The sequence below is a fragment of the Panthera leo genome, chromosome C1, assembly GCF_018350215.1.
Source record: "Panthera leo isolate Ple1 chromosome C1, P.leo_Ple1_pat1.1, whole genome shotgun sequence".
NCBI classification, from domain to species: Eukaryota; Metazoa; Chordata; class Mammalia; order Carnivora; family Felidae; genus Panthera; species Panthera leo.
The window spans coordinates 55,587,384-55,875,741 of record NC_056686.1 but is presented as its reverse complement, the minus strand read 5'-3'; the positions used below and the strand labels follow the sequence as shown (position 1 = coordinate 55,875,741).

The 288,358-nt window shown below is 42.6% G+C and overlaps 2 protein-coding genes and 1 long non-coding RNA gene across 6 annotated transcripts; 1 reads left to right on the top strand and 2 right to left on the bottom strand.

The window, feature by feature from the left end:
- The first annotated feature begins 133,227 nt into the window (after positions 1-133,227).
- Positions 133,228-239,228, top strand: GNG12 (G protein subunit gamma 12). 2 transcript variants are annotated; one of them, XM_042952116.1, is made up of 4 exons: positions 133,228-133,307; positions 161,791-161,843; positions 233,528-233,646; positions 235,325-239,228. In XM_042952116.1, the coding sequence occupies exons 3-4, from the start codon at positions 233,554-233,556 to the stop codon at positions 235,448-235,450; spliced, it is 219 nt and encodes a 72-aa protein (XP_042808050.1). In that variant the 5' UTR covers positions 133,228-133,307; positions 161,791-161,843; positions 233,528-233,553; the 3' UTR covers positions 235,451-239,228. The 2 variants fall into 2 exon arrangements, with proteins under 2 accessions (XP_042808050.1, XP_042808051.1); XM_042952117.1 differs by lacking the exons at positions 133,228-133,307; positions 161,791-161,843 and adding an exon at positions 186,603-186,714.
- On the bottom strand, positions 225,820-236,639 carry LOC122227541. 3 transcript variants are annotated; one of them, XR_006206106.1, is made up of 3 exons: positions 236,552-236,639; positions 226,728-227,007; positions 225,820-226,458 (listed from the first exon to the last, which is right to left on the bottom strand). It is a non-coding gene; the product is annotated as an uncharacterized LOC122227541 (long non-coding RNA). The 3 variants fall into 3 exon arrangements; XR_006206107.1 differs by having other exon boundaries at positions 226,759-227,007; XR_006206105.1 differs by lacking the exon at positions 225,820-226,458 and having other exon boundaries at positions 226,594-227,007.
- A 21,661-nt stretch (positions 239,229-260,889) lies between the features above and the next one.
- GADD45A (growth arrest and DNA damage inducible alpha) lies at positions 260,890-263,735 on the bottom strand. Its single transcript, XM_042952465.1, has 4 exons — positions 263,444-263,735; positions 262,831-262,932; positions 262,363-262,600; positions 260,890-261,219 (listed from the first exon to the last, which is right to left on the bottom strand). Exons 1-4 carry the CDS (start codon positions 263,485-263,487, stop codon positions 261,106-261,108), a joined length of 498 nt encoding a protein of 165 aa, XP_042808399.1. The 5' UTR covers positions 263,488-263,735; the 3' UTR covers positions 260,890-261,105.
- Positions 263,736-288,358: the final 24,623 nt, after the last annotated feature.

Here is a 288,358-nt window from a genome sequence, read left to right as displayed (position 1 = left end):
TTTCTCCCCAGATCTGCTCTTCTAAAAGGTGGTATTAAGCAATGATTAAGAGCACAGACTCTGGAATTTGATATTATTCTTTCAAAATCTGCTTAATACTGGCTGGGTGATCCTGGCAAGTTACTTGACTTCTCTATACCTCCTTATTTTCATTCATTAAGAGTATGTGAATGGTACTTACCTCACTGAGTTGTCATGAGGATTGATGAGTTAATATACTTAGATTGGAATTGACATAAAAGAAGATCTGTTTAAGCATCATCCATTATGCCTCTGGAAGTCTCCATTTCAGTAACTCCATCTCCATCTATCCAGAAGGTCATAAAAGCAACTTGACAATCATCCTTGACACCATCCTCACTTCCCACATAGAATCCATCTCAAGGCCCTACACTTCTATTTCCAAAATAGACCTTAAATCCCCCCACTTCTCTATTTCTATTGCTGCTACATTAGTTGAAAGCACAATGATCTCTAGCTGGACCTTGGCTATTGCCTCCTAGCTCATTCCCCATCTTCTTCTTTTGCAGTTCTACAGTCCGTTTTCCATACAACAGGTGGGAAGGGTTTTTCAATCTCAGCACCACTGGGATTTGGAGCCGGAGAATTCTTTGTTGTTGGGGGCTATCCTGTGTATTGTATTTCATTTAGCAGCACCCTGGCTTCTCTCCATTAGACACCAACAGCACCTCCCCCTCCCCTGGTCATGACAACCCCAAATGTCCCAGATATTGTCAGATCACTGTGGTTGAGAACCATTGCCACAGAAAGATAGAATACACTATAAAAAGATTCAGAGCATATATGATCTAATGTATCTTGACAAAGATGATGTAACTACAAATTGATACTGTCAAAAACAACACCAATATCCCAATTCTGATTTCAGTCCTCTTCCCATTAGGCCAAACCCTGTCCCAGTGTTTAAAGTAAAATATAATATAGCAGCAACATAAGATGATTCTTACATGGCAAAGGGGAATTAGGATAGCTAACCAGCAGACCTTAAGGTAGGGAGTTATCTTGCTTTATCCAAGTGAACCCAAAACAATAAAGAGTCCTTCAATTCATAAGAGGAAGACAGAAAAGGTCTGAGTGATTCAGTGTGAAAAGAATTTGGCCTGCTAGTTATGTCTTTAAGAAGGACGAAGAATCCAAGAGCTAATGAATGTGGACAGCCTCTAGAAATGGGAAAGGATGAGGAAACTTTTTTTTTCCAGAGCCCCCGGAAAAGAAAGAAGCCTATTGACACCTTGATTTCAGCCCAGTGAGATCTCACACTTGTGAACTATACAACTGTAAGATAATAAACCTGTGTGGTTTTAAGCAACCAAGTGTGTGGTAATGTGTTATAGCAGCCGTAGAAAATTAATGCAATGCCTTTCTAGCTATAGAGCCTTAGAGTTGTTACTTAAATTCTCTGAACAACAGTTTCCTCAATATATAATGATAGTATTTAGCCCTTGGCTTCTTGTGAGGAATAAGTGAAGGAATCGAAATAAAGTGAATTAGAACAATGTCTGATGTTATGAACTGAATTGTGTCCCCCACCTCCAATTTGTATGTTGAACTCCTAACCCCCATACCTCAAAATTTGACTATATTTGGAGAGAAGGTATTTAAAGAGGTGATTAAATTTAAGTGAGGTCATATAAGTGGGACTCTAATCCAATAGGACTGGGTCCTTATGAGAAGAGGGAGAGGGGCACCTGGGTGGCTCAGTCAGTTAGGCGTCTGACTTCAGCTCAGATCATGATCTCACTGCTCGTGAATTTGAGCCCCACGTCAGGCTCTGTGCTGACAGCTCAGGGCCTGGAGCCTGCTTCAGATTCTGTGTCTCCCTCTCTTTCTGCCCCTCCCATGCTCATGCTCTGTCTCTCTCTGTCTCTCAATAATGAATAAATGTTTAAAAAAAAAATTTTTTTTTAAAGAAGAGGGAGAGACGCCAGGGATATGCACTCACACCTTGATCTTGGACTTCCAGCCTCCAGAACTGTAAGAAAATAAACTTCTGTTGTTTAAGGCCCCCAGTCTGTGGTACTTTGTTATGGCCGCCCTAATAAACTTAGACATCTAATCGTACGAGGCAGTCAATAATGTTGATTCTTATCATGAGCTGTTTCTTATTAACAAATTTGGAAAATAGTACTACTTACTGGGATTGCATTTAAAAAAAAAAAGATGATGTGAGAAACCTGAGTTCTACTTTTGGCTCTGGATCCCTGGCAGTGTCATTTTGTCAAGACATACATGTCATATGCGCTCCCCAACTTTTTGTATTGCTGTTTTCTCTCTTCTGGTTGACAATGGTAGATGGAACACATGTGTCTTTCCCCCAACCCCCCAGTCCCCATTAAAAAGACAATAAAGGATTTTTATTTTAAAGATATACAGCCACAAGAACAAAGAGAACAGGAGAGGAAAAGAAAGTAATAAAATGTTTTAAGCTGTGAAGTAAAAGGAGAAAGGATGACTGACTTGGCAGGCCTCAGAACTTTGAACACTAACCCATCCATGTAATTTTCCCGAAGCGAGCTGATATGCACCACACAGCTTCACAGTGACTCAAGAATTGGCCACACCAGGGATCCATGAAAGTGTGTGTTTGGGGGCAGGCAGAGGTGGTGGCTGAAAATCAGAGGACTGACTGAAAATATATTTCCTACCCTATGACCCAGCAATAGCACTGCTAGGAATTGACCCAAGGGCTACAGGAGTGCTGATGCATAGGGGAACTTGTACCCCAATGTTTATAGCAGCACTTTCAACAATAGCCAAATTATGGAAAGAGACTAAATGTCCATCAACTGATGAATGGATAAAGAAATTGTGGTTTATATACACAATGGAACACTACGTGGCCATGAGAAAGAATGAAATATGGCCTTTTGTAGCAACATGGATGGAACTGGAGAGTGATATGCTAAGCGAAATAAGTCATACAGAGAAAGACAGATACCATATGTTTTCATTCTTATGTGGATCCTGAGAAACTTAACAGAAGACCATGGGGGAGGGGAAGGAAAAAAAAAGGGTTAGAGAGGGAGGGAGCCAAAACATAAGAGACTCTTAAAAACTGAAAATAAACTGAGGGTTGATGGGGGGTGGGAGGGAGGGGAGGGTGGATGAGGAATATTGAGGAGGGCACCTGTTGGGATGAGCACTGGGTGTTGTATGGAAACCAATTTGACAATAAATTTCATATTAAAACAAAAGGAAATCTATTTCCAACACAGTTTGACATTTAGACCCTCTCTCTTACTTTGCAAAGCTGCAGCTATACCTTCCTTAGAAGTAGAAGAAAGAGATTGACTCTCTGGAAAGAGACTTAGCATTGGGTGCCACCTGGATGGAAGGCAGAGACAATGTACTGAAATAGGGGAATTTGATGAAAATTCAAATATTGAATTCTGAGACACCTTCACCTTTTCTTTTAGGATCCAGAAGGCTGGCAGGCAGGCTTAACATCTCCAGGTCAAAGAGTATATGGACCTTCTTGGAGAATCTGTCCACCCCCATGAGAAAAGGCACCTGGATACTGACATTGTTGGTTCTGACCCACCTACCATGAAGCCTGTTCAACACCTGCCATGTTCATGCCCCTCTAAGCCTCCATGTGCTGTTTTTAGTGTCCTGCTTTTAAATATGCGCTAACAGCCCAGGGTTGATTGAAGACAATTGAAGGAAACCTCCAACCTGAGCAAAGGAGACCAAAACTAACAAACACCATAAAAAAAGAAAAGTGAGGGAAGAGGGATTTGAAAAGGGAGACAATGTGGGGAGAAGCAACTTAAACCAGAAAAATAACTATTATTAATATCTTTGTAGACAAATGACACTCCATTGCAGCCACAAATTAAGAACAGGTTATTTTTCCAAGGAGTATTCATAAAACCAAAAAAGCACTTAGAAATGTAAAAATAAAACAGCAAAAGTGAAAAGCTCAAAAAAGTTGGCAGATACCAAACCAAAAAGAACATACAAGAAAAATGAGCCTGATGGTTCATCTGCAAATAAAATTTACTTGGTTATTTTGATGTCACCAGATATTATGATATGAATATTTCAAAAGGATGGGGGAAGCAAAGTGTGTGGTCCATGTGGTGTGTGTGTGTGTGTGTGTGTGTGTGTGTGTGTGTGCATGTGCGCATGTGTTCTCCAGGAGGGGACAAAAGAACTGAATCCTCACCTTCCACAGCAAGAAGTCAAGACATAGTATCTCAAATAAAGAAATAGTGGTGTAAGCATATTGTTAATAAATGTGGAGATAAATAACCAAAGAAACTGCTAAAAGTTTCAAAACAGTGTCTCCAGGTGACAGGAACAATTTGTTGAAACGGTATGAGTATGGCAGGCCGGTTGATGTTCCTTTAATAACCTTTGTAAAAATCATTAACTTTTGGGGCACCTGGGTGGCTTACTTGGTCAAGCACCCGACTTGATTTTGATCTCACTATTTGTGAGATCGAGCCCCGCATTGGGCTCTGTACTGACAGTGTCAAGCCTGCTTGGCATTCTCTGTCTCCCTCTCTCTCTCTGCCCTTCCCCTGCTTGTGCGCTTTCTCTCGCTCTCTCTCAAAATATAGATAAATAAATATTTTTAAAAACACTAAAGAACTTTTAAAACCATGTACATATACGTTTTTTATTTGCAATTTTATTTTATTTGTAATTATTTTTATTTTAGAGAGAGAGCACACATGAGTGTGAGCACAAGCAGGGAAGGGGCAGAGGGGGCGAGAGAGAATCCTAAGCAGTCTCCACGCGTAGGCACCCCTGAAATTAAATTTTAAAAAGACTATGTGTAGGGGTACTTGGGTGGCTCAGTCAGTTAAGCGTCTAGCTCTAGGTTACAGCTCAGGCCATGATCTCACCGTTCTTGAGTTCAAGCCCCGCATTGGGCTCCATGCTGGCTGTGTGGAGCCTGCTTGGGATTCTCATTCATTCTCTCTCTCTCTCTCTCTCTCTCTCTCTCTCTCTCAGTAAATAAATAAACTTTACAAAAAAAGAGAAAGACTAGATGCAGACATTGGCACATTGGTGCATAGCAGGTACTCTATATAACATCATCATCAGTTTTCTATTCTTATTTTTTTTAAGTTTTTATGTTAATTTCAGTTAACATACAGTGTTATATATTAGTTTTGGGGGTACAATTCTATTCTTACTACTTTACCTCTTTGTTTATAACATTCCAAAAAGTATTCTTTTTTTTCCCCCAAAAAAACTCTTTTCTGTATACTGGCAAAGACACTTTTGAGGAAGTTTTTTAGGCATGTTTTCCAGTAAGAATGAAGTAGGCATCCTTCTCTTTTTGCAACCAAGCCACCTCCATCCCTCTCCTGGTGAGACCAAGTCCACGACTCATCAACTCTATTCACTTAGCTGGGGTCTGAGATGAGACGGGTCTGGGCAGGGATGGTGGGAAAGTCACTGGTATTATGCACATGGAATGAATGTGCCAGCTGGAGCCTCTAAATTGAGGAATGAGAAACAGAGGAGGACCTGAGCAGCTCAGTTTCCAATCCGGTAGAGAGTTGGCAATTCTGATATTTTATACATATACTGCACATTTAATTTGCTTCCTGGTCCTTCTAAGTGGCAACTCATTTAACAACGCAAGGCTGGTGGCTGGAATTTTACATTCTAATTGAATGTACATTAGCATAATGGAATGTATGCTATGGCTGCTTCTCTGAAAAGCTGCCCTATTTATTAAGCCACCCTGGAAAAAGGGAGATTTTTTTTTCAGAATCAAGAAATAACCACACACTACTATTAAACACTTTGAAGTTTTAACTTTTCAGATGTTGTTCATTTATGTTACCTTATAACATTATATGTTTCGTTACTGTTACATATGAAACATTACATAATGTTGGAAGGACAGATATCCGTGTCTGCACTTGGCAAAGCAGAGAACTGAAGTACAAGAGATGATTTACAATAAGGTTGAGTCAAGGACTCCTGTCTTAATTCCAAATCTTGAGCTCTCCCTGCTATACCAGATAATTCTATGGTCGCTTATCTCCACATGGATCAAACATAGACATTTGAACTAGCATAGAGGAACATAAAGACTCTATGACATGCTAAGACCCCATTGTAAAAAGTGCATTAATGGTAAGGGAAAGTTACAGATAACAGTCTGAAACAATTCAAAAATATCTGGGTGGGGGCGAGCACCTGGGTGACTCAGTCAGTTAAGCATCCGACTTTGGCTCAGGTCATGATCTCACAGTTTGTGGGTTTGAGCCCTGCGTCGGGCTCTGTGCTGACAGCTCAGAGCCTGGAGCCTGCTTCAGATTCTGTGTTTCCCTCTCTCTGTCCCTCCACCGCTGGTGCTCTGTCTCCCAAAAATAAATAAATGCTAAAAAAAATTTTTTTAATAAAAAAATAAAAAATATCCTGGGGGGTGGCTCACAGGTAGGCCAAGGGGAAGGGATTCTTCTCCAGGGCCATCTGCTAGTACTGGGAGTGGAGAAGCCAGAGGACCGTTGCAAGGCTGCTCAAGGGCAGCAGAGTCTCCTTCGCCACAGGGCACGACCAGCGAGGTCTGGGCAGAGAGAAAAAAAATAGGCTTTGTCTCTCATTAGAGTGTTCACCAAATGGTAGTAGCTGATAAGGATTATGAGGCAGAGGCCAAGCTTAGTAGCAGAGTGTCATGATCAGTTTACATTGTCTGCCTAGGGCTCAGAAGGGTTTTGAAAGCTATGGCTGTCTTCCTTGGGCAAGAGTCTCTGTCAGATGTTCCCTGCAGGATGACAGGTTTGTCCTTTGAGCTACATCTCAAGGAAGGGCATGAAGGTCCCATCAGTCAGTCAACAGGTGGCTGGTAGTATCCAGGTCTTTCTGACTCCAAAGCCCAGGCTCCTCTCTCTACCGTACCAGATTGCCTTCTCCTTTAAGATGTATCACATTTATTAGCTCAGTGCTTTGCATGTAATGGCAACTCAATAAATATTTTGTTTCCCCCATTTATTTTTTAGAGCAAGTTTAAAGGTATGTGGTAAGGCTCAACCAAAGATAAGACAAGGAATATTCATTCATGTTTGAGAAAATGAAGGCTCTTTAATTAAAAAGAAAAGAAAAGAAAAGAACAGAAAAAACCTGTGTATCTGTAGTCATTCTGCTATGCACAGGGGAGATAAGGAACAGACATGGTCTCTGGCTCACTGAGGTTATAGTCCATTGGCAACACACGCAAAGACATAAAACAGTAACAGATAGTGACATGTGTTCCTCTAAATGAACAAGGCACAGAGATAGAGAAGTTGGGGGGATCAATTTTGCATGATGTGGTAGGAGTTAGACTCGGTCTTTCTGGGGAGGTACCATTTAGACTGACACTGAAACTATAAGAAAGAGGCCTGGATGAAGAGTGGATGGGCCACTGTTGCAGGTAAAGTATGTGTGAAGATTCTGAGGTGACACAACCTGGGATTGTCTGGGAAAATTGAAGACAGCTCATATATTAGGGGTGCAGCAAACAAAGAGAGAATGGACAAGCAGCAGAAAAGATTAGCAAAGATGCAGACCGAAATGAGGAGTTTGGATTGTTTTCTAAATACGGTGGAAAGGTTGAAGGCCTTTTGAGCAGAAGAGTGCCATAATCTAATTTATATTCTCAGAAGATCATTCTTGCTGATGTTGTGATAGATTATAGGGGGACAGAACAAAAAAAGTAGCAAGCAACCATTGAAGTGGTTCTAGTTACCACAAGAGACAATGTTCGGTGACCCCATTCAGGGAACAATGGAAATGGGATAACTGAATAGTTTTGAGATATAATGTGTTTGGGTGGTAGAATCACTAGGAATTGCTAGTGGATTGGATGGAGGTGGGAGTCAGGAATCCAAAATGGTACCTAAGTTTCTGGCTTGAGAATAATAGGCTGATGATGGCACCATTTTCAGAATTGTAGAAGACTATGAAGGAATGGGATTTGGCAGGTAGAAACCTAGAAATCAAGGGCTCTTAAGCCATCCCCAAAGTGGTAACTTTCTTCAGGCCACAGAGCTAGAGAGTGACAGAGCTTGAAGTAGAATCGATCCTATGATTCCATTACATTTATAAATAAATCATTACAAATTGCCTTGGTTTAATCCTGGCAAAGAGGGAAATACATTCGTTGTGATTTACCAGCAATTACATTAAGTTCCAGTCAAGCCTTTGCTCTTTTGTAAAGAAACTTAAGAAAAATAAGAAAAAAAAAATAGAGGATTGCGAGGACAGTCTATCAGTGTGTACTTACCAACATTTACATGTATAACATTGCTAGGCACCTAGAAGATACCAACATAGACAAGACACAGCTCCTGCCTTCAGCAAAGCTCAAGTGTAATTCAGCAGTTTCCAAATAATTGTGTAGCAAGAGATATTCATGTATGTTATATGAGAAAATAGTTCCATGGACAGTTGGTTAAACAAAGATGGGCAGATTTCTTTTGCTGCAGGGCTTCTCAGAGCTTTTAGTCAATTAATATACTTTGCGAGACCCAAGGCAGGGAGAAATATGGTTTACAGCCCTTTCTAATCTTGTTTGACCAAATAGTCTTTATTTGGCAGATATTTATCTTATGACATTATAACATATTTGTACTTCATAGAATAGCCTTTGGGACAATTTTCTCTAGTTGTGAATGTGGGAATTTGAGCTATCTCTCTATCAGATCACAAGCTCTGTAAGCATAGGTTTACACTACAGAAAAAGGAGTCTTCATTTCAGGGATAATAACAACAATGGTAGCTAACATTCATTCAGTTATTCTACAAATATCAACTGAGCCTCAGCCATGTGCCAGGCACTGTGGCAAGAACTAAGAACCCAAGTGGGGAGAAGCCAGACAAGGGTAGTATCCTATGGAATGTAAAGTCCAGTGAAAAGACAGTGTTAAAACTCAGCCTGGGTGGGTGCATACAGCTAGCAGAGGCTATGAGCAGACATGTGCCAGCCTTCTCCCCAACTCTTCTCTATACCCTTTCAGCTGCTGAGCCATCTACTCTTCTGAGTAGCTGGTCACAGTTGACTTGAAGTGAAGGTAGAGGACATTCCCACAGCTGCCACAAGGGATCATGGATCCAGGGGAGCAGGATCCTGTCATTTAGCTTGGGGTCCTTTGACACTTTTCTTTCTTTGCCTAGTCAATTCTTCTTTTTTCATTGTCTTATTATTTTTAAAATTTTTTACTTATTTTTAAATTTTAATTCCAGTATAGTTAACATACAGTGTTATATTAGTTTCAGGTGTACAATATAATGATTCCACAATTCTATACATGACTCAGTGCTCATCAAGATAAATGTACTCTTGATCCCCTCCACCTTTCACCCATACCCCCCATCACCTATCTTCTGGGGACCATCATGTTATTCTCTATAGTTAAGAGTCTGTTTTTTGGTTTACCTCTTTTTTTCTTCATTTGTTTTGTTTCTTAAATTCCACATATGTATGGGGACATCTGGGTGGCTCAGTCGGTTAAGCATTTGACTCTTGATTTCAGCCCAGGTCATGATCTCATGGTTTGTGATATCGAGCCCCATGTCAGGCTCCCTTCTGTCAGCTCAAAGCTTGCTTGAGGTTCTCTCTCTCCCTCTCTCTCTGCCCCTCCCTGGCTCACTCTCTTTGTCTCTCTCAAAATAAATGCTTTAAAAAGTTCCACACATGTGTGAAATCCTATGGTATTTGTCTTTCTCTAACTGACTTCTTTTGCTTTGCATTATACTCTCTAGATCCATCCATGTTGCAAATGTCAAGATTTCATTCTTTTTTATGTCTGAAATGGTGTTCTACTGTATGTGTGTAATATATATTTAGCATCTTTATCCACTCATCTGTCGATGGATGCGTGGGCTGTTTCCATAATTTGGCAATTGTAAATAATGCTGCAATAAACATAGGGATGCATATATCTTTTTGAATTAGTGTTTTAGTATTCTTTGGGTAAATGCCCAATAGTGGAATTACTGGATCATATGGTAATTTTATTTTTAACTTTTTGAAGAACCTCCATACCGTCTTCCACAGTAGCTGCAACAGTTTGCTTTCCCACCAACTGTGCAGGAGGGTTCCTTTTTCTCCACACCCTTGACAGCACTTGTTGTTTCTTGTGTTTTTTATTTCAGACATTCTCATAGGTATGAGGTGATATCTCATTGTGGTTTTGATTTGTATTTTCCTGATGATGAGTAATATTGAGCATCTTTTCATGTGTCTATTGGCCATCTGGATATCTTCTTTGGAGAAATGTCTGTTTATATCTTCTGCTCCTTTTTAATTGGATTATTTGAATTTTTTTTTTTTTTTTTTTTTTTTTTTTTTTTTTTTTTTTTGGTGTTGAGTTGTACAAGTTCTCTATATATTTTGGATGCTAACCCTTTATCAGATACATTACTTTCAAATATCTTCTCCCATTCAGTAGGTTGTCTTTTATTTTTCTTGATTGTTTCCTTTGCCGTACAGAAGCTTCTTATTTTGATGTAGTCCCAATAGTTTGTTTTTGCTTTTGTTTCCCTTGCCTCAGGAGACATATCTAGAAAAACGTTGCTACAGCTAATGTCAGAGAAATTACTACCTGTGCTCTTTTCTAGGATTTTTTTAAATTTTTAATGTTTATTTATTATTGAGAGACAATGAGAGACAGAGCATGAGCATGGGAGGGGCAGAGAGAGGAGGAGACACAGAATACAAAGCAGGCTCCAGGGTCTGAGCTGTCAGCACAGAGCCCAACATAGGGCTCGAACTCACAAACTGTGAGATCATGACCTGAGTGGAAGTCAGATGCTTAACCAACTGAGCCACCCAGACGCCCCTTTTCTAGGATTTTTATAGTTTCATGTCTCATATTTATATCCTTCATCCATTTTGGTTTTGTTTTTGTGTATGGTATAAGAAAGTGGTCTGGTTTCATTGTTTTACATGTAGCTATTCAGTTTTCCCAACACCGTTTGTTGAAGAGACTTCTCCCCATTGCATATTCTTTCTTCCTTTGTCAAAGATTAATTGACCATATAATCGTGGGTTTATTTCTGGCCTCTCTATTCTGTTCTATTGATCTATGTGCTGTTTTTGTGCCAAGACCATACTGTTTTGATTATTACAACTTTGTAGTATAGCTTGAAATCTGAGTTTGTGATACCTCCAGTTTTGTTCTTTTTCCAGATCGCTTTGACTATTTGAGGTCTTATGTGGTTCCATAAAAATTTTAGGATTATTTTTTCTAGTTCAGTGAAAAATATTGGTATTTTGATAGAGATTGCATTACTGTAGATTGTTTTGGGTAGTATGGACATTTAAACAATATGGTATATCTTTTCATTTGTGTCATCTTCAATTTCTTTCATTGATGTTTTATAGTTTTCAGAGTATAGGCCTTTCACCTCTTTGGTTAAGTTTATTCCTAGGTATTTTATTCTTTTTGGCACAATTATAAATGGGATTGTTAATTTCTCTTTTTGCTGATTCATTATTATTGAATATGCATAGAAATGCATATTATTGAATATGCATAGATTATATATGCATAGAATATGCATAGATTATATATGCATAGAATATGCATATATTGTTGAATATGCATAGAAATGCAACATATTTCTGTACATTCATTTTGTATCCTGTGACCTTACTAAATTCATTTATTAGTTCTAGTAGTTTTATGGCAGAGTCTTTAGGATTTTCTATATATAGTATCATATTATTTGCAAACAGTAAAAATTTACTTCTTCCATAACAATTTGGAGGCCTTTGTTTCTTTTTCCTTTTCTGATTGCTGTGGCTAGGATTTCCAGTGCTCTGTTGAATAAAAGTGGTGAGAGTGGACATCGTTGTCTTGTTCCTGATCTTAGGGGAAAAGCTCTCAGATTTTCTCCACTGAGTATGATGTTAACTGTGTCTTTCATGTATGGCCTTCATTATGTTGAAGTATGTTCCCTCTAAACCTAGTTTGTTGAGGGTTTTTTTTTTTATCACAAATGGTTGTTGTACTTTGTCAAATGCTTTTTCTGCATCTATTGAAATGATCATATGGTTTTAACACTATCTCTTGTTGATATGATGTATCACATTTATTGAACCCCCCTAGCATCCCAAGAATAAATCCTATTGATTATGGTGAATGATCTTTTTAATATATTATTGGATTTGGTTTGCTAATATTTTGTTGAGAATCTTTGCATCTATATTCATCAGAGATATGGGCCTGTATTTGTCTTTTTTGTAGTGTTTTTATTTGGTTTGGGTATCTGGGTAATACTGGCCTCGTAGGATGGATTTGGGAGCTTTCCTTTATTTTCTATTTTTGAAGTAGTTTGAGAATAGGTATTAACTCTTTAAATGTTTGGTAGAATTCATTTGTGAAGACATCTGGTTCTGGGGTTTGGTTTTGGGGAGTTTTTTGATTGCTGATTTGATTTGCTGGGGTTTTGGGGAGATTTTTGATTGCTGAGAGAGACAGACAGACAGACAGAGTATGAGCAGGGGAAGGGCAGAAAGTGGGAGACACAGAATCCACAGCAGGTTCTAGGCTCTGAGCTGTCAGCACAGAGCCGTACGTGGGGCTCAAACTCACAGACCACGAGATCATGACCTGAGCTGAAGTCATCTGCTTAGCCAACTGAGCCACCCAAGTGCCCCTTGTTTGCTTGTTTTTGATTCCACATATAAGTGAGATCATATAGTATTTCTCTGACTTATTTCACTTAGCATAACCCCTCAAGGTCAATCCATATTGTCACAAATGGTAGGATTTCTTCCTTTTTATCGCTGAATAATGTCTCTTTATATATCTATATAGATATAGGTACACACAGAGAGACACATAACTATCACACTTTCTTTATCCTTTGATGGACACTTAGGTGGCTTCCGTGTCTTGGCTATCGTGAAAAATGTTACTATGAACACGAGGATGCAGATACCCTTTTGAGCTAGTGTTTTCCTTTCCTTTGAATAAATACCCAGAAGTGGAATTGCTAGATCATATAATAGTTCTATTTTGAATTTTTTGAGGAAACTCCATACTGGTTTCCACAATGGCTGCACCAGTTTGCATTCCAGCTTAAATTATTCCTTGTGTTTTTGATAATAGCCATTCTAACAGGTGTGAGGTAACAGCCCATTTTGGCTTTGATTTACATTTCCCTGATAATTAGTTATGCTGAACACTGAAATTTGAAAAATTGTTTGGGACTCAAAGAAATCAGAGAGACCACAGGTGAAGAGTCACTCAAAGAAGTTCAACCCCTGTAGGCACTAAGGAGCTGTTCTCTTAAGGTTCCTAGGACAAATCTCTTATGAAGGCAGTGACTTTGGGGCCACCTTTTGCCCTATCAGGCCCTTCTCCCTCTTATTACCCTCCATTTTGTCATGTACCTAGTTTACAGATGAAGAAACAGAGACATGTAGGTTTTCTAATTTGTCTAAAGTTACACAACTTGTAAAAGGTACAAACCCAGGTCTTTCGAATTCAGCTCCTTCTCATCATTAATTTTTCCAGGATTAAGTGTGTATGAGGGCAAAGAATAGCAAGGGGATTAGAGGAAGGATAGAGTATTCCCCTGCCACAGCCTCAACCTCCCCTCTGCAAAAGATCGTTGGGTCCTGGCCAGGATTGTTGGAGAAGGTGCACCTGGCACCCCAGTGAGTGCCCTGTGATCTGTGGAAGCTCCAGGCTGTCTCTCCGATGTAGAGATTTTAGGCAACTTTTCAGGGAAACCACCAAGACGCAGAGGCCCCCCTGATGTGCTTATTATAATAGCAAATGTGCAGAGAGTGCTTACTGTGTGCTGGCCATTGACCTAAGCACTTTACACGAATTGACCCATACAACACTTTAACAGCTCTGTGCGGGAGGTACTCTCATCATCCCCATTTTTATAGATGGGAAAGTGAGGTACAGAGAGATCCGTTCCCAAGTTTGCTCACACAGTAAGTGGTGGATCCGGATGTCAAACTGTGACAGTCTGTCTATCAAGCCCTGCTCTCCTCATTCTGCCTCTCCGCACTGAGAAGCATACCCTTGGGAACTCGATTGATAGGCCCAAATCCTGGCTTTGCTATAAAGCCTCAAGCATGTCACTGAGTTACACGGACTTTTTTCCTCAATCACAAAGTGGGGGATGAAAAGAAGTACTTCCCTGGGGTGCATTCAGTGACATACAGCATACAAGGCACCCAGCAAGATGCCTGACATGGTAAGTATGCAATAAACGCTAGTAGATTTTGCTATGGGATGGTTTAAGCGCCCAATAAACCCCTTAACTGATGGATCCTTCCACCCACCCCAAGAGCCCATCTGTGACCTGGGTGTGGAGAGGGGAGGTACAAGGATGGGGGAAGAGTACAAGGCTGGGAGGGAGAGGGAGGTTTCCACTTGGGGCTTTCAGGCAGCTGGAGACCTGCCAGAACATGAAAGAATCCAGCAGAACCCAACTTTCAGCTTCTGCATAAGCCAAAAAGGGGGAGCTTAATTTGGAGGGGAAGGAAGGAGAGAAACTGCACTGAGCTTGCAGAGGGGCAAAGCCACTGTCTCCACAATGCTACTGTTGGCTCTGTGAGCAGCCCTGGACTCTCCAACCCCTGGCTGATTTCTTCCAGAGCCTCGCACTGTCTGTGAATGGGGCCACCTTCCACAGCCAGCCCTCCTGGTGGCTGCATCCTCCTGTGTCAGTTTGAGTGTCTGAGTCTGTCTGAGGCCTCTGCCCTGCCTTTCCGGGCTCAGACTTTTGCCTTCCCCAAATGTCTCTGCCTCTGGAAGCCTCAGACATCCTGTAATTATTGAAGGGAACCCATAGATGGCCTGGGAGCAGGTACAGGTCTCTGGTCTGTCCACACCTACCCTCTAGACATGACCTTAATAAGAAAGAACACTTCCCAGAATGTTAGAAATCAGGAAACAAGTGCCCAAGCTTGAGGAGTTGGGGATAGAGCCCAAATGAAAGCCTGTAATAATGTTATGATAATGGCTAAAGTATCCACAGTTGAGTATCTATCCAGATACAGGGCTTTACCTGCATCATCTCCACTGAGCCTCAAAAGAACCCCATTAAGCAGGTATGATTAGGACCCCCCATGTTTAGAATAATAAAGAGGCCAGAGAAGTGAAATCTCTGATCCCAAGTCACACAAGGAGTGGCTGCAGACCCAGGACAAGAACCCAGGTCCAACCAAGTACAGAGCCCTCGCTCTCAACCCCTGTCTGTGCACTAATTCCTGGCATCAGCCCCTGTCCTCTGCTCACATGTCTTAATCCTGCTACATCGATAAACCAAATATCAGAGCTTGCCACTTGAATGAACTATCCACTCCCACTGAAATTAATTGTCAGGGCTTTTTAAAATTGGAAGCAAATATGAAAACAGAGTTTCCCCAAAGGTTAATTAATTCAGCTCAACCTGACAAGTACTTTTTGAGAATCAACTCAGTGACAGACATGGGTTTCAATGCCGTGGGGAATGTGGGGGGTGAAAGGGGGAAGGAAATGGGGAAGCACTCCGCTCCCTATTGTCAAAGAGCTTTTTATCTGTAGGTGAAAACACCCAGTGATCAGAACTGGACATGCATGTTTTTTAAATGACCTAGCTGGAAAAAAAGATGGGTAAAAGCATTGTCCAAAATGAACACAAGCCAGGCTAACATTGCACTGGGCTCAAGTGTCAGGCAGCGACATACGCATGCCTCAGCCTCCGTGCTCCGCTCTGCTTCACCATGGTAACCTCCAGGGCCCTCATCTGCCAGATGGTTTTTCTATCCTCGGAGTGTAGCTAGAGAGGAGAACGAGCATAGATGGATGGCTGAAGTATCCTCATCCTCTCTGCAGCTCAGTGGCCCTAAATGTGTCTCTCAAAAGGAGTCCCTTCAGAAGCAGCACATCTTCAGAAATGGAATTGTTCCTACTATGTATCAGAAGATGGATGTCTGAAACAGGTGCAGACCAAATCCCAAGTATTGCAGGTCTGCCCTGCAGACTCATACTCATGGTGTCTGCTGGTGCTGCCACAACAAAGTACCACAGACCGGGTGGCTTAAACAACAGAAATTTGTTTTCTCACGGTTCTGGGGGCTGGAAGTCCAAGATCGAGGTATTCAGCAGGTTTGGAGTCTCCTGACCTCCCTCCTTGGCTTTCAGATGTCCACCTTCTTGTGTCTTCACTGTCCTTCCTCTGCACTCACATCCTTGGTGTCTCTCTCTGTGTCCCAATTTCCTCTTCTTATAAGAGTCAGATTGGATTAGGGTCCATCCTGCTGGCCCTATTTTAACAGAATTGCTTCTTTAAAGGGCCTATCTCCAAATGCAGTCACATTCTTCGGTAGGAAGAAGGGCTTCAATGTATGAATGAAGCAGGGGGACACAATTTAGTTTATGACACCAGGCATTACTCACTTATTTTTATTCTTTCACTTATTCCTTTATAAGCCAAGGGCTAAGTACTATTATTTTTATTTATTGAGGAAACTGTTGAAATTGTCAGAGAATTTAAGTGACTAACTCTAAGGCTCGATAGCTAGAAACGGGTTGTATTAATTTTCCACGGCTGTTGTAACACGCTTCCACAAACTTGGTGGCTTCAAACTGCACTGGTTTATTATCTTACAGTTACGCAGTTCACAAGTTCCAAATGGATCTCACTGGGCTGAAATCAAGGTGTCAACAGGCTCCATTCTTTTCTGGAGGCTCTAGAAAAAAAATGCTTCTTCCCCCTTTCCCACTTCTAGAGGCTTCCCTCATTCCTTAGTTTTTGGACTCTTCATCTTCAAAGTCATAACCAGCAGGCCAAATTCTTCTCACACTGCATCATGCTGATCTTTTCCACTAGACTATGAGCTCACTAAGGCCAAGGACTATATTTTTCATCCCTGGAATCCCTGTGCCAGCACAGTGCTTGCCTATTGTAGGAGCTCAGTAAATTAACTAAAGAAATAAATATTAAAAGATGAATGAATTAATGCTGGCAAAGAGTAAGAAACGTTGATTCTTTCTGCTTCTCCTACTATTCTATGATAGGAGCTGGAGACATTTATTTCGTTTCTCTGGAGTTCATCTTTTCATTTGCATTTGGAGGGTATTTGTCTAATTCTGAACATCTATGCCACTTCTAACACCTCATGACTCTCAGCCAAGGTACCAGAAGCTTCTGCTTTGTTTCTATTTTGTTTTTATTTTATTTTTTGTTGTTGTTGTTCCACAAAGGCTCCAGTTTCCCACAGCTCCAGAGAGCTTGATTCTTGTCACTTGTCAATCATGTCAGTAGCTGCTTTGTCTCCAATCCATTCCTTACTTTCTCATCCTTCCCAGATTATTTCCTGGCCTGTGCTCAAGCCATTAGCTCTGCCTTCCTCAACAAGCCCTTTTCATCCTCAGAGCCTCAAAGCAATTTCCTTCCCCTGTGAAATACTCCCAACCACTCTAGCCACCCCCCACCCCAACCCCGCACCAGAGCTCTCTCCTACCTTGGCATCGATCACCATAGCACTCAGAGAAAAAAGCTTAAGTATCTTTGGATCATAAGTAAAGGAACAAAGGAGTTATTCATTCATTTAACAAATATTTGTTGAGCATCTCCTATTTTCCAGTATTCTGCCAGTTGCTGGGATACAATAATGAGCAAAACACACATAGTCCCTGGCCTGAGGGAACCTGTGTATCTGCACATTCTGGATAACAAAAATACCAAGTATGGGGACATATCAAACATCAAATAGTTAGAAGGTGGGGAGGGATGTGAGAGATGATTACAAAGGGGCAACAAGAAACTTTTAGGAGGTGGCAGTACGTCATGATCTTGATCGTGAACATTTCATGGGTGTATACATATCTCAAAACTTAACAACTTTGGGGCACCTGGGTAGCTCAGTCGAGGTTAAGCATCCAACTCTTGATGTGGGCTCAAGTCATGATCTCACAGTTTGTGAGATCGAGCCCCACGTCAGGGTCTGTGCTGACGATACAGAGCTTGCTTGGGATTCTCTCTCTCCCTCTCTCTCTGTGTCCCTCCCCTGCTCACACACAGTCTCTCTCTCTCTCTCTCTCTCTCTCTCTCTCTCTCAAAATAAACAAACATTTAAAAACTTGAAAAACATTATCAAATTGTACACTTAAAATGTGTGCATTTTATTGTATGTCAAGTATACCTCAATAAAGCTGTCAAAAATTTTAAGTTGTTCTAATCAAGAAGAAATAAGATTTGTGTTTGTGTGTATGGGGTGTGTGTGTGTGTGTGTGTGTGTGTGTGTGTGTGTATACATAAGTGTGTTTGTTGGTGGGTGCAGGGAGAAAAGTGGCAGGAGGCTTTTTAAAGATGGAAATATTTTATCACCTTAAATATTAGAGCTTAGAACTTCTTGAGACCACGGGGCGCCTGGGTGGCTCAGTCGGTTAAGCATCCGACTCTTGGTTTTGGCTCAGGTCATGATCTCAGGGTTCATGGGTTCAAGCCACACATTGGTGCAGAGCCTGCTTAGGATTCTCTCTTTCTTCCTATCTCTCTTTGCCTCTCCCCTGCTTGCACTCTCTCTCGAAACAAATAAACTTAAAAAAAAAAAAGTTCTATCTCTTAAAAAAATTGTCTAGACCCACACTTCTGTTTCCATCTGGGAGTCTGAGGCCCAGAGGGTCATAATGGTTTTCCTAAGGTCCTATGACTCTTTTCTGTTTATTAATACTGTGAATAACAACTGCCCCCATTTAGGCAACCGCTAATAACCATTCTCCGTAAGAGGTGCTTGAGGTCCATTATCTCACCTGTCTTCACAATTACCCGTCTAAGTAGACATCATTATTCCCTTTTCTTAGAATGAGGAAACAGACTGTTAAATACCCTTCTGAAACCCACAAGACTAGAAAATCGAAGGGCTGTGATTTCAATCCAGGTCAGTCTGAGCCCAAAGAGGAAGCATTTTTCATTTTAACAAAACCTAGCATCAATAATTACCTACAAAGCATTTTGATTCCAAGTACACGGCAAAATTATCACATATACATTTTATTTTATAAATGTATAAACAGGGCCTGTAGGGATGGTGAAAATGTTTTGGAACTAGATTGAAGTGATAGGTATACATCACTGTGAATATACGAAATGTCACCGAATTGTTCATTTTAAAATGGTCAACTTTATGTTATGTGAATTTTACCTCAATAACAAACACATATTTAATTTTAGTTAAGATAAAACATATACCTTTCTTTATCATTAAAATCAGGAAAGTGGAGGTATCATTCCCAGCTCTATATTTTATTAACAGAGCTATTATTTTGACAGCCCTCTGGAAATATTCCTTTTTTTTAAGCTGCAGAATGATATAATATATGACAAATCAGAGCACATTAACAGGGCAGAGTGTATGGCAGAAAAAGCTCTCAACCGTAGTCAGGGGGACGGTGTGGAGTTGGATGGGCTGGGAGTTTACCTACCATATACCTTAAATAAGCCTCTTTGCTCTTTGAAATCTTAGTTTTCTTAAAGTAAGGATAGTGCAACCTGCTTGACTTGCCTCAGAGTTTTATTGTGAGGCTCAAATAAGAGATCCAGTTGGAAGCTCCTTGCAAATTTAAAAAGCTAGGCAAAATCGAGGCATTATCATTATCATCCCAAACAGTGTAATTTAAGGGAAAGAGTTCCTCCGTTGCACACCTGCTGGTATAAGCTGTAGAGATGATGTTCACAAAGCATCTAATGAGGCAGTAGTGAATCTAGACAGGTTCTGTGACTCATGTGGCCAATATAATACAGCAAGTCATACTGTGCTGGTTTCCATGCTCAATATTTTAAAACCTGGCATCTTCTAATTCCTGTCTCTTTCTGTCAACCCTGGAGAAGTCAGTTGTTATGTAAAAAGTTTGACTATCCTGCGACCACCATGCTATGAGGAAGCCCAGACTAGCCACGTGGAGAGGCTGGGTGAAGAGAGAAAGGGATAGTTTTTCAGTATGTGGGTAAAGAAATCCTATTGGACATTGACAGATGTGGAGAAAAATAAGGAACCCAGCGGAAAGTAAAAATCTGCAAACTCAGACATATACTCTCCAGTTCTTGGGGCCACCCTGGCTGAGACCCCAGTCATTATGGAGCAGAAATGAGCCATCCCTGCTGAGCCCTGCCTAAATCCTTATCTACAGAATCATGAAGGTATTAAAATGGTTGTTGTCTTACTCCACTAGCTTTCGGGGTGGCTTGCTCTTCGGCAATAGATAACTGGAACAGCAAGAAAGGGAAAGATCATGGGCCATGGAATCAGGCTGATTTGATTCCAGGCTCATCCACTTACCTACTCGTTGTGTGATCTTGGACACCTTGATTAGCATCTCTGAGCCTCAGTTTCATCATCTATTCAGTGGGAACAGTCACACCTATGTTGCAGAGTTATCGCAAGGAATACACAGAATGTGTGGACTTGCAGGCATATAATAGCACATAATAAGTAGTACCTATAATAGTTATCATTTAATTCTTTTTGAACTTTTAGTTCTCCCGTGTGAAAAAAATGGAAACATTCTGGGGAACATTTCTGCACTTACTCTTTTTTAGTTTAATTTAACCGCATCCAAAGAGGCTGCCAGATTGCTTTCCTAACTTGAGCCTCTTTCCCAGGACTGTGCCCTGTTGGGGGCTGCTTTTCTCCTTCTGCCCCTCCAGCACCGTTTCCAGCCTTCCTGTCCCCCTTTCCCTTCGAACCTGGGGCTCCATGTTGGACATTCAGAGGCTCAACACCACGAAAGGCTTCCAGAGTTAGGATCCATAGGTCAGGAAGGGGGCTTGGGGGGTGAGGGGTCAGTCCTTTTGACTCTTCTAAATAATTAAACTGCTGGCTGAAAGCCTGGCAGAAGGCATGAGGTTTTGATGTGCAACCAGCTTTAGACTAGGCACCCTGGGCAATCAGTTCCTGTGTTGCCGCTGTCAGTCTTGGATGGGGTCTGTCTGGGGCTGTGGCAACAGTGGGACTGTCAAGTGCCCCCCCCTCCCTTGCCACTCTGCTCCTTTATTTGCTTACTGCTCGACAGGAGGGCAGTGTGGGGGTGCAGGCTGACAGCCCCCCTCCCAAGGCTCTTTAATTTCCTGTCCTTCCAAATCTAAGCAGCCTCTTAGGATCTATTTAGAAAGACACATTTATCAGTTCCAAATACCAACAGCAGGATTGCAGGGGATCACGAGCGGCCAGGCAAGAGATTGGAAACGTGGCTTCTTTATAAATGTTTCAATTAACTAGACAGAACTTTTCTCGCTTCTCCCCCCCCCCCCCCGCCCCCTCCATCTATAACAAAGTACAAGTGGGGAAAAGATGAGCGGCAGTGAGAATAGAGAGAACAAGAGAGAGCTCCCCCTTTGGGCACTGGGTCTTGCTTGCCATTGCCATGTGAGGAACCTGGGTGGCCCTGAGCAGTCGGACCTGCCACCCTCTCAGATAAAAGGCGTCGTGGTTGGCCTCAAGCCTGTGAAACACCAGCTGGAGCACTGCAGTCTTGACATTTATTTCCCCATCTTCCTGTAAACACAGTAACCCCTTAATTAGTGCCCAGCCATCTCTGACGTCAGCCTGCAGCTCTCCTGTGGGCAGCAACCCATTTATCACCAGCTAAAACCGGTCCCGTTTCCAGGAGCAATTGGTGCCCCCAGACGGTTTTCTCTGTCTGGAAAGAAAGAGCCAGAAGGGAGCCACGGCAGTGAAAGGAGGAAAATGCTCACCCAACAGACCAGAGCTCATTTTCTCAGAAGCCGCTGGCTGTTCACAAAGCCCTGATGAGAGCCTAGAGATCCACACAAGGTTGCCGTGGGCACCTCTTCCCTCTGCATTCCTGGAAAAGAATTCACATTCATTGAACCAGGAGCTTCGGAGAGCACTATTATATATCCCTGCTTTTATTCCCATTTCCCAGAGGAGGAAACTAAGTCTCAGAAATGTTTTGATCACACAGCTTGTGTTCATTTCAGTACAAAAATTACCAAAAAACAATTACCATGAACTTGGTGGCTAAAAACAGCAGGAATTTATTCTCTCACAGTTTTGGAAGCCAGAAGTCGAAAACCAAGGCGCCAGTACGGCCATGCTCTCTGCAGGCTCTAGGGATGACTCCTTCTTTGCTCATTCTAGCCTCTGGTGGTTGCAGACAGTCCTTGGTGTTTCTTGGTTTATGGCAGCAGAACTCTAATCTCGCCTCTATTTTCACATGACCATCTTCCCCTTCTGTGTCTCTGTGTCCAAATTTCTCTCTCCTTCTAAGGATACCAGACATTGGATTAGAGCCCATCCTAATCCAATATGATCTCATCTTAATTTGGTTTTATCTGCAAAGGCCCTACTTCCAAATAAGGAAACATTCACAGGTTTGGAGTGATCATGAATTTTGGGGGGATGCTATTCAACCCAGTACACCTATAAGTGACCAACCTCAGATTGAAGCCCAGGTCTTTCTGAGAGTCGTGCTCTTATACCCACCAAACTGCTGCCAGGAAGGGACTCATGGTGCAGTGTGTGTGTGTCCAGGGAAACCTAGAATTTGGTCTCTGGACAATGGCAGCAACTTTTCTGAATGGACCTTGGTAGTACAGGTAGGCACGTCACTCCACCCTGTGCCCCAAATGACCTCTGACACTTAACCCTGCTCCATGGGGATTGCTCCTTCAGTCTCTATTTGCCACCAGTATTACTAAGTCAGACAGAAAAATTAGGCATTGTGATATGAGAAGACAGCATGAGGTGCTAGGATGAGCACTCAGAGGGGAGAAAGGAGGCTTAGTTCGAATCCCCTGTCACTGTTGTAGCAGGGAAAAAATAATTTTCCCTCTACCCTTCTGAGTTCTTGGCTGGGACCCCTATAACAAAATATACATTGACAAGAGAGAATCAAACAGAAGTTTATTAACATGTGTGCTTTATGTAAATCTCTTATGTATACATAGGAGATACCTGGGGGAAAATTGATTAACTCTCTGAGGGGGTTTAGAATCTTGGCTCAAATACTATGTTCAGCTAAAGACAAAAGAAAGAAAGGTATAGGGGATACTTACGGAAAAGTTATCAGGAAAAGCAAGGTAAAAGTACGTTTTGTTATGTCATGCCTTCTGTTATTTCTAAGTGTCTAAAGTTGTCTCCAGGAATTAACTTTTGTCCTTCCTGATAGAGAGAGGAGGAGGGACATATTTGTAAATTCATATCGTCCTTTTAGGCAACTGGGGGGAGGGCAGAGAGGTCTTCTTGAATCTGCTTCTTCTCAGTTGCTTTCAGCAATAATAATCAATAATCCTTATGCCGAAGGGGCATGTTCGGGTAGCACATTCTGTTACCCTTCATCTGCCAGCTGCGTGTCCTTCAGCAAGTGACTTTACTTCTCTGGGTCTTTCATCTTCTCAGTATAAAGTACCTCTCAAGTTCTTCCCAGAGATCAAATGGTATTGGGGAATACTTGAATTTACTTATGTTGTACAAAGCTACTTGAAGTATGACAGGCATGATTAGAGAGAGATAAGAAGATAGAAACTTGCTGGGAGATTCTGAAGGAGACTTCTGAGGACTTTGAAGGACTTTGAAAGTGAGGGCATGGTTATTAGAATGTCTTCATTTTCCCCGAACACTTATGGCTCTCTTTTTCCTAGCTGTAAGAGTGTCGTTGGAGTGTCCTGAGGCCCATTATTTGTAATTAGGGCCATTTTTGCACTCATGACAAGTCGGGAGAGAGAGACAATTTCATGATATAATTAGGTAAGAGACAGAAAAGGATCTGGAGTAAAGGAGATGTGTGTGTTTGTGTGAGAAGGACATGACTGGTGATGTAGCACACTGGTTTGCAAGCCGTGAATGGCAGGAAAAACACAGATAGAATGTTCCTCGTGAAGAGGGAAAAAGGAGGTGGTGGGGAAAATGCTGGATGAACCAGTTCTTCATGCTGTGCTTCCAAAGACAATATCAACCCAGTGTGATTTGCGGCAGAGGAAAGTTTACCTCTATGTGAAAGAGGAGACTTCGGTGACTCTCTACTGGTTTTTGTTTTTTTGTTTTTTTTAGCTTTTTGTTAACAGAGGACATTCTCTTTTTACTCAATCCCTCAATTCTTGTGTAACTGGGGTGCAATTTGGATGCCTTGATCAATCATATATGACTCCCTCTGCATCCTGACATCGAAACAGGAGCTCTTCAGGTTGTCTATGTGAGCACATTTACAATGCAATATACGAGTAGTGAACACCACCACCGTACCCCTCCACCCTCAAAAAGTGGTGCAACACAGGGGTCGCAACTGAAACACTTCTCAGTTCTCATTAACATTCAATTCATTATGAAAGAGAGCTCCAGGTAAGCCAGGCACAAGATTTTCTTCAACTTGAAAAAGGCTAACAAGAAACCCATTAAACAGGTCTTAACAAGATTTTCAGTGTCTTAGATTTAGCTTTAAGTAAGTCAAAAGTCAAAGAAAGCTGCTAAAATAGTTCCTACTTAGACACGTTCCTATTCTGTTTAATTCAGACAAGTGTCAACCATTTTCCTGGTTTAAGATGTCTCTGGATTGACATCTCCCAAAGTCTGTTCTGTGAAACACAACTAAAAAGGTTATTTGGGGGCGCCTGGGTGGCTCAGTCGGTTAAGCGTCCGACTTCAGCTCAGGTCACGATCTCGCGGTCAGTTAGTTCGAGCCCCGCATCGGGCTCTGGGCTGATGGCTCAGAGCCTAGAGCCTGCTTCCGATTCTGTGTCTCCCTCTCTTTCTGCCCCTCCCCTGTTCATGCTCTGTCTCTCTCTGTCTCAAAAATAAATAAAAACGTTAAAAAAAAAATTTTTTTTTAAATAAAAAGGTTATTTGATGAAAGGGTTCTGAGGTTAAATGAGTCTGAGAAACACTAGGTAAAATAGGTTTCTTTATTGCAAAGCCTGGGAGACTTTGTGCTAATGTGCTAATGAGGAATTAGATCAACAGAACTCTATTTTCAGGAAGGACACCACAGGCCTGGTCTTGTGTTAACACACTTTGGGAAATCTTCCAGATGATTCTTTGATCTTGGCCAGGATCACCTGGCCACACATATCAGCTGGGGATACTATATAGATCACTAAGCAGAATTAGGTGGGAGGCAGAGCACAGCATTGTCCCTTAGGGGAAAAGTAAGCCTGAATTTTATAATATTCTGTGTCACTGACCTTCAAGGAGTAGGAGTAAGACCAGACATCCAGCTCCCTGAGGACAAGGATCTGGCCTCCCTCCTCAGTGTTTAGGGTAATACCCAGGACAAGTTGGTATTCAAGAAGGGTTTGTTGAAATAAATTTAATGCACAGGTGTTCACGTACATGGCCTACTTCACATGGGTGTAAAAGGTTTATATGCGGAAGCAACTGTATTCACTTAATTTATCTCTAGCTCTGCATGTATGAAAGACTTTTTATCAGCAACGTGGAGAATAGAGTACTTCTTGGTTCTAATTTCCTCTGAAAGCCAATAACACCATGATGAGGAGAAAATCAGCCTTGCTGCTGAGGCTGAGAGCCACTTACAGGTGGCCTTTTCCTCATGAAAATTGTCATCGTCTTCGCAGTTCCTGCCCTGAAACTTCCCAGCTACCACAGAGACAGTGGCAACAGATGTCATCCTTGCACCTGGCTGATGGTGGAGTAGCACAGCATAGTTCCAGAAACAAACACATATGACTTTTACCTATCTCTTTTGGAAGAAGAACAAGGCAGCCGTGACCTGCTGCGAGTCACATTTTCCCCCCAGAAATTATCTTTCATCTGGGTTTTACATAATTTCCATAGTCTAAGGGAGAAAGGGGGTGATCACCCCCCAGTGAGAGGCCCAGACTGTGCCAGAATTTTCCTGTTCTCTCTTAGCCTGTGCCAGCAACAAAGTCCAGCATGCTAAGTATTTCGTGGGGCTATTTTTCTTTTCTAAAATGTCAATGCTGTTATAATCTGAAGGAAGAATCTGAGCTCAGGGAACATTTGGAGCAAGGCTTAGTCATAAGGACACGTGTATTGATTTTTTACCTGCCATTCCCTGAGCTCTGCAAAGACCTGGAACTTTCAAAGAAATAGTGCCTTTATGTATTACTTCCATCTTTAGACTGAAATCTCTCTATTAATGGGGCTGAGCTCGTTGGGGGAGGGATGTTATTTTGTTTTTGTTTTAACTTTCTTACTGAGAAAAAATTTTAATATACCCCAAAGTAAGACGATTCAATAATTATCAGGATTGTCACATTGTTTCATTTTTCCCTACTCCCTCTTCTTGCTGAAGTTTAAAGCAAATCACCAGAAGGCCTCATGTCATTTTATGCCTACATACATATCTTCCAAAAAAACCCCTCAAAATACTATTATTTCGTCTAGAGTGTGACATCATATCACACAGCAAGTTATCATATTTGAAATATCAGGGTGTTTTCAAATTCCTCAATGATCTTTTTAATCGTTGTTTTATTAAAATTAGGATCAAAGAAAGGGCCACACATTTCATTTGTTTGTATGTCTCTTAAGTTTCTTTTGATCTAGAGCAGTACCCTCCCCCATTATCATTCCCTCTCTTTTGTCATCTCCCCTCTACCCAGAAAAAGGGGAACTTTAAACTCCTTAGAAGAGACCCCTAGTTGCCAATATTATTTCAATCCTTCTTCAAAAGAATGGAATTTTAAGTTGGGCCCAATGTGAAGACCACATATCCCAGGCACTCCCACAGTTAGATGCAGCCATCTGTGCAAAAGTGACAGTGAACTTGGCAAGTTCTGGATGGTGTCCTTCAAGGCGAGAAGTATACTCTCCTCTCTCGTTCTTGCTCCCTGTGGCCTGAACTACTCCTCTCTCGTTCTTGCTCCCTGTGGCCTGAACTACAGACACAGTGTGAGCCTTCTTTGATCGTGCAGACAGGACAACACCCCAGGAAAGTCAGAGCCACAGAACACAAGGTATTGGGATCCCTGCTGATTTCTTAGAGGGCTGCATTCCTGCTCCGGCTTTCGCATGAGAGATAAAGGTCTACCATTTCAGCCACTGTGACTGTGGAACTGTGTCACATGCATTTACACATACACGATTACAAATTTAATATCCATATCATATGTGTCTTCAACCTAATTTTCTGTTCCTATGCCTTTGGGGAGCTATTTCATTTCACTAATTCTGGGTTTCCTCCAATATTAAAAGGAATGATATCAACACCTATCTCATAGTGTCAAATTAATGCATGCATACATTTCGTCAACAGATACACAGTGAGTACCACAGGTCAATTAATGGGCTGTGCACTGACTGGCCATACAGTGTCGAATCAGACACTCTTCCTGCACTACAGGAAGTGACAATCTATCAAGTGAGGCAACAAGTATCACACCTTATAGTGTGATAATTTTATAATAGGAGAAAGTAGGCACAGTGTGCTGCAGAAACATCTGGGAAGGACATCCAGCTTTGTCAGGGGGGAGCATCAAGGAGGAATTCCAGATGGGGGTATCTGAGGCCTGAGGGCCGGGCAGAATTCTAGCAAAAGAGCTGAGATACCTCAAGACTTCCTACATGGTCGGAATCTTGTATACTATTGGGAGCTATGCAAACTGCCTGTGGTCTTTCCTACTGACTCACGTGAAACGTATGTTGGTGTCTACCTTTGCACCAGGCACTGAGCTAAATGCTACACATACAGTGATGACTAAAACATGGCCTGTGTTCTGCCTGGAGAAAATACAGTCTAGTGAGAGACACAGATGTCAAGAGATGAAGTATAAAATACTGTGTAAAGTACTTTAACAGGACCCTGAATGCAGCAGTCAGACAGAGCAGATAAAAATAGTAGTAATTAACATTTACCAAGCTCTCACCATGAGCTCAGGATTTATACTAATATACACATATCTGATTTTTAAAAATTCTTTAATGTGTATTTATTTTTGAGGGAGAGACAGAGTATGAGCAGGGAAGGGGCAGAGAGCAAGAGAGAGAGAGAATCTGAAGTAAGCTCCAGGCTCTGAGCTGTCAGCACAGAGCCCGATGCGGGGCTGGAACTCATGGACCATGAGATCATGACCTGAGCCGAAGTCAAACATTTAATCGACTGAGCCACTCAGGCGCCCCAACACATATCTGATTTTTAATGTTAATAACAATAACACTTATAGGGTTTGACCCAGACACTCTTCAAAATGCTTCGAATGCATTAATTTGTTTATTTTTCACAATGACAGTGTAAGAGATAAATAATATTATCCTCATGTCTCAGGTGAGAAAACTCAGGCACAGAGTGGTTAAATAACTTGCCCGGAGTCATGTGGCTAGTGAGAGGCATAAGCGGGATGTGAACTTGGGCTGTCACTGTTCACTCTCAGCCCCTGCAGAGCACCTAATTACATATGGAGATAAAGGAAGACTTTGGGGGAGATGAAAGTTGATGAGGACTTGAGCTACAGCAGAACAATAGGGATATGGAGGAAAAACTATAGCCATTGGAGGGAGACCCGACAGGGTTTGGTGGCTTATTAGGGATTGGTGGGGGGTGGAACTGGGGTGCTGAAGAGGGACTTTGGGAGGGTCTAGCCTAGGAGAAGGGAGAATGGTAATGCCATCGGTCTGGAATATGAGAAGATGGATGTAGAAAAATAAAGAGAAAGAACTTTGTTTTGATCAAGTTCCCTTTGAAAGATATGGTGGATAACCAAGTGCAGATTAGTAGCTGGAGGTCAGAGAAAAGATAAGGCCAGAAACAGAGATTGTGCAATCACCAGCATGGTATGACCGATCCTGGAAGCCTTAAGATAAGATCACTAATAGAGCATATGTGTGGCAAGGATAAGAGAGACCCAAGAGTGGAACCAGGAGAAACCCTAACATCTAAGGGCGGACTGAGTTGATAAGACAATAAACAAGATAGTACCAGGTAGAAAGCTTTCCCCTCCATGTTGTCATGAATAAGGAAAATAAATTCTGGAGCTTTAGCAGCCATCTTATAACTGTGAGATAATAAGAGGAGAGGACGACCAAGGGAATCATAGATATGTTGATCCTAGCATAGTCAGGGTACCAAATCACACTAGCATTTGGCTTTCTACAGACTTCTCTGTAGGAACCCATTCAACAGTACAGATTATTGTTAGCTATTGAGAATAGCTATCATAAAGGACAGTTGTGAAAACTAAGCCCAGAACAGCATTTGTCATGTATTACACATTTCTTAAGCAGATGTAGCATAAAGATATACGGTAAGTGGGGGCACCTGGGTCACTCAGTTGGTTAAGCGTCTGACTTTGACTCAGGTCATGATCTCACGGTTTGTGGGTTCGAGTCCAACGTCGGGCTCTGTGTTGACAGCTCAGAGCTTGGAGCCTGGTTTGGATTCTGTGTCTCCCTCTCTCTTCCCCTCCCCTACTCATGCTCTGTCTCTCAAAAATAAACAAATGTTTAAAAAAAAATTTTTTTTTAAGATATATGGTAAATGTTCGTAAGCATTTATCTGACAATCTGGGAACAGAATCAAAGAAAGCAAATGGTTGGGTATCTCCAGAATTGGGAATCAATTGCAAGGGGTAGGGTAAAGATAATGGGTTACACAGAGTAGATGGTGAAAATATGCTTTTCTTGATCAGTGGGTCCAAACTGGGTAGGGAAAAAGATGAATCCAGGTGGGTATTGACATCTTGGATCTTCCCATCCCAACCACCAATGAAGAGGTTAAGTCTGCAGTGAGGACAAACTACAGGACCATTACTTAAAACAGGATAGAGGGTTAGGTCTTGTGACCAGAGAAAGAGATTCCCATAATTTAAGATTTCAGAGGTAAAGGGGTTTCAAATAGTGGCAAGTACAAAAGTAAAGGATTGTAATGCAGAAGAAAGGAATTCTGTCAAAATAATTAAAATTAATAATTAACATTTTATTTTCATCCTTATCTACCAGATTCCAGGTAATACTGGCTTGCTAAGGCTTCTACAACAAAGTGCCACAGACTGGGAGGCTTAAAATACAGGAGTAATTTTCTCACAGTTCTGGAGGCTAGAGGTCCAAGAGCAGGTTATGAGCAGGCAGTCTTTTCTGGGGTCTCTCTCCTTGGCTTATAGATAGCTATCTTCCCCCTGTGTCTTTACATGGTCTTCCTTCTATACTCTGTGTCCTAATTGTACTTTTTTTCTAATTTCTTTTTATAAGAGATTGGATTGGGTCCCACCCTAATGATCTCATTTTACCTTACTTACCTCTTTAAGACCCTGTTTCCAAACACAGTCTCTTTCCAAGGTAGGGGAGATTAGAATTTCAACATATGCATATGGGGGGAGGGAGGGTACCATGTAGCCCATAACATCAAGCAAGGTGTTATTCTTTTTTCTATATATGAATGCTGAGCTTCTCTGTGTAGCGTTTAGTTCTCATACAACCCTTTGAGAACAAAGTTACTTGTTTAAATTTTACATATAAAAAGCTAATATTCGGTGAGATTAAGTAATGTGCTCAATGTCTTATTCAGTTCAAGCTGTTATAAGAAAATGCCATAGACTGGAGTGGCTTAAACAACAATTTATTTCTCACAGTTCTGGAAGCTGGAAAGTCCAATATCCAGGTGACTTCAGATTTGGTGTCTGGTGAGAGCCCTCTTCCTTGTTTGCAGATGGCCTCCTTCTTTCTTTGTCTTCACATGGTAGAGATAGAGATCTCAAGTCTCTTTTAATTAAAAAAAAAACAAAAACGTTTATCCCATCATTAGGGCCCCACCCTCATAGCCTAATCTAATCCTCAATTACCTCCCAATGGCCCACCTCCAAATATCCTCCCACTGGGGACTAGAAGTTCAACATATGAATGGGGGTTTGGGGAATAAACATTCTGTCCACAGAGCATAAGTACACTCTACTGTTTACCTGGTGCTTGTGTTCAAGCTCAATTCCATCTGATTCCCAAGGCCCTATGACTTATTCTCTCCCTTGCTTTTTCCTCTAATTTAAAATTTATATCCTCTATTCTTCCAAAATGGGGGGCGTCTTACCGTTATTTCTAACATCAGTCAAAAATACTTTTTGTGTCCAAGTTCTGTGTTTTCACAGTAATAAGAAGTAGAGAGGAGGGGCCATCAATCATGAAAGGGAGCCAATAAAGAGGTTTTAAAAGAGACAGTTTGGGACAAGAGCTAAGTGATCTCCTAAAAAGGGCTATAAACAGGGCATACCTCCAGGATGCATTTCTATTCGCCTCCAGTATTAACTTCTCTATTGCTGCAATATCAAATTACCACCAACTTGGTGGCTAAGGACACCACAAGTGTCTAACAGTTCTGGAGGTCTGAAGTCTGAAATTAGTCTTAGGAAACTAAATCACGGTGTTGGCTGGGCTGTGTTCCCTCCGGAGGCCCCAGGGAAGGATCCATTTCCTTGACTTTTCCAGCTGTGAGGGGCTGCCTGCATTCCTTGGCTCCTGGCCACTTCCTCCATCTCCAATATGCATCACTTCAACCTCTGTTTCTATTGTTACATCTCCTTGTCTCACCATGGCCCTCCTGCCCCCCTCTTATAAAAACCCTTGTGATTGCAGTGGACCTGCCTGGGTAATCTAGAATAATCTCACCAAAACAAGACCCTTAATTGGGGCACCTGGGTGGCTCAGTCAGTTGACTATCTGACTTCAGTTTAGGTCATGATCTCATGGCTCGTGAGTTCAAGCCCCACATTGTGCTCACAGCTGTCAGCGAGCCCACTTTGGGTCCTCTGTCCCCCTCTCTCTGCCCCTTCCCCTGCTTGCATTCTCCCAAAAATAAATACATATTTTTTTTAAAAAGATCCTTAATCACATTTACAAAGTCCCTTTTTTCCATGTAAGTAACATATCTATAGGTCCCCGGGGATTAGGACATGGTCATCCTTGTGAGACCATTGTTCAGTCTATACACCTACTACTAATGATTGTCCTTGAGTGAAAAGTTGAACTAGGAGGGAAAGCACCAGAGATGTTATTAAAGTGTGTTGAAATTCCCAGCATATAGAAACATTTAGAAGAAATTGGGAGTGCAGCACTGATAAACGAGCTAACATTCCTCTGTATAGTGAAGTTTGCAATATGTATGATGTAGCCAGTTGGAGCTGACAGTGATATTTCTGAATAATGGACATCTCCAGCTGTAAGATTTATGACTCTTATCATGTTAATGTGTGGGAATTGAAAACCAAAGCATGAATTATGCTCATGATTCACTCCTCAATGTGATATGTGAAAGGGACAATAAAACATGACTGTTGTCAAGCACAAGACTTGAATTTTTTCTCTACTCTTATAGCACAAGGCATCTTAGGCAACCAAGGTGTACTTTCTTATCCAGACAAATGAAATACCAAAAACCTCCTTGTAGGGTTGCTTGACAGGTTAAACAGAGGTGGGGGGTGGTACATGAGAATACTCTAAAATGTCTAATTATGCTACCTACCCTATGCCACTACTCGCAGGAATTTGGTACCCGCTCCCTTTAGACCCACAAAAAGAATTGCCCTTCTCCCACTCCCTTGAAGTGAGAAGGATCCATATATATAACTTGCTTTAGCCAATAACATATGATTGAAGACGCTCACGCTACACTTCCCCAGCAGCGGTGATCGTGGAAACAGGTCTTGACATCATGACACCAACACAAAATGCCTAAAACTCTGAGCCTGCATATGGAGGACAGTTGCACTGAAAAGCAGCCGAGACCCAAAGCAGAATGGATATAAACACGAAACAAACTCTTGTTTCACGCCACTAAACTTGTGGGGGGTTTGATTTTATAGGCTTAAACAAGCTGACAGAGATGAATCTTTAAAGGTGGGAAAGGCTGCCTCCAGAAGGTTTGGATGCTAGCCTGCTCCAGAGCTTTCAGCTTTCAAGATAAATATATAGTAGCATTATTAATAGTAATGGAACTGCTTTGGTGCTTATTGTGCTCAGGGCGCCACATCAAGCTCTTCAGTTTCTTTGCACGTTTAGGCTGTTCATGCTGCTAGCTGCAGTGCCAAGAAGAGTGTAAAAACACACAGGAGGAATTTAAGTGCCTGCTGAATTACTAAATTTCTATTTTCTATTAGGTAGGGATTTAAGCTTTAAATGAAAGAAAACGAGTTTGATGAACTAAGTGATAGAAAATTGTTAAATGAGTAAGGTCACTTGCTTCACATAGGCATTCATTTGCTTTTCAAACTTTGCTATTTAGTGCTGATACCTCATCATCAACCAACATCTTTTTTTTAAATGTATTTTATGTTATTATTGCATTGTATGTTTTGAGAGAGAGTAAGAGAGAGTACAGGGTGGGTAACAGAGGGAGGGAGAGAGAGAATCTTAAGTAGGCTCTACACCCAGAGCAGAGCCCAATGAGACGCAGGGCTTGGTCACAGGACCTGAGGTAAAGTCAAGAGTCAGATGCTTAACTGCCTGAGCCACCCAGGTGCCCCTCAGCAATGTCTTGAATGATTGTTGTGAATATTTCTGCTTCAATCTTTAGTGGTTTTCTCAGGTGTTTTATAGCTGTTACAACAGAAGAAGGTGAGCAAGCAAAAGGTGACAGGTGTCATTAGAGGGCAGAATAGAATCTTTTTTATTGAGAAACAAACTCTAACTTCAAAAGAGTATGTATGCCTATTTATCTAATCTAAAGAGTAATAAGGAAACCCACATGCCATGTACCCTTCTAGACTTTCACAGAAATTCCAGTACCTCTGGAGTCCTCCACACCCCACCCTTCACACAGAGATGGTCACTCCCCTGAACTTTGTGTTAAGTGTTCTCTTTTTCTCTTGAAGTTGTATTTCCTCTATGTAGACAGTATCCCTAAACAATCATACTGTATGTATTCTGAGTCACTTTATTTTGCCTAATATGTTTTGGAGATTTATCTATACTGATGTAGGTAGTTGTCACTCAGTCACTTTCATTACCATAAAGTGTATTTTGTGACTTTACAGAAAAAAATTATCCATTCACCATATGATGGATTTGGGCTTTTTTTTGTTTGTTTATTTCTGTAATGAATAGTTGAGCTATGGATATTCTTGCACATGTGCAAGGTTTTCTCCAGCTATTATTTCAGTTAGGCTTGGTTTCAGCCATGAATTATAGAAACTCAAAATAACAGTGGGTTAAACCAGATAAAAATGTATTTAAGTGAGACCTTGATAGATGTGGTGCCAGGCTAATAAAGATGCGCTGCTCTTCTAAATCCCCAGAGACCCAGCCTTCTCCCAGCTCATGATGCTGCCATTTCTAGAATGTGGTTCTCATTCTCACAGTCCAAGATAATGGCATCCTGTATTTCAGGCAGTGAGATGAAGGAAGAATAAAAAATCAGGTACAAAGCACACACATCACCTATCCATTAAGGAAGGTTCTTGAAAAATGTTACACAGTATTTCTACTTATATCCCATTGGCCGGAAATTATGTGGCCACACCTGGCTACAATGGAGGATGAGAAATGAAGTCTTTATTCCAGGCAGTCATATGGCCAGCTAGAAATTCTATTTTCAGAGGAAGATGAGGATAGATCTTGGGAAAGAGTTGGAAGACTCCATCATAGGTACATGCCTAGGAGTAAAATTGCTGGGCGACAGGGTAGGCATACCTTCATTTATACAAGGCATTACCAAATCATTCCACCAAAGAAGGTAGAATTTAAGTACAGTCACTCATTGGACAAGTATTTACTGAACACCTGTTATGCTCCAGATTGTTCTAAAAACTGGGCTGTAACAGTGAGGTCCTGTTTTGGTGGAGACAACAATAAGCAGGTAAACAAATCAATGTTCTAATTTGGGGAGTAGTGTCAGGGTAACGAGTAGAGGTTGTAGGAGTGCTAGGTTTAGAGAGTGGTCAGGGAAGGCACTCTCCAGGGGACTGATGGGAGAGAGGCAAAAGGTCACAGTGGACTAAACTCAGATCCTTCTGTGTGTCTTGCATTGGCTCATAAGAACAAACTTGTCTTTTCTCACAAGTGGTCTTCTCGTTTAGCCCATCAAAAGAACTAAATGTGATGTTACTGATAATATATTCAAATAATGATGATTTGGGGAGGACCTCTTGCCTGGAATGCAGTAGAGCTATCCAGAAGTTTGGAGGCCAGTCTCTGATTTACCATTTATTCATCAAGAACACCACAAGTGCAGAGCATTGTACCAGCTGAAGGGGTATTAAAAATGCACGAACAAGAGTGCGAATGGTAGCTTGCCGGCACAAAGACAATGCAGTTGTACTGCCATTAAGGTGAGTACAGGAGGACAGATACCTGCCCCAAAATGTGCAAGGCTGGGGCACGCATTCTGGGAAACAAGCCCCAAGTGCAGGTGTTCATATTTAATTTTCCCAAAATATGTTGAGAGGGCTTCTTTGAATACAGCAGCCCAGCTGATGGCTTTTTCTTTGCTACTTATAGTTATAATTCTATTCCTGCTAATCCAGTTCCCATTGCCTAGGAAAATTATATACAAACCAACACAACTTGAACGTGATATGGACATTATTCTCTCTCTCTCTCTTTTTAATCAGTGGTGTGTGAGCTAAATGGTATTTTAAAAACACATTGCAGCATAGCAGATTCTACTTACACATTGCATTTTCAACGCTCAACTATCCAATCCTTGAATGCAAAACTTTACTTGATATAACTCCACATCCCCATCCCCTAATCCCTATCACACTATTTGATCACTGATTCCTGACTAAACTTTTGCCTGAAGGGTCAAGAAACAGCATGATGCTAATCTCCACCCCTGGCTTGAACTTGGAGCCATGCCCTAATTAGGCTTCAGCTTCAGGCAGCTGAGAGAGCCAACCACAAACAGGGAAGCTGAAACAAAGAAACCAGCCACCATTCAGCCACCATTCAATCAACAAACACCAAAAGTGAGGGTGCAACGCGTATTCTACGTGAATATCAAGGCAGACCCTCTAGGGTGCCTGTCCTTGAGAAGCGAACAGTCGAACAGGGCACCAAATCTGTACAAAACTATTAATTTTATAAAGCAAAACATGAGATGAAGTCAGTGCTATGCAATCTGGTGATGAACGGCACTTGCTGCTTCTGGAGCCCCATAAAGATGCTTTTGCAAGTCCCACGACTGGGACCATCTATTACATTGAACCAGACAGGGCTCCTTTCCCCTACACATTACATCTTGGAAGCAGTCTTGGCACACGGTTACATTACAAAATTTCATCACCCTAAAGTAATCTAAAGACATTAAGTCAGGAAACAGAGTAAGACGTTTGGCAAGCCCCTTCCCCTGGCTGCCAAATTTCTGATTTAACAGTGCCCTTTGCTTCACTTAGGAGATTCAGGTCTGAAGTTGAACTCCTAATTTTCAGCTTCTCTGGGTTTAGCAGAGACACGTTGCCAGGGACACCTCCTCCACTGAGTGTTGTTACTGAAACCCAGGGGTACAGCATATCTGTGGATATGAGGAGAGGTTGAGACTTTCTCAGTGTCTTCTGTCTCCTGCTTTTGTCCCCCATCTCTCTATGTACAGAAAGTCCTTCACCACTCCACCAAAAGAGATCACTTCCTATCTCTTCTGGAGGCCTTCATAATTCACCAATCCACAGGTCTTCATTTCCCTCCAGCCCACCCCCCGAAACCCCTGCATTGTAGTGGCCAACCACCAATGCATCGGATACAATTGGGCATTTAACAATTAAGTGTTAAACTGGAATGACGTGCATTGGGCTTGTTTAAAGTCCCACTGGAGGTACAGGATTATTGAGCAATTATTTAGTAATTCCAACTGGGGAGGTGGCGAAGGCCTCTGAGAGAAGGCAGCGTGTGAGCCTGAGGGATGGAGTTGGTCCTGATGGGGGGAGAAAAAGGATGGAACAGCATGAGTAAAGGCATGTTCAAGGAACAGTGAGCAATTTAGTGGCGACGCAGATTGCATGAAGTCGATGGCAGATAAAATTGAAAGAATGGGCTCGAGTTAGATCATGGAGAATCTTGAATGCCAGATTAAGAATTTGAATTTGACTCAGTAGAAAATTGAGAGCCATTGAAAACTTTTGTGGAATGAAGTTCACCTGTGCTCTAGAAACTCAGGCAAACTTGGAGGCCAGTAAGAAGGCTACCATGTGACATAATGAGTACTTATCATGGAAAGTAAGAGTGCAAATTAAACGGAGGGGACCAGATTCACAAGTCACTGGAGAAGCTAGCGCTTGGTTGCTGACTTTCTGATTACTAAAGTGAGATCCTGGGTGAGACCCCAGGATAGCTAGTCATGGGTCTGCCCACGTTTCTATACAGGGGCAGAGGAAGAATAAGGAATAAATGTACAGAGGCATTGGGAGACACAAAACTGACTAGATCCCATGAGTCATGCATTTCAACGTGCTGGTTACTTTAGGGCTTTCTTATATATTCACCAGGAAACAGTGCTATCCCCAAGGACAGTCGAGTGAGAACCACTTCATTTATTCATTCGTCGAATATTTATCGATCACTTACTGTATGTTAAGTGCTCCGTACATAAGGTGTTTATCATCTGGGGTGATGCAGAAAGTCATACAAATGGGGCCATTCCAATGGAAGGGGTAGAAGGTATGGTAGAGGCAAGCACAAGGCACCCATAGATCACTGAGGAGGCAGCTAACTGAATCCTGCAAGAATAAAGAAGCATCAGCCAGAATAGCAGGAGGGCAGTGAAGGGAGGGACACTCAAGTCAAGGAGAACAATCTTAATAAAAGCCTCAGGGTGAGAGAGGGCTTGGGTTTAGGGAAATAAGTCACGTGTATGGTTCGAGGTAAGAAGGAGACAAGAGTAGTGGGGACAGTACCACATGCAGACTGTGCAGCCTCCCAAACCACCCCAGGGGTTAGGGACTGTATCCCACGGTACTGGGAGCTACCCAAACTTGTTCAGCCAGGAGGCAACCGTCTTGTGCTTAACAAAGCTCCCTCTGGCTGCAGAGAGGAGAGTGGATCAGAGGGGCTGATCAGAGGCTGCAGCTTGGGTGTGTACCGTTCATCATGTGGCTGTCCCTGCCCGGTACTCTCTTCTGCCAGTAGAAATCAGTTCTGTCCATCATGCAGCTTCTGGGACACCTTCTCTGTCTGTCAGCCAATCACAGTTAATTGCTTCTTCTTCAGCATTTCCACTATCCAGTTGCATATACCTCTATTTCCCTTAACACACCCAGCTCCATAACACCTCCTGGGATATTGAAATCATGAGAACACCCTTTGTAAATTATAAACTGTTGTACAAATGTTTGCAAAGTGATGACAATAGTGATAGGTGGTCTTTCCAGTAGCCCGAAAGATGTCTGAGAATAGTGATTGTGTAGTAAATCTCCCAAACCCAAACCCGCACAACTCTGCTTGGGCAAGTCCTCACTCCAAATGGGCTTTCATGCTGAAGAGGCACCGAGACATATAGTAGCAAGGACTTTAGAGCCAGACAGCCCTGGGTTTGAATCCCAGCTCCTGACTAGCCATGTAGTCTTGAGCTCATTTTACCTCTCTAAGGTTTAGTTTCTGTGTCTGTAAATAGTAATAAAAATACTTAACCCACAATGTTGTTGTGAGTCTCAGGAGTAACATATTGAAAGTGCCTGGCATACTATCTGAGTAGTAGTGGCTATTCGTGTACTGTCTCCATTGGTATACCCACGTGGGTGAAACAAATCCCAGTTTAGGAAACGGCCCTCTGAAGAAACTAATACACAAACAAGAAAAGCCGCAATGAAAATTCATTTTGCTCAGATAAAATCCAACGAACAAGTTCCAGAAAGACAGAACTCCTCATGGTGATTGTATATTCAAATAGGACTTTTGATGATGGAAATTTTATAAATCCACACTGACCAATATGTAGCCATTGGCCACCTGTGACTCTTGAGGACTTGAGGATGTGTCTAACGTTAATTTTTAATTTAATTTACTTTAATCTAAATTTAAATAGCGACCCATAGCTTGTAGATGTCCTGATGGACAGTGTGGACAGATGCTATGTCCCGGGGCAGCCCTCACAGTGTGGGGTTAGTGGGGAGCTTGGGAGGGAAGGGTAGGGGCAGGAAGGGGGAGGAGGAGATCTGTTTTCAAAGCTGTCCAAGAGGTTGGGTTAGTCTGCGTACAAGAGTTATAAGAAGTTTTAAGAAGAAAGGGCCAAGCAGCTAGGCAACAAAGCAATAGGAGTTGAGGAAGACAGATGCCACACCCCTGCATAAGGATACAGATGATCACCACTGTGTTTGGGGAAGGGAACGCCATCTCCAGAAGCCTGTGCTAAGTGCAGGCCCTGTCTAGGTATAACAGCCCTATGGCGTCCCTGCAAATGAATTTTATCAGCAGGTCATGTGGCATGACGTGCGAGGGTTTATGATCATACTTCACAACCTTTGGCTAAACCCTAGATTTTACTCCAAAGAAATCTAGTTCTGGGGAGCAGTGAGCAACCGCCAGAGACTTCAGGCGAAAGCTGGGGTGCTAGCGTGGCATTCTGAATTCCAGAGGGGTCCCCTGCTCTGCGTTATCTCCTCTCACAGTGCCACGCAGGGGTTTATCTACAGAACAAGAGAGGAAAGGGGGCCTGAACACATGATTCGTTTTCCCATTCCTTTGCCTGCCTGCTGCTGGACGATTGTCTTGTTACATTCTGGGTCACATGGAAACAGCCCCAGGGAGGGCCACTTTCCTCCTTTGTGGGACCACCAAACAAGCCAGAGATGGAAGGACGCTGATCGCACACCCACTGGCCATGCAGAGGAGCCAGAGACTGGAAAGGAAAAGGAGAAAGAGAGGGACAGCACCAGGGTGCTATGAGGCAGGGGTTTTAGCTTGGTCTGAAATATCTAAAGATTTGGGGGAATGTGGGAACCTAATTCTAGAATCTATACCTATTTCTCCCAATTTTTCTTCCTGAGTGATATAACCAAAAATTAAGCTTGCACATACAACTTTGGCTCAATTCAACAAATGTTTATTAGCCAGGCCCTGAGGGGATACATTCAAATTAGGCAGAATCCCAGCCTTCCAGGAAGGAGCCAGGAGGAATGTAACCATTGTCAGAGAGGAGTAGACAATGCACACAGGAGCAATAGATATTGTGAGGTTTGTGATCCCAATAGGTATTCAGGGATGTCTGCAGAGGAGAACGATGCTGGAGCTGTGCCTAGAAGGATAAGAAAAATCCCAATTAGCCTAAAAAAAATAAATCAAGAACATTCTTGGAAGAGAGACTAAGTGAATAAAGGCCCAGAGACATGGAGTTAATATTGGTGACAAGGCACAGAGCAGTGCATGGTAGGTGTGCTCTAGGGGAAGACAGGGTTGAGAGAAAGGATGGTGGGGAACAAAGTAGGAAATGTTGATTATGGCAAGATTCACAAAGCACTCTGGATGCCCTGCCCAGTCTCTGACATCAGGTGAAAGGTAGTGGGGATCTAGCAAAGCATTTTATGCAGAGAAGTGACACATATTCTTTCAACAAATTTTCCTAAAGACAAATACTTCTAAAGATGAAAAGACTGGGGCGCCTGGGTGGCTCAGTCGGTTAAGCGTCTGACTTGTGGTTTCCGCTCAGGTCATGATCTCACAGTTCGTGAGTTCAAGCCCGCCATGGAGCTCTGCACTGACAACATGGAGCCTGCTTGGGATTCCCTGTCTCCCTTTCTCTCTGCCCCTGCCCTGCTCGCTCACTCTCTCTCTCTCAAAAATAAATAAATAAACGTTAAAAAAAAAAAAAAAAGATGAAAAGACCCTAGACACTTTCGTTGGGTTCTTAGGGTGTAAACGACAAGATGCTTTTGGAGGGACACGAGGGCAGCAATGAAAGCAGAGGTCAGCATTCTGCAGCATGGAGCGTGCAGCGACTGCAGCAAGGGGGTGAGTTAGGAAGCAGCTGATGATGAATGCCTAAACCAGGGGAACAGGGATAGGAACAGAAGGAAGCCATGGTGAGGTAGGAAATACTGAGCTGGACAAATCACTGAGCCTCAGCGGACCCTAAGATGGGAGGCGGGGATGGGATGGAAGGAAGAGGCTGCATGAGGAAATAGAAGGTAGACAATGGTAATTCCTTAAAAATCTGTGTGAATGGAAAAGAAAGAATCATTGTATTTTCTCTCTTATTTACCCAGTGAAGTGAATTTAAAAAAATGATGAGTTGAATCCCAGGGCAACCATCCACATATAGTCAATATTGATCCCCATCCCAGGGAAGACCGTAAGTAATTTTATCAAGATGTCTCAACAACTCTGGATCTGAATGCAATGTGCGCACATGCAACAAAAATATACCCACACTGCTACTTATTTTCTCTTACTAACCACTGGTAAGTTGTCAGCTACAGACATTCATTCCATATTCCCCAAGGCTTGTGTTGAAGAAATGACTAGCTCAGGATTACCAACACTGTGGTATGTCACTGTTCATCCAAGATAAAAACTTACCCAGTGAAGGCTGAAGAAAAGAGGACACCACCAAATCAAAGGAGCACTAAAACAACTTAAAAAATATTTTTTTGATCTTGGTGATTCCATGGTTCAAAAAAAAAGTGTCTGGGTATCTTCAAGAAACTGAAAAAAACAAGCCACACAATAGGAGAAAATACTTAAAAATCATATATCTAATAAGAAACTAGTATCAAGAATATATAAAGAGCTCTCATAACTCAACAATATAAAGACAAATAATCTAACTAAAAAATCAACAAGGTATTTGAATAGACATTTCTCCAAAGAAGAGAAATAAATTATCTGTAAACATGTAAAACATACTGAGCGTCATTAGTCATTTAAGGATACAAATCAAAGTCACAATGAAGTAGTATTTCACACTTACTAGAAATGGCTAGAATTGGAAATATGAATAATAACAAGTGTTGATGGGGATGTGGAAAAATTGAAACTGTCATACATTCCTGGTGGGGATGTAAAATGGTGAAGCTGCTTTTGGAAAGCAGTTTGGCCTTACATTAAAAAACTAAACATTGGGGTGCCTGGGTGGCTCAGTCGGTTAAGTGTGCCGGCTTCGGCTCAGGTCATGATCGCATGGTTCGAGCCCTACATCGGGCTCTGTGCTGACAGCTCAGAGCCTGGAGCCTGCTTGGGATTCTGTGTCTCCCTTACTCCCTGTCTCTCTCCTGCTCTCTCTCTCTCTCTCTCTCTCTCTCTCTCCCCCCCTCTCTCAAAAATAAACATTAAAAACTAAAAACACAAAACCCCCCAACTAAACATAGAGTTATCAGATGCCCTAGCAATCCCTCTCCTAGGCATATAACAAGAGCTGAAAACATATATTCACATAAAAACTTGTACATGACTGTTCATAACAGTATTATTCATGATAGCCAAAAAGTGGAAACAACCCAAATGTTTATCAACTGATGAATGGGCAAACAAAACGTGGTGTATCCATTCAATGGACGATTATCCAGCCACAAAAAGGAACACAGTACTAATACATGCTACAACATGGACAAACCCTGAAAACATTATGCTAAGTAAAATAAACTAACACATAGGGCCACATATTATATGATTCCATTTTCATGAAATGTCAAAAACAAGTGGATCCGTAGGGGCAGAAATTAGATTGTTGACTGCCAATGACTGGAGGAAGGGAGTGGGTTGGAGGGCAATTGCTAATGGGTGTAAGATTTCCTTTTGGGATAATGAAGATGTTCTGGATGCATCTAGTGGTGATGGTTGTACAACATTGTGAGGAAACTTAAAATCACCAAATTACATACTTTAAAATAGTGGATTTTATGGTATGTGTATTATATCTCCATTAAAAAAAAATCAGTTGACTTCTTGGTCTAGTAACCTAGCTATTTTTTTGAGGGTAATATGTCTTTTTCACCTGTTGCTTTGAATACATATTACGATGTACCTAGGAGTGCATGTCTTTTAGCCTCCTTGGAATTCATTGGTCTTTTGAAATTTGAGGATTAGAGTCTTTCATCAATTCTGGAGCCATTATTCTTCAAAAATTGCTTCTCCTTCATAATCTCTCTTTTCTGCTTTTGGGATTCCAGGTAGACTCAGGAGAGATCCTTTCACTCTTTTTTTTTTTTTTTTTGATACCTATTAACTTCTTTTTCATATTTTTATTTCTCTCTCTCTCTCTCTCTCTGCTGCATACTGGCTTTCTTCAGATTTATTTTCAATTCTGTCTTGAGATACACCTCACCAGCTGTTAAATCATCGATTGTCTAATTTAATTTATTATTACCATCCAGGTAATGATAATTCAGTCTAAATGAGGCCATATCATGCTTATCAATGCTTAGGTGGGCCTCCCCACCCCCCACCTTAAGCGTCTGGGCTCAAAATAGGCAGTTTTCCTATCTGTCCCCTATTGAGAAACAGGTGAATATTTTCATGTTTGTACATGAGCAAAACTCCTAGCAAAGTATGAGTAAATGGCAAACACTAGCTAAAGACGGTACAACCCAGGAGAGATTTTCAAGTTTATCTCTTCCTGGAGCTACTGTCTGCATTTCAAAGGGTTGTAAATACCTAGAGAACTTCTTCTCTTCCCAGAGCAAATTTGTTTACGTTAGAGAGCGAAGGGTCCTTTCCCTCTCTGCAGAGGGGAAGGTGGCCGCCATGTGGCAGTTCCTGTGTAAACTGAGATTCATCATTTCAGCATTCCCCTCCTGCAGGACAGACTCCTCTGTACATGCAGGGTGAACATCTGCCCTTATCACATCACCCTTCAGAGGGAAAATGGAGCCTGCGGGACCAACACTGTTATTGCTGTAAGTAATAATGGCTCTGATCTCTGATCCAGAAACCTGGTGTTTGCTATCAAGATAAAATAACTAAGACCTCGCCCTCCCTTGCATGCGCAGGAGGTGAAAGGCTGGTTTATTCTATGGTCACTCTTACATTAAAGGTATAGACCTTTGAAGCTCCGGCTTTGTACAGGGGCTCTCCTAGTACACTCAGAAGTTTAGGCTTTTTCTCTTTTTCCCCTTGCCCTGTGAGGTTGTGAAAGAGAAACTCTAGATCACCAGAGTTGGTGTCTGCACTCAGGGTGCGCCCCCCCCCCGCCACCTGCTCAAATTGCACCCTCTTTCTCTCTCTCAATAAATAAATAAACTTTAAAAAAATATATAATAACTTATTTAAAAATATTTTATCCAGACTTCTTAATTTTCATAGGAGGGTCAGTCAGAGAGTCTATTTTGCATACTGCCAGAAACAGAAATTTCATCTTCATGTCTTGCTGAAACTTCTTGATAGACATTTCTGGGGAACTGAAGAAGTCATACCTAGTAGACCCACTCCAGGGTCCCTTTCTGCCTTAGAATGTTATTTCTTTTACTACATTGTACAAATGCATTTTGGCATCTCAGCTGCATTTAGGTAGCAAAAAGTACGGGGCTTTATTTAGAGAGCTGCAGGGTTGTTTGAAGCAGGCTTTAGCTTCCTCCCAAATCTCCATAAGCCCTAACACATTGATATGGACAATTGGTATTTTTTCAAAATTATGTGAAGTGCCAGGCAAATTCAGTTTGCCATGTATCCTTCCTCTTCCAATTTGATTACACTTCCTAATTTCCTCTCACATTAGCACTCTAAATTACAATAATATGTAGGGGAAAGTCAAGGAACCATTTAAACAAACAAAAATCAGCATATACTGTGTCAACAGGAAGGCATCTAGGCCATGAAACAAGCTAAGGATGTTACAGAGGGGTCTCAGAAGTTCCAGAAAGGCACTGGCTAGCTCCAAGGCAATAGAATGGTTTTACATTGGGGCATTGCTAGGGGATCACAGTCCTGGAATGTATCCGTGCACTATATCACTACCACCTCGCAACGTATTTAAGCAGGTAAAATGGGGTTAAAATGAAGCACTGTGGCAGCCCAGAGGTGAGAAAAGAAATCAAAGGGCATCTTCTGCTATTTGTGTGTTCACAGAGCCTAGCTCAGGTCTTCACTTCCAGTAATTGCTTACGAAAAAATCAAATTGGGTGACCTATTACTTCAAGCACTGGAGAGACCTTCCTTCTTTAGGGTTGAGGTATAGACTTGTTTGCAAACGTTTATTAAATGTTTGCAGAATTCAATCCAGATTCAAACTAAATCATTTCCAGTTCACCATGGGCCAGAGAAGAAGGTTTTCTGACACCTAAGTTCAAATCCAATCTCTGTCACTTATTAACTGTGTGGACAGGTCACTTTGGAGGGAAGAAAGGAAGTGTCTCAGTTTCGTCCTCTTTAATTGGGGGGAGGAGGAATCCAACCAGCCCAGATTATCTTACTGCTGTTACCAATCGTTACAATCAACAAATGAGAGAAGAGATGTATGAAAAGTATATAGTGGTAAAACAGCGTAAGGAATAATATTATGTTTGCTGTTGATAATAATGCTAACAACTCAACCCACTTCCCTGTTTGAATGTGCACAGGAAACTTAGGCAGGAAAATATATTTATTGCTTTTGCAAGAACCTCCAGGGCACCTTCAGGAGGCATGTCTGAGTCAGGGCCTTTCCTTCTTCTCTCCAACTTCATGACAGGTTGGAAAAGACCTTAAATTAGATGAGAGGGAAAAAAATCATGAAATGGTAACCTCGTGGGCCAAACGCTTTGGAGGAGAGTTTGCATGTGTTGGACCACGGAGGGTATGGCTCTCTCAGTGCCAAGAGTTATTTTAACCCCCATTAAGATGGAGACACAGGCTCTTTAGAGCCAGGGAGCTCGAAACACAGGCAACCACCTCATCCTGACTCACAAGGATGATTTTCCACTCAACAGCCATTCTTGCATCCTCCTGGCAAACAGGGCTTGTATTTTATTCTGGTGTTTAATACCTTCCTCACATGACTCAGAAGGAAGATCCTAATTAAAGTCAGTCTTGGTGGTTTCATTTTCCTCTCAGCATATATTTATTGAGCACCTATTACATGTCAGACACTGCTCTAGGTTCTGGGAAATGTCGGTGAACAAAACACAGTCCCTTCCCTCGGTCTAGAGGGCAGACAGATAACAAACAGATAAAAACATACATCATGTCATATGGAAAGAAGTGCTTTAAACAAAAATGAAGGAAAATAAGGGTTCAAAGAGAGTGACAGAGGATATGATTTTAAATAAGGTTGTCAGAGAAGAACTTTCTGAAAAAGTAACACTTCTGCACAGACTTGGTATATCAGTACCTGAAGCACTTTTAGAATAGGCACACCTTCTGTATAGGCTTTTTATTAACACCGGTATATGTCATTTTGTTGTGCTTTGCTTCATTGTACTCGTACATACTGTGTTGTTCACAAATTGAGGGTTTGTGGCGATCTTGCAACGAGCAAATGTGTCAGTGCCATTTTTCCAATAGCATTTATTCACGTCATGCCTCTCTGTCACATTTTGGTAAGTCTTGCAATATTTAAAACTCTTTCATTATTACTATATTTGTTTTGGTGATCTGTGATCAGTGATCTTTGATGTTACTATTGCAATTGTATTTGGGGCACCATGAACCACCTGTGTAAGAACCTGTGTAAGACAGCGAGCTTAAGGGATAAATGTATCGTGTGTGTACTGACTGCTTCACCAACCCTGCTCGCCTGTATTTCTCCTTCTCCTTGGGTTTCTCTATTCCTTTAGACAACAATATTGAAAGTAGTCAGTTAATAACCCTGCAGTGTCCTCTAAGTTTTCAAGTGAAAGGAAGATTTTCACACCTCTCACTTTATTTTTTTAAAATGTTTTCTATTTAATTTTTTATTTTAGAGAGGGAGAGAGATAGAGCACATGAGCAGGGAAGAGAGGCAGAGAGAGAGAGACAGAGAGAGAGAGAGAGACAGAGAGAATCCCAAGCAGGCTCCATGCTCAGCACAGAGCCCGACGCGGGGCTGGATCTCAGCATGGTGGGATCATGACCTGAGCCAAAATCAAGAGTGAGATGTTCAACTGACTGAGCCACCCAGGTGCCCTTCACATCTCTCACTTTAAATAAAAAGCTAGAAACAAATGTGGTGCCTAGGTGGCTCAGTTGGTTAAAGCAGATGACTCTTGATTTCAGCTCATGTCATGTCACGGTTTGTGAGTTCAAGCCCCGCATCAGGTTCTACACTATGACAGTGTGGAGTCTGCTTAGGATTCTCTCCCTCTCTCTCTCTCTGCCCCTCCCACAGTTGTCTCTCTCTCTCTCTCAAAACAAATAAACTTAAAAAAATTTTAAGCTAGAAATGATTAAGCTTAGTGAGGAAGGCATGTTGAAAGATAGACTGAAAGCTAGGCCTCTTGCACGTTAGCCAAGTTGTGAAGGCAAAGGAAAAGTTCTTGAATGAAATTAAAAGTGCTACTCCAGAGACCACATGAATGACAAGACAGCAAAACAGCCTGTTGCTGATGTGGAGAAAGTCTGAGTGGTCTGGCCAAAAGATCACACCAGCCCCAACATTCCGTTCCCTTAGGCCAAAGCCTAATCCAGAGCAAGGCCCTAACTCTCCTCATTCTATGAAGGCTGAGAGGTGGGGAAGCTGTGGAAGGTAAATTTGAAGCCAGCAAAGGTTGGTTCATGAGATTTAAGGAAAGAAGCCGCTTGTCTAACACAAGGTGACGCAGCACGTTATCCAGAAGATCTAGTTAAGATCTTTAGTGAAGGTGCCTATAACCCCAAAACAATAGACTTTCAGTGTAGACTCCTATAAGAAGAAGATGCCCTTTAGGACTTTCACAGCTAGAAGGGAAAAGTCAATGCCTGGCTTGAAACCTTTAAAGGACAAGCTGACTCTCTTGTTAGCAGCTAATGCAGCTGATAACTTTAAGTTGAATCCAGTGCTCACCATTGGAAAAATCCTAGGGCTCTTAAGAATTATACTGAATCTATTCTTCCTGTGCTCTATAAATGGAACAACAAAGCCTGGCTGACAGCCCATCTGTTTACAAAATGGTTTACTGCATATTTTAAGTCCACCATTGGGAGCTACTACTCAGAAGAAAACATTCCTTTCAAAATATTACTGCTCACTGACAATGCACCTGGTCCCCCAGAACCTCTGATGAAGATGTACAATGAGATTAATATTGTTTTCATGCCTGCTAACACACCATCCATTCTGTGGCCCTTGGATCAAAGGATTACTTTGGCTTTTGAGTCTTATTATTTAAGAAATATGTTTCATAAGTGTAGGAGTGCTGATATCACTGACCCCATCTCTGGCCCTCCATCTTGTTCGTGCCTGTGCAATGATCTCCCTTGGGGCTACGTGTTCCAGGCCCCATGAAGTTCAATGCATGCCCTGACCAGAATGCAGGAAGGCTTGTTCTGATCTTCCCTAAAGTGGTGCACAGAAGGCTCCACTTTATTTTTTAAATGTTTTTTATTTATTAGAGAGAGAGAGAGAGAGAAGGAGAGAGAGACAGACAGAGAGAATCCCTGGCAGGATCCATGCTATCAGCACAGACAGCCTGTCTCAGAGTTCAATCTCACAAACCATGAGACCATGACCTGAGCCAAAATCAAGAGTTGGATGCTTAACCAACTGAGCCACTGAGGTGCCCCTACTTTAGATAACTAGTAGTGTTGATAGCCCCCTGGCACACAGATGGTACTGCTTTGGATAACTACCCTGTGACCACACCACCATGCTCTCTGCTCTATAAAAGCTGAGGTTGAGGCCCAGACTTGGCGGAGAATAGGGAGTGGGTGATAGCTTCATGGTGCCTGAGTCATACGTTAGCCAGATTCCTCCATCAGTAAGTTACCCTGAATAAAATTTGGTGTAAACGATATGGGCATGGAATGACTTGCTTGCTTTTCAGTCTCAAAGTGCCTTTTCAATGTGGAGGATAATTTACTGACCCTCCTCCACCTTCTAACAATTGGCCAGCTAGCCAGGAAGAGACTGAAAATGAAGCAAGCATGGGTAAAAAGGCTGGGCGGGAGACGGGGGGGGGGGGGGGGGGGCGGGGGAGGAGCCCATTGTCCATGCCTGGGAGTTGGTGGTGGGGGGAAGAAGCCCCTCTGTCCATGGGGGAAATCCCAGGTTGGCCAGCTACCTGCATGTGGGGAGACTTGGCCAGATATTTCGAGTGGTTCAGACCAGTGCGTGAGTATAGGGCTGCCGCCCAAACGCCTGATTGTTAGATATCCAATCTGAAATGACGGGAAAGAGAAATGGAAAAGGGAAAGTGAACAAGTTGTTGCTGCCATGGCTTGGTCATTGATCTGTGTGTTAAGAGATGCCATGGGAAACGGATATGAGTAAGGAGAGAATTGAAACAGGGTAGAGAAGCACTGGCTTTGGAAAAGGATGCAAAATCCATATCTTCAATACAGACATTATGTCCAAAGAATCCAACTGTAGGAGGAACGTTTACGAATTCTGGCACATGAGATGGTAAAGATGCATGGGCACAGACTAGCGGGTGCTAAAGTGTGAACTATTCCATCTCAAGAGAATCAGGCCCCTAAAGCATGGGATCCCTGAGGTCACGACTCCTCTAATGAGGAGATCATTATCATGGAGGAGGAAAATGATTTATAGGCATGCCCTTTGATTCAAACAAAGACCCAGGCTACTCAGGAGTCTAGGGATGATCAAAAAGAAATTCCTGCTGGTCTGAAAATTTTACTGCTAGGGAATATCGTATCACTTAGTGTAACTAACCAGCTGCTTTAAGCAAAAGGGCTAAAAAGGGGTAGCTACTTGGTGCTACAACTGTGGGATACTGGGGGAAATGGTATTATGTTAAATGGGTTTGAGATTTCCAACATGGCCTCAGTCACTGTTCATCCCATCTTGTGACAAAGATTATTCACCACAGGCATGGGTGAGAATCTTGGGCACTTAGCTAATATGACCAAATGAATGCTTGTATTAGGATAACCTGGCTTCAGGTTCCCTCCCCTCAGTGACACTGGACCTCTATGGAAGAACTACAAGAAATTATATGTGAACTGGGAATGAAACCATGCCATTTTTGCCAGGCATTTTAGAGGTCCAAAGAATTATTTTCCCCTGGGATGAAAGATCGTATCTTTTTATTTATTTATTTTTTTAACGTTTATTTATTTTTGGGACAGAGAGAGACAGAGCATGAACGGGGGAGGGTCAGAGAGAGGGAGACACAGAATCTGAAACAGGCTCCAGGCTCTGAGCTGTCAGCACAGAGCCCGACGCGGGGCTCGAACTCACGGATCGTGAGATCGTGACCTGAGGTGAAGTTGGCTGCTTAACCGACTGAGCCACCCAGGCGCCCCAAAAGATCGTATCTTATAGTCAGCACTGGGGGCGTGGTATGAGACTTAAGTATCTGCTTTTGTCCCTAGGGTTTATCAGGCCCTTGTTATAGTAGCTGCGATGGTGGCTGACTTCAGTAAAACTGAAAAAATCTGTCATAAGGATAATAGGTTGAAAAACAGAAAATCCTGCTGATGATAAAATGGCAGAAAGAGGGACCATCAAGGTCTCAAACAATTGTGGCAAGATCTAACATTATCTGGGACCTCTAGAGAAAATACAGATCACCCGATTTAGTCTTGCTGAGCCTATGGAAGGTGTTGTGTAAGGAAGGCAATTTATTCCTTTGAAGGAAGGTTCAAGAAAGCCAGGTGTGTTGCCAAGCACCCCTGCACTAACAGGAATTTTAGGGAGGGATACCCCCTACCTCTAGAGACCAAGGATTAGGCCAATGGCGAGAGTTGCCCTGTAGTACATGCAAGAGGACATGACTGGAGACCCCATCTTGAATTAACCATTTATTGGTCTGCCAGTAGCCGACTATATTAGCTCTAATAGACACTGGAACTGAATGCATACTTACTTATCCATGGAAACCTCTCAAGATTTGGAGGAGAAATAAAGGCTATTGATGGTTATGGGGGACAAATTGTCAAGGTCAAACTGGTCTCTCCCTACAGATTGGAAAACTCTCTCCCTGCTGTTTTCTAGTGCATATGTCCCCCATTCTGGAGTATATTTGGGGAGTAGATGTTCTATAGGACCTAGATCTAATTACAGTGACCGGTGAATTCAGGTTGCGTATTCAAGTAGTGAAGCCCATCATTGTGGGTCCCGAAAATGGGAATTTATATAGCTGCCAGATCCAGGAGAACAATAAATTTAAAACAATAGAAGCTCCCAGGGGGCATTATGAGATTACTGCCTTATTAAAGAACTAGAAAAGCTTTGATAATCAGCCCTTCTCAGAGCCCATTAGTCCAGTTTAGACAGTGAAGAAATCTAATAGGACTAGCAAATGACGATAGATCATAGGGAACTCAAGTTACTCTGCCCATCCATACCCACATGCCTAATGTATCCTTACGTGAGAAAATCACAGCATCCATTAAGACCCATCATTATGTACTTGACCTATCTAATGCCTTTTTCAGCATTCCATTAGGACTTGAATCCCAAGACCAATTCACTTTCACATGGAACAGGTGATAGGCATTGCCCCAAGGGACTATCTCCATAGTCCACAATTTGTCACAGGATGGTAACCAGAGATTTGGAAAAATGGGTATTGTCAGAGGAAATGGTGCTTTATCATTACATAGATGATGTATGTTAACTTGTGGTGACTTATCCTCCCTTTCTCAAGTAGTCATACCATTACAGGATGGATTAAGGACAGGTTCAGTAAACCTAAGAGTGCCTGTGGTCAGGTGAGCATCTTACAGAAATGGCATGCTTACCTACAGCAGATAAGCACTCATACTACCAGCCGCTCTCTTATGAACTGCACTTGTTGCTGGGGCTGGTCACCTATGGCTACCCAGCTCAACTTCCACAATTTGCAGACATTATGCCTCTCCACCCCAAGTAAAGTGTAGTCTCACCTCCAGTGGACACATGGAGCACACGCTGACAGCAGTTGCCAAGGAAACTCACCTATTGGGAATTCCTTTGCTGTCTGACTAGATTTTGATGCACTTTGGTTCAAAGAAGAAACAAAATAGTGGACAGAATTGAGAGCGGTATGGATTGTGTTGATGCATGAACCCATGCCCCTCAATTTAGCCACTGATAGCTGGACAGTGTGAAACAGATTAACACCATGGTTACCACAATGGTACAAATAAGACTGGGCTATATTAAATGGCCCCCTGTGTGGAGTAGAACTATGGAAAACTATTTGGGAAGCATGCATTACACCTGATGCAGCCATCCATATATCTGTTCACTGCCCATCCATGCTACTAGGCAATCATGAGGCAAACTCTCCAGCCCTGGTGTGAGCCCTTCTGCTGGAGGAAAAGCTGATTCAGAATGGGTCCACTATAAATCAGGATACTGAGGTCCCTGGAAAATAGTGAAAATATTACATTTGCCCTTAATATACTCTGGTCTATAAGTTGCTGACAAGGACTGCCTCCATGCCACCTCAGGTGAAGGCAGTTGCACCCTACCTCAGGGCATATTGGGCTGAATACACACCCTGTTTCTCACTAGCAGAGGGATGGCCTGCACTGGAATTGGCAGAGCACAAATATGCACTGACCTGTGTGGACACATCTACTTGTGCAAGCTTTTGCCTATAAAAGAGCCAATCAGGGGCGCCCGGGTGGCTCAGTCGGTTAAGCGTCCGACTTCAGCTCAGGTCACAATCTCGCGGTCCGTGAGTTCGAGCCCTGCGTCGGGCTCTGGGCTGATGGCTCAGAGCCTGGAGCCTGCTTCCGATTCTGTGTCTCCCTCTCTTTCTGCCCCTCCCCCGTTCATGCTCTGTCTCTCAAATAAATAAACATTAAAAAAAATTTAAAAAAAAAAGAGCCAATCAGGGTGCAACTATAAAGGGATTAAAAAAACAACTAGAGGTCATGTATGGAATACCGACTCAGACAGTGATCAAGGGACATGTTTTACTGGCCATGATGCCCAAGAATGGGCAGACGCCTGGGACGTACTATGGACTTTGCCCAGGCCATACCTTTCCACTGCTGCCAGCCTAATTGAAAGGAAAAATGGACTGATGTAAAATACGCTAAAGACTCGGTCACCAGCTGGCTCCCTCCAGGGATATCTCCATAGCTAACAGGCAGTTTAACTCTTTAATGCCACATTCACAGCAAGACCTATCAGTTTATGAAAGCCTAATCAACAACCCCCCACAGCTCAGCCCCAAAGGTGCAGGTATTGTCTGGAGGTTTGAGGCCTAAGGTGGGGGCAGAGAGACTCATCTTGCTATTGCCACAAGACCTCCCACCTGCTAAGAATTTAGTTCATCGGACATTAGCTCGGGTGCCTTGCTACCCCTGAGGTGGGCTGATGCCCTAACACCTTGTGGCCAAGGGCTCACATCCAATATTCTTAACCCCTCCTTCTACCTTGGTCAGGAACCCATACACACAAGTAACTTCTTCTGAACCTCTGGTGCTAAAATAGGGCTGTTAGTATGGGGGGGCCCACCCAAATGTCTATACACTACAGACACACCCTCACATGATACTAAGGGGCAAAATAGATGGTATCATCCCCAGGGAAAATACCTAAACCAGGGATGGTATTGGCTCACGGGGATCAAACCGCTACCATGTTGTTGCTGAATGAAGATTTGCCGTATCTATTGTCTGTAAAACATCTGTCTTATTGCACCTGGCCTCTCACTGCTGATGTTCCATTCTGTTGCATCAGGAAATGTCTTCCTGTCACAGGCCACCACTTACGTTGAAGTTCACAATCGCCCCCACAGTTGGGTCTGTGGAAAGGACCTCTTCACTGGGTTGCTTAGCACCATGGTTCTAAGCTTTTGGTCTTCTAGGTATATTAATATTGTTGCTGTGGCATAGGAATGCAAGTCGCCTCCCAATAGCTGGCTATAGAGTCATTGCAGAACGATGGCACGTAAATGTCGTATGGGCCGTATAAGAAGTTGGGAGGTAGAGTGTAGGAGTGCTGATGACAGTAACTTCATCTTTGGCCCTCCGTCTTGTTCATGCTTGTGCAATGACCTCCCTCAAGGCTATACATGCCAGGCCCCATGGGGGTTAATATATGCCTTGACCAGAGTGCAGGAAGGCTTGTTCTGATCATCCCTAAATTGGTGCACAGAAGGCTCCACTTTAGGTAGCTAGTAGAGCTGAGATCCTTTGGCACACAGATGATACCACTTTAGATAACTACCCTGTGACCTCACCACCATGCCCTTTGCTCTATAAAAGCTGGAGATTAAGATCCAGACTTGGCGGAGAAGAGGGAGTGAATAATAGCTGCACAGTGCCTGGATTGTCCACCTGATTCCACCCCCCCCCCCGCCCCCAATCAGTAAATTATCCTGAATAAAACTGTATAAATGGCATGGAGTGGCTTGCTTCACTTTTTGGTCTTGAAGTGCCTTCTCAGTCTGGAGGATACTTTACTGACCCTCTTCCACCTTCTAACACATAAGGATACAGCTGCCATGGGTAGTGATCCCACTGATGGATCTGGGCAAAGTAAATTGAAAACCTTCTGGAAAGGCTTCCCCACTCTAGATGCCCTTAAGAACCTTCATGATTCGTGGGGAGAGGTCAAAATGTCAACATTAATAGGAGCTTGCAAGTTGATTCCAGCCCTCATCCTCCGTCCCTCACTTTGAGGGATTCAAGACTTCAGTGAAGGAAGTAACTGCAGATGTGGTGGAAACAGCATGAGAACTCGACTCCGAAGTGGCACCTGAAGATGGGACTGAATTGTTGCAATCTCATGATAAATTCTGACCAGATGAGGAGTTGCTTTTCATGGATGAGCAAAGACAGTGGATTCTTGAGCTGGAAACTATTCCTGGTGAAGATGCTGTGAAGATTGTTGAAATGAAAGCAAAGGATTTAAAATATTACATAAAGTTAGTTGATAAAGCAGCAACAGGGTTTGAAAGGGTTGACGCCCTATGAAAGAAGTTCTACTGTGGGTAAAAGGCTATCAAACAGCATCGCATGCTACAGCGAAATCCTTGATTCCACAGGCTACCATTACAATAGACCGCAGGAATGTCATGTAGAACCACAGTGAGACATCAGCCAGTGGCTGGTTTCCCATTGCCTTACAAGTCACCCGAGTCCTGTGTTCATGTGCATCTGCTCAGTTACTCGAACAAAACAAACTCTGCAGTGTTACACAGGTATCTGTAGAGACAGGACAGCATAAGCTGAAGGAAGTTTATTACTGCAAGTCACCTTAAAGGAGAAAATACTAAGGGCAGTTTTCACAGATATTACTTCTAGAGGCATGGGGGCAGACAACCCACCATCTCACTGCCAGAACAGATTGTATAATTTGTATGTTCAACCCCCAGTGGGTTTGTTTAGGGGCAGCCATATCACTTGGTTCTGCCCGGTGAGATACAAGCAGAGGTCGGCTAGAGGTATCTGGTCATACTTTTCTTGCTCTTGAAAGTAGGCACCTATCTGAAAAGCCATCCCAGGTACCCAATCCATGGTACTTCCTGCTCCTTGTCATTACCAGAAAGTGAACCACTTTTGACACCCAGATCCCAAGAAGCCCTTCTCCTGACACACCACCACCTTTTCAGCTCATTTGCTTTGACACCCCTACTTCTACCATTCTAAGTCTTCCATGAGACCTCTAATCCACTGACTTTTCTATTATTTCCTTCTTTGGTGGCTTAGATCAGAGACCATCCTTGTCACCACTCCCTTGAAAACATCTCAACACCCTTGCCCCACTCCTTCTAAGGTATTTCCTCACCTTCTTGGAACCACAGGGCTCTTGCTAACTGCCTCTCCTGTCCTGCTGATACTTAGCTGGGAGATTCCAAGACAGCTGTATCCATGCTTATGGCTGGCATCCGCCCTGGATGAATTTCAAAGTTGGGTTCACCGTGAAAGGAATGAAGTTTCAGCTTCAGGATCCTCCTTTGCATAACACCTTTCAAAGACACTAGTGATGGATTTACAAGGCCACATCAGTTTTGTTTTTAAACTTTAACATGACGTTTTTCTTAAAAATGTCCCCCTAAATTATATAGGCTTTAGGTCCTATAAAACTAAGTCCACCCCTGCCAGGTGTTGATTATTTTCAATATTACCCCTGACCATCCCTTAAGCAGATGTACATTGCTTTATAATAGACTCATCACATCTACCCAAGGCCAGGATGATCTGGACCCTGCTTGTGTCTGCTCATCTGCTGAGGTCCTCTTTATTCTACCCTCCAGGCACACTGGTCTTCCTCCACTTCTTTAGCATGCCAAGTTTGTCCCCTCTGTGTCCTTCACACAGTCTGTCCCCTCTGCTTGAAATACTCTTCTCTTACTTATCAGGTCTCTGCTCCTGACCATCCTCACTAAAGCAGATGCCTCTCATCTTTCAATCTCTTTCCAAACCTTCATAGCCCTGCAAAATTAAATTCTTTTATTTTTGCATTAACTTTTTGTCCATATCCTTCATGCAACTATATTCTCCACAAGTATAGGGATGGGATTTATATATTCACTATTGTGTCCCCAGGATCTACACACAAATGGTTTGAATTAATTGTGAACGACACAGACTGTGTGGGGTTGTTAGTGAGGGTCTATGGCTGAAAGGAAAGTCTGTAATGACTGTTTATGCTTCCATCAGACTTCTCTAGCTTCTGGGTACCTGGGTGGCTCAGTCAGTTAAGCATTTGACTTCAGCTTAGGTCATGATCTCACACTTTGTGAGTTCGAGTCCCTCATTGGGTGAACACGAGCCCCACTTCTGGTAAAACACAAGCCCTCTCTCTCTCTCTCTGCCCTTCACTCACTTGCGCCCTCTCTCTCAAAAACAACAACAAAAATGACTAAAATGTGAGCTGGTCTCCCAGGCACATGGCCTATGCAGGCTGTTTCTCCAGACTCCTGCAGAACCCTTCATGTTTCCAACCTCTGCAGGAGAGCATGACAGTTTCATGATGCTCTAGGCAAGTCGTAGTACTCCTCTGACTCCCTTGCTATAGCAAAAGTGAGGCCTCCTTTTCAGGACCTGCATGCCTTCTCCTCTGCCCTCAACTTCTCTTGTTCTCTCCATTTGTCCAACCATGACAATTGTCCTTATATTAGGGGACAGACCAGGGAAAGATACCTCCAGCATGACTACTGCAGGGTATAGTACGTTTATTAAGTTGGAGATTGTTGAACACAACATGCAAAATTATATAAATGTTCGTGCATATACATGTAAATGTTAATTATATAAAATTTATGTTCTGATCACCTGGGGCTGGAAATATGGTAACTTTAATCAAGGGTTCCCTGAGGGTGGTAATATTGACAACTTGCCTGGGACTTGAGAGATTCCGGGTGTGTTTGCGAAGAAACTGTTATGTAAGAGCAGCTGCTTTTCCTTCCCACCATCAATCATGGTTTAACATCTCCCCAAGTGCCTTTTATAAACAGGACACTGTGCTGGTCAGTATTACCTGCCTTTACCTGCCTACTCTTATCACTTCCATTTGTACAGTGTACATTTTTCATACACTTTCTTTTTTTAATTTTTTAATTAAAAATTTTTTTTCATTTTTGAAAGTTAGTATTGATTTGCTTTTAAGAGTAGACAATCCATATGACATTATTGATTAGCAATATGAATGCTAAATTTTTTATGTCATTTCCTCATGTTAATATGGTTTCATTACCCCAACACTCTTTCACCCAATTCTTTAAACTCTTACTGAATATTTATTCTATAGGCTATATAATGAAATTCTACCAAACAGTTATGTGCTTTATTTTATTGCTCTCTAAAGACCATATCTATCACTACACTGGACCATGGGCTCCTTGAGGCTGTAGATTCTTTTTTTTTTTTTTTTACATTTTATTAATAATTTATTTTTTAATTTACATCCCAGTTAGTTAGCATATAGTGAAACAATGATTTCAGGAGTAGATTCCTTAATGCCCCATACCCATTTAGCCCATCCCCCCCTTCCACAACCCCTCCAGCAACCCTCAGTTTGTTCTCCATATTTATGAGTCTCTTCTGTTTTGTCCCCCGCCCTGTTTTTATATTGTTTCATCTGTTTTGTCTCTTAAAGTCTTCATATGAGTGAAGTCATATGATATTTGTCTTTCTCTGCCTAATTTTGCTTAGCATAATACCCTCTAGTTCCATCCACGTAGTTGCAAATGGCAACATTTCATTCTTTTTGATTGCCAAGTAATACTCCATTTATACTCCATATATATACCATATATACTCCATATATATACCACTTCTTCTTTATCTACTCATTCATCAATGGATATTTGGGCTCTTTCCATACTCTGGCTACTGTTGATAGTGCTGCTATAAACATTATAGCAGCATGTGCCCCTTCAAAACAGCATATCTGTATCCCTTGGATAAATACCTAGTAGTGCAATTGCTGCGTCGTAGGGTAGTTCTATTTTTAATTTTTTGAGGAACCTCCATACTGCTTTCCAGAGTGGCTGCACCAGTTTGCATTCCCATCAGCAACGCAAAAGAGATCCTCTTTCTCCGCATCCTCGCCAACATCTGTTGTTGCCTGAATTGTTGATGTTAGCCATTCTGACAGGTGTGAGGTGGTATCTCATTGTGGTTTTGATTTGTATTTCCCTCATGATGAGTGATTTGAGCATTTTTTCATGTGTCAATTGGCCATCCAGATGTCTTCTTTGAAAAAGTGTCTATTCATGTCTTTTGTGCATTTCTTCACTGGATTATTTGGTTTTTGGGTGTTGAGTTTGATAAGATCTTTATAGATTTTGGATACTAACCCTCTATCTGATATGTCATTTGCAAATATCTTCTCCCATTCTGTCGGTTGCCTTTTAGTTTTGCTGATTGTTTCCTTTGCTGTGTAGAAGCTTTTTATTTTGATGAGGTCCCAATAGTTCATTTTTGCTCTTGTTTCCCTTGCCTCAGGAGACATGAGTAAGAAGTTGCTGTGGCCAAGGTCAAAGAGGTTATTGCCTGCTTTCTCCTCTAGGCTGTTTTGTTTTTTTTGTTTTTTGGGTTTTTTTTTTTTTTTTTGTCAACAATATGCATGTTTATTACTTTAAGCCATTAAGTTTCAGGGGGGGGTGTTATGCACCATTACTGTGGCAATAAGTCACTGATGCACCCTTGTTTGCGCTGTCTGATATGCTCTAACCTAGTTCTTTTTTTATTATTACTAATACGAAATTTATTGTCAAATTGGTTTCCATACAACACCCAGTGCTCGTCCCAAAGGTGCCCTCCTCAATGCCCATCACCCATCCTCCCCACCTCCCACCCCCCATCAACCCTCAGTTTATTCTTCCTCTAGGGTTTTGATGGCTTGCTGTCTTATGTTTAGGTCTTTCATCCATTTTGAGTTTATTTTTGTGTGTGGTGTAAGAAAGTGGTCCAGGTTCATTTTTCTGCATGTCGCTGTCCATTTTTCCCAGCACCACTTGCTAAAAAGACTGTCTTTATTCCATTGGATATTCTTTCCTGCTTTGTCAAAGATTAGTTGGCCATATGTTTGTGGGTCCAATTCTGGGTTTCTATTCTGTTCTGTTGATCTCGGTGTCTGTTCTTGTGCCATTCATACACTTTCATATGCATTAGCTCATTCACTTCTCAGACTAACTCTGCAGTGAGGGAGAAGGGGCATTGTTATGCCTCTTTTATAGATAAGAAAACAGGACATTTAGAACCACAAGGAAGTGTATGACATACTCAAAGCCTATGCCTACAGTGCGTTCCAGGTTGGACTTCACATGCCCAATGCTGTGTTGGAGAAAGGCAGTACAGGACAGAGGGAAAGGCCAAGCCTAAGGTTCCAACCATCTGTTTCTGATTCCAGTTATTCCCCAAACTACCCTGTGATACTTCACTGCTCTTTAGATGTTTGTTGTCCTGACTAAATGAAGCCATTGTACTAATAGCAGTTCTTTGCCTGGGCTACACATTAGGATCATCAGGTGAGCTTTAAAAAATTCCCGTGCCCAAACTATATCCCAAATCAATTAAATCCAATCTCTGGGGCTGGGAGACGTGGCTTCACCTACGGTTCTTTCACATTCCCCTGGATATTTGCAAATGGAGCTAAGGTTGAGAATATTGGCTCTGAAGTAAATGATTCCTTGCATTTTTCAACACACTGTAAACTTCCATCTGAAGACAGCTTGTAGCCTCTGACCAATATAAATGTTCACTGATTGAACTGTCTCCAAAGAAGCCCATTTAACATTGTTAACCCACCCTCTCCCAATCATATGTGACCACAAAAGCCTTTCCTTGTGTGATAATTTTTAATACCCTATTAATATCCTACATCCCTAATGTACTCTGGGAAACACTCCATTCAGGGTCCATCTTTTTTTTTTAAGTCAATTCAGAAAAGTTTGATTCTCTGAGCTGTTTGAGGTGCCTTACATGAGTAAGTGCCTTACATGAGTGCCTTAGAAAACATTCTCTTGAAAACTGCCAGCACGTGCCCAGATGGGATGATGGTAACTTCTACTCACTCCTCTTGTGTTTGGGTTCAGTTCTATAATTAGCATTCCCATCAGCATGTTCTGAGGGTAGACTAAGAGAGACTCTTCCACATATGTTTCATGTGTTTCAGAGGTTTTAAAGAGCCCACCATTAAGGCAAAACCATTAAAATATAAAATAAAATGCAGCAGAATACATAAAGGCACAAAATGCAAAAGCAAGAAAGGCGAGATAAATAAATTTGAATACATCAGACTTTTAAATGGCAGAAGACCCCACGGACTAAGAAGAAAAGTGTAGACTGGGAGGGAACATGTGAAGCATACACAACAAGTCACAAACGTGTGGAATATGTAAAGAAGTCTCATAAGTCAACAAATAGCCCCAAATAAAAATAAATGAAGACATGAGGAGGTAATTCACAGAAGAAAGACAAATAGCCAACGTGAAGAAATGTACAGCCTCATGAATAATCAAGGGAAAACAGACTAAAATAATAACAAGACATCATTTTTCACACATGAGATTGGCACAAAATGTAAAATATTAATAACAGGTTTTCCTGGGGAATAGCAAAAGCTGTACTCTTCCACACTGTTGGTGAGGAAATAAACCAAAAAGGCCTTTTTGGAGGACAATTTAGAGTAGCTAACAAATTTTTTTTTATTTTTTTCATGTTTATTTTTGAGAGAGAGAGAGAGAGAGAGAGAGACAGGGCATGAGCAGGGGAGGGACAGAGAGAGAGAGGGAGATACAGAATCCAAAGCAGGCTCCAGACTCTGAGCTGTCAGCACAGAGCCTAACGCGGGGTGGGGCTTAAACCCATGAACAGTGAGATCATGACCTGAGACAAAGTTGGACACTTAACTGACTGAGCCACCCAGGCGCCCCTAATAAAATGTTTAATTCACATTTCCTCTCACCCAGAACTCCATTTCTTCGTCTTTACCCTGACTTGCAAGTACACCAGCCCATGTCAATGCAAAAAATGCAAAATAATGCCAAAACAAAAACAAAAACAAAAACGGGCAAAGAGTAAGTAGCCAACAAATGCCTCTATGGAAATGCAAAGAGAAACATCTGGAATCCCCAGGGGACTGGTATGTGGAGGTCAAAGTGGACTGCTTCATCTACATTATTTCATTTTTTTTTTTTTTTTGAGAGAGAGAGGGGATAAGATTGTCTTAATGACAGTGCACAACTCACAAGGTTGTAAGCATTAGATGAGTGAATATATATAAAGCATACAATGCTTTCTCATAGGCACTGGGGAGTTATCTTTGTCATCTTTAGCAACAGAGAATGGTATTCAATAACTGCCTGTACCTCAGGAATGTCTTCTGGCCTCTGCTCTGCCATTGCTGTAGAAGACCTTCTGCCACCTATCGTGGCTTCTGGGAATCCCTACCTTTAAAACTCCCTTCCTCCTCCATTCGGGCAGTGATCAGGCAGTGATCACTGAATCTAGCCTTCCTGTGTCAAGATGACAGAGCGCAGATGTTTGTTCATGTCTCTGAGGTCGAGCTTGCCACAGACATTATGGGAAATATGCAAACATCGGTCATCGCGCTTTCTTAAATGCTTGCTGACTAACGCTCACTTCTCTAAGAAAACACATTTTCCCCTTCTTTGGGGAAGATTCCAGGCCCTGCTGGATGTGGGATAGGGGCATTAGAAGGAGAAAGGAAAAGAGTGAAGGGGCATCACATTTTTATTTCAGACAAATTCTTAGGCTTCAGTGACAACATTTCCCACCTCCTCTAAAACGCATGGAACAGGGGCACCTGGGTGACTCAGTTAAGTGTCCAACTTGGGCTCAGGTCATGATCTCTTAGTTTATGAGTTCGAGCCCTATGTTGGGCTCTGTGCTGACAGCTCAGAGCCTGGAGTCTGCTTCAGATTCTGTCTCCATCTCTCTCTGTGTCTCCCTAGTTCACGCTCTGTCTGTCTGTCTGTCTCTCTCTCACACACACAAATAAATAAACATAAAAATAAAATAAAACCTATGGACATTTAGCCCTGGAAGCATTTATCCTAACCAAAAGAAAATGCATTTCAATAAATTAAATTTTTTTTTTAACAGCACTAATGAAGTGGTGACAGAGTATTGGGGAGGGACTCATTTTAGAGCTTGATAAATTAGCACGCCAAGAAGGAAATTATAGGGAGGCCTGAGTGGTGATTCCTTGCTCAGGACACCTGGAAGAAGCAAAGAGACACAGACTCTAGGAACTTACTAGAGATCCATTTGTTCCTTTTTCTCTCCGGTTGCTTCCTCTGACATATTTTTTTCTTTTTTAACTTTAGTTTTGCAAGAAGACCAGAGTCAACCCTATCAGCTTTTCCTCCCTGCTCACTTGAAAACCTTCTTTTTAACCTCCTTTACCCAGAGTTCTGCTCAGGCCTGCATGAGGCTTTTGTCTCCATTCACCTTTCTCAATTTGAGATGATTGACTTCTCTTCCATTCATCCCCTTTGGGAGGTTTTATCCAGAGATTTGGTCCTGCTCTCTGCTTTTCTTCTCTTCCTCTCCATGAGGGAATCTCTCCATGCTCAAATTTTCATTTTTATTCGGAGGCAAATGGCCTTAGACATTCCTTGCAGATTCTGCAATTCTCATGCAAGGCAGTTACTTCCAAAGCTTTCGCTGGGTTACTTTCCAGCTTCCCTAACTTCTCTCAAAGTTACTTCCATCTTGCTGGGTTCCTGCCCAAGTCCCAGCTATCCTCCGGACTCTGAGGAGGCAGGGAATCTCCTCCTCGTTTCTCTTTGCCCATATAAATCTCCCCGGGTCTAATTCCAGTCCCACCTTTCTAAAAAGCCTTTTAGGATGTCCCCAGCCAGAAGGGATTCTCCCTCGTCTGAATTCCTATGGCACTTAACATCTATATCACTGAAGCACCCCGTCATCTATAGTCTGTGAAGAACTACAGGGGACATATGAGGTGCCAACAGAGGATGCTGTGTGCATGTGTTCAGACAAACATCTCTACCTCCTAGGTACGTTGCTAGGGAAAGAGAAGGCAGTGTTTTATTTATTTTTTTTAAATATGAAATTTATTGTCAAATTGGTTTCCATACAACACCCAGTGATCATCCCAACAGGTGCCCTCCTCAATACCCATCACCCACCCACCCAGCCCTCCCACCCCCCCATCAATCCTCAGTTTATTCTCAGTTTTTAAGAGTCTCTTATGGTTTAGCTCCCTCCCTCTCTAACTTTTTTTTTTCCTTCCCCTCCCCCATGATCTTCTGTTAAGTTTCTCAGGATCCACATAAGAGTGAAAACATATGGTATCTGTCTTTCTCTGTATGACCTATTTCACTTAGCATAACACTCTCCAGTTCCATCCACGTTGCTACAAAAGGCCATATTTCATTCTTTCTCATGGCCACGTAGTGTTCCATTGTGTATATAAACCACAATTTCTTTATCCATTCATCAGTTGATGGACATTTAGGCTCTTTCCATAATTTGGCTATTGTTGAGAGTGCTGCTATAAACATTGGGGTACAAGTGCCCCTATGCATCAGCACTCCTGTAGCCCTTGGGTCAGTTCCTAGCAGTGCTATTGCTGGGTCATAGGGTAGGTCTATTTTTAATTTTTTGAGGAACCTCCACACTGTTTTCCAGAGCGGCATTCCGCTGGGATGCCTCTGGGAATTCCAGAGCGGCATTCCCACCAGTTTGCATTCCCACCAACAGTGCAAGAGGGTTCCCGTTTCTCCACATCCTCTCCAGCATCTATAGTCTCCTGGTTTGTTCATTTCAGCCACTCTGACTGGTGTGAGGTGATATCTGAGTGTGGTTTTGATTTGTATTTCCCTGATGAGGAGAGACGTTGAGCATCTTTTCATGTGGCTGTTGGCCATCTGGATGTCTTCTTTAGAGAAGTGTCTACTCATATTTTCTGCCCATTTCTTCACTAGATTATTTGTTTTTCGGGTGTGGAGTTTGATGAGTTCTTTGTAGATTTTGGATACTAGCCCTTTGTCTGAGATGTCATTTGCAAATATCTTTTCCCATTCCATCAGTTGCCTTTTAGTTTCGTTGATTGTTTCCTTTGCAGTGCAGAGGCTTTTTGTCTTCATGAGGTCTCAATAGTTCATTTTTGCTTTTAATTCCCTTGCCTTTGGAGATGTGTCAAGTAAGAAATTGCTGCGGAGAAGGCAGTGATTTAAAAAAAATAATGTCCTCTCTTCATAGGCTCTTACGGTCTGAGAAGGAAAACACAAATTTAGCCACATAATGTCTACGTGTACAAACCTTTGGTTGAATTGGATGGTTGGAAGTATTATCATTTGTCCTCTTGGGGTCGATTACTAAACTGTTCAGCATGCCTCAGGACCTTTGATGAGATCATATGTACATAATACTTTAATCAGGACAATTTTTAGATTAATTCCTTGAAACAGTTTCGTGGCATAGTTTCTCACTGGTTTATTTCCCTACTTTGTTTCTTATCACTATAGAAAATACCAGATACACAGGACGGTTACAGTTATACAGATAACCCTCACAAAATGATATTAAAATATATATTTAAGAGAAAATGCTATGTAGCATACATATCTCTCATTATATATGTAAACACTGAGAATCTTTGGGTGAGCCCAGTTTCTAAAACCCACTCACTTTGCTGTCACATTGCTACCCCAACACTCCTCACAGACCCATTTTCAAAACCTCAGATTTCCAATTATCTTAGCTGTCCTAACACTACTTTATTTGTTGATTTTGATTCTATCCAAACCTGCTCTGGAGGGAGCTACCTTGGATATTATATGGCCCGTGCCCACAAAATGCTCCACATATTCAGGCTAAGCAGAAAATGCTCCCTGAGTTTAGAAGCACAGTCTGTATCACCTAGATGTGACTGGCCACTTTTTAGGCTCTTTTCCTTTGGTTCATAACTTTCAAACCTGTGTACATTTTTTAAAAAAATATGTTTCACTGGTTGGAACCTCTCCTTTCTATTCCCTTTTAGTTATGTTTATTCTCTTTTTTTCTTCACTTGCTCCCCTATGAGTCATTTCACATTCCCCTTGGATCATTTCCCCCACTCAATCAATTTCAAAAGTTTCTCTGTACATATAGCATTCCTATAGATGACCTCCTTCCATGTAAATCTCTTGTTGTAAACATCTTGTATTACTCTGTTTCCCAGAGTAGCTGGAATCAAGATTGATACATCTTTCTCACTTGCGCATGACTTCCAGGATCCCTAGGGCCTATGTTGCAGCACTTGGGAGGTTTGGCTCAATGACAAGTCTTCCGTAATTCTCTTACTTTGAGATATGGCCACTTCAAGCCAAATGGGGAAATAGTCTTCACCTACAAAGTAACTCTGTTCTGTTTCCAGTCCCCTCCCCTGGTCTTAGGCAAAAATATCTGGTGCAGTGGGCAGAGCACAGAAGTGTGAGTAGGATGTCTCCTGGTGTACTTCTTTTCCAATAATGATCTTTCGTCCACAACCCAAACATGCCTTTTTCAACAGCCTCTCCTCTTTTTGTTAATGTTTGTTTTTTTGTTTGTTTTTTTGTTTGTTTGTTTGTTAAGAGAAAGAGAGAATGAGAGCAGGGGAAGGGCAGAGAGAGGGAGAGAGAGAATCCCAAGCAGGCTCTACACTCAGCAGTCAGCATGGAGCCCAATACGGGGCTCAATCTTACCACTGTGAGATCACAACCTGAGCCAGTATCAGAGTCAGATGCTGAACTGAATGAGCTATCCAGTGCCCCAACAGCCTCTCCTCTTAAACTGAGCTCCTTCCATGAGGATCCTGAACCGATAGACAAGACCTCACATGGACTCCTCTCTCCCATCAATATGTTTGAATAGCCATCTCCTGATATAAGATCCTTAAAACAAGCTCATGAGTTTCACCTGTGATATGTTTAGCCCCCTCATTCAGTAAAAAGATGATGAGATCTCAGATATAGGACATTTTTTTAGAGTCTGCCCTTTTTTACCTCATGGGTAGAAATATTATAGCATAGAGGTTAAGAGGATGGACTTAAAAGCCAGGATACTTGCACTTACATTTCAACTCAACCTTGAGCAAGTTTCTTTAGCCTCTACAAGTGTCAGTTTCGTTATCTGTAGAATTGGGGATGGCAATATCTATCTCCTAGTACTGTTAGTATTATTAAAATTGCCCATAAACTAGATCATAAAACAAGTCGCCACTGAAATTATTTAAAGCATGTCCTCTGGAATTAAGTTAGATATTAATGATAAAGTACTAGAAAATTCCCAACTACTTGGAAATTAGGTAACCCGTGACTCAAATAGGGTACTCAGGTTTTGTCTACCCAGTTTTCCTACATGCATTTGCATACCTCAATACCGGTAAAAATTGCTGGAAGAAAAAAGCTGCCCAAAGCAAAGAAGCTAACTTAATGCAACCTAACTGATGCTTCCATTGGCCATTACGTGCAGAAAACTCAGTAACACAGGAATCTTGGGCTTGGTCTTCCTTTTTCTCATGGGAGCACATGTTGACACTACACAGGAGAATGTCACCCTCTCTCAATATACACATTTGTGTACACAATTAGGTGAACTTCCTCTAACCATTTTGCAGATTCTGAAAAAGAGGATTTATAAGCAAAGCATAGTTTACCAGTTCATCTTTTTCTGTTCAGTAAATACAGAAATCACAAGAGGGCAAAACTGGAGATTAAAGACACTATTTCTGAGTAGAACTCACAGGCTAGAGGCCTTGTGGGCCAGGAGGGGTGCTAGCTGACTCACTGGTGTGATCTGAAGGACTGCGTGAATTTTTCCAGCTTGCTAAACAATTTGCACTTGACTGGGACCAGGACATTTTGTATTTGCACCCATGCCTAACATTTCAATCAGCATGTATGCTAATGATATATCCCCTAGGAAATGCGAGGGATTAATGATAAAAATGTGAATCATCATCCAGGGTTATGAGCTAACCAATCCTATTCTCGACAAAAATTTATATAGCAACTATATTTAGTTACACACTGGGCTAGGGCAACAGTGCCACTAAATGCAAACATCCAGATGGACTTGTTATAGAAAAAGCATTGAATCTCAGATCAACTTCACATATAGACTGGTCTAAGAAATGAACAATAGACATAGAACTGGAAGTTTTATATTCTGGTCCAAGTTCTGACACTTACTCACTGTGCATCAGGAGGCAAGTTTAATAACCTTGCTTGCTAGCATACAACAAGGAGAGAGAGGAAACCAGTTATTTTCAAATAAGATAATGAATGTGAAAGCTGTTTTAATACAATTGAGGAGACTCTTTGTGTAATGCTGTGGAATGATCTCCAAGAAAGTACTGTTAAATTCTTCCTTTTTTTGGCAAGGGTACAGAAAAGCGCTTTCGTTTTCTTTCTTTGTTTTAAAGAGAAATCCTATATCTACAGACTGCTAAATGCATAGAATGTCTTTGGAGGTATACACAAAAAATGTTGGTAGTATTGCTGACCTCTGGGGAAAGTTACAGTGTGGACGGTGGAAATGACAAGAAGAATTTTTAAGATAAGGAAATTGAAACATATAGAGGTTAAATAACTTCCCAAGAACATCTGGTAAATATCTAAAATAGCAGGGATTCAAAATGAGGTGGTCTAATTGTAGAATTCACTCTGTGACCACCATGCCCTATTGCCCCCTGACCTTCTGAAGAGAGGGTGTCCATGCTGGAAAGTTAACCTCTGCTCTAAAAGCCCACCTCAGATATCTAGCCATTATCTGTAGAATTCAGTCTACCAACCATTTCCTTCCCTTTTCTAGACTGACGTGCCACACTGGTTGAGAACATTATTTCATTAAATTGCACTCTCTTTCTCTGGTACAAATCAATACAAAACCACAAAGATTTGGGGCGCGTGGGTGGCTCAGTCGGTTAAGCGGCTGACTTCAGCTCAGGTCATGATCTCGCAGTCTGTGAGTTCGAGCCCCGCGTCGGGCTCTGTGCTGACAGCTCAGAGCCTGGAGCCTGTTTCAGATTCTGTGTCTCCCTCTCTCTGACCCTCCCCCGTTCATGCTCTGTCTCTCTCTCAAAAATCAATAAATGTTTTTTAAAAAATTTAAAAAAGACACAAAGATTTCTCTAAAAACATATACAAAATTCCTGTCCTAGGTCTGTTTTTTTTTTCTTTTAATTTTGTATCTCTGACAGCTAGAAAAGAATCACTTACTTTAATAGGAATGATCCTTCCTGTATGACACTAATTGAAACGTTGTTTGCATTCAGAAGATGTCTTAACAGAAAATGTCTTATTTAATTGGTTGGAGCCTTTCTGAAAGTCACTGTCTAGCTAGCCCAGGGATCTTTGGCCAGACATTGCTTGGCTCCTTTCACTTAATTGGAGATACATGCACTGCTCTTTGGTTGTGGTGGTGGTTCATGCATTCTTCCCACAGTGCCTCTGTTGCTGCCCTGCTTTAATCATCCACCAAACCATTTTGGGCTTCTTTCCAGAAACTTTCAACATAACCTACCTGTTTCAAGACTGGAGCTGAAGCTATTGTTCTTCTTGGTTTTAGTTGTCTTTGCAGACTTCAAACTGATATTCTTCTGGGTCACTTCAGTGAGCAGGGTCATGCCCATTCCAGCAAGACCCACGTTGCCTGGGTCTCCTTCATGCTGTGACTTCATTTCCACACCACTGCAGCCATCTCCTCACTCCCATGGTCACACCCTGGACTTACCATCATCATTCCTTTGATTTCCACCTGAAAAATGCTAGACTTAGAAGTTCTACTGCCTGATCACAGCCTCATAAGCTTCTACCCATCAACCCCTAAAACCATTCCAGAAATCCTATCCAAGGATCCAATATCAGGTAGCCAATTCTCACCTAGCTCTACTTTCTTTTCTATTCAACCTGGATCCCAAGGTCAAATGCTTCAAACCTAATAACAGCATCCTTAGGTCTTCACTTGACTGTCGTTCTACATCTGCTGGAATGTCTCCCAACCCTTGGAGAATCTAGCAAGTCTGTGCCTCTACCTCTCCCAGGCTGAAAGAGTAAAGCATGTAAACTTGCAGATTGATGACTCCACTGAGGCCTCAGTTCATGAATCCCTTTACTTGACTCTAGTAAGTTCCTTTTCCCACTTACCTTAGAGACTGTATTAAGCTTTAATAATCTCCTATTTCAGTTAGGACCATTTTTGGGTGCATATAATTGAAACACAATATAGCAGTGACCTAAACTTGATATAGGTTTGTTTCTCCATTATGTAAAAGAAAATCAGAGATTGGCACTCCAGGTGTGCTTGTAGAGATACAACAATGTCCTCAAAACCTAGGCATCTATCTTTCGGTTCTGTGATCTTCAGCAGACGGGTTGTAAACTTAAGATCACCTCATGACCCAAAATGGCTGCTGGAGTACCTGTCATCATATTCTAGACAGCAAGAAAATAGAAGTCCAGAAAGGCAAAAAAATACCCCTCAAAGCCAAGTTGTCTTTCTTTAGGAACCTTCATAGAAGTCCCATATAACACTCCTATTGATATCTTATTGGCCATAACTTGATCATATGAGCATGTTTAGTTGTAAGGTAAGCTGGGAAATGCAGTTTTTAAGCTATATATGTCACTCGCCCAAACAAAATCAAGACTCTGTTACTAAGGAAGAAGGGGGGGAATGGATTTGGAGTAAGCATCTAACTGCCCCTACCACATCTTCATAATGCCTCTACTCCCACACTCCTCATTTCAGACAGCTCTTTTACTGGGAAGAGACCAACAGGTGTGAAATCCCTTAATATCTCTCCCCTCCATTTCTAATTCATCTGATTACAGAAACCACACTTAACTTACTTTATTCCTGTCTTGGAGGAAGAGTGTCTCTACCCCGCAAGGCTAAAACCTGTGCTTTTATCATATGTCATTTATCACATGTCAAGTGTGCAGCAATAAAGATGTTAAATTTTTTCAAATTTTAAATTCATTCACTTCTTAATCCCTTACCATCTGTCTTCCACAGTCATTATTCTCCTGAAACTCTTCTAGTCAGGGTCACCAATTAATATCAAACTGCCAAATCCAAAGCAAGTTTTCAAAAAACAGTTTTACGGTTCCCCCCCAAATTAACCATAGAACTATCTATTCTACTCCTACTCTATTCCTCCATATATACTCCAAAAAACTGAAAACAAATACTAAAAAAAAAAAAAATGCATGTACATGCATGTTCATAACAATACTATTCACAGTAGCTAGTAGATAAACACAGCTCAAACATCCATTACTGGATGAATAGATTTAAAACATTGTGGCATATTTATTCAATAGAATATTATTCAGCAGTAAAAAGCAATGAAATACTGGCAAATGGTACAATGTAGATGAACCTTGAAATCATTATGCTAAGAGAAAGAAGCCAGACACAAAAAGTCACATGTTAAGAGATTTCATTTATATGAAATATTCAGATGGATAAATCCATAGATATGTAACCCAGATGGGTGGTCACCAGGAGCTGGGAGGAAGCCACTTAACACATATAGGGTTTTACTTTGAAGTAATGGAAATGTTTCGGAGCTAGGTAGAGGTGGTGGTTACATTGTATTATGAATGTACTAAATGCCACTGCATGGTTTGCTGTAAAAATAGTTAATTTAAATAGCTATGTGAATTTCATCTCAATAAATTACTCTTTTATAACATCACTTTTCCGTTCTCTTACTCATACTTTCCACCATTGACCACCACCTACTTCCCAAATTCTTCCTTCCTTTGATTTCCTGAGCATCAGTTTTTATGGTTTTTCTGCGTGCTTCTCTGACCATTCTTACCCTTTCTCTTTTGCTGATTCAATTTTTTTTGTAATCATGTGATTTTGGAGAATTCTCCAGACTATTTGGGTTCTCTTCTATTTTTGTTCCTCCAGGATTCTCCCCTCTATTATCTCAGTTCTATTAGAGGAAGTTTATGCTCCTGTTCTCATCTCTGGTTAAAGAACTTCTATTCCCAGGAAGAAACAGTATTGGGAAAACCCATCTGAACAGACCATGTTACCGGCCCCATGGAAGAAGGAGTGATTTATCTAATTGGAGAGTTGCAAAAATCTGACACTCATTTTTACACAGTCCTTTATAGGGAGAGGTTAAAATGTTGAACTTCATGGTTCCCATGTGGCCTATCCTCTTTCTTTTTGTACCAGCCTTTGCAGAAACATAAATTCTGCTCTCCTCTATAAGCTAAGCTTAACTGCAGACTTTTGGAAGGAAGTTAGTAATTTCAAATTAGAAGGGAGAGTTTTAGGAAACCTCATTGTGGCAATAGATCTGAGCTGTATTCGCCATGCCAGTCTTCTTAGTAATAAAACAGAATATCAATCTCCACCTATTGAAATCTTTATTTAATTTATCTCTTACCTTTTAATTCAGAGGGAGAAGGACATGGTCTAACACCCTTTTAAGCCTCAACAGTTTCCAACCACAACTTCAGTACCAGTTGCTACCAAATTTATCACTCTGGCCCCTTTCTGTTTCTTCTTTTTTTTTTTTTTTAACTGAATTATAATCGATATACAGTAATATATTAGTTTCAAGTGCACCACATACTGATTTAATATTTTTAATTTTTTTAAGTTTATTTTATTTTTGAGAGAGAGAGTGTGTGCGAGCATGAGTTGGGGAGGGGCAGAGAGAGAGGGAGACACAGAATCTGAAGCAGGCTCCAGGCTCTGAGCTGTCAGCAAAGAGCCTGACATGGGGCTTGAACTTGTGTACCACAAGATCATGACCTGAGCCAAAGTCAGACGCTTAACTGACTGAGTCACTCAGGCGCCCCCGATTCAATATTTTTATACCATGCAAAATGATCACCATGATGGGTCTAGTTACTGCCAGCATACAAAATTATTACAATATTATTGACTATATTCCCTATGATGTACATTAAGTCCCCATGAATTATTTATTTTATAACTGAAGGTTTGTACCTCTTAATCTCCTTCACCTATTTCTCCTGTCCCCCCACCCTTGGGCAACCGCCAGGTCTCTATAAGTCTCTTTTGTTTATTCATTTGTTTTGGGTTTTTTTTAGATTCCACATATATATGAAATCATATGGTATTTGTCTTTCTCAGGCTTATATCACGTAGCATAATACCCTCTAGGTGCATCCATGTTGTTGCAAATGACAAGATTTCATTCTTTTTCTTTTAGAGCTAATGTTCCATTGTGTGTGTGTGTGTGTGTGTGTGTGTGTGTGTGTGTGTTTGTGACACACACACACACACACACCACCACCACCACCACCACCACCACCACATTTCTTTATCCATACATCTATGAATGAGCATTTAGGTTGCTTCCATATCTTGGCTGTTGTAACACTGCAATGAACATAGGAATGCATACATCTTTTCAAATTCGTGTTTTCATTTTCAAATGAATACCTAGAAATGGAATTGCTAGATCATAGTATTTCTATTTTCAATTTTTTGAAGAACTGTCACACGGTTTTTCCTAGTGACTACAGCAATTTACACTCCCATAAACAGTGCATGATGGCTCCCTTTTCTCCATATCCTCACCAACACTTGTTATTTCCTGTCTTTTTGAGTCCAGCCATTCTGACAGGTGTGAGATTCACATTTCCCTGGTAATTAGTGGTGTTGAGCATCTTTTCATGTACCTATTGCTGGTCCTGATCCTTATTTTCAAGTGACCACCTGTCTTCTTCCCCCATCCCAAATATCTCCTGTATGATTATTTGCTTGATTTTTAAAACTTTAACTTTATTTAACATGATTTTTTTAATTTAAATCCAAATTAGTTAACATATAGTGTAATAATAACTTCTGCAATAGAATTTAGTGATTCATCACCTACATATAACACCCAATGCTTATCCCTACAAGTGCCCTCCTTAATGCCCATCACCCATTTAGCCCATCCCCCCACCCAACAACCCACCAACAGCCCTCATTTTTTTCTCTGTATTTAAGAGTCTCTTATGGTTTGTCTCCCTCTCTGTTTTTATCTTATTTTTGCTTCCTTTCCCCTATGTTCATCTGTTTTGTTTCATAAATTCCACATGTAAGTGAAATCATGATATTTGTCTTTCTCTGACTTATTTTGCTTAGCATAATACACGTTAGTTCCATCCATGTTATTGTAAATGGTAAGATTTCATTCTTGTTGATCACTGAGTAATATTCCAGTGTGTGTGTGTGTGTGTGTGTGTGTGTGTGTGTGTGTATCTCTTCTTTATCCATTCATCAGTCAATGGCTATTTGGGCTCTTTCCATACTGTGGCTATTGTTGATAGTGCTGCTATAAACCTTAGGGTACATGTACTCCTTTGAATCAACATTTTTGTATCCTTTGGATAAATACCTAATAGTGTGATTGCTGCGTCATAGGGTAGCTCTATTTTTAGTTTTTTGAGGAACCTTCATACTGTTTTCCAAAGTGGCTGCACCAGTTTGCATTCCCACCAACAGTGCAGAAGTGTTCCCCTTTCTCTGCATCCTGGCCAATATCTGTTGTTGCTGGAGTTGTTAATTTTAGCCATTCTGACAGGTGTCAGGTGGTATCTCATTGTGGTTTTGATTTGTATTTCCCTGATGATGAGTTAACATGATTTTTGAAGTTACAAGTATACAGTCTCTGGAGACTCAAAATTATTACACCTCAGAGCATTATGTAGTTGATAAAGATGACAAAACGGAGGAACCTGGGGAATGGGAGGATCGAAGGAGTTATATGATCCAACATCACTCCTATAAGTTGCCTAAAGCAGGAACTGGGAAACCATCAAGAGCCAAGGCAGCTGACTTTGTCCCTTTTTAAACCTTCTCGTGATTCCAGAAGCGACTGGAATTGCTCTTCTCACAGGGGCTCCTCTGTTACTTTAGATTGTGTTAGAGACTTGCTCTTACCTGCAGCCAATGTCTGATGTTTATTATGTTCTTAAGACTTTTCATTATTGTGCTCGCTTCGGCAGCACATATACTAAAATTGGAAGACTTTTCATTATTGTCCACATTTTCCTTGAGAATGTTACAATTGAAGCACAACGTCTTAGGTATAAAGTAACATACCCACTTATGGGGTTTGGGCTGCTGTAATAAAGTACCATAGACCAGGTGCTGTATAGGCAACAAGTTTATTTCTCACAGTTCTTAAGGCTGGAAAGCCAAGATCACAGTGCCGGCATGACTGGGTCTGGGGAGGGTCCTCTCCCAGAGTGCAGAACGCTGTCTTATTCTTCACACAGAGGCAAGCAGAGAGGAAGGAAGCCCTCTCACATCTCCTCCAAGAAGGGCACTAGTCCCATTCCTGAGGCCTCCACCCTCATGGCCTAATCACCTCCCAAAGGCCCACCTCCTAATATCACATAGGGAGTTTACATTCCAACCTAAGAATTTTGAGGGGACGCACAGGCAGTCTTTGACAGTCCACTACCCTTCATTTGCTCCTTGTGGTGAGCAGATGGGTGGACCTCCTGCTCAGCTTCCTGTTCGCCCTCCACCTGATGCGCCTGTTCCAATTGCGGAAGCTGGAAGGCGTCAAAGCTACATTTCCCTCGCAGCTAGGATGTGGATACAAATTACGTGCCACCAGTTAGGTGCATTGTGCAAGATATAGAAGGCAGAAATGGGGCATAAGCCTTCTCCTTTCCTCTTTTGGTCTGTTTTGTTGTTGTTGTTGTTGTTGTTGTTGTGTTTTGTTTCATCTTCTGGCAAACAATATCTTGGACACAGGAGATTTTTCCATAGCAGGGTTCCAGTGACTAAGAAGAGGCGGTTGTGACAGAGACAGAAGGGGTAGTAGCCTCCTGATTTTGGCTTCCTGATCCTTGGAGGTGCCGTTCAGACAGTGCAATGCAGGGTCCTTGGCTACAGGGTGGAGTACTTCTCAACATTTCCAGGGGTAGCCTCAGAGGTGGTAACTCCCCTGGGGTCAATCCTGCTGTGTTGTTCTGGGAGCAAGGATTTTGCTCTTCCCAGGCTTCCAGTGATTTTTACTATCACTTAATTTCCTTTATTAAATCTTTCTTGCCTAAAATAGCTAAAGCACTTCTCTTTCCCGCATTGAACCCTAATGGATGCATTACACTACTTTTTTTTTGAAGATTATGTATTTATTTTTGAGAGACAGGGAACATGAGCAGGGGAGGCACAGAGAGAAAGGGAGAGAGAATCCCTATAGCACAGAGCCCAACAGGGGACTAGCTCCCAAGAACCATGAGGTCATGACTTGAAATCCAGAGTCAGACACCTAACCGACTGAGCCACCCAGGTGCTCCATGACTTTCTATCCCCAATACCAGAAAGGAGTTAGAGATATCAATTATTTTATGGCTAAGGACCCAGGAATGCCCACATCCTGCTCTACTTATATCCCTTTGTATTAGGAGTTTCCAAGGGAGCCATCTGAAAAAGGAATAATAAATAAAAATCAAAGTACCACTTTATTACTAGTTGTGCACAATCTTAAAACCCAAATGCAGTGCCTTGATAAAGGTAACAGTGGGGCCTGGGGCTGCCTGCTCCAAGTTGCCATCTTGACATCTTACCAGTTTGGACACAGGCAGGCAGGAAGTTGAAGAGAGAGAGAGAGAGAGAGAGAGAGAGAGAGAGAGAGAATCAACAGAATCATCTAGAATCCACTTATTCATCCAGCTGTGAGAAGCAGGAGAGAAAGAGAGAAGTTTCTTGCATTTTAAGGGACAGTAACCTTGCCCACTGGTCAGCAAGGCCCAGTCAATCATCCTGGACCCTGAGCTCACAAACTGACAACTCTCCAGAGGGGTAAAGGAGGGGGTGGATGTAGGCAAGGAACTGAGCACATATGTCAGCCGTGGGACACGATGGATGTCAAGAAGGAACTGGCCAGGCAGAGCAGAGGGGCAAGGACTAGTGAGTATCCCTGTGACAGTTAGGGTCTCCTCTTTTGGTTTCATGAACTTGTCATAAATGGGAGTGTGTGAGTGAAGGAAAGAAAGGTAACAGTGATGAGGAAGCTAGCCTGTGGGTAGTGATATTAACAAAGCAGGAGGTGTTGATCATAATCAACAAGTGTGTATGAATTTTTACAATTAGTTGGCCCTAATGGAAATGCTGGTAGAGACATTGTTAGAATATACTGATTTTTCTGGACGGGAAAGACTGAAAACAGAAATCCTGGATGCACCTCTAATAGGCTGTTCGATTTAACCCATTGAAGAGGAAATGGGTGATGTGAACTTGGACGTTCCCTCTAATATTTTGCGATTCTAGTCTGTACCCCAAACCGGCAGCACTTTAGAGTTTTTGCCATCTCTAAAAAGCTTCCTGACTCAAACAAATCAACAAACGCTACCACTCTAGCTGCGAATCACTACCTCCTTAAAGACACCCCTTAAAGCCAAGCCCCCTTATTTGTGTGCTAATGGAAAGAATACACCTTTCTGAAAAGCAAAGAAGGTAGACTTCGGAATTTTTCTTTTTAATTCAAATTGATCCTTTGTGAAAATGGGCAGGAGAAAGTCAGAAAAATTAAAATAATCCAGAAAAGTTAAAAATAATCCAGAAAATAAAATTCTGTTTTGTTTATGTTGCTGAAACCATGGTTTACATTGTTGATCTCATCATGAATGACTCAAGTTTATAGTCAACTGGCACTCTGATGATATTTAGCTCTTATATTAATATGGTCTTGAGAATATATCCTAAGAATTCTGTCATCTATACCAGAGATGAAATTTCTTGGGGACAAAAACTGTCTCATTAACACCTACATCCTTCACAGCGTAGGTGTTGACACAGACTCTAGGAGTCATTGGATGAATGGAGACATAGTAGGATGGGTGGTTAAGCAGATGGGCACACAGATGGCTGGATGGATAAATACAATGAGTTATTTTTGTTATCTTAATCAGTATACTCCTTTGGAAGGGCTTCAAGATGAATCTGTATAATCCTGAACACTTGAAAGAGAGAGGGGGAGTCAGGAATTATAGTAAAACCCAGACAAAATACAACAAAACATATTAGTACTGAAGGTTTTTAAAAATGTTTACATTCTGAAGTCAATAACTCTGATCATGTGCTTTTCTTGTAACATTTTTTTGTTTTCTTTAATGCTTTTATTTATTTATTTTTGATAGAGAGTACAAGAAGGGGAGGGGCAGAGAAAGAGGGAGACAGTGGATATGAAGCGGGCCCTGTGCTGACAATAGCAGCCCTACGTAGGGCTCGAACCCACAAATCGTGAGATCATGACCTGAGCCGAAGTCGGTCGCTTAACCAACTGAGCCAACCAGTCACCCTTCTTGTAACATTTTATATCCTATTTTTCATTTCTTAAATTTTGGTAGACTTAAAATAATGCTGTGTTAATGTTAGCTCCAGGAGAGTGTTAGAACACAGCTCACCTGGAACCTGGCCAGTCCCAAGTATGGTCCACCAAACAGCACCATCTCCATCACCTGGGACCATATTAGAAATGCAGCATCTGAGGCTTCTTCCTAGACATACTAAACCAGAATTTGCATCTTCACACGTTCCCCGGATGAGTCCTATACACATTAAAGTCTTAGAGACACTGGTCTAGATCTGAGCCAATAATGAGTAGGAAGTGGGATTAGCCCAGAAGCCATGGACTCTTGCATCAGAGACTTAGTCTAAGCAAAGTATAGTACATCCCAAGTCCTATCCTGATGGTGAAGAAGTCTCAGGTGCTAAAGAAGGGAGTTTGATATATTGGAACATAAAAAGTGAGCTGTGGAGAATGGAGACTGTAGGGCTAGAGGGGATTGTGTGTGTGTGTGTGTGTGTGTGTGTGTGTGTGTGTGTGTGTAGGCTAGAGGGAAGAGCAGTCAATTTCATCTTCTGAATAACAGGAACCGTCGGAAATGCAAGAGACTGCAAGAGTCAGCTGATTGAAATATGATGCAGGGCCTCCCCTTAGGTCTGGACATCACTGCTGAGCCCTAGAGCCTCAGGGAGGGGCAGCCATGTCTGTGTCTTACTCGGGAAGGGGGACAATATGAGCATGAACATCTCAGCCACAAAAGATTTTCCAGCTTTGGCTAGAGGCAATACACTGGGTGTTTGATTCCAAAGAACCAAGTCTTTAGAAGTGAGAATGTAGGAAAAGGCCAGAAGTGACATTTGGGGAAATTGAGGCAGACAACTGATGAGAATTCTCAATCCCACCAGCTGGGTAGGTGACGCTGTGCAAATTAATTCACTTCTTCAGTATATTTTTTGTTATTTTCTTAATAGTTACTCAAGGGATTCCAATATATATCTTATTATATTTTACTTCAGGTTAATAGTGACTTAATTCTGGTAAATTATAGTAACTTGGCTCCAGTATAGCTCCATTTCCTTCTTCTTTGCGCTACTCTTGCCATTTTGTATATATATATCCAGCAGTCCGGTGTCATAATCATTGCTTTGCATAATCTTATATCTTTTAAACAAGCTCATATATATAATATATATAATATATATATATTATATATATTATATATATTATATATATATATATATATATAATCCACAGGAAGAAATAAAGAACATTGGAGATAGCAAATCTAAAAGACTATATGGCCATATATACGTTATCTAGTTACATCTCTATCTGTATATTTCAAGTCTGCCCCAGCTTTTACTTTCCCCTCAGCCAGGCCTTCTCAGACATGCACATCCTCTTAGCCAGTGATATGTGGAAAGCTTATCTAATTTTCAAGGTCTTCCTGTTAAATTTCTGGCCACAACCTCAGGCTGGCAAGGCTATAGGCTTTTCCTATTTGTTTGCTAATGAGTTTTCTAATTTTACTGCCACTGCCCTCCTCTGCAAATCACACCAGTCCCCTCTGGCAGCTAAAGCTGCTGATTTTCACAAGCAGCCCCACCGGGTAGCACTGTGGTGCCAACAGATCTGGGGTAAGGGTATGGAGTAGCCCCAGGCAAGAAAGCCACAGACTCCCATTGTTCTTACCCAGAGTTCAGCAGGGTTTTGTGAATAAATGTTTCTCATTTTGTTGTTTGCTTTTGTCAGTTTCCAGAGCCCTGAAACGGTTGTTGTGGATAATTTTCTCTAGTTGTTTTTGTGGGAGAGAATTTGTCATCTTCTCCACTCTGCATTGCTAGAAGCCATGCCTCCTATTCACTTCCACCGGCTTTGGGTTTTTCATCAGTAAAATGAGGTCTCTACCACCCTAGTCCTATGCTATTTTCACTGGACCAGGAAACCAAAAGTTTTCAGGAGCTAGAAGCCTATTAAAGATGACACAGGACACATCACTTAGGGTTCACGCACCAGCAACCTTGGCTGACTCTGTCTGGCTGACGCGGTTCAGAAGACTATGGGGCAGCTCAGAGACAAGGCTGCCACTGGTACAAATCTAAAAGGATTCTTCTTTGAATAAAAAAAAAAATGTTTAAATTAGTGTATTATTGCACAACTAAACATCACACTCAGGCAACCCCAGGAAAGTAGAAACCAGGCAGGTGGCTACCTCATCTGTAAAGGAAAGAGAAGGGGGAAGGGATAGGAGTAAGTGACTAAAAGGAGGGGCAGGACAGTGATGGCTTTGATGCCATAAAGCAAACATTTTTTAAACTGGCCCGAATATATGCGTCCCACTCAGAATAAAGTAAAACTAAAGCTTTTTACTTGGGTCCATGGTCTGAATGCTTCTCTCTACTCCCACCCCATCCCCATGACATTCATATGTTGAAATCCTAATGCCCCATCTGATGGTGTTAGGAGGTGAGCTCCTGCCCCTCAGGAGGTGATTAGATCATGTGCTTGGAGTCCTCATGAATGGGATTATTGTTCTCATAAGAGACACCCCATAGATCTCCCTCGGTCCCTTCTACTAGTCAGCAGTCTCCAACTCAGATGAGGGCTTTCACCAGAACCCAACCACCCTGGCACCGTGATCTTGGACTGCCAGCCTCCAGAACTGTGAGAAATAAGTTTGTGTTGTTTATAAGATACCTGTTCTCTGGGATTTTGTTACAGCAGCACAAACAGACTAACACAGAAAAATGCCCTTAGTTTTCCAGGCTCTTCCAAAGGAGGACTGTAAGGGCCCGAGCAAGCAGAAGATCTAATGCACACAAGTGCCCCCGTTCCTGGCTGCTCAGCCACATCCTGATGTGCAACATTCACATCACTGGCAATAGGCACACTCCACTCTCCCAGCCCCTGCTCCCCAGGAAAGGGACTGTGTCTAGTTAGGTTTGCTCTCAGATGCTGTCAGAGCATCTAAAACAATGGAAGGATGAGGGAAGCAACCTCAGGGAACACCCAGAGTTGCATAGGGACGGGACCAGTTTGTATATGTGTGGGTGCCAACAAGTGAGCGTGCAGGTGAATGTATATTCCTGGATGCTAGTGCAAGTTTTTTTCACCAAAAGCTCTCTGCTGCTTTGAGAGGATCCACCCCCATTCTCCTAGAAGTTAAAATCAGTCCACAATGTGAATGCTTTCCTTGCCTTACACTTGGTGCCCTTATACAGCACACAATGGGAACAATCGTGCAAAGGAAAGCTGGATAACCAAAATTTTAAAAGAGCAGTTTGAAAGATCCAGGAAGCAGGGCCCCATTCCTGTGATTAATAAACTTCAACCATGTTTAATCATAGCCTCACTCTACTCAAGATAAAAAGATTCCTGGGAGAAAGCATCTGATTGGCTCACCCTGGGCCATGTGTCCATGCTTTGGCCAGGATGGGACAAGTTGTCTTGTCCCTTAAGTGCTTAATAACCTTTTAGCACTGTACCCTATCAAGAATAGTTCCCCAGAACAGAATTAGGGTTCTGTTCCTAGAAAGGGGAACACACACTGAGCAGGCAAAAACAACAGATGGCTAACACAGAAGAATTAATTAGGGATTTCTTTATTATAGGACTTCTCGACGCCTTTATGTGGCAAATTTTGTTTTATGAATCTTTAATAGGAAATCAAATATGTAACATTTCTCAATTTACCAAGGAACACTTTTTTGGCAGAATACTTCGAGAGACAAGGGCCCTCCCTTCCCCTCTCCCCCCAAAAATACCACGTTTAGAGAAATTAGACCATATTGTCTCTGTGCCCACAGGTATTGTAGCCCGTGAGGGCAAGAAATTGAAATTTACCATTGAATGTCCAATGCCTGGAACAGACCTAGCACAGAGAAAGTACTCAATAAACGGAGTACTGAATGAATCTGTTTATATTATCTGTGTATTTATCTCTGAAAGTCTGAATTGCATGAGGCATTGCAGGAGCCATGCTCATCAAAGGAAAATTCAGTTAGGTTAATTCTATTGTGCTCACTAGGTCTGAGTAAACTATCCATCCTCCACAGAGCCTCAGAGTCCTATAGTTGAAAGGAAAATCCAATGCGTCACTCCTACTCCTAAAACGGATGCCTATTTCAGGCCTGTATAAACTCCTGAGTATGATGTGCAGTGGCTTTGAAATTCTGGCCCCTGCCCGTCTCCTGCCTCTCTCCATCCCCCACTTTATGCTTCAGGAAAATGACTGATACGTTTATAAGTCTTTAAGTTTGAAAGGTTTTTTTACTCCTCTATAACTATGCAAATGCTGTTCCTCTGCCCCCTCCTTTTAGCCATTTAGAAAATTTGTCTTTCACAATCCGGATTCACTGTTAACTCCACTGTGAGGTTCCCCTGATCTCTCACCCGGCTGCTAGCCCAGTCCTAGTCCTCTCCTCTGAATGGTGGACATTTGTGAACCGCTGCATATTCACCACATGCCTCTGCTCTCTATGCTCTTTGTCTTCCCTTATGAGCCCCGTGGGAATAAGGATCACACATGTTCACCTGAGTAGTTGTAGTACCTCATACCTAGTACCTAACTTCAACTAACCAGGATGAGAAAAATCCCACCAAGAGATTCAGAGAGAGGGACTGTCATGCCAGGAAGTACATCCATGGGTGAGAGAAGAGGCTTAGAGGGGCCTGTGGGTGGCTCAGTCAGTTAAGCGTCCAACTCTTGGTTTCCACTCAGGTCATGATCTCATAGTTCGTGAATTTAAACCCTGCCTCGGTGTCTGCACTGATGGTGTAGAGACCCTCTCTCTCTCTGCCCCTCCCCTGCTCTCTTTCTCTCTCAAAAACATAAATGAACTAAAAAAAATTTAAAAATTAAAAAAAAAAAAAAAAGAAGAAGAAGAGGGTGAGAAGTCAACCAGAGGTAGTGAGCGCCTTAGTTTTTGTTTCCAGGAAGCAGGCTCTGAGACCAGTATTCAACTGCAAGCAATTTATTGGGCAATGAAAGGAATATGGGTAGATGAGGGAGGGAGTCCAATGGGAAGGGAAGACAAAGCAAGGCAACCACTACAGGGCATTCTTACTAAGCCACATACCAAAGTAGGCAGCTGGAGCTTAATCCCACATGGACACCCTGGAAAATAGTGCAAAGTACACACCTTAGAATTATCCTGGCCAAGGTGTTTGGGAGCTGGGGTATTTATACTAGTCAGTCAATGACTTGGACTATCCCCCCAAAGGAGTGTTAATTCTTAGGCACTGACAGCCTGCAACTTGGGTGCAGCCCTCCAACAAAGACACCTGCCAGAGCTGACCTTTGGAAGTCAGACTGGCTTGGAAAGACAAGGTAAAAGGGTTCTCAGATGTGGGCAGAGAATTGATAGCATTGGCTAGAGTGAGGCAACTCAGAAGTTCACAATAACTGCTACTACCCCTGGCCTTGATGTACAGAGGGTGGGGCTGGGGTTACTGAGTCCCAGAAGCCAGCAATACATGGCAGAATCTGGAATCCTCACTGTGGGCTTGTTCAGGAGACACTAAGAGACAAAGAGGGCATTTACCACTCCCAAAGACTCTTCACAAGGCAGAGAAAGAGGCTTCCTCCTTCCTCCTTCACCCTTCCTCCTGTCCTCCAGTCTCTCACCAGGGCCTCCCATTCACCAAAACCAGCAGGGAGACACTTGACAAGAGTCTAGGAAACCAGCTTGCCCTCCAGTGATGTAGAGCAGAGTAGATCAGAGAAACAGCAAACCAGCCCATCCCTGGCAGACTATGGTGCCACGGAGGGACTCTGTTCTCCCCAAAGCCAGCAGCATCAGGATTACCTGAGTCGTTTTTCTAAAATATAGATCCCTAAGCCCTATGTTTGGCCTGATGAATCTGAACTTTACAGATAAGGTTAGGGTCGCAGGAATCTGTATTTTAACAAGTTCCCAAGGAGATTCTTACACATAATAAAATTTGGAACTACTGGGGAACTGACTCAATGTGGAAGTTTTGGAGATTAAAAAAAATTAAATGAAATATATAACAAGATGAAAATTGTATTTCTTGCCAGTCCAAAAAAATCAGTTAGTACAAGTGGTCCTTCCAGTTAAGTTTAACTGCTTAACAATTTTACAGAGAAAAAGTACTCAAAATCAAAGGATGTTGGAAAATATAAAAGACTGAGGCAATACCAATATGCTTTTGTCATACTATATTGCTATTATTATTTTGTTATTTATTATGATTATTATTTATATGGTGTCTATCCACCCAGACCCCTGGATTGAGTTTCTTGAGGACAAGGATTAGGTCTTATTACATTTTGCATGCACTGCTCAGACATGGCCAGTTACATAGCAGGAGTCCAATAAATGCGGACTTAAGTTCAGAGTCTAAAGCGACCCCTTAACCAGTATGTTTCTGAAGATGGCTTTTTCAGACACAGGCCAACTCAAAATGTGGCCAAAAAAATTTTTTTTTTTAATTTCCAACACCCTTTTGGGTTTTCCATAAAATTGGCCTTTAAAATTTTTTTCTCCAGTTTTGAGCATACATGCAACAAAGTTGTTAAATGATGCATTATACATGATATATTGCGCTTATTTCAGAATAATTAAGCAATTATTATCATAGAAACTGCATTACTCAATTTTATTAAGAAAAGTCCCCTTTTCCTTAGAGAGTAATATATTCAGATTAAGAAATATTCTAAGGCAAAAATCAGAGAAAACAAGCTTTCAAAATTGCAAATCCAAACTAAGAAAAAGATTAACAGTGTTCTAAAATGAGAAGAACAAAAACAATTTATCAATTTTACTGTTTCAAGGGAGTGGACAAGAGGATGAAAACTATATTAAAAAATTTCCATTACCATAAAAAACCACATAAGCACATTTATTTACAGGGAAATAAAGTAGAAACATAATGCCACATGTAAAATAGGAAGCCTATTCGCCCCAAGGCTAGACCTATTTGGAAGACAGTTCCCAGAAATTGATTAAGAGGACACACCGAAATCAGTCAAACATGGTTTGAAATCAACACCCAGCATAAAATACCTACATGATCTTGAGCAAAGTTCAATCTCTGTACCTTTACCTTATCATTTTGAAAATAAGACCAAAGACACCTACTTAAAGGGCTGGTTAACCAGTATACTTTTTAATTATTAACTACTGTCTTACTATTTATAAAGTTTGGAGCTAAATAGAAAGATGAATTGACCGTGTGGAATAGGCTTCTGGCAATCTAGCATACCTAATGAAATGATCTGGCATGGAAAGAGGGTCAGCAGGGGCATGTGGCTGTGAAGGAGCATGGATCCAAGGTCCATCATGGAAGGACATCAACCAGGGGTCAAGAGGACGTAGGAAAGGAAATTATTCCCAGATCAAGCAAGCCAGGGGGCTCAAGTTTATGGATCTAGAGTATGTAACTACAGGATAATGATAAAGAAAAACTCACTTCATGACCCATTAACTAGCTGTGTGACCTAGGGAAGATTACCTATTCTCTCTGGGCTTCAGTTTCATCATTTAAAAAAAAATATCATAATAATGCCCACCTCACTGGATAATTGTCAGAATTAAGTGTGATCATTTGTGTAGTATGTTGACCACGGTGTTTGGCACATAATAAATGCTCAGAAAAAGCTAGCTTGTGCAATATTAGCATCAGAGCCTCTGTTTCCAGGCTTTTGTTTGGAAAGAGAATGCCTGCTCCAACATGAGTGAGGACTGAAAAAAAAAATTATAGTCATAGTTCTATATAAACTGAAGTTATCAAGGCAGGTACTCAGGGAAATAAGGCAAAGGTACAGATACAGAAGTTAGATACTATGGGAGACTGGCTCATAACAATGGTAGAAAAGCAGTAACTGAAACTGGGACAAAACAGATTTTAACTAGCAGCAAGTATGACATGATGGATGGGGTCAACCTTCTGGTAGAGCTCAAGCTGGCTCAACTGTTGGTAGAGAAGGACTCTGGGAAAGGCAGACAGGTGATTCCTAAAAATATCAAAATTAAAGTGCTATAACTCCCTACCTATCCAGAGATCATTTGTGCAGCAGTGTTTTCACTCAATAAGCAAGCAGAGGAGCCTTCTGAGCGATCTGAATCAATGTCATAAAACTCATGAAACAAAATGAGTACCTATTATTACTCATAGGAAACTTTTCATCCCCTCATTCAGATCCCATTTACTCTTACCTTACAAGCAATTTTAATGAACATTTGTATTTGGTTTCCTAGCCCACAACAGATTTGGGGAGAAGGGGGAAACTTCCAGTGGTGGGAATTCTATCAGAAAGAGAGGGACTATAGGGTCATCTGGGTGGCTCAGTCAGCTGAGTATCCATCTTCGGCTCAGGTCATGATCTCGTGATTCATGGGTTCAAGCCCCACATTGGGCTCTGTGCTGACAGCTCAGAGCCTGGAGCCTGCTTTGGATTCATTCTCTCTCTCTCTCTCTCTCTCTCTCTCTCTCTCTCTGCTCCTCCCTGACTTACACGCACACTCTCTCTCTCTCTCTCTCATAAATAAATAAAACATTTTTAAAAAAAGAACAAGAGGCACAATAAAGTTATACAAAATAGAAACAAGTCTTATAAAGCATAGTGGCCTTGCCTCATTTCATGCAAGGGCAAATTGTCCCGGATGCCTCATAAACCAAGAAAGCCCAGTATAGTACTAGACATTTATAATGGTAGTTTTGAGTTCCCCTCATAATAAATAATATCATCAACCACCCAGTAGATTGAGCCAAGAAACCAGAAGTTACTTTCTTTGCCTCATCCTACATATCAAGTCCATCAGCAAGTCTTCTCCATCATCAATCCAAAATATGTTCTGGATTTGTTCATACACCTCTCTTTACATGCATCTGCATCACCCTCGTCCAGGCCATGGCATTCTCTTTCCTGGATCATAGTAATGTCCCCTAACTGGCCTGTACAATAACCCATTCACCCAAGTGAGCTTTTAAAACAACTATTAGCATACATCAGATCCCTGATTGATTTATTTATTTATTTTAAATTTTTTTAATGTTTATTTATTTCTGAGGCAGAGAGAGACAGAGCATGAGTGGGGGAGGTCAGAGAGAGAGGGAGACACAGAATCAGGAGCAGGCTCCAGGCTCTGAGCTGGCAGCACAGAGCCCGACACGGGGCTCGAACTCACGGACCGTGAGATCATGACCTGAGCCGAAGTCGGACGCTCAACCGACTGAGCCACCCAGGCGCCCCCATCAGATCCCTGATTTAAATCTCTGGTAGCTTTCTATCACCTTAACGGGAAAATCAAAACCCAGGATTCTGTTCCTGAGGCGTAAGGTCTGACTATGGCTTTCCTCACCGGCTCTACTCACCAGTCTCTGACCACGCTCCCCTTCTCTCTGTCCCTTGAATACCCCACACCCAATGGACACCCTTAGCACTTGCTCTTCTCTCTTCCTGGAATGCTCACCTCCCAGATGTTTGCAGCCACCAGCTCAAATGTCATCTTTCTCCACATGTCTACTCTGATCACTCGATCCAAAGTCGTCACACAGCTATTCAATTACTTCCCACTGTCTGAATATTTTGCATAGCACTTAACCCCACTGGATATTTCCTGTTTATTTCACAGAGTGTCATCTGTCTCCCCACACAGAAAGTGGTCTTTTTCTCTCTCATTCACCCTTGGGTCCTCAGTACATAGAGCAGTACCGGGTACCTAATGAATGCATTATAAATGTTTGTGAAAAGAATATAAATGAATAACTTTGCCCCTCCCCCACCCAATTTTTTTCTTTAAAGGAAATCATCTACAATTCTTAGAACATCAGTACTGGATACATGTAAGTCACTTGCAACCCCCTCGCAGTAATCAGGTCCTGCTAATGGCTGAGAACTGCCACCATGCCCAAGGACAAGAAATATGTCTTCTCGCAGGAGGGCAGCATAATGGAGAAGTTCTTTTAGAGATGTGAATCTGCACAGCATGTGCAGGACACATTAGAGGGGAAAGGCAAGAGCCAAAACGACCAGACGAATGTCTATTTTATCTGTCCACGTGTGGAGGGTTGGGGCCTGAACCAGTGGCTGTAAAAGGCACAGATGCAAGGACCACAGTGGCAGAAGTAACAGGGTCAGAGGCAGATTAGGTTTGTGGAGGGGGCCACACGGGGAGCTACTGGGAGCTCAGAATTGTGGCAGTGATTTATTTTTAATATATATTTTTAAAAGTTTACTTATTTATTTTGAGAGAGGGTGTGTGCATGAGCAGGGGAGGGACAGAGAGAGGGAGACAGAGAGAATCCCAAGCAGGCTGCACACTGTTAGCACAGAGCCTGATCTAATAAATGTATAGATTCATACATTCATATAGCAGGATGTTCCTTTATAATTTGATTTTTCTTACATGATAATCATGAAAATCATGCATTCTTTTAAAGACTGGAAAAACCTATTTGGTGTCGATAACACATCAATCAAAAATGTTAAAGTAATTATAGCTATGTGCCAAATGAATACAATTATTTTGAATAAATTCAATGAAAAGCAGCAATTGGGTCTTTCCAGTTTTTTTTTTTTAACACTTTGAGGATTTAGCTGACTTTTTTAATGTTTATTTTTAAGAGAGAGAAAGAGCCAGAGCAAGCGAGTGGGGGAGGGGCGGGGGGGGCAGGGGATGTGTGTTGACAGCAGAGAGCCTGATGTGGGGCTCGAACTCACAAACCATGAGATCATGACCTGAGCCGAAGTCTCAGGCTAAGAGGCTTAACTGACTGAACCACCCAGGCACCCCTGACATTTTTACTTTACCTATACTTGGTATGGATTGTCAGTGTTCTATTGCTGCTGTTACAGATAATCACAAACTTAGGAGCTTAAACACAGTTCTGCAAGTCAGAAGTCTGGCACAGTTCTCACTGGACTGACCTGATGGTGTAGGCAGGGCTGCTTCTGTTTCTGGATGCTCTGGGGGGAGAATATATTTCCTTTACCTTTCCAGCTTCGAGAGGCTGCCCACGTGTTGTGACTGGTGTTCCCTTCCTCCATCTTCGAAGCCAGCAATGCATCTCTCTAACCCTTTCTCCATCACTGAATGTTTCTCTCTGACCACAGCTGGAAGAGGCTCTCTAATCCTCAGGACCCCTGCAATTAGACTGGGTCCACCCAGAGCATCCAGGACAGTCTTCCCATCTCAAGGTCTGGACCACAGCTGCAAAGTCCATTTTGCTATGTAAGGGGGCACGTTCACAGGTTCTGGTGGTTGGGGGGTAGACATCTTTGAAGGGCCATTATTCTGCTAGCCACATGTGGAATCCTGTAGCTATAATTTTCATCCATTAGAAGTAAATCTTTAAATGTTGCCAATTTCCTCTTGTGGCTGGATTCTCCAGTGGCTACTCATGTCACGGGAGGAAAAGGCAACTCAAAAACTTGACTTGATCAATTTTATTGCCTGTGTTTTAGAAAGGTATTTTATTTCACTTATGTATACCCCCACTTTGTCCTAGGACCTTTAAGGGCCCCTAAGAATATGAAAAGGATGATGTGTCAGGTGCAGAAACATGGCCTCCTCTCTTTCCCTCTTTTCGTGTGGACCCTCTTGCAACAGTTGAGCACAACTGAGCCTGAAGTTGAGGGAGCTGATAAAACATAATACCAGGACCTGCCTCCTAAGATAGTTGTGAGGGTTAAATGAAGTACATTTAATTAATTTATTTACTGAATGATCCTAACCCTTAGAGCAAGAGCTGATGTATAAGTTTTGAATAAAAATTTTTAAAAATTATTTTTTACCATTTCAGAAGTCTGCCTCAATGAACAAAGGTTAAATGTTTTCCTCCTAGGGGTATAATTTCACTCCTCAAAGTACCCTCTTGGGAGGTGCCAAAACCTCATGGGTTTCATTGTGACCTGCATGTCCTCATTCCTGTATGAGCCAGCAAGTTAGCCCATGTCTCTCGAGGTATCCAGACTTGGGGTAACAGGGGATCTTTCACACCCCAGGACTCTACAGCGTCAGCTCTGGCCTGCTTTTCTTCCAAGGAGAGATTCTATGATATTTAGAAACTCAGAGTTTGAGTGGAAATCCTTAATAATCACTCTCCACATATTGCTTTGAAGATTCAAGATAAAGTTAACATCTTCTAACACTCTGATATTGCCACTCTTGTCTTCTCTTCTTCCCTAAATATCCAGGCTTCCCCCTCTGTATTTGCCTAGAAGTTTTAAAGTTCCTCTATGGCTTTTTCTAGCCTATGCTCAGCAGAGCTCCCTGGTAACCTCCCAATCAGCAGTAACTTTTCCAGGATAAGGATAGTGGCCCTTATCTCAATCACTAAGGGCTCCAGTTCTAGAAAAAAGTGAGCAGTCTGGGATGTAGATATGGGGTGACCACAAGGTGGTAAAATCCCACTTGAATTCCGCTCCCCCCTCCCTTTCTCTTCCCCTCTGAAAACAGTAGGTCTTGTCCCACAGTTCAGACTAAACTATGGCCATATCAACTTTCCATTTTGCTTGAATACTCAAATACCCTCATGCCCTATTAGCAAGAAGTGGTATTTTGGGAAATCACCAAATCTAAGCCATTGACTAATCTCCCAGGAGCTTGCAGAGTGCAACAATATTCAGACCTGTTCCTTCACACCAGGCTGAAAGAGCAGTGGATCGATGGCTGCACAACTGAGATGTCTTCTACCTAGTGTCACTGTGGGGACCAGTTCTGCTCAGTCCTTCCAATGCTTGCCCCCTCATTTGGACTCTGAAGTGATAAGTCTTTCAGATGACACCCTCATTCTCAGGAATGTTCCGTTTCAGTCTTTTCACTGCCAGGATGGCTGGTCCAGAAGAGCCACTGGTATGAATGGTGCATTGTGTAGGAACTAGCCCTGTGTCACACACTTTGAGGTCTCAGTTCCAGGTCATCAGCCTAGATGTCCTCTATGCATAAGGTTGATTTTATTTTAGGAACCTCATAGCCCTTCCCTACCCTGGGTTTAGTGGGAGCCTTCCATCCCCTTCCTCAGCAGTTCTACCTAACCAGACCTCAGAGAGCAGTTTAGAACATTGGCCCCTTGTCTTCCAAAATGTCTTGGGCTCCTATGCAAATCAGTTGTCATCTTCCTCCAAAATCAGTTTCCCCAAGCAGCAGCCTTGCTGTGTTGATAAAATTCAGATATGCCCCAAACCCAGAACAGTGAGTGCCAGTTAGACCTATATTAAACTACTAACAGAGCCACTTAAAGGCAGAGGGAAGAGACGAGCCTCTCTTGATAATACGTACACCCACACATTTCAGATGAAAAAGCAAAGTCTGAAGACAAAATCAGATAATGCAGTGTGAACTTTTTGTATCAGGCACATTTTTATTTGATCTGTCTAAACATCAAAATACATTTCACCAATCTCCTCTTTTGTCTGATTTGGGTGATCTCCGGAAGATTTGAATAATTGAGATGTACAGATAGTAGTACAGATAGTATAACTTTTCTTTAAATATGTTGTTTATTGACAGGGCTTCCAAAAAGATATTTTGATACAGAAAATCCATTCTCTCCTTGGATACAAATATTTGTTAAAAGCAAATTGCTAGCAGATGGAATCCCTTAAGACCTCCCACAGCAAGAGCAAAGTGTTGCTACTGTGGATAAGCCATGCTCAGAGTTTCCTCCCTTGTGCTGAAAGGAAACGATAGCAGGATGCATCATTTACTCTTAATTGTGTATTATAGCATAGACATAATGCTTTGTGACACATGATTTGAATAAGCAGGGAGAAACATATTCCACTCACCAGAATTGTTAAACAGTTTATGAAACACTTTGGGAGAGGCTGATCCGTAGCCAACACTATTCGCGGCTGTCTTAATCCCCAGACTGGTCTCCACTGGTCTTTTAGCCTAGAGCTTATTGAAAAACCTCAACTGCCTCTCAGAAGGAGAACTGATTAAGGGTTGTCTCTCTCAAACCCTGAATCTTTATGCCTAAGTCAGGGAGAGCAAACAGACTTTCGTCTAAAGAGCCGACTCTGATCAATAACCGATTCAGCATTTGCACCCTGCTGACAGCCAAGAGTAATGTCTGCTTAGGAATGGAGGGGCACGCATGGGGTGCACAGCTTTGCCTCACTCACCTGGGTCTTCCCAGGGCCTCCCTCAAACAGTGCCCAGCTGACAGAAGGCATTCAGTCAGAGTATGGAAAATAAGTCAGAGGATGGGCTAATTAATCTATCACTTCCGGCTTCTATCTTTGAAAAAGCACAGGGTTGTAGAAATCACACTAAACTAGAGAATGTTTGTTCTAGGGCCATCAACTACCTGGGTAAGTCTCTTTACCACTGAGTCTCAATTTCCCTCTGTATAAAATGAATCTAGCAATACCCACCCTGATTGATTAGCAGGTGAAATAATGTGCTTTCCTGAAAACAACCAGTACCCTACATTTCTATGTAGCTGAATCCATCAACCGCCACTTTCTTGTGAGCTTTTCAGCCTGCTCAACTGACACTCAGGGCCTCCGAGACATGTACATCGTGGTTTTTCAGGAGCAGCTTCCTTCCGGAAACCAGCCTTGGAAGAAGGGAGAAAGACTACCGAGCAGCATGTCAGAAAAGGTAGTTTGTAGCAAATAGACTCAGTGGTGATGAAATCGTTAACTCCTGGGCAGAATTACACCGGGAACTTTACAATAACATAATAAAAGGAGAACATGAAAATTCTAAGTGCTACACGGTGGCATTTAGATACAAGAGGTTTCCAGAGGTATCTCCTTGACAACCAAAGACATGTGGAGGGAGCATAACCTTCTGTAGCCTGTTTCTGTCAAAACAAACTATCACTTCATTACATCTGTTCTAGGTGGGGGGCCTCTCTGTGTTCCACAGAAAATCATATTTATTCATTAGAGGAGATTTCCTACTCTGTTTAAATGATTCCGAAATGAAAATCCCAGGGACTTTAGAAGATCGCTTTCAGAGTTTTTAGGGCAGTGTTCCAGCTCCTCGAAGATAGGCCCCATCTATCTCTCATTCTCTCCGCTCCGCTCAGACCTCTGCAAGAGCTTTCCATGTACTCGGAATAAAATTGCAAACTCTCATAACACTGACAGGGCCTGAATGATCTGGAGCTGCCTCACTTGCCTAGGTGCCTGTGCTACTGCACTGCCCCTCACCCACTCTGCGGAGGCAGGCTGTTCCTTAAACAGCCACCCCGCCCCTCCAGACTTTTGCCTGTGCTGTGTCCTCCCCCAGGAACACTTTTCACCTAGAGTCACAAGAATCTCTCCCTCCCTTCTTTCAGTCCCCTTATCAAAGAGGACTTCGCTGCCATTCTATTTGAATTAGCAGTCCCTACCCCACCATTATTGGTTCTCTAACTTTCTCAACGTTTTTCTCCATCGCTCTTAAGCTATCTGATATTGTTTTTCAAATGTGTGTGTATGTATACACATATCAACAAATATATACGTTGTTTATTTGCTTTTGGTTTATCTTCCCTTATCAGATTGGAAGCCCCTATGACAGGCACTCTGCTTTGATTTCACTGCTCTAGCTCCACTGCTTGGAGCCATACCCGGGGTGGTGTGCACTCAATAAAATGAATGAATGAATGACCACCCCCTACCCAGCCTGCTCTCCCATCCTGTTCATCCGCGCCACCCCCCCCCCCCCCGCCATGTGCACATTACCGTCTCATCTCTGTGCCCTCGCACACTGGGGCCCCTCCACCTAGAATGCCTTTTCCCTTCTTCATGGTTCCAGAAGGGACTCTGTCCACCACACAGGGTGGAACTGACTGAGGAAAAAGGGGAGGAGGAGCTTGCCAGAAAAAAAGTTGCAGCAGGAGAGAACTGTGACAGGAAACACAGGGAGAACTGGAGAGATAATCTGCTCTAGAGAAGAAGGAAAGGAGTGAGGGAGACAGAGAAGAGCCATTCTCCCCAACCCCAGCCTCATGCTCAGACACACACACGATGCTTTGTCACCAGCAACTGAGATGCAGGCCTCCCACCTGTCCTCTCTCCCCCTACTTTCCATCCACCAAAGTCTTCCTTTTCTCCTTAATGCCCACCCAGGGGATCCCCCACCCAGCCCCTCAGAGTTCATGCACCCCGGCAACCTTGGTCAGGTACTCTGTCCAGCATTAGAGAGGGTTTTAGTTTTTTCACTTTTTTTTCTTTCTACAACTAAATAGTAAACTCCTTTGGGAAACAAAAATATATAGACTTTTGAGATATGTTTGAATCTTGACTCCAACAATTAGTACTATATTTCATTGAATCTAAACCAGCATTATTTTATAAACCACTAAAAACAGAAAAATACAGCTAGTTAACTGTAAGGCATGATCAATTATAAAATGCATCCTGATGGCAGGGGCACCTGGGTGGCTCAGTCGGTTAAGTGTCCAACTTCAGCTTAGGTTGTGCTCTTGCGGTTCTTGGGTTGGAGACCCACATCGGGCTCTGTGCTGATGGCTCAGAGCCTGGAGCCTGCTTCGGTTTCTGTGTCTCCCTCTCTCTCTGCCTCTCCCCTCCTCATTCTCTGTCTGTCAAAAATAAACTTCAAAAAAAATTTTTTTAAATGCATCCTGATGGCAGAGATCTGAGAATGTAAAAAGGAAACATCAAAGCATCGGTGAAATGCAGAGGGTATGTGGTCTTAGACGAGTGGCTAAACCTCTTTGAGCTTTAGACTTTCCATGTGTAGAATGAAAACCATACTTTTTAATTTGTTCAACAAGTATTTATTGAGTGTTTACGTGATACAATTTTTTGGTTGAAAGGAATAGGAACTGGCTCTGGGTAACTTTAGCACAAGTAGATTTACTGGAAGGGTATTGGGAGCTCAGAGAATTCAAGAGGGTCTGGAGAAGCAGGCTCCAGAGGAACACTGAGGGTAGGAGATGGCAACAGTCATGGCAACAGTCTCCCGCCAGGAAGGGGTCTGGTCAGGACAGAGATGCTAGTAGTCCACACTTCCTCTTGCCCTTGGGCAAACTCTTTCCTCCTCTGATGGATGGAGCCTGCCCCCTGGTGCAGGGGGCCCAGCCAGCATCTGTCCCCTTTGGCTTCTAAAGTAGGAGACAAGCACCTGAATTTGCCCATCAAAGCTTCATACAAGAGGATAAGAGATAATTCCCCAAAGTAATTTGGGTCACTATCAGGGAGGCAAGGAAGGTGGGATGGATGCTACATGGCAAAACAAAAGCCAAGAGAAAGATGAATATCACAGTGAATTCCTAATATGTGCCAGGCACCATGCCCAAAACAGTCATGGCTCCTGCTTTCATAGGGTAACTATCCAGTAAAAAGGACATTACCAATAACAGCGACAACAAAAAGGATACTTTCAATGAAGAAGAAAAGCGATTGCCGTGAGAGAGGAAGAGAGGATAACTGGGGGGACTTCCTGCTTAGTTAAGTCCTGTGACCCATTCTCAGTCCTCATTTTATATGAACTGTCCAAGCTTTGATGCAGTTGATCACTTCCTCTCTGTGAAAAACCTTCTTCACTTGGCTTCAAGGAGATCATGTCTTCATGGTTTTCCTTCTCCTTCCCTAGCTGTTCCTTCACCTTTGCTGGATGCTTCATTTCCCCAACCCTTCCATGCTAGTGGGCTCCAGGGCTTAGCCTTCAGACTCCTACTCTGTCTATATCCACTCCCTTGGTAAGTCCATCCAATCTCACAGTCATAAATAATGTCTGTGCACTGATGACTGACAAATGTGTTTCTCCAGGCAGGACCTCTACACTGAGCCCCAGACCTGTGTCCAACTCATGCCTCGATATCTCCATTGGGATGTCCAATCCCAAATGGAGGTTCAAAGTTATCATGTCTAAATCTAATTCTTCATCTTTCCTCTGCCAAGCCTATCCCCTCGTCTTCTCCATTTTAGGCAATGGCAACACCATCCTCCCACAAACCTGGGTATCTCCTTTGACTCTGGTCTCTCTCTTACATCCTACAGCTAATTCACCAGCAAAGCCTGTTGGCTCCAGATCTATCCACTTCTCATACTTTCACAGCTACCACCCTGGCCCAAGCCTGGACTAGGGTAACAGCCCCCTAAAAGGCTGGCCTGTTTCTGTCCTTGCCCCCACTACATTCTAATTTCAACACAATGCCTTGAGTAATCTTTTAAAAGTCTAGATCGGATTATGTACCCCTCCCCAAACTCTTGTGATAGCCACCAAGTCCCCACTCGGTCTTCCTTCTGACCTCTCCAGACCTGATCTCCTAGCTCTCTTGTTCATTCACTCTGTGCTAGCAGGGGTTCTCCCTACAAGTGCTCTTTTTGTAAGTGCTCTTCCCTCCTCCCAGAATGTTCTCTCCCCTGGGTTTCCACATGTCTTCTTCCCTCCCCTTTGAGGTCTTTACCAAAATGTTATCTTCTCTATTAGGCACTCTCTCACTACCATATTTAAAATTGCAGCACCCCCAAACATGCACACACACATAATCCTTTCCCCAATTCCCCATTTTATTTTCGCCATGCCATTCAGCACTATCTGGCATATTATATATTTTATCTATGGGTGTGTTCCCCACTAGAATATAAAATGCATAAGGCCAGGACTTCCATTCCCTGCTTACAATATTTCCTGGCACATGTAGACCCTCAATAAATAATTGTTGAATGAACCAAGTTGTCTCACCTTTCTGCATATCACTTGAAGAAAATGTAAGAAATAACCCCGCCTACAAGAGAAGATTTCCATAAGAAGCCAGTGAAATACTGTGCCTTATATACTGAGCTGCACTGTATACAATGAGGAAGTAGAGAATGTGTCTCCCACACGGCCACGTTTTGACACCCTGCTCATTTAGCAATCCTTCCCATGGACTGAAAAATGAAGACTTGTTTTGCTGTCTACAATACAAGCTAAAGACTGAAAGGTCTTTCCCTTCCCTCTATAACAAAGGTATATTTCCTATCCTCTCCTCACCACATCCTCATAAAAAAAAATACCCACATGAAATACAAACAGGCTGAAAACACCTATATAGCAACATTACTGTATAATAATAGTAATGATTGGTCGCCTTTCCAAAAATATGTTTTTAAAGCACCCAAATCTTTTAGGCTTTTATAAAAAGAAAACGAAGTACATGGTGGGCTAAGCTAGTAGGGAAGGAGGAAGATGAATACAGTGGGGGAGCTCACTGACCCCTTCTGTAGAAATATTCCCTGCGGCTGAACCACAGGCCGACTAGCCTCAAACTGACTTCTTCCCAGGACAGATCTGAGCCGCATTCATATTGCATCAGCCCCCAAGGAAACTGAGCGCCTGGATGTATCCCACCTGGCAGGCTGGGAATATATAATTATAAGTCTGCAGATAGCAATTGTACATGTTTCAGTGGATTAGGAAAGGCAACTAAACAGAGAGTGATTGAATGCAATGCAGTGTGTTAGGACGGGGCCGATTTTCCAGCATTTGTGTTCCTTCCAGCGGCTTCCTCCCTTTCCATCTTCATGGTTTGCCTGTCACATCAGACAAGTCGATTGCAGAAGGACTCCATCATTCTCGAAATGCAGCTGAAAGCAAGGATTATCAAAGAGGAGCACCTGCCATGAGGCAAAGCTACAGAGGACCTGAAAGGAAGTCTGCCATCTTGCTGTGACTCTTATGAGGTCATACCTGGAAGGCTGCCATGACCAAGGCTAGCATAGGGTAGTACCTTGAGGGAGGGAGAGTGGGAATAAGGGTCATGGGGGGATAATATGATAATAAGAACTACCATGAATTAAGTGCTTACTTTGTACCAGGACTCTATTAGGTACATCATAGGCATGCATTACCTAATTTCATTCTTGCACTAACCCCCCGAGGTTGGTATGGATACACTCACGATTCTACAAGTGTAGAAAGAGGCTCAGAGTGGCCGTGGGAGGCTTCCAGTGTTCCTCATGTGCTAACACTAAGAGCACTTCCAATTAACGGACTTTTCATGATCTGAAGCGCCTAGTCCCAGAGAGCGGGCACACACAACAAGACTTTGTCTCCTTGTAAGAGGTCGCAGAAGGATCTTGCTCATAAAGCCGCCTCTGCCCGTCCACATTTCCTAGAACTCAGCAGGCTGGGCTGTACTCTCACCGATTTGACTAGACTCTGGCTATGTGCCCCTAAAGAATCCACCTTGATGAAGCAGAGAAGGTATGGTTTCTAAATCTGGGTTTTTATAAAGAAATATTGCCATCTGGTGGACACCTGGTCACACTTTTTTAAAAATTGTGAAAATTCTCATTTAAAAAATTGTGAAAATTCTCAGAAGCAAGGGGAAGGGTGACGTCTTCTGAACTTGAGTTGTCCTCTTGTAGCTTCAACCCTCTTCGCTTTGGTTGTGGGACCCTTGTATGTACTGCGCCATGAAATAGGCTTATTCTTTTGGTACACTCACATCAGTCTTCAGAATTTACATTAACCTAAAAATAATGTGACCACTATCCACCTGCCTACCACCCATAAAAATCAAGTCCTCACATTTTCACCATCATGATAAGTCATCTCCATCAACCCAGTTGTTTAATCCAGCAATCTGGGGGGCACCTGGGTGGCTTGGTCGGTTCAGCATCTGACTTCAGCTCAGGTCATGATCTCCTGGTTCGTGGGTTCGAGCCCCGCATCAGGCTCTGTGCTGACAGCTCAGAGCCTAGAGCGTGCTTAGACTCTGTGTCTCCCTCTCTCTCTGCCCCTCCCCCACTTGTGCTCTCTCTGTCTGTCTCTCTTTCAAAATAAATAAACATTTTTTAAAAATCCAGCAACTTGGGAGTTATTTTGACACCTTCTTCTTCCTCACCTATCCTCCCTCCGTCCCAACATACAGTCCCTCACCAATGTCTCATCAATCTTGTCTCAAAAATATACTTCAAAGCTATCCACCAATCTCTCCATTCCTTTGGTCACAATGCTGGTTCAAACCACCATCTCTTGCTTAGACTTATACAGTAGCCTCTTAACTGATTTCCTTGCTCCTTATCTGAGTCCTGCCTGTTTTGTAAATCTCATATCACTGTCCCACTATTGTGCTGCATTCTGGCAACACTGGTCTTCTTTTGGATTTATATAACACCCCAAGCTCTTTGCTACCTCAGGACCTTCACACATGCTATTGTCATTGGCTGAGTTGCTCTTTGCACTTGAATATTGCCTATGTATATTTCAGGTACGAATTGGAAATACTTGACTCTCAATGTAAATTATTTCCATTATTCTTTTTTATGACATCCTTTTAATTTTTTTCTCTTAGGGCATGTTACTTTTTATAATTATACATTTGTATATTTGATTTTTCAAAAAGTTTTCCAATTCTTCACCTATGTTATGACTGTGAGTTCCATGAAGTAAAGAGCTATTTAATCTTTGTACCCTTGGTGCCTAACATGCATTGGAGATTATTTTTTTAAAAAAATGAAAGCTTATTATTATGACCAATATTACTACCATTGTCAGTAATAATACTCCCCTACCTTATTTTAGCATGTGGTTTATTAAAAGTGCTGTTGTCATTTCACCAAAGAGGACACACAGATGTTGCTATGAGTGTTCGTTTCCCCCCCCAAATTCACATATTAAATCCTAATGCCTAATGTGATGGTATTAGGAGGTGGGCACTCTAGGAGGTGATTAGATCATGAAGGTTGAGTCTCATGACGGGATCAGTGTCCTTATAAGAAAAAGGGAAAAGGTGACTCTTTCTTTCTGTCATGTGAGGATACAAAGAGAAGATGGCCAGCTGTAAACCAGGAAAAGGTTCTTGGTCCTCATCCAGAACCTGACCATGCTGACTTCCAGCATCCAGAACTGTAAGGAAATGAATGTTGGTTGTTTAAGCCACCCAATCTATGGTATTCCGCTGTAGCAAGCAGAACTAAGACAAATGGCAAATAAGCACATGAAAAGATGTTCAACACTATTAGGTGTTAAGAATCTCTTTACCCGAAGAAATACCTTTTTAATTGTGTTGTCCTTTGCAGTGATACCAAACTGCGTATCTTTGTACTCCTGCCCAATGAAGTCCCCGCTTCTTACTTTTATGCATAACCAAAGGGTCCACTGAAGCGTTTTACCGGCAAGAGCTGGTTTTTTCCTGTCAACCAACCTCCTAGAAAAATGTGTTCAGGTTGAGAGTCCCAATCCATTAGTGGATAGAGAAACCCACTGGTGGGGCTGCAACCAGCATTGACTTAAAAGATACACTAGAGGGGTGCCTGCGTGGCTCAGTCGGTTGAGCATCCGACTTCAGCTCAGGTCATGATCTCTCGGTTGATGAGTTTGAGCCCTGTGTCGGGCGCTGTGCTGACAGCTCGGAGCCTGGAGCCTGCTTCAGATTCTGTGTCTCCCTCTCTCTCTGCCCCTCCCCCGCTCATGCTCTGTCTCTCTCTGTCTCAAAAATAAAATATTAAAAAAAAAAAAAAAAGATACACTAGAAAAAACAGACACAAGAGGTGTTTGCAATATTGGCATTTTTATCTCCATGAAACAGAAACATTCAGAAGGGAACCTATTTTTTCTTCTCCCCACCTTTCTACCTCAACCCACAAAAAAGATAGCACTTATACTCACCTTCCAGGAGAGACAGAATTCCTACCCTTGCAGCCTCTCTATAGCCCCCCTCACAGTTGGCCCAAGGAGGAAGCCAGCAGGTGCTTATCCAAGAGACTGGAGCCTCATTCACATCTGGTGCTTCTTTTATTATTTATGTATTTATTTATTTTTGAGAGAGAGAGAGAGAGAGAGAGAGAGAGAGAGAGAGAGAGAGAAAGTGCGAGCAGGAAAGGGACAGAGAGAGGGAGGGAGATACAGAATCTGAAACAGGCTCCAGGCTCTGAGCTGTCGGCCCAGAGCCCGACACAGGGTTCGAACTCGGGAACGGCAAGATCACGACCTGAGCCAAAGCTGGATGCTTAACCGAATGAGCCACCCATGTGCCCCTCACATCTGGTGCTTCTTAATGGCTGCCTGGTCTGCTACCCGTATCCTCTTCTCCTTCATGCACCCACATGCAATGGCAGTCACACCCCGGGCATGGATGTTCCTTGAGGGTAGGCCTGGCAATACTTGTGCTGTCTGTCCAGATTTTTGGTCCTCAATGTGAGGTTGAGGCAGGCCAGTCCTCCTCTCCTGCAGCAGGTAAGGTGAGTGGATTAGAACCGCTGTGCAGGTCTTGCTGTTCTAGGCTTCACCAATCTCCACTTGAGGGAGTAGAAAACCCACGTTGGCTTCCAGACCCAACCCTCCAGCTAACCAGATGTTCCTTCTGTTCCAAGCAGATACGGCTGGCTCTGTGTTTCTGATTGGCTACTGATCCTCAGATATGTAGCTCCCTCAGCAGGGAGCCTTGGACGTTAGGGGCGTCACAACTCCACTTCCAACTGCATATAAGAAATACACGTGACTTTGATAAAATGTACACCAGATTCATTTCATGAATATTTAAAAGCTTCACTCATTTGCTCTAAGACTTTAGGCAAGTTTTTAACCATTCTTAGTCTAGCATTTTTAATATAAGGTGACAGGACTTGAATCTCACCCAGAGTGCAGAGAATACCTACTTTGTAGGGTGGTTGTAGAGATTTCATAAGATAATGCACACAAAGAACAGTGCCTTACACAAGTAAGAGCTTAATAAATGTTACATACTAGTGTTCATATTATTTCCTTCCAGCTTAAAAAAAAAAACAAACTATTTTACTGTATCACAATACATATGTGCAATGACTAGGAATTTAGTCCAAAACACTCTCTCATCATGGTTGTCGAAACAAGGGAAATGTGAAAGTCAATAATAGCAAAAAAAGAAGAGAAAATTATGATTCAGGGAAGAATAAAGACATGTTCTAAGAGCCAAGAGAAAGAGAAAGAGAAAATGAGTCATGAAAATAGAGGCCAAGAAACACTGAAGCTTGTGTAGCGTCTCTGTAACCTCATTCTAAATTCAAGCAATACAGCCTCACAGAGCTGTAACTATCAGAAAATCAGAACCTGATACTACCACCACCCAGACTGGCACATTTTTACCTGTCGGGCAAGCAACTTTGTGCCCGTATGGGGAGTTAGTGATACATGATTAAACGCAGTTGATTCAACACAGAATTATTTCTACCCCTTCCTCAAATCACACTAAAATAACAATAAATGAAAGCAAAGAGGTATAAGTCACAGGAACAAGGAAAATGAGAGAGAGGGCTAAAGTAGACAAAAAATAGATAGTACATGAACAGACAAGGCAGCTGACTTAGCAGAAAAAAGAAAGCTGAAAGCCAAATATCTGAGAAGGGTAGGGGGAGTGCTAATATAAAGCAAGCTGGTTCAGGGACACCTTGCTAATAGAAAGCAAGTTGCTAGAGTGCGTGACTCCTAATCTCAGGGTCGTGAGTTCAAGTCCCATGGCCCCATGTTGGGTGTGGAGCCTACTTAAAAAAAAAGAAAAAGAAAAAAAGAAAAAAGGAAAGCAAGGTGGTTCATTCCACCCAAATCCAGAAAGACCCAGGAATTGGAGGCACCAACCATTTTTGAGGGTAAGGATGTGAAGTGGGGCTCAAAATAGAATTGGTTGAAAGTTTTTATAAGACCTCCAAATCCCTGCCACTTACTTTTGCAGCCAGCCAGCCAGCCACTTTCCCTCACTCAGGAAGCTGACTGGAGATGTATTCCTATTAGAATGTAAGTTCCGTGAGGGCAGGAATTTTCATCTATTTTGATTGCTGGTGGGTTAGATTGAAAGCACCTAGAATTATGCCTGGCACAAAGTGCAAAGGGGATACCAGGTAAGTATTTGTTGGACGAATAAATGATTGGGAACCCAGAGAGTAGGGACACGAACCACAGCTGAGTACAAGGTACTCAAAAACAAACAAACAAACAAAAACAAAAACAAAAAAACAGATAAGATAAGAATCTAGATTTAAAAAGCAAAACAAAACAAAAACCATGATGAGATTTTCAGGCTCATAGAAGTCTGGCAGCCAGCCTTAATCCTTCCCACCTCCAAAGAGAGTCTCTGACCTCCTCCTTTCTGGCGTATTTGGAAAGTCCAAGAGAAAAAACCTACAGAAACCAACAGAGGTCTGCACTCAGAGACCAAATTTCTGCTACCTCACCTATGTAAGCCCTGTACATACACACACCCAGAGGCTCTAATCAGAACCAACCAAGAATCAGTAGACTTTTGTGGAAAGCTAGCATGAAAGACACATATTAAAAACAAGGAACTAGACCTTTTTAAAAAGAAACACAAAAACTCAAAAGAAACAAAGGAGACCATGAAAAAAATCTCCAAAAAAGAAAAATACTTTCCAAATGGATACTGCATCCATTTAACCAGAACATTTATTACTAAACGTTTTTTTAACGTTTATTCATTTTTGACAGAAAGACAGAGCACCAGCGGGGGAGAGGCAGAGAGAGAGAGAGACACAATCCAAAGCAGGCTCCAGGTTCTGAGCCGTCAGCACAGAGCCCGATGCCAGGCTCGAACCCACAAACCGCGAGATCATGAACCAAGCCAAAATCAGACGCTTAACCATCTGAGCCACCCAGGCACTCCCAGAACACTTATTACTAAAAAATAAAGTATGTGTGTGGTGGATGGGGAGAGAGAGGAGGCATTCAAAGAATAAGGTTTTTCTTTTTTTAATGTCAAGAAGACAACATCATTGGAATGTATATCTCTTAGAGGAAACACTTACAACAGGTGTTGCACTTTGGGAGAAAAGTGTGGTCCACCATAACACTTAATTTGAAAGTTTCCTGAGTATTATTCTTATATAAAAAGAGTATACAATACCATCAATATGACACTGAAATGCATGTCCACAAAATAACAATGTATATTTTATAAGGACACATACACATAAAAAGATACACATCAGAATTAGGTAGAATTAGAATGTTTGCCCATGAATAGGAAGGAAATAGGAGTAGGAACAGGGTAAAAAAAAAAAAAAAGGAGGTATGAATGAAAATTCTATCAGATAAGAGAAGGCCCATGCACAGATTAATAATGAAAGTAAATCGAGAACTGAGAAATATGATTAGCTGAAGCTTCTGCACCTGAGTTAAAAGAGGGAGTGTCACTATATTATTCACAATTATATGGGCTGAAATGAGCCAGAAACAATGGACTGGCTCACTGAAAAAATCCAGGAGTAGTCTTCTTCAGGAAGAATTGGATCCGGACTCAAATGATGTCTACAACTCTCAGTTCTGCTCTCCCAAAATTCAGTGGCTTAGAATAACCATTTTACTTTGTTCACATGTGTTAGGAATTCAAGAAAGGCTCAACTGGACATTTTGTTTCTCATTCACTTGGTGTCAGGTGATGTCTGGCCAGAGCCAGAAGTTCGTCTTCTACAATAGCTTCTTCATTCACATCTGTCCGGTATCTTGGTGGTCTGTGTCCCCACCCCTGCACGCACGCACATATTCTCTCTCTCTCTCTCTCTCTCTCTCTCTCTCTCTCTCTCTCACATACACACTGTGCATTATAGCTTAGTTTTTATTCAAGGGCTATTTCTGTAAGCTACCTTTATCGTAAGTAACCTAGCACATCTAAAGTTCCTTGTTTCCATCATCTCTTCAGTAATTTGGTCTGTTAGCAGGGACTGATGGAGTATAGGGAAATCTTCATGACCTCACAGTTATTGTTGCAGGGCCATAGTTTAATCTCTAAAAGAAGCTAACAGGCTTTATAGAGTAGAACTAGAGATATAAATCTTGGCTGAGAGCAGATCCATGTTTTTCCGAAATCGGAGGGCCTGTAAGGCAAAGTTCAGTGCAGTATAAAATTATGATGCATTATACAAATGTGGGGGCTTATTAACAATTGTGGACTGACCAGTATGTCTGCATGGAAAAACTCCTTTCTTTCAAAGCCAGCATACAGTAAAACTTGTTTTTTTTATATCGAAGCCACAGAAGATTTGGGGGTTTTGTTTCTTGTTTGTTTTGGCAGAGGAATGGAGCACAGTTCGAGGTGCCTTCTAGAAAGAATAATCTGGATTCACTTAAGAAGAATTGGGAGAGGAACTCAATCTATGATCTCTAAATATTTTCATTGTGCACTTCATCAGTAAGGACTTTGAGTATGTTGTCCCAATATGTGTTTTTATTTACATATTATTTACCTGAACTACTGTACTAAGGAAAAGACACATATTAAATGTAGCTATAATTTCCAATATTTTTTTATCTTGCCCTCAGTTGGCTCTCTTGGAGACTCGAGTCAGAAAGACCAGTGGAGAGGCTATTGCAATTATCAAGTGAAGTTTTTAAGAAAATAACTCACTTGTCAAGTTCATCATTAAGATACATATTAATTTAAGGGTGTTAATAAAGATAAGCTTTCTCTTTTAAGGAGGAGGAGTGAGCATGCTATTATGGGTGGAAGTGCTGAACACTGGTCCCAGTGTTACCAGCCTAAGAAAAGAGGTCAGGGTGGCAACTGCACTGGGAAATACAATTAATATTTGTAAAGGGCTTAGGGCCAATCAGATTAAGAGGCAGGGTCAAAGGCAAGATTCATTATTACTGCCAGGTTCCTGAATTCCAAACCAATTCCAAAAATGTGACCTAATCTACCAAGAGCTTTGGCAGATTTACAGACAGAGTAGCTTGAGTGAAGTTGCCAGCATTGTACCCCACAATGTCCTCAAATTGCTAATGAATAGAATTTGGCATATGTCCTTCTAGTCCCAGAATAAGAGCCTCTGCTCTCAACAAAACTTGTTTAATTTCCTTTCCTGGCATTCAAAGCCTCCCATGATCTGGCCCGGGTACACTTTCATTCATTCTCTCAGTATTTCATGAGCACTGTTCTCTATCAGGCAACGTTATAAGAGCTGAGGAACAACAGTAAGCCAAACAGACCTGCCCTCATGGAGCTTACAGCCTGACGAGGGAGACAGACCATACAAAAATAGTGTTAGATAATGGTAAGTGGAAAGAAGAATAATGCATAGTTTAGAGTGACAGGGGAGACCGCTGCTTACAGTCAAGATGGGGGTAAAGGAACTGGTTTATCTTCCTACCTGAAACAACCTAAAAACAGACAAAATATATGAAACAACAGTTTGTAAAACACTGCACTTCAGGTGACGAGAGAAGAGGGATTCCTGAGAGAAAAAACAAATGAGGGGAGCCCTCCACCTTGCCCAGTGTACTGCCTTGAGGGAGTTTCCAGACACAGCAGAGAGCTGGGAATTCAGGAAGAGCCTGGTGGGCCCCTTGAGTTGAGATAGTGGGGATGGGAGCTTGGGGAAGTCAAAGCAAGTAGGACAACTTGCCACTACAGAGCACCAGAGAGAAGAGGGTTGAACAGAAAGAGAACCCAGAGACTGGCAGAAGGTCCCCTTGAGTATCATGATACATATGATGGGAGAAATGAGTAATGGGAAACTCGTGAGGATGAAGCGAACCACCCAAGGCCAGGGAAAGAGCCACCCGTCAGGATCAGAGGTAACAGGGCCTGATGATCACACAGGGCCAGGAATGGTGCCTCTTCCTACCAACCAGAAGGGAAAACCTCAAGATTTCTGGAGCATTGGGTACACATTCAGGTCTTACTTCAGTAGGGGAAAAATCACTTCTGGGGTGATAACTGTTCCAATCTTGTTGAATAAATCTTAACCGCAAGACCTAAAAGGATAAATCTGTTTCCAAGTAACTTAACTATGTTCCAGAACAAAGCTCAAGGCTATTTATAGGAATACAAAAATATCTAGCACAATCCATCAGAGGCCTCTGGAAGTAGATCCATACCCAAATTGTTACTGGAACCATACATGACTAATAAATACAAGAAGAGATGTCCAAGTTTTTTGATAACTCAGGAAATAGGAAAATAACAACAAGATGGGGAGGGTTTAAAACACCAGAGGAATGTGGTCAGAACACTCCTCAAATTAATACACCTTTATTACATTCAACATTTCAATGTGGTTCATAATTCTCAAGGTAGTCTGAGGACAGAAATAGTTCATATTTCTATTTTTAGAAATACTGAGATAATAGAGTAATACTAATAATAATGCCAGGATCCTGGCATTGTTGGTATTTTTCTCTCAGTGAATCTCTCATTTTTCTAGAGCAATACCGAGACACACACAAAAAAAACAAAAACTCATTTTAATTGCATTTTCTGAGATTCCCCTACATCCCAAAAAGCATTTTAGATATTCTGAGAACCATGCAGTGTAAATTGGAGTCACCAAGGTTGCAGGCTTGGTATTTTCCATTCTCACCAGAACATAAAGCTAAATGAAATTAGCAGGTCTGTTATCAGAGTGCCAGAGCGAATACTTTCCATTCCCATCACAGCTTAGCTCACCGGTCCACAGAATCGACTGTGTCTGAGTCAAAACCCAGTGGCATAGGCTATAGATGGACCAATAATCTAATCATCATCCACCAGGCTGCTTCCTTTTCTGACTCTCCAGGGGCCTTCCATTTTCTTCAGGGGAGCTCTGGGGTGGGTGGTTGATAAAGAGAATGTTTCTGTTGAACAATTTAATTACTTAGCATCTAAGTAGATTCCACGTCAGGGCCAACGTCCAGCTCTTCTGGCCGAGTTCTAGAAAAGAGCCAGGGCCTGGCATTACTCAGACTGGCATTAGTTACTCTTGCTCCTGTGGTTTCTGTAAGTGAGAGCATTGATGCTGGGTACCACTGACGGTGAAGGAGAAAAAAATCCCAAAACTCCTCTGTGAACCTGGAGGCCAGATGGATTGTGTGGATGGGAAACTTTAAAGAAAACCGGAGGAGAGTATGACAGGAATGAGGGAAGAGAGGGGACTTGCCCCATTCATTTCCCAGCCTTTCCCCTGGATCCTGACACCCTCCTTCCCTCCACAGCTCTGCTGGCTGTTTTTCCTCCAGGTCCGGATTGACTCTTTGGGACCTCACTCCTCATCCCCTGCGATAATTTATTTTGTCCAGGATGTCTTCAATCATTCTGTCTTGGAGAGACCCAGGCCAGAAGGAGGGAAGAACCTCAGTCCCCGTCTAGCCCTCTCTTTAGTGAAATAGCATTTGAGGGCAAAATAGAGATTGGGTATAACCTTATTTCATTGGGAAAATGAGAAGGAATTGGAAGAGCAGGAGGGCGAGGAGGAGAACGGGAGGAACAGGCAGAGAAAAGGGGGAGTAGGAAAATAGTGAGGGAAGAAGGGGGAGGAGGAAGGAGAATATGCAGACATTAACTACCCAAATATTGGTACTGTCACTTTGTTGTGTTGCTGCAATCACTACTCATGACTGGGAGGTACTTGAAATTATACAGACTATATTCCTTTAACATAGAAAATTCAGATGCATTAAAATCTGAAGAATTAGTAAAATCTAGGCTACAATTTGCCATACTGGAAACGTTTTCAAGTCTACTTGTCTACACCTCTCTAGAGTGGCAGATAAATATTTTAAGCCTTGTGACCCATAAGGTCTCTGCCACAACCTTCACTCTATCATTGTAAAGCAAAAGCAGCCAAAGACAATAGATAAATGAACGGGTGTGGTTGTGTTCCAATAACACTTTATTTACCAAAACAGATGGCTACTGGTCTGGCCCTCTGGCTGTACTTTGTCAACCCCTGGCCTATACAATGCTTTTTTTCTTCTTTTTATAATATGAAAAAAGACACATTTACAATATGCAAACAACTCACATTATTCATAGAGAAAGAAAGAAAGAAAATTCGTGCGGTATTAAAATATGTAGGTTAGCTGAAACTCCAGCACCCGGAGAAAATCACTGTTAACATTTGGGCAAACGTCGCTGCAGATATACTGATTTGGACGTGTGTGTATGTACATGTATGCTTCTTTATATGCGAGTGGGAAATGCTACGCGTGCTCTTCTATAACCTGCTTTCTATGCTCAAAAATATATTCAGGGTATCCTCTCATGTGAATATATTTACATCTTTTCATGGGGCGTTTTAGAAGGCGGTACCATGTTTTCTCTGGACATTTGGGTTGCTCCTCCCTATAGCCTCTGCACCTCTACCTTCTAGCTGACCACTGATTGAAACCCTCTACTGATGGGAATTTTGTTAGCTTTTGAGCCCATATATTTGGCCTCTAGACAACAGTATCCGAAGACTTCCACTCTCCAGAGCTAGAGGGCTTAGCTCCATAACAGCCAGATAGTTGAGTTAGTAATCACCTAATGTAAGTTACTGCCTCATCGTTGGGCCACACCCACCCAGGCCTCCAAAGGCTTCCACCCACTTGAGGATGGAACTGTGATCAACTGCCTACTGATCTGTACCCACAGTTTTGGTCATAGCTCCAGCCTGTGGCAATACACGTTTCAACAAGTTCCTTGGGAATTTCCAAGATTGTGGGTGCTTCTCCCTAACCTAACTTTTACCATGGGAAGATGGCAGCCTCTGACTGAGCAGAAAAACCAGTTTGTGAAACACTTACCCAGGTAACGTATTCAAAAGGAGGTACCTCTCCATAACTTCCAGGGCAGGTTCAGGCAGAATGTGGCCATGTGCAACAGGACAAATAAAATTCTTAGGGAGCAAATCTGATATTCTAGAAAAGTTGTTCTGAAGTCTGTGGAGATGTCATCACCCACAGACTGATCAATTTGCCCCACTTTTTTTTCTTCATCTTTCTTCACCCATCTCTTTCTGACCGATGTTTTAGTTAGGGTGCTGTTACTGAATATTGAATAGTGCTTCACATATGAATTGCAACTAATTTTAAAAATCAGTTTTTTCTGAGGTATAAAACCATTTCTCTTGCTTGTGTCATGAGGGATTATATAGCAGAAAAAAACACCTCTTTAAAAAAAATTAACTTCCATAGAATTGGAATGTTAGAGACCACTCTCTTACAATCCCTTTATTTTAAAAACAAAAAGGGGCACCTGGGTAACTCAGTCAGTTAAGCGTCTGATTTGTGCTCAGGTCATGATCTCACGGTCTGTGGGTTCGAGCCCAGCATCTAGGAGCCCAGCATCTAGCTCTGTGCTGACAGCTCAGAGCCTGGAGCCTGTTTCAGATTCTGTGTCTCCCTCTCTCTGCCCCTCCTCCACTTGTGCTCTGTCTCTCTCAAGAATAAATAAAATTAAAAAAAAATTTTTTTAAGACAAGCAAATGCCTGGTAAAGTGCCCCAAATTCACAGTTTGTTAATGGCAAAGTCAGGACTTACTCCCAAAGGCTTCATCTCATAATGTATAATATTTTGTTTTACTATACCGCCATTCTTAGGCAACTCATTTATTTATTTGTATTTATTTGTCTCAAGTGCCATTGGAGGGGTAGAAAATAAGTCGGGTGAGAACATAAAAAGGGAAGGAAAAAGAGTTTTTAAAAGTCTAAAAGAAAAAAATTAGAGGAAATTAAATAGGCTTACAGTATAAGGAAGGTTAAGTGCAATTAAAAATTTTCCAGGTGCTATGTGGAAGACCAAGGGGTCAGGCCCTCCTGGGCTGCGCTGAGTATTCCTGTTATGATTGACTGTAAGTCCAAGTGAGATCTCAGAGATCATTTGCCTAGAGTGATACTGTGGAGTTTCTCCCAGTCCTCTGTTCAGCCCTGACACCTCTGTTCCTGACCATTCATAGCTGTATCCATCAGCGGGCATTGCCCTCAGGGAACTGCTTTGCATATGGCTTTGCCTCTTCCCAGGAATGCAGGATATGGAGGAGATATACAACTCCTGTACTCGCTGGGATTCAGGCCCAGCTGTAACCACATTGAGAGGGAGCTTCTCCCTCTGCCCAATCCTGCCAACCTCACCTCCTTACAGGTGAGATGTAACTTTTTAACCACTTGCCAATAAAACTTCAAATAAGGTGTTTCTAGGTAACTCAATCTAAGACACTACTCAAATGAACACTTTCTGCATATCACTCAGAAAGGGAATAAAGCCCAGATTTCCTGTCCTATCCTCTTATTAACCTAAACCATTCTCAGCTGTTTTCCCTCTTTTGCGGGCTAAAAAGCTCCTGTTAAGTACAACTTGACATAAGCTGTCCTCCCAGCAGGGGTAGCTTCCCAAGCTGTGGGATGCTAACTATGAGTGTGTTCTATACAATGATTATGCTTATACTGGATGGGCTGATTTTTTTACTTTAACAGTTGTTATCTTAGCTTGGGATTCCCCAGAAGCAAACCTTGCAATGAGAATTCAAGTGAAAATGAGCTATTAGCATCCAGACCAGCTTCACTGATGTGCCATCTATAGAGTCCTGCACATCTATGCAGAAACACAGGACCCCACACTTGGTCTAATACTCTGCTCTTACCAACTTGAAATTCTTTATAACTTATGAACATTCTTCTTTATCTTGCATGGGGGCCTGCAAATCACATAGTTGGTCCTGATTAGAATGTGTTCCCAGGAAATACTGGTAGGGGAATGGGACCTAGAAGGGTAAGAAGGGCAATAAAGAATGTGATATCGAGCAATATCCCATAGAAGAGGGGAGGGAATTTAGTCTAATCTCATAGGGAGCTCTGTAGACAGCAGAGATCCACCCCGGGGTTGTCTCAACTGGAGGCAAAGGAACCACAGTATTTATGCCTCTATTCTCCTAGGTCACTGGTTAAAGGGTGTAGTGGGGACAGGGGAGCATTAATTCCCAGGTACTCCCAGCTGTCCCTGGCACAGGCAAAGCAAATCCTGCAGCTGTTGAGGGTGGTACTCTGACAATGAGATGCAGGTTGCTATGACCGCTCTCCTGGGGCAAGGCATCCAACCAGCAACTACCTCTATTTGCAGTATCCCTGCCGCAACCTCATCTAATTGTTTCACTGGGAATGATACTTGAGTAGGGGTCAGGAGGAAAGTAAGAGTTAAGGTGATGTCCTCATCGCGGTCCTTGGCTGCTAGCTTCCCCGGGCCTCACTTCTTCTCTTCAGTTGGTGAAACTCAACACACACATCCCTCACCAGTGCCACCAGACTCCATTTCAAGCATGCACTCTGCCCACACTGGTTCCGAGTGACCTACTTTGGCCTCACCTTCTCTTTTGTCTCCACCCTGTCAAACAAGAAAGCAGATACCTGGGGATACACGGGAGGTCTGCTGACTGGTAAGATTTCTGCATGCCCACTTTTTTTACTCTTTCTGGACTTTTCGAGGGTGAGCGCCTTGTCTGACTCATATTTGTGTCCCTCCATCACCTTTAGTGCAATGCTTGGCACACAACAGGTGCTCAATGAATGTTCCTTGAATGGCTGTTTGTATGAATAGTTTGCACTCTGTATAAACAGAAGTGGCTCTTCAAACTACCTGACCTGAACCCATTCAGAAAAGACCAACCAAATCCAATTAATTCATTATGCAGAGCTCTGCCAGGTATTGGGTATTTGGAAACCCAAATTTCATGGGGGAGAGATGGAGAAGCTCGTGATGGGTGCATGCACTTCAAATTCAACAATCCGCAGTTATATCTCCATTTTCTGGGAAACAAAATCTCCCCATGGCCCCAGGGCCCTTTAAATTTTACTGTGACTGTTTTCTTAAGAAATTCCTGGAGCAGAGCCTAACTTTTGTGTAGGGGGTTGGCAGCGCTTACATTCGAGGCCCAGGGGACGGTTGGCATAGGGGTTAGCGAGGCGTTTGCACGCGAAGGAAACTTTTGAGGAGTCTTTTGAGGAGCAGCACAGCGGAGGGTCCGTGTGAAGTGGGGGGCCCGAGAGTCCTTGAACTCCAGGGCCTCCATGAATCTGGGAAGGGAAAACGGGGATGGCCAAGGCGGCCAGACGTTTGTGGAGGTCCACAGCTCCCGACCTCTCTACTTTGGCGGCCCGGACACGGCACTGATTCTGCGGCCGAAGCTGAGAACAGCCAGGGTGCCTGGGCCAGAGGGAGGGCCAGGGCCGGAGGAAGGAGTCAGGGGCCGCCGCCGCCCCGCCCGTCGGGCTGTCCGCCCCGCCCACCCCGAGCGAGGCGGAGCCGGCGCCCGGAGGAGCAGGAGGAGGAGGAGAGGTCGGAGCCGTCTCCAGGAGCCCTTAGAGACCGAGTCCCCGGCGGCGGCGGCGGGGGGAGCGCACCGGCAGGCGAGTAGGCACCGAACGGCGGGCGCAGGTGGCGAGTCTGGTCCCCGCGGGCACAGGGGCGCAGCGCGGGGCGTCGGCCGGCCAGTTCGGGGGCCGCCTCCGAGTTCCCAGTGCTGGGAAGCGAGATGGAGGGAGGGAACGGAGGAAGGAAGGAAGGAGGGAAGAGTGTCCTGGAGGGCGGGGACTGGTCGGGGCCCTGGGCCCCGGAGAAGGGGATGGGGGAGGGAGGGCGAGGGACGCCGAGACCCAGAGACGGACTGCGCGCCCGCCCTCGACGGGCGGCGGCCGGGAGCCGCGGAAAGCGGGGGCCCCAGGGAGCTACGGCTGGGGACGAGGCCCCGGGATGGGGGCGGGAGCGGGAGGAAAGGTCTCGCCCTCGCCCGCGTCCTCGCCGCCCCGCGGCCGTGCGCCCCGCGCCCGGTTGTGGTTGGAGGCTCCGGTGTTCCCAGCCCTTCCTTGCGGCGGTGCCAGGCTCTGGAGGCGGGCAGGCATCTGGGGGCGACTGGGGCGCCACGCCCCTCTTCCCTACTTTCTTCCGGCTCTTTCTTGGGACTAGCGGGCGGGCGAGCAGCCCCGGAACCCGCTCGCCGCTGGGTCTAGCGGGGAGATAGCGGGTCGGGGGGGAGAACCCACCTCACATGTTCCGCGAGGGACCCCCAGCAGTGAGTGGCTCCGAGACGCTATTTGCAGGTGGTATGGGGAGGTCGAGGCTCACGAGTCTTGGGTGATTTTTTTTTTTTTTTAAAGCATTGTCGGGACATTTATTGCGTGGATCGGGGTGACTTATTTTTCCCCTTAATTTTATCTGGGGCATATCAGTTAAAACTAATTTTAAAACGCTGTCACTAAAGTCGTCGGACTTGTCCCTCGCCTTATGTTTGTGCCTTGTAAACTTAAACCATTCATAACTTTCACAGAAGAACTCATGGTTCTTGTTAAATCACCGCCGTGGAGTGAAACTTTGGACAACTGGAAATCTAAGAGAAGAAACTGATGAGGCCTGTTATCTTGTAGTCACCCTTGACCGGGCGTGGTTGTATACAAACAAGGTTATAGAGAAGGAAATGGGCAAAAACTGGAGAGAAGGCAGATCCCCTGCGCCCACGTGTCGGGGCACGTTTAATGGCTGCTCCAAGTGGAAACAAACAGGGAATTTATTAAGACCTTGTGGAGTTGGACAAACTTCACATGATTAGCTTCCTTCCCATCAGTTATTTCCTCTCCTCCCCTGCTGTCTTTGCGGACACTGTTTATATTTCCTGGGGCTGTTGTAGCTTGGTCTGAATGGATTGTCTATAATGAATCTTTTGGATGTTGTCAGAGTCAGGGTCTGTGTCTGTGTGTTCTCTACTTTTAAAAGCGGAGTTCGGCTTTGTTTTTAAAGTGCTGGTCACCACACTGCACCATTGCTGGTGTTTCTGGGCTCTGCGTGTAAATTATCCCAGGATGGCGGCCCTTACCTAGGAGAACCAGGAAGGCAGGCAACGCAAGAATGACGGGGTCGGGTATTACTATTGCCAAAACAATCACATTCAAGTAAAGAGCTGTTTGGTTTGGTTTTTTTTTTTTTTTTTTTAGGCCAAATTTTATGTATTAACAAGCTCCCCCCCTTTTTTTTTCAATAAACAAGCATGATTTACACACACATAATTTTTAAAAGTAATCAAACATGTTACAGACTCTTCAATGACAAAAGGACTTTGGGATCAAATGTTTAGTCCCTTTGCTTCCCTAACAGTTAACTAGCACCATAAAATGCTGGTTTAAGTCCAAAAAATGGTGAACAGTCTAACGATGGTGTTTTTGTAAAACCATGTAAGAAATGTTGTATTTACTGTGTTTAACCCAGGTAATTCACTAGTTATTGAACCCCGACAGCATTTAAGTTTCTGTAGAAATACATACAAATGTGAATCTGTTTCACAAGAGACTGAAAAGATTAATATAAAGAGAGCAAGCTCCGGTCTCATTTGGAAGATTAGCTCTCTAACAACAAGATTCGAGGTATTGGGCTTGTATTGTCACTTGTTGAAGGACATGGGTGGTTTGTCAAGTTGTGACAGCAAAGAGGCTCAGTCAAAACACTTGAGGAAATGGTTAGCTAATACCAGATTAATTTTGTTTGTTTTTTATGTTGAAAATCTCTCTGAGACCAAAAAGCTAAAAATTTCAAATTTAGAATTAAGTAATTTATTGCTGGATAAATTGTAGGATTTGTTTTGGGTGTTGTTTTTGTTTTTTTAAGTTTTGTATGTCAGCTGAAGCTTAATTTAGGGAGGTAAGTTGTGGAAGTCAACATTTTTGGGGCCTGATTTGGAAGAGAAGCTGTTTCATAGTGATTTGAGGTCTGAGTTCTGGTGTCAGACAGATCTGGGTGGGAATATTAGTTCTTTAACCTTTTCAGTCTGATTTGTATAATGGGGATGATAGTGGTCTCTATCTCAATGATTTTCATGAAAATATATGAAACAGCCTTTGCAAACTTTTTGTACCCAACACAGTTAATGTTCAACATGATGAGATTTTACTTTTCTAGCTTTCTCTAGCAGTAGGCTATTGGACAGATTACAAGATGGTAGTTTGAGCCTTCTGGAAATGCTAGATAAACCTATTTATTTTATTTTTAAACTTTATTTATTTATTTTGAGAGAGAGAGCGCGCACGCGTGGGGGCGTGAATGTGAGTCCGGGAGGGACAGAGAGAGGCAGGCTTGGTGCTGGCAGCGTGGAGCCCGACATGGGGCTAGATCTCATGAACCTAGCTGTGACCTGAGCTGAAATCAAGAGGCTTAATTTACTGAGCCACCCAGGGCCCCTGGAGCTATTTTAAATTACAAAGAAGATACCTGATTTTATAGATAGAGCTATCTATCTAAAGGTATAAAATATCTGTGTACATATGTGTGTATGTTTCTACCACAGTGGTATGAATAATTATGATTCATTAAAGTTTTAATTAATTAAAGTTTTAATATGCTTTTAGTGCTAAAATTATAGTCATATAATATTTTTAGAGCCAGGCAGTCAGAAACATTTCATTAATCATATTTTAAATTTAAAGAGTTTATGTTTTAAAAAGTTTTGTTTATTAGTCCTGGATAGGAAATTAAACCAGGAACAGAAATATTTATCTTTAACCAAGTATGATTTTTAATTAAAGTATGAAAAAATGTGACCCAAGGGTTTCCAGTTATTTTTCATGTACTGATGCTCAATGCCAACAGATAAGCCATCAGAAGTGTTTAGTACTGATTAGGAGCATTTTGTAAACGTTTTATAAAAGTGTCGTGACCAATTGTAAACTTTTGTGAGAATGAGTGTTCAGCTGATTCAGGGACTCTACTCATCACATTATTGAATCATTTGTGAAATTTAAAAAATGCTTCTATCTTTAAATCAAATCCTTTTAAGCACCTGTTGTTTTGTCCTTAATGTATATCAGGTGCCTGAGGTTGGACTGATTGGAATCGTAGCTCGTGTAACAGATGACTTATCATTTTACTAATTGTACCACAGGGAGGCCGAGATGGTGTTTTATAGTATTTTAAAGTAATTGTAAAGCGTACAGTGTTATTATGAATCATTTCTTGCCTATGACATTATACTCTGAACCAGTGAAGGACTTGATTGAATAAATTATTGATTCTTTTCACTCCTACAACATCATAGCATAGAGATGGATTCCTGACTCTTGCTTCTAGGTGTGTAGAGTGTGGGCAAATTGCTTCATCTGTCTCTGCTTCCATGAGGTATTATGAGGGAGAAATGAGTTCATCTGTCTAAAGCATTTAGAACAGAGTCTGTGTTCAACAAATACTAATGGTAAATTATTACTTCCTGAGATTTTCTCTTTTCTAAATGCTATGTAATTAGCACGTATTATTTTTGTAAAAAGGAAAACAACTGTATGAAATTGTAATGTTTCCCCCAAACTTGAAAAAGCTCAGTAATTATAGGGGTGCCTGGGTGGCTCACTCGGTTGAGAGTCCGACTTCGGCTCAGGTCATGGTCTCACGGTTCATGAGTTCGACCCCCCACATGGGGCTCTGTGCTGACAGCTCAGAGCCTGGAGCCTGCTTCAGATTCTGTGTCTCCCTCTCTCTTTGCCCCTCCCCTGCTCTCACTCACCCTCTCCCTCTCTCTCTCTCTAAAAATAAAATTAAAAAATTTTTTTAAAAAAGCTCAGTAATTATAAAGTCCTGCCAAACAGTACTTACAAAGTAAGAGAATATGATTAGGTAATTGTCATTGCATTTTTTAAATGTGAAATGGATTGCTACATTAATTTGTTCAACAAATTAATTCTCCTAGATCTCAATGCCATTTTCCTTTCTTATTAGAAACTTAAAAAGGGGCGCCTGGGTGGCTCAGTCGGTTGAGCGGCTGAATTCCGCTCAGGTCATGATCTGGGGGTCTGTGAGTTTGAGCCCCATGTCAGGCTCTGTGCTGACAGCTCGGAGCCTGGAGCCTGTTTCGGATTCTGTGTCTCCCTCTCTCTGCCCCTCCCCCGCTCATGCTCTGTCTCTCTGTGTCAAAAATAAACAGTAAAAAAAAATAAAAAAAAAAAAAACACTAATCCATGCAGTCTATGTTATGTTAGGTTAAGTAGGGGAAGGGAAGTGTGCACAGTTACAGTGCATTATTAACAATTACAGCTAGGTCAAAAAAAAAAAAAAAAGATTTATGCAGATGAAGGAAAGTCTAGAAGAAAATACAGACCAATGGATGGTGGGATTCTGGTACTTTCCTACTTTTCTTCCCCGTTTCCCCAATGAGTATATATGTAATAAAGTCTACTTGTGTAACAATTACTTGGTAAAAACTCTGGTTTATTAGCTACAAATAGCAGGCTTTTGTTGTTTGAGAAAAAAACACCAGCTTGCATAGCAGTTGAAGATCCTTAAATGTCCAAACCTTTGTAGTGAAAATTGGTTAGCAGTAAAAGGCTGTTTCAGAAGTTCATATAGGTTTATCTTCCTAAGAGGTGTTTGAAATTAAGGACTGCATACAGACCAAGTCTACCAACCTTGACTTCATGGAAATGGTCACTTCTCAGATCTAGGCTCTGCATTGACAAGTTGCATGCCTACAGCACCTTCAGCTGTCAGGTGCCTCCACGATAGTCACAAGGAAGACATAAGTGCACTTAGTTTGGCAGGAAAGTTTGACAGATAAAAAGTATTTAGAGCACAATTGTGTGCTTCCATTTATTGAGCTGTTCTACAGGTGCATCCAGCGAGAGGGCCTGAGGGATGGTGGGGGAGGGGAGTGGGAGTTCCATTTAGAAGCTATAAATCAAATCGACAGAAAGATGGGAAGAGGGCTCCTTTTAGGGATGAGTTGACCCACCTGAAGAGAATTATCAGTGCCTTTACATCGGGATTAGCTGTCTTTCAGTCAGAAGGCAAAGCTTCTAAAAATTGCCTCAGAGACCCAGCAGGCCTGAAGTGATCTGTGAAGTCGACCTCTCCCGCGCATGGACTCCCAAAGAGGCCTTGAGTGTACAGATGAAGGAACTGGCCTGCTGAGTCCCATTCTAGAACCACCTCATACCAACAAGGCCCGGCCTCCCCACTGTTCTCTCTTAGGAAGAGTAGTGATCAGGTGGCTTGGACGCAGGGCAGAGGGGAGTGATTTGACTGAAGGTTCCTTCTAGCTGGATTTTTCCATTTATTGCCAAGTCTCTTCAAAATCATTTCTAGTGTCACTTAAATGTTTGGTTTATCACGTCAGGCTTTATTGGGTACCGTAAAAGTGTTTATTATGAGTGTCTGGTTGTCCTCCTCTGACAAGGAGGGTTTCTGTCTTCTTTTAATGGGTCTGCATTTCAGAAGATTACTGTATGATAAAAATCAGGATGTTGCAGACTGTTAAGACTTTTGATACTTTCAATTCTGCTGGAGAATTAGTAGCTAAAAAAAAATTTCTTGTAGGGCTGCTTAGTGAATCAGTTACTAAGCATCTTCTGTAGTTTTTCACATTCATTGATTATAAGCAGAGACTTACAGAATAGACCACCGTTCTCCTTGCAGTCAATGTCACATGATTGACGTAGGCTTCCCCGTCGGTTGATCAAGGAGACTAGTCTACATTCTGGTTTACCTGGGGTGGCGGCATCATAAATGCTCACTGGAGGGGGCTGTGAATCAGTCATCAGCTCTGCACTTGCATTCCTGTATAGAGAGTTCATCCTGAATGGCTGTGTGCAAACCACATGAGCCCATTGGGGGTGGAATCTTAACTTTACCAATATAGAATAATCACGCTTTTATTTAGCGGCAGATGCTATGGGCCAGGATGTCCCTGAGCACTGGACATTAAACCCTAACCCTCCTGGGACCCTTTGACTAAGACCCCCAGCTTGTGGGGACCTCAAATTTGTCTGCTTTTCACAGAAGAATTTCTTGCAGAAGAGCAACACAATTTAGCTCTCAACGTGGGCTAAACAAATCTAAGGATGGAAAGAGGACTCAAAATCCAAAAGCTGCTTGGACTTTATTGAGGCTTAGTAAGGACTTTGTTGATATAAAACCATCACACTGGGTTTATTCAACCTGAATCTCGGGTAAATTGGAAAAATGTTGAAACCAGCAGACTTGATGCCTGTCCTGTACCCAGACTACTGAAACCTTTTGAATTATTAGAGCATGGCCTGTGCATTACACCATGGGGCTTCGCCTGGGTGTATAAGGTCATGACTGGCTGTCAGGGGAGAGTTGGATGCCTGGCCAACTAGCAGAAGGATTGAATTGTGACTTCTTGACAGGGCTGCCTTGAACTCTTGTACACGTTGTTCACTGCACAAGAGTGTCTGGCCAAGGAACCAAGTGGGGCTCAAATCTGCTCAAAAAACCATGTGTCCTAGGCTAGAACTGTCTGCCAGGAGGAGGGGGCACTTCCTGATGCCATCAAGTCTGCAAGGCTAGGTCCACTTGGAGGGGTTGCTTTTTTCTAACTCCTGCAAAGGCACAATGTGGCTGCAGTGGCTCTGCCTCTCAAGGGCCTCTTTGGCCACAATAAACTGTAAATGCCATGAGCTGGTAGAGTCTGACATGTAGTAGGTGTTTAATAAATGCCAGTGGAATGAAGGAATAGAACCATGTTCTCTGTAGCATGTGTCAGTGCAGTGCCTGAGCCAGTGTTCTTTTTTAATCAAGTAAAATTGATCGTATCTGCTAGGAAGTGCATGTTCCCTGTGATGGGCTTCTCAGTCTTCCATTCATCATTTCTAAGGGGCAGATCAAGATCAGTATTTGGGGTGTTGTCGACATTCTTTACTGTTAGTAACACCGACAACATGCTCAGTATTGCTGGGGTCCCTGCACCCCTTTCATGATCTACCTGATGAAGGGAATACAGTGGTGACTCCTGGGAATGTGCAAAGGGATCCTTGTTATTTATTGACCAGCTTGGGCCCTCTCCTGGGGGGCAGGATGCAGAGGACAGTGGCTGCAGGAGCCTTTGGAACTTACCTGGGAGCAACTGCTTCTCCTGTAAAATGGTTTTTCTAGTTTATGGTAAGACAAGGGAGAGCCTTATTGCTAAAGCTACCAAAACCTAAGGGAATTTGTCTGTGCCCCCTCTGTGCCAGCTGGCACTTCTTGCATACTTTCTCTTTTACGTTGATCCTTTAGAAAGCAAAGCCTACTCAGAATTAACTTCCTCTTCCTGGCTGCTCTCCCCAGAGGCAGTCCCACTGCAGGTAGGACAGGCCATGTTGAATGAATCAAACTGCTAAGACAGTGGTTCTGAGGATAAGGGTGCTGGTTTGGACTTGGGACTTTAGCCTTCCGAACCTTTATGAAGGGACTACCTAGCTTGTGGGGGAAAAAAAAAAAAGTCCACAGGCACAAAACCGTAAATGCCTTTCACATTTGATCTTGGTTAAGTGCAGCCTTCTTCAGGCAAACTCAGATTCCCAAAACAGAAATAGCAGGATTCCCTACCAAATTTCTTAAAATTTTTTTTAATGTTCATTTATTTTTGAGAAAGAGAACGTGAGCAGGGGAGGGGCAGAGAGAGGGAGACCTAGAATCTGAAGCAGGCTCCAGGCTCTGAGCTGTCAGTGCACAGCCGGAAGAGTGGCTCGAACCCATGAATCATGAGATCATGACCTGAGCTGAAGGCAGATTCTTAACGGACTGAGCTACCCAGATGCCCCCCCTACTGAATTTCTTTAGGTAGTAGACTCACCTATTGCATTTACAGTTATGATTTGATTTTACAAAATTCCAGGAGGCTCAACTTTTCAGGAATATCTCTCTGTTGAATTAAGTAGAATATCCCTATACATGCTTGCCCACCCCCCTTTTTTAAACATAAATCTCTGATGAGCAGCATGCTTCAGCCATTACCGTCCAAATTGAGAAAGCAAATAAATGCCCCCGGCACACTGCCTGGGAGGTAATCTTAGTGTTTCTGTCTTTACCTCCCATTTGCCTGCAGTTCTCTGACTTTCTTCTGGCTATAATAAATAGCAGGGGCCTCAGGGACACCCCACGCCCAGCAGGTGATGCAAAACAGGGCGGAGATCACCCTCTCCAGGCTCGCCGTGCTCACCTGAACTCTGGACCAAGGTTTCTTTCATTTACTGTTGTCCCCGTGAGAACTCTCTGCCTCAGTCAAGATTTCCCAGACACCTTCTGTGCTGAACTCCTACTTAGCTTTGTGCCTTCCAGGCTGGTCTTGTCCTCTTCCTCACACTCCTGTGAAAAATGGCTTATATAGCCTCTTCATTTTTTAAAAAATAGGTCATGTATTTATATGGTCCCGCAAACCCTCACAACCATATATAAACACTGAGAAACCTTGCTGCACCCCTTCCCCATCCAAGTCTTTCCCACACTCTATAGGTTGTAACTTGTAAATATAGCAAATAAAAATATGTGTGTATATATATGTGTGTGTGTGTGTGTGTGTGTGTATATTTGAATTAGGGGTGCCTGGCTGTCTCAGTCAGTAGACCACGCAGCTCTCAATCTAGGGTTGGAGGTTCGAGCCCCACAGTGTGTGTAGAGATTACTTAAAAATAAAATCATTAAAAATATATATAAATAAATAAATTACCAGTATGTCCTGGAGATCTCTCTCTTAGCACATTATTTTGCCACTGTGTGGACATACCATAGTTTATTCATCCAATCCCCTGTTGCTGGACTTTTGGATTATTTCCAACCTTTTGCTATTATAAGCAGTGCTGCAACAAATAAAGGTGTACTGGGTCATCTTGCCTGTGTGCAGGTGCACCTAAAGGACGGGTTCCCAGAGGCCGGTCTGCTGAATCAAAGGGCCCTTCCATCCCCCTCTGGAACGGTTGGCTCACTTTGCCTTCTCACCGGCAATTCTCTGGATTGTCTTTTACCCCACAGCCCCACCAGCAGGAAGTCTGTTGGCTCTGGGGCGCCTGGGTGGCTCGGTTGTTCAGGTGTCTGAATTCGGCTCAGGTTATGATCTCACGGTTCATGGGTTCAAGCCCCGTGTCGGGCTCTGTGCTGACAGCTCAGAGCCTGGAGCCTACTTCGGATTCTGTGTCTGCCTCTCCCATGCTCATGCTGTCTGTCTGTCAGTAATAAATGTTAAAAAACAACAACAAAAAAGAAGCGTGTCAGCTCTATTTTTGCTAATCTGGTTGGTGAGAAATGGTAACTTGGAGTTGTTTAAATTCTTCGGGTTATGAGTGAGGTGGTGGTTTGGGGCCATTGGTACATTTTCCCCTGTGCACTGTCCATCCTGCTGTGGGCATTTCTTGACCTTTCCTCCGGAAGCAAGCCTCTGTCAAAATCTCTTAAATACAGACTTAAGAATGTGATGGCTCTTTTGGGCCTAAGGGTAGAGGGGGCTGCCAAATTGTCAGTGCAAAATTGAGAGAAGTGGAAAGTAGGGTTTTATGCCAGTTGCTAATGTCTGATTTATAAATAGTTTTCGGCTAATGGTATTATTAAACTGGGGCTTCTCCAAAACCATTATAAGGATGATCTTCTAGTCTAGAATTTGTCTCAAACAAAAACAAGAGAAGAGATTGAGAATACATAAATTCCAATGGTATTTCCTGCAAGATCTTTTAAGAAATGTAGAATTTTCTATTTATATGTTTCACCTGAAAGGCCCTACGTGTCACATTTTTTTTGTTTCCCCGCTGAATTGGGCTCCTGTTCTTCCTTTGACTTCAGCATCAGAGAGCTGTCTACTCTATGTCCGAAGTGAAAGAGAAGAGGGAAGGACCGCGTAAGAAGACCAGCTGGAGTTCAGGATTTGACGAGAGGCGGGAGGTTGGAATTGCACAGATTCGCCCCTCTTCTGGAGGTGCTCTTTCAGTCAGCTCTGGGGATGAGGATACGTTAACAGAAAAGTAATTGTCATCTTTTAAAAAATGAAATCCATCAAAAGAGAAAAATCGTGGTTTAGCAAAAAGATGAGTGTGGGTTTTTTGGTTTGCTTGTAGAAATTCATATGAGGCAGTCCTGTGTATCTCTATCAAAAAAAAAAAGAGGGAAAAGCCAAACAAACCCCACATCAGCAATAAACTCTCTTCCCCAGAGTTCACACATTTAGTAGAGGCCCATGGAAGCTCCAGAAAGGAGGCCCTGCTCCTCCAGGGCCCCCTTGTTACTGCCTGAGTATGTCGATTTCTCTGGATGCTTTTTATTTTTCCTTCCAGTGCTTCTTTCTGTTGCGTTAATGCTGGCCTCCCCAACTATAGTGTTAGCTCCATAGGACAGGCTCTTGGTTTGCTGTTCTGTCCCCAGGACCTAGAAGGTTACCTAGCACCTTAAGGTGTTCCATCAACAGTAGGTGATAAATGATGCACATTAAATGGGCACATACCTTCTGGACCTGGCTGGGTCTCTGCAGTCAACCATGATAGAGGTCCCATGTCAGACATGGGCCTGGCATGGGCAGGGGCGGTGGCATGTGAGCCATTCCTGGCCTGGTCCTTCAGCAGGATTCTTTAGCCCTTATGTGATCTCTGACAGCGTGCGTGATGGTTGAGAGCTCAAGCTTGCAGTCTGAATAACCTGGGCAAGTCACCTGACTTCTCAGAGCCTCTGTTTGCAAAATAGAGATAATAACACCATATTTCATCAAATTCGAGATGCCATCAATTATGAGACATGCTATTCTGTGTGCCAATAAGAAAAAAAATTGCTGCTGATTCAACTCTAACCCACATCAACCATTATCAACCTTAAGGCTATTACTTTTCTGTGGCTGCTATAATAGATTACTACAAATGTAACAGCTTAAAACAACACACATGTATTGTCTCCTAGTTCTGTAGGTCAGAAGTTGGCAAGGGTTTGGCTTGTTGCTTTGGGTTTTACAAGTCCTGAGTCTTATTGAGAGGTTCTGGGAAGAATCCATTTGCAGGGTCATTGAGGTTGTTGGTAGAATCCAGTTCCTTGCAGTTGTCAGACTCCTTGCTGGCTGCCAGCTGGGGGGCCACCCTCAGCTCTTAGAGACCTCTCTCTGGTCCTTGCACTTGTACCCTGCATCTCAGAGCCAGCAGTAGCATGACAAGTCCTTCTCATGCCCAGAATCTCTCTGAGGCCTCCTTCTGCTCCATGTTTGCCTCCATTCAGAGAAAGTTCTCTGCTTTCAAGGGTTCATTTGATTTAATTGGGCCCACCTGGATAATCCAGAGTATTTTCCCCCCCCCCCCCCCCATATTAAGGTCTGTAACCTACCTTAATTATAGCTGTGAAGTCCCTTTTGCCATGTAGTATAATATATTCACAGGTTCCAAGGATTAGGACATAGCCATCTTTGGGGGACCATTCTGCCTACTCAAAGAGCCATCCCAATATCAGGGATGTAAACAGAATATGCTTCCTAGAATTGATGAAATACTATCTTTAGCTCAGGAATAAAGGAGCTACTGATATATATATAAACATTCAGTGTGTTAATAGTAAGGGCTCAAGTATTAAGGATTGTTGTTGTAATTAGTATTAGGATCATAGTGCTCACATTAAAGCTATCTTTAATTTCAGTTGAAGTTATTCACACAGTTAAATGCATTTGGAGCTGATTGGGAGAAGATAGTGTTCCAGCAGGTAATTTGATGCCGATGATGTTCATTTGCTAGGAGCTTTACATGCACTTATTCTCACCTTGCGGAATACTGGCTCCGTTTACAGGCAAGGAAGCAAGTTCTGAGAGGTTGAATACCACTTAAGAGCTCAGTAGCAAGTGGTGGTGGCATCTTGCTCTGAAGCCCGGTCTGTCTGAGGTCTGCGCTCTTCCTGGCGCATGCTCCCTGTCCCACAGTCCCTGGTGGGACCATGTGAAAAGTACAACAGGGAGAGGTGGCCACCAGGTTTGTGGGCTGGAGGGGGTGGTTTCCTGGAAAGGGAAGGAACACAGAGGAAGAGACAGTGCCCTGTGACATGTCTGTCTTGTACTCAGATGTTTCTTTGCTAAGAATGATTTAGCTCATTGAGGACAAAGGTTCTGTCCTTTCATCGTTTTTTCAGTTTTTAGTAAGTACAAAAATGATCTTTTTTCATTCAACAGATATTTATCAATTACCTTCTCTGGAGATACAGCTATGAATAATACTGTGATTTATAATAAGAAATACATATATGGTTCATCGGTCCTGGCACTAAATTCCTACAGTTCTTGGATTTTTTTAAGTGATGAGAGTGATAAACATTCTTTTGTTGTGTTAATGAGGTGACTTTTGGGCCCACCCATAGGCTGGGGGCTGGTTACCAGAGGAATGAACCCCTAATTACAAAGTGGGAACTTACCCTCCCAGAGGAGGAGAAAGGCTGGAGTTTGAATCAGTCACCAGCGGACAGTAATTTGATCAATTGTGTCTATGCAATGAAACCTCCATAAAAACCCAAAAGGAGGAGGTGAAGATAGCTTCTGGTTGGTGAACACCTAGAGATGCAGGGAGAAGACCACGCCTGGGAAGCTCAGTGCCCTCTCCCCACGCTTTGCCCAATGCGTCTCTTCCATCTGGCTGTTCCTGAGTTATGGCCTTTTATAATAAACCAGGGAGGTAGTAAGTAGAAGGAGTTGAGTTCCGCGAGCCATTCTCACACATTAACCAAACACAGGGAGGGGGTCGTGGAAACCCTGGATCTGTAGCCGGTGGTTCAGAAGCACAGGTGACAACCTGGGCTTGAGACTGGCGTCAGAAGTGGCAGGCCGGGGTGGGGTGGGGTGGGGTGGGGCGGTCTTGTGGGACCAAACCCTTAACGTGTGGGGTCTGGTGCTATCTCAGGTAGACAGCGTGAGAATTGAGTTGAGTTATGGAACACTCAGCTGGTGTTGAGAATTGCTTTCTGATGTGGATCCCCCTTCTTCCCCTGTGAACTGGAATTGGTGACCAGAACCCTTTTATATACTGTGTGTGATTTTCAAAGGGAGATAAGTTTAGCATTGGGGAATTTCTGCTTTTTAAACTATTTTAAGTGTAACCAGGACAAAGGGGGAAAAAAGGAGAAGAGTGGTTTAGCAGAATGGGAGTAAAAGTAGTTGCTACCTGAATTCAATAAACTACTCTAAGATTGCCGTCTCTAGAATTTTCCCAAGGTGTAAGTGCAGATTGTCTATCTTAGGCGCTTGAAATTCAGGTAAACATTGTTGAAAACCAATATTATCATCTGCTCAAAACCTGCTTTTCTTCCTGCCCTTTCTTTCCTTCTTTATTTCTTTTTTAAAGTTTATTTATTTTGGGAGAGAGAGGGAAAGCAAGCAGGGGAAGGGCAGAGAGAGGGAGAGAGAGAGTCCCAAGCAGGTTCCGTGCTGTCAGTGCAGAGCTCAACATAGGGCTCTATCCCATGAACCATGAGATCATGACCTGAGCTGAAATCAAGAGTCGGAAACTTAATCAGCTGAGCCACCCAGTTGCCCCTCTTCTTGCCTTTTCTAATTCGACTCAAGACTTATTCATCCACCCAGGATGCCAGGCTCTGAACCAAGTCATCTGGAACCCCTCTCTCCTCCTCACCTACCTCCAGTTTAGATACTCTTGGGTCCTACCAATGCCTGCTGCATCTGCTTCCTGACCAGCCCACATGCCTGCCCTTTACCCCCACTGCCTCTCACCTGGATGGTTGCTATGGCTTCGAACTGACCTCGACCCTTCACACTGCTACCAGTGGAGTAAGTAAAACTTCAATCTGAATATGTCACTTCCTATCTAGCAGCTCCCCAAAGGTATCACAGTCCAGCAGTTAAGTGTTCATACTGTCTAGGTTCAAGGCCTGGCTATGTTTCTTACAAGCTTTGGAATCTCAGAAGAATTCTTTATTCACTTTGTATCTCCATTTCCCATCCCCAAAATGGGAGTGGTAGTAGCACCTACCAAACAGATAGGTTTGTGGAATTGAAATGAATTACTCTGTGTGGAGCAGAAAGCGCTCAGTGAACACTGTTCTCCCCCAGTCCTCGATAGCTGGAGTTCACCTTTCCTGTTGCCCCCGGCCCCACCCAGTGCCATGCAGGACTTGGTCTTCGGACGGAGCTCTCTGTTGATGAGCCATAGCTAGCGAGGTTCACATGTGCACAGTACGTATTTAGGCATTTGCGTAGCAATTTGCCAGTCATTTTAGGTCTCTTGAATCTGATGAAAAAAAATTGGGACCTGCATTTTATATTTCATTTTTCTAAGAGTTCATTTTTAGTGCATTTTATCAAAGTATTGGTCCATGATGAATTGGAAGTAAAACCAAAAATCTGATCTCTCACCACAGATAGTTTGAGAAGCACTACTGTGTTCCCACATGCCCTCTTAGTTGATTCACTCACACTGACCAGGTTACTCTTACTCACTGTGTAGCCTTAAATCTCTCTGAATTTCTTCCCATCCTTTCCTCTGCCTAGGGTTTATTACATATTTATTAAGCACCTAATTAAGTGCCAGTCTCTGGGGACATAAGGATGAATAAGATATGCCTCTACTTTTGAAAAAGTTTCCCTCAAACTACCCAGTGAATTCCTGCCTGTCTTTTGAAATCTAGCATAATTTCCATAATTTCATTCTTTCACCCACTGAGAAAACATTTATTACATACCAACAGAGGCATTACATCCCATTACGAGGCACTTGCTATCTGCTATTCCTGCCCTTAAGGATCACAAGCCAATGGGGGAGACAGACACAAGACGAATAAACAAATAACAGTGATGGGATAGGAATGTTCCACAGCATCATGAGTAGAGAAGTGTGGAGGGGCAGAGGAAGGTGTCCCTGGCTTCTTTGGCCTGGCTAAGGGGGGATGAGGAAGTCAGAATGGTTTCACAGTTAGAGTAAGTATGGCATCATCAAAGATGAAGATCAGGTCTTGAGGTCAAGCTCAGGGCTAAAACCCAGCTCTGCCACTCACTAGTCATATGACTTTGACCACATCTCTGTCTCTTCAGCTTGCTATGACAATACCATGGACAAGGTGACTTATAAATGGCAAATGTATTCCTCACAGTTCTGAAGGCTGGGAGGGCCAAGATTAAGACACTGGCAGGTTCAGTGTCTGATGAGGACCTGCTTTCTGGTTCATAGACAGCTGTCTTCTCACTGAGTCCTCAGGCCAGAAGATGGGGAGCTCTCCAGGGTCTCTTTTAGAAGAGCATTGAATCCCATTCATGAAGCCTCCACCCTTGTGACCTAATCACCTCCCAAAGGCCCCACCTCCAAGTAAGGTGGCATTGGGTTTAGGATTTCAGTGTGAATTTTGAGGGGACACATACATTCTGACCATAACATGCTCTGAACTTCAGGCTCCTCATCTGTAAAATCGGGGCAACAGTACCTGTATATCTCACAAGGGTGTTTTGAGGCTCACCTGAAATTATTATAGACATAGTGTACCTGGAACATGTACAATTCCATAAATGTTGGATGCTGTCACCTTTTTGCTCTCTGCCGTCCTCTCTGGACATTTAAATTTTCTCTTGTGTGGGTTTCCAGAAGCATACTGTTAAACTCATTATGACATTGAATTATGGAGCTTTACCTGCCAATGACAGGCACTGTCCAGTGCACAGAAGATTCAATGTTTAGGGAATTTCTATTAAAATCTAACTTTGAGGGTGTCTTTCCAAAAGCTTTGCGAGGAGTCTGGTTGTTATGGACTGAATGTTTAGGTTCCCTCCAAAATCCGGATGTTGAAATCCTAACTCCTAATACCAAGATAATGGTATTAGGAGGTGAGGCCTTTGGGAAGTGATGAGGTCATGGGGGCAGCTCCTATCCCCATAGGATTAGGTGTCTTGCTCCTGCAACCATGTGAGGACACAATGAGAAGATGGCCATTTTTGAACCTCACCGAATCTGCTAGCAACCTTAATTTTGGACTCCTAGTCTCCATAACTCAGAAATAAATGTTTGTTGTTTAAGCCACTCAGTCTATGGTATTTGTGCTCCACAGCACTCGTCCAACATTAATTTCCACTTTATAGATAGGGAAACTGAGGCTCTTTTTATAACATTGGTATTACTTGCCCTGGATCACGGAGTTAGCTAAGGGCAGAAGTGAGATTAGAACCCCACAACTCTTGTTTTCCTATTTTGTGCAGCCTCGTCAAATCTACCTCAAGAGCAGGAGTCTGTCTGGGTGCTCTCCAGGCTCAGAACCGCGTATCACCGCCTGTCCTGGGATGGTTGAGTGGGCAGGAACCAGGCTTGGAGAGGCCTCAGGACACACCCTCTCTCCCCACCTGACTGGCTCACTGCTGCCCCACTGGTATTTATGGGCCACACCCTTCACGGTGAGGGCTCACCTGGAAACCTGGGGTGGAGGTTGGAGGACAGAGGCGTCCTGAGCTGGAAGCAGGAGGCTGCAGGGGACTGGAAGGAGAAGGGGGACCTTGCATAGGAGTGAGTGATCTGTAAGGAAGGCAATGGAGCTAAGGAGGAGCCCGGTGAAGTCAGGCAGTTGGAGACTTAGGAAAGCTCTCGTAAGGATATCCAAAGGGCAGTGAAGCTGGTATTTTGATTTCTTTCCATCACCATAAACATCTTGATGTACTTTTCTTCCCGCCCCACCCCCACCCCCACCTCTTTGCAAGGGGTATCCTTTACACTCTGCTCCAGAATATATTCTGTGCTCTAATCTCTTAGATGGGGTTGTAATCTTTATTATGGAGGCAGGGCAAATGAAGTCACACCGAGGACTCTGACCTTGAATATTTGCTTGAGAAAAGTTTTAAATGTAGGATTTTAGCTTATCTTTAAGTAGCTTATTATTATTATTATTATTATTATTATTATTATTATTATTATTTTGTTTTGAACAAAAGAAAAAGTTCTCGAAGGGAATAGGATCCGGTGGCTTAGGCAGCCTTGGTAGAGGATAGACCAGGGTAGTGGGTTGAGAACTGGTCTGCACATTAGAATCAGCTGGGGAGTGATTTTGACAATCACGAAGCCCTGGCTACACCCACACAGCCCCTCTGGTCTGGGGCCCCGAAAGTGGTGGAAAAGTCCCAGGTGGGTTCAGCACACGGTCAAGGGTGGGGGGCACCGGGAGGGTGGCCTTCTTGCCGCCTGAGTTCACTCCCCATCTGCAGTGCCAATAATTGACATGAGGGGAAGTTGTGATGTGGCCACCTGTGAGTCTTACGAATCTGGCTCATCCTCATGTCATTTTGGGGTTCGGGAGCAGCCTTTGAGCACACGTCCTCTCTGCACATCCTCTTCCTTGAAACACACTCAGCTCTATCCTGGAGCTGTCTAAGCCATCCCTTAAAAAATGAAAAGCTCTTCCTACATATGACTAAATGATTAGTGTATTCTGTTAGGTAAAAATAAAAAGGAGTGTCCTGGGAGGGTGAATGTTACCACCCTCATTTTAACAGCACAGTAACTCTGGGAACAAGAACAAGGTGCTCTGGTGCTAAAGGGGTCTTGATCAAAGCTCTGTCTCTCTGGCAGGTCACACCACCTCATGACCGTTTTTTGGGGAAGGCTGAAATCTGGGATTCTGTGACAGAGGTGTTACTCATGTCCAGGTTCAATATGGAGCCTAAGAGCAAATTGTTGTTTTTGAGGGGCATATGTAGGCTCTTGAATTTTGACTAGAAATGGCTTTAGTGGTCAACATAAGTTTTATGTCCAGCAGCATATTTTTACTTTGTCAAGGAAAGGAAAAATGGTGAGGGAAGGTGACCTATAAAATTTACATTCATAGAAATGATTTCTGGGTTTGTTTTGCCAGATACAAATACTGTTTTGTTTTGTTCTGTTTCAGACGGTTGGGATTGAATGTCCATTCCACATAGATTTCCCCCATTCACCCCTGAGAGCTAGAAGCCTTCTGTATGGTAACACTTTCCAGAAGTATCTGAAAGTGGAAGTCCCTCAAGAACTCTTTTGGTCATAGACTGAACAAAAATGAAAAATGAAATCTCAAGAGTGCAATGTGGTTTTAAAACTAACTTTAAAAAAAAAAAAAAAAAACTTTTGTAACTTTGATGATGAGAAGGAGTGGAAGATAACTTTTCTGTGCCTGCTCTTAACCAGGCTTTACAAGCCTTGTAAAATCTAAGTAGTTCATTTTATGGAAGAGAAAACTGTAACTCAGAAAGGTTCAGTAACTTGTCCAAGGCTGCACAGCCAGAATTCAAACCTATCCTTGCTTGACTATACTATGCTATCGTCTAATACTAAAAAAACACGCATAACTCAACAAGCGTTAATTTTCTTACACCTTTAAGAAACTTTTCTTTTATTGTCCTGATAACCATAGAAATCATAAAAGCACATGAAAGCATTGTAAAGCTTGGGGCTTAATGGAGTCAGCGTCTACGTGAAGGACAGAAAGTCCAGAGAAGAGAAAGTGGAACTGCTTCCTGGCAGGTACCATGTTTATAAAAAGCCCAGTAATCATTCATGCAAATTTGTTTCTAAACTGGCTCATAACAGCTGCAAAGACTGGAATTATCAGTTCCCAGCTCAATTGTCTTTTTATTGTTTGTGACTTGTTCTTGTTAAAGATGGGGTTTCATAGGTAGGAACAGTTTTGCTGATTATTAACGTGCCTTTGGCTGATTGTTGTACTGAATGTAGTATTTTGGTAATTTCACCAGAAAACAATACTGAGGAAGTTTAGAGTAAATGTTGGAAAAGTGACAGAATTAAAGGGTTGGCATTGTCCCGAATTTCAGAAAGGGCTCAGAGCTGGCAGTCTGCAAGAGGTACTAATGGACATTCTGGAAACTCTGTTTGCTAAGCAAGTACAATTTTTTTTTTTTTTTGCATGTTTTTGCAATGTTTTCTAAAGGTTTTTTTTAATGTATACTTTATAAGGTGAGACAGTGTTCATTGTCCGTATTGAAAAGAGGGGTCCTGTAATGGCAGAGAACAGGAGCCTGACCAGCACCCAGCTCTGCCACTTGCTGCTGTGTGACCTTGAACAAGTTACGTAACCTTTCACTGCTTCAGTTTCCTCTCCTGGAAAATGGAGGTAGAGCCCCTTCTTCCTGGGGCTATTGTGAGGCATAAATAAGTTGATATATATAAAGTGCTGAAAGCTGTGCCTGGCACTGAGCGAACTAGAAGCCCGGTAAATGTTTGCCATTGTTAGTTTAATTAATTGGAGTTTAATCTAATTGGAGGGCCTGGTGGAGATAATGGTGAGGAGGAAGGAGGATGCTGAAGTTCCCCTTAGCCAACCTTCTGCTGATTCTAGCAGGATAGGTAGTTCTTTTGGGCTCAATGATTTGAGGTTTGTGTTTTTTATTCTTGCAGTACTCCACATTTCTATTTCTGCAGTCTGGAATAGTAGAAAGATCATTGAACTATTTTTTTAAAACATGTTACCATTCTAGCTGTACTTTCAAAAAGTGTTAGATGTGACCTCTGTTGAAAATAGATATTCAGTGGGGGTAGAGCTTGACCCAGGAAGTGATTGGGAGCTCAGTAAGGAGACCGTATCCTTCCAGGTGCTGTGGGAGGGGCCTCGAGCTCAGGCATGGACTGATACCCAAGCATCTGATCCCCTGAGGAGCCAACCCCACCTCCCTCCACCCCCCAAATCATAGTGAAGAGTGTAGTTTTCACCCCGTGGTGAAAAGAAGTGTACCACTTTCTGTAGAAATATATTTTTTCTGGCCCTAAGGTCCAACCAATTTGTCACGTAGATCCTTAGGTGAGGAACACTGAGGGTAGATTCCTTAGTATCTTCAGCAGTTATTCCCAGGGAATATCTGGAGGGGTTGTTCTGGTGGCTGTTTCTTATTTTAATCCTTGAAATGATTAGAAAGATGCAGTTTCATTCTTATTCAGTGATTATGTTCCTACAGAAAATGATAAAGTCCAAGTGCATTATTCTCCTGATCTAATTTGATGAAAGGCCAGCATGAAAGTCCTAAGAAAGGAGAGTGGGGAGTCAGAAGCCTGCCCTCTGGAGTTTTAGGAGCAGAATCATGGGATGGTACAGCTCAAAGGGGCCATTGTGGTCTTGGAGTCCAACTTCTGCTTTTTACAAGTCAGGAAACTGAGGCCCAGAGATCTGCTTGAGTTCATAGCACTAATTGTGGCATCCCTGGGACCCCTGATTCCAGTTCCAGCTGCCTGATGTCCACCCAAATATGACATCCTTGTCATAAAGGGTGTTCTTCAGAGCAATTCTATGCAGAACTATCTGCCGCTACAGAAATGTTCAGTCCAGATACATGTGGCTCTTGAGTACTTGGAACATGACTAGTGTAACTGAGAAGTTGGATTTTTTGCTTTATTTAATTTTAATTAAAATTTATATAGCCACATGTAGCTAATGGCTATCATTGTGGACAATCCAGCTTTAGAGATTCTTGAGGAGGAGAAAAAGGCCTGTCTTCCCCTCCTATCTCATTCTCACCAGGTGAGAGGCTCTCTTTTTCTAGTGGTTCAGGTACGTCTGGCCTTGTGCCGAACCAGGAGACTCACCCTGGGCCAACCACCCCACTTTCTGGGTGGAAGGTGGCTCCTCTGTAAAATGAGGGGTTGGACTTAGATCTCTCTCTGAGGCCTCGTTAGACCTAGTTCTTGCCCCTCATCAGCAGTGTGAACTTTAGCGGGGCACTTAGCCCACCTGTGCCTCAGTTTCCTTATCTGTTACCTGAAGTAGTTAACACCTGCTCTGCATTTGCTCCCACTCCCACCCCCCACGCCCCCCCCCCATGATATTGGGAGAGGCTCAAATTAGAAAATCAGTGAGGAAATCCCTTTACTACCTCCTCCTTCTTAATTGGTCTTTGTTGTCTGGAAATACGTTTCGTTTTGATATGAGTCGTGGGTGGGTTTTCTTTTCTCTCTGATGCTGCAATTGGTGAACTTCGGTGTCAAGGTGAATCTTTTTGTCAGAGTATAGACAGTAATAACTCAACAGCCCATATGAAATATGAGCTGGAAGGCTCGGTACTGATGATAGATGACAGATTTGATCAGCGGTGCTAGTTTTTCATAATCTTGCTTAACTAGGCATTCCCTCATCCACCCTTTCAAAGTCTGCTATTTCCTCCAAGAAACCAAAGCAGATCCCCTTTCATGTGAACTGTGACTTTTCTTCCTTTTGCTTTTTTTTCTCCCCAGATCAGCCTCTTTAAGTCCCATGTGGAATATGTGGTGCCATATGGTCTTCAGTAAACAAACCCGCTCAGGAATTGTCTCCCCAGGTAGCACGTCTACGTCACTGGTCCTCAAACCTTGTCCCCAGGCAGTGATTCTCCGCTGCCATGCCCACAGCTCACTGGTGAGCCTTGACTCTCTCCACAAGTGCATCACCAAATTTTGGTCAAGCCATAAAACCTATTTCTGCTACAACAGAGTAGGTGTGCTGACCTCACATGAGTGGGGTACAGCCTGCTCTGGGTAGCAGGCAGTGTGACATGTAGCTGGGGCCAAAGAAGGATGGTTAGCTGGGCATTTGTGAGAAGGTTGCCCCCACACATATACAATAGTGAAGGCAGGCCAGCAATATGGCCCTTGAGGGCAACCCTAGAGGATGACCTTTCAGCTGAAGATACCCCTTATAACCCCAGGAAGCATTATTTTACTATGGCAGGATTTGCCTTATAGTTATGGTTGAATGGTATAGGGTTGAATCTTTTAGGTTTTTTCAGTGGTGCCACCAAAAACTGTAATATACGTAACTACACCAAAGACCACTGTTTCCTATTGCTGAGGTCCCTCAGGATGGCTGCAGGGAATGAGGCAGGACCCAGGGGGCACAAGTGGAGCCTTGCTAACCCAGTACCATCAGAGCTGTTTCAAAGTTCCTTATTTTACCTTTGTCCAAAAGTATTCCCCTGTTTATAATAAAAAAAAGTTGAAAACCACTACCCTAGAGAAATGGTCCTCAGATTTTACTGAGCCCCAGAGTTACCTGGAGGGTTTGTTAAAACAGAAGTTGTGGGCCCCACCCCTGGAGGAGTCCGTGTTGAGGCTCAAAGAATTGTGGAACTGGTTGCCAGGTGACGCTTATGCTGCTGGTCCTGGGAACACTTTGAAAATAGAACCATTGATTCCAGAGAACAGAAATAATACTCACCACCTCTTGTGTGTCGGGTTCTGTGTTAGATGCGATCAATTCAGCCTCACCTGAAGCTGAAAACTTGTATTACTACGCTCTTTTTACAAACAAGACACAATCATACAGAGTTTAAGCAACTCACCTGTCATTAAATTGCTGGTCATCAGAGAACTGGAATTTAAACTGATGCTGGATGCCGTCCCAATCTGGGATATCTCTTGCCTCTTTTGTAGATAAGGGATCTCCAACCTGCAGCCCAAGGTGGGGATGGGGGAAGGATTTATTGCAGGGGGGTTGAAAATCCGGATGTAAAAGCATGGCCTGCAGACTGAATATCTCACCTATTGGACATCTGTTGTTCACATGCATCTTTGTGATAAAGACACTATGAAGTCGTGTTAAGTGTCCCAGCTGGACAAAGTCAATGTGGACTGAGCATTTTCTCACAATGGATACTAAGAGGACAGCTTCTATTACCGAGTGCTAGGAAGTTGTTTGTTTTATTTTTGATGGCAAGAAGTTGTCTTCATACTAGGAAAGATTAGGCGTTATTTCACTAAAGCATGGTGTCTGGTTGCCTTTCCTAGGTCTGGGCCTTGGGGAGAGGGAAGGTAGGCATAATATTGATGAACTGAGTCTCGTTGAAGAAGGTTGCTGGAGAAATAATGCTGTCGTGTTGATTGATTCCACCAGGAATTCATTCAGCCTGCCTTCAGTGGGGACAGGATTCAGCCCCCAGGCCCTGCCCCCATCACCTTGCCCACAGGCCTGAACCAGCTTTCTCCACTTCCTTCCACTCTCTCCCTGCTCTGTTGCTTGCTAAACCAGCCCTTCCTCTTGGAATCTATCCCGTCCTGCTGCCTGGACCCCTTCTGCATCAGTTGTCTCCTCTCCCACTTGCATTTTTGCTTCTCTCCTGTCTCATTCAAGTAATAGTTTTGGGTGAGCTCTCCATGTAGCAGAAACTTTTTTTCCTCTTCCAACAGATGTGTTCAGACCTGGCAGCTCTGCTCATAGTTAGGATAATCACACCCCTACGATGTGTCTGACTTGGGCTAAGAACTAAACTTGCATCTTTTGCCACTGACCCCTTGTGGGGCCCCCTACATTCTCTAAGCATCTGTAAAAAGGGAACATAACTTCCTAAGATTGTTGCGAGGGTAACAGGTAAAACGATAACATGGTCAGCACTTAACATGGGGCCTCACGTGTGGTAAGTGCTCAGGATAGTTATGGTTCAGGAAGCTGACTTATGAAGGAAAGGGGAAAAAAGTCATTCTCACTGCTCTTCCCTACACATCCCCTGCATTCAGTCCTTAAGGGTGCCATTCTCTCACCCCTTGTATTGAATCACCTTCTAGATCAGTGCTTCTCAACCCTTGGTTCATTATGACCGCATATGGAGAAAAAAATAAATATAATTAAATTAATTAGCTTAAATTTAAATTAACTTAAATGTTTCCCCCACTAAGATAAATATAATAAGTGAGATAAAGAATAAGATTTTATTGCGTAGGGTTGAGCTTTGGAGGGACATGAACTATGTAATATCTAAGAATTGTTTTACTTCCCTTCCCTGAGAACCAATTTCCACCCCTGGAGTAGGCAGTGGGCAATACTTCTCCAGATGAGAATGCATCCCTTAGATCCTTAATTGTCTAACATTTGGGAAATGCACTAACTTCTTCTGGACGTGTCTATCACCTTTGGTCTCTTCTCACACGAATGATACCTATCCTCTGTCTGTTGCTCCTCTTCTGGTGCCTTCGATCCCAGCTTTCCTGGCCCACTCAGCCCCACAGCTGGGACTGGGCATCTGAGACATCTGGGACAGGGTCCTGTCTTGGGGGAAAGACACACCTCACTCTATTGCAGCAGGAGGAGTAGGGTCCAGGGGGAGGCTGGGAAAGGAGCAGGGAGAGGCGAGAGTGAGGTGGGGCGTGGCGGCCACAGCAGGTGGGGCCGGGGGAGGTAGCCGGCTGGACTAGCCTAGGGGACGATGAGCGGACCAGAGCTTCCAAGGTACCACTTTGAGCACTGTTCTCTCTAATGATAGTTTTGTCTCTCCATAATCTTAACAGATGACCTTAAAAATAATAAGTGCTGGGGCGTCTGGGTGGCTCAGTGAGTTAAGCATCCGACTTTTGATTTTGGCTCAGGTCTTGATCTCCCGGTTTGTGATTTCGAGTCCCATGTCGGGCGGGCTGTTTGCTGACAGTGTGGAGCCTGCTTGGGACTCCTCCTTTCTCTTAAATAAACACACATTTTAAAAAGTGTTACAAGTGCCACTTTTTGAGAAATCTGCTTTTGGGGAAGCAGTGAATGCCTTTCAGGCAGACAGAGCAGAGTCTGCAGAAGTCTGGTGTCATGCAAGCATCAAATGTCAGGCTTGGCAGAGCAGCGGGAATGCCTGGCTGGAGGCAGAGATAGAGCCTAAGTGTGCCTTGCAGATGAGGGTTTGGAGCCATTAAAAATGGTTTTAAGCAAGTGCTTCCTTTTTTTGTGTGTCTCTGATCTATTTTCTCCTTTTTCCCCATTTGCCCTCATTTATAACGTCCCAGAATGTTAATTGATCCTTTACTCTGGGCCTTTCCCAGACTAAGGGAAATTCTGGGCCATTCCCTCTCCCCAGAGGACCTCCTGATCTTTGTTGCAAGTCTGGCCCTTTGGCATCCATAGTACCAAGCCTCCTTGGCACCTCTGTTTGGATTCCCCATGGCCACCTGTGTATCCACTCCTTCTGCTTACCGAGGCTCGAAACCTTAGAATGAGCTGATGCTTCTTTTATGTTCTCTAGTTTTGAAACCACAGCAGGGCTTGGAGATCAGCTCTCCCTGTGGCACTGCCCACGTTCACTCAGGCATTCAACAAGCATTTCCTTCTCTCCCTTTTTCCTCCTTCCATCTCATCTCTGCCTTCCTTCCTTTCATGTAGCTGATACTCAGTGAGCTGAGGTGAGACCTGTGCTGGTTGCCTTGTGTGCATTTTATTTAATACAGTGATTCTATGAAATTTTATATGATCATTATCCTGTTCTGCAGATAAGGAAAGTAAGGATCAAACAGGAAGGCTAACTTGTCCAAATTCACACAGTGAAGTGTCAGAATTAGGGGAAATCTGTGAAGTGTGACACTCCCCCCACCCCCATCTGTCTTTTCACTTCGACCATGAACACAGGATCCAAACTGGTCTCTCCTGTCCTTCACTACTCCATGCCTCCCAGATCCCGTTGGGATTCTTCCTCTGCCCCACAAATGCGATCATGTATCTCCCTTACCCCAAATTCCTCAGTTCATAGGCCACTCATGCTGATATCCAATCCCCCCACAACATGGCTGTGCTTTCTGTTGCTTTGAAGACATCGGTATGGTGGCAACCACATGAGATCTGGTTCCAGAAAACCTGGGTCTGGTGCTGGAGCCACCGCTTCCCAGCTGTGGGATCTTGAGCAGGTGACGAATTTTTCTGAGCCTCGTGTGTTCATTTAACTCCATGAACATTCATTGTGTGCCTTTGTTGTGCTGACCTGTGTGTGAGGCTTCAAAATTCATTATGGGGAAAGCAAGCATAGTCCCTGCCTTTAGAGAGCTGCAGACTGACCTCAGTCTCCTCCCCTGCACCACAGGGGTTGGTAACCCCGTCTTACGGCTCTGTTGTGGGGGACTGATGGAGATAGAGGGCGGTGTGAATGTGCTTTGCAACACGTAAAGTGCTGCTCATCTGAAGTTAGATTTTCTTCTGCTTCTGCTCCAGTTATGTTCCCTGCATATTTCTACCTCTCCCTTTGCTCGAACTCCTCCCCACCTCGTGCACCTTCACACAACCTGTGTGGTCTTGATGGCCCCACTGGAAAAGTACCTCATCCATGAAACCTTTCCAGAACCTCCATGCTTAATATGAAGTTTTATTCATTCATTGAGGGATTCATGAATATTTATTAAGCACTTAAAAAAAATTTTTTTAATGTTTATTTTTGAGAGAGAGAGGGCAGGGGGAAGGGGCAGAGACAGGGAGACACAGAAACTGAAGTAGGCTCCAGACTCTGCACACAGCCTGACATGGGACTCAAACCCACGAATTGCAAGGTCATGACCTGACCCGAAGTCAGACACTTAACCCACTGAGCCACCCAGGCACCCCTATTCAGCACTTTTCAGAACAGTGTTTTTCAAGGTGAGGTTCAAAGACCCTGGGAGTCTCAAGATCCTTCCAGGGCATCCACAACATCAAATTTATTTTTATAATATTAAGATATTATTTGACCTTTTCATCCTATTGACATTTAGAATGATGCAAAAGCAGTGGTGGCTAAAACTCTTGGTGCCTAATCATAAGTAAGGCAGTGCCACCAAATGGTATTAGTGCCCACATTCCTCACCACCACACACACTCACAGTTAAAAAAAAAAAAAAAAAAAGCCATTTTCACATAAGTATGTCCTTGAAGCAGTAAAAATTATCAACTTTACTAAGTCTCAGTCCTTGAAGGCACATCTTTTTAACATTCTTTGTGGCACAATTAGGAGAATAAAGCCCTTCTGATGATAAAGTGTGATGATTGTCTCAAGGAAAAACACTTGCGTGATTATTTGAGTTGCAAGCTGAACTGACCCCATTTTTACTTGAAAGAATGTCTGATAGACAAACTATGACTATTCAGACTTGGATATTTGGCGGACAGTTTCTCGAAAAAGAACAAAGTGAGGCTGTCACTTCAAAAAAAACAACTGTCAGTATGTGTTGCCTGTGATGAAATTCTAGCTTGCAAGCAAAAATTGGAATTTTAAAGAACTTGTGTCTGCCCCCATAAGCTTGGCGACAACCCACACATTACTTCCAGTATACTCAAAGACGTTCCGGTGAGATCCGTGGTGATATTAGTGAGTGTGATTTTGATCCTGTGTGATGAAATGTGTCAACATTTGGAATACCTGTGGAATCAGGGAGCCACTGTTTCTCAATGACCAGTGTGAATGCTGCAAACCCTGCCTGGGTAAAAGTTCTATTCAAATGCAAGACAGATTATTCAATTTTCATATAGCAGAGTGTGAAAAGTTCATTGAAAGCGATTGAGGTAACTTTTAAGAACTCATCTCTTGCAGTGGTGCCTGGGTGGCTCAGTCGGTTAAGCGTCCGACTTCGGCTCAAGTCATGATCTCACACTTCACGAGTTCAAGCTGTGCTGACAGCTCAGAGCCTGGAGCCTGCTTTGAATGCTGTGTCTCCCTCTCTCTCTGCCCCTCCCCTATTCATGCTCTATCTCTCGCTGTCTCTCAAAAATAAATAATTAAAAGAAAATCATCTCCTGTTAACTTTTGGCATGGTATCAAAGAAACATATCCACAGTTATCTGAAAAGCCTTTCCATCTATATCTGTATAAGCCTAGACTTTCTTCATATATGACAATGGAAACAATATATCACACAGCAGATTGGACTCAGAATCAGAAATGAGAATCTAGCTGTTTCCTATTAGAGATTTGCAGAGACTTGACATTAAGTAGGTTTACAAAAACGTAAATCTCTTCTCACTAATTTTTTTTTTGTTTTAGAAAACAGTTGTTTTTCATAAAATACTGCTTTTGTTGAGATCTGATGGATTTGTCAATTTTATATTTATACATATAAATATGTTTATAGTTTTTTGGTGTTTTTAGAGAGAGAGTGTGAGCAAGGGAGCAGGGTGGAGGGAGAGGGAATCTTAGGCAGTCTCCATGGTCAGTGTGGAGCCTGACATGGGGCTCGATCCCACAGCCCTGGGATCATGACCTGAGCCGGAATCAGGAGTTGGACGTCCAGCCGACTGAGCCAACCACACACCCCTCCCTATCAGTTATATTTTTAATGGATTAATGAATATTTTCAAAACTTCTGCTTTAATTTCTAACAGTGAATATATCAATAGGTTAAGCCAAATAAACAGAAGCCCTTTGTGAGCCTCAATTTAAAGAGTGTAAAGGGGTCCTAAGACCAAAAGTTTGAGAATTGCTCTATGAGAAGTGTGTGTAAACAGTTGCAGTGCCTGGCAGACACCGTGAGAACTTAAGTCCGTCCTCCAGGGAGGTTCACCCGTGAGTGCCCTGTGGTTCTGGGTTATCTGGCATTACCTGCTTAAGTACAGTATCAGGACAAATAGGCATGAAGTGACTATAGGCTAGTATACAGTGCTCTGTCCTCCATGGCCAGGCCTAGGAATGCGTATTTTATAAGGGCATTAGAGATGTGAAGAAGAGCCATTCACTAGAGGGACTAATAAATGTGTCTGTAGCCCCTTCTGAAAAGTCCAATTTCTGCTGCGGGTAGCAGCCCAAACTGTTTGTTAAAAATGGCCATGTTCTTAACTAATGTGACTTCTTCCCTTACCTTTCTCTCTCAGCCACAGTTGGTTGGATCAAGAAGAGCCCCTGATCCTCAGGCAGCCATAGTCTGACAAGCATCCTGATCTGCTCTGACCAGGTCACAGCCCAGTACTGCTCAGCCCAGTAAAATGGGCCTAGTCAGATTCTTTATAAGAATTTGTGCATGAAAGACACCCAGAGCAGGGACAGTTGCCCAGTGGCAGTCTAATCTGTAGGCTGGAAATAAAATCTCAGAGAGGCCATTGGGCAGGCTTTGAGTCGGCAGAAACTATGAGGAAGCAGAGGGAAGACCCAACATGTGTGGCAGGAGCAACAGAAGCGGGAGGAAGAGGCTGGGTCATCATCAGTGCATGGGACTCCACACTCCTGCTGCTGTTGGGAGACCAGAGAATCTAATTGTGGAGGCTGTTCTGGTTCCTTCCAGTTCTTGGCCTGTTGGTTTGTTTGGTTTGGTTTGGTTTTGGTCTCAGTGAAGCCCGTCCCATGGCTCTTATTGTCTGTATATACTTACAATAAGTGTCTCATAATTGAGGTCACTCAAGGGAGTCTATTTATTTCCACAAAAGGGCTTAACATATAGGAAGGTGATCAGAAGTCAGTCAGAGAGGTGGGGTTGAGGGAGTTGGCTTGGAGGAGTTGGAGTTAGCAGGGCCTGACTGGACTTGAATGGACAGAGGGCATTCCATCCAGCCCGGGGCAGCAGCATGGCTGAGAGGCCAGTGCCAGGAGGGGAAGAGGATGGGAGGGGCAGTCACCATAGTAGAGGAAGGTAGAGATTGGTCAGCTCAGGTAGCCTCGCGTTGTATAGGGCATTAGAAAACACAGAGGGGGGCCTCTGAGGAGACTGAGGATCTGGAGAGAGAGCATTTGAATCAGGGAAGCTTGTTTTGAGGCCATTGTGGTGATCCTGTAGTGCCAGTGGGGGCGCTGGTTGCCTCGGCCCTGCTTGCAACAGAACTTGAGAAAGGCTTTGGCTTTGAGGATGTGGTTTTTTGTTAAATGCTGTGGTCCACGTTAGGAAAATCCCAGAGACAGCATCCCTGCCCACTGGAACTAGACTGATCCTTTTTTCTCCATCTCCCACCCCGTTTTCTAGGTTAGAACTTCTTCAGGCAAAGTGTGAAAAGTGTAACTGCGAATCAGTTGAATGAATTCATCTGGGATTTGGGATTTTCCCAAAGTCAGAACTACCACAGCAAGGGGCCCTTTTCCTTAAGCCACATAACCCTAGTTGGGCTTTTTGAGATTTCAGGTGTGGAATGTTAGGTCTTACTTTTGTGTTATTCGTACTTGAGTTGTTGTTGTTGTTGTTGTTGTTTTCCCCATAGTCAGTTGAACTCATGGTTTTGAGCTGCCTAACTCAACTGTGCTTGTATGTGTAAGCACTGGACAAGCAATGGGACTGCCTTTCTCTATGTCTCATACTTGGTGACACCTCTTAGAGCATTTCCATCTTCCAGTGAAGCGTTGATGGGTAGGAGGTCTCTACCTTTCAAGGGTCTGCATTTTAATGGCAGGACAAGTTAAGTTTGAGTGGAAAAAGAATTTAGACATTATTCTTGTGAACATGACTTTTTGTGTCTTATCAGTTAATTTTTAACTCATAAAAGTGTGATATTCCAAGTTTGAATGAGCCAGGTATTGAAATGGGGAGAGGTGAAGTAAGAAAGATAACTAATCCTTTCTTGTTGACCTTAGCAAAATGTTAGCTTGTTGAGCAATTGACTTTAGCTCTCTGGACCCCGTCTGTAAAGTGTCAATAATTATAATACCTCCTCAGTGTGGACATGAGAATTAAATGCACTAAAGTGTAACTCTGGGTAGACATGTATTTACTGAGCTGCATGCCATATACTCTGTGTTTGGGGTTAGAGTAGGAAACAAAGTTGAAGTGGGGTTCATAAGAAGTGCTTACAATTATGTTTAGTATATAGCGAAATATTCAAGAAGTGGTACCCATTGTTGTTTGAGAGGGGTGCGCCCAAGTTCAGAAATTCTGGAAGAAGCCTGATTTAGCCAAGGGAAGGGTATGGCAATGCAGGTCTTAAGCAGAAAGCACCCCGAGTGTGCCAGTCTCAGCAAGGAATGATTGTTCCTGCAAAGAAAACTGGATTATCTGATATATAGTTTGGAAAAGTGTCACTTATTGTGCTTTTCACACACATACACACACATAGGGCATTCATTATGACATGGCCTTCAGACACTGAGAACAATGTATATGTTGAGCCTGGCAAATAAATGGATGTCTTTTACCAGTTAAGGCATTCATTTTCATCATAGGTACGTAGAAAGCATGTTTTTCAAAACTGGTCACATGTTCAATTGTGAAGATGTGTTCTGTAAGAATTCTGTCATATTGATCATAGGAAGGTCTGTGGGAATAAAACAGTAGAAAGAAAAGCCAGTTGTGAGTGGTTTTATTAGATTCTGAATTTTTATTGGACACTTGAGAACTGTTCTTTGGAGTTTAGACTCTCATTCTAATGCCCGTGTCCATGTGTGTATTTTTGCATAGTTGGGAACAGTGTGTACATCCTCTTTGTTCGTCTACTTTTGCATCTAACCTTGGTTCATGTTGCCCTTTTCCTGTGTGCTCATAGTTTACATCTTTCTCCTTAGGATAGGCGATAAAATAATCCCCTGGGCTGGTAAGTAGCCGTTGGTTTAACTTTGTATCCAAGTACTAGACATTTGGGTTGTTTAGGGTTTCACAAGAATATATTTGCTATAAACATCAGGTACAGATTGCTCAGTCAGCAACTTATTATGCGCCTTCTGGACTGGCACTCTCTGCCAAGGTCTTAGAAGTGATATCAACTCATTAAACTAAGAGTCTTAAGAACTGGCATTCAGGATTTCCTGAGACAGCATCTTATTCTTTGGCTTATTTTTCTTCGTTTAATTAGCAGATATGTAGGGAGGACCTGTCATGTGCCAGAGAGTACCAGGCACTGGTAAAGTAGAAAAGGTCCCCAAATGATGGAGCATACAGTAGCCAATAGATTCGAGACGAATGTGGAAGCAAAAGGCATCATGGTGGCATCGCCATCCTGTAAACACAGTGTCAGTCAGACTTCCAGGTAGACAGTGGACATTTGGTCTTGGTGAGACAAAATGTCTAGATACAGTACAGTGTAACTACTTTAGATTCACTGCAGATGGTGAGGTGGGGGTAGTAAGAATTGCAGAATATTAAAATCAATACAGTTTTAATTATTTCTAAATTAGGCCAGCAAAGTGATGGCTAGGTTTGAAGCTGCATGGTATAGTGAAAAGCACAAGCCTATGAATTCAGATAGTTCTAGATTTGACTCCTAGCTCTGCCACTTGTAGACTTGTGGTATTGTAAAAAATATCTAAACCTTCTCAATCTCAGTGTCCTTAACTCTAAAATGGGTATAGTATTTTTTTGTCCTTTGGGTTGTTTGTATCCCCAGTGCCCAGCACAGGGTAGGGGCTCAGCAGTTGGTTGTTGGCAGAATAAAAGAGGGATTATGGATGGGTGGGTGGATGGATGGTTGGTTAGATGGATAGCTGGCTGGAAGGAAGGAAGGAAGGAAGGGAGGAAGGAAGGAAGGAAGGAAGGAACGAACAAACGAACGAATGAATGAACGATCACTGTGGATTGAGAAAGACTTGAGGGCCTCTTTGCTAAATAATAAAGCAAGAGCAAGTTATATTGGCCTTGGCTATATTACCTTGAGGTTTGCCAAGCAAATTTTCTTACGTCTAAGTTAAGGGAAACCAAATTAAGCCATAATTTTTTCTTTTATCATCTCACTGTGTCAAGGCTGTAAATGGCAGAAAACATGACTAATTGAGGCCCTAACAAGTAGGGAGCTATTTCTCCAGATCTTCAGAAAGTCTGAAGGAGACAGCTGCTTCTGCCCTTTGCCACTATGGATCTGTCTGTCTCCATTCCTTTGATCTACCCTGTTTGCGGTGTTGGGTTTAAAACATAGACTTTCTTTCTGGTGGTCACTAAACGATTGTCACAGTTCTGTGTCTCATGACCAGTTTCAAAGTTGAGAACCAGTGAGGGATCTACCATGCCGCTTCTGTCATTTATGAGGAGGCAGAATCCTTTCCCAGTACCCCCACAAAGCTCCCCCTCAGGCCAGGACCTTTTCTGAACTCACAGCATCTCTTCCTGAACAAACTGGGGTTCCGTTAGCAGGGAAATGTTGAGGGCTACGGGGAGGCTGAACCACCATAGTGTTGGCCACATGTTCACATAAGTAAACTGAAAAAGCAAAAAAGGCAGAAGTTCAAGTTTGGATATGACTTATTTATAAGACTTTATCTGTGTTAGGGGCTTCAGGACTTGTAAGCCCCCAGCTAGGATGTTAAGATTCTTTTGGTTTTAAGCCAGATGGCACTGTTTTTGTGGCTGGATGTATCTTTGTTGAATGTATGGAGGTTTTTAAATTTTTTTTCTTCTTCCTTTTTGCATGGCAGAAGAAAAGAGGAGTAAAAGAGTTAAAATAGGGGAATATTTTCTAGAGTTAGTGCTAGGCCTCTGAAATGCTGCAACCCTGACTTTTGCCAGAAGCCCTACCCTGACACTGGCCAAAGGACTGTTAACAAAATACTTGTCCAACCAAGCTAAGTGAAGAGAAGAAAATATAAAACACTATTTGAGGGAAGCGGCGGGGGGAGCTTTAGGAGGGTTGGCAGTGAAACTTTGCAGAAGAGAGCAGGAATTTGAGGGTCGTTCAGAATGTCACTAGTGTATAGTTTATGTTGGCTCTGCCCATGTTCAATGTTCAGAGAACAGAGGGGAAAAGGCCACTTGTACAGCCCGAGAGGGGTGCAAGGACTGCAGAGTTAAGTCGCACATAAACACACAAACACACATGTTCTAGGAATCCAGATTTGTGGTTAAAAAAAAAAAAGAATTGATTTTTTGGGAGTTTTTGACTTGGATGACGAAATGCCTGATAATCAATATCTACCATTTTCCTTTTTGGACACGCCAGCCTAACAACTTGCATTCCTAAACGATTAAATGAGATACCATGTCAAAAACTTCAAAACTTTTAAGCTTTAAAGAAATACACATATAAGAAAAAATTCACTGTGACTTGCATATGATTTATTGTATTTTATTTGTTAAGGAGGTCAAAGGGCAGAACTGATGCGGATCATTGTTTTCTATTTTTGTCAACTCCAATGTCAGAATTTGACCATATCCTTGAACCGTGCTGTGTCTGACTTAATTTCTCAAGTGATTGGAAATTAATAATGCCTTGTGTTTACATGAGAGGTCCAAAGTTTCACCCACAAAAGTTCGAGAAAAATGATGCTTTTAGAAAAGGAGAAAAGACACAGTAGACAAATGTCGCTGATTGAACTCTCTGAAGCTGAGGTCTGCTAAGAGGCCAAGTAAAGGAGAGAAAGGTGGAATTCAGAGAGTGAGATACTGGTCTCTGCAGGGTGGCATTCACTGCCATGCTGGGAAAATGCCAGAAGCCTGGGAGAATGGCTGTCCCCTCGGAGCTAACACTGACCACTTGGCGTATCATGATAAATGGGGTTCATTCATGAAGGAAAACACTGCTCTTCTGAAAAGCACCCATATTGAAGTAAGCCACCAGAAAATCCAAATGTATAGAAGATAGATACCTGGCAGGAGAAATCTATGCTTCTTTTTATTTTTTTTTTCCAAAAAGTTTTCTTAATGTTCCATAGTATAATCTTTGGCCACTGGGACCAAACTGCTTTGGAAGCATACAACAAAAGTAGTGTAGCAAACAACTTGGCATTGAAATTTGAGCCAGCCCTATTCAGAATTAACTGAAAGAAACACTGCCATTACCATAAATAAGGCAGACAGTCTCTTTATTAGTTGAATTCTCTGAGCATTTTTTTGAAGGTAATAAAGCTTTAAGGCTTTCGTAAGAGGCAAAAGGCTATAAAACATGTCAGATGCTTGGATAAAAACTCAGGACATAGCCATGAGTTTGTGTACGTTGAGCCTACCCACCACATCACTGACCCTCAGGGGGTGGGGCACCCTGGTCCACCCCCCAGTGGGGTGTGTGAAAGATGGCAGACATATCCAAACCTAAGCAAGGGAGCTGGGTCATTTAAAAAACCATACACTGTGTGATGATTTGCTTGGGAAAGAGGGAAATATTTTCATAATATAAACATTAGAAAAATTCAGTTGCATAAAATATTTCTGGCTATTTGAGAATATGCATTCATTCAGTAACAAAAAAAAAAAAAAAAATACGTAGTCCCTGTCAGGCGTCTCCTCAGGCACGGTGGGTACAGCAGTGAATAAACAACGTCCTCTTCTCGTGGAGTTTACATTCCAGTGAAGGAGAGAGATAATAATTCAATAAGATAGCAAATAGAATGCCAGGAAGTGTTAAGTGCTATGAAGAAGAGCAAAGCAGGGTAAGAAAGGAGAGTGTAGGGCCTCTCTGAGGAGAGGACACTCGTCACAGAGACCTGAAGGAAGTGAGGTTGAAAAGTGTGTGTGAGTTGGAGCAGGAGGAAGAATGTGTCTCAGCACTGAGGCAGGCGATTGCTTGGCATATTTGGGTTTTTTTGTTTGTTTGTTTTGCTTTTATGTTTCTACATAAGAAATACTTTTTAAAATACGTGTTTTTTAAAGTAATCTCTAGGCCCAAACTTACAACCTCAAGTTTGGGGCTCAGACTTATAACCTCAAGATCAAAAGTCATATGGCTCTACCCACAGAGCCAGCCAGGGGCCCCTGGATTGCTTGGCTCATTTGAGGAGAAGGGGAGGTCAGTGTGTCTGGGTAGAGTGAGCCAGGGCCAGTTCATGTAGAACCCAGGAAGCCGAGGATTTAGCTCGTGTGCTAAACATGCCTAGAAGCCCTTGGAGAGTTGTGAGCAGGGGAGTAAGGTGAAGAAAGATGACACCCCCACTGCTGAGGGACACTAGACTTGGAATGGGGGGAGGAGCACGGCCGAAGCCCAGAGACCCATGGGGATGCTGCCAGCTCAGACCAGGAGACTTGGAGGAGACCCTGAGGTGTGACTGGATCCGAGACGTTTTGAAGGTAGGGCTGATGGGATTTGCTGGTGGGTTGACTAGATGAACAGTAGGTGAGAAAGGAGCCAAAGGTGAATGAGGATTTGGGCTTGAGCAAAGGCATGAATGGTGGTGTCCAGCTTCCAGCACTGGGAGCCCCAGGGGAGCAGTGTGGGGGGATCATTTAAGATTTGGTTGTGGCCGTTGTTAAGCTTGAGATCCTAATAAGGCATCCTTGGGAAGATATCAAGAAGTCAGTCGGATAAATAACTATAGAGTTCAGAGAAGAGGCTGGGGATGGAGAGATGTAGATTTGAAAGTTACTGGATTTAGGGGAGAGGAGAGGATCCAGCAGGGGAGACTGAGAACGCACATCAGTTTCCTGAAACAGCCATGGAAAGGGCACATCAGAATCTGGTTAGGGAAGGGAAGGTTTTTATGGTTTTCAAAGGTGGGTGTCATAAAAGGTTAAGAAAGACTGCCTTACATCATCAGTGTCCACAGCACTTGTAGGGGAGACATGTTCATAGGAACAAAACCTAGCTTAAGCAATAGAAGATAAATAGGAACCTAATTTCTGGATTCACAATTAGTTATAAACATGAACGTTTAGGGCTTTTTTGTTTTTCCTCCCTTTCGTTTATTGAAAACCTAGGGTGTGTTAAGCAAAGAGCTCATTCTTGTGGGAAGGAAGAAAAATACATAGAAGTATAAAGTATGGCCTGTGCAGTCACAAGGCCTTATAATCAAATTGCCTATGCAGGTGCATAAACAAATAAGAACAGGGTTGGGGGGTCAAGGAGACGAGTTGAGCATGGAAATGGCTAGCTGTACAGAACATCATCAGATGCCCTGGGCTGCTGTTAAATCCCTTCCTAGAGGTATGGTGAATAACAGGGGTTTTTTGTTTGTTTATTTGTTTGTTTGTTTGTTTTCCTTGGCTCTGGGTGGTAGGTTTTTGTTTGTTTGTTTTTGTTTTTTTTCTGTTGCAGTGAGTTCAGGCTTGTGCATTCCCCCAAAGGAAAGTCATCAGATTGTGTAGTTCAGCATGTATATAAAATGGAAAGCTCATGAGAATGTCTGGGAGAGGGTACAAACTAACGTTAACAGTAGAGGCAGCAAAGGTGGCTTTATCCAGGCAGCAAGTGGTAGGTGCAGGAACAGAGAGGTTGTGCCTGCTGTGTTGGTTTTCTTAAGACTTGTCTTCTTACTGTAGAATTATGTCTTTGAGTGGATTATGTTGAACACAGTGGGATTTGTTTTTGTAAGCTATTGATCTCTTGATGATATAGGAAAAGATGAACAAGTCCTTAGAATCTCTATATCTTATCTACTCCTTTGATTGGTTTTCAGTGACCAAGGGACTCTCACTCAATGCCCACCCGTTTTGGTGGCTACAATTTAAAACTGAATCACTCAGTGGAGTCAAAGCCCCCAAACCAGGGTTTGGGTGGCCGCTCCTAGCATCAGCTAAGGAGCATTTATCATTTGCTTCTGAGGCCAAGGCCCGGAGAAGTAGCTCATCCACGTCAAAGGTCTGGCAGAGTGAAACCAAAACCTTCCCTGTCTGGTTTTTCTGATCCAGCTCCGGGCAGTGCCCTTTGCTGCATCCTGCCCTTATTATGCTGCCTGACTCTGTGCAGCAGACATCACCTGAATATTTGTGGGATGACTGTCTTCCTCGCTGTCTCAGCATCCAACAGAAAGTATGTCATCGAAAGGAGTGATAACGATTAGAGAGCTAAGCCCAGTGGACAAAATGATTATTTTCACCATGTGGCAGAAACTCAGTTACCCGGGACACTCCCATAAAGCTGGAACTTGCAGAGGGAAACATAGTTATATATTACAGTGATAAATGCTGCTCAATTTTACTTTTTGTTTTCTTAAGTTTTCTGAGGCTAATAAAAGTTCAACCCTGCCGAGGAGTTGTTGCTGTTTTTTTTAATAGCTCTATTCAAGCATGGTTGGATTTCGAAAATATTTTTTTCATTGAAAAGTAACCAGAAATATGTTGGAGATCATTGTCGCCAGAGAAAGAGTCTAAGGCTCCTATCTCCATTCCTGTGTGCGGAGAGTTCTCACAGTGGGGAATTGTGTCTGGTTAACATTAACTGAGATTCTGGGAGGATGCCTTTGAGTCAGGATTCAATGGAGGGCCCTTGATTCCTATCAGTTTGAAGTCTCTCTGCATCTTCTGCTGCCTGAAGGCCGCATGGGCTATTTCACTCATACCCCTGTTGCAAGGAAAGGAGAGCCCTTGAAGAGCTTATGCTCCCTTTTCTCAGACCAGAACCCTGTACGGCAGATGCCTGACTCAATAGCACCGTAGCAAAAGCTCAAGTGAAGCCATCATCTCTTCCACAATCCCCGGTGATGGGTTTTCAGGGTGTTGGCGGGGGTATGGAGCCAACGACCAAGAAAGAATTCTTGAAGACAAACGTCTTTGGTGCAAGACGGGACGAGGACGGGCCTCGTGGGCAGGAAGAGCTGCTCTGGGGTCGTGAAGAGTGACTGCTTATATACTGTGGGGTCGGGGGAGGTAAAGTCAAGAGGAAGTTTCTTAAAGGGATTTCTACATGCTAAAGAGGATTTTTTAGATTATTGGAGGCCTAGCTATTGTCAAGCTAAGGCTATTTTTCCCTCTAGCAAAGTATTATCATTAAGATAGTAGGGAGTTCCTGGAGATTAGGCTATTGAAGAGATATTTGTAAACTGGTGGACTCTATCAGTTTAACCATTTGTTTTCTGCCCTTTCCTTTGTGCTTGAGCAGCCAGAAGTGTCTGAGGAATATCACACAGATCCCACCTGGGGGTTGGGGGGAAGTTGTGCTAGCTTGTGCTTGGCCCTCAGCTTGCCTTACGGTCCCTCATCACCTGGTCATTTTCTTTTCTGTAATTCTGCATGGCCCAGTTTTTTGCCATCATTCATTCTCTATAGATGTATCAGCCACCCCCTGCCTGTCAGATACTGTCATAAAGTAACATCCTGTTGTGACCATAGTTTTTTGGCAGCCGTGTTGTGTTCTTTTTCTTTATCTTCTAAACTTTAACTCTGTCTGTTAAACAGTAGCATATAAGCCATGGCCATGGGGTGAGGCACTGTAAGATCCCTAGTTAACAAAGACACATGAAAATATGTTTGCTATATTCTGCATAGGTAAGTAGACGAATTTATTTTAGGAAGATTTTCACTGTCACATGTTAAAGCTGAAAATGTTTGGTTAACTCTCAGTTAACAACAGCAGAAATTAAATTCAACCAGTCTTTTGGCTAATTGCTGTTTTCTATAAGCATTAAGTAAGTGGTTCTTTCCCTTCAGGACAACAGCTAGTGATCACTGGGCTCTCAACTAGTCTTTGTGCCTTGAACATATTATTCAGTAAGAATTATTGCAAATGATCTACGAGCCTCCAAGCCCCCAAGATTTTCCAGAGGGTCCCATGGCTCAAAGGGTCCAGATTAATTTCTGGGGATTAGATCACATTTAACATTGCACCAGTTCCCATATAAGAATCTGGGGCATAAACCCTTTGGTCCACTGTGTGTACCTCACAAACCCTGAGTAGGGTGACCAACCATCTTGGTTGTGTGTGGCACCGAAGGGATTTCTAGGATGTGGAACTTTCCCTGCTAAAACCAAAAGTCCCAAGCATACCAAGAAGAGTTGGTTTCCCTAATCAAAAGTAGGATCTACGTACAGAAAGGAATATCGCTAAATACGATCTTCTGAAACCAGCAACTTATCTGTAAAATGGAGATAATTCTGTCTTCCTCATGGGGTTGTGATAAGGCTCAACTATTCCTATCTGTGGGGCTGGGTAGCTGGCTAGTGCTTTGTCCTTGGAGGGGACCAGCATCATCTCTGATAGGGCCCTCTAACTGCTTGCTCTCCAGAGGCCTGTCAGTGAGTCAGTACTAGTTACTATTTTTTCTTGTAATGTTTATTTTTGAGAGAGAGAGAGAGGGAGAGTGAGTGAGCATGAGTGGGGGAGGGGCAGAGAGAGAGGGAGACACAGAATCTGAAGCAGGCTTTAGGCTCTGAGCTGTGAACACAGAGCCTGACGTGAGGCTCAAACCCACAAACCGCAAGATCATGACCTTGAGCTGAAGTCGGATGCTTAACCGACTAAGCCACCCAGGTGCTCCAAATCAGTACTAGTTCTTTCTGATGTGAAGATGCTAGAGATCCTGGGTCATTTCTGTTGGCCCCATGCTTCTCACTATAGTCACCCCCTTTGGGCTTTGCCTGGTACTGCCTCTTGGGTGATGAGGCCTCTCTTGCATGTAAACCTCCCCAACCCGGTGCATTAAGCAGTTTGCAGTCCTCAGTGGGCCTAGGTACTCACTTCCTCTTGGGCATTGGCACAGGTTGTTTCCTCTGCCTTGCTCACGACTCCCTCCTTTGAGTTTCTGGTTAACCTTGGGTGTTCTTCATACTTCAGCTCCAACACTGCTTCCTCTCGTAAGCCTTCCATGATCATCCCAGACTGGTATAGATGCCCCTCCTCTGTGCCCTCAGAGCTCCTCGTACTTACTGCAATTAGATAACATGCTGCTGAAGCTCTTAATTACCTCCTCATTTGTTTCCATGACTTATCGTAGGCTCCTCGAGGAGAAGGCCTATATGTTGCTCTCTGTTGTATCTGCAGCACCTTCCACATTGCCAGGCATGTGGTAGGCTTAGAGAGGCTGATGTGGGGCAGGATAGTGGAAGAACTCACCACCCTCATCTGTAGTTTGCTTTGACCTTGCTATGGCCCTGACCACCCGGTCCTGTCAGTCCTTGGGAGATGTAAGCCACTCTTGATTTTTCTCAGAAGAACCCCATCCTGTCCTTACAGGGACCATCACCCAGTTTAGCTAGGTTTTCATTCACCCTGTAAGACACTAAGCACGTTATGAAAATACATACACAATACCAACCCAAACTGCCAAGGGTTATATAAATATCAGTGGGGAGACTTAGGAACTGAGAATATTACGTAGGGTGGAGGCACACAGTTTTTTTGCTTATTTGTATATACATGGAATAAAAATATTTCTACTGTGGCGAGTTTAAATGTGAAATCCTCACATCGCCCCCCCCCGCCCTCAGTTCTGAAGACGTAGTGACTTGTAGGCTTAATCGTGAATTTTGGAAGTTTCATTTTATAATTTGATCCAGATTATTTTTCTTTCTCCCTAGTGAACATTAATCGTTTCCTGTGAATTTTCCTGATATTAGGAAACAGATGTTTCATATTTTTATCTGCGTTTTTCCCAAATGCTGAACCAGGACTTTTGTAGTGTGTGTGTGTGTGTGTGTGTGTGTGTGTGTGTGTGTGTACACTGTGAATTTTTGAGGAATGAGTTATATCAGAATTTGCAAATAAAAGCATAACAGCTATATCTGCAGAATTACACAGATTTGTCCAAGGCTGGAAACATTGTTGGACATTCTGTTTAATGTAGTTTGGTACTGTTTAGCTAATGTAGACTTCTGGCCTAAGAATGCATTAGGACTGTCTCATGTTAGTGTGCTTGCCAGAATAAGGAGCAGCTTAGCAAAAAGCACATAGTTAATGCAGCCTTCAGTGCTCTGATTTTTAACTAACTGTATTTTTTTGTTTGTTTGTTTTTACCTTGGTCTCTTAACTGCATGAAGTGCTTCATCTCTTACTAAAACACTGAGTCAGTGTTATCTCTGTGCAGAGTAGGGTGCTAGGATTTTGGGGAGATACAAACACAAATAAGATATGGACCTTGGGATCTTACTCAGTAGAAGAGGTGAAACATATACTAAAATACCTGCTATAAAAGGTAGAGAGTGATAAAGGTTATAGAAATTCATAGAGAAGAGTGGTTTCATTGAGCCCAGAAGGGAAGGAATACTGGCAAGAAGAGTGATGTTTATGCTCGTTTAAAAAAAAAAAAAAAAATGACAGTAAAGCAACACTTAATTTAGGTCTAAGTTATTTGGATTATTTTAACTGCATAAGGATGGTCCGTTACATAAGGCATTGTTTTGGTGGATTCTCTAAAAATAATACTAGCCAGAGAAAGACAAGTACTGCATGGTATCGTTTATATGTGGAATCAAAACAAATCAAATCAAACTCCTAGAAACAGTAGAAAAGTGGTTGCCAGGGGCTGGGGGGGACACGGGAAGAGGTTGGTAAAAACTTTAAGCTGTAAAATGAATAAGGGCTGAGGATCTAAAGGGAAACATGTTGACTGTAGTTGATAACATTGTATTATATCATTGAGATTTTCTAGAAAAGCAGAACTTAAATTTTCTCACCCCACCCGAAGAAAAAGGTCAATATGTGAGATGATGAGTGTATTAATTAACTAAATAGGAGGAAGCCTTTTGCAATGTGTATCAAATCGCCATGATGGACACTTGAAATATCTTACAGTTTTACTTGTCAATTACACCTCAACAAAGCTGAATTAAAAATGCCAACATTTCTGGAGAGCCTCTAGTGCAGCAGGTGTGGTTCTCTGATGCTTTGTATAAAGGTTTTTTAATAGGAAATGAGGTAGAATTGGTGCTTGAGATAATTATCCCTTTGCACAAAAACACATCTCTTTATTTTGGTTCCTGTGGTTCCAAGAACAAAGGGCTGAGTCCAATCTTGGCCAACTCCAAGGCTCGGTGACCCTGTTTAAGTTGCCTGGCCTGCGTGGGTCTCAGTTTTCTCAGGCGTGTAGTGCGAATTGTCGTATTCCGCAGCTCACTCACAGGGTTGCTGTGAAAATAAAAGTGGGTGTAAATGAACATTGAAAAGCAATCAAAAGCCAAGCATTTTGCCAAGAAACAATGTCATAGCTCATGAGGTTTATACAAAATGTGGCTGTTGCTTATTATTTATTAAAATGCTCTGTAAATTAAAAGGTGTTTATTCTAAAATTCAAAATACAGGGAATATATTTATAGCAAAGACAAATACTAACTCTTGATTATCATATACTATTTAAGAGCTCATTGAAATTCATAACAAAAATATGAAGATCCTTCTATGAATAAGAAAAACATAAGCTTATTTTTCAAGGTGACAAACCATTAATAAACAGGAAAAAAAGTTCATTTTCACTAATTATCTTAGAAATGCAAATTAAAACTGCATTAAGAATACCATTTTATGTGTAAAATGTCAACATCTCAGAAATTCCCCATTATTTGGTTGGTGGTGTTATATGCTAATTAAAGGCCCTTTTAAAAACAAAAAATTGTTAATTCTACTGTTAGAAATTTAGGGAAGCTGGGGAAATAAGTGAAAGGGACGAAAAAAGCTAAAGCATGAAGATATCCAATGTAATATTATTTATAATAATAAAGACTGGTGACAATTTGCATTATTTAGTGCAGTATGGGAGTGATTTAGTAAATCGGAACTTTTTACATGAAGGACTGATTTTAGGCCCCTTAAATAATCATTGTGAATATGTGTAGAAACACAGAAAATATTTAAAATAAAATGGAAAAAGAAAATAATAGCCGTCATTTATGGAGCCTTTCCTGGTGGCATTGGGCCAACATTCTCCCTTTTTATTCAGATAGCAACTGTGTGCTTAAAGGTATTTTTACGCGTTAGAAAATTGAGGCTTACAGGTAAATGGTTCAAGGACTTGCATGTCATCAGTGGAGAAGCCAACATTCAGACCTCACCTTCTAGAGGAGCCAACATTCAGACCTCACCTCCTAACTCCAAAGCTTTCTCTGGGTTTACTATCAATAGCATTTGAACTGTGGCCATGGTTACGTAATAACGTGTGTGTGTGGAGCGTAACAGGCAAAAATAAGTGGTAGCATTACGATGGTGGGCATATGGGCCCAGAGATGTTTGATGTCCTTTTAAAACTGTCATTGGGAAACATACACACACCACCACCACCACCACCAAAAAAGTGCCACTGCCCTTTCCATAGAAAAATAAGAAACAATATATTGAGTAAAATTTCATTTGTTTACTCTGGCTTTTTATGTATTCTCATAGAGGTTGGCAAAATAGGAATTACATGTCTATTTTTAAAATTTCTCACTAGCTTTGGCATAATCAGGATACTTTCCCCCCAGATTATCTACAAAGTAGGGCCGAGGACACATCCCACCAGCTCTTTAATTAAAAACAAAATTTCAAGTCTCTAACTCTCTGTGGATTAAGGACAGTGAGCAGGTGGGAGAATTTCTCCTGATGAACAGCCCAGACCAGCTCTTCCGAGCAGGAGCCCATCTCAAGGTGGAGATAATGGGGTGGCACCATTTGGTTAAAGTAGGCCAGTTCACCTGCTCAGGGTGTGCCCTTTCCTAGGACAAAAGCCTTTGCATGGTGAGGGAAAATGTCACCATTTTTGTTCCTACTGTCTTTCACCTTTCGGGCTCAAGACTTGTCCTGATTCTTTGACGCATTACAGTATTGCTTTATAAAGTCAGGAGTCCTGGAGCACCCGAGTGGCTCAGTCAGTTAAGTGTCTGACTTCAGCTCAGGTCACGATCTCGTGGTCTGTGAGTTCAAGCCTAATGATGGGCTCTGTGCTAATAGCTCAGATCCTGGAGCCCATTTCTGATTCTGTGTCCCTCTCTGTCCCTCTGTATCTCCCTCTCTCTCTGCCCCAGCTTGTGCTCTGTCTCTCTCTCTCTCTCAAAAATAAACATTAAAAAAATTTTTTTAAATAAAAAAATAAAGTCAGGAGCCCTGCAACATCTAGTAACACAAATTTCTATGATAGGCTCAAGACACAGGGTATATTTTGCCTCACCTTTGTGGAACATGTATCTTTTACACTTACACCTACAGTAGGGCCTTGTATGTTTTGAAGGCCCTTTTATATCCATTTTGCCATTTGAGATAACATCATGTCAGAATTTGCAAGTGGAAATGAGAACGGATCTGACTAGGAAAGGTGGAGATGTCTTGAGAGCTGGAAACATTCTCCAACATGTTTCTCAGTATAGCCCATTCAGGGTCACTTCCTATTTTGTGGGTGGGGAAATGGAGGCACCTGTTAGTTAAGTGATTTGCTGGAAGTCGTGGTAGTCAAGACAGCTAGAAGCCAGGCCTATAAAACTAATGTTCCCCCCACCCCACCTCCTACAGTGCTATATTCTGTATTTTCTAGAGAATTAACATGAACTAGAAGCAGGTATGATCAGGATCCAGTGGCTGTTTAAAGATCTCCCAGGGCTATAATTTTGTATTTTATAATGACGGTAAATGTTATATAGTAATGGAGTCTAGCAAGTTATCACATGCATTTTAGACGATTCCTATCGAGTGGATCTTTTTACAGTGACACAAATACGTACACCTGTGCTGTTCAGTACAGTGGCTACTATGTCTACTTGATTACTTGAAATATGGCTTATGAGTCTTTAATTGTTTAAATTCCCACATGTGCTAGCAGCTATTGTAGTGGACAGCAATAGTTCAAGACTTCTTGATGCTTTCTTGACATCTCCACTTGGGTAGCTCAAAGTTAACAAGGTCGATCAAATCAATTCTTTTTTTTTTTTTTTTTTTTGTTTCAAATTAGAACTCTTGATTTTCCTCGCACAACCTGTTTCTCCCCTAAAGAAGACACCACTGACCCAGTTGCTTGAGCCAAAACCTAGGTGTCCTCTAGACCCGTTCCTCTCTCTCCTTTCCCACAACCACTTCAGCAGCAGGTCTTAATTGTTTTACTTCCAGAACCTATCCTGAATCCATTCACTTCTCTCCATCTCAACTGCTACCATCCTGTGCGCAAGGTACCATCATTTCTCACTTAAACAATTGAATGGCCTCATACTGGTCACCACTGATCCATCCATCCACTGTTGCCTCTTCCAGACTCCTCCATGCAGCTGCCAGAGAGACATTGTTAAATTCTTCAGTAGGTCACATCACTCCATGCTTACATGGAAAAATTTGTAGAACTTGTCACTATTTGAAGTTATCTTACTTACTTCTTTGTGTACTTGTTTATTTTCTGTCTTCCATTACAGTGGGAGGGCCCCTATATCAGGAGCCTTGTTTACCTCATTTACTGCTATATCTCCAGCAGGTACAACCATGCCTGGCACATACTTTGCATTCAGTAAACGTCTCAATAACAATTAGATTAATGTTTATTGTAGAAGGAGATGAGGTAGGAAGAGTCAAAACACAATTGGTTATTATAAATTTATTGTTAATAACTGAGATAATGTTGACGTCCATATACATGGGAAGTTGGTGGTTTCTTTTACATTCTGGATTCAGTGGGAAGAGGGGCTGTGATGGCTAATTGCATTTATTGGCGAGTGGTAGGCTGGGCCAATGTCCTGATGCAATCTCTGACGTGAGCTACAGAGAGCTCTTTCTCTCCCTAGAAGTCTGTGTATGTCCCAGATCTTGAAACTCTTGTCTTTCCCACTGGTAGAGAAAGGGGAGAGTGTCCTCCTACAAGGTCACTTTTTATATTCATCCAAGGAGAGTTTAGATAGTGCTGGAAAGAAACATACTGTGGAACTGAAGGGTAAAAAATGACAAAGCCATGACTGGAAAACAAAAGGAGATTTTCAACAGACTTTTATTTTAAAAATATTTGGAATATACTCACTGAGTTATTTGAAGCCAAGTAAATCCAAAAAAAAAAAAAAAAAAAACCAGGGCTTTGTGTACTTTTTTAACTTGAATATTGCTTTTATTAAAAAAATTTTTGAGAGAGCAAGCAAAAGTGGGGGGGGGGCAGGGAGGGCAGAGAGAGAAGGAGAGAGAGAATCCAAGCAGACCCCCCACTGTCAGCTCACAGCCTGACATGTGGGGCTCGAGCTCATGAACCTCGAGATCATGACCTGAGCTGAATGAAGTTGGATGCTTAACCAACTGAGCCACCCAGGCGCCCCGAATATTGCATCTTTTAAAGGAAAGGGTCTTTTCTGTCATTCCTTTATAATGGTCAGCCAAGGCTTTCAGAGGGCATGTTATTACTTAGATCCACGTGCAAAGTTAAGGGAAGCTGATGATCTCGTTAGAGGCATGATCGAGTTGGCCAAGCTCTGAGTTGTGTCTGTTCCCTCTCATAGTGAACAAGCATAGGCTGGATTTAAAACATATCCCCTCAGCACTGGCTGGATTTAAAAGATAAAGTCAAAGCTTGCTTTGCTAAAGAACATATTTGGAGACTTTTTATCCCAGTGTGTTTTTATTCACACTCTGGCTCTTGCACTTACAAGCTGGATAACCTTAGGCTGCTGACTTCTATGCCTCAGTTTGCTCACTTGCTAAATGGAGTAATAAAAGGACCTACCCTGTATGGTTACTGAGTAGATTAGAGGAACATGCAAAGCACGTGGAACAGTGCCTGGCACATGACTCCATAAATACCAGCTTTTGTTATTATCTGTAGTGGTACATAATTCTCAACTGAATTGAATGAATACTACTGTTACTGCAGAGAGAGAAAGCTGTCCCTATGGCAGCCAAAGGAGTTCACAAAGGCTTCCCAGAGGAGATGACTTTGGAACTGATGCCTACAGGTAGGCTGATACTATAGGGAAAGGATGTGTTTGACAGAAAGAACAGAATCTGCAAAGGCACAGAGGGGTGAGTGTGTGGCATGTAGGGACCTGTAAATAGGTCTGTGTAGCTAAAAGACAAGATATCTGAGTGCCCGGGAAGAGGTCAGGCACGAGACCACTGCAGCTTTTGAGACTGGGCTAAGGAACTTGGATTTGCTCCTACAACCTAGAGGAAGCCACTGAAGGACTTTCAGCAGGTTCGGGGCTCAGCATCCCACAGTGGCCTCAGTCCAAGGCCTGCTGATTCTGAACAGTGTCCCTGACCAACCTCCTTTCCTACTATATGGGCGTGGAGTTCACACGTGTGGATCTTATTTTTCTCACTAGGTGTGACTTCTTTGGGGACCACGGATTAATCAATTTAAAAGGATATGTTTTCTGAATTCCTTTCTACCTGATTCTTCTGGTCTTCCTCTCCACCCAGCTAGGACGGATATAGAGGTGCCTATCTTATAGACCCCTTCGAGAATCTGGTGGAAGTGATAGACCCTTCCCTCAGAAAAATTGTGAAGACAAAATTTTCGAAAGACCGACACCTACCCCCCCAACCCCGACACCATTAACCTCCTGCTGCATCCCGGTCAGACCCAGGCCTGCTTGTGGTGATTTTGCTCCTCCTCCATGTTGTTTTTATTTTAATTCGCTAGCACATCCCATAACTCCTCCGTCTGCCGTCACTGCTATTATCTGACCATGTATCGTGACAGCAGCCTTGGATCACTTGGTGGTTATAACTAAAACTGAAAGTAATTATCTTATCTTGAGCCATTCACGTTTAGGTGAGAGTCTAGTGGCTAAAGGACATGGGATCTGGAGGCAGACCTCTACATGGATTACGATCCCAGCTCTGTCACCAACGTATAACCTTGAGTATGTTACTTAACCTCTCCACGTCTCAGTTTCCTTATTACAAAATGGGAATGATAATATGCTTATCTCATAAGGTTATTGTGAGTGTTAATTGAAGTCAGATGCCAAGAACAGTTCCTGGCACATAGTTAAGTGCTATATAAATATTTGCTATTATTACGTGATTATTTCCAGTAAAATGACATCACAAATGGGGTGATGATGGATTACTAAGAGGAGAAAAATAGATGAATAAAATCTCTTCATGCATTTGACTTGATTTACCAGAACCTGAAGGCCAAAAGTGGATTCCCTCTGTGTCTGATGTGGCTACTTGCCGTTGTGGCTGTTGACTACTTGAAATGTGGTTAGTCTGCGTTGTGACGTGCTGGGTCTTAAAGATTTAGTGTGACGAAAAGAATGTGACATGTCTCATTAGTAATTTTTCTATTGGTTACATGGTGAAATGATAATATTCTGAATAAATTCAGTTACACATATCATTAAAATTTCATCCATTTCTTTTTGCCTGTTTAGTGTAACTACTAGAAAATAGAAAATTATATATATATATAGCTCATGTTCTATTTCTGTTGAGCAGGACTGCCTTGGGCTCATCCTTATCAATAAAACAAAAATTTGTGCTTATTTGTGATCTATTGGGAAGCCTTGTACACTCTTCCCTATTGTCCTGGAGGTTGTGCTGGACTGTCCATTTTTTAATTGGTTCCATGCAGGGAGCTGTGGCTTGGTCCTAGCAGAAGGGGTTGAGGGACCAAGGCAAGAGCAACAACCAAAGAGGCTTCTGCTGACTTGGAGGGGTTTGGATGAAAACACTACCATTTATAGTTATACTGGCTTCAGACTTTCAGCGCTCCCTGAAGTAGAAGAGAGAAGGCTCTCTATTCAGGAAGTTGAAATATGTAGGCAAAAAACTCTCCCTCTTCCATCAGGAGCCAGAAAAAGCTTTGCTAATCTTTAACTAAAAGAATAAATACTCAACATCATGGCGGTCACTTGGGACTGAAAGCACACCCTTTGCAAGTGTGATTTACTTATGGAATGTTTGCTTAATTCTATTTCAGATTCATTCCACCACTTCCAACCTGAAAACGGTGGGCCACAGGAAGTCTTTCCGGTGAGTTCTCTTTCATTTTTAAAACAATGTGACTGTTTGACATTATTTTTGAAATGATATTCACACTTCTAAGTTAGATACATCCCTACCAGGACTATGATTAGATGTCTATTTATTCACACTTTTTAAAATTTCCTCTCTGAAAGGATTTAAGATGTTTCCATGCCTTAAAAAAAAGTAAATCAATCCACATTCCTTTGCTAAGAACATGGTCAGGGAAAGATCTATGATTATATGCCAAATACTGTTAAATTTTCTTTCTTTTTTTTTTTTTTTTGGTAATGAAACTATTTCCAGGCCCTTGTTGATGGTCTGCTTGTTTTAAGCAGTATCCAAAACAACAAAGTGTTATTTCAGCCAAGGAATTCAGACAGTCCCTTGCAGTGTGTTGTAATGAAAATTGGCTTACAGCTACAACGTATTAGCTTTCTTACTGCTGGAGGTTTCTTCTCCTCTCTTTGAACCTAAATGTGATTGTTGTGAGAGAATAGTTATGCATTGGTAGAAAACTGACTTTAGAGTTAGGCAAATAATATACTTTTTAAGTGAAAAATCTTCTGGGGCTTCATGTGGCCTGACTCCCTAATACTGTGGTGATATTCTTATTTGCAGTGTGTAGCAGTTAGCTTTTGCTGCGTAAGAAACCACTCCAAAATATACTGCCAGAAATTCGAGCCGAAATTTCCTGACTCCAAATAACAATCGTTTCATTATCCTGCAATGTTGTGGGTTGGCAGTTTGGGCTGGGCTTTGCTGTGTGATTCTTCTGGTTTCCGGTGGGACCACTCCTGTCTGAAGTCAGCTACAGGTCCACGATGGCTAAGGCATGTGTCTCACCATCCTCCAGGCTACCCTGGGCATGTTCGCATGGGGTTGATCAGGGTACTGAGACAAAGTGGGAACGTCTTGAGGCTGAGGCTCAGCTGTGGCACAGCGTTGTTTCCATCACATTCTTTCGGCCAAAGTGAGCTGTATGGCTGGCCTGGAATCACGAGGCTCCAGAGTCTACCCCCTAGTACAGGAGCTACAGAACTGTACTGCAGGCAGCATGGATAAAGAGAGGGGAAGGATTGTGGCCATTTTTATAGTCCTGCCATACAGGGCTTCTGAGTCACAGGGAAAGAGAAGGGCATGGAGTGAGGACTCCGATCCATGCCTGTCCCATAGCCTGCCATCCTCTGTCCCCATTCTGCTTGACAGGCCCTGGCACTGCCAGCTGGCATCTCAGTTCAGCAGGTTTCGAGGTGTTCTTGCCAGTGTCGGACTGCCCACTCTCTGACCTTCCCTCCACTCTACACTGCCGCACTGGTCATCCTTTGGCTCATCTTTCAGGCTGTCCCTGCTTTGCTCAGAAACTGTCGGTGCCCCAGGTCACCCACAGCACCAGCCTCGACTCCTCTCTCTGGCTTCTCCATATCCATCACCTGGCTACATCCTTTCCTGCTCGCCTCTCACTATTTCCTTTATTCCAGCCATGCTGGTCCCATTACCATTTCTCTGGAGGATACTTCATGCTGCTCACCCCTTCTCCACTTGGAAACCCTTCCCATTCTGAAGGTCCCACTGGAATATTCCCTTCTCCACAATATGGCCTCCCCGCCTATTCCTGCCATCTGGAATCTGCCCTGCCCTGAACTATTTCAAAGCCAAACCCTGTGCTCTGTGTTTCACTCCCTTCACCTTGGCTAGTCTTCCTTCTTCCATTGCTTTGTCAGTGATGTCTTTAAACCTAGACATGATTGCCGTGAGATAACTGTTATACAGTGGTAGAAAACGGACTTTAGAGAGCAGACGGCTACCTACACTTTCCTTGCACCACAGAGGTGTATACTGAGAGTATAGCAGGTACTTAGTCCTAACATAGCAGGTATACCTTAGTATAGGTACTTAGTATATATAGCAGGAGGCAGCATGGACACTACAGTTGGTTGTCTGTCAGCAGCTCATCAGGATCACATGTGACACCTGTTAAAACACAAGCACGCGGTCCCTTCCCCTGCGCCCTCCCCATTCATTAGGTCTGGGGTAAACTCCCAGAATCTTAAAGTGCTCAGATGATTCGCATGCGATTGCTGTGCACAAGTTGGCAACCACTTGTTATGGAAAGAATAAGAAATTTATATGAGACCTGGGTCTGAGCCCTGACTCTTCTGCTGCTGGCTGTGGGACCTTATGAACTCAACCTCGTTGAGCTTCAGTTTCTCCCTCTGTAAAATGGGAATGATGTTTAACTTGAGGCCTGCCAGGAGATCTAAAAGGAGGATGTATGTACAAGTGTTTTATAAACCATAAAAAATAATTAAAGTGCATTAACTGGTTATGGATCTGAGGCTAGCCAAGGTTAAGAAAGGGGAAGTTACCTTCGTGGTAGGGGTGGTCATGGTAGTGATGGAGGAATAGGCAGTGAGTAGTTGCATGGTAGTCATGGGAGGATACATAATAACAGCAGCAATAAGTCATATTAGTGTGTACTGGGGTTTTCTTTTCTTTTCTTTTTTTTTTTTTTTTTTGAGTGCTGACTGTGTGAGCCAGGCACTGCTAACTGCTTTACATGGAATTATTTGAGATTTACGAGAAGAGCCCCCTGTTGAGTTGCATCTGTACCATCATTAGGGCCTATTCCACGATTAGTGAATGAGCCCTTTGGGTTTTTTGTCCTCTTCAAAATACCCAGTTAAAATGTGCTCATCCCTGAAAGAAGAAATACTTGATTGAACTGCTGTCAACCATGGACAGCCTGTCAGTGTCAAGTAAAAGGTCCTGTAGAAGTGTGAACTGCTTTGATTGGATGAGAGGAGATGGGAAAGGTAGAGCAACCATTAGTGGGAGGCACAGGAAAAGGGCCAGAGGGCGCCCAGCTGCCCAAGGAAGGATGGAGTGGTGGGAGGTCTGCACGAGGGCCGGAAGAGGGGGAGGAGGACCAAGTCATCTGCTGACAGTTTGGCGCAGGGCTCTTCCTGGTCCAAGGCCACCACCTTCTCAGCCTGCTCACCTAGAGCTTCCCCAAACAGCTACCACAACAGGCAGCATTTGTAAAACTGTCTTCCATTCACCATCCAATTTGTTTTACAAATAATAAATATTTGTATTATTATTGTTATTATAATTGTTTTGTTTGCAAGTAACAGAAATCCAACTGAAACTAGTTTCTTTTTTTTTAATTTTTTTTTAATGTTTATTTATTTTTGAGACAGAGACAGAGAGCATGAGCAGAGGAGAGAGAGGGAGACACAGAATCCGAAGGAGGCTCCAGGCTCTGAGCTGTCAGCACAGAGCCTGACGTGGGGCTCGAACTCACGAGCTGTGAGATCATGACCTGAGCCGAAGTCGGACACTTAACTGACTGAGCCACCCAGGAGCCCCACTAGTTTCTTGACTTACATGATTAAGATGTCTGTATTGGAATGGGCTTCTGGTATAGCTGTGTCCAGGGGTTCAAAAGGTATCATTAGGCCATTATCTTTCACTCTCTCCATTTTTTGGCTCTGCTCAACTCTGTCAACTTCATTCACAGGCAAGCTCTTCCCTCACCATGTGCCAGAGGTGGCCATCAATGTTACATTTCCATCATCCTCACAGCTATGGATCTCAGTGAAAAGGGGTTGCTTCTTTTCCCATTTTTCTAGCAATAGGACCAAGGAGGGATCTTAACGGGCCCAGTTTGGATTCTTTGCCTGAATCAACTTGGTTAGAAGCACACAGAAGACAATAGCAGTATCTATTTGGGCAAGGTTTGTTTCTGTGGCCCTTGAGAGAGGGTGAATCCCATTTCATGGAATGCAATCCCTATGAAAAAAGGAAGAATTTCGTTACCAGTAGAAGGAAGGAAGGAAGGGAGTGCCAAGCAGATAAAATTTTTAGGTACCAGAGTCCACTGATTTAGAAATTCTTAATGGGGGCGCGGGGAGGGGTGTCCACTAAACTGGAAAGGTTTAAAATTAGATTCAGCTTCACTTTCATCGGCTATCTATTCCAGGTTTGGTATCATGATCAAGACTAGTAACAGCATATGGAGAGGTCAAGGATGGGTGACCCCACTGTGGGGTCGGATAGGCAGCTTTGGGCTTGAGGATCTCCTACCGCATCCCCAGAATCTATAGGAGTGATTATTAACCTGGACACAGTAAATAGGCTTCAGTAGACCTGTAACCCATTGAATGAAAAAAATGAATGAGCTTCTATAATTATTTGCAAAATTGTGTGTAGGCACTTTTTTACTGGAAAAAGGGATTATGCTTCCATTGTTTTCTCTTAGGATTCCATGGCCCCTACCGTTTAAGAGCCATTGCTTCACACGTACTTAAATTGTTTTATATTTGGCTAGCTTAATCTTATGCATCCATTTCTTGTCTTGGCTCAGCTAATAAAGTTTAGTGTCCATGATAAACATAGTTCCCTATGGAACAGACACAGTGATGTCAGTGGCTGAGTATGTTGCATTAAATTGCATGTTGAGGTTTTTAGGCATATATGTAAACTTTTTACAACCATAGCTGCCATTTACCTAAATGCTTACTCTGGTGCCAGGTTCTGTGCTACGTGCTTTATGTGCATTATCTGAACTAGTTATTTATACACATGACTATAATTCCACAAACCTCAGGTCTATAGTAACACGTACAAGAACCAGCTCCTTCTCTCTGCCACTGTGAGAATACAGAATATAAACTCCATCTTTTCTGTCTTCCCTGTATCTGCTGCTGTGGGTCCACCTCTCTCTACCTTTCTCCCCACAAATGATAGAATCATAGAATCCCAGAGTTGGAAGAGGCCACTAAGATCATGCAATTCAGGGGTTACAAGCTCTGCTCTTTGGTTATCTAGCTTAGGGACTCCCAAGAGGGAAGGGTGGGCAGGACCCAAGTTCCTGCCCTACTTCAGTCACCACTGTCTGCTGAAAACCACTCATCTGCAAGGATAAAAAAGGTTCAGGATTAGATGTCAGACTTGAGGTTGAGTCCAGGCTACTACTTTGCTTACCAACCTGTGTGACCCTAGGAAAGTCACCCAACCTCTCTGAACCACAGGTTCCTTAGTGGTCAAAGGGGATAATAACACTTGCCTCTTGGAGTTGTTAGGGGGACTGAATGAGGTAATACCTGTAAAGTCCTTGGTCTTGTGCCTGGCACATAGTCTGTTCTTAGCAAAGGTTAGCTGTAATTAGACATTCCACATGTGGCATCCGAGACCTAATTAAGACATGGCTATATTGTCTGTTTATTCAGTGAGGTGTGTCTTTTCTCCATTTTATTTTAAAAACTTAAGCCTATGACTTCTCTGGTTTTTCTTTGGCAATAAAAAGTCCTATGGCCCCCGTAAGTAACATACACACATACCACACATGCACATTTGCTTTGGAAATTGGAAACGCTCAATGTGTGATCAATCAGCAGTCAGTATTCACTCAAGAGAAGACTCACCCCTCCCCCGCCATCTTGCCAGTATGGGTCTCCCCAGCTGCCCACTACTTCAGGCTTCCCCAGGTGAAGTAGGGAGAGAGGGAGGAAGAGAGGAAGATTCTTACCTGACTGCCATTGTCACGCCTGGTACTGGGTCCTCTGAGCCTGGCTGATGGATAAATGGACTCTTTCTCTCCTGGCTGCTTCCGTGGCTTTCTCAAGGCCCCCCTGCTGGAACTTTCCAGCACTCAGGCAGTATGTCTCCTTCTGCTGGCTGTGACCATCAGCCAGCAGCTTCTGGTTTCCATTCACGTTCTGTCTTTGGGATCCTCTCACCATCAGGCTGAATGAAGGCCGTTGGGTAGAACCTGTTTTAAGGAGACCGAAGCTGGCATTCCTGGAGCCCAGAGTTCATACTCCCTCAACCCCCCAGAGGTAGGGGGTGAGCAGTCACTTTCCCTGACACAGCCTTCTGTTCTCCCACCTTAGGCCTCCTTAGTAACCCCCTCATATTTTGGTTCCTCAGGCAGAAGTCACATACCAGTCCCCACACTCTAGGAGACCCATATCAAGCCTTCCAGACATTGCCTTTGAAACCCTTTTCTCTAGGCTTGAAATGAAAGGCCAGCTCCCTCCACCCAAGCCATCTTGGGGAGGGTGGGAATCAGAGAATTTCCAAGGAATCTGCCTCACAAAATCCTCATCCTTTTCCACTGCCCTGAACCTGTTTATATATCCTCCTTATGGATCTTTGAGCCAGCTAAGTCAGCTTCTTAGAAATTTCCACATAATGGTCTGGCCCCTTGCTTTGGAATTTCCCATCTGTTGAATCTTGATGCTGGAGTGGAAACTTCCACTTTAGCATCTTGTTAGATTAACTGTTAACCCCTGGCTACTGCAAGGAACTCCTCTTCAGCGCCCCTAAAAGCGACTCTCCGTCCTGTTCTTGAAACTTGAGCAAGCATGGGGAGCCCCCCACCTCCTCCTCTTCTCCCAAATGTCTTCTTCCAATTTTCAGATAACATGAAGTTGCTGGAAGGATGCTGCTCCCACAAAGCCAGGCCCAGCTCCCAGCTACATTCCCTTTAATGGGTATCAGAAGTGTGTGTGTGACTCCCAGTTTGAAGAAATCGGCCTGGGCAGCAGAGATTCCAATGGCAGCCAGGCTTTTACCAGCACCCTGCCTCTAAGACCACAGGGAAGCCTTTGACCTTGTCTCCGGGAAGGTTTTCCTTACCATCACACCAAAGTGCACTTGTTATAACCGCAAGAGAAAGCTAGTATTTGGAAACTCCATGCTCAATCACCGTCTCCCATGCTCATGACCCTAACATAGTTTTTCTTGTTCTGAGGGCTGATGGGGGCCATGCTTCATGGGGATTTCTAATCAAGGCTCCGTCCATAGTTTATGAACCCTGAAAAATCAAGACTACAGAATATGCCCTACTGTCCTGCAAAGACCACCCCTTCCCCCCTGTTTTGTTTGTTTGTTTGTTTTGTTTTGTTTTTTGCAGTTTTTCTTTTATGCTTCAGCATCCTTTGGAGTCAGCAGATTTTTCTGCCTTCTCCAGCCCCAGCATTGTGAACCTGGCCTCTCTGGCAAGGTGCCCTCTTTTGTCATGTACAAGTTGGGCCACTGTGATGGTAGGTAGGTCTCTCTGTGTTTAGGTCCCCCACCTCCTGGTAAAGGCAGAGTGTCAGATGAGCAAGTGACACATGCTAGCAGGACACTCGAGTCAGAGGTGGAGTCGCTTTGGGGATGATGGCCTAAGAATGTATTAAGTGCATTTTGGGCAATTCCATCATTGGACTGGTTCCCCCAGCAAGACTCAACGTGTATCCAGATGTGAACCTGCCTTATGCCCTCCTGTTAGTTTTTCTGGCTGTTTATAAAGACGGTAGGATCTAGCTCCCTTCTCCTCCATCCCCTGCTCTGTGTCCTCCTTCAAACCCCAGGTGATGTTGGAGACAGAGGCTGACAGGGCAGAACTGAACCCCCCGACCGCTTCTCACCTGTTGTCTTCTCTTGGCCTCCAAGGATACAGCACTTTCCATTTGGCCATTCACATATCTAGATGTATGAAATAGCTAACAGGCTGTCAACTAAAACATTCTTTTTATTTGTGTGCATTTTACAGCAGGGAGGTGTATTGTGTAGACAGGTAGATCAGAGTCCAGACCTTTCCTTAGCTTTTGAGATACTTTGGGCAAGGTCTCTGAGCCTCAGTTTCCTCATTTGCTAAATGAGGATAATGCCAGTTGCCTCATGAGGTAGCTGCATTGAGGAAAGCATTGCATATAATGAATTCAGCACAGCGGCCTGTCACATAGTATATGTTCAATAAATGGTAGGTGTTACCATTATTTGCTTTTGACTGTTGCAATGATTTCTTAAAAATCCTTATAGCCTTGAAAGAAGAAGCCCAATTCTCCAGCAGTTTTTTCTTTTTTGGATCAAATAGGATTTTGAGAAAAAATCAAAATGTGTGCGACCACCTGCTTTGACAAAGTAGCTTGCAAATCTCATTAGTTCTTTGTCGTGTACAAAGTGACTTTTTTTGGTTGCACAGGCAGCATGCCTCAAGGGCTAAAAATAAAGGTCAACCTGTCCAACCTCAAATCCACCACTAAATACCTTGGGCACCGTGCGACCTCAGGCAAGTCACTTACTCTTGAAGCCTCAACTTCTGCATCAGTACAATGAGGATAACACTGCACAGGGTTATTGAGAGAATTAAGTGAAATAACCCACGTGAAATGTTTAGTACACAGTAAGCACCCAAATAATGGTGGCCACTATCTTCACATCACGATACTACCTTTATTTTGCAGAACATTTCTTTTTCCTTGTGATAAATGGCTTCATGGAGACACTTTTATACGTAAGAAGTTCTCACTGTTTTATTCAAGAAAGAACAAGAACATTTAGGAGCAGGTTTGCTTATAAATACCAGGCTGTAGCATATACAAAAGCAAGCTACATTAACTAAACAACTTGTCATATCTTTAGACCTCCTCTCATTTCCTTGTTAAGATTTGAATAAGTGATTTTGCCACTAGATTGGGAGAAGTTTATAGATTATTTTTACAGGGACTGTGAAAATATGCAAACATAGCTATATTTGGCTAGGTGCTTTAAATTCACATCAGTTTCTTTTCTGTTGTCAATAGGACTGGCATAGTTGGAACCTTTGTGGAGCCCAAGGAGGTCTCAAAACGAGACCTGACCTTCCCATCAGGAGGAGGGGGAGAAGGCAGGGTCTGAGCCAACGGGATGACCCAAAACAAGGGCAGAGGCTTGGTCAGGCAGGGTTGGAAAGCTGGCCAGTGGTGGAGCTCGGATTCCTGATTAAGGAGGTTCGTTCCCTCTAACAGGAATCACGGGGAACACTTCCTTCCTAGGATCCCCCTGGGGCTGTGGGCACTCCGGAGCCAGTAGAGCTCCAGACTCCTTGCATCTTACCAGGTGCCCATGCTGTGCCAAGTACAGGGTTTGTATAGAATGAAGCGGCATCATGATTTGTTGGACTGATTTTGAAGTTTAGGTAACTCATGCCTGTACATCTTTGGTGAATGAATTGCCCAGGGAAGCAGAAACCCGCTCTTATGTTGGGTTTGACTTACCCACCTCCGCAGATAGACTGTTCAGGAGTACTTCCTTTACCTAGAAGCTTAAAACCTGGCTGGTGAGCTAGAGAAAAGGGGAGGCAGTACAGCCTTCAGGGTGGGACGGGTAGGTGGGGAAGCAGTGGGGCCACTTCTGTTGTTTGGTTGGGAGGCGTTTATTGAGCACCTGCGATGTGCCTGGGGCAGGGTGAAGAAGGAGCAGAACCTATGGGGACACTTTTGGCCGCTGACCACCTCGCACTCTCTTTCCCAGCCTCTTAGTCCACTCCCTGAGGTGGGAACTGAGCCATGTGACCATACAGAAATCACCCATTGCCATTTTGTGGACAAGGCTTGCAGGAGCCTCTTGCCGACACAGTAACTCCTCAGCCACCAGTGCTGGCCACAGAGCTAATGACAGTTATGATGCCTGAGTTTCAGGGTCTTTCACCACTGGGGACCCCTTCTGAGATCCTATAGCTAATGTGCCATTCCTAATTTTATATTCTTCTGGTAAAGGGGCCCCCAAATCGAACAAGGCTCAGGGTCCACAAAAACTAGATCTGTTCCTAGGCCAGGGAGAACTGGCACACACTCAGGGTCTTTCCTTCTGCCCTGTTATGCCATCACCAAGAGACTAAACCTACAGTTTGCTTCAACTTTGAGAACAGGTTATGCCCTGTGTGAGACCTCTTCTGTGGCTTTATCTGAGTTCCCACTGGGAGCACGTAACCCTTTCTGTGAAGGGAAGGAAGGCCAGTGAGGAATTGCTGTCTGGGCTCCTTCCTGGCCACCAGACACCCTCAGGAGGTGGCAAGGTCCCACCATTCCTCCAGGAAAGCAGGGCGGGTGCTCTCAGGCCTCCAGTGGCTTTGTGGTTGCACAGAGGGAGGCCCTGCAAAGGGAACCCTGTGTGAGGCCCAGTGGAAAATTCTCCTAAAAAAAAAAAAAGTAATATCCTTGAAACTGTACCAGCTTTGGCAAAACCATAACCCTGATCTCAAGTTTTAGGAGAGTAGACCTGCCAACCTACAGCACTATGCTGATAAAGTGTTCCTGCTCACTGCCTTAATCATGTCCCTTCCCTCATTGCACAAAAGGGCTGGAGTGCTTGTTAATCAGTGAGAATTAAATGTATTGACAAGAAGCAGGAGGAGGGGAAAAGGCCCATTTTGTACTTGAATATCTTCCTAGCGCTTTGCAAAAAAATCCCGTTTGAAAGGAATTTCCTTGTTTCAGTGAAATGCTGGCCAACTTCGCCCCCTGGAGGAGAATTGGAGAATTGCATAAAACGAGCCATCTAAGGCATCCTTATTGTTCTGACAGATAGTCTGGAAAGAAATTGTCAGCCTGTGATGAGTCAGGATAGGGAAAGGGGCCTAGTCTGTAAAACTTTTTGGGGTTTTTTTGGTTGTTCTTTTCTTCTGCCTTCAAACAATTATTCTAAACCTAGGTTCAAATACTTGTTTTGTATCTATAAAGAGTAAAATAGTTAAAATGTTACCAGGTTTAAGGCTCACACCTATTAAACTACAGTGGGCACTTTTTTTTTTTTTTTTTTTGGCCAGGTCTCGTGACCAATGCTAAGGATTGAGCCTCCTTTTATCCCTTGAAGTTGTGGTAGAGACAAAAACAACCAGAAAATAGAAATTTTCAACAACCAACTAGATACATATTAGTGATCCTAACTTAGAAACTGCAGCTCACCATTGCCTACATTGGAATCTTTTGAGTTAGTCCTGCTGGTTTAAATTACTTGCCTCTGGGGCGCCTGGGTGGCTCAGTCGGTTAAGTGTCCGACTTCAGCTCAGGTCATGATCTCGCGGTCCGTGAGTTTGAGCCCCGCGTCAGACTCTGTGCTGACAGCTCAGAGCCTGGAGCCTGCTTCCGATTCTGTGTCTCCCTCTCTCTGCCCCTCCCCCGTTCATGCTCTGTCTCTGTCTCAAAAATAAACATTAAAAAAAATTTTTTTTTAATAAATTACTTGCCTCAGTTCACTTACACTTGCTACTAGCACCTGCCAGAAAGTAGCTTTCAGTCACAATTAGGCTAACAAAGTAAGACTTACTTCCCGGGGCGCCTGGGTGGCGCAGTCGGTTAAGCGTCCGACTTCAGCCAGGTCACGATCTCACGGTCCGTGAGTTCGAGCCCCGCGTCGGGCTCTGGGCTGATGGCTCAGAGCCTGGAGCCTGTTTCCGATTCTGTGTCTCCCTCTATCTGCCCCTCCCCCGTTCATGCTCTGTCTGTCTCTCTCTGTCCCAAAAATAAATAAAAAACGTTGAAAAAAAAAAAAAAAAAAAAAAAGACTTACTTCCCTACTACTTCCTATACTTTTAGTATATTTTTAAAACCAAAATGCAAAACAGAAGGGTAATAGCCAAAATATAAAAACCTTCCCATGTATTTCAGCTTTTGTTAAGAGATGATTTTGTCCTGACGCTTTTACTAATCCTTTGTTAATTACTCAACTGCTTTTAATTACCAGATCTGACCCAATTATTTAGCTTCTGTTGTGTCTTCTATAATTAGAGCCTTCATAATAAAAATCTCATCTATCTTTTGTTCACCAAGTGGTAGTTCATGTCCCCGGGTGAATGTTTATCATCTCTATTGTTCTAGATTTTCATCCCCCAAGTGGAGGATACAATCACAGTATTTTTATTAGTAATGGTACTAATAGTTTAATAGTTATTGTTTTTCCTTTCCCTGCTCTCAGGAATCCTGAGACACACTTCAGTATTTGAGGGCATGGCATTGTTAAGAGGGTGTTTGTTACTTCTACATCAGATTCATTGCCTACTTGGGGCTGTGTGTCCTTAAAAGAAGGATGGGAAAGGGAAGAGTGTACACATACCTTGTAGGTTATTATTGTCAACCTTTTTTTTCAACATTTGACAGAGGTTTCTAATGATTATTGATCATATGTGTATTTATTGTGTATAATATTTCATCTTGTGCAATTTTTATATAAGAAAATCATTTTTTTAATGTTTATTTATTTTTGAGAGAGACAGAGCACGTGAATGAGGGAGGTACACAGAGAAAGGGAAACACAGAATCCAAAGCAGCCTCCAGGCTCTGAGCTGTCAGCACAGAGCCCCACACAGGGCTCAAACGCACAAACCATGAGACCATGACCTGAGCTGAAGTTGGATGCTTCACTGACTGAGCCACCCAGTTGCCCCAGAAAACCATTTTTTCACTGTACCATCTGTTTGCTTTTTGCACCCAATGTATGGAAACCAACTGTCCTAAGTGCTAAGTAGGCATTACTGGGGGGGGGGGGGGGGGTATATTTCCCCCAGGATAAGTTCCTGGGAGATTGCTCTTGTGTCTGGCCTCTTGACACACTCTGACGAAGCTCAGAGCAGGTAGTGATCCTGGGGAGCGGGAATTCCTGCTGGCCCCGTCTCAGTCCACAGCACAGGCTGGTTTCTTTTCTTTGTGAATACTTACCCTCCTTGCCTATGGCTGCAGCCACCACCCCTGTTATTTGGAGGAGAAGACACACACCTTTCTCAGTCATCTGCCCCCTTTTCATTGTTGAAAGTGACCATTAATCTAATGTTGAGACAGCCTGATTCATTAATGATTCCTTGATGTTCAGATAATTGCAAGGCTGAGCCACATCAGGATGGTTTGCAAGTTTCCTCTCATTTCAGAATTTTCAAGCTTTCATTATTCGCAAACTGCAACATGCTGACGTTCAGACTCTGCTGACTAGGACAGACAAGAAGGAGAAGGGCAAGGTTTGCCACCGAGAGATGGGTGTTTGGGATAGGGCAGAATATGGCTTCGTGTTTTTCGTAAAGGACAATGTTTTACAGACCTTTTGATTCAATTCTGTAGTAAGCACTTTGAGATGAAACAAGGGACACTGAGGCCTGACCCATTCCCCTTATGCTCCCCAGCTGTGGCTACACCAGTTCTGTCTGTCTCAAAGTACCAGGCTCTTTCCTGTCCCCACCCAGAGCACCCCCTCCAGTTACTTATTACTGGAGTATTTCATGGCCCTTAGTGCAATCTGTATTATCATGTTTATCTCTTTACATTGGAGCTTGATGTTATCACCTAGAAGGACACTGGCACACAACTGACAACTCGGAATATTAGCTGAATGAAGGAAGGAACACACGAGAAAATGAATGTATTCAGTGTCATCAGAGGAACAACAAACACCCTTTGTAAACCATCCCTTAAAGATGAAGTCTACTAATACAGCATTGCAATATTTTTTGTCTTTCCAAATCAACCTATATCTTACAACATGCCAGTGTGGAAGGCCAGTTAGCCTGAGGTGGAGTAGATACTTTTATCGGTTATGGGTCTGCACACTGACAGGAGCTTTATAGAAAAAAGCAATAAATATATTAACACTTAAAATATTCTTGAAATAACCTGAAATCATTCTTTTGAGTTAATCATTAATGTAGAAATTAATGGAGACAAACCGGTAGGTAGTTGATAGGAAGAAAGAAAAGGAGCTTCATTTTGGAATTACAGCAAAATTATACAATAGCCCAAATTCCATGATGAGGGAATGTTTACATAAAATGGAATCCTGCCAAAATCATTAAAAATCATGCATACTCACTTCTGTGGTCCAAAAGTGCATAATTTTAATCTAGTCAGGAAGAAAGAGCTGATAAACCTAAACTGAAGGGTGTTTCATAAAACAGCTGGTCTTTACGCAAAAGAATCAGTATCATGAAATACAAAGACAGACTCTGGAACCATCTCTGATGAAAGGAAACTAAGATACGACAGTTGAACTGCAGTGTGGAATTTTGAGTGTTCTTTTGCCGTAAAGGACATTATGGGGACAACTGCTGAAATCTGAATACAGTTGTAGATTGGGTAATATCAATATCAATGTTAGTTTCCGGATTTGACTAATGGGTTATGTAAGAGAGCTCTTTATCTGTAGAAAATACATACTGAAGTATTTAAGGGCCAAGTAACATCATGGCTACCTCTCTTTCTCTCTCATGCTTTCTGTTGGAAAAGAGAATGCAGGGATTAAAGTAAATACAGTAAAATGTTCCCATTTGAGTAACCCAAATCTGGGTGAAAGAGAATTATTTTTGCCATTCCTATAACTTTTCTCTAAGTCTGAAATTATGCCAAAATAAACGTTTTAAAACATGATGCTTATGAAGACTTTGTGATCACATAGGAAAATGCCTTTGCTGAAAAGGAGCAAACTAAAATTGTATGATAGAATGTGATTTCAGCTCCTTAAAAAAAAACTCACGGAGAAAATAGTAGAAGGAAATAGAGCAACGTGTTAACTTCGGTTCTCTATTATCCACATTAATAAATGCTGTACATTTTTCTCTAAGTAGCAGGTATTTCTTGAAAGATCAGGAGGAAAAAATCTTGTAGAAGAAGATGGTAGCTAACTCTCAAAGAACTGAGTGAGCTTCGCCCTTAGTGTCTTTGCCACCATGTACCCACTATACTAGAAGGGTGTCACACATGCGTAGACGGTCTCCAACTTACAACTTTTCGACTTTACAATGGTGGAAAACCAATACACATTCAATAGAAACTGTACTTTGCATTTTGCTGTTTTTCCAGGCTGGCACCGTGAGCTAAGACACTGTCTCGTGGTGCTGGGCACTGACTACCAGCCGCACTCAGCTCCCAGACAAGGACATGATCACGAGGGTGAACAGCAAATGCACTGACAACCATTCTGCTTTTCACTTTTAGTACAGTATTCAATAAATTACATGAGCTATTCAACACTTTATTATAAAATAGGCTTTGTGTGAGATGATTTTGCCCAACTGCAGGCTAATTGAGTGTTCTGAGCGTGTATAAGGTAGGTTGGTATACTTTTCTTTTTTTAAGAGTCGTCTTTATCGAAGTATAATTTACCTAAAATAAACTGCACCCATTTAAAGTATATAGACTGTGGGGCTCCTGGGTGGCTCAGTCGGTTAAGCGTCCGACATCAGCTCAGGTCATGATCTCCCAGTCTGTGAGTTTGAGCCCCACGTAGGGCTCTGTGCTGACAGCTCTGACAGGTATAAGGTAATATCTCATTGTGGTTTTGATTTGTATTTCCCTAATGATTAGTGATATTGAACATCTTTTCATGTATCTTTTGGCCATCTATATTGAAACAGAAAAATGCTGATTCAAGTCCTATGCCCATTTTTAATTAGGTTATTTGGGTTTTTTTTTTTTTTCTATTGAATTGTGAAAGTTCATGTATTTTAGATATTAATCCCTTATCAGATAAATCATTTGCAAATATCTTCTTCCATTCAGTAAGTGGCCTTTTCGTCGTTAATGGTTTCCTTCACTGTGCAAAGTCTTTTTATTTTGGTGTAGTCCCAATAATTTATTTTTGCTTGTGTTTCCCTTGCCTCAGGAGACATATTCATAAATATGTTGCAAAGGCCAATGGCCAAGAGATCACTGCCCATGTTTTCTTTTAGGAGTTTTATGGTTTCCGGTCTCACATTTGGGTCTTTAGTTGGTTTTGAGTTTATTTTTGTGTATCGTGTGAGAAAGTGGTCCAGTGGTGGGTGAGTATATTAAATGCATTTTCAACTTACGGTATTTTCAACTTTTGATGGTTTATTGGGACATAACCCCATAGTACGTCAAGGGAGATCTGGAAGCATACATGCATACACACACACTTTTTAAAACTTCTGTTTTTCTGTAATGATGTTTTGAGGGAAATTTTGTGTTGAGCTGGAGTTCAAACATGATGGTACCTCATAAACTTCTTCCCAACTCTGAATTCCTTGCTTTACTTTCCAGTTCTTTGGAAGTCAGCCCCTTTGCAATCCAGACACAATGCTAGGTACTAAGTACATAAAGATAGATGGGCCTCCCAGCCTGTCTTCTAAAGATGTTCACAGTCCACAGCCAGACAAATCTGTGATTACAATCTTGTGCTGGGAACTTCGGGAGGGTAGCAGTTCCCACGAGAGGCAGACTTGGCTTGGGGCAGCTGTGGTGGTCGGGCCAGGCAGGCGTTGATCTTTAGACCTAGAAAGTTAAGTGAGATGTTGCCATTCAGAGAAAGGTAGCAGAGCATTCCAAGCTGAAAGTTCCAGCATCTCTAGCACATGTTCTCTCTGTGGCCCATTCAGTATCATTGGAGAAACCCCCGGCCAGGGAGGCGAGGTGTTCAGGAGACCTGGGGGGCACAGGTCCTGTCCTTCAGGGGCTGCTATCCCAGGTGCTGGAGGAAGTGGTCCTGCTGCAGGGAGCCAGAGGTGCTTTCCATAGCCCATGAACTTGATGCCTCCACTTGCAGAATCACTGCAGGAGTTTGCCTGATTTCCCCCACTCTGGAAACCAAATGCTGCCCCCACCCCCACCCCCACCCAGGGAGGAGCAAGCAACGCTTGATGGTGGTACCATTTTGGAGAGTTTGCTGATCTCTCACTCTGTCCTCAGTGGCACTCCTGAAACATGCCTTATTCATTTGGAATCCTAAATCAAGGGGTCAGGTCTACCTGGCACTTGGCCTTACAGGCTCCATAGCTGTTTCTGAAGTCCCAGAGTTACACCAAAGTAATGTTGAGAAGTGTGTTCCCTACTTCATTGGACAGTAATTCATCTTTGAACCACCATTTACCTGGGCCCATCATTCATTCCAGTCGTGAGAGCCTGAGGACACCAATATATAAGTATTTTTAATCTACCATGTAACCAGATCAAACAGGCAAAGCAGTTGTTAAGAATCCCATAACTGTGTTATGTTGAAAGCTTCTCCATTGATCTTGGGACCTTCTTTTTTCTTTTTGTAATCATTTGAGAGCATGATTTTTTTTTTTTTTAACTCAGGTATTATTTTTGATATTTTAAGTTTATTTATTTATTTTGAGAGAGAGAGAGAGAGAGTGAGCCAGGGAAGGGCAGAGAGAGAGAGGGGGGGGGGAGAGAGAATCCCAAGCAGCCTCTGCACCGTCAGCACAGAGCCCGACACAGGGCTCGAACCCACAAACCATGAGATCATGACCTGAGCCGAAATCAAGAGTTGGATGCTCAACCGACTGAACCACCCAGGTGCCCCAGGTATTATTTTCATTTCAAAGATGTGTCAGTCCTAGGAGGATCTGAGCTGGAAAGAAGCCTTACAAATCGCCTAGCATCTAGTCTAACAACCTCATTTTCAGAAACTTCGAAAGGTAGAAGAGGCCTAAGTTTATTGCTCTTAGCGTGAATGTTCTCCCACTCATTTTTTAAAACAAGAATAACAGTTGCACCACCATCCTGTGACCATTGCAAGGATTACATGAGTTAAGTACCTCAGGCTTTGGCACAGTATCTGGCAGCACAGTAAGTCCATAATTCGTATTAACTGGTGGTGTTACTGTTGAATCCTGTGCAAGTGTCTTCCTCTCCTGTTTGGCTGGAAAGACAAGAGATTTGTTGCTTATCATCATGTCCCCATCATCTGGCACAGTGACCAGCACTTGGTTAGGTGCTCCATCTTGTTTCTAAATGATTGAAGACAGTATTTTGCTGAAGGTAGAAATTAGATGAAATCTGAATCAGAACCCAGGTACTAACTCTAAGGTCTAGGCTTTCCATGCTGTTCCACGTTGGCTTCCTTCTCTCTTTGATTCTAGGCAACTTGCTTCATTTCTCTGAGCCTCTGTTTCCTCACTTTGGATGTGTCCATCAGATCCCTCTAGTCCTGAAGCTCTGTGTGCCCCACCCACCAGCCTTTTAAGGAGACATACTCTCAACTGGCCACTAGGTGTCACGATTGGCCAAGTAGCAGAAAGGGGAAGAAAAAAAAAAAAAGGCATTTAACTGGTGAACTGGTTGCCCTAAGAAGAATATTAGTGGGAGTGATCTTGTAATTGGAAACCGTTGCCCTTGGATGAGTTGGAGGGAGGCAGTTGTTCCAGGATTTGTAAGCATGGACTTTGGAGCCAGGTATGGGTCAAAGCCCATAGCTCTGTTCACACCAGCTAGGACCTCCAGTTCCCTGGAACTTGCTAGGGCCCTTGTCTCAGTGGTGTCATGCATATAACATGCTCTGCACCTCGCCAGGGTTGAGGAAGAGCCTCACGACGTTAGCGGCTATGAGAGCTGCTTCTGGTATTTGATACCATAAAACTCCACTTTTCTGTTCCCTCCAAGCCAAGTAGACGGGCTTCAGAAGCCTTTGTGGGTTTGCTCCCTGTTTTACAAAACCACACTTTTAAGTAGTCCCTTAAATGGCAGGATGGATGGCATGTCAATATCAAGTTAAAAGGAAGACTAGAATATCTGGAGGAATATCAGAACTCCTGGAAGAGTCAGCATGGAGCCTAATTAGCACACAGCAGGGTGTCTGGAAAGTAACTAGAACTTGGGTGGAGGGGGGTGATGGGAGCATTGTCACAAAATGACATTGTTCAAAGAAGGGATTTCTTTGTTGCATGGACCATCATTTATATGTGGGTGTCTTATTTTTAACATACTTCAGGGAGAATCTTATAGGAACAACAGTGACTAGTATTTATCGCACACTCACTATGTGTAAGTTATTATACTAAATGCTGTACATGCATCATTCCCTTTAATCTTCACAACAACCCCGTGAGGTAGGTTTACCTCTTATGTCTATTCTCTAGATGAGGAAATTGAGGTGCAGAAAGATTAGAATAATAATAATAGCTAATGAGTACTGTGTACTTACTAAAAGTCAGGCATTAGTCTAAGATCTATAAGTATCCCTCCCACAATAACCCTGTTTACAGATGAGGACTCCCAGGCACAGAGAGGTTATGTAGCTTTGTTGAGGTCACACAGGGAGTGGATGGAGCAGTCAGGACACAAACCCTGGCCCACATGATTGCAAAGTTCTTTTTTTAACTACTATACTATGCTGCCTCCTACAGCCCTTTGCATGTATGCAGTAGGCACTTGATCAGTGTTTACTGAGTTGAATAGCTCTCAGACTATAATTAGCCAACACAGAGAAGTTTCTCTGAGGAAAGGACTCAGTTCTTGATACTCCTTTTACGCAAAACCACACCTCTGCCGGCTTTCGTAACACTCCCTGAGCTGGACTTTGCACTGAACTTTTTGTCGGTAATAAGATCATTATTCTTCCATTGGAACAGTCAGGAGAAGGCTATTCCCATGGCGAATGTTTTCAGGAAACTTTTCTACAGGGAGCTTCTCAGCTGACTTTATTTTCTTCACGTTCGTCTGGTAGATGTTCCTTGGGTTTCTTCTGGTAGAGTGGTGTCCAGCAGCGTCTCTTTAGCCCATTAAAGCCATGACCAGAGGGTTGCCAGGGTGTCGAGCCAGCCCTCCGTGCTGCAGTCAGGGCATAGGGCACTCCCCAGGCCTGACACCAGGCCGATCCCAGGGGACATGAACGGCAGAGGACCTGCTTCCCTGGTTAGTAAGCTGGCCACGGCTACCAGACAACATTTTTGGTTGTCACGATGCCAGTGAGCTCTGAGGAAGAGAAACAGGACCTGGGCCACAGTAATCATTGTCCAGATATAATAATTCAGTCCCAGCGGTTTGATCGATTGGTGTTTTATGTGTGCCTTATGTGTGGGAGGTTTCCACTGCAGTAGGAAACCCAGATGATGTTAGGCTGAAACCTCCTTCTGAGACCTGTGGTTCTGAGCACTGAGACTTGTTTCGTTGCCACTTTTTCTCTTATTTTATTTTTTTAAGTTTATTTACTTTGAGAGAAAGGGAGAGAGAGAATCCCAAGCAGGCCCTGCACTGTCACCACAGGGACGTGGGGCTCAAACTCACAAAACCATGAGATCCTGACCCGAGCCAAAACCGAGAGTTAAATACTTAACCGACTGAGCCATGCAGGAGCCCCACCACTTTTTCTCTCGAAGTGAACTGAGTCATCTCGAATCTTCCTTCGAACTTTGTCAGCATCTCTGGGGGCCTGTGTGAACTAGAGACTCGGGGGTCAGCCTTTCCAAGGAAAGCAGTGTTTTTCCTTCTGAATATTTTTCCATCTAAAAATGAGATATTTTTCCCCCATGGTGACCAAAATTATGCATATTAAAGGAGACAGATGGAGAGTTTGGAGCTGTTGAGGGTGGGGATAATAGCCAATAGAGGGAGGTCCCCAGGTAGACAGAAAGGCGTGAGATGGAGAGAGCACAGGGACGGAGGCTTCCATCTGTCGTTGCGCCTTTGGCCCTTTTACTTATCACCTTCTGTGTTCACCTTCCCAGGATGCAGTTGGAAGCAGGTTGGTGTTTGCCTTGTCATTAACACAGCTAGTAGACACTTGAGAGATAGGAAGATGTGTAAGGGATAGGCCAAAGGAGCTTTTGGACTCGTGGATTTTTTTTAATTAATGTTTGTTTATTTTTGAGAGAGAGCGAGCGAGAAAGAGAGAGAGCATGCAGAAGCAGGGGAGGATCAGAGAGAGAGAGAGAGGGAGACATAGAATCTGAAGCAGGCTCCAGGATCTGAGCTGTCAGCACAGAGCCCAACGCAGGGTTCAAACCCACAAACCATGAGATCATGACCTGAGCCGAAGTTGGATGAAACTAACTCAGAGCACCTCACGTGGATGTTTTTCCTTGTCCCATCTAGAACAGGACTTCCTGCTTTCTTCTTTATAATGGCATGCTTAGAAAAGCCATACTATAGTATGGAGGATAATGCCCATGGCCTGAGGCCCGGATAGCCAGGTCGTGCTTGGCCATGTGGGCTGAGGCTCTCCTAAACCTCAGCCAGGGGAACTGAGTGAGACATTGTACTCCATACAATCAGAAACCTCAAAGCACAGACCACCCCTGCAGTAGGTTAGCAAGGTGTTTTACCAAACCCTTCTGCTGCAAAAGGTTGGAAATTCAAAGCAGTTGTTGGCTGTAAAGATTTCAAGGTCCAGATCCTTTGTGGACCTTGTGAGAAAAAAAGAGTCAAAGAGACTAGAGCCTGCACAGAGGGATCAGCAGTATTGTTGGGACCAGAACTATCTCTTGCCTAACTATAGAATAGGCGTGAACGAGGAGCAAGTACTTCATATCACACATGCGTATGTGTGACACACACACACAAATACACCCCGGGTTCAGAGCTACTACTGTGCCTTTTTTTTTTTTTAATGTTTATTTATTTTGAGAAGAAGAGAGAGAACGTGAGCAGGGGAGGGGCAGAGAGAAAGGGAGAGAGAGAGAATCCCAAGCCGGCTCCACGCTGTCAGCACAGAACCCAGTGCAGGGCTCCATCCCACGAACCATGAGATCATGACCTGAGCCAAAATCAAGAGTCGGACGCTTGACTGACTGAGCCACCCAGACGCCCCTACTTCTTCTAAAGTAACAGGTTTTCATATTTTCATTCTAACAAAGTATTGTATAACCAAAGAGAAATTTTTAATCGCTGCACTGTACCATGCCACGTCCAAAGCAGACCCCTTCCCCATCCTCAACTCAGGAGGTGGGAGGCTGATGTCCAGAGCTGTCATCCTTTGAGCAGCAGCCACAGCACCACAAGCTCCTGGGGACCCGGGCCCGACAGCATTTGTCTTCAGTCTGTGTCTAGCCTGAGAAGGCAGTGTCTCACCACGGCAGCCTCCCGGCTGGTATCCCCGACTCTTGCCTTGTCTCTCCTACCCCATAATGCAGTGCGCTTTTTATAAACTATAAGCCTGACAGGCCCATTCCTTTTTCTTTCTTCCTTTGTCCCTCTGAGGAACTAACTTCCGTCTGCAATCAGGTGCAGCCCACAGTTCCTCAGGGAGGTCTTCCCACCTCAGCAAGCGTGCATCAGGCATCGCTGTTGCAGCCTCTGCTGGACCTCTCGTCACAGTTTCCACACTGTTGTGAAGTTGTCTGTCTCCCTCCCTCTGCTCCCAGATGCTAAGCCCCTTGAGGACGACGGTGCTGTCTTAGCTGGCGGTAGCCCAAGGGCCTGGCACAAACAAGATGGGCCTTCAGTGCACATTCACCAGCCACTCCTGCCGATCGAACCTTCGTCTTTGGCTCACTCTACGAGGCCTAGCTCTGCTTGTGGTTCTAGCTGAAAGCCTTAGCATCTTGGTGGTGTCAAGGCTTTCCTACAAACAGAATTTTACCACTAGTGATATCCCAAGCCCAGGATATATTTAGCATGGTTTGTCGGTAATTACTGTTCATCATCATGACCCTGGGACACTGTAAAAGTCTTAAGTGCCCTTGACTCATCGCAGGCAAATTCAATTATTCATTTGGCAAACATTTTGAGGACCCACTTTGCACAAAGCATGTGCTCGGTACTACGAGGTATAGAAGGATGGATAAGGTAGGGTTAGCCTCCCAGAGTTGACCGTAAAGCTTTTATATTTTGCTGATGGTTCTTCCTATGTTGAGTGTTTAAAAAGTACACACAAAAAACAAAAAAATTAAGCCCTTGAAGAAGGCAAGACCTATTTTAAAGGTACTGAGATGGGGCACCTGGGTGGCTCAGTTGGTTAAGTGCCTCCTGACTTTGGCTGAGGCCATCATCTCCCAGTCGTGAATTTGAGACCTGCATCTGGTTCTGTGCTGACAGCGTGGAGCCTGCTTGGAATTCTCTTTCTCCCTCTCTCTGCCCCTCCCCTGCTTGCTTTCTATCTCTCTCTCAAAATAAATAAAATAAACATTAAAAAAAAAAAAAAAAGAGTACTGGGATCTCACAGTATAAATCCAGAAGACACTGTGGGCTTTTAGTTCAGCACAGAAATGGAATGAGCCACACTGCCTTTGGGGGATACAACGATAGATCAAACATAAACCCCACCCTCAGAAAGCCCATAATGGAACAGAAAAATAAGATTTTTACCTAAGTACTATTAAGACAATATAAAGTGGAAAAAATTCCCTGAGTAGCTATATCCATTTTGACTACAAGTAGAAAACCCAACTCATCTAAAAAGAAGTTCAGATGCAGGCTTTCCACAGGTGACCAATTTAGTAGTTCATCAACACCAAGTTCATTTCATCTATTATGTCATCCTCAAAGCATTAGCTAGCTCTCCTGATGGATACAGAAAGGCTGCAGGCAGCTCCTTCTCTCCTGTCAATGCCAAGGCAGACAGAGAACTTTTTTATGCATCTCTCCTTAAGAATGAAGAGACCTTTAGAAACCCGTGTCCCAACCCCAGCTGACTTCTCCTCATGTGTCATTGGCAGAACTGGGACATATGCCCACCCCAAAACTCATCCCTAACAAATGGGATGAGGTCATTTATGTGGTGTAGACCAATCTGCATTTACCCTAGTCACGTGAGGAAAGGGCACACTTGTTCTGTCAGCAGAGTGGAGGGGGGAAATGGCTATCGAGTGGCAGGTTAGAGTGCCGGGTACATAGGAAATCATAAAAAATGTCACACTGTTCAGGAGGAGAGCAAGGTGGGCCCTCATAGAGGTTGCTTCCAGTGGAGAAGACCTACAAGCACACTTAACTGTTTTAATGGAAGAAGTACAGGTGCTGTGGGAGCACATCAGGAAGGCTTCCTGGAGGAACTGACATTTAAGCTGTGGAAGAAGTCTACAAAGGGGAAGGACACAATATGATCTTTCTTTCAGGAAGTTTACTCTAGCTGTGAAGAATGGAGTGGCAGAGTTCGGATGGCAGGTAGACCAACTAGGAAGCTGTCACAATGTTTCAGAGATCAGTGGCAAGCTGCTTGTAGTCCCAGCTAGCTTTGTGGCAGTGGGGCTATAAAGTACATGAATTTGAGAAGGTCCGCATATGCAGAAAGAGCAGGACTAGGAGATTATAAGAAGAGGCGCAGTGGGAGAGAGGGGGGCCCAGGGTGACTGTAGAGCATCTGGCTTAAGCAGCTGCCTGGATAGTGGGGCGACTCCCTGAGTCGGAGACCATTAACAGTGGGCGGTTTGTGGTGGGGATGGGAATGTTGAGTTCAGGTATGACTGGAGCTTGGTGTGTGGGAGGCGGGTGGGGTAAGAAACAAGCTGGAGAGGTAATCACGAGTCAGAACTCTCAGGGCCTGTGGGCCCCGCTGGGAGGTTATACTTGATCCTCCTAAGAGGCTGTGCAGGGAGGTGATGAGGAGAAACGGAGGCAAGGAAATTCTATGAACTATGCTGGAAAGGTCATAACAAGAAGGAGATGGCAGGTTCTCACATGTCACAGCCAAGTGGGCTGCAGGAAGCGGGGTCGAGGGGGGCCCAGGGTGGCTGAAAGGGGTATGGTGGTATTCTAGAGCGACAACACCAGCTCCATACCCAACAACCTCACAAAAAGGAGAAGTGATAACTTAGCAGAGCATTTAAATACGTGGTCACGCTCAAGACGCACCACCTGTCGAGGGCGGGCATTCTCCTACTAACAAGTACAGAAACAGCCACGGAATGAAACCGCCCAGGGCCGTCAGGGCAGTTCTGGAAGCCGCTCCCTGTGCTCCTGACTCAGGCCAGTGCACTTTTTACTACAGATCCTTCAAGGAGCCTTTATGCACCACTGCCCAGACACTGGACTAAGTGCTGGGATCACAGAACTGGGGAGAACACAATCCAGTGTGGCAGGCAGAGAAAGGCACGCAAGCAAATAAACAAATAAATAAATGCAGGCAATGAAGCATGAAGGCAGAAAGAGAGCTATGAGTGAGCACAGCACTTTCAGTGCTCAGGAACGGAGGAGGGGTGGGGGGGGTGGTGCCAGAGAAAACTCCTGCAAGTCCACTGAGGGCTGCCCTGGGCCTCCTTTATCTCTGGCTTACCTGACCAGCACACCTTGCTTTGTGATGTAAATGACCAGCACTGGTCCTGGATCCTCCATTCACTGTAAAACCGGCCTGAGTTGAAGCGCTGAGAGTATTTGAAAACAGGAGCTTTAAAAAAAAAAAAAAAATTCTTGCAACATATATACTGAACACCCACTGTGTACTCAGCTGTGTTCCAGGTATTGGGCATTCAAAGGTGAGTGAGATGTGGGGTCTTCATTGAGTAGAGAAGACAATTGCATGAACTTGCCATTGTAGTGCGATGAGGTCAATGCAGTGGTGGCACTGGAGGGCGCCGAAAGAAGGCCACTAATTCTGCCTGGGAGTCACTAGGGAAAGTTGCTAGAAGCTGTAATACAGATCAGATTAAGCTACCCTTCTCTGCTTTGGAACTTGTGTAAGGACACAGAGACATAAGTCAGCACTGACTAACAGCATCTGGCACATAGTAAACATGCAATGGATGATAGCTAATACTATTTGCAGCTAGATTAGTGAAGGGATCAGCTAAGAATAAAGAGAATGTTGCAGAAAAGTAGATCCTTTAGTCAACTGTCAGTTGCATAAATTTACATAAAGTGTTTGACATCAGAGCAGGAATAGCTAACTGTTTTCAGCATATGCGCCACCTAGGGTCGATGGGAGCCAGGTGTTGAAAAGAGGTATTAATTAACTCACATCTGGCCCCAATAAGAAAGAGCACTGTGATCTATTAGTGATGTCTGCCATGGGCACGGAGGGGGATGAGGCAGAATACGTGCCACACATCTGCCGTCCTTAAATTAGAATAAGAGCTCAAATAACTGAGATCTGACTACATAAAACCTATGAACCCCACTCTTGTGCACTTCACATTTTCCAGAGACAAACAACAACGCCCTGTCCATATGTGAAATTTTTGGAAGTAATCATACTTCAGACTTGTCTATTGGAATCTAAAGTACATTCAGCCCAGTCCCTTATATTGGCTCCAGCTAGACAGCTGTCTTCTTGTCACTGATCAGAAGTAGAATCCTGAAACACCAAGGAAAGGTGAATATAGGGTAATTGATTGCCATGTTGATTGAACTATATTCCTCCCAATGGTGGGAGAGTAGAGGAACTTATGTTAGATTTTCTGTAAGAGCTGATACGAGAAAGGAGCTGCTGGCGAGACTATGCCGTTCTTCAGGGCTTCCGATTAAAGGGTCAGCCCAATCAGTCAGTGAAGGATGAGCCACACTGAGTTACTACCAGGCACCTTGAGGGGAGGTGGAGAAGAAATGGCCGTTGCTTGTATTTTGGCAATAACTCTTGCTGAAAGACAGCTGTGATACGAATGCGCTAGCTCTTGTCATGCTTCACAATCATTAACCTGACATCTCTGTTTTGCTGTGCTAAATGCTGGTTTGGGTTAGAAAGGCAGCCAAGAACTCAAAGACGTAGTGAGGCATGTTCAGTACATGAGTTTAGCATGTTAAATTTGGAAGATCTTCCTGTTCACTATTGTTCTGGTCTCCCACTTCGAGAGTTGTCCACAGGTTAATCCTTTTTGTCAGTCTTAGAGATACAAGAGATCTCTTGCTTTTCATGTTGGAAAATCATTTAGGTTTATCTTTTCGGGCTACTTTTGAATGGGAACGAGGGCCAAGATAAGGCTGTTTAGGTTACCTGTGTCCAGAGGCTCTTACAGGGAGCCGTACAACAGCAAGCATTTGGGTACATGTGACCTTTTCTACTCATGGTCACAAACACAGCAACCCAGACTTGCTGGAAGGCCCCACCCTGGCAGTTAACAGTTAATAATGCTCCCTTAGAGCCACCACACCGCAGGCTTGAAGGAGATTGGCCACCTCAGCCACAGACTTCACCATGGTGTTTGTCCTTCCCTGAAGCACAGAAAACTTTTTTCTATGCATATAGTATTATTCCCAAAGGCAGACCGTTAAACATTCTCCTTATGCCCCAGCAAGAAAGTGTCTTAAAGATTCTGCCTTACGTTCGAACAAATGTAGCTTTTACTTTAAATTTTTTTAAATGTTTGTTTATTTTTGAGAGGGAGTGGGGGAAGGGGGCAGAGAGGGGGGGGGGATACAGAATCCCAGGCAAACTCCAGGCTCTGAGCTGTCTGCACAGAGCCCAACGCAGGGCTCAAATCCACGAACCGTGAGATCATGACCTGAGCCTAAGTCGGACGCGTAACCGACTGAGCCACCCAGGCGCCCCTATAGCTTTTACTTTAAAAGCTAATGTCACTTATTAATTTAGTGGCCAACAAACATATATGATATATATATTTATTTATTGTAATAAATATATATATTTATGTGTTAGTATATCTATGAATATGAATATATATAGGTGTAGTAACAAAAATATGAATGGCCAGTCATGGAGGCTGTGATCTTTACTATAAATCTTTTTTGAAAAGAGGTAAGTATGAATGGATATACAGGGGTGTGTGTGTGTGTGTGTGTGTAATAGTTGGAAAAATCCTGAGTGGCCCAAATAATTGTTATAGTTAAAAACTGTTGAAAAAATATTTTGATACAAAAGGAAAGACAAAAGTGTTATCTTTTTTTAAATGGTGAACAAAAATAACTCTTTGTTAATGTTATTTTTAAAGTATCTGATATACAGATTATTACTTACATGAAGTATCATAAAATAGGAAAATACATCCAACGAGGGGAAATACCTGTGCAAGTCACTGATGCTGTAACTAAAGTGAATTCACTAAAGTGAATCATTAAAGTAAATAGAAAGAACTGAAGTTTATTCTGCATGTGATCTGCCAATCTGATAGGAGTCTGGCTCAAAAAGAGGGTATATAAATATGGACAGGATATTCTGAGAAATGAGTGGGCCTGGCAACACAACCCCCAGTTAGAACACTGTTTCTGTGGGAAAATATGCTTCCTAAGAGCCTTCTTTGAAACCAGCTTTTGAAATCCTGCTGATTTATAAGTCGGGGGTTAAGGGTATAAAGTGATCACCTACTGATCTGTAAAATTCTCAGCACTATTTAGTCATCAGGGATTTATTGAATAACTGCTGGGTGGATTATGCTGTGTGTGATAAGCATAGCAGGGTGAGACAAAAGAAATAAAGGAGCATTTCTGCCCTCAAGAAGCTTGTACCCAGTCGGAGAGAAAGCCTGCGTGCAAAGCAACCGAAGAGCTTTGGGGCCTGAGCCTGCAAAACAGGAGTCCTCCAGGGGGCAGCAGAGAGGAGGGGTGCAAGGCAGTGTGGCTAATCAGGACAATGTGGGGTTCCACCGGCAAAGTGTGTTCCCCATTAATTTGTAATCCCCAGAGGCACATCGAAGAGTCTTTCTCCTCTTCCTGGAGAGCCTCTCACACAAGCTTGAAGCAGTGGCTGCAGTGAATGTCATATGATCCCAGAGTCCTGAGCAATTCAAAACCACAAATGGCATGTGGCATTACCTTATTAGGAAAGGTTCGGACTTTTTCTTTCCTTTTTTTTTTTTTTTTTTTAATTTTCTTTTCTTTCCTATTCTTTTCTTTCTTTCTATTTTTTTCATCTCTTTTTTCCTGGTTTTTTTTTTTTTTTCTTCTTTTTTCTTTTGGAAGGTAGGCTCTTGGTGGGCTAGGCTGTGATGTATACTTCCCATCCCCAAAGTTCCAGTTCTGAAGCACGCCCTGGTGAATCAGCCTTTCTGAGATTTGGAACCTGACTTTGTGTGTTTTGTGTCATTTTCTGGGAGAGTCTACAAATGGAACAAGGCTTAACCAGTGACTCAGTAACAGCAGGCAGGGTCCTTGCCTTATTTGTAAGGAGAAGCTACTGCTTTTCATTTTTCTCAAGACTGTGGTCACCAAAAGTGACAAGGGACATGGTGGGGGGGCAAGTTGGCTGTAAATTCCTGAGCCTGGGGCTGTGCTGCATCCTCCTGGGAATGACTCTCGCCTGTGGAGAGGGGGCTGTGGCTGCGGCTTCAGCTGCCAGGTACACCATCCAGATCAACCACTGTGCTCTGATTGGAAACGCCTAAAATAGGCCCTTTGCTCTGTTCTGCACATAGCCTCTGAGAAGTGCTTCCCAGGGGCTGCGGATCAGCAAATAATTGCATCCAAGCCGTACTTACGGATCTATTCTTGAGTGTTTAGAAGCAGGGAGTCCTTGTTCCTCCTTAGGCAGCAGGGGAAGGGGGTGGGGGGGTGGATGCCATTCCTCTCCAAAGTGTTTACATTATAATAATAATAGTAGCAATGATAACGAAGCACAATTTGTTGAGTGTTTACTATGTTCCAGGAACTGGAAGCACTTCATATGCTTCATCCCATTTAATTGTCCTTAGAGCCCTGGAGGAGTTTTTACATTGTTATCTCCATTTTGCCGATGAGGCAAGCCAGGCTTAGGAAGGTTAAGTAACCTATCCAGAGCCTCCCTGCTAGTAAATTACAAAGCCAGTATGCAAACTCAGATCTGGCTACCTCCACAATTCATTACCAGACTTTGCTTCCTCTCAGACACAGTGTTATTTACAATTGCTTACAGTTCTTTTACTTTAGTCTCCTGTGTTACTTGGGAAGGAGGAGAGCTTCCCCTTGCACACCCACCCCCAGACACTCCCAGGGGAGTGAGAAGAGGGAGAGGCGTTGGAAAAATAAGTCAGAGATGAATTTATTTTGAAAAAGGAGGGTTAGTGAGGGAAGTGTTGACATGGCCGGCACAGAAGGAGAGGCTATTCAGGACTTCGCGTGCATTGCGGAAGAATGCATGGAAATGAGTGGGAGAAACAGAAAGTAAACTGGGACAGGGCAGGACCCAACAGAAGGAAACGAGATAGTCAGCAAAGAAAGGGGCAGTCCTGCCTTCAAAAGCAGTGTGTTAATGATTAGCACTCTGCAAACGTTTCAGATCTCACGCGCGCTCACCGGCGGTATGCAGAACCCTCTTGTCTGGAGGAGAGTTTTGCTTTCCCGAAGACAAAACCGTGACATTTAATTCTGAGTTTCTACAAGGACTGGATGAAATCACCACTGGAAAAACAAGAATGGCAGCACATGTTAATTATTTCAGAACTCTAAGAGGGTGCAAATAAAACACTCGCCACCCCGAGGAGAGATGCTGCAGACAAGCCTTCCTCCACCCTCTCTTTCTGCTGCTCCCTCCCCCACAGTCATTCTGCCTTCTGCCCCCTTGCTGCCTGGATCCCACATCCCAAAGTTCCCTGTGAAGAAAAAAAAATGCATAAAGGAAGGGTTTTTTTTTTTTTTTTGCAAAGTAAACTGACTCTTCCCAGAAACCAGTGGTATCCTTGTTCGGCTTCTCTGACCTTCCTATCACATTGATCTTTGATTTGGCATCCTGCCCCCTAACACTAGCTTCTCTGCCACCAGCATCTGAAAAGCCAGGGATTTCTTTATTGATCTTTAACCAAACTCTTAAATACCCAGGACTTACCCTCTTCAAAAGAACCATTTTGCAAGCAGAAGAATCTTTTTGAAAGTGAATTGTAGTCCACTTTGCATATTCTCCCCCCCCCCCCCCCCCGCTTTTTTTTTTTCCCCTAAAAGGAAAGCTCTTCATCCCTGCCCACCCTCCCCTCCCTTCCACCCTCCCCTCCCTTCTACAGACTAACAGTCTCGGGTTTTAATATAGCAAGTTCTGTAACTATTTGTCTTTTGCAGATTAGGAGAGTGAAACATTGCAGCCGCTCTCTGCGGGTTCCCATTCTGCCCCAGTGAATAGAACTATGCCCCACCATCCTTCTCCTCCTGGCCAGTGGCCTCAAGTCCCCTGGTATCTCTGCCTTGGCACAGGGAGCTGACATTGTTTGCATAGCGTACATTCCTGGACAATTGAACTAGCCAGTTTAACCTTCAGAGCATCCCCATCGGTTTGTGGGTGTTTGTTCCGGGGAGAGGGGGAGAAGAGACAGTGGCTTTCATGGTTCACACATGATGCTACCCACACACATAAAATTCCAAATCCTTATACTCTAGAGATTAGCTGAACACTGTGCTGCCGAAATTCACAAGTGAAATCAATTGTTGAAGGTACTTCAGTCTTTCCAAAAGCGGGATACCATTCATACTTTGTTCTTACAGCCCTCCCTGTTCACCTCACTGCCGTCAGAGGAAAGCCTTTTAAGACGATTTCATGTGAAATTAATCTTCATTAATTAAGATGCAATAATAGCACATATTTCTTGAAATACATTATGACTGGCATCTAATGAGGGAGACTTTAAAAGTCTTTTCTTTCTTTCTTTTTTTTTTAATGTTTATTTATTCCGGAGACAGAGACAGAGTGTGAACAGGGGAGGGGCAGAGAGAGAGGGAGACACAGGATCTGAAGTAGGCTCCAGGCTCCGAGCTGTCAGCACAGAGCCTGACACGGGTCTCGAACCCACGAACTGTGGGATCATGACCTGAGCTGAAGTCGGACGCTTAACCGATTGAGCCACCCAGGCGACCCTAAAAGTCTTATCCCAAAGATCAAATCTTTGACCACCCAACACTCAGAAAAATTTTTTGTGCTTTTAAAGCTGCACGTTATAAATTATTTCCAGTTTTGTGTACATGAAGGTTGGTTCCAGAAATGACATCAGGAAAGATACAAAAGTTGAATCTCATCAATTTTTCTTCATTTTGAATGAATTATAGTCCCCCCCCCCCATCACCCAGCACTCACCCTCATCAAAAAACTTAATATATTACTTGCTTTAGGGATGTTTAGCAGCCTTTTGCTTTCAAATTGGAGTTTAAGCCTACCACGTCTATTATCACCTTTCACCTTCCCCAGATTCTAAAAGAATAAATGTCTTAGAACCTTGAAATCAAAAGAAAAAAAAATTGCAATCTCTCTGAATTCCTTGCCGCTACTCACTAGGTTAAGCATAACTTTTTCTTTTTTTCTTTTTTTTTTTTTTTTTGCACATAATTTAAAAATCAGAACACCAACCGGTGGATTTAAGCCAAACCCCTATTTTTAGAACAGTGTTAAAAAAAAAAAAAAAATCACAGATTTTATTTTCGGCCACACAGAGGGACAGTCATGGAAGAGGCTCCCGGGCGTTTCTCCGTCCCTCGCTGAAGAGCTGGTTTGAACACCTCCTCCCCTGGGGAGCTGCCTCCCTCCTGACACCTTCCCCAGCACAAGCCAGTTCCAAACCTCTGACGAATTGGTTACTGGGAAGAAAGGATGTTGCAGGCTTACTTTAAAAAAAGAAGAAAGCAAACAACAAAAAGTGTTTTGTAACTTTCCTTTTAGTTATAGTGCATTTGACAAAGTGCTCAATGAGCTTGGGGGGAAATGGAAACTTTTTTTTTTTTTTTTAATTAAGAATGGAAGAGAAAAGTTTCCTTATGTATTCTTACAGGAGTCAACTTAATTATGCCTTTGTCAGCAGGTAGTTTATAGGGGAGTCAATTTTTAAAAAAGGAGAAGGCTCTGGCCTTTAATTATCCCAGTTGGTATTCAGCTTTAGAAAGTCAGCGTACCTGCTGAGTATGTTAATTTAACCACTTTATAGCATCTTAACTCTGCTGCCTTTCCTCGACCAAACCAATTCCCCAAAGAAAAGAATTCAGAGGAGTTAGGTGATACAGGAGAGCTTTATACCTTCGTATCTTCTCTTCTGTTTAATCTATACTTAGGGCTTTAATTAAAATCTTTAGGTCAGTTTTTTTTTCCTTAAAGTCATTTACTCATTGATTCACATATTTCTGCATCCCACAAATTCAATCAATAAACATTTAAGTGCTTGCTTTTCACTAAGTGCAGGGTCATAGATAGAGATATCCTGCCTTCAGAAACCTTAGATTCTAAGGGAACAGAGACAAGTAATAAGGGGCTTATTCCAGACCATAGTAAGTGATCAAATCATTTCCACAAATATTTATTAAGTGTCCACCTGCTACCGAGAAATAGGAGATGCTCTTGTAGAACAGTCTTTGCAGAGGGGCTCTCAAATTTGCTTTCGTTCTTCTTCCCTAATCCTGTGAGATAAAGGGGGACAGGTGCCATTTTCTTCATGTTCAAGGAGAGAAAATTAAAATTCAAAGAAATGAAGCCATGGGTTCCAAAGTTACAAAATCCCCACGTGGAAGAACCAGAACAGGGCATTTGGCCCGGTTTCTGTCCTCATTCTTTCCCTGTGCTGTGCATCCTGGTCACAATGGTCCCAGCAGCTTTTAACGCAGGTGGATTTGGGGCCCAGGAGAATACAGTGCCTTTTCCCAATTGCACAGCTAATTGTCAGATCTGGGACTAAAGCCTAGATCCCTATTCTAAATGTATTCTTTCAGCTCAGCAATTCAGATCAAAAGCCTGCTGGGTCCCACAGCCAGTGGACATGGTGGGCTTGCAACTTGGCCACAGCGAGAGTGAATTTCAATACATCTTCCGTTGATAATATATCCATTGCCCCCTGCTTGGTTTATCAGCTATGTATAGGTGCCCACATTAGAGAGATTTGTATTTTATTTCACAACATTTATGAAATATTTACTATGTGCCAAGCACTATTCCAAACACTTTACAAACATTAACTCATTCCCTCCTCAATACAACCTGAGAGGACAGGTACAATTACCACCCTCATCTTTGCAGATGAGGAAAGAGGCACAGAGATAATAAGTAACTTGCCCTCAGTCATACAATTAGTAGGGGGCAGAGCTGGTCAAGCCCAGACAGCTTGGCTCCAGTCTATGAACTTAGCCACTACTCCAGGTTGCTAAAAGGGATCACATTTTCCCTTAGGCAATGTGCTAGGAGGGATAGAAGATTTGGAACCAGAGAGGCCTAAGTTCAAATCCCAGATCTGCCCTTTAGTAGGTGTGGGATTTGGCACAAAATCATTCTTCCCAACTGTAAAATGGGACAAATGCATACTTCATAGGGTTGTAGTGAAGATGGAAGATATTTCCATAGCTCCTCACAAAAACACCCCAGTCCTAGCAGCCACTCAGCAGGTAGTGGTTACACATTCATGGTTCTAGACTCAAGCCTTGTCTCCATCTGTTTCTGTAAAGCTGGCTAAGTAAGATATGTGCGCTCTCTGCAAGTTACAAATAGGCACCCCTTTTCATGAACATTCTTTACCTATCTGAAAATTAGTTGGAGAGGTGCCTGAGTACGATGTGAGGCCTAGTGAAGAAGAAATACCACAGGTAGCTGTTGCCTTTCCTGGGACATCTGAGAATTTTGGCTTGGGCTCTAGATTCACATGTAGCAGTTGACTAGTTCAAAAACCCTGCTGCTTAACCTGGAATCATCTTGCTCAGAATGTAGCCAAGGAACTCACGTTTAAGAGCAAAGGTTTGATTTCGTCTGCCTGAGGTCAGATCCCAGCACTGTGGCACTTGCTAGCTCCAATTTATTTAATTGCCTTGTGCCTTACTTTCTCCCTATGTCAAGTGGGGAGGATAGTAGTTCCCCCCCCCCATAGGATTCGAATGAAGATTTAATAAGTTAATCCTCATATAGCATTTAGCACAGTGCCTGGTACATAGTAAGAGCACAGTAAGTACTGTTGAGATAATCATTAATAGTATTCTCCTCATTCAAGCAATATCCTTTGGGGACCCCGCCCCCCAACTTCCTCCCTTCTCTCTCTCACACACACCTGAAGTGGCTTATTACATTATTAAGGTACTGACCATTTTCAGTATTCTACATACAGGTAAATACCATTTTCTCCATCTCAATATATTTCTGGAAAATTATTTAGCATCCAATCTATGTTCCCCAAGTCTCTGAGAGAACAATACTTTCGAAGAAAGCTAGATGACTGACCTGCCTCATAACTTAGCTCCTGCTTCCAAAAGCATTACAGACACCTTTATTAATTATATTGCTAATTAACAAATTATAATTATAAACTAATTATAATTAATTGAATTTTCTGAAGTCTTAAAAATAGGTCTTAAATTTAAATAGGGGCTCTTGGGGTGGTTGTTTGTTTGTTTTGTCTTTTGGGGTTTTGTTTTGGTGACAGTCAAGAAGCAAATTCAGACATAGGCAAATAAGAGTAACCTCAACCACCTTCTTTCCCTGGGGCCTCACCTTGCAAAGGGTGCTGCTTCTGCCCAGAGCCATTCCGGCCTGTCATCCTCCCTTCCCAGTCCGACCAGCCGTATCTGGGGTTCACACTGGCTGTGCCAGCACAAATAAAAAATCTCCATCACGTGCTGTACAGGAATATTCATGCCGCAAGATTAGGAGTTTTCATTATTTGTTCACAAAAATTTGTTGCATCTTGCTTTATTTAACTCTGTGTTGATGATGTTGGCTTACCTGGCTTTCCTATGCAAGAAGAACCTTGCCTCCGCATCACATACTGGGTACAGTACATACTAAATCTTGATGCTGAGAATCCAAGATCCAGATTCCCAAAATACCACATGGCATTTTGTTTTCTTTCCGCCTAGCTTCTCCTCCTCCTTCCCTACTTCAGACCCTGGAAGGTGGCTTTCATGATACCACCACCCAGAGATGTTCTCCTTCCTGAATCCATCAGTACTCTGAATTTTGCCCTTCATGATCAGAGACCTGTGTTCTTCTGATTAATAAGTAGACAGCTTGTGACTTCACTCTTCTAATGAGTAAAAACATCAGTATTTTGCCTACCAGTGCCAAGAGCATTTATCATACCTGTATAGCATCTAACAGCATATGTTTACTGTTTTTCTTTAAATCTATTTCAACTTAACTCAGTTTCTGAGGTAGCCTTTCCTTATGCAATATCCTCAAGAAAACCATTGGTCTAGAGTGTGATTATCTTTTTCTAACAAACATCAAGCATTAACTATAATTATTATTAAAGAATGTATGTCTCTGACCACCAAAAATTATTGAATGTTCCAAAGAGTGGAAAATAGCACTCTTTGACATCAAGGCCAATCACATGGTATAATTTGCTAGCATTCTTTCACAGAGTAGTGACTTTGTTTATAACCAAAAAAAAAAAATTTTTTTTTTTTTTAGGTAGTGTGTGTTGCTTTGTACACACTGTTCTGCACTATTTTTCTTTTTCTTCAGCTTCTTTGGACTCTATCATTTAAGGCTCTAAAATATATTCCTCTCTTGAGATAATAATTATCCTTATGGTCTAACATGAGTATAAAAGCTCTGAGCACAGTGCCTGGCACAGAATTAGGGCTGTCAGCTCCTCTTTGGTCGGTGTGGGTGTCTTCTTCTCAGCTGAATTTTTCAAATCCTTGGAATCACAGAATTCCTAAATTCTTTGTGAATATATAGTATAGTGGCTTCTTGCCAGAGGAAACCCAGCACGTGCTTATTAAATGAATAAAAATTGGACAATTGGGGAATAGGGAAAATAAACAGAGACTGGGGGCAAGAGGATAAAACGTTTCTCGATGTTAGTACACATTGTTGTGTACGGGTCTCTTTTTGTGACTGCCCTTATTCAAGTGATTTCTGAAAGGATGTTGGAGAATCTGTCTCTGGCCAGTTACCCCTCATTTATGCCACCTCTAAGAGGAGGAGAAAGGACTGAAATCATCTCAGGACTTTGAAGTTTGGGTCACTGAAACACTGAAATAACTTTCCAGAACATCTTTTACCCCATGGGCGAAAACTCAGCAGCTGAAGGACAGTGGAGCAGTGAATGAGACCCACCTCCCCCCGGGAGCATCTGTCTGCTCCTCAGCCTTAGCCCAGCAACCACATGGGAATACGTGCTCTGGAAAGATGCCAGAAGTCTGTATTTTTATGTGAAAACTCTCAATTTTAAAATGTTGGCACTGGTTTTTTTTTAATTTTTTTTTTTGTTGTTGTTGTTAATGTTCATTTTTGAGAGAGAGAGAGAGAGAGACAGAGACAGACAGGGCGCAAGTGGGGAGGGGCAGAGAGGGAGAGAGACACAGAATCCGAAGCAGGCTCCAGGCTCCAAGCTGTCAGCATACAGTCTGAATCAGGGCTCGAACCCACAAACCTTGAGATCATGACCCTAGCCGAAGTCAGATGCTCAACAGACTGAGCCACGCAGGTGCCCCCTCTTTTTTTTTTTAAACTAATTCTCTGTGGGCCAAATAAAACAGGTCTGCAGGCCAGCCCCAGACCTCCAGCTGCCAGTTTGTGAATTCTGACTTACTTGATTTTAGAGTTTGTCCTTAGATAATATAACATTTTTTCAAAAACTTGTTCTAATGTCAGGCAGCTAGTTTAATTGTGATAAACTCTGAGAATGCTGGAATGAAAGAGCAATTTGTAACTTTCGTGGTCACTTCCTGTTGGGTGTGATCCCAGCTCTTCCAAAATCTGAGAACCAGCTGTTGGCCCTCAAGCTTGGGCTCAGATCTTTCCCCTCTTTGCAAACAAAGGAAACAGATGCCAGGCAGTTAACCGCACAGGTAACATCTTAGTAGGAGGGGCTTCTGTTAGAATACAGTGAGCTCTCTTCCAGAGTCAATGCATTTTTGTAAAGCAATAAGGAACAGCTTGGAAGAAAAGTTCATGTTGGCTGCACATGTCAATGACCTTAACCCAAGAAGGTGGTGGCCTTGAAGTCCAGGTGTGCAATCATTTAGAATAGCCAGGAATTCTGACTTGTTTATTCTTCTCAAAGACCAGAAGAGCTTTAAAAAGCAAACAAGGGGCGCCTGAGTGGCTCAGTAAGTTAAGCGTCTGACTTATGATTTCAGCCTAGGCCATAATCTCATGGTTCATAGGTTCAAGTCCCACGTCGGGCTCTGTGCTATAGATTCTCTCTTGGGACTTTCTTGCCCTCCCCCTCTGCCCCTCCCCTGTTCATGTGCTTTCTCTCCCTCTCCCTCTCTCTCTCTCTCAAAATAAATAAACTAAAAACAAAACAAAACAAAACAAAAAACTTCTTAAAAAAAGCAAACAAAAAAATTTAAATCATCAGAAATGCTTTTTAGTTCTCAGCACTAATAATCTTTAAGAAGTATTTTTCTGTCTCCTTTCCCCAGTGTATAATTTATAAAAATGAACTGAGGTCCAAGTTAGATAAGAAGCTATATGATTGATGCATGACCTTCATATCTGACTTGAAGTGGGAACAAACAGTGGTAAGAAGTATTTGGGCAGGTAGTTCATTTTAATTCTTTTTTTTTTCTTTTAAGACCTTGTGGATGAAAGTATGAAACAGGTGATATACCCTCTTTATTCACCCATATCCGTGGCGTACCTGTTACGTTATATATGTAGTGGACTTCTGAATGAAGCCATAATCTTTCCCTACTCGGTGTCGGCGATGGGCAAACTTATTCTTTAAAGGGCCAGATAGTAATTATTTTAGGCTTTGTGGACCATGCAGTCTCTGTCACAGCTATGCAGTTCCACCATTGGAGGGTGAAAGCAATCATGAATAATACATAAACAGGTGGGCATGTTCATATTCCCATGAAATCTTATTTGCAAAAATTGACAGCAGACTGGATTTAACCTTCAGGCAGTAATTTGCCTCTTGAGCTGAGTGAGGAAGAAATATGGGAGACTTCATTATATTTATTTATTACATTCTTTATTGGTTCCATTGCTGAAACAATAATAGCAAAAGCATAGACCTACCTTGGCAAATCAACTTCATCTTTCTATGTTGTAATCACTCTTTGTCCATTTACATATGTAATTTTTAATGTTTATTTGAGAGACAGAGAGAGGGGTAGAGAGAGAGAGAGACAGAATCCGAAGCAGGCTTCAGGCTTTGAGCTGTTAACACAGAGCCTGATGTAGGGCTTGAACCCACAAACTGTGAGATCATCACCTAAGCTGAAGTCGGATGCTTAACCAACTGAGCCACTCAGTCACCTCTGCATATATAATTTTTATACACCTTGTGAGTAGCGGAAGTAAAAATGTTTTCCTTAATGTGATTCCTAAACATCTGTATATAGCAGTACAGTGTTCAGAATTATACCTTAAGTGGTGTAGGGTAGGGTACTCCTTCTTGCTGACTTACCATAATTCATCCATTTCTGTGTTTTGTGAATTTTTATTTTTTTCCTTCATTTTTAATTTTTCAACAAGTAATATGGCAGTAAATATCTCTATGCACATGCCTTGTACTCTGGATTGTTTCCTTAGGATAAATTCCCTGAGTTAGAATTATTGGTTCAAAAGATAGGAACTTTTTTTTTTTTTATGTTTATTCATTTTTGAAAGACAGAGACAGAGCACAAGCAGGGGTGGGGTGGAGAGAGAAGAGGACACAGAATCTGAAGCAGGCTCCAAGCTCTGAGCTGTCAGCACAGAGCCCGATGCGGGGCTCGAACTCACGAACCGTGAGATCATGACCTGAGCCAAAGTCGGGTACTCAACCGACTGAGTCACCCAGGTGCCCCAGGAACTTTTTTAAATACATTTTGAAAAGGATTGAAAAGTGACTTTGAAAAAGTTGTAACTGTTGCCCACAGTAGTTCTTGTTTCACAGTGGCTTTCATGGCCACGTCAGGCTTAGATTAAGCGGGCCACTGGATTTGGAATATCTGAACTCACTGTGTCTGCTTCATGCCCAGCTCTGGGGTGCTCCAGCCTGCAGGAGTGGAAACATAACACTTCCCTCCCCACTGAAGCTGATCTGCCGGATATTCTTAGTAATGGGGGGATCATTAGGAGTAAATCTCTAACTTTCCAAGTAGACAACTCTGAAGCAGCTCCTCCTTTGAAGGCTAGATCTTAAACACCGCTTCCAAAAGGCCATCCCTGATGCTCTGGGCCACTTAGAACCCCTTTGCTCTATGATTTTCTTGGCATAGAGCACAACCCCATACAATACCCACAACACATTTTATCACCTGTGAATGCCAACCTTCCCTCACTGCTCTATCCCTGATACCTCATGTGGGTCCTGGCATACAATAGGTTTGCAATAAACTTAGGTTGAATTAAGATCATGCTGGTCCCTGTGTGGCATCTCTGTTGTGCATTGGTGGTCAGTGGATAGGACGTTGTAAAGACTCACTGTGCTCTGCAGCACAGCCTAGAAGTAAGATGGTCTTCTGAGTCCCAAAATGGCAAAAATCCAAACACAGGGGAGGGATGGACCGTCTAGATGTCACCAGAGGGAGATGATCTCAGAGCAGGAAGAGCTAGGCCCAGAATTCTAATCACGGCCTGTCTGAGTATAACAGAAACTCTGCCCCTGGGGTTCCCCTGTCTGAGGACAGAATGTGTCAATGGAAAGCAGGTGGTCTGCCAGGAGTCTGGAAGGGAGAAGAATCAGTTGATGCTTACTGAGCATTGTCCAGGCCAATACCTGCTAAATCCGAGGTCACAGGAGAAGTGGGCCAGTGTGCCGGCGGGCCTCGCCACAGCCCAGCTGATCCATCTCACTGTTATTCACCTCCCTTTGCTTAGACCATGTGCTCCCCGTGCAGCCTCCCAGGGTGTCCCCTGGCATCCTTCCTGAAGCACCTGATCCCAGGGAGGGCTGACCTGCGTAGAAGAGCAAGCCTACTGGTTTCTCTGTCTCTTTGAGCTTGACTAGCGTGGGTCATCCCCGGAGAGGATTCCCTCTGAAGGTAACTGATGGGGTTTCAGAACCTGACAAGCTGAGGCCTGGACTTGACCATAGTGTCTCACTGTGGTGTTGCCTGGCCCAAGCCCAAAGCTAAGGGTGGCTGGCATTCTGCCTGACGGGCATCTTGCCTGACTTCCTTGGGCACCTTCCACCTGCCTCAGAACTGTCAGTCCTAAGGAGAGCTGCACACATGGTCGGAGAAATGGGCTTTGTAGTTGAGCAAACCTGGAACCTGTTACTAATAAGAGGCAAGCAGGAGCTGGTGGGAAGACAGGCCATGGCTAGGACTGGTTGAGCCACTGGGCAGCCAGGGGTTCAGAGTTCCCTGACACCATCATCACCACCAAATCCATTAAAGGACCTATTACTACTTCTTCAGTGGCTGCTAGAATAATTTCTGTGATCTCATTCTCAGAGAAGTGTCAGGATCCCACTAACCCCTGGCCCATCCAACAGAGTCACTGAGTCACCCACACACTGGGCCATTTCCTTGGGTTTCTTATCTCACATTTGCAACTGACACCCAGGTTCAAACCTTGTCTCTTCCAGTCAGTGACTGTGAGACTGCAGGCAGTTCACATATACTTTCTGAGTGCGTTTTCTTGTTTGTGAAATGGTTGTAATATTATACACCTTGTCAGGTTTGCATATGGGTTATAGATAATGTGAAAAACAGAAGCTGGCAGGCACGTAAGACACATTCAATAAATGATATTTACGGTATTTCTATCACTCAGTCATTCATTCAACACATACATTCTAGGCACTGTTCCAGGAGCTGGGCAAACAGCATTGAAAGAGACAGACCTGTCGGGTGCGATAGTGTGTATAGAAAGCTATATGGTCCCAGCTACTCGGGAGACTGAGCAGGAGGATTGTCTAAGCCCATGAATTCTGGGCTGTGGGACCCTATGCCAGTTGGGAGTCCACACTAAGTTCGGCATCAATGTGGTGACCTCCCAGGAGCAGGGGACCACTGAGTTGCCTAAGGAGGGGGTGAACTGGCCCAGGCTGGGAAAAGACAGACCTCTCTCTCATGGAGCTCAGGTTCTAAGAGCAGAGGCAGGCAAAAGACACATAGAACGGAATGCCAGGCACTGAGTGATCCCTGTTCAGAAGAAAACGGAAGCAGAGTAAGAAGAAAGAAAGTGATGGGTAGAATAGAGGAGTGGCTATTTCAAGCAGGGCAATCAAGGAATGCCTGCCTGAGAAAAAGGATGTGAGCAGAAACCTGAACAAAGAGAATAACCCATACACATATCTCAGGGAAGGACATTCCAAGCAGGAAGGGTAGCAGATGCTAAGGCCCTGAGGTGGGAGCAGGCCTGGCATGTTTATGGAAAAAGCCAGTAGACCACAAAAATTAGGGAGAGGAGAGTGGGAGAGAAGCCTGGAGTAGTGGCCAGTAGCCAGATCTAGGGTCTCCATGCTAAGACTCTGGAATTATTCCAGGAATTATGGGAAGCCACTGAAGGGTTTTGAATCATGTGATCGGATTAAATTTAGAAAGCTTTGGGGGCACCTGGGTGGCTCAGTCAGTTAAGCATCCAACTTTGGCCTACGTCATGATCTCATGGTTCTCATAAGTTCGAGCCCCACATCAGGCTCTGTGCTGATAGCTCAGAGCCTGGAGCCTGCTTCGGATTCTGTGTCTCCCTCTCTCTCTGCCCCTCCTCTGCCCATGCTCTCTTTCTCTCTCAAAAATAAATAAACATTTAAAAAATTTTTTTAGAAAGCTTTGCTCCTGCTGCTGATTGTAAAGTAAACTGTAGGGCAGCAAGAGAGAGATGGAAAAGACCAGCTAACATGGCATCTCAGAGTCCAGGAGAGAGACGAGTGTGGCCTGGACCATGCTGGGGGCATGGAAGCAATAACAAGCCCAAGACGTGTTTTTGTAGGGGGTGCCAGCAGTGCTTTCTTCAAGATTGACTTCTGGATATGAAAGGAGTCCGGGATGCTCCAAGTATTCTGGGCCTGAGCATTGGATAAATGATGTCGCCATTTCACAGACGGGGAATGCCAAGGGAGGAAGGGATTTTGGCAGGTGTGGGGGGAGGAAGCCAGAGGTAACTTTACACGTGTTAAGTTTGGATGCATTTCAAGTGGAGATGTTGAGCTGGCAGGTGGATATTAGAAGCCAGAGTCTCCAGGGGAGTTTGAAGCTGGAGATTAAAAAGAGGAAGTGTTCAGGATTGTGGGAAAGAGTTGCTGTAGACCAAAGCTCTGGGAGCACCGTGTCTATTTTATTCACCTCTGTATACCCAGCACAAGCATTCAGAATGTATCTGACGAGTAAATGCATCCATTGCACAATGAATGTGGTTTAGTGCCAAACAAAATCATTAACTGAAAGTTTGCTTTATTATTCCCAGCAAAAAATAGAAACCTGGTGTATAGTTTCTTAAGAAATAATTGGCTTCTGATAACATCAAAGTTTGATACTGAAAGGAACCTTTGAGGCCATTTAATACAAAAGTTCAAAATCTGTGGACAGAGGATGGTAAGGAGAGTAAACACTTTATTGCCAAGGGTGGGAGGATGTTTATAGGGGCCACACATTGACAATAAGCTGATTAAATAATGTCTTGAACATCACTGCACTGTTATTGTTCAAGTATATGAAGATGTTGCCATTAAAGAGAACAACATTTCTGTTAATTTTTTGTCATGATGTGTTCTCATAACCAATAGGCTCCAAAAGAACAACTATCTTTGGGGGGGAGAAAGTTCAGTGAGTGTTTCTATATTAAAAGGAGTCTTTTTACTGAAGTGGATCCTCATTTTGTGAATGAAGAAACTGAGGCTCAGGTTAAGCAATTGCCAGAGTGCCAAAGTTAGCTAAATGGCAAGAGCCAGAACTTAAGCTCTGTTCCTAACAACTCCCTTTGCCAGCATTTTTTCAAAGTGTGGTCAGCCAAACACACTGATCTCATGAGATGTTCCTCGGAAACCAAGTCTATGTTCAGGATGGGACATATCTGAAACACCGATCTAACCCATGCCCCTTTTTTTTTTCAATTGGTGCAGAAAGGGAATAGGGGTGGGAATAAGTGACTTGAGTAATTTAAGCAGCTAATTAGCCAAATGGGCCTAGATATATCATAGGTCTCCTTAAGCTGGGCCTAAAGTTCTCTCTACCACCCCTATGCCCATTCTGTCTCTCAGCACCAACTTTTCTCAGACCAGTGACCAAGGTCTTGCTTTAGGACATCATTCATATCTAGCCATGGAATTATTTTGGTGATTTATTTTGCTAATGATTTAATACAAGGATTATAATTAGACTTTGTTTTTGCTGATTTCAGAATCCACTTATAGTTGCCTAAACACATTCCGTTTGGGACTGTGTAAGAATAAATAGTCAAAGAAGGGTCAAGGAAAGTGAAATTTTTAATGTGCAGTAGATCATTTACCAAGTGAGTGATTCTCATGTTGAAAATTAAGACTCGATTTTAGTTGCAAACATCATTTTAAAGAAGCTTAGAAACCAGTATGGAATTTCAGGATGGGACACATCTGAATATCCACATTCTCAGTCAAATCCCAACTCCACAGTGTAACAGCTGTGTGGACCGTGGCCATTCCCCCTGCTCCAAGCCTCAGTTTACATATGTGCAAAATGGGCAGGGAGATACTTCCTTTCCAGTGTCGCCGTGGGCATTAGGTAGCACACACATGTCGTGCCTGCACGGATGAGTCCCTGGGGAAAGAGACGAGCTCCTCTCATCTTGCATGTGGAGAAACTGAGGCCTCCCGGGAACTCAAAGAAACCAGTCTGAGTTTAGCCTCCTGGAGTCCAGTCCCCCTAGGTTTTAATTACTCTCCAACTCAGATCCCATCTCCTGATGTTCTTGGCTCCTGTCTAACCCAGGCTGTACTTGCCAGGACACTGCCTGTCCATACTCATGGACAGTTTCTCTGGCAGAGAAACTGCCTATGAGGGGCCCCTGCCCCTGGGGTTGGCATCACAAGTCTGAGCCTGTGGGCTGTTTGAGCAAGTCCCCCCCGAGAGGCAGCCGAGGTGGCTCCATTACTCACACATCCCTGCCACGCAGTGCAGCTGGCCCTGGCCCCAGCACAGGTTCATTTACATAGTTGCACAACAGGAAGCAAGTCCAGTGTTTAGAGCGACTGTGGCCCACTGGGAGCCAATTACTTCAGGTGCCCTGGGTCCTGGAAGCTTGGGCTGTGTGTGCCCTCGGCTTCCACTCTTGCTTCAGGAAGCCGCAGTCTTCCACTGCACTGCGGCTTGGTGGGGTTTGGGTGTGTGTGTGTGTGTGTGCGTGTGCGCGCGCGTGTGCAGGTTTTGGCTTGGTGTTTGTCAACTGTCACATGTTTGGCAGGCATGACCGGAAGGGGGGTTGCTGTGTCAGGCGGTGGCGGGGGCGGGGGGGGGGTGCCTCTTGTGGAGGCAGAGTTCCTGCACAGAGTTCTCCCACAGCGGCTGCAAGTGAAATGGCAGATGCATGTGTCACTCCGTCAGACAGGAACAGGAAGACATCCTGTTGATGCCAAGCCGTTTTGAGTTCAGTTCAAAGAACTGATCCCTTCAAAAAGTGTGCACCGTCCTCCTCTCCCCTGATGCAGTGAGTCCAGTACCTGGCTCTGAGGCTTGTGAAGGACGTCTCAGCTTGGTTTAGTGCTCAGGAAATTGGCTGGTGTCCTCCGTCTGAGTCTGTCACAGTATCAGAGGACCCTCCTGGCCAAGGAAACTTTCTGCCTGACCTGCTCTTTGAAAATAGTTTCCCTTGTGTCTCCTTCCCTTGGAATGGTAATGCAGTCTATGGTGTTTTCGGATTTTCTTTTGTGTTAAATGTTTTTCATGTTTTTCTGACAGGAGGAGCTGTTGTTAGTGAAGATCATTTAGAAGTTATAGTATTTATGGGGATTCTCGGCTCCTTTTAATGGAATTTTCATAATTCCCTTGTTCTTCTTAATCAGTATTCTTGCCAGTCGTTTTCATGGCTGCCTTTATGGAATGCTTAGAGCCAGGCACATTTTAAGAACTTCGCTCATGCACTTAATCCTCACAACAGCTCCATGAGGTAGACAAACAACCATTATTCCCATTTTGCGAATTAAGAAACTGAGGCTCAGGTTAAGCAATTGCCAGAGTGCCAAAGTTAGTTAAATGGCAAGAGCCAGAACTTAAGCTCTGTTCCTAACAACTCCCTTTGCCAGCATTTATTTAAAGTGTGGTCAGCCAAACACACTGATCTCATGAGATGATCTCGGAAAACATGTCTGTGTTCAAATAACTGGGGGAAATGCTGCAAACCATATGCCTCTTGCAGAGCATAAATGCATTTTACTGCAGAAAGACCACGAGAAGTCGTGCATGAAAGAAGCCTGTTTATCTTTGTTTCACTAGAATTTCCAAAATATATGTGACATGGAACCTTATATCTGTATATGCCTATGAAGTTAGAAACATATTTTGAGAAACCCCACACTAGCGTGGGAAGGCATGCAGTTTGGTGGGTAGGCTTCAGATTCCTTGCCTGCTACTACCTAGGGAAATTATGTAGCTTCCCCTGCCTCACTTTTCCCCTCTGTGTAACAGAGAAACGTACAAGCACCTTCTCACACCCAGGGTGATTGTGAGAATTAAGTTAGTCAGTGCATCTAACGGACCTAGAAAAGTGTTGTGGGCTGGTGGAGAGAAGTAGTTGATGTTCTAAATGTAGCAGAACAAATCAAAACATGTGCTACCTGTGGGGTCTGACCACAACCAAAATGCTGTTTCACGATGTTCAGAAAACATCACAGAGGCGCACCCTCTCTTTTCCCTCTTTCTCTCTGCAGATCCTGACTCAGGAGCAGAGACCGACTTTTCCCCTGGTGCTCTCTCTAGCTGTCCTGGATTCTCTCTGTCCCTCACCATCTGGTTGGTCCAGATAGCAGCTCAGACCTGGGCTTGGGCCTCAGCCTTTGAGTCAGGATTGGCATGCACCCCTCCTGGGACAGAGGATAGCTATCTGGCTTAGCCACATGCTTGTGGGTGGCCCCGGGTAGAATCTGCAGGGAGAATGTGCTGGTGAGACAGGAACTCAAGTTCCCTATTTAAACAAGATAGCTGCCCTTGCAAACCCATGGGCCCCTGGATTTCCAGAAGGGGAAACAATTGCAAAGCATTGCACTTTCACTGAATTTGCCACTGCTTCTGTCACCCGCATCTGACCAGAAGAGCCCTGCCAAGGGGAGTGGATGCTGGGGAGTCTTGCAATTCTGTAGACTCAGCCTCTGGGTGCTGGTCTCCCAGCACCCAGCCTGCCTGAGCCACCTTTCACAACGGCCTGCAGCAGGCAGATATCGCCCTGTGGAGGCTTGCTCTTCCCCTCCCCTGCATGTTCAGAGGTTGGTCCTGCAGTGACTCCCAGGATGATTAGGGACAAGTCCACTGGGGAGAAGGAGGGGCAATTGCAGGAATCTACTACTTTTTAAAAATGAATCCTATATATTTATGTTGCCCTTCGTGCTTTTTTCTGTACATTTTAGGTATCTCAGAATGAGAAAATTAGAAAAATGTACCACTCTCTGTATGAGCAAGCCTGGTTGTTCATAATGTATTTATTGTTGAGTGAAAAAAAAAAAGTAATTTGCAGAACTGTATGTAAATATCCCATTTGTTTCAAAACCCATACACATGTGTAGGATGTGTGTGTTTGTGAAGGCCAGAAGAAGGTGGGGAAGGAAAGAAAAAGACTGTATGGACCGTAGGTACCTCTTCTGAGTGAAATTAGAAGGGTTGTACTTTTCATTCTATTCACATGCATATAGTTTGAATTTTTTACCACATTCATTTTGTTATTTAAAAAGGGAAGAAAATAATAAAAGGCAAACACCCAAACTAGTTCCACAAATAGGGCCAGACTAAGTAGTAGTGGCTAATGATGGGTGTTGCCTGACTGGCTGGGAGATTTTGCAGTAAGAAGGAAGGAAACCCAGACCAGACCAGAAAATGGGCCAATTCCAGTCACCGAGCCGTGTGCACTCGGCAGCGTGTGGCTTCAGAGCCTGTGCACTTGCAGATGGTGCTGCTGAGTTTTGCTTTTCCTTCCCTACCCCTTCCCTGGGGGAAGCCACACGGGCTGCTCAGAATCTCCAGAGTTCAGCTCCCCCGAAATTGCCCTGAGTCATGTTAAATCACCTTCATCACCCAGGCCCTGACCACCTGCAGAGACCCACCCCAAGCTCAGATACAAGTGGGTAACTGCCAGGAAGGCAGTCATGGTCACCGAGCCACCTCTGCAGAGTTCTTGCTCCCTATGAAAGCTACTCCCCCAAACCTGGAGCCCCGCCAAGTGGAAAAGATCAGAGAGCATGGGATCAGGCGGGGAGCCCTGTCTGGGAGTCAGGACCCCCAGTGTCTGGGGTTCTCTGCTAGTTCCCAGGGGCCTTGGGTAAGTCATCAAGTTTCCTTTGGCCTCAGTTTTCTCATGGATGGACAGAGAATCTAATGACAGGGTGGTTGAGAGATGTGATAACAATTGGAAGCGCTTCAAAAGGTAAAAGGTGGTGATACACAAAGAAAAACTGATCTTGTTAGACGTATTATGAGCAGTACTGTGTTAGGGCACCTGCAGTGTCTGGGTTGATTTCTCTTTCTGTTTTGATTTGCAGGCAGAGCCCCTTTCTTTGCAGCATTCAGAGTATCTGCTGTCCCAGAAATTCCTTTTTTACAGATAAGGACCCAAGAGGTGGAACAGTCTGTCTCTTTTCCCCACACTCCCAGCTTCCATGTGCTAGGGGCTCAGCATTTAGCCAGACTCTCCTGAGAGAAGAGTCCCTTTGATTCTGAGGGCCTCCCTAGAGGATTGTCAGCATTCATTTAAGAACATAGGGTGAGATTCCACTCCCCACGTGCACTTCCTGAAGGGCCTTGAGGAAACTTAAACATTCTCCTTTGTGATTGTGGAGTTTTCCTTCAGATGTCAGTCATTCAGAATAGTGAAGGCATTTAGGCATAGAATTCAAATCTTAAGGTTGAATGGAGCACCTGAACTGGCCAGCTCATTTGTGTGTCTTTTCTTTCCCATTTTCCCACTTTCTTTCCTCATTCATTCGAAAACCATTTTAAGTAGACCTTGCACATTGATTTGTTAAGTAAATGTTTATTGAGTGCTACCACGTGTAAGACCATATGCTAGCACTAAAACCAGTTTTGTCTTCCATTAGCTTAAGTCCTGTAGGGGTGGGGAGCACAGAAACGAAGCACCCAAATAACCACATTACAAAGCAAGAGGCAGTTCAATGCCACACAAACAGAACACAGAACAATGTGTTTTAGACCCTTAGAGGAAGAGCAGACCATCTGGATCCATCTGACATAACAAGGAGGCACATCTCTGATCAGATCATTCCCTGCTCAAAAATTTTTCAGTGGCTCTCAGTTGCCTACAGCATATAAGTTCAAACTTAAGAGCCTGGCAGCCAACCTTTTGACCCCCATCTCACACCCCTTCTAACTCCTCTTCATAATGTCTCTGCTCTGGGATAGATACCTGACCTTCCCTGCACAGGATCAGGGCTTTCATGGCTCTAGCCTTTGCCCCTCTGTTCAGAATGCCCTCCCCTCTCAGCTCCGAATCATGCAAAGCTGTGTCACCTCTTCCACAAAGCCTGCCCAGATTTCCCCCAACCAGAAGGAATCCCTCTGTAACCTGAACTCTCCTTGGACTGACCTCTCTCTGTTCTGATACTTTTCTGCTTACAGTTATTTGTGGATACATCTGTTTCCCCTCTACTGGATTGAAAGCTCCTTGAGGATTTGTTTATTTGTACATGCTTGTGCTTGGGGGAGGATCAGAACAGACCCTGGTAAACAGTTGTGGGAGAGAGGGACAGGGTAGTTTTGGGGTAGAGGATCATCAGAGACCTGGTAGTAGAGGTAACCTGACATGACTTGAAAGCAGGGGTGGAATCTCAACAGGGGAAGGTGGGAGGGTCCAGGGCTTTCTGAAACTAACAGAGTAAGTCACAGCATTCAGTTTCAGAGATCACTTGGGTTGCTACAAGTAGGATGATTTGTCTTTTCCTCTTGGATTGTGTGGCCCCTTGGATCAATGCTATAGACCCTTTCCCCAGAAAATGTACATACCCACAGCATTTCACAGAGAGTACCTGGACCCTCTAGAGGCAAAGAATCCCCAAAGCAAAAAAAAAAAAAAAAAAAAGTTGAGAAAAGACAAGAAAGGTGAATTAGAGCCATATTGTAATGGGCTTCTCAGTCACAGTGAAAGTTGTGTTTGGTTCAACAGTTCATTGGGGCAGGTGATGGTTTTGTTTGTTTTAACTTTTTATTGAAGTATAATCTCATACAGCTACTTACCCAGATCATAAGCATAATCCCCCCCCCACCCATGTCTGTGGCTGAACACACACATGTAGCCAGCACTTAGAAAAGCCCCTTAGTGCCCCCTTTGCCACCTTCTCCTTCAAAAGTAACCCCTAGCCTGATGTCTAACAGCATAGATTAGTTTCCCCCCATTTTTGTACTTAATGGACACCTATGGCATATATTCTTTTAAGAATCTGGCTTTCAGTTAACATTATGTTTGTGAGATTCATCCATATTGCTTCATGTATTTGAAGCTTGTTTGTTGTCATTTGCTGTAGAGTATTCCATCGAGTGAGTTACTATTCTCCGGTTTTGGTCATTTGGGCAGTTTCCATTGGGGACTGTTATGAATGGTGTTGCTCTGAACACCTTAATGCGTGTCTTTTTTTGAACACATTTCTGTTGGTATTCACCTAGGACTAGAATGGCAATGTGTAAGTGTTCTGCCCAAGTGAATACTGCCATAATTTACATGCCCACCAACCAGTTGATGGTTTTTAAGGAACATCTTATGACTGGAGCTGAATTTTAGATTTATCTGGCTGTGGTATCTTTGATGGCCCAGAGCACTGGTTTCGAATTGTGTTTCAAAGAGCCCTGGGAATCTGCAGAGTCCCCTTCTGGGCGCTGCGCCAGGGGAGGGAGAAGGGAAGGTTGAGTTGTGGTAGTGCTTCAGGCTGTTCATTCCCAACCACCCTCTAGCAGAGCAGGAGAGCTCTTATCTGTTGATTAGCTTTTGCCATTATCTAGGATTGCTGGCCCACCACCAGCCATCTGACAGGTGCACAGCTGTTGGGGGAAAACTCAGGGAAACCAAGAACGCCAAGGCCACTACTGTCCTCTCCCAGCACACATCAAGGGAGGGCCTGACCAAAAGGTCAATGGCAGGGCCACCAGGGGGGGAAATGTGGACTGGAAAATAGAACATGTAGGACGCGTCACCTCACTGGATGTCAAGGAACAAGGGGATTGTTGCTGAGACAATGTCCTGAGTCTAGATAACTATAATAAAGGCTGTTGTATTAGCAGGGAGATTGAGAAGCCAAATCCAATGAAGGACCCCCTGTGTCAAAGAGGGGGAGTCCGACTTCTGGTGAGTTTTAGGAGCAGGCAGGGCTATCTGGATGGGGTTCCTGCAGACAGGTGTAGGGCCAGATATAGATGTAAGAGCCTCTGCCAGCCCTTGGGAGCAGATGAAAAAGAGATTGGAGAGAGGAAAAACAGGCACTCAGGCACAATCTTCAAGGACTCCGACAGGGGAAGATGTCAGCCTGGAGACAGAAGGCGATCAGAGACATGAAGATGTAACCAGAGAGGACAGGAGACAAATCAGGAGGGTGGGACAGTCCAGCAGTGTCAGTGCCAGAAAATGGACTTGTCCAAAGAGTTCTTCAGCTTTATCTAGAATCATGAAATTTCACGGAAGTGTCTTCTTAACCACCAGTTATATTCAAGGTTATGTGCATATTGTGCTGTTATCTTTGAAAACTGGCAACAGTGTGCCCTTGCACATGGTAACCAGAAATTTCAGTTTACTCTGATACCCTTTCCCAGAACATCCAGGCTAAAAGAGAACTTACTGTATTTGTGGGCGTGGCTTTAATTTTAAATGCCTATAGACACTATTTTCTTTCCTGTATGCTTGCTAGCTTTAAAACCCACTTGGTGGGAAAGCTGTGCTGCCCCTCCCTCACTTAGGCCGGTCCCCAATTGTAATGTCTTGGAGGCTTCAGGAGTAGCTCTGTACTGACCCCTCCCCCCCGCCCCCCACAACGTGCGTAATACTTTCAAGGCACTAGATGCAGCTCTGTCCCCTTCCCAGTCGACTTTAGTGGCACATATAGTCCCTGCTTTGGTCATTGGTCATTATGATAATAGGTAAATATTAAGAGCTTAAACCAGTGGTCTGGGTAGTTCTGAAGAGCAGGAAAGGAATCTAAAAAAATATGAATAAACAAATAAAAAGCAGAATCAGACCTATAAATACAGAGAACAAACTGATGGTTGCCAGAGGGCAGGGGGTTGGGGGAGGGCAAAATGGGTGAAGGGGAGCGGGAGATACAGGCTTCCAGTTCTGGGATGAATGAGTCACAGGATGAAAAGTACAGCATAGGGAATATTCTCAATGGTATTGTGATAGCGAGTGGTGACAGACACATGTGAGCGTAGCATAGAGAATTTGAATCACTATGTTGTGTGCCTGAAGCTAATGTAACTGTGTACTCAGATTTAAAAATTACAAAAGAAAGAAAGATGCATAGAAGAGGCACAGAGCACTTGTATTGTTCTCCCTTTTTAAGGATGAGGAAGCAGAGGCCCAGAAAGAGGAAGTGACTTGTCCAAGGCCACCAGCTTAATTCAGGCAGAGCCATGAGGGAGACCCGGGCATTGTACCTTAATAGCCCTGCTACGACGTTCAAGTCCTATGGCTCTTCCCCTAGAATACACATCCACATCACCCGGAGCTTTTGCCAGGACCTACCCCTGATATTTGGATTCTGGAGGTTTGGGAGTGAGGTTAGGAATGCAGGTGCATTGAACAAGCTGCCCAGGTGATTCTGAAAGGCAGCCCTGTTAGAAATTCAGTTTCTAGTCACTTTGTGGTTTCTGCCTTTTGCTCCACATTACCTCTTAAGTGCAGGTATAATCTGCTTCTAAGAAAATGTCATCAACTGGGTTATATTTAAGAGAGGAAAAACCAATCCTTCCTCCATTTAAGAAGTATGTGAGGGTGCCCGGGTGGCTCAGTTGGTTGAGCGTCCAACTTCGGCTCAGGTCATGATCTCGAGGTTCTGGTGTTCAACCCCGTGTTGGGCTCATTACTGTCAGCACAGAGCCCTCTTCATATCCTCTGTCCCCCTCTCTCTAACCCTCCCCCACTTACACTCTCTCAAATAAAACATTTAAAAAATAATAACAATGAAAAAGAAGCATGTATATATTAAAAGTGGAAATACACTACTTATTAAGAGGGGAAGCACCTGACAGGTTACTAAGAAACAGAAGCCTCATGAGGTAAAAGAATTCCAATATTTTACCAATTATCTACAAAAATATCTTACTAACTGCATAAATTTGTAAGCTAAATTCAAGCAGTTCACAAGTCCATTAGTAGAAATTAAAATACAATTCAGTCGTTAATTGACCCCATCTAATATAGACTGTATACGAGAAGGCACTTTATAAATTGCAGTCTTTTAATAGCATTATTGTTATATCAGGCTTACTACATTAGAAATAGAATATCAGATTCTACATTGGGTAAAGGCAGAAGTAATATACAAACACGTGGCCCTATCTGCATGTGACACTTAAGTGTGTTTTCCCAGAACTGAGCTTGGTATGGCTTTCATTTGTAAGGGAAGGCACAGGCCTCCAGTGGTCATGTGGTCACTGAGTCTGTTCGTTTTTAAATGTTGACACTGACAGGCGATAGCTGTTTGTAAGACTTGGATGCGTGGATTTCTTGGATGCGTGTAAGACTTGGATTTCTCTGTAATATAAACACGTGCTGTTTATTTTGACTTACACTCTGTATAAAAGTGTTCCAAAGAATCTCATGCACTTCTGAAAATATCCCAAGGACAAACTTTTGATAGAATCAACTCAACCTTCTAGAACTCATATTTGGCCACAGACAACTGAATGCTGATCTCCTGTGATCTCTCTCAGGAGTTTAATCCCTGGATTCATTAAGTGTTAGAAAAGTTTAAGTAACTTTACAGTTAAATACATGAATGAATAAAAAGTATTGATATTGCTGTATGAACTGTTAGGATTTGCTTGAAAGCGTATATTATGCCCAAGTCTGCTCATAAAATGAATTACCCTTGGGAAGCAGCCTTCCCTCCCTCCACTTTAAGTAACTGACCTGTGCAGGTGAATTTAAGCAGCGGAGGCATTTGGGGCTACTTCTTTCTTCCCAAGCCTTGCAGCAGCAGAATTTTACTTTCCTGTATCTATCCTTAAGGGGTCACAGGTCTCCTAAAAGCAAAGTCAATACCACCCTCCCTTTCACACGTACAGGAAGGAGGACCATATACACACTAGTACTGTATTTTGGAAACCAAGTAGAACTGTACTCAAGGCAGAGAAGCAGTTGTATAAAATGTTACATTATAGTTCAGGGATGTTTAGTATGGTTCCTAATTGACATTTAATTAGAATCAGAGCTAAACAATGAGTTTCTCTGACTTAACCTCTTGGTCCAGTAGATAATGCATCTGGGAAAGTATTATCTGAAGGAATCCTTTGTGTTTTTTGTTTGTTAAAATATTTATTTATTTATTTATTTATTTATTTATTGAGAGAGAGAGAGAGAGAGAGAGAGTGTGTGTGTGTGTGTGTGTGAGAGAGAGAGAGAGAGAGAGAGAGAGAGAGAGAATGCATGCAGGGGAGGGGCAGAGAGAGCCTCTCAAGCAGGTTCCACACTGTCAGTGAAGAGCCTGACACAGGGCTCGAACTCACAAACCTTGAGACCATGACCTGAGCCGAAATCAAGAGTTGGATGCTTAAGTGTGACTGAGCCACCCAGGTGCCCCTCTGAAGGAATCCTTTTGTCATGTGACATGATTCCATTTATTTGAGAAATTCTGATGTTCATACACGGGGTTCAGGCCCTTACCACTCACCTATGATACTGCCACAGATCCTTGTGTCATCATTTATTATTTATCATTTACCACTTACGGTAAAGTAGTTATTGAGTTCCTGCTCTGTGCCCGGCCCCAGGACTACATCATCCCTTTCGTTTCCTAAATTATGAAGAGGAAAAATTGCAAAGCTGTCACTTCCTGCCAAGGCCAATGACTTACTTCACTTAACAAAATACCCTGTAGGTCCATTCGTGTTGTTGCAAATGGTAAGATTTCATTCTCTCTTTGTGACTGAATAATATTCCGTTGTATGTATAGACAACATCTATACCCATTCATCTCTCTGTGGGCACCTAGGCCGCTTCCATATCTTGGCTGTAGTAAATAATGCTTCAGAAAACATAGGGGTGCATACATCTTTTCAAATTAGTGTTTTCGTTTTCTTTAGGTAAATACCCAGTAGTAGAATTACTGGATTGTGTGTTACTTCTATTTTTAATGTTTTGAGGAACCTGCATACAAAATAACAAGTACTTTGAACTGTGAGGGCCAGCCCAGATGTTCATCTTGCTGGTCACCCTGGGAATCCCGTAGATTTTGCTTTTCCTCAAAGCGGTTATCAAGTCCGGACATGTTGGAAAGGAGGTAGGACATGTTTCCTGCTATACAGTTAACGGAAGGTGAGATGAAAGAGGAAAGGAAAAGTAAGAATCCTATTTTGTCTTGTGGCATTATGGTTATGGGTATGTGGACCACGGCCTTTTTGTGTGTGTGTGTGTGTGTGTGTGTGTGGGTGAATGCAGGGAGAAGCACTTCCTGGCCGGTTAACACCGGCATCTGTGACCCAGAGCCTGAGCACTGTGTAAAGTGGGCAAAGGGCCCGGATTGTGGCTGTTTTAGGCCCCTGTGTGCCTCCTTAAAAGGCAGTTACTTCCTCCACACTGTGGACATTGGACATACTTGCTATATCATGATCTGGAGGAGGAAATGGTAGATAATAATTAACGTATCTTCCATTCTTTAATGCCAGGGCTCATCGTCTAGTGCTTATTATTATTGTGTTACAGGTTGTGAAGTATTTAGGATCATTGAATTTTACTTTTAACCTTTAATTCTTGAAATTTTCAAACCTATACAAACCAATACAAAAATAGAATGAATTCTGTGTACCCATCACTCAACTTCAGCAATCAGCCTGCGATTGTCAAATGGCCAGTCCTGCTTCCTCCATCCCCTCCCCCACTCTCCCCACTCGCCTAGTTTCTATCACATTTGTTTTGCCCTGAACCTTTTTTTCTGTCCTGAGAGATCTAATTCAACTTTGCCCATGAAATGACCTGACAAAGTCTCTAATAACACTTGTCTTTAATTCCATAAAATAACACTAAAGTGATTACATGCAATTGGGATTTTTCTTTAATTTGAGAGAAAGAGAGCACTAGAGAGAGCAAGCATGAGCAGAGGAGAGGAGTAGAGGGAGAAAGAGAATCTTAAGCAGGTTGCGTGCTTAGTGCAGAGCCTGACGTGGGACTTGATCCCACAGTGCTGGCACCATGACCTGAACTGAAATCAAGAGTGGGACGCTCAACCGACTGAGCCACCCAGGAGCCCCAACTGGGGTTTTTCTTAATGGTGATGCTTGATGCTGAGAAAATTCCCTGGACTTCCTATGCATGGAATTAGACAGCAAGGGCTCTTTGTGCCTGGCTTCCTTTGCTCAGTGTGATGTCTGAGAGATCCGTGCATGTTGTTTGCTTGCACCTCTGCTTGGTTTCTCTCTGCTTCCCACCTATAAGCTCCCTTCTGGCCTGAGCTGCTGGGTGCCTGCCTCCCTGCTTTTCCATCTCTGTGTCTTCCAGGCCTCCTTCATCATCCTGGAGCTCCAACCTGAGCCCATGCTTTCTGGCCCTTACTTAACCTCTCTAGCCTCCTCACACTCTCCCTGGTTGCTCAACGCTCCTCCTCCGCTTTTTGAAAATGCTCAGATGACAGCCATCTCTTGAAACAATCCTCCCACCCCTCAGAGTTCCCGTCAAGTTCCTTGTCTTCACTACACTGCCACTTCTCTAAATATTCCTGACACTCAATCACCTGAGTTCTTGGATTAATAGTTCTCTCTTGTGCCCCTTCTCATTTGACCTGCGTTCACTTTGTGCTCTGGAAGGCTCACCCGGGGGTCCCCAGGAACCCCTTAACCACCCAGTCCTATGAGCTATGGTCACTCCTTCCTTCCTGTACACAACCCCGCCCCCCCCCCCCCCAAAGTGGCTAATGACTGGCCCTCCTCCTGGTTTTGTGAGTTACAAATGCTGGGATTGATTGAGATAGGGATAGAGATAGAGATAGAGATAGAGATAGAGATAGAGATAGAGATAGAGATAGAGATTAGATATAGATATAGACTGTAAAAATATGACATGTGGATGCGAGCACAAACTCTGGAACCAGGCTGCTGAAATCGGAGTACCAGCTCCTCTGCATCTGCTCCTGAACTGAGGAAAGCAATAGTAATAACCCCATAGCATTGTTTTCAGGAGTAAGAGAGTTAGTATCTGTAAAGGTGTTAGAACAACACTTGGCAAGCATACAACGTGCTATAGACGTGGTAGCTGGTGAGACCAAAAAAGTAAAAACTTACAAACTGCAGGAGTGCATAAAAGCAATTCTCAAAATCCCCCAGTTCTCACCACCTAACAATAGCTACATTTTAGAATATATATCCTTCTAGTTTGTTTTCTGGGTATAATGTATTTTTAAGCAAGCATATCTATATAGCATTAACTTCTGCCCTTCTCCCCAATATTCCTCTCTCCTCTTAGCTGTCCCTGCCAGTGTCACCCTGTCCTGGCAGCCCCCTTGGCCCCCTCTCTGCTCCTTTGAATCTGCCCTTTTTGTCCACACCGTGTGAGGAAGACCCCAGGAAGCTTCCCGCTCTTTTCTTCAGGCCCTCCCTCCGGTGTGGTGCTAAACCACCACTTCTGGGCTGTCAGTCCCCATTCAACCCCAAGAAGGAAGTCTTGTTCCTTATTAATGTCTCCTAGCTCTTGGATCCAGCTCTTTCTTTGCATTCCGGTCACCTTCATCTGTTTGATGAAGTCCTAGGAACAGTAATGACGGGGACAGACAGCCTGTGCCAGGCTCTTTTTTTGTAGGATTGCATTTAATCATTACAGTCCTGAGAGGTAGGCACTCTTGTTTATCCCATTTTACAGGCAGAGAACCTAAGAGTTCAGTGAGGCTAAATCATTCATTCAACATCCTGCAACACTAAGTGACACAGCCCAGATTTGAACCCACTTCCTTCTGACCCCAAAGCCTGGGCTCTTTACCGTATTCCCTGTCCCTAGGCCTTCCATGGAAATAGTCTATCTTGTCTTTCTCTGTCTCCCAGTTCTGTTCCATCCAATGTCGCTCAGTTGTTTTTCTGTTAATACTCCCTAGGTCTGTCACTTCTGCTCAGAAACCTGTGGGGCTCCCATTTTCACATAACAGAGTCAGCTTTAACCTACTTTCTGCTGCTCCCTCCATATCCATTCTGAAATTCTCTTCACTCCTTGGCTACCACCTACCCAGTTCCTTCCCTTCAAGGATTGATTCGTTTAAGAAATGTATCCTTCAGGGGAGCCTGGGTGGCTCAGTCGGTTAAGCGCCCGACTTCGGCTCAGGTCACGATCTCGCGGTATGTGAGTTCAGGCCCCGCGTCGGGCTCTGTGCTGACTGCTCAGAGCCTGGAGCCTGTTTCGGATTCTGTGTCTTCCTCTCTCTCTGACCCTCCCCCGTTCATGCTCTGTCTCTCTCTGTCTCAAAAATAAATAAATGTTAAAAAAAAAAAATTAAAAAAAAAAAAAAAAAAAAGAAATGTATCCTTCACACACCTCTCTGCTGCCCCAAGCTCCTATGCTTACCTTTGTCTTGCTTTATTGGCCTTTTATTCCTTATTTTCCCCAAGACTTCCTCTATCCTGTTGGGAGTCCTAAGCCTTTTAACTATCGGTCTGGTATATGCTACATGCCTTGTTTGTTAGGCGGCATAGCCCCCACCGTGACTGTAGACTCTTGTCAGCCTTCTCTTTGACCCTGCTCCTCCAGTGCCTCCAAGCACCTGGCCCCTTCAAAGCAATAAAACGGCTGCCTGGTTGCCTCTTAATCTAAAATGGATGCAGCAGCACTTGCCTGTTTCTTCGCTTTCAGTCAGTGGTTTGTCCAAATGGACTGCAGGCAAGCAAGTGAACGTCTGTCTGCTTAGCAATATCAGAAAGCATGTCCTTTGCTTAAAGTAGATCAGATGCTAGGCCTTTATGTCCAGAATCCAAAATATCTCTGTTCTTCTGCTTTTGAGGGTAGAACAGCTATGTTGTAGAGAATGTCCTGGGCAAGGGATCCCATTGTAGATCACCTCCATCCCTGCTCAGCTAGGGCAGGTGGTAGGGGGTCCAGGAAGGCCGATGGGAAGGACTCCCAGTTGGTCACAGACATATGGAAAGGAAGGTACAAGTTCTCTGGGTGTGGGTATCAAAAAGGCCACAGACAACATTACAGGTCAGAGTTTGTTTGGAATGTATGCCCCCTTCCTTTGACAGCTTTGGGCCTGTGTACTTTGCCAGGAATAACTTCCTCAACATGAAGGCTGTGTGCCTGTTTAGTCCTAGGATAATGCCAGGGATATGGACCAGGCTTGGTTTAAATCGACCAATTGTTGATTTATTTAAAAGCTGGATTCTGCTCCAGTTTAAAAAGTTCTAATTCAGAAATCACCTCCTCCTAACATAGTGGTTCTTCATTAGGGAGCATCTGAACCACCTGGTGGGCTTGTCAAACTACAGACTGCTTGGGACACCCCACCCCTCCAGAGTGTCTGAATCAGGAGGTCCAGGTGGGGGGTTGAGAATCCTCATTTCCTTTTTTTTTTTTTTTTTAATGTTTGTTTATTTATTTTGAGAGAACATGAGAGAGAGCATGCCCCCACATGTGCACGAGTGGGGAAGCAGTGGGGGGGGGGGGGGGGGTGGGGCGCGGTTAGAGAGAATCCCAAGCAGTCTCCGTGCTGTTAGCACGGAGCCCAACATGGGTCTCAATCCCATGAACCATGAGATCATGACCTGAGCTGAAATTAAGAGTTGGACACTTAACCAACTGAGCCACCCAAGTGGCCCAAGAATCCTCATTTCTAAGAAGTTCCCAGTGACAATGTTGCTGTCTGCTGGTGTGGAGACTAACCAGTCTATGGGGACTTCTCCACTGGGGCCACTCCCCGCTCTGAGACTGCTTCCCTTCACAAATGCTTATTAGCACCTCAGGGTACCAGGGAACTGTATCTCGAATATGTTCTTATGTTGTTTGGAAATCATTCTCTCACTTCATATAACATCGTTTGCCGCCCCCCCGCCCCCCCCCCCCCCAAACAGTGAGTCCTTTTAAGGCAGGAGATTTGTCTTCTGCTTCTCTCATCATTCCCACTTCCGCTTTCCAGCCCCAGCAAGCTCCTCACACAGGACCTGCAGGTGGCTGCAGTGTGCAGTGATGGTTAGGAACACCAGGGTTCATTTCAGCCCTGGCACTTACCCGCAAGGTATCCCAGAGAGCTTTGGTTTCCTCATTGGGAAAGTGGTTAATAATCCCACCCTCATCATGATCTCCAGAATAGAGTGGTAGTTAAAAAATAAAATAGGGGCGCCTGGGTGGCTCAGTCGATTAAGCGGCCGACTTCGGCTCGGGTCATGATCTCTCGGTCCGTGAGTTCGAGCCCCGCGTCGGGCTCTGTGCTGACAGCTCAGAGCCTGGAGCCTGTTTCAGATTCTGTGTCTCCCTCTCTCTGACCCTCCCCTGTTCATGCTCTGTCTCTCCCTGTCTCAAAAATAAAAAAACGTTAAAAAAAAATTAAAAATAAAATAAAATAAACAGGCTACAGAGCCATGCATATAGCATGCTCCCGTTGGTGTTTTTTAAGAGAGATATTAAATAATCATGCTTGTGTATGCATCACATGTCTTCAGAAGGCGACATGAGGAACTGATAACAGTGATCACCTCATGTAGTCTAGAGTAGGACAGCTAATTTTTGTTGTATGCCCTTTGGGTAAATTTGTTGTTTAAAATTTTTACTAGCAGCATATTGTTTTAAAATTTAAAAATTAGTTAATGAAATAATAAGTTCTTTTTCAGAGTAAATAAAATAACTTTAAATAAAGCCCATAACAGTGCCTGGCACAGAAAATCACTCTGTAACTGTTAGCTTTTGTGTTGAATATTAAATAATTATAGAATTCATCCATGTATTTATTAACAGACAAGATTGCCAGCTGCCCCTTAAGCCAACCATGCAAATATGAGCAAATCATTTCTCAAGCTGTCTTGCTATGTTAGGTAGAGAGGAAAACTTGTTTGCAAAGGTCATACTCATTGTTGACTGCAAACACATGCTTCTGCTGGATCCTGGCCTGACATATAGCCTGAGGGGCTGGGTCCTGCACCCCTGTAGGTCACCATCACACAGCTGCGCCCTACGGCCCCCCTTCACTGGCTGAAAACCTGTTTGGGCACAGTATGGGGGTACAAAGCAATCAGCACTGCCCTCAGAATCTGGGTGCTACACAAGTGGCCAGCCCATGCTGAAGGTGAATGTTCACGGGCAGCTTGACCCCGTCAAGTCCCTGGGACTCCACCCAGGCTTCTCAAAGCTGTGAAGGGAACCAAACAGGTGGGTAACCTTTGGCTTGGAACAGTCTGTATTTTGTGGGATACTTGTGGGAAGGAGCAGCAGGGTGTATCCTGTTTCTAAGAAAACAAACACCCGACACAAACACCCCAGAGTGAGACGTTCACTGGCTGATGTGTTGGTGGCTACATCTTACCCAACTGTTTATTAAGGCCCCATTCTCTGCATTAGTCAGTGTGACAGAGAAGATGGCGTGCGATAACTCACCTGTCTGGTTAAGGGTGTGGCTTTGAAGTAAGAGAGATCTGAGTTCAAATTCTGTCTCTACCACTTACTAGCTATCTGATCTTGAGCAAATTATTTAACGTAAGCTTTAGTCTTGACAGATATGATAAAACTGAGCTCTTACAGTTGCAGATGATAGTAAATGAACTAATAACGGTATAGAGTATTTTTAAATAGTACCTAGCACAGAATAAGTAATGAATAAATGTTCCTGGTATACTATTATTATTCAGCTAAACTTCTCACAGTCTGGTGGGAAGACAATATTCGTACATACAAAGTCAGTTACATAACAATAAGCATTAGCTGCCATATCATTAGCACCAAAATAAAACTGCTGGATGACAGCTATACATATGTCTTCCTTCAGAAAGAGTAAACATAAGTACACACACAGCTCCTGCTCCCTGCCTCTCTCGTGCCTGGGCCATCCCCTATGGGTCCTTGAACTCCTAAGCTTTAAGCATTTAGCAGGAATTCGTAAAGGGAATAAATTACTGTAAGCAAAAGCAGAGAGGCCTTCCTAGAAGAGATAAAAATGTGAACTAGGGCCTAAAAGAGGAGAGAATTTATTTTATTTTATTTTTTTAATGTTTATTTTGAGAGAGAGAGCGAGCATGAGTGGGGGAGGAACAAAGAGAGAGGGAGACACAGAATCCAAAGCAGGCTCCAGGCTCTGCTGTGTCAGCACAGAGCCCGACGTGGAGCTCAAACCCACGAACCGTGAGATCATGACCTGAGCCAAAGTCGGCGGTCAACTGGCTGAGCCACCCAGGTGCCCCCAAAAGAGAGAATTTAAATAGGCCAAGAGAAGCAGGCAGAGAACTTGCTCAGATACTTGCAAGAGGACTTGTAAACACAGCCCACAAGAAAAATGGGGAGTGTGGTGACAGCTCCCTGGCACTAAAGCAGCATCGCAATGAAGCTTCTGGGCCTGGCCTCTGGAATCAGACTGCCTGGGCTCGCATCCCACCCAGGCAGCTTGCTAGCTGTTTGATACGAGGCATACACTTAACTTCTCAATGGCTCAGTTCCTTCATTGGCGATGAGAAGGTTTTTATTATGGTGGCAGAAATATTAGAGAGGATCTGGATTGCAAAGCTGAGCCCTTTGGACTCTTCTGGGGGGACTGGAGAATCCTCTTCTGAGACCAGGGGAAATAAATTGACAGTGCCATTGTATCTGTGCATATACGGGTCAGGATAGATTAGATCGGAGAAAGAAAGACGAGAGCCATGAGTCCTGTTATGGGGCTGATAACAGTGGCCCTAACATGAGGTGCTGGGAGCCAAGACAGAGGTCAAATAGCAGTGGGGAGAATGGGGAAGAATAAAAATAAGGGGTTTGTCAAAACATAGGGATCAAGAGAATTTGGGAAGTGCCAGGGTCTGAGGATGCACTGTCTGGTGAGGCAGCCACTGTGTGACTCATGAATACTTCAAGTGCGGCCAGTCCAAATCAAGATGTGTTGTATCTGTAAAATGCAGACCGGGTTTTAAATATTTAGTACCAAAAGAAAGTAAAACATCTCAGTAATTTTTTACATGGATTACATTTCAATTTTGGTCATACTCATCTAAAGAAGATATCAAAATGTCACTTTTTTCTTTTTTTCATGTGGCTACTAGAAACAACTTTAAATAATCACATGTGTGGCTCACATTTCTATTGGATAACACTTGGTCTAAGGAATTAGGAGAAGGCAAAAGGGGATGCTTCAGTGACCAGGACAGTGGTGGTGTCACTCATAGAGAAAGGGACACCAGCAAGGTTGGAGGCAGGCAGTGGTGTTTCACTGGGTTTTCCATGTGTTGTGTTTAAAGCAACTGGGCACCATTTCGCATGTAAGTTTTTTTTTAATTTTTTAGTGTTTATTTTTTGAGCAAGAGTGAGCAGGGGAGGGACAGAGAGGGAGGGAGGAAGAGAATCCCAAGCAGGCTCTGCACTGTTAGCACAGAGCCCAACGTGGGGCTCAGCCCCAAAAACTGTGAGATCGTGACCTGAGCCGAAATCAAGAGCTGGATGCTCAACTGACTGAGCCACCCAGGTGCCCTACATGTAAATTTAAACAGGCTTTCATTTAAGACATTGAGATTGTGGCAAAGCATTGTATGCGAAGTGCGTTGGTCATAGCTAATGTCATAAGGGTAGATCAACGTCTACTGAGGACCAGTGTGCAGGCAGGTGCTGTGTAATGTATATACGTTCTTTCATTTCCTCCTGGTAACAACCCTGTGAAGTAGGTACTATTATTATCCTTTCTTATTTTACAGATGAGGAAACTGAAGTTCAGAGAAGTGAAGCAACTTGAGGTGTAGTAAGTGATGAGCCAGGATCCAAATTTATCTGTCAAAGCCCTGTTCACTCTGCTACATCAGTCCTCCAGGACAGAGCCCCTGAGAAAATTGAGTCAGAGGAAGGAGCCGTACTGTAGAAAGGAATATCACTGGACAAGCAAGAACAGGATAGTCTAGCATCACTAAGAGGAGAAACTTTTCCAGAAGGAAGTGGCTGTTCAGAAAACAAAGTTAGACTTTTATAGCAAAGAACTATGTTAGATGATAACAGCTATTTCAAGCTGAAGGGCACTGAATCCTGTAAGTTCAGGTCATTAAAAAGGAGTTAGTATTTTCCGGGGCTTGTTCAGAACCCTGGAAAGTTAAGCATGGATGGGAAGTGGCGTTCTTTTAAATGGACATATTTTATTCCCAGGCAAAAATAAACGTGAATAGAACCAAGAGGCAAGACTCTGGCAATCATTATTGGTGTTTCTCAGGAAGACCAAATCAAAATTACACGGGAAGCTTTAAACAATTTTTTTTTTTAATTTTTTTTATTTTTGGGACAGAGAGAGACAGAGCATGAATGGGGGAGGGGCAGAGAGAGAGGGAGACACAGAATCGGAAACAGGCTCCAGGCTCCGAGCCATCAGCCCAGAGCCCGACGCGGGGCTCGAACCCACGGACCGCGAGATCGTGACCTGGCTGAAGTCGGACGCTTAACCGACTGCGCCACCCAGGCGACCCTACGGGAAGCTTTAAATACAGATTCTTGGGCCCTGCTGCAGACCTATTGAATCAGATTTTTTTTTTTTAATAAGTGCCTCAGATGTTCTAGATATACAGTGAAGTTAGGAACCCGCTACTCAGGCTCTGCAGCTCTCTCCTGGATTTATTACCCAGATTGGCTCATTCTCGTGGCTTCCTACCAGCTTCGCTAGGGATGATGGGATCATCCTCTGTCTTTAGCAATAGCCTTACCTAGAATCTGGGACAGTCCTTCTCTTAATGAAGAGCTACCAATTCTTCTTCACTTCAGTCTTCTTCCAAGGCCACTTTCTCAACACCTGCTGTCATTGCTATGGAGACCACCTATCTAAATGAGTAGTGGGCCCTAAATGGAGGTCATGTCTTCTTTTGTCCAGGGCTCCTGACTGACAGTTCCCCCCCTTCCTTCCCATTCCTTCCTTGTACTCTTAATGTCCAGAGACAAGCAGTATAGGGTGATGATTCAGAGGATGACCTTGGAAGTCAGGTGGCCTGAGTCCCAGCTCTGCTACATAAATCAGCATACTCTTCAGCAAGACTCTTTTGGCCTCTCTGTGTTTCATCTATAAAACAGAAATGATAAAAGAACTCGTCTCTAAGAGGATTAAATGAAATGATTCATGGAATTCACTTACCAGGCACATAATAATAAATGGTGGTAGTTGTCACATTTTGTCATTATACCTACAACAGTAACATTGTCACCACCATCATCATTATTATTCAGGGACATGTGGCTGGATGGCAGGTAAAGTGAACTCATCAAAGATACCAGATGAGGACCTCGCAGGGGTCTGCAAGTATAAAAGCATGCTACTTTTAGAGGACGCACTCTTCAGGTCTTGAGAGAATGCTGTTCTTACTCTTTTTCATTCTGCTCATTCTGAGCCCATATAAACTCTTAGAAGAGCTCCAGTCACTCTGTCTTCCCCAGCCGCGGTGGCATTTTCCACTGTTCCATGCAGCCCTTCCTCATCACGCCCTCTCATTTTTCTCCCCCATGGGCCGGTAACTTGTTCTTTTTGCTCTTTGCTCTCAAAACTGGACAGGAACAGGGCAGGACATGGGGCTGGTCACAGGTTCACCACTCTTGATCTTACAGCCTGTGAGCTCTGGTTGGGGAGAAGGAGAAAGAGAATGTTATGGCTTGCATCTCCACGTTTTCAGGTCTTAGGGTTTGATGTGTTCAATCATGGCATGATAATAATAGAAATCATAGCTAGCCTTTGTAAGTTATTTACAGATTACAAAACAACAGATTAACAATTGTGTATCAGTCAGGGTTCAGTTACCACAAGCAGCGTGCTTGGCAGTGCGAGCAGAATGGGCTTTCGTACAGGGGATGAGGTGCTTGTGTAATCAGTAGGAGGGCTGGAGCAACTGGTTCTTGACTTCTCGACCAGGACCAGCTTCCAGACATCACCACAGAACTGGCCCCTGGGGCCCAGCAGGAGGTGGAGAATTGGGAGACTGCTGTAGCCACACAGGTTCTTAGCACCACATCGCTAGCGACTGCATGCTGGGATGCTCCCAAAGAGCAACTTGCTCACCGCCCTGCTTGCCAGCAGAAAATAAGCCAAGCCGCAAGCACCGGCCTTCTCACTTCCACCTTCAGATCTCTGATGATCACATCCCTATCCCTTTGGCGGAGCCCGCATCCTCCAGATCCCTAGTTGTAAGAGAACGAGCCGTGGCTCGTAGATGTCCGTCTTCTCCCTGCATCTTCACATGTTCTCCCCTCTGTGCCCATCTGTCTCTAAATTCCCTCTTCTTTTTTCTTTTTTTTATTTGAGAGGGAGAGCGTGCGCAAGCAAGCAAGGTAGGGACAGGGAGAGAGAGAGAGAGAGAATATCCCAAAAGGTCTCAGCACTGTGAACACAGAGCCTTGATGTGGGGCTTGAACCCACAAACCTGTGAGATCATGACCTGAACCGAAATCAAGAGTTGGATGCTTAACTGACTGAGCCATCCTGATGCTCCCTAAATTCCCTCTTCTTATAAGGACACCAGTCATATTGGATCAGGGCCCACCCTAATAAGCTCATTTAACTTAATCATGTCTGTAAAGGCCCTATCTCCAAATACACTTTATTCTGAGTTATGGGGGGTTACTTTTCTTTCCATCAGGGCGGTTCAATAGGGCGCCCCAGGAGGAAGGTAGGGCAGTTGTTCAGTGCCAACCATCGGGGACTGCAGGTGCCTAGAGTACTTCTCAGGGGATGTGATCAGAAGGTATAGGTACTTAACACTCAGCAAAAGTATTCTTTGTATTTATTATACTCACATGCTTATGTTATCTGATGCTCTTAACAGCTCTTTGAAATAGGAAAGTATTATTATCCCCCCTTTTCCCATGAGAAAATTGAGGCTTACATGGGTTGCGAGTCCTTCCCTGGGGCCCCAGAACTAGGCAGTGGCAAGGGCAGGAGTGAGCTCAAGTCCCCTGCCCTAATCCTTGAGTATGTCCCTGGAACTAAATGTCCAAGGCATAGTACAAAGGCCATGTCACAAGTTCAAATAGAGGGATGGGCAGGTATGCCAGCAAATGTTAAAGCAGCAGCCTCTACTTAGATTCAGCCCAGTTTTATAAAATTTTCTGATTTTTCCAGAGATCTTTCTTTGTCTTAAAGTGATAGCTCAGTTTTTCAAATGTTGACAATTTAAAGTTAACCCCCCCCCCCCCCCCCCCCCCCGCCACACACACACACAGTTGAGTTAACCCTGTGCGGGGCCCAATCAAACACATCAGTAGTCTGGATTCAGCCTGCAGACTCTGATTTAAAAGAAGTGTTCAGGAGATAGAGACACTGTTCTACGGATCTGACTGTCCTTCCTCTAAGGCCATATTAGAAACATGTTGCTACCCAATCATATTACCTTGACATTCTTCTTTTGCTCTTTTGCTGGGTGAATTTTTCTCCTGTTTCACACCCGAATGCATGATTTTCAGTCTTGTCAGTGAACCAAGGGACCCAACATTATTAAGTATCTGTGTGTACAGGCTACGTACTGATAGGCTCTCTTGTTTCTCTTCCCAACAACCCTGTGAGCTAAGTATTGCTGCCTGCACCCTGTTAATAGATGAGAGGGACTGATAAAGGGCCAAGCCAGGGTAAGACATTAAGACTTTGATAGTTGAAGGAAGATCAGATGGAAGCCTTTTTTTTTTTTTAACCTGCTCTTTTATTATAGACACAAGGGGTGTATTTGCTCAGAACACTGGCTTCGGTCCAGTGCTTCAGTTATTTGCCCGGCCAGGATGACCTTGTGATTCAGCTGCTGCTTCCCCAAGTGTGCTCCCTCACACACTTTCCATCCCCACCCTCTCCGTGCAGCAGACCCCTCTGGACAAAGGTTAAGATGCTCTTCTTTCCCTAATGGGAAATGTTGTTCCTAGGAATTTCTAGGAACCTAAGAATTCAGATGAACAACAGCCTTAAAACCAATGCCAACTATTTGAATCACTAAATATTATGTATGTTTATTCAGATTTGCTCCTGTAAAAATGTGAACAAGGCTGCAGAAGCTATAGCCAGGGTTTCATGAAACTGGGGGTCTGTGCAGGCCTCTGCCCTTTAGGGAGGCAGAGGCAGGGCTGGTGGCTCAGGATCTCCAGATGCTGACCTCAGTCCTTGCCTGGTCGTGACAGCTAGAACATTCTTGCTTAGCTTGCGGAAAGGAGAGGGGAGGCCTGTTTTTCAGGACACCGGATAAACAGATGCTTTCTGCACCAGAAGGGCTGTTGCAAAGACACAAAGCAGTCAGCAAGCCCACAACTCCAGGTCATCAGTGTCAAGGTCACCCTAGCCCTGAGTGTTTGTGAATCAAATTAACTAGAATTGTATCCTTTCCTTGGTGCAGTAGGAAGCATGGCTTCCGGGGTGAAAGGCTTATGAGCTGGTTCGGGGCTTATGAGCAGGGTTAACTTGAAGCAAGTTTTTCTAATTTCAGTTGCCTCATCTATAAAATGAGTATGAAATAGTAATAACACCTTTCAGGATCGTAGTGAGGCTTCACGGACTGCTGCGCATGAAAGCAACGTGTGCAGTCTAGGGTTTCATACAAATATCTGGTGGTGTTTGCCTTGGAAGCTTTCTTAAAGTAAGAATAAAGCAAGCTTTTTATCCACGTGGTAGCACAAACAGACAGACATCCTTGCCTTTGAGGGAAGAGCAAAGAAAACCCGCTCAAGGCACAAAGATGGTTAGAGATACCTGTTCTCTCGGTCCAGCTGTTGAGGAGATTCAGAGAAGCTGCAGGTTAGGAGGAAGTCCTCAGCTAGACCTCCAGCTCCTGGAAACACCTCCTCTCTCTCCACAACCAAATAGTAGTGGCCGTTTTTGCAGTGACAGGAGGCATCTCAGCCCTGGGTCCCTCCATGGGGCTCCTTAAGTTGAAACCGTAACTTTGATCTGACTTTTCTCTGAGTTAGAAGAATGTTGTAATAAGAGATGATGTTCTCCGGTGGCCTGGTACACAACTTTTTCTAGGAATGGCCACAAATACCCCATTTAATTGACCTGCCAAACACTATTCCTATATTCAGTAGGAAGTTGGTGGTGGTTAATAATCTGTGAAGCTGTGAAAATCACCCATCTCCTAAACTTTAACTACTTTTCTGGGTGAGTTTAGACATATGCTAGGAGAGGGAAACAGACTTTGAGAAAAGAACTCATATTTGCGTTGGGAGCCCAAGATAAGTTGGTGGGGCCAGAGGACGGGCTCCACTCCCCCTGAAGCAGAAGAGAGAGGGTCCCCAGGAGAAGGAAGCAGGAAGCTGTCTGAGAAACAGGGAGGACTGTGAAGGGAGCAGATATCAGAATAGGGGAAACCTGCCAGAGGCGCTAAACCTGCAAGTGTGATCTGTGAATTGCTGTTTTCAATCACAACTATAATACACGAAGAAACTCACGGGTACTAGAGGCAAAGTTTCTTACCGATTTCAGAGGGACCTACCCCAGTATTTTTAAAAATTTTTTTTTAACATTTCATTTTTTGAGAGACAGAGCGAGCCGGGGAGGGGCAGAGAGAGAGGGAGACACAGAATCTGAAGCAGGCTCCAGGCTCCGAGCTGTCAGCACAGAGTCAGACGCAGGGCTCGAACGAATGAACCGTGAGATCATGGCCTGAGCCAAAGTTGTACGCTTAACTGACTGAGCTACCCAGGTGCCCCTACCCCAGTATTTTATAGAGCCTGACCGTGGGCTCTTTGCTCATAGCTACGCGGGTGGGAGCAACGAGTGGTCCAGGCCTGACCGATGTGAACTGGTGTGCAGTTACAGGGAAACTTGCTCAGGCCTTGGAAACTTTATGCCCTGGAGCCTGAGAAGAGAATGCTTGGCGTTATTCTCATGCAAAGGGACATTTAGAAAGTCCTTAGGATGCAGCCTGGAAACCACAGGCCCTTCAGAAGGGTATCATATTCACATTCTGGAGGTTGGGGGCCAAATCTCAGAAACCTCGCCAACTGGCACAGGAGCCCCGTTTAACATGCTGCAGGGCACAAAACGTGGAACTAGAATGCCATGAATCGGGATGCTTCACTCTGCTTGCAGGGAGGTTTGCCTTCTGCCTCGGTCCCATTTCAAAGGCTCTGTTAATAAATGCTTGCCTGGGAGCACAGAACAACACTGGGCCAGGCCGCTGGGTATGAGCAAAACCACTGGGAGAGGACCCTAGGCCTCTCCCTTGGGTGGGGCGGGATGATTGGAATCTGAGGAAGAGGCAGCGAGTCAGGGAGTGTTGAAATGAGGTTGCCAAGGCCTAGGATTAAAGCCGGGCCACCCTGCCCTGTGTATGATGTATGGATGATTCCTCCTCCCAGTTTCCTGCACTGGTGGGACATCCTTATTTCTAGGGGAATCCTCTGTTGTCTGTCACCAGCCATTCCATTCTACCCTGACAGCGGAGTGCAGCAGAATCACCTAAGGATGCACTTACAAGGGGCCTCATGCCATGGCCCACCCAGGCCCCGTCATCAGAATCCTGGAGCCTCACTGACCTGGGCGAGGCAGCCAGGTACACAGGCAATTCTGATTCATCGTGCTGGGTGTGGCCTCCCAAGGATAAATACAAGAGCAGCTGCTATTTTTGGGGTGCCTTGGTCCTCTGATAAACACTACATGTGCATCAGCAAAGTGGCTCCTCAAAAACCATCATCTCCTCAAATTATGCAGAAGAAAGCTTGGGCTCATAGAGGTTAAGTGATCAGCCCAGTTTCACCCAGCTAGTAAGTGGCAGAGGCAGGGTCCAAACCCAGGAATATGAAGCATGACGATGAGGCTGGATGTCAAAGTTCTGCACACAGTTAAAAACACAGGTTTATTTGTACAGTTGACCCAAAGCCACCTCTGACCAAAGCCCTGTCTAAATCTTGGAGCCAAGCCGTTGGGAGCATTCCAAGTGTGGCAGAGCTCAGGCAGAGCACCTTGGTGCCCACGTGGTGGACACCGTGGAGCCTGGGGGTTGCGGGCATGTTTTGTAGCCCTGCCTGGTCCTAGGCCTTTATGGCAGAGATGCTTTTTGCAAGTGCGGCCCTTCCAGAAGGTTGAGTCAGTCTGGGTTTGCTGCAGGCGCCACGGTGCCCCAAGACTTTGCTGAGCCCTTGCATAGTATGAGGGAGGCATACCTACTGTCCACCTGCTTCTATGAGTCACAAAACTGCCACCCGGCCTGCCAGCTCTGCATTTTCCCCCACTCGCCACTGTGCCAAGACAGAACTTAGCCATATATGGCAGGGGCACCAGTAGTGCTTTTCCCTAGCCTGCCTGCCTTTTGGAATATGTCCTTGGACAATCAGCCGGGTTAAAGCTCAAGGTCCAGGAGGTTTCATTTCCTTTTTACCAGGTGGCTGGGGAGCGAGAGGAAAAGAGCAGCCTTGGCTCCAAGGGCTCAGGCCCGAGAGGAGAGTCAACCCCCAAACATGTGGTGGGGGTACAGGATTAGCAAGTGCCCTGGGCGCCCCGGCTGAGGCCAGAGAGAGGTAAAGGAGGGAAAGATAGAGTTCTGTTAAATATTCAGGCTTTAGGCTGCTCAGTGTATCCCCTTTGACATTTGCAGGGGGTTCATCATTGAGAGTCTTTCAGCTGAAAGGTTCCCACTTTTTCTTGAATAAAGGCTTCCTTATCTGCCTAACTAACATTCCTCAAATGATTGCAAACCTCGATAGCACCTAAAAATGCACCCTTTGTGCAAAGTTCTCCAGAGGCACTCTCCTTTGCTGTTTTCTGTTGCCAGGACTTGAATCAGTGTAATAGTTGGGTAAGAGAGCCAAAATGAAATAAAATCAAACCTTCTATTAAAGGACATAGCAGTAATATTAAACTACACACGTAATGTGGCCTGTGCTTGCATACGCTCATATGTGCCGGAGGCCCCCTAACTACTGCAAATGTTTATGTATATTTGTTTCCTCTCAGAAGATGCTAGAAAAGGCTCCATTGTGCTGCGTGTTGGGGTGGACAGATGAAACTAGTACTGGGTTTCTGCAAAGGAAAGATCTATGAAGGAGCTCCAATGGGAGGGCATTCTCGTAACTACCTCACAGAGCACATGATGACTGGGAAAAATGCATCCTTTTCCCCTAAGTAATGCAAACTTTAGGAATGTTTAAACAACTTATATTCTTTTCAGGTTTCAGGTAAAAACAATACCTGACAATGTCGAGCAAAACAGCAAGCACCAACAACATCGCCCAGGCAAGGAGAACTGTGCAGCAGTTGAGAATGGAAGCCTCCATTGAGAGAATAAAGGTAAGAGGCCTGGATGGGATCAGACGTGTTTTCTGATCAGGCCCCTCTGCTCCCCACGGCGGGGCCACGTTTCCGAGAAGGCAGTGCCATTCCCTGCGGCTTGGGGCCAGGATTTTCCTAGGGCCGGCTGAGAGCCTCAGAATCTAACGTTCATTTCTGCCCTGCCTGGGCTTCATTTCAAAAGCACAGGCAAGCCAAAGTGTCTGAGTTAGCCTCTCTGTTGGAACAGAAAACCTAGACCCAATGACAGGATTCCCCAAGAACCTACCTTCCCTGAAGGAACACAGCCAAGTCCCGTGATCTCTGTGTTCTGCACTGGGACAGGGGTTCTAGATGGATTTTATAAACACCCTTGTTCTCCCTCTGGAATTTACTAAGTGCTTTAGAGTATAGTCTGGCATAGCAAGTCAACACTCGGGGTCTCCTTTTTTAAGACTACGCCACTTTTTTAAATGTGTGTGCACTATTTTAATGACCACATTCTGTACCCGGGGTGAGTAATGCCAGCCTTAGTTGAGATCTACGAGAAAGGGGAAGGCATTTGTTAGGTCACCTGACTTCGAAGTCTTTTCTCCCCAAATCCCAAGAGAGAACTAGGCAGTGTGTGCCCTGGAATGTTGTGAGTAATGCTGTTTCCTAGAAACTGAAGCAGTCACCTGATACATTCCTCTGGGCCTGGAGATAGTCACCTGTCTTCAAAACATGAGGCTGCTTATGCTGTATTTGACGGGACTCAGCTGCCCTGTGTTCCTTGCCTGAGGACACTGATCTGATTATTCTGTGGAATAGCCCACCCAGACTTCTGAACAGGGTGTGGCATTTTCTGTTTTTAACTCGTGCCAGAGGAAGGCACTGAATCTTCCCATTCTGGTTTTATCCCTCCTTTTATTTTTCTAAGACCAACCTTTAACAGTAGAACCTAAAGCTCTTCTCTCAAGAATACGGACTCCAAGCCCATAATTCAGTTCCAATTTTGTATCAAATACTAAGATACAGCCTTCCCTTGATTCACATATACTTCCCCATTCCCATGCTTATTTTGAAAAGCGTCAAACCTGTAAAAGAGCTATCACAACAAACACCCATATATACCCTTTGCCACGATTCACCAATTAACATTTTGCCACATTTGCTTTTTCTGTGTCTTGTACACGCACCCACACAACACATACCCTTTAAACCACTTGAAAGTTATTTGCAAACATCGTGACTCTTCACCCTTAAATACTTCACCTTCCTCATAACCACACTACAGTTATATAAGTTTCGGGATCATCTAGTAATATCTAACACACAGTCCACTTTTGAAGAATCCAGGCCACTCAGAATGGCCCTCCCATGGGATACCATTGCTTGCCGATTCTTCGATGCCGGCTAAATGTTTTGGCAGGAATAGTTGCTAGCTGGTGGTGCGTCATCTGTGCTCACCCTAGGAGACACGTGATGTCATTTTTCTCCGATCTTTAGATCCGATCACTTGGTTAAAGAAGCAGAGCTACCAGATTTGTCCGTTTACAAATCTTTTTCCTTTTTAACTGACAAGTAATCTGGGAGAAGTGGGGTCTGGAAAGCTCACTCCACCAGTCTTCTACGCAGAGGACCAACATTCAACTACCCTTTTAAAGTTTGTGCATACATTATTTTCTTGTGTGTTTGCTTTGGTTCATCCACCTGTCAGGTCTCAAAGGCATCGGCGGACCTCATGTCCTACTGTGAGGAGCATGCCAGGAGCGACCCTTTGCTGATCGGGATACCAACCTCAGAAAACCCTTTCAAGGATAAAAAAACTTGCATCATCTTATAGAGGAACACGGAAACCATCCCTCGCCTCTTCTCAACAAAGCAAATTATGAGCAGCTCCTTGGAAGACATTTACCTTCAGCTTATTTGGTAACCACTGCTAATAACTAAAATACTCTAACTTGGAACGATTGACTCTGATGTCTTTATTTTCCAAGCTGCCCTTTCTCTAAAACACCTTTTACTCATTTAATACAGAATAACAATCTTCTTTTCCATTTGATAACTATGGTGTCCTATTGGGTTACTGCTTCAGAAAAGTTGGTCTGGGCCATTTAAAAAAAACATTATCTGCTTTTAAATATATGAATAACCCAGTCATATCAAGACTTAAATTACCTAAGTACCTGTCTAGGTTAAAATGCCAAGAATAACTTACTGAAACCTTTATATCATAGTATGTTTTTAATAGGGTTGTGCCAACCTGTACAGTGTACATGGGTGAGGAGTGTTTTGTGTATATATATATATGTCTTTGTATATACACATATCAATGCTATTTCCTTTTTAAAATTTCTCTCTCCATGCCATCAGTTCGACTCCAGAAGTTATACCTTTGTCTTGAGCTGTATGTAGATAGAATAAAAGTTTTTCATATAGTTATTGTACAAAAAGGTATCCACTGTAATTGAGTTGTGAAGAAATGTTGCTGACCTCTTAGGCTAGAATTAACTATACCGATTAAAATTTAAAAACTGAACTAAAAACCCTCTTATCAGGTATTGACAAGGGAACCTAAAAAGGCTCCCATGATCCTGAGTCTAGAAGAGGGGGGGAGGCCTCTGGGCCAGACTCTGGGGCTCATGTTCTCTAGATTGTGGAGAGACACCTCTGAAATGTCCACCCTAATGCCTAGAGTGCACGTGAGCCCCACCCAAAGGAGAGCAGGAATGTGTGAAAACCAGCTGCTTTTCTCAGCCAAACTTTGTAATTTCACTCTCTCTGCCCTGCCCTTTGTCTTTCCTCTCCCACTAGAACATCTCTTTCCAGAGGTGGTATTCACCTCCCCAGCCCCAAGTGGGTGGAACATGGTGGGATGGAAATACATGAAACACAACAGTATCAGGCACTTTTCAAATATCTATAGTGCCAGTGTGTTCCCTACCTTGTCCACAAACCACCCGAGGCAGGCTTGGATTCAGGGATACATGACTTGGGCTTCAGGGTTCCAGCAGCAGGTTCCTTGATTTTCCTCTGGACATGAGTACAGCCCTCACATCCTTGGAATTTCCAGTGGGCATCCCAAGGAATCTCCTGTGCCCAGAGAGTATTTTAACTTTATCAGAGAAAGAGAAAAGGTTCTTAAAAAAAAAAAAAAAAAGTGCTCACCTAAGGGCTCAAACCATTTACAAGCCTTTGATATTTTAATTCATCTTTAGTTCATTGAAAATAACTACTGATGAAGGATTAAAAGCTTATTTTCAAAAAGGAGTCAACCCCAAAATGGAATTATTTCTGATGGTTTTCCCTAGTTCTGTACAATCTTGCCCTGCAACACAAGCCCCTTTTAAAACCTAATGTCTGGTTTTAAGTATTAAGCAGATTGTGGGTGAACAAATGTAGTGCTATTTTTAAACTGTTCAAATATAGTCAGTATTTCCCCAGTCACCTATCTGTTCAGTATTGTGAACTGCCCTCACTTTTCCAAGATCATGTGAAAATCATGCCACTGGCCTTATCCTCTTGTCCTCTGCCTCTGGGTTTTGCAATATGACCAGTTTCCACATAAATTGTAGGCACCTGTTTAGGAGAGATAAAGGTGAAATTTGAAATGTACACGAAAAAGACAACATTGCATTTAATGCTTCACTTAATGAGACATTTTCTTTTAATAAGTATATTTTTCTACCGATAGTTTCAGAACACTAATCTTATTTTCACTCTGATTTTTAACATGTTTCTTTAAATATTTATAATACAGCTTGTTAAATATTTTTATGAAATTTTATTATACCTTTTCATTATATGTGCACTTTTTCAGTAGCAAGCATAGTTCATTGCTTAGTACTAAGTTATGCTCTTTTACCTAATGGAAAACAAATATGTTTTGCTCCCTATTTGTTAATGTGCTTATAGTGGTAAGGAATGGACTTGAGGTCCCTGAAGATTTCATTTTTCCTGGTCAGCTATCATAAAGGCTAGGAGTATAAATATCATGTAGCTTCCTAATGATGTATAGGGCATGTTTAAGAAAAGTGAAATCACATCCTTTGATGATGGACCCAGTGGGGAAAAATTGTAGTTAAATGTTGATTTACTTAAAACTAGATGTCTATGTGAGAAAGTACATGTATAGGACATATAGAAATCACTTTTATTTGTCAGGCTTTATTTTACTTATGAAAAACCATTTTTAACTGTTCTACAGCAGCTGGTTTATGATAATGGACAAATGCCCAGTATGTGTTGTTTTTCCAACTACCACTATAAAAACAAATCACATATATACATGCAACTTTTGGCTTCATATCTGTGAAGCTATTTAAATGTGTTCATTATACTTTTGCCTTTAATGCTGTTTCTGTTAACGGTGACTTTTTTTCATTCTTATATGTTCATTAGTGCATAAATCTGTCCCAATTGAGGCCTCAGGACCACGGCAAGATATGCTAGATAAAATTTCAGGACTCCAAAGTATTGTACAGAAACACATTATTCCAGTTTGTTCACCAAGTATAGGTTGTAGCTATTTTTTCTTCTACAGAGAATCAGGTTTTTACATTTCCTTACCTTATGAAAATGAAAGTGCCATAATTATCTTTTAAAGGAAGGACCTGCCTTCTTTCCATACTGTTTTTGTACTTTACTAATCTTTAACTATCAAAGAAATTATACCAGTGACTTAGTAATTTTGAGGCATAGGTTAGTTTAGGTAGTAGAGGATGCACCAAACTTTTTCTTCAGATGCCTTCTTCTCAGCTAATTTACAACTAAGTGTCATCTGATTACTCCGACTATTGATTGAAGATCTGTAGAAGCCCAAGAAATGAACTATAGTACATGTCTGTCCTTCTCCATAAAATATAATACTGGAGTGTGTTATGAATTGTATTGATTTCTTTTATGATAGATCTATTAACAGGAACAAAATACGTGAATCAAATAGAATTAAGTGTAAATTAAAATAGAGCACTTACCTAAAATTGGGTGGCCTGGATCATAGCCTTGGATCCTTTTTTAGCCATTGTGGTGCCCCTGTGTCGTGTGACTCTGAACAAGGCACTTCATCTCGCTGGGCCTCCGTTTTGCCATCTGTAAAACAAGGGGCTTGAAGTAGATGATGGTGGCAATCCCCCTGCCCCTGCACCTCCACTCTCCAAAGCCTCGGTCCAATGGCCTACCCTGCTACAGGTCCTGCCAATGTGTTGGTGCTATAAGCTGCTTCAAATATAAAATGGTTCATCTATCATATATGCTCACTTAATAGCTTATGAAAGGCCTTTTTGTTATAAAGCTTTTTCTGGTTTTATGGACTTGATTACTGTAATGTTTTGTTTTTAGCCGTGTAACTCTAAACATCATTCACTTGTCCCAGTAATCTGGGATGGGATTTTGTCATTTTATGGCATTCTTTGGCTACTCATCTGTCCAGCATCTTATTAACCTAAGCACTGTGATCATTGTTTGGAAATCTGTCCTATGGAAAGAATAGAAACATTTCCTTCACATGTACTTCACAGATTCAAAAGAAGATTCATTAAAACATCCTTCTCTTTACTGGATCCGTGCCTCACTGTATCATCCTACTCGTGTTTTGCCCAATAAATTAATAGAAGACCAGCTCTCTTCCATTCTCCTTCATTCAGTTACCATTTTCTTAACACCTGCTGAGAGCCAGATGTTGAATACCAGGCTCTGACCCTCCAATGAGTAAGACTCACACCAGCCCGTGCAAAGCTCACAGTCCGGAGCAAGGAGGGTGGCATGGCAGATAGAGAAACTGACAATTGAGCAGCAGAGTACCCTGTGTGAAGGTGAGCACATGGTACTGTGAGAGCCCAGAGGAGGAAGGACCAGCTCCACAACAGTGAGGTCTGAGGAGGCTTCCAAGGGAGGTGATGTGTGAGCTGGGTCTTGAGAAAAGAAGAAATTTTGTAAACACTAGAATGAAGTCTTGGAAGAAAGTGAGGGAAGAGGAGGAGAGTGGGCTCAAAACTAGAGTACAGAGTAATTCCCAAACTACTTGTTTGTCCTGCAAGCAACAGGAAGGCAGTGGAGGTTATTAAAGAGGAATGATGTAATGGTATCCAATGTGTAGAGAGGGTGGTTTCCCAGCCTGAGACCCAGCTGTGACCATGGAAACAGATAACAAATGAAAAAGCCATTACGCTCACAATGACTCATATTCGCCAAGTATTTGCCAAAGGTACCCTGCCTCCTCCTCAATTCCTTCCCCTAAGGCTGGGATTCCCTTAGAGATGAAGGAACAATATCATCATCCAGAAAGGAAAAAAAGGCAGCCAGTGAGTGTCTGGTTATGGATCTGGGCAGCTACAGAGATGACCCTGGCTTCTGAGAATCAGTACATACACACTATAAAGGGTAGGAGCAAAAGAGTCCTTCAGCCCTTTCTAGGAAAGGACTGAAGAATTGAGATTTTGATCATGAAAAACAGCAGCTAACATGCACTTTCACTGGTTCAGACCAAAGTATCAGAAGTTCCTGTGACTTTCAATGGAGGACAATTGTATTAGGAGATGAGACTGGGTAGGGGTGAATTTAAAACAAAGTGAGGGAAGAGAAGGTAATGCAAAGGATAGACAATGTAAGTAAACATGGCAGATGAAATGTTATACTACCTTAATGTTATGAACAAGGAACTCAAACCTACAGGTGATGGTGGTAGCTTGGCGTGGAGATTCATGTCACGTGGCTTTCCAACTCTCCAAGATACGGGGGGTGAACACCTTCTCATTGGCAAGATGGTCAGTTACAACATACATATACATGTGTATAGTATTTATAAGCCGCCTTATTTGGTGGTAGGTAGACACCTGTTGAGGATTTCTCCCTCCTTCCTTCCCTGTCCCTAGGTTTACAAACCTTTGGCTTACAGCTCTGTAGAACCTGATTCCACCATCAGCTATACCCATCTTTGCACCATCTGGCATGGATATCACCTTTAGCTTGTCTTCAGAGCATGGCCCTACTGGCTACTTTACTTTACCTCTTTACCACTGTAAGCAGCAAACAACCTTTGCCTTCAGATGAGCCCTTCTGCTACTCCAATTACTATCTCCTTATCAGAGTCATTCATGTCTATCAAGGCCGTTTAACTGTAGGCCAGCCTTGGACAAACATGCACAGTTGGTCTCAAGAACCCTTCAATTATCAATTTTTTCAGAAACCAATGTTCTCTTTATCCTGAGGGAGAATGCAATCCAAATAAATTCATTCTAAAATGCTAATGACTTAATGGTTAGAAGATCACTATGGAAAGAGCAATGTTTAGCATAAAGAAGTTAATAGTAAAGTTTTAGATATCATTAAGAATTATTCATATGAAGCATTCCTATACCCTATAAATCCTAGATAATCTTCTTAATTATAAAAGCAAGTAATTGAAATCATTGAGATGCATAATGGCAAGATCCCAGGCTTGGAGGTCTAAGAAATTTGCAGCCAAAACATCTATGTACAAGTTGCTACTTCTGGTCTCTAGATCCGGTCACCCCCCCATCCTTCCACACACACATCCTACTTAGGTAGAAATGAGAGCTTCATTGACTAAGAGACTTTAAATCTGGTCCTAACATAAAATATTCATCCTGTGACATCATGGGGGACCCTGTGGATCTAGAAGTTGTTGTTCTACTGTGGGCAAGCCTAAGGCACTCACTGGAAGAACATGGCCAGCAGTACCTGCTTTGTTCCTGGCACTGACTGGCACAGAGCATTCATGTCTCCTGGGATCTGGTTAAGGATAACCCTAAGTAAAAGTTGGCATGTGAACAAAAGAGAAAACCCAGAAATAAACCCATGCTTATATGGCCAATCTATGGCGAAGGAGGCAAGAATATACAATGAGGAAAAGAGTCTCTTTGATAGACAGTGCTGGGAAAACTAGACAGCTACATGCATAAGAATGAAACTGGACCACTTTTTACATTATATACAAATAAAATGGATTAAAGACCTAAATATGAGACACAAAACCATAAAATACCTAGAAGAAAACATTGGCAATGATTTCCTTAACATTGGCCTTAGCAACATTTTTCTAGATATGTCTCCCCAAGACATAACAAAAACAAAAGCAAAAATAAACTATTGGGACTACACCAAAATAAGAGACTTTTGCACAGGGTAAGAAACTAGCAAAATGAAAGGCAACTTACTGGGAGAAGAGACTTGCAAATAATATATCTGAAAAGGGGTTAATATCTAGAATAAATACTTATTCAATTCAATACACACACACACTAATAATCCAATTAAAACTGGGCAGAGGACCTGAATAGACATTTTTCCAAAGAAGACATGCAGGTGGCAAACAGACTCATGAAGAGGTGCTCAACATCACTAAGCATCGGAGAAATGCAAGTCAAAACCACAATGAGGCATCACCTCACACCTGTCAGAATGACTAGAATCAAAAAGTCAAGAAATAACATGTGTTGGTTAGGGTGTAGAGAAGAGGAATCCTCTTACACTGTTGGTGGGAATACAAATTGATGCAGCCACTGTGAAAAATAGTATGGAGTTTCCTAAAAAAACAAAAACAAAAAAACCCCCTATCATCCAGTAATTTACCTGCGAGGTATTTACCCAAAGAAAATAAAACACTACTTTGAAAAGATATATGCACCCCTATGTTTATTGCATCTTTAAAAATTTTAATTCTAGTATAATTAATATGCAGTGCTATATTAGTTTCAGGTATACAATATAATGATTCAACAATTCTATATATTACTGAGTGCTCATCAAGATAAGTGTACTCTTAATCCCCCTTCACCTATTTCGCCCATCCACCTCACCTACTTCCCCTATGGTAACCATCTGTTCTCTATAGTTAAGAGTCTGGGGTTTTTTTGTTTCTCTTTTTTGCCTTTGTTCAGTTGTTTTGTTTTTCAGGTTCCACATATGTGAAATCATACAGTATTGGTCTTTCTCTGACTTATTTTGCTTAGTGTAATATCCTTCTAGATCCATCTATGCTGTTGCAATTGGCAACATTTCATTCTTTTTTGTGGCTGAATAATATTCCATTATATATATACACACACACACACACACACACACACACACACATATATATGTACATATATGTATACATATATATGTGTATGTGTATATATGTGTGTATATATATGTGTGTGTGTGTATATATATATGTATATATATATTTATATAACACTTCTTTATCCATGGACATTTGGTTGCTTCCATGTCTTGGCTATTGTAAATAATGCTACACTGTAGCCAAATTATGGAGGCAGCCCAAGTATCCATGGATAAATGAATGGATAAAGATGTGAGATACACACACAATGGGCTACTACCTCAGACATAAAAAAAGAACGAAATCTTGACATTTGCAACCACATGGATGGATCTAGAGGGTATAAGGTTGAGTGAAATAAGTCAGAGAAAGACAAGTACCATACGATTTCACTCCTATGTGGAATCTAAAAAACAAAACGAAAAACAGAAACAGACCCATAAATGCAGAGAAGAAATGTGATTGCCAGAGGGGAGGGGGTTGGGGGATGGGCAAAATGGATGAAGGCAAGCGGGAGGTATAAACTTCCAGTAATGAAATGAGTCAGTCATGGAGATAAAAGGTACGACACAAGGAATATAGCCACTGATACTGTAATATCACTGTATAGTCACAGATGGTAGCTATACTTGTGGTCATAGCATAACATAGAGAGTTGTGGAATCACCACGATGTATACCTGAAACCTATGTAATACTGAACGTGTGTCAATTTTAAAATCTCACAACAGACCCACGAGGTAGCTACTATTATTATCCCTACTTTACATATGAGGAAATACAAGTGTGAAGAGATCCAAATGCATATTTGCTAGGTCTTTTAAAAACACCAAATTTTTCATGAGCAGCTAGTATGAGGTAAGAGAACACATGTCCTGGAATCAGGAAATGTAGGTTCTAGTCCAACTGCCGCTAATTTGCTATGCAACCTTAGGACCTTTATGACTTCTGGTCCTGCTTCCAGGAAAAAAAAAAAAAAAAAAAGAAAGGATCTACTTTTTAAAAAGGACTTAGTCTAGGTAACTGTTAACGTATCTTCTAACTTTACATTTTACACAAATTTGAGAGAGGTGAGCAATTCACTTTCAGGTGCATTTTGCCATCTCCACCCCAAGTCATTTTATATTTCCTTCCTTGAATTAAAAATCAGGAGAACCAAGTCTAGAGTATGAGGTCAGAGGATATGTGGGTTTGCTGCGTGTAATTATAGGTATTTAAAAGATATTTAAAGAATCACTTCCTGATACTTCAGCTATTGACTCATCAACAGGACTGGAAAGAATTTTTAAGTAAAAATGATTTGCAGAAAGGTATTTTGTCTAGAGGCAATTAATAGAATTAAGAGAGCAAAGTGCCAACAATGCCTTTCTAAGAGGAGTTCAAAAACATAACTACAAAAAGAAAAATAGCTCATCCAAATTTTAAATGTGAGTAACAGAGAATTTGGTTTTTAGAAGCAAGGAAAAGAGGAATTCATTCATTTGTTAATGCCCTGCTAGGAATGTAGTAGTTCCCACTGGCAGTATGCTAAATATGTCCTAGGATAAACCCAGAAAAGACAGGGATCTCCCAGCATAGTTGAGGCAGGGGTTATGGGGATGGGTAGTAGGAGGTAAACATAAATTACTATGCATTGTGGTAAATGCTATTATTAGAAGTTGGCTCTGAAGGAACATGACAAAATCACAGCAGGAGATCTAAGCAGAAACAGAAATACATAATCTATCTGATAGAGAATTTAAGGTAATGATCATAAAGCTACTGATTTCAGAAAAGAGTGGAGGATGTCAGTGCGACCCGTAAAAGGAGATAAAAACTAACATATCAGAGATGAAAAACTCAACAAATGAAATTAAAAATGTAATAGATGGGATAAATAGTAGGCTATAGAAAGCAGAGGAATAGATCAGTGACCTGGAGGATAAAGTAATGGGAAGCAATAAAGTTAAAGAGGTGAAAGACAAACAAATACTGCATGATGAGAACAGACTTAGAGAACTCAGCAACACCATTCAGTATAATAACATGCACATTATAGGGATCCCAGAAGGAGAAGACAGAGAAAGGGGGGTAGAAAATGTGTTTAAAGAAATAATAGCTGAAAATGTCATGATTCTGGGGAAGTAAACAGAGATTCCCCCAACAAATTCAACCCAAAGAGGTCCACACCAAGACACATAGTAATTAAAATGACCAAAAAAAAAAAAAAAAAAAAAAAAAATAGTGATAAAGTGGTTTAAAGGTTGCAAGAGAAAAGAAGACAGTTAAGGAAATCCCATAAGACTATCAGCTGATTTTTCAGCAGAAACTTTGCAGGCCAGGAGGGAGTGGCATGATATATTCAGGGTGTGGAAAGGAAAAAATCTTAAGGTAAGAATAGTCTATCATTCAGAATAGAAGATAAAGAATTTCCCAGACAAACAAAAGTTAAGAATGCATGACCACTAAACCAGCCCTACAAGAAATGTTAAAGGGGACTCTGAGGGGGGAAACAACAACAACAACATAAGAATAAGAAAAATAGGAAGCACAAAAGCAAAATAAATAAGTGAATAAATAAATAAATCTGTAAAAATCAGTCAAGGAAGGAACAAAATAGAAGGATGTAAAATATGATACCAAATATCTGAACCTTGGAGGGAAGAGAAAAATGAGTTCAAAATTAAGCAACCATTAACTTAATATAGACTGCTACAAGCAGATGATGTTTTATATAAACTGAATGGTAATCACAAGCCAAAAAACAGTAAATAGGTATGCAAAAAAATGAAGAGTAAGGAATCTAAGTATATCACTAAAGAAAACCGGCAAACCATGAAGAAGAAAAGGAGGAGAAAGGATCAGAGAAAAACTACAAAAACAACCACAAAACAAGTAAAAAAAAAAAAAAAAAATAGCAAATAGTTATCTATCAATAATCATTCTGTATGTAAACGGACTAAATGCTCCAATCAAAAGACATAAGGTGATGTAATGGATAGAAAAACAAGTCATCTATATGTTGCCTAATAGAGACTCATTTGAGACTAAAGACACATGCAGATTGAAAGTGAGGAGATGAAGAAACATTTATCAGGCAAATGGATGTCAAAAGAAAGCTGGAGTAGCAATACTTATTTGGGCAAAATGGACTTTAAAACAAAGTCTGTAAAAAGAGACAAAGAAGGACACTATAAAATCATGAAGGGGACAATCCAACAAGAAGATATGACAACTGTTAATACCTATGCACCCAACATGGAAACACCCAAATACATAAAGCAACTAATAACAAACACAAAGGAACAATTCAATAATAATACAATAACAGTAAACAAATAACAGTAAAAGAACACCTCACTTACATCGATGGACAAATCATCCAAACAGAAAATCAACAAGGAAACAGTGCCTTTGAATGACACACTGGACTAGATATATTCAGAACATTCCACCGTAAAACAGCAGAATACACATTCTTTTCAAGTGCATACGGAACATTCTCCAGAATAGATCACATATTAGGCTACAAAACAAGCCTCAACAAATCCAAAAAGATCAAAGTCATACCATGCATCTTTTCTGACCACAATGCTATGAAACTAGAAATCAACCACAAGAAAAAAATCTGGAAAGTCCACAAATACATGGAGGTTAAATAACATGCTACTAAACAATAAATGAGTCAACCAAGAATTAAAAGCAGAAATCAAAAAATACATGGAAACAAACAAAAATGAAAAAAAATATAAAAAAGTAAAAAAAAAAAAGAAAGAAAGAAAAGAAAAGAAACAAACATGAAAACACAATGGTCCAAAACCTGTATGATGCAGCAAAAACAGTTCTAAAGAGGGGAGTATATTGGAATACAGGCCTACATCCAGAGGCAAGAAAAATCTCAAGTAAACAGCTTAACCTTGCACCTAAAAGAATTAGAAAAAGAACAATAAATAAAACCCAAAACCAGAAGAAGGAAGGAAATAATAAAGTTTAGAGTAGAAACAAATGATTTAGAAAGTAAGAAAACCAATAAAACAGATTAATGAAACCAGAAGCTGGTTCTTTGAAAACATCAACAAAATGGATAAACATCTAGCCAGATGAAAGAGAGAAAGGGAAGGGGGGAGAAAGAAAAGAAAGAACTCAAGTAAAAATAACAAATGAAAGAGGAGAAATAACAATGAACACCACAGAAAGACAAATAATTATAAGAGAATATCATGAAAAACTGTATGCCAACAAATTAGACAAACTAGAAGAAATGGATATATTCCTAGAAACATACAACCTCCCAAAAGTGAAGCAGGAAGAAACAGAAAATTTGAACAGACCAATCACCAGCAAGGGGATTAAAGTAGTAATCAAAAAACTGCCCTCAAACAAAAGTCCAGAACCAGATGGTTCATAGGTGAATTCTACCAAACATTTAAAGAAGAGTTAATACGTATTCTACTCAAACTCTTCCAAAAAATAGAAGGAAAACCTCCAAATTCATTCTATGAAGCCAGTATCACCCTTATACCAAAATAAACAGAACTACAGGCCAATATCTCTGATGAACATTAATGCAAAAATCCTCAACAAAAGTGCTAGCAAACCAAATCTAACAATACATTAAAAATATCATTCACTACTATCAAATGGGATTTATTCCTGGTTTGCAAGGGTGGTTCAATATCCACAAATCAATGTCACATACCACGTCAATAAAAGGATAAAAACCATATGATCATTTCAATAGATGCAGAGAAAGCATTTGACAAAGTATAACATCCATTCTTGATAAAAGCCCTCAACAAAGTAGGTTTAGAGGGAACATACCTGAACATAATAAAGGCCGTATATGAAAAACCCACAACAAGCATCACACTCAATGGGGAAAATCTGAGAGATGTCCCCCCTGAGGTCAGGAAAAAGACAAGGATGTCAACTCTCATCACTTTTACTCAACATAGTACTGGAAGATCTAGCCACAGCAGATAGACAACAAAAATAAATGAAATTCATCCAAATCAGTAAGGAAGAAATAAAACTTCTATTTGCAGATGACATAATATATAGAAATAATATCTAGAAAACCTAAAGACTCTACCAAAAAATTACTAGAACTGATCAATGAATTCAGTAGTCACAAAAGACAAAATCAATGTACAGAAATCTGTTGCATTTCTATACACTAATAATGAAGCAAAAGAAAGAGAAATTAAGAAAATAATCCCATTACAATTGCATCAAAAATAGTAAAATACCTAGGAATAAACCTAATCAAAGGTGAAAGACCTCTACTCTGAAAACAATAAAACATTGATGAAAAAAACTGAAGATGAAACAAACAAGTGGAAAGACATTCCATGCTCATGGATTGCAAGAAAAACTTAAAATGTCTATACTACCCAAAGCAATACGCACACTTAATGTAATCCCTATCAAAATACCAACAGCATTTTTCACAGAGCTAGAACAATCCTAAAATTTGTATGGAACCACAAAAGGCTCTGAATAGCCAAAGCAATTTTGAAAAAGAAAGCAAAGCTGGAGGCATCACAATTCCAGACTTCAAGTTACATTACAAAGCTGTAGTAATGAAATAAGTATGGTCCTGGCACAAAAACAGACACATAGATCAATAGAACAGAATAGAAAACCCACAATTATGTGGTCAATTAATCTTTGATGAAGCAGGAAAGAATATGTAATGGGAAACAGACAGCTGTCTCTTCAACAAATGGTGTTGGGAAAACTGGACAGCTACATGCAAAAGAATGAAACTGGACCATTTTCTTATACCATACACAAAAATAAATTAAAAATGGATTAAGACCTAAATGTGAGACCTGAAACCATAAAAATACTACAAGAGAGCACAGACAGTAATTTCTCTGACATTGGCCATAATAACATTCTTCTAGGTATGTCTCCTGAGACAAGGAAAATAAAAGCAAAAAATAAACTATTGGGACTACCTCAAAATAAAAGGCTTCTTCAAAACAAGGGGAACAATCAACAAAACTAAAGGACAACTTACTCAATGGGAGAAGATACTTGCAAATGACATATCCAATATAGGGTTAGTATCCAAAATATACAAAGAACTTCTACAAATCAACACCCAAAAACCAAATAATCTAATTTAAAAATGGGCAGAAAATGAACAGACTTTTCTGCAAAGAAGACATCCAGATGGTCAACAGACACAAGAAAAGATACTCAACATCACTCATCATCAGGGAAATGCAAATCAAAACTACAATGAGATATCACCTCACCGCTATCGGAATGGCTAAAATCAAAAACACAAGAAACAACAAGTGTTGGCAAGGATGTGGGAAGAAAAGGAAGCCTCTTGCACTGTTAGTGGGAACGCAGATTGGTGCAGCCACTGTGGAAAACAGTAGGGAGTTTCACTAAAAAGTTAAAAATACAACTACCCTATGATTCAGTAATGATGGTACTGTGTATTTACCCAAAACATACAAAAACACTAATTCAAAGGGATACATGTACTTCTATGTTTATAGCAGCATTATTTATGAAAGCCAAATTATGGAAATGTCCATCAATAGGTGAATGGATCAAGAAGAAGAATATTATTCAGCCATAAAAAAGAATGAAATCTTGCCATTTGCAACAACTCGGATGGATCTAGAGGGTACTATGCTAAGCTAAATAAGCCAGTCAGAGAAAGACACATATTATGATTTCACTCATATGTGAAATATAAGAAACAAAACAAATGAACAAAAGAAAAAAAAAAAAGAGACAAACCAAGAAAGAGACTCTTAACTATAGAGAACTGAGGGTTACCAGAAAAGAGATGGGTAGAGAGAAGGATTAAATAGGTGATGGGGATTGAAGAGTACACTTGTGATGAATGGAATTCACACCAGGTGATGCATGGAATTGTTGACTCAGTATATTGTACACCTGAAACTAATATAACACTGTATGTTAACTATACTAGAATTAAATTAAGTTGTATTTTATTGTTTTATTATTTTGAGAGAGAGAAGGAGAGAAAGAAGAGAGAGAGGCACAGAGAGAATCCCAAGCAGTCTCTGTACTGTCAGCACAGAGCCTGACGCAGGGCTCAATTGCATAAACAGGGAGATCATGACCTGAGCTGAAATCGAGTCAAACGCCTAACCAACTCAGCCACCCAGACCCCTAAATTAAAAATTTTTTAAATGATAAAGAAGGTGGCTCTGCCTAAATCAAAAATTCTCACAGAGGAGGCAATATATCAGTTGGGTCTTGAAGGCTGGGCAGGAATTGGTTAGTGAAGAACAGGGACAGGATAGTCTCAGCAGAGAAGACAGTGTATGCAAATGCACTAGGTTCTAAATGAGTCTAGGGTATTCAAACAACCCAGATATTTGTGGCAGGTGTATGAGGAGGAGAAGGTTGATGAGGCTGGGAAGGAAGTTTGAGTCAAGTCAAAGGCTATGAGTTTGTATTGATTATACAGGCAAGGGAAGGGAGTCGGTAGAGGTTTTTAAGCAGGGTCCTGCCATAGCCTTTGTTTTCATAAAGGTAATTAGAATATAAGAGGAAAATAAAGTAGTGGAGAGAAACTGGCAATAGTGTTTCTAATCTCTGCTGAGTCCCCAGTAGTGTCTCACAATTCTTTCATTTGACCTGTCTAGTTCCTTCATTCCAAACCATTATCACCCTCCTCAAACCCTCCTACTTATCACCTTCCTACCAGGCAAACAATTCTGCCTTCCCCATCAAACAAACAAAATGTTGAGGCCATTTGGCTCGAATTCTCAAACTTCCTATCTTCTCACACTCAAATGTCTCCATCACACCCATCCGAGTATCTTCCATCAGATGCACAGGTTGAGAAGCAACCTCGAGGTCAAGTCCAAACCCTCCAGCTATTCCCAAAGCCCCTTGCCTTCTTCTCTCCTTTATTAAAATTTTCCAAAGAGTGATCAGCCTTCTTTGCCTTCTCTGCCCCACCTCCCTTCTTCTCAATTGGCTGCAATCCTGCTTTTACTCCCACTATTGTAATGGAACTGATTTCACCCAGTAAATTGGCCAGTGAACTCCCAATTTCCAAATTCAATGGAGCATTTCAGTCTCTGCTTCAAGGACCCAACTGCTTGAATCATTCTTTTTCATAAACTCACCATTCTGCATCACTGACTTCTGTGATATCAAACTCTCCTTTTTCCCTCCTGTCTCTTCATTTTTCTGCCTCCTAAAATTCCACCCTCAGTCCCAAGTTTCAATCCTTAGCCCATTGCTGCTCTTCCCATTTTACTCATTCTTCTTAGAAAGTCCATCCATTGTCACTGCTATTCATATGCTAAAGATTTCCAAATCTATACATCCAGCCCATCTTTTGTCCAAGCATCAGACTTACCTACCCTATTGGATATTTTCAACAGATAGCACACAGGGACTTGGAACATAATGTGTCGAAATCCATCTCCCTTCCTGAAATTTAATTGGTAGCACTATCACTAAATTGCCACACCTGGAAACTGAAGAGGCATTCAAGAATCTCCCCTCATCTCTTACATCTGATCACCCATTCTTGCCCATTTCATTTCCCAAATACTTCGTAAATCCATCCTGATTTTCCTCATCAGCTACAAATTCGGCCTATATCATCCCTTTTGCTGAACTACTGCAAATCCTCCCATCTGGACTCCAGCCTATGTGGCTGCCCCTGGCATTGGGGTAACCAACTATCTTGGCTTACTTGGGACTATTCTTGTTTGGGCTCTAAGAATCTCACATTCCAGAAATCCCTCAATACCCATTGTTCATGATACTTTTAGTTGCAAATGAAACTTGCTTAAGCACATTACTGGAAATCCATGGGCCTCACTTCAAGTAGAGCTGGATTCAGGAGTTCTGCTTTCAGGTTTCATCTCTGACCTTTCCTCTTGAATAGACTTCTCTATGAGGCAAGCCTGCTGCTAAGCAACACAGACACATGCATCAGCCCAACACCAGAAAGAGATTCTCTACTCTAGTGGAAATGTCTCAGGAAGTTTTCTGATTGGCCCAGCTGAAGTCACAGGTCTATCCCCAAACCAATCACCATAGTCAGAAGGATTGGCTAGACCTGTATTACAAATCTACCCTTGAAGTGGGGAGAACTCCTAAGAAAGAAGATTCACAGAATGAAGAGGCAGGGAGTCAAGATGGACAACAATGAACAGCTATCCCCTTTAAGTCCCATCCAGCGTCCTGTAGTCTGGCCAACTGGACCAATCTGAGAAGAGTGCACCCTAGAACACTCCAATTTAACCATGTTACTTTTCTACATAAAACCCTTAAAATTCTCTCAATACTTGCAGGACAAAGCCCATGCTCTTTGAAAGGGTATACAAGACTATGATCTGGTCTCTGTCTACCTTTTCAGCCTACCTTTCTCCACTCCCTTCCTTAACACTTAATCCTCTAGTAAATACCACAGACTACAAGAGTCCCTCATGGGCCACACCTTTGTCCCCTGACTAGTTATTAATCATGCTTCAAGACTCAGGTCAAGCATCTCTCTTTCCTGGAAAGCTTCCTTACCACCACCACTACCCTAAACACACACACACACACACACACACACACACACAGCACATGCCCAAACTTGCCCTGACACCACACCAACTTGAAAATGTGTCAGCTTCCTCTACTAGACTGCAGGTAGAGACCGTACCATAATCATGTTTTTTTTTTTTAATTTTTTTTTTTAACATTTATTTACTTTTGAGACAGAGAGAGACAGAGCATGAATGGGGGAGGGTCAGAGAGAGAGGGAGACACAGAATCTGAAACAGGCTCCAGGCTCTGAGCGGTCAGCACAGAGCCCGACGCGGGGCTTGAACTCACGGACCGCGAGATCATGGCCTGAGCCGAAGTCGGCTGCTTAACCGACTGAGCCACCCAGGCGCTCCAACCATAATCATGTTTATATAGCAAGTTCTAGCACAGTGCTTAGCATGCAGTATGTGTGTGACCTTTGATCTTGAACAGAAAATGTTCTGATAAATAAACAAGAAAGAACCAAATTCAGTTAATAGAAGTGGAGGACAAACTAGCTTAGTCGAAATGAACATAACCTAAGTAGATGGTGTCTTTCCATATTCTGTTCCGTTGGGCTATGTGGTTTATTGGGGGCTTTCTTTTTTCTTTAAATCACCCTCTAATTTGCAAATACAGAGTAATTACATACAAGACATACATAACATACATACATAGAAGATTACTCATGGGAGATGTAATTATCATTACGTTGCATAGATCGAGTACTTCCAGGAACTGATCTAAGTGTTTTCTATGCACTATTCCTTTAATCCTCATGACAAACCAATGACATAAGCCTTGTTTATTTTCCCATTTTAAAGGAGAAATAATTGAGGCTTAAAGAAGTTACACTAACTTTCTCAAGTTCTAGCGAGGATCAAGGATCCAAGCCCTGGTCTTTCTGGTTATAAAAGCCCATTGTCTTAACTACTACACTTTTAGTCTTTATCTTTTTTCAGCTCAATCCTTAACAATTACACAAGGAAGCAAAAGGAAATCAGAAGGCTCTTCTCCAGGTAAGCCATTTCTTGTGAAGTTAGTATTTTGATAATTATAATACAATTACAATACAGTGATATAATCAGGTCTTAAGTGGTGATACTAAGAAAGTTTGCTGCTTCTGTGCATATTAAATTCTTTCTCAGACGCTTAATTGTAGAAAATGAGTTAGCATAAAAGCATTAAAGCACCTAGGGACAGAAATCACTTTTACCTTGACGAAGTTCTAAGATGAAAGAGAACAATTCTTAGAATTCTCCCCTGGTTTTTGTCTCCTTTTGTTTTCCTGAGGCTCTGTCCTACTTACTGGATAAGTAAAAGATTAGATCCAATTGGTTTCATCCTCCCCCAGGCTAACCTGTGCTGTCTGGTTGGCCTCTTCGAGAGATAGCTCCAGCATACAGAGGAATGAGTTCACAGTAAAATTTTGATTCTTCTTCCTTGCCTTGTGACTTTGGAAGTGTCTTTTGACTTCTCTGAACCTAAGTTGTTTTAGCAAGGACTCAAATTAATAAATGCGTAAGCATGTTATAAGCCAGACAGTTCTAACTGATATGATAAAAATACGAACTCTGTTCGCTTCCCAAGCTCCTACCTTGTGTCTGACACGAAGCACTACTCCATCAACAACCGGTTGTTTTGATCATTCTGATCAGGTTCTTCCTTGTCTTGTCCAAAGTGCCCAGTGTTGTGTTTAGCACATAATAAACAGGTCTGTCAGTAGGCCAGTTCAAGGCAGTGCTAAGTGCCATTCTGTTTTGCAGACTCTTTCGCCTTTTGGAGTTCTTGTAACTTGTACAGTAACCACCTTAGTAAACTAGTAAATTCTAACTCCATCCACAAGTAGCAAAGATTTCTGGTTTTATCACTTTGCTGAAGATCTCTTCAACCTTTGCAGAGAAATGTATATTCCTTAGCTCCTAGTGGGTTGGCATCAGGGAGACTGGAGACTGATCAAATGAGAGCTTCCCCCTCCTTCTCTCCCACTCCCCCGAGACTTGTAGAATGGTTTTGCTGAAATTCAGCGGGAAGAACGCCAAGAGTTCTCAAACTTCTCTGATAATAAGAATTACCTGAAGTGCTTGTTAAAAAATAAATTCTGAGCCTTATCTCAGCCGCACTTAATCTGAAGCTCCTGGGAAGGGTTTTGAAGCTGCATTTTTAACAAACATCCATAGGTCTCATTATCAGAACAATTGGGAAATCCTGATAATGCAAACACCTCACTTTATACAGGAAAGTTCTGAGGCCCAGACTGAGAGATGTGAATTGTTGGAGGTGAAGGGTGAACCCCCACATGCTTAAAACGATTAGGAAGGGAAGCCTAAGTGAGTCCAAGCAGGCTTGAGTTGACAATTGGGAGGGGTAAGGTCTGTGGCAAACAGGAAATCCTTGTTTAAAAGGGAAAAGCCTCCTCTGAACTCCAGCCAATTGTTGCCACAGATAGCAATGGAAATCAGAATTTTTCTAAAAAATGTCTCCATGTTTAAAAGTTGACAACTGATTTAAAATAAATTTTTTTAAACATTTAAAAGCCAAACTTCTCTTAGCTAGCAGTTTCTAACCTTGCACTAGGACTTTGTGAGCCATAGCATCTTTTCCTTGCCTTTCATGCTGGTGATAGCATACTGCCTCTTTTCTCAGTGTTAAGTGGTTTAAAAAAATTTTTTTTCTTTTTACTACATAATCTCTATGCCCACCATGGGGCTCAAACTCACGACACCAAGATCAAGAGTCCACATGCTCTACCAACTGAGCCGGCCAGGCACCCCTAAAATAGCTTTCTATCACCTAATAAAAAAGTCTGACTAATAGGACGGGCCCTTCATGGTCTGGTTCCTACCACCTTTCCTACTTCATTACCCATCATTGGAAAATAAGAATTCTTGACCCAGATTACCTCGGTCTGCATCCTGGATTTGCAACTTCCTAACAGTAATATGACTCCAGGTAAATATATCTCTTCATTTTCCAAATGGCAACAATAGTACCTACTTCCACCGGGTTGTTGTGAATATTAATGTGTTACCGTAAAGCTCTTAGAACAGTGCTCGGCATGTAGTAAACCCTCTATGTGTTATGGTTGCCCCCCCCAGAAGCTAGCCCCAAAGATGCCTTGAATTCATACCTTCGGAGCTGCAGTTCCCCCTCCTGGAACAAATGTTCTTTACAGTCCCCTGGCCGAGCTCTTGATTCTTCAGGTCTCACTGTTCTGGCAATGCTCCTCGCCCAGGAACACTCAGGCCTTGAATATTACTCATCATCGCTTATCACCCTAAATTGCAGGAGTCAGGCATCTCCACTAAAGGCAGAGACCTTGCTTTTTCACTTTTGTAGCCCCAGGACCTAACACAGTATCAGGTACATCCTTTCAATAAATAGTGCTAAAGGAATAAATGTGCTGATCTTGATTTTCTTATTTGATTATAAACTTAAGGGCAAACCCTCCCATAGGCTACATCTATGTATTCTCTACAGCCCCTAGCAGAATTATATTCCATAGTCAATCAATTAAGTAATTTCTGCGGTTTGCAAAATACAGTGCTAGCTTCGGATCAAAGAGCTTATTACTACAGTTTGGTCCATGCCATCCCCACATGCCCTCCAGGGATTTCTACCTTTTGAATCCCATTAGCAGTTCTCTGGGCCTTTCTTCTGTTACTGAGCACTTTTCACCTTGGATTATATCTACTGATGTGCATGTCTCATTGCTTCATTAGACTATGAACTCCTTGGGGCCAGAGTATTGATTTTTTGCAGACTTCAATATAACTAGCATAGTTCCTTGCCCATAGTAAGGACTCATTAAATATTTCTTGGTGGTCTTCATGATACAGCCTTTTCACAGAGTTTCTTATGTTTCTCTAAGGACTGTTAAAAAGAAAAAAAAAAAAAGGAGGGGCGCCTGGGTGACTCAGTCAGTTAAGCATCCAACTTCGGCTCAGGTCATGATCTAGTAGTTCGTGAGTTCAAGCCCTGTGTCCAGGTCTGTGCTGACGGCTCAGAGCCTGGAGCCTGCTTCAAATTCTGTGCCCCCCCCCCTCCGCCCCACCCCTGCTTGTGCTCTCTCTTTGTCTTTCAGAAATGAATAAACATTAAAACAAAATTTTTTAAAAAAGGAGAGTCGTCTGGGTGGCCCAGTTGGATAAGTTTCCGACTCTTGGTTTTGACTCAGGTCGTGATCTCACAACTTGTAAGTTTGAGCCCCCTGCATCAGGCTCTGTGCTGACAGCATGGAGCCTGCTCAGGATTCTCTCTCTCTGCCCCTCCTCTGCTCACTGGTGCTCTCTCTTTCATAATAAATAATTAAGCTTAGGGGCACTTGTACCCCAATGTTTATAGCAGCACTCTCAACTTTCTCATAGCCAAATTATGGGAAGAGCCTAAATGTCCATCAACTGATGAATGGATAAAGAAATTGTGGTTTATATACACAATGGAGTACCATGTGGCAATGAGAAAGAATAAAATATGGCCCTTTGTAGCAACGTGGATGGAACTGGAGAGAGTGTTTTCACTCTTATGTGGATCCTGAGAAACTTAACAGAAACCCATGGGGGAGGGGAAGGAAAAAAAAAAAAAAGAGGTTAGAATGGGAGAGAGCCAAAGCATAAGAGACTCTTAAAAACTGAGAATAAACTGAGGGTTGATGGGGGGTGGGAGGGAGGGGAGGGTGGGTGATGGGTATTGAGGAGGGCACCTTTTGGGATGAGCACCGGGTGTTGTATGGAAACCAATTGGACAATAAATTTCATATATTGAAATAAATAAATAAATAAGCTTAAAATAAATAAATAAATAAATACATAAATAAAAAGGAAAAAAAAAGATTCAGTGCAGTTTCAGGGACACCGGTCCTGTCTTATGAATCATGCCATGGGGAGTTTTGTTCATTTGAAGGAAACAACATGTCACACTGTTTGCAGCTTCTTACCACATATTGAACAAAATTTAACCCCTATAGTTGAAATTTGAGGAAACGATGATTTCACAAGGGTTACAGCAAAGCATCTCAAAAGAAACTTTGGAACTGCTTCCAGTTGACAGTATACAAATGCTCTTTCCTAGAAAGAACCCTTTTTGTTTATTTGGAAAGTAATGTATATTACAGGTGATTAGTTACCTTCACGAGTCCTTGTATTATAGAAGTTTAACTTACTGAGGGCTTTGGTTAATTGTAAAAGGAGGAGGCAATGCCATCTATGACACTGAGGTGAAGGTGCCAGTGGAAAAAATAGGTGTTTTCCACATTCAGCACACCTGAGTTAGATGAAGAGAGCTTTGTTCCTGTTGTCACATTTCCACCTACTTGCAATAAGTAGGTTTTCATAGCATTTAAGGCAACAACTGAAGAATATTAACACCAATTAGAGGGAGAAGTTGTCTGGGTAGTTGCACACGTGTTTACAATCAACTGTTTCATGATTGGGTTTTTCTTTTTTTTTTGTTTTTTTTTTTATTTTTTTATTTTATTTTTTAATATATGAAATTTACTGTCAAATTGGTTTCCATACAACACCCAGTGCTCATCCCAAAAGGTGCCCTCCTCAATACCCATCACCCACCCTCCCCTCCCTCCCACCCCCCATCAACCCTCAGTTTGTTCTCAGTTTTTAACAGTCTCTTATGCTTTGGCTCTCTCCCATTCTAACCTCTTTTTTTTTTTTTTCCTTCCCCTCCCCCATGGGTTTCTGTTATGTTTCTCAGGATCCACATAAGAGTGAAACCATATGGTATCTGTCTTTCTCTGTATGGCTTATTTCACTTAGCATCACACTCTCCAGTTCCATCCATGTTGCTACAAAAGGCCATATTTCATTTTTTCTCATTGCCACGTAGTATTCCATTGTGTATATAAACCACAATTTCTTTATCCATTCATCAGTTGATGGACATTTAGGCTCTTTCCATAATTTGGCTATTGTTGAGAGTGCCGCTATAAACATTGGGGTACAGGTGCCCCTATGCATCAGTACTCCTGTATCCCTTGGATAAATTCCTAGCAGTGCTATTGCTGGGTCATAGGGTAGGTCTATTTTTAATTTTCTGAGGAACCTCCACACTGCTTTCCAGAGCGGCTGCACCAATTTGCATTCCATGATTGGGTTTTTCAATGCAATGGTAACTTTGCGTTATGTTCCGTCAGGGAAGAATAACAACAGTTAAAACTTAAAGCAAAACCCAAAACAAGAGTTCTGCATTAATTGTTGGGACCTTCCTGAAACAAAACACTCTGAAGAATGTAGACTATTAATTTCTTCATACCTCTAAGCACTATGGATTTAGAATAGAGACTCTAAACTCCTTTCTCAAAATAAATATATTTATACTGTGTTTTAAGGCATCAGAGAAATCTGTCTGATGGATGGTTTTTAGTTTCCCTATTGCTATTGCAGTTTAGTAATAGACACACTATACTGAGCACTTATTTATTATATGCCAGGTAGTTTGCATTCATTATTTCTAAATCATTCATTGAGTCAACAAATTCTAATTCCATACCTACTGCTTGCTGACAAGTGTGCTAAATCCTGGGCTACAATTATGAACCAGACATTAGCTCTTACCTTTAGGGAAGATACAGTTTTGTAGAAGAGGTAACGATTCTGCAAGCTGGGTAATTTTACCTCCATCTTTAGATGAGGAGAAAGAGATGCAGAGGGGCTAATACTGGCTGCTCCCCATGGTCTTCAACACCAGGCGACGCTGCCGATCTCTTCCCTTCTTCCTGCTTTAATTTACTCATCTTTGCAAGGGTTTTAAATCAGGCAACTGAGGAAGAGGCTTGAAAATCCTTAGTAGGAAGGCAAGAAAATTCTATTGAAAACTCACTGCTCTCAATCTTTTGGGAAAACAAGTATTAAATACTAGTTATGCTTTGGATTAGGCACCAGCTTAAATAAAATACAATGAGCTTAAACAAGTCCTAAAAACCCACATTTCTGTAAGATGTGGAAAAAGAGAAACTTAATTGCAAGGTGGAAGGCACACGGGCTCGTGTTATTCTTAAAATGCAGAAACTTGGAGCTTTTTGTTAGTATTAGTTGGTTTGTTTTTCTCTCCAGACTTTTGCTTTTCCCTGATTATATGTGGTCATGACAAGGATGGGAGACAGATGGCAGGGGAGCCATTGAGGGTGCCCTTTGCCAAATAGGCCAAAAAAAAGAAAAAGAAAAAGAAAAAATATCCCGTGGACTAAAGCCATGTTAGACTTCTCAGTAAGCATTTTTGCTTTCTTTGGCTATACCTACAGGAGATTGTTGCAGTTAATTATCAAGTGACTGTTCCAACTAAGAGATGATTGTTCTGCTGAAGGCTTTCATTTATTTTGTTCTCTTCTTCCATCTGCCTCATCTAACTTAACCAGACCCCTCAAAACCATAGCAGAAATGCTCAGCTGGAAAACATACAGCTCTGGAGAGAATAAGGGCACCAGAAATCTTTGCCAGGCCACTTCCCTATTCCTTAAATATGGTTCTGCAAAATGCACAGCCTTGGACTGGTACGGTCACTTCCTGGTTGGCATTACCTACAGCCTCTTATCCCAATAACCCCTTTTCACAGTCCCCGGTGTTATCTTCCTAGAACACTGATCACGTCACTCCCTGTGTGAAGGCCTCTGCTGAATCCCCAAAGTTTATAGAAGGAAGCCCAAATGCCTGAGGGTGAAACAGAATGGCCTTCATAGCCTGGGCCTAATCCCCACCTACTTTTTCAACCTTATCTCTCCCTTTTCTTTTCTACACCAGAGGCGCACACACAATCACTCTTTGTTCCCCGAACAGGGTTTGGTCTTTCAGGGCTCCACACCTTTGCACAAACTAGTGTCGCTGCCAACAGCATCCTAGCTGGGGAAATGACACGTGTTTTAAGACCCACATAACTTGCTGTCTCCCCAATAAAACCTTCCCTGGTCTTGCAGGTTAACTTCGGTCACTTTCACCTTTCTGCTTCCTTAGTATTTTGCATATAGTCTTCTTATAACATTAATATCACTGAACTATAACTACTCAGATTTTGCAAGTATAGTCTCTAACACCTTTTCCCTAACTGTGACCCCCAACTCCTCTTAAATCACCTTTGGTTTTCTGACTTTTGACACCATGTAGATAGAGTAGGGCCCTAGTAAAATGTCTGTTAAATAAAGAATAAAAAATAAAACTATGCCACGTCCAGCTCAAATGTTTAAAAGTGGAAAAAAATACACACACACACACCAGAGATCTATCTATATATATAGATACACACATATACTATATATATGATTTCATAAGGGTTTTAATTTTTCCATATAAAAAAAACTTATTTAAAATACATTCCAAGTTAAAAGAAACAAAAGCACACATTAAGAAATGATGCAATTATTCCATACCAGTTTATTGTAGGTATTGTGTTTCAAAAAATTTATAGCATAAATAACTTCTCATGTCATAAAATAACTTAGTACAATTTATAATAAAACTTTGAGAATTTAACATCTCATCAAAATACAATAAAATATGGTTTTAAAATAGGATCAACCCTTTCTGTTTTTCTTTTATTTGAGGGCACATAAACCAAAAATACCCAAACTACTGCCGCACATTTGAACTTTAACAAAGCGCATTTGGTTTATTTAAATGTAACTCAACCATTCTAAATTAATACATAGTTTGTTTTCCTTCCTGCGTGGTTCTTTGTAATTTTTGTTCCTTTTGACTTGTATTTGTTTCAACACAGCTTCCTTCTTCATTTTCACCTCTTTCCATCTGCAAAGTCATCTATCTCCGGGCCCTCGGAACATGTAGTTGAACTCACTCAGCCCCTTGACATCAGTTTCTGTAATCCTTGCATCAGTGTGGGGAGTAACTGCTTGAGTAACTACAAAAGTATTTCAAAACTTCAGTGCAATTTGGTTCAGTTATTTTCATTCAGATGCCATCACCGTTCGGGGAGATTAATCACTGGAACCCACTGATCCATGTAGCGACTTTCCCGGCAAAAACAAATAAGTTGACTTAAGGCAGGATCCTTCCACTGTGATGAATGTGGATTCTGGAAACAAATTGAGAAAAATAAATTCACTATTTTAAAAAAAATCAGCATTTGCTAATAATTCCACTCATTTTAAGAGGAAGACAACCTGAACGTTCTATACTTTGGCTGTGTGACATAGAGACCAGTTACAACCATAAAAAATAAGCTTTCTTCTAGGTAGTTGGTTTCCTGCAAAATCATTAAGGGTAATTCTCCACTAAACCATACTCTGCAAAGTTTGATGCATGCAACCCTCTGAACCATTATATATATATATATATATATATATATATATATGCATGGTATTTATTTAGTTTTGCACGAGAGCATATTTATTTAGTTTTGCATGACATTATCATTCACAGGTTTGTCCTACCAAAGTTGTACTGTGGAAGAGACCTGAGTGAAAACAACTCTGAGGAGTATTTCCATGCTGTGTGTGCAATGGATGAAAGCTGCATAGCAGTTAACTGGAAATGCCACCTGTTATACCTCTCCAAAGACAGGAGAGGAGTAGTAATTTTCAAGAGTACCAAAATGGTTAGGCTGCCACTTAACTAGACCAGTCAAAAAGAGTAAAATGTAAAAGACAAAGCTATCATATTACCTCTGAAAACACAAGTTCTCTATCTACCAAAGGTTTTTACCAGGGAAAAAAGGCCCATTAAAAAAATGTAAGATTGCAGACAAAAAATTCTCACTCTATCCTCTTCAAGTATTTCTAGGGAATTAATAAGGTCTGTCTCCTACACCATTTCTATTTTTAACTCTGAGTGGCGGCGAATGAAGCTGACTCCTTAATGAGGGTGAGCCAGGAATTTATTTGGCTTTATCTAATCTGCCCTACTAAAGGAATTAGTCACGGGAGGTAGTGCAGATGTAGGTAGGGAGTAGCTGGGCTGACAATGCTGACTCACAAGGATCTCTTCCGCTGCTGGCAGCCTCCAACGTGCTTAGACATGTTCTGTACCAGAGAAAATCCTGATGATGAAACTAGCACATCTCGGCCGAAAGTCCAGCCACACTCTCTAATGGGGCAAAAGCAGCCACGCTCTTGCCCTCCCCCTCATTCCAGATCTGCAGTCAGGCGACTCTGAACCCTCGCTCACTCCCCTCCAGAACTCTTCACTCCAGCCGGCCCGCAGCCCCCCTCTCGCTTACCGTCACCAGGACGCAGTGCAGGTCCGGGGGCTGCTCGGCGCCCTCGCTCGCGGCTGGGCTTGCGTCGGTCTCCAGGAGCAGGAGCTCAGCCAGTCGGCCCGGGTTGCTGACGCGCAGGATGTTGATGTCGTTCTCGCAGCAGAACGCCTGGATCAGGGTGAAGTGGATCTGCAGAGCCACATCCCTGTCGTCGTCCTCGTCCGCCGCCAGCAGGCACAGCACCACGTTATCCGGGTCGCTGAGGGCAGCGGGAGGGGCGGGTGAGCGCAGAGACACCACCCGTCCGCGTGGACACCCGCAATACCCGCCCGGGTCCCGGGGTCGGCCCCGTCCTGCCCGCTGCCCGTGGGGCAGGTGGGAAGCCGCAGGAAGCTGCGCTGCAGTGCGGGGGGCGCTCGGCGAGGTCGCCTCCGACGGGGCTGGGGAGAGAAGGGGGTGCCACGAGGAACTCGCGAGGGCCCCACTTACACGTTGAGCAGCTTGGCCGCCTCGTACACCCCGACGGTGATGGTGCGCTGACTCAGGGCTTTGCTGAGCACTTCCTCGAGGGCATCCCCCACCTTATCCATCCTACACGTGAGGGAGAGCAAAGGGGTCCCGTCAGCCCCGGTCCCTTCGGGGCCATCGCCGCCCCTTCGCCCTGCACCGCGACTCTCCCTCCCGAGTTCGTGCGCCACCGCGCCGCTCCGCTTTCTGCAAACCCAAAGCCCCCTCCCCCCCGGCCCTGTCACCCCCAGTGAACCCTCACACGCCCAGAGGCCGGGTGGCCTGCGAAAAACCCCGAGAGGGCCACCCGCCACCCTCCCCCGAGGGCGCAGCCACAGGCTGCCAGCCGCAGGAGCGGCACCGGCAGGGACAGTCCCTTCTGCCTTTTGCAAAGGCCTGGAGGGCTCGGCCGGGTTGGGGGCACGCTCCTTCCGTCCACGGACGCCTCGGGGAAGGCCCCCGGAGCGAGACGGACGGGAGGTGCCCTCTGCAAACTTTTAACCGCTCGCTCCCCGCCAAACCTTGCCCAGAGGAGCCGCAATGGGGTGCACGCAGTGGGCGAGCAGAGTTCAGGGAGAGACTCCGGCCGCCTTACCTTTCGGTCTTCTGCTCTCCAGCCGAGAATTCCTCCAAAGTCATATTGCAACTGCAAATCCCCCTCAGAGAGAGCGCGGCGTGCGGACTGCTCCTGCCACGGTGGGCGCTTGGGCGCCTGCTCTCTGCACTCCCTCACGGGCTCTTCCAACTCCCGCTGCCACCGCGCGGTCCGTCCGTCCGTCTGTCCCTCTCGCCCCACTCGCTCGCCCGCTCCCGGCCCCCTCGCCTCGCCACGGGCCGCGACTCCGACGGGGCAGCTGCCTCACAGCCACTGAAGGACAAAGGCCCCGCTCGCCGGAGTTATCCTGCCAACCTCCAGCCAACCACCACCAGCGTCATTTGCATACGCACAGCCATTGGGTTATGCAAATCAGCCTGCTCTGACAATTTGACCCCAGCTCCTGGAACCGTGGGGAGAGAAGCGGAAGGGGGTGGAGCCACGCGGAAGGCGAGCTCAGGGCCGAGGGCGGTGCAGGGACAGGGGAGGGCGGGGTCCGGAGCGGACTCTCTTAGCCTGTTGGAGGGGCCCGTAGGAGGGTGGGGGGCCCTTTGCAAAGGCCGGGCGGGAGGGGGGTGTCTTCCAATTGAGTCTGGAGCAGGCTGCCAAGTGTTTTTCTAGTTAGTGCATTTTTTTTTTTTTTTGGTCGTTTCATGTCTTTTGTTTTTAGGGGTTGTTATTAAAATCTATTTCCAGGGTTAATGCACCCAAGTCTAGTAATTATTAGTAAGCAGGTTACATAAAAAGAGTGTTTCAGACCTCTGGGGCAAAGTTTACCTCAGAAGTGTTGTTTATGTAAGTCTAGGCAAAGCTGCTTATTAGTAGTAGTATTATTTCGGTGCCCTGATGGCTGGTTTGATTTATTTTTGGAAGGTTGCAAGGGTTGGAAGCTCAAAAAAGAAAAATCAACAGTTTTGTGTTTGGTGATGGCAGGGAACCAAGTTGGAATCTTTTCCACAGAAAGGCTTCCCACCTGCCCAGGGTAACTCTGGAAAACCGTGTTCAGGAGGAGCTCGTTTCCACATGTGTATATCCTAGCCTTACAACCCAAATTCACCTTTCTCAAGAGAGCTTTTCCCAAAGGAGAATCCTCCTGCACAGGCACCAGCTAGGAGACAAACGTCTGACACCCACACAAGTCTAAATTCAAAATACTCTCAATATGCCCTAAGCTTCCTTTCATAAGGCAAATATGTCACTACCTTCCACAGAGAGCCTATGATCTCACTGTGAATTATTGATGTTAGATGCTGAATCATGAAGCTGCAGCTATAGGACCTTTTAGTCATATGCTAAAATTTCACCTTTGAGATCATGGCAACCTGTGGGTGGAAAACAAGCAGTAGTTACACATTTTTGAAAAGCAAACTTCAGTGCATAGACTTTGACTTAGTAAGTTGAAAATTCTTTGTTTTATGCGTATATTGCAATAAATGCAAAAACATGTCTTAAACCTATTGAAGTCACCAAAAGTGGTGAAAATGCCTCCCATATGCTCTCATTCAAAACTGCCTGCATTATTAAGGTCTCTGGATAGCCAAAGGTTAATTTTTTGCAAAGGTACATAGGAGTTTTTGCACCTGCATGTTTGTATTATTGTAGACAAAATATTGTCCAGCTCTCTTAATTTTAATTTCGTGGAAAAGAAAAGTGATATGTTGGTTTTCTGGTTCATTTGTTTGAGCTGACATTTTGCACTGAATTCCTAACTGCATTGTCAGCAAGGGGCAATGTTTGAGTAAAGGAATGGTTATGGCCAATGCATAATTTACCCAAGGATGCTTGTGTATTTCATATCTATTCCTAAATCCAAACATGTGATGCCTTTGTTAAAGAATGCCTTAGCATTGAAATTTAGGTGGTTGCTGAAAAACTTGCAGTTTTGCAAACAAAAGGTGAATTACACAATATGGCCTGAGTCATCATTTGGAAATTGTTGAACTGAGTTCTGTGGAACTCCAAGGTTCTATCCACTAGGTATTTCTTGGAGGTTCTTTGGAAGAAAGTGTGATCACAGCAAGCTGACAAAGATTTAGGGAATTTGTTGATAGCAGGGACTGTGACTTCATGAACTTAGTGTTCTCAGCATCTCACACAATTTCTGCATTTATTAGAAAAACAGTCAATGTTTATTGAGTTGAATAGAATCTGACAGTTGATCGAGATCTCAGGATGCTGCAGTCCTGTTCAGTGCATGAATTTTCTCTAAGATACTATACATTTAACTTTAATTCAAAAAAGTTTCTTTGATGTCATACTATATACCAAGAACAATGCAATTCCTGGTCCTTTGCCTTTAAAGTGCTTGCCATTTAATTGGTATGCCCATGCTTGGACTGGATTTTGGGACAAAATAGTGTGCACTGTCATCAGCTAGCTATGCTGAGAGTCCCATGACTTTAGTCATCTGAACGGAAGCTGTAGGATGGTGGAACCCGTGTATTGTTTATGCCAATTCAAATGAACCACGGCCCTAATAATGCCCCGCCCGAGTCAACTATATAGGCCTAGTTCCTCACTCAAAAACTCTACTGCATGCTGTATTTGGCCTCATGGGAAACTGATTTGTTCAAGCATTGTGGGGTTGTTCTCTGTGACAGAAACCTAGCCTTCCAGTATTCAAAAATATTCATTTGTCATACTTTCTGACTCAGATATGTTACATAATTTCATCTCATTGCTGAGTCTACCTAGAGTGTTTCATCAGTGATCATCTTCCAAGTTGGTCCTCGTGGCTGAGAGTAGAAGCTCCCATTTCACTACAGTTGGATTACAATTATATTTTCAGATGATCACAGATTATTTATTTCACAACACTTATTAGTCCCGGGGGAAGTTGCTATCCAATGATAGATCGGAGGAATTTCCCTAGATTGGTATAGAAAATGTATGTATATGTGTTGTTTAAAATAACTCTAATATGTGAAGTCATTTTAAAAACTACCCCAAATAGCCCCGAGTTCTTCAACTGCACAGGACTGGAATGACCTGTAATAATATTTGTAAGGATGCCAAATGGTTATATTCAGAAATTGGATGAAACTATGTACTCAAGAATTGTTAAATTATTTTAGTATCGCTACCTACTTTGTATGTTTAGAGTCTTTTTCATATTTTCTTCACTTTTATCATACATATTTTCCTACTATTGGTTCACAGTGTAGAATGATAATCTTTCTCTTTAGAGCTTAGTCAATCCTTTAACATCTGAAAGAAATATGATGCTTACTATTGCAGTATTAGATCATTGTTTGTATTAAAGGAGATCAATTAGGCTATGACATGGTTATATATGTATAACTATGTAACTATTATATTTTATTATTAAAAATCATAAGTTGTCTGATATAAACTGATATAAGTCTAGTGAAACTGGTTTCTAAAGGCAGGCTGTGAATTTTCTTCAGTTTCTTCCCCAGAGAAGATTATTCAGACAAAATTTATTGTCACCTAAAAATGTGTTTTTTAGGGCAATATTTTCATTTGAATTTAACAAATTTGAATTTCACAAGTTTAAATAAATGTTTAGCTTCTTGGGCCATCACTGTGGTAGGCAAATTCTAAGATGACCTCGATGATTTTTAACTCCCTTGGTTTAGAGGTCTATATAATCCTCTTCCCTTGAGTGTGGGCAGAACCTATGCCTTGCTTCTAACCAGTTGAATATGGCAATGGTGTTGGGTGTCACATCCATGATTATATTACATTCTAAGGTAAAGGTGAAAGGATTTAGCAGATGTAATTAAGGCCCTAATCAATTGACTCTGAACTAATGGAAAGGGAGATTATGCTAGGTTGGCCTGACCTAATCAGGTGACCCCTTAGAAGAGGGCCTAGGTTTTCTCTGAAGACAGACTAGAAGCATCAAAGACTCTCCATCACTGGCTTTGAAGAAGCAAATTTTCACAAATTCTACAGTGGCAAGGTAATTAAGTTTGCCTGCAACCTGAGAGAGTTTAGAAACGGATCCATCCCTAGTGGATCCTTCAGATGAGAATGTAGTCCTGGGTAACACTGATTTTAGCCTTGTTTAGCCTTCTCTCTGAGAAGAGAACCAAACTGAGCCATGCCTGAACTTCTGGCCTGTAGAAACTGTGAAATAATACATGAATGTTGTTTTAGATCACTAAGTTTGGGGTAATTTGTTACAAAGCATCAAAACCTAATACAATCCCCTTAATGCCATCTTAAGGGGCAAATCCTTACCCTATGCAAATTCTCTTCAGTTATTAATATACATGGAATTAGAGTCATTCTGTTGTTTTGAGCCTTATGCCAACCATCTTGTGTTGCCATCAGCTGTTCACCTTTCACCAGCCATGCAGGAGCCAGCGAGATGAGGTGTCAAATGAAGAGACTCACTGGGACATTTTTCAATGACCCCCTCACCCCATTCCTCAACTCCCCACTGAGTCATGTGTATGTCACAAGGCTTCTATTATAGTAGGAATTGTCTCTCTGTGAATGTCTCTGAATGGTAGACTAATCAGTGGTGAGGGAGGTAGATGGTCTGAGGTGGTAATTGGCCAATGGTAATTTGTTCTTGAATAGGTTTCTGAATTTTTTATCTCTGAAAGAGAAGAGGTCATTCTTTTCACCCATCTACTTCATTGCAAAGTTTGCTTCTTCCTATGTCTTAACAGTTTAGTCCTTGGACCTCTTCTCTTCTCTGTCTACACTCACTCTTTTGGTGACTTCATCCTTGGCTTTAAACATTTATATGCTGATGACTCCCAAATATACTTCCAATATGGTCACGCATCATTCTTGAACTTCAGGCTTACTCATCATCTCTGTCTTAATATACGATAAGCATCTCAAACTTAAAATGACAAAAGTTGACCTTCTGATTGTTCTCCTATAGGTCAATCCTTCCCATTTTTCAGCCTCCACATCATGGTGTCATCCTTGACTTCTTTCCTTCACAACCCACATCTGCTCCATCAGCAAATCCTATCAGCTTACCTCAAAACGTAAAATAATTCAACAATTTCTCAGGGCTGCCACCACCACCACCATCATCTCCCACCTGGATCACTGCAACAACTGATCTCTCTCTCTGCTTTTGCCCTTCCTCTGCTCACCTCCAGCAGCCAAAGTGATTCTATAAAGAGCAGGTCAAATCCCAGTCGATTCTCTGACCCAAACTTGTGATAGATCCTCTTTTCACTGAGAGTAAAAGCCAAAATGCTTACTCTGGCTTAAAAGAACCTATAAAATCTGTTCACTATGATGAAAATGTTCTAATATTGATGGTAGTGCTAGTTGCAGAACCCTGTTAATGTCTTAAAAACCACTGAATAGCGCATGTAGGGTGAATTATATGGAATGTGAATTATATCTCAATAAAGTTACTATTAAAAAAATATATCAGATCCCTACGCCAACCTCATCTTTTACTACTCTCTCCCATGCTCATCCCGTTCTAGGCACACTGACTTTCCTTTTGTCTCAGGGCCTTTGTACTTCCTGCTTGCCTAGAATATTCTTTCTCCTGATAACCACCTTGCTCACGCCCTTCAAGTCCCCTTCTTAATGAGGCCTGACCTGACCACTCTAATTAAGTTGCAATACCCAGCATTACTGATCTCCTAAACCCTGTTCCTTCTCTCTTTAACAAACTATATCATTGGTCACTTTCTAACATATATTTTTACTTCTATATGTTGTCTATCATCTGGCTACCCCCTCAGCCCACTCTACTCCCCCAGTACAAATTCAATGCAGTAGGATTTGTTTTGTTCACTGGTTGATCTCTAGGTGGTTAAAATAGTGCCTGGCACAGAGTGGACCCTCAATAAACATTGAGTCAGACACTGTTGAAGGAATAAAAGTTGTCCAGATTAGGGGCACCTGGGTGGCTCAGTCGGTTAAGCGTCTGACTTCAGCTCAGGTCACGATCTCGCGGTCTGTGAGTTCGAGCCCCGAGTCGTGCTCTGGGCTGATGGATCAGAGCCTGGAGCCTGCTTCCGGTTCTGTGTCTCCCTCTCTCTCTGCCCCTCCCCCGTTCATGCTCTGTCTCTCTCTGTCTCAAAATAAATAAACGTTAAAAAAAAATTTTAAAAAATATTAAAAAAAAAAAAAAGTTGTCCAGATTCAAAGATGTAATTGATGAACTAGAACATAAAGCTATAAGTAAACTTTTAGTCTCTTCTTATATATTGGAAAGGAAGATGTCTTGATTGAACGCTGTTTTTATTGGTTGTATTTTTTAATTATAGAGGCTTGTGCACCCTTATCTGCATTTTATATTCTTCTACATACTTCCTCAACCCCCAACCTGACAATTTTCTAAATATTTTTTTTTTTCAGGAGCTATAAACTGGTCCATTTTGTAAGCTAAGGATTTGTGACCTCTACCAGTCTGTACTGTATACACATATAAAACCCAGTAGATTAAAAGGTGCTTAATTGCCAAGCTTCAAGTTTTGTTCTTTTAATGTAGCATAAAGAGATTATAATGATGAGGAAAACAACCTTGAAAGGTTTTATGAAGGTGAGTTTTGAAGTGGGAGATTTAAAAGGGCAAAGATGGGGTGTTTTGTTATAGAAGCAACATACAAGAAACACAGTGGAGATGGACTTAAAGAAACTGAGTAGTATTTAGGACACCGTAAACAAAAGAAATAAGGGGTAAAGGAAAATAAGAACATTCTTTACTCCTATTTGAACTTTTACGTTTTTCTGTGGCTTCAGTGCTTGCATAAGCATTTAATCTCTATTCACTGAAAGTTTTTGACAGTAGAGCTTATGATTTGAAATTGCTTGTAAGATCTGGGCTGTGAATAATATACATTCTTATATTTCTCTCTGGTTCTCTTTTACTTTGGCAATGAAATGTCAATCTCAAGGTCTGGAAGGTATTAAATATTAAAACAAGATAATTTACGATTAAACCCTGTAAGACTGGTCTTTTGAAGAGGGTCTAGGACACGGTCTTTTGAAGTGCTCATTTCTGGCTGGCTGGGCTTGGAGGATGTCTGACAGTACTCTGTGTGGCTACTGTTTGACTTTATATTGTAAAGGTCCAAAGTAGCCTCATTTTTAGTAACCAAAGAATGTGGAGAGCAGACTGTTATCTGGCTGTCCATTATGAACACTTTACTCCTGTGCTCCATGGACCATATCAGTTTGTGGCAAAGTGATGGATTGTGTTTAACATTCTGTTGTTGACCCATAAGGATTTTTGCCATATGTTCTAGCTCATGCCCTTAAGATATAGGAGGGGGAGAGCATATTAGTATCACTGACCACTAAGCAGAAATGTGTCAGAGATTTTGCTTTCTCAGCTGGAACATCACCCTTGGCAAGCCGTCCCTCCCTATTCTAGGAAAACATCACCATCAAATACAAGAAGGCCTGTTTATAGATTAGTCTGATGGTTTGTATTATGTATCTGTATTTTAGGGAAGTTTTGAAATAATGCTGTAAAATTAAGATTTATGTGGCTACTTTGCATGCACAACCAACATAATTCTAATTTGATGTCCTTTCAAGAATGTGGCTTACAAAGTGATGCATGATATTAGGCAGGCTGTTCACCCGCTCCATACCTCAGTTTCCCCATTTGTCAACTATTTTGTAATTTGTTTTTTAGAATTCCGTCTCCCCAGAATAAATAGTAGGCATAATCCTTACATACAGATAGATAAAAGCAGAAGTGTTCTGGCTGCAGTAGCCAGATAGGGATGGGGGTAAAGGAAACAGAGTTCTGCAGATTTAGGACTCCTCTCACTCCCCTCCCCCAACTCAACCCATAGTCTCTGAAACACACATTGGTCACAGTTGGAAACTGAAAACTTAGTCCTAAGGGACTCTTCCAGCTGTAACGTTTTTTTTTTTTGCTTATTAATTTTGTTATTCTATAATTATTCTATAATTTTCACAGCCCCTGAGAAACTTCTATCTTTACCACTGAAATGTTTTTCTGGGCGTAGACAACGTAATCAAGTAATTTGTGTAAAGAATCAAAAATACATTCATAGTCTTCTGCTTTGATATCAATTTTCAAAAATTGCAATCCATTTCAATAAATTTAGTTGAGATTATGTTACAACTTGCCTCATTAATCTTAATGTATCGCCTGGTTACCAAATGCTTTGGAGTATGGTTTGGCCCTGTGTCTTAATAAACAGGTCGCACCTGGGAGCTAGTGGGAACTCTCCCATCTGAGAAGAAACAGCTACAACAGATGGTAAAACGACTGAAAACCAGGTGGGGTCATTGTTTAATGACCATACGAATTAAGTTTGGTTAATTTGGCGTGCCTCTCATTATCCCTGGCAACTGGACCCTCTACTCCATTTTGTAAGTTTGGATTTATATCTTTTACATAAACTATGAAAACAAGTCCATCTGTGATCCCAAAGCTACACTCGCCTTGAATCCAACCACAATGTAAATCCTGATTTCTTTGGTTCTGACTGTGAAGAACCCATAAACACGGGGCTTTGGCAGTACTCTGCAATTTATTTTTTTTTTTAGTTCTTATCATCCATGACAGGTTCCCTTCACTCTTTTTGAAGTTTTTATTTGTAAAAAGAACTTAATTTTCAGCCTAAAACACATATGAGCATACTTTCCAAGAATCTGAGATGTCAAAATTTCAACCCATGTGTACCCCTTTAGAAGATCTTCTTCTGAAAGCTGTGTGTAACAGTGAGTGACACAGGGATGTTTCCAAACAGTCCTAACTCGACTTGTGATTTGCTAGTGAAAAACAGCACATTTGTTAAATGCTTGTCATGTACTTGGCACTATGATAAGATTTTTATTTATATGACATCACTTGACTGTCATGACCCTCTTTGAGGAGGATATGGTTATCTTCATTTTATTGCTGAAGAAGCAATGTATGGCCTATTGGAGAGGTTAAGCTAGTTACTAGCTCAAAGGCCCCACAGCTAAGTGGCAGACCCAGGATGCAAATACACATCTGTGGGACCCCGGACCTCACCTTCTTAGCCATAGATTATCTTCCTCTAGAACAGCTGTAGTTCACATAGCATCAGAGCATCATACTCAGAATGCAGACTCCGGAGTCAGGCTTAGGCAGGTCACCTAACCTCTTTGGTCACTTTCCTGAGTAATAATAGTACCTATCTCATAAGTTCGTTATGACAATTTAATGAGGTAATATACATGCAGCATTTACAATGCACGGTACAAAGAATGCCATACATGTTACTTACACAGCACACATTTTTCCAATTCCCATTCTAATTTTTTTCATTCCCAACTCCTTCATCTGTGTAAAATATCGGATTTTCCCTTTCCTCTAACATCTGGGGCATCAATCGCTCATGGTAAAAGTACTGGGCTTCCCTGACCTCACCTAATGCTGTGAAAAATTCCACTGAATTTTAATACAGCCACAGCTGAATCCAATATACGTGTCCGTCCCCCCCGCCTCCCCTCAACTACAGATGAACCAAGTTTTCTCCGTTTGTGCACTTCAGACATTCACGCAGTTTTGAGAGCGTGAATGATGTTCTTCTGCAAGGACCAAGTCTTGATGTTATTCAAACCCTTCCTGTGTGTGTGTGTGTGCGCGCGCGCGCGCGCTTGCAACCCCCACCCCTCCCAGCGCGTGACCTCGCGCACACATGTTTAATACAGAACAATGAGTTTCTTAAATTGTAGAATACCCTTACATTTCTTTTATCCTCTGAAAGCTTCCTGTATTTGTGAACTCCTTTCAAATCAGCAACTGCAGCCTCAACATCTGGGTCCTCCCTGCTGTAGGGAACATAAATTAACTGGTAGCATCCTGTAAATGTTACGGGTGGGAAATTGGGAGTACAGAGAGGCAGGCCAGAGTGCGTTCGGTATCTAGCAGCTGGTCCCGATGTAGTGCCTCAGAACTGGTTTTAGCTGACGTCAGATAACGCTGATGTGCACCAGATTGGCTTGTAGTACCAGTAAAGCTGACCCCTCCCACTTCCCCTACTGCCCCCGTGCTTGCCAGAATGCTGGAGACCATTATGAACTCACAGTTGTCATTTGATCTCCATCTGGCTGCTGTCACTAAAGCTGCCTTTTATCGCTTGCCAGAAGTGTAAAGCTAAAGACATTTCTCTTTCTCACAGATCTTTGCTTCTAGTCCTTACTTTTTTAATTTTCTGGGTAGTTCCAAATAATTCTCCTTCTGTCTGAGTCTATGTACCACCATCAGGAAACTAACAAAGGACCCACTGGAGTATTTACCCACATGTCTACTTGATGAACTAGATTTAGCAATAGATTTTTAGGAAGTGTTAGAGGTGGACTGTGGCTTTGTTGACTTCAGATATTATGTCTTAAACTCGATGTGGTTTGAATTTCTGAGATAAATGTGAGATTTGCGTGTATGATCTCATGCTGTGGTAAATTTTATGGAGCTGTAGATCACAACAGTCTAGCCATACAATTATAAGGGTCTCTGTACTGAATTAGAATCTACACAAATTAAACGATAAATATAAGACCAACATGCCATAAATTGGATCTTATAACAGCTTAATAATCTAAGGAGGACAGAAGAATGAATTCTGAGGTGATGTTTAATGTACTTAGTCACTAGAATGTTCTTAGTATAGAAAATTCATTGTAAATCTGGTACCAGCTGAAAGATGTGCTGTTAGCAATGGTCCAGTAGTTAAGATTTTGCAATCTTAGCACCACAGCCTGAAGATCATTCCTGGTCAAGAGACCTCTTGAGAAATAACATTTCACATTCAGTAAACGTTGTTGATGGACATGGATGGAAAATGGGCTCTAAAAGTTTTAGAAACAAATTTAGGATCCTGATTTTTAGTTAATGTAGCAAATTAATCCTTTAAGGAGTAATTATAAAGAAGTTTTTATGTATGTTTTCAGTATACTGTTTCTAAAAAAAAAATAGGAGTCACTACATTCTGTATGAATCCATATCGTGTTTGCATGTAAAAAATGAAATAATGTGGAAGGACATACATCACAATGAAAACATGTTCCTCTTTGATGGGATTACAGGTCATGTTGATTTTCTTATTTTTACTTACTTTCATTTGATAATGTTTCATAAAATAAGCATGTGTTACTTTTTAAAAATATTTTAAAGAGGTAAAACTTACCTTCAATGAAAAACACACATCTTAAGTGTACACTTTGATGAGTTTTGACAAATGTATACACTCATTTAACTCAATCAAGATATAAAGTCCAATTAAGGTATAACCTCAGGGTGCCTGGGTGGCTCCTGTGTCTCCCTCTCTCTCTGCCCTACCCTCACACTCACGCTCTGTCTCTGTCTCTCAAAAATAAATAAACATTAAAAAAAATGAAAAAAGATATAACCTCAACAGTATATAACCCCAATCATGATATATAACATTTCCATTTTCCTAGAAAGCTCCCTTGTACCCTCTTCCAAGCCCCACATCCCATAAGCAGCCACTCTTTAATTAAAAACACAGCACAGTTTTTTTAAAGAAACTTCTGTGTAGACTGAGATAGGAATAAAAAGTAAATAAATAAATAAGTTGAAACAGTTCCCTGCATTCTCATCTCCTGTCAGTGAGGAAATGAGAGAAATGATAGAGAAAGCATGGAAGAGAGAATTTAAGATCTAAATCATGTAACCCAAGAAAACTCAGAGAAGAGCAAGATAATATCTAAGATTTGATAAGATCTTAGATCCATTATTTTATTCCAGTAGAAAAAGGGGGAAAGACTACTAGACAATAAGCTCTAAGAGGTCAGGGACTGTGTTCATTTTGTTCACCGTATCCTCAGTAACCTGACTCAAGAAATGTTTGTAGACTGAATAAGTGGATACTATTATTCAGTTACACAGTCAACAAATATTCATTCTTCCAATAAATATCTACTGACCTCTTACTATGTGCCATGGATTGTGCTAAAGCCCTGGAGACAGAATAAAAGACAATGGTCCCTAAAAATGATAGAAATGGTGTCTAACCTCATGAACCTTACAATATGTATTGTCAGGAAGACTGATGTTAGCTGTGTTCTAGAAACAGAATGACACAGTTGGGGAATTAAAGAAGAAGGAGCTTGGTGAGTCTGAAGAAGTGAGAGAAGTCCAGTGCAGCAAGGGCGAGAAAACAAGAGTTGGGGGTGCAGAGTTAGTCAAGGAGATGATGCAAACAGGACCTTGTTGGTTGTCAGATGGATTTGATATTTTATCCCAAGAAGAACCTGGAGCCATTGAAGGATTTTAAGCAGAGGAAGGACATGGTGAATTTTGTGTTCTTAAAGTATCATCCTGGCTCTTGAACAGAGAGAACGGCTTGAACGAAGATAAAGGCAGATATGGGAAGACCAGTAAAGAGGTTCTGGTAATAGTGTAAATAGTGTGGAGGGCTCTGGAGATGATGGCAGTAGAGGGAGGAAAGAGATGTGGAGTTAAGGCACATTGAGAGGTAGAACTGAGCCTTGGCAAACCGATTGGCTATGATGAAAAAATGAGTAGTGTCAGGAGTGACTCCAGGTCTGGGCATGAGCAACTTGGTTGATGGTAGAACCATTTAATTTTTTTTCCTCTCAGATCCAATGCAAAAGAAACCAAGCTCATAGCCTGACAATGGTGAGGGTCACACCTCTGTTGGGCAGAGTTCAAACTATGGGTCTATAATGTGTCCACTGCAAACCTGAGGCACATCCCACAAAGGTGGTAATTTGGAATGGCTGGTATAGTGCAACATGGTGATGATGCAAGGATTTTTATGCCCACTCCCTTTTTTCTTGGGTGCCTTTCTTTGATCTTGCCCATGTTTCTCCCTTTCTTCCAATGACCCTCTTATCCTTTTCAGGTGTCTGATAATTCAGCTCTACTAAGATAATTACTGATAATTGTGGCTCTAAGCCGGAGTTGCCTTTTCCCTATCTCCTAGACCCTACATATCTTGAGTCTTTGCTTTTTAAAAATAATGGGATGGATATCACAGGGATAGGATGGGTCACATAGCCAGTTGTTACAACTATAATTTCTTAGAGAAATGAAGCTGTCCTTAGCTTGTGTAGACTGGGCCCCTCCTATCGTTCTTTATTTCCCCTATTATTTTCTTCCTTTCCCTTTTCCAGTATTTTCTTGGCACTCTCTATCAATTGTTTTTATTTAGGATCCTAGCTCTGTGACCTTGGAAAGTTTACTTAAGATCTCTGAACCTCAGTTTCTTCAGCTATAGTTAGGGGATAATATTAATGTCAGTGGGTTTAATACCTTCTACATGATAATGTGTCACTATTGATTGCTTTCCGCCACCACCCACCCATTGGCTTTATTGCTGGCCATCTTCAGGAAGTCATTGTCAGACATAATCAACTTCTATAGGCAAGCTGCAAGGTACTGCCACAGTTGGATTTGGAAGGTGTTTCTCCCATCTCTGTTCCCCTCCTCACTTGTACACTACATGAGGACACGCCATCTTTGAGAGCTGGCTATTTGTCTCATCAAGTTATGAGTATATCTCAATGGACACAATATTGATTAAGGGATAGAGTGTGGCTAGACCTGCACAAGTCATCTCCACGATGAGAAAAGCAATTCAGTAAGTGTTCTATACTGATTACCAATCACAAATGTCCTTGTGTATAAAAACTAGTCCTTTGTTTGAAGAGTACACATATGAATCAAGCAAAACAACTCCTATCATTTATGTCTATGAATAATATGTGTGTTTCATCAAAAATCAGTTAACAAGGGCTCAACACCCACTCATTTGTAGTTATGCATGGTCATTAAGCACCTACTACATACAAAGCGTGCCCCAGGATCTGGGTTCACAGTGATGAACAAGACAGAGCTCCAATGGAGTTCACATTCTCTTGAAGAAGATGCACTCAAAACAACTAATTGCAGAATTAATTGATCAATGATAATTGTGGTAAGTTCCACAAACAATTACAGGCTGCTATGAGAGTTTATAGCAGGGGATCTGATCACATGGAGAGGTTAGGGAGGTGGGAAAAGACTTCTGAGGAAATTACTAGTAAGCACTGGATTTGAAGGCTAAAAAGCAATTCCTGAGAAAAAAAAGAGAGCTCCCCAGTTGTGTGAGAAATGATGATTCTGAGTTTCCCAGTGCCAGTAGTGTCTCAGGATCTGACCCCAGCAGAGCAGACTTCAGTTTCAGTGACTTGGTGTTCTGAAGCTGCAATCCGTAAGGATCTCACCACTTGGTTACACCCAAACGGAAGAAATACACTAGGTGCTCTCAGACTCAACCAAGAAAAATTGGGTAGAGAGTATAGAGGTATTAAATAACATTTAATTTCCCTTACCAAAGACACACACAACCTACTCAGGACCCTTCACTCTATTCTAGCTTTGGGACGCTAGAATACACATCCGGGAGCTCACTCACCCCTACACTAATCTTGCAATGCAGATATGAACCCACTTCACACCCAGGGGAACTGAGGAAGAGGGAGATTAAATAACCCTCCCCAAATCACACCTGTACCAACCCTCATCCCATGAAAGCTCATGATCTTCCAGCTACACCAAGCTGCACCATTGTTAGCATATTGTTAGATGACTGCTTTCCTCTTTAGAACCACTTAGAACATTAAAGAAACAATTTAAAAGTGAAAGGGAGCCCTGGAACCAGAGAGGTGTTAAACCCAAATACAATCTGTGATGTTCCCATTAAAAAAAAAAATTGTTTAATAAAGATAGTGATGACTTGTGAGCAGGTTCATGCTTTGACTATTTTAGTTTGTGTGTGTTGCTATTCTGGCCCCCTAAGTTTTACCAGCAAAGAGGTGAGAAAGGGAGGTTAACGTGATTAAGATTTCTACAAATGGACTGAACCTTGAAAAACTAAATAGATCACACCATCAGATGGTTAAGGAGGAGTAATTTAGTTTTGTGAACCATTGTCAGCTTCCCAGGATCTGGATGTTTACTGTCTTCATGTAAATTAAACTATGCTGTATTTATATTGAACTTCCATTTTCAAAGCACTAACATGTTATTTAATTTTATCCTTAGTATATTGGAGATCACAGTCAAATAGTGCCAGAAAACCAAAGAGCACTCGGGAAGCTTCTTGAGAACAGTTTGGCAATTGAGAAATCACATTGGAAGGGTTTTAGGATTATTTCTTTCTCTGTTCCATGGGAAAACTCAAGTGACCCAAAAAACCATGGTTCTTTGGAAAGAGATCAAGAAACAAATAAATAGACTCTTCATGCGCCTCTTTGCTTGTGGGAGTTGGAGAAGTGGAAATCCGCACAAAAACTTCATTTCTTGCAGTTTGTGCATTGGCCTCTTCCAGAATTGGGAGTGTCCCTGATATAAATGATAAGTAATTACATGAAGCACTACTTTAAATTGGTCTGGTAGGCCTAAGCAAAATGATGTGCTCTCCTGGACCCCGCACCTTTGGTTGAGCCTTGGGTCTAATTTCTCTTTCCTCACAGGTGCCTCAAGCGCCTTGAGTGTTATGCTCCTACTCATTTCTCTCACATCCCCACTGAAAAGCATGAGTTCAAGCCTTGAGCCTCTCCGTATCCATATAATTGCTACTCCTCCTGTCCTACACCCCCACCCCCTCTTGCCGCCACCACCACTTTCCTCCATATACTCCCAATGGGAGTGCCGGAAGTATATCTTTGCAAACTAAACCAATCAGGTTGCATCACTTCTGAGAAACTTTATTTGGCTTTCTTTAACTATGGAGCAAAGTCCAAGCTGCACAGCATGGCAAAGGATCTGACCTCTGCTGGCCTCCTCAGTGTCATTTCCTGTCTCATAAAGTACTTGTGCCCCCAGGTACTTCTTGTTCCAGCAATGCTGGAGCATTTATGGCGCCCAATAGGTCTGGCTTCATGGATTTGCAACCTATGCCATTGCATAAGTCACCTTGCCTAGAAGGGCTCTTTGATTTAGTGCTCTGCTATAATAGTTTGGAACTCTTAATAATTTATGAACAAGGGGCCCCACATTTCCATTTTGTGCTGGGCTCTGCAAGCTAGAGCAAACTAGACTAGTGGCTGGTCCGGATACCCAGACATCATCCAGACATCATCCTGCTTCCCTCCTCTGTGCCTTGCAGCTACTCTTCTCTCTGCCCAGCATACCTTTCCATGTGTCTCCATTTCATGTGTTCTTTGTAGTCTTTCAAACCTAACCTGAATACTATTTCTTTAGTGGAACCTTCCCTAAACGCTTGTCTTTTTACCCTCAATGACATTAATCACTCCCTTCACTGTGCTACTTTTTATGTTGCACATACATCTATTATTGTGCTTCCATGCTATATAGTGATTAATCACTCCCCTTCCTATCACCCCCAACCTATGAACTTCTTAATGTTTATTTATTTTTGAGAGAGAGACACAGAGTTTGAGTTGGGGAGGGTCAGAGAGAAAGGGAGACACAGAATCTGAAGTGGGCTGCAGGCTCTGAGCTGTCAGCACAGAGCCTGACATGGGGCCCGAACTCACCAACGGTGAGATCAGACCTGAGCTGCAGTCAGACGCTTAACTGACTGAGCCACCCAGGCGCCTCATCAACTTTTGAACTTCTTGAGGACAGAGTCCATGCAGGCCGCAGGCAGTGGAGCATAATGATTAGGAATTCCAGAACCAGACTATATGCCTAGGTGTTACCCTGGCCAGGTCACCTGGCTTGTGTCTTCGTTTTCTCTCTTAACAAAAGGAGGGTAATCATAGAATCTATCTTGAAAGGTTGTTACTGTAAGGTTTGAACAACATAATCTATGTAAAGTGCTTAGAACAGGGCCTGGCAAATTGTAAGTGCTCAATAAATGTTTCTTGTTCCTTTACATTGTTCTCTTTGGTTTCCTAGAATGTAGTTCAATGGCTAGAACATTTGTTCTTGAACATTTATTGAATACTGTGCACCAGGTTTTGAATACTGTGCTGGCTGCCTGAGAAGGAAAGCAAAATAAAGCATGACTTCTACTCTCAAAGAATTTAATTTTTGACAGGGAGAGAGACAAGCAATTAACAATTACAGTCCAGAATGATAAAATACTAAGGGCAGATTACTTTGAGAGCACAGAAGAAAGGATCTGAATCTGCCTGGGGAGGTGAAGCTTGATCTGAATTGTGCAGGATGAGCAGGAGTTAGCTAAACATGGAAAAGGAGGAAGGTTATTTCAGGGAGAGGGAACAGTATATGCAAAGGCACCTAAATGTGACAATCTTGCCTGTTTAGGGAGATAAGTGTCATTTTATGTCATTGAAGCAAATGGTGTTTGGTGATGCTTGGAAGTCTAGAGATAGCCTGGAAAGACTAGCAAATAGATTTTAACTCTTGTCTAACGGTGGTAGTTGCCTGGAACATTGCATTGAGAACGATTCCCAAACCATGTCCAGACTGTGGGAAATGTGAGGAAATACATTAGTTCCATTTGTTAGGGAAGTAGAAGAGGAGAGTGGGCCCTGAATGTCACATATCTGCCATTATTGATAGATCATGAAGGGCCTCATATGCTGTATTACGGAGGTTGGATTTTATCCTGAAAACTATAGGGAATAATAGAAAGATTTTAAGTGTGGCAGTGACATGATCAGATTACATAATAGGTGCTCCATAAATGCTTGTTGAATTGAACTGACTATGGGCCCTTCTTCACCTATTAATGATTTAGTGTATCAAATGCACCCAAATGATCTGAACCCAGCAAAGAAAACATGCATAACTGAGCCTATCGTGCTCAGAGGCACTGTGCTGAGTGCTGAAAGAATTAGAGCAGCATCTAAAAGGTGCTTAACATGCTCCCATGGTGTGGTTTACACAGCAAAACAGGCTGGTTCACACTGCAGTTTCGAACAGAGGATTAAAGTGGTATTAATAATTTACGCAGCTATAATATTTCATGCTATGAGCTGGACATATCCCAAAAGAAAGACTTCCAGTGGCTTTTTGAACCTTTAACCATTCTGCCAGTTACAAATCAAACAGTAAGGAAATGGTTGGAAGAAACAGATTGTAATGTTTTTAAACATAAATGTATTAATACATCTCTTTATAAACATATCTAATAGGTACTTCATTTGTAACTAGATGGAAAGGGCCCTGAAATTTGGACTATTAAAAAGTAAATACCCTAATTTATTATTCTTAAGAAAATAGGTTAATCCTATAAAATTAACATTTGTTATTGCAATCATTATCTTTCAACCGTGGTTTGAAAAATCTTGTGAGGAGCTGAGTTTCTGATAGAACATACAAAGGGAAGTTGTCCTCAATAAATCTAGCATAGTAGCTGAAGGCATATATTTCTATTTATTTTCCTTGATCCCAAAGGGATTTAATAACAATGCAAATGGTATAGCAAGGAAAAATTAATTTAAAATAACTATGAAAGATGCGGCAAAGGAAATTTGAATGTAAGAAAATCCAATGGAGTCCATGTGTGGGATTAGTGCACAACATAAAAAATTATATGCATCTCAACACACTCAAGCCATGCAACATTAGAGCATATTATGTGCCAGAAAGAAAACTGTGGTAATTGATATTAATTATAATAAGTAAAAAGACAAAAAGCAGATATTTCAGATACTGCCTAGATATGATTACAAATATCAATGAAGATATCAAGATTAAAATTTCACTTTATTGGAAACAATTTTAAGTTTTTTTAATTGAAATATATTTGACATACAAGGTTACATTAATTTTAACTATATGACAAGATTATACTTTACGCTATGCTCACCAAAAGTGTACCTACTTTCTGTCACCACAGAACACTATCACAATACCATTGACTATATTCCCTATGCTATGGCTTTTATTCCTGTGATTTCACTCTTTCTTATGTGTCTAATTGTTTTGTCTATAGCTTTTAGGAATTTCCCCCCTTTGACTTCCTATCATTATAAAGGCTGACAATGCTCATAGATCAGCATGGAAGAGTTTTGTCTTTGTGTAAATATCTTTGTTTGCATGGGTTGAGGGTAAAAGGAAAGCATTTGCACTGCAAACAACTTGAATAGTGTTATGTCTATATCACTAGTATCTAGCATAGTTCCTAATATATTAGGATATATCAATACTCAATAATTGTCAGTTGAAAGAAGAAATGAAGCTTCACAGAATTTACTAATCCTTACGAAAATGCATAACCACTAAAGATTTATGCCTCTATGACACCTTTATCATAGCTTCAAGGCTCAATTCTTAATATATGTGGTCATGTTACCTGGATATTTTCTTCTACAAGAATCTAAGCTACAATGCAGACCCCAGAGGAAGATACTTTAGGAAGACAAGGAATGCAAGTCAAAGAAAAATCAAAGAGAGAGAAATTTCTCTTGCTTTGCTATTACTCCATTTGCTGCCTCCATAACTCATGAATTTGTAAAAACAGGAAGACCTCCAGAGCCTCAGACAAGACTCTCCCTCTCCCATCCAGCTGCCTCTTACTCTCTGAAAGGATTTTTTTTAAGCTTCCTTCCACTGGGACTCTAGAACACTCAAGAGATTTGGGAAGGAAACTACTTTTTTTTTCTTTTTCTTTTTTTTTTTTTCTTTTTGTAGTCTGCGTTGTGCCACATACTATGCAAAGCAATTTAGCAGAAATTGTATCATTTAATTGTCACGGAAAATTTGAGAGGCAGGTACATTCTCACTTTATACATAAAGAAACTACGGCTCACAAAGATATCTGGCTTCAAGGATCACAAATAATGGGATGGAGCTGGGATTCAACCACATGTGTACTCTGTTTCTTTCCCCTGTGCTCTGCAAGACTGGTATTTCTCTGGCTCTCAAACCTTACTCAAGGTCTTTCTTGTTTTAATTGTTGTTCAAGACCCTTTATGTTCAGTCATCATGAGGATATAGTATTTGTACCTTAGAATGGGCATTAATACATTGTTTATGTTTCTAATACATTTGGCATGAACTGTTAGGATAGCAGATTGATCCAGTTAGCCTGATACTTCACAACAATCTACTGTTTGAGGAGAAAAAGGAGGCCATGGCAAGTATATAGAAAAAATACTTTCTGTACTGTCATAAACACAAGAGGTCTCCAGTTCCATGAGTTGACCATTAAAGTGTGTTACTCAAATTACCAATATGATATAATGACTTTATGGAGAATAATTTGGAAAGCAGCTCCACTGGAGGTAGAAAAACTGTCGAGAAGGTATGGGCACACTCCTTCCCAGCGGTGGGGGTGTGAAGGATGCATGAATAGGATTGGAGAGGGAAAGGCCAGCGTGGTAGACAGTAACATGCATTTAACATGTTTAAATACTCCTATTATGTCATTTAACCTTGAAGCAGGTGTTATTGTCCTCACTTTTTAGATGAGAAAAGTAAAGCTGAGGGACTTGCTGAGTTCTTATAGAACTAAATGGCGGAGCTGGGTTTGAACCCAGATTGATGCTCATGCCCTTATTTTTAGCCATGATGCCATATAGCCTTACACAAGAACAACTGGCATTATGTTGCTATCCCTTAGATTTTAGTTTTGCTTTCGTGTCTCTACCAGAATTGCATTTATTAGATTTCTTTTTCTGGTGTGTGTGCGTGCGTGCGTGCGTGTGTGTGTGTGTGTGTGTGCATGTGTGTGTTGTATGTGGTTGTAGTTAAGTCTGCCGTAAGGGAGAATTCAACCAACAATTCCATAGCTCCAAAGGTCCTCTTAGCCAGGATATACTAGTTTATCATGTAACTTAATTTCATTACAACTTACAATGCTTATTTTTTGTAATAGTCTTCAGGAAATGCTATTGTTTTACTTCATTCGTGTATCTGCATGTATATATTCACATACATAATATGAAAACATTGGGCATATAATCTCAGTGGCATTATTTACCTTTAAGGTGAAATGGTGTTTCCTCTCACGACCCAGCTTCTGCCACTTTTTACTTATTTAATATGTATTTGAGTACCTGTTATTAGTTAGATACACTGCTAGACATCTAGGACATGCTGATATAAGGACATGGTTCGGGTACTCAAGGAATTTATAGAAACTTATTCTACTTTATGTTTTAAACACAGATAAGGTTGATCTTAAATCAGTGGAATAGTCCAAGTTTAATTAAGTGAAATATATTCCCGTAATCCTATCCCCCGCCCTCCATACAAACTCCTCTATGAGGTGGCAATAATTTATAGAGTACCTATGTTTAGTGTGCAGAGTAAGAGATGCCCAATAGCCTGTGGTTGAATTCTAGTTAGTTCCTGCTAAAGAAGTTCCCCAAAGTTCTGGAACACTAAATGTTGGAGGAGTCCCAGAAATTAAGAGATTACCTTCACAACTATTGGAAGATTCTGTTATTTTAAATATATTATCTAAAGCCTAGAAAAACATGCCTACAGTCAAATCCTGGCTTCTTCAGCCACTATCTGTATCATGTTGCTATGTTATATAATCTTTCCTGAGTCTCAATACCCTTATTTGTAAAACAATAATAAGATAATAAAAATAATAAAATAGTAATAAAACAATAAAAAGATAATAAAAAGATGATAATGCCTTGGTTTGCTTATGTATGTATTCATCCAGAAAACATTTTTAAAAATATCTACTTTAAAAACTTTAAAAACATCCCAGGCCTTGAGCTAGGCACTATATATAAATAGTGTTCAACAAGATAGACACTGTTTCTACCCTCATGAACCTTACAGCCCAGGGAGGAACAGAGGCAATAAATGAACTGGATGCCATGATAGTGAATGAAGGAGAGAAACCTGTTTTCTAGTGGATGGTCAGCCAAGGCCTCTCTGCAGAAGTGACATTTAGGCTGACATCTAAAGACTGCAAAGGGTGAACTTTGTAAATGGCAAGTGGGTAAAGTGTTTCAGGGAAATTATTTGTGCAAAGGCCCTGAGTTGGTAAAGAGGGGTTGAGAAACTAAATGTAGTCTAGTAGATAGGAAACTGAAAAGGAGGGCATCTTCCTAAAAAGTGAATATTAACTATGCTCAAACCCAATAATTCCACTTCTGGGTATATATCCTAAAGAAATTCTTGCATGAGTCTACTAGAAGACACATTTAAGAATGATCCTAATAGCGCTAAGATAGCACAAGATTAGACCAATCCAAACACTGACAGAAGAAAAGAGATGTCAGTTTTTGTATGTTCACATAATGCAATGTTATACAGCACCAAAAATAAGCTACATGGACCAACAAAGCTGAATCTTATAAACATTACTTTGAGTGGAGAAAACAAACCATTAAAAAACAATTCATGATATTATTTACTATGCATTTAAAATCATCTTAGAATACCCAACATTTTAAAAATATTTTTTGTAGATACATATTATATTGTAAAAGTATTTTTAAAAAGGAAGGAAACTGAACCTTCTGCTTCTAGCCAAGATACTGGAATGGAGAGTAAATTTACTGTAACTAAGAAAGTATAAGATTGTATGAAACAATGCTTTTTAGAAATTGAACAACAGCAGAGCAGGACTGTAATGCCTGAGTGAAGGAAAACAAACAAGGTGAGATCTGTAATTATACCGGCTTATCTCCTGGAAGGAGTTTCTAGATGGTAGTATAGGAAGGAGGAACCCAGAGGCCAGTGATCTTGCTGACTAGAGTGAACAGAGACTGGAGTGAAGGGAGAACAAGGCAGCCACAGTTTGCCTGACAGAATACTGCAGAAGAGGGAAGTTTGTAGAAAGAGAACTTCAGAAGGTGTGATGGGAAGGGGGATGGACTAAATGGGCAAGGGGCATTAAGGTGGATATTTGTTGGGATGAGCACTGGGTATTATACATACGGGATGAATCCCTGGAATCTACTCCTGAAATCATCATTGCACAATATGCTAACTGACTTGGATGTAAATTAAAAAAGAAAAAAGAAAAAAGAAAAAAGAAAGAAAAAAGAAAAAGAAAAAGCTCCAGAGATCTGCAGAGGAGTCACTCTAATGTTTTTGGCTGAGTATGTATCTATGCTTGAGTGAGACAGGCTTATCCAAGGTCAGGGAAATACCCATTAGAAAGGAATGGGTCTCATACAGGACTTGGAAAAGCTCCTGTACCCACAAGTCAGAGTGAAAAGATCTCATAACATATGTGGCACCAGGTAGGAACCTTAGAAGTCAAACACCTTAGCAGTGGGCTTCAAATCTGACTAAAGGCTGAGGTGGACCCAAAATAACAAAGCTTAAAGCAAGCTTGAAAGGATCCAAGTGTGAACTAAATAACTGTGTGCCAGAAAAAACAAACAGACAAACAGACAAACAAACAAACATGATTTAAAGGAATACAAGAAAATCTAGCAACCAGCAACATGAGTTCATAATGTCCAGTATCTGCTAAAAATAAATAACTGCGAGGCATGCAAAGAAGCAGGAAAATAATGACCTGGAACCTAGACAAAACCAATCAACAGAAACAGGTATAGAGGTGATATTGATAATTAAACTAGTAGACAAGGACATTAAAACAGCTATTATAAATGTGTTGTGTGTGTTCAAAGGTAGGAGAAAATATAGCAATAATGAAGAGAGAATTTAAAGATGTGAAAAAGACCCAAGTGGAACTTCTGGAGGTGAAAAATATAATAACCAAAGTGAAAAATACATTGGATAGCATTTGTGTCACTGCATTTAAAGTACACCTCTGGCAGAAAACATATATTGAATATTGCTCTCTATTTTTTTAATGTTTATTTGTTTTGAGAGAGAGAGAGAGCAGGAGAGGGGCAGAGACAGAGAATCCCAAGCGGGTTCCACGCTGGCTGCAGGTGCAGAGCCCAACACGGGGCTCGAAATCACGAATCGTGAGATCATGACCTGAGCCGAAACCAAGAGTCAGACACTTAACTGACTGAGCCACCCAGGCACCCCTGGATCTTGCTTTTTAAAATGCAGTCTGACAATCTCTGAATTGTGGAGTGTTTACTGCCTCATATTAAATGTAATTATCAAAATGGTTGGATGAGGTAGGCCATTTTGCTATTTTCTTTTCTATCCCTCTCATCTTTTTTATTGTTGCCACTCCCCTCTTCGTCCTTTACTACTTTTTGTGCTTAAAACTTATTTTTTGTCTTCCATTTAAATTCATCTGCTAACTTGATTGCTGTATGTCTTTGCATTATTTTTTTAGTCGTTCCTCTAAGGTTATAATATGTATCTTTAACTTCTACCAATCTACCTTAAGAACATACTGATAAACTTCTGCTGAAATATAGGAATTTATCAGTAGCCTAATAGCATTTCTCTTCCTTTTGTGCTATTGTCATATTTATTACACCTGGATATGCTGTAAACCTCATAATACAGTATATAATGTGTGCTTTAAGATTCATATACCTCTTAAAGAAATTAAAAGAATAAAAGGAAAAATATATAAGTAAGTATAATCTTTCATATTTATGCTCATATTTACCAATTCCAGTGTTTTCCATTTCTTCCTAAGGGAGAATGAGCTACCATCTGGTGTCATTTCCCATTAGCCTGGCGGACTTCCTCTAACATTTCTTTCTTTTTAAAAAAAAAATTTTTTTTTAACGTTTATTCATTTTTGAGAGACAGAGCACAAGCAGGGGAGGGGCAGAGAGAAAGGGAGACACAGAACCTGAAGTAGGCTCCAGGCTCTGAAGTGCCAGCACAGAGCCCCACATGGGGCTCAAACTCATGAATGATGAGATCACGACCTGAGCAAAAGTCTGACTCAACCCACTGAGCCACCCAGGTGCCCCTTCCTCTAGTACTTCTTATAGTGCAGATATGCTGGCAACAAATTTCACCAGTTTGTTTATTTGGGATTGTCTTTATTTTGTCCTCATTTCTGAAAAACAGTCTAGACATAGAATTCTTGTTTTTTTTCTTTTAACATCTGAATTTTCATTCCAATGTTTTCTGGCTTCTATTGTTTCGTCAGAAACAGAAAGGAGTGGACCATTAATTGCATTGTTTTCATTCTTTATTCATTTAAATATGCTTTCTGCCACTTTATTTTTCCTCCC

Excerpts from the sequence above, each read along its gene's own strand:
- GNG12 (XM_042952116.1), top strand. The coding sequence starts at position 233,554 with ATGTCGAGCAAAACAGCAAGCACCAACAACATCGCCCAGGCAAGGAGA. Across the intron at positions 233,647-235,324 it reads CCTCCATTGAGAGAATAAAG|GTCTCAAAGGCATCGGCGGA; the intron begins GTAAGAGGCCTG and ends TCCACCTGTCAG.
- GADD45A (XM_042952465.1), bottom strand. The coding sequence starts at position 263,487 with ATGACTTTGGAGGAATTCTCGGCTGGAGAGCAGAAGACCGAAAG. Across the intron at positions 262,933-263,443 it reads GGAGAGCAGAAGACCGAAAG|GATGGATAAGGTGGGGGATG; the intron begins GTAAGGCGGCCG and ends CCTCACGTGTAG. Across the intron at positions 262,601-262,830 it reads GCGGCCAAGCTGCTCAACGT|CGACCCGGATAACGTGGTGC; the intron begins GTAAGTGGGGCC and ends CGCTGCCCTCAG.